Here is a 265,854-nt window from a genome sequence, read left to right on the forward strand (position 1 = left end):
TAAACATTTGTTTAAAATGTTTATTTATTTATTTTCCTTTAAAACGTTTTTTTAAGATGAAAGTGACTTTTCAAAACTCATAATTGAAAGGTAAGCAATGTTATAAAATATATTGCTACAATCTATTTATAATACAGGGTGTCTATAAAAGAACTCCGGGGTTTTAAAAATTCATATCTCACTAACTATAAAAGATAGCAAAATTTAGTCGATTTCTCTGAAAAGAGTGACTCAAAAAGTTTTACTCATACCAATTGGGAATGTTTGTATCAACTGTTGGCGGCGCTGCAGGGCGTTGACCTTGAAATGGATTTGGATTTTGGATTTTTTCTTTTGGATTCCGTTGGATTTTTTCTTCTGGGGGCATATCAAGAATCTTGTGTATGCAGAGAAAATTCGTGATGTTCAACATCTCAGGAAACGAATAGTCAATTGTGTGGCAACCGTCCCCCCAGACATGCTCGCCAGGACATGGGAAGAGGTAGAATACCGTTTAGACGTCTACCGTGCCACTAACTGGGCTCATATAGAACTTTACTAAGTCTTAAAAAAAACTTGCAAATGTAAGCTTTTCAGTCATGTATAAAACATGTATGTATGTTTTTTATTTCATTAAAATATTTTGCCTCAAAACCCCGGAGTTCTTTTATAGACACTCTTTTATAGACATAATTGGATACCTACAGTAGTACGGGTATCTTGAACCTGATTGATTGTTGAAACGTGGTATTTGTTTACGTTAGCAACTGTTCTTTCCATTTTATTTCGAGGAAGCCAAGCCCGTCAAGTATCAATTCTCTTAAGTGATATATTCTATATTCTTACACAAGCAGGCCTCGCAGCGCTCCTATATTTCCTATTAATCTGGAAAAATTGCTATATTTCCTATTTTTTCCTATATTTTCTGTATTTTTTTCCTTAATTTTCCCTTATAATCCTTTCTCAACGTCCGAGGTCCCGATTTGCGCTAGTCTGATGTCAATCATCAAACCACACCTAAAAATTCTTTAACCAATCATCCGTTTGCAATGTCTTAACCCAGCTGCACCAAGTACAAGTAAAAGGGAATCGTCAGCAAGTGAAGGAAATATATGTGAGGTTTCTGAAATAAGATATAGAATAGAAAGGGTGTGAAAAGAAGGAACCCAGAACGAAGCAATATATTTTAGTGTAGTCATGCGGATTCTATAAAGTGATTTTCGTTTTCAAGGTAAGTTCTTCTGTTTATATTATTATTCTTTTTTTCTTTTAAAAGTTTTTTTATTTTATTATTTTAATGTGATTAAGTGATTTTTTTCTCTTTCTCGAGTTTAATTTGGAAACATATCACGCGACGAACAATCATTACATGAATTACGAATCCGAAATCGTTGGCATTTAAGAGATTTGGTTTTCAAGAACATGATTTACGAATGTCACACTTAATGATTTTGGACTATGAATCGCGATTCCTATGTAGGTAACTTACTTACAAATCATGATTTGCAAAATAATTTGCGAGCTATACTCGTATTATATATAATTCGGTCTGCAAATCGCTATTCATTTTTATGCAATTTAAAAATTCAATTACTTGATTAATATCCAAACAGGTAAAAAAAAAAAATGCATTCATTTTAAAGCATTTATGATAGTTATTCTGTAGTCTAATTTTAAAGTCCACACAGGTGCAATAAAATGTTTGGGAGTTAAAATTAAACAATTTGGTGAAAATAAATAAATTTGAAAATTAATATTATTTCATTTTCATAAATCTTTTTTTTTTTTTAAATAAATGTGAAACTGAAGCTTGCATTAAAAATTCTGTTCTGAAATGTAGATAATTTTTCTTCTAAAAAATATTGTTTAACATAATTTTAAAAAAGTAGGGTATCTGGCTTAAAAATATCTGATATGCTTATACAAGTACAGTACAGAACCACTTATTCGGTATCCAGACCATCGGGATAAATTTTGCTTAATTTTCCCCCAGTTTTGAATTATGTCGATGTGCGGAAATTCTGATTTTTGAAGTTCAGTGAAATAAAAACTTGTGTGTGTGGGAGGGGGGTTCCCCCTGTTTGTTGAAAGAGAAAACTTCAATAAATTTCTTCTGTAACCTTGAAGTTCTTCAGGGGTGGAAAGAAACAGTGATTTTCTGATAAGCTGCCGTCAATCAAACAAAAAGGAGCGGCTTTCTGGTTTCGTTTTCTCTCTGATTTACGAGGAGGAGGGGTATTGCACATGCATATTAGTGAACATAAGTTTTTTATTTTCTTAATTTGGCAGTTTTACTATCATAATTTATATACAGTAGAGAACCATTTATCCGGTATCCAGAAAACCGGGAAAAATTTTGTCCGATTTTCCCGCCATTTTAAACTAGAACGAAAAAAGCGGTAATTGGACTCATCTTGGAAGTTGAGTAGAGGAAAATGTAAGGAAGGGGAAAATTTTTTTCCCCGTTTACCCAGAGAAACCTCATTTCCTCCGTGACCTTGAACGCAGGGAAGGGAGGAATGTTTTATTTTTTCCTTTAGGCCGTCAATCAAACTCAAGGGTGTGGTATGCTGATTTCGGTTTCTGTTTGATTTACGAGGGGGGTGGGGAAAATGCATTGCATGCATATCAGTGAACAGAAAAAGAAAAGAAAAAAATATATTTATTTGACGTCGACTAATAAAAATAAAATCTTTTTCTTTTGAATAAATTCTCATTCTTTGGAAGTGCGGTATCAATTGCAACTTTTTCTTGGTCAACAAAAAAAAAAAAAATAAATAAAAGGAGAATTGTTTATTAATTTAAACATAGGATTATTTTATGAAGCAGATTGCAGTTTTGTTTTTCTGATTCCACTACGTTTCATTTTTCTTTTCTTTTCACGATAAATTTCGCACTCAATAAATTAATTCTTTTTATTCATAAATTTTATCATTAGGTTTTTTTTTTTTAAAAATTCCGTTGATCTTGCCTTGTTCCGGGTTTTAATATTTATGCTAGTGTAAAGTGACCACATTTTCACTAAGACAAAGCGGGACAAATGGGATGAAATGAGAATTACAATTTAGTTATATATATTTTATTGTATACATTCATATACTTGTACAAAAATGTATTTATTATTAATTATCGGTGACTATAAAAATATTTGTAAAAAATAATAATTTGAACATTATGATTTTTAATCAAATTAAATTTTTTATTTAAAAAAAATTATGACTTTCTTTCACGGTCATATTTTTGATCCGAATGAATACTTTGCAATAGATTCGGGTCATTTATTAAAATGTCGTGAAATATTTCACATGAATTGGTCAAATTATATTTTACACTTAATATGGATTTTAAAGTTTTAATGTTCAACTGCGTTTTTTCAGTTGTCCATATTTTATTGATACTAGAAAAAACACGTTCTGTTGCTGCATTTGTTCCAGGAAGGGAGAGCGCGAATTCTACAATTTTCAAAATATTTTGATAAAGAATATTATTCTGTTTAAAATGAAGGAATAACTCCGTCCATTTTTTGTCTGTTTCCACATTTGCAGACAACCAACATTTAATTTTTTCATCTGTAACATATCTTTTAACCAATGACACCTCATCAAAAAGATCATTTTCGCAAATATTATTTTTCGGAAAATGGTTACTAATATATTCAAAAGATTTTTCCACATATTCCCATAAAATCTCCTTTTTTAATGTCACCCAATGAAAATTTTTAACATCTTCGAATTGAACTGTCTATTCTTCAAGATATTCCAAGCAGTAATTATAGAAATTTTTGACATGGTTCAAAAAATCAGGTCTTTTAATGGCACCTTGTTCTTCCAACCTAGTGATGTCTTTTCGAAAAATTAAAGGAATGTAATCGTTATCAATTCTTTTTCGTAATTTTATTTTTAAAATATTGATTTCATTTGACACTTCCGTAATTGAAATTTTGTCCCCTTCAATAATTTTCACAGCATTGTGAAATAATGTAGCTTGGTTGTGAATGAACTGAAGCCAAATTTGTGATGTGTCATTTTCAAAAAAGAGCTGCAATATTCTTAGACATTTATCTTGTGATAAAAAGTATAATTTTAATGGTTCGTATATTTTTAAAATATTTTCTACAGCTGGTAAAAGAGCTAGTTATTGTGTTTTGCTGTAACCAAGAATTCTTTTATATTCGATTTCTGCGCTTTCACAAAAATCCTTCAAACTTTTAACACGCACAGTATGTATATAAAAATACGAATAAATTTTTGCAATAATATTTTCAACATCAACTGGAAGTAAGTCAGATGCTGTTTGAATAGCATTATGTAGAATGTGAGCTGCACAACCTACTCCAATAATTTTTTGGTTCAAATGTTCGTTAAGTTTCGTAAAAACGTTATTGATGCCTCTTCTAGCTTTTCCACCAAAATTTGCGTTAGTGTTATCCGCACAATAGGCAATAATTTTATCGTTCAAATTATTCTTTTTCAAAATAGTACTTATTGAGTCAAAAATTATTTGTGAAGTTTCACCCGGCAATGAAACAAAATCTAATATTCTAATTTTAATTCCTGTTTCTGGATCAAAAAATCTAACAATTGTGGGAAATAATTTTAAATCTTTGTGGTTGGAAGCATCAGAATATATGGATATAAATGAGCATTTTTCTAATTCTTTCTGCAATTGGGAAAACGAATATGGTGAAAAAATATTACAAATAATTGCTTCGGTTTTGGTCCTTGCACATGCAAATTTTTTGTCGAATAATGTTTTGATCATTTGCGACGTACAATCCATTGATCTGAAACTTTGATTGTGGTTTATGGTGTGGAAAGCAAATAGCCCTTCCGCTAATGCTAGCTGTTTTTCCGTGTTGCCAAAGTTAGCACTGCGAAAAAACTGTTCCATTTTAGACGAAGAAGCGGCATTATTCAAAAATCTTTTGTGCCTCTTTGTCGCTAGATGTTTAGTAATATCGTTTTTTCCACCATGTGAGACCGAAAATTCAGCATTGCATTTATCACACAGTACCATATAGTCTATTTTAGTTTTTTTAATAAATGGAAATTCCCTGCTTAGCTCTTCATTAAATTTGCATTCTCTTTTTTTACTCATCTTTTATTCTGTGGGTAAATACTAGAAATAAATAAAAAAATTTACTACAAAGGCTAAAAAAGAGTATTAAATTTTACCTTATTGGCCATTACGTTGTAGCGACTATTGCTCTACCACTATCTTCGTCAATCGAATCGAGTCAAACCGAAAGTCAAATTGAAAAGAACAAACCGCACTGTCTATCGGCAGTCCGCCTGTCTGCACTTATATGAATTAAGCCGAGACGTAACGACAATGATCGAACACCACCGAATAAATCTAACGCGGTACATTGCCTAATTTAGTTTACTCTGCATGCACTTTATGTGTTTTTTTATCTATTTTTTAATTCTTTATATTCACCATAATACTTAATAAATAATAGGTAATATATTTTTACAGTACATTTAAAATAAGAAATACAGATATTTTCTAAAAAGCGGGACATTTCAAAAAATCGGCGGGACGCGGGACAGTCCACCAAAAAGCGGGACTGTCCCGCCGAAATCGGGACGTGTGGTCACTTTATGCTAGTGCCTTTTTCAACTATCGTTTCGGTTCGATAATTTTCAAGTGTTTTTATTCAGATTAATAAGTTTTCCTTTTATTTTATCGTTTCTCCCCGTATAATTAGGTATGAAATTTACTGCGTTATTTGATCATTGGTTTTGTTTATATTAGTTAATTTAGGAATTGTAATTATTTTTAAAAAATAAATATGAGAATTTTGTATTTTTTAAACTTGTTTTTCTTGTCTAAACTTGCAAATTTTTTATTCTTTTAAATGTTATATTTCTGCCATTTTTTCTTTTTAAAGTTAGGAGTACCTTTTTTTTTTCTCTTACTTTATGCATTATTCCTTGTAATTCGGGTCGATAAAACATCGATTAACGACACTTTTTGGTCGATCCAGAAAACCGGGAAATTCAGACATCCGGGATAGCGATGGTCCCGAGCATCCCGGATAATTGGTTCTCTACTCTTTTATTTTTAAAAACTCTCGCAGTTGATACGATTCTTTTCTGTTTTCTTTTATTTTTAAATACGATTTATTTATTATTTTTTTTAAATTTTTTTTTAATCTTAATTTGTAAATGTTTTTATTGATTTAAATGTTGTTTTCTTTCGATTTGTTTAACTAAGGAGAACTTTCCTTATTTATTTTTCATATTTTAAACTATGTTAGTATTTTTCATTGTAATTTGGGTTCGCTGAAACATCGATTTATAATGTTTTTTAGCATATCCCGAAAGCATGCAAATTCAGACATCTGGGATAGCGATGGTCCCGAACATGCCGGGTTCTCTACTGTATTTCATTCCTAATTAAGCAACCCTTTGTTCTGTTAAATGTTTTTGAGTTAAAAGAAAATTTGAAGCTCACTCTTGAAAACATTAAACTTAAGAATTAAAATGGGTATAAATAAATTTTCATTAACTTTTTTTTTTCCTTATTCCTACTAAATTTTTCAAATCTGTCAAATGCTAAAGTTTATTTTAAAATATTGATTTGAAATGCAAGTAGTTTTATTTCTAAAAAAATATGGTACGTAAGTTTAAAAAACTTGTGCAGGTGGCTTTAAAAAATAAATTTAATTATATTTCCTAAGGTTATTATAACTGGTTTATAATTAGTCACCCCTTAAGTCAGTAAAGAAATTTCCTTTTTATATAGAAATCAGTTTAAATAGATTTTGCTTTTTAAAACTTTTTAATATGTTTGAATAGGCAATAATTTTCTGTACTTCTCTTTCAGAAAAATGCCTGCTGGAAAAACTAAATTTCAGCTCTCATGGCTTGAAGTTCTCGACAAAAATGGGGATTTATTAAGTAATTGGTGTCAAGAAGGTAAAGATGGGGATACTGCATACTGTAGTCTCTGTAACAGTTGTGTTCAATTTTCAAATAGTGGAATTTCCCAACTACTGCAACATTCTAATGGGAAAAAGCATCAGCAGGCCGCCAAAGAAGCTAAAGGGCAGAGTAAATTGTTTGGAAAAAAAGATAGCTCTAGTACCACAACTGGAACCAATTCAAAAGTTGTGATGATGCAGTTGAGCCAAAACCAAAAAGTTGCTAAGGCTGAAGCTTTGTGGGCAATGAAAGTCGCGGTGTCCAATTATTCATTTGCTTCAAGTCAGGATATTGTGCCGTTATTTCAGGCTATGTTTGAAGGTAACTCTATCATTAATCAAATGCAGTTTAGTGACCGGAAAGTTTCCTACATATTGTCTCATGGCCTTGGGCCATACTTTCAAAATGAAGTAATCATCCAGTTAAAAAAGTCTCCTAGTTTGTTTACTTTGGCTTTCGACGAAACCACAACAAGCCAAATTAAGAAGCAACTGGACATATATATCAGATTTTGGAGCGAAGAGTGCGATAAAGTTGTTAGTTCTTATCTAAATTATTATATACTAGAATCAAGGTAAATCATATTTTATTAGGGAGAAGGTGAGGTTTACATCTTGTTACGTTTAAAGCTGAACAACAACTGACTAGCGCGGGATAACAAAAGGTGGAGTTGAGTTGAGTCGCTGCAAGGCGCATTTACACTGAAGATAAAATACATGACAACTCTCTGGCGCTTAAATAAAAGGTTAATTATGAATTATTAAAATTTAAGAGTCAATAACGAATAATTAGAGATTTAATCTGGTGACTGGTCTTTTTTCCCGAGTTGATCTCCTTAACTGCATTGGATTTCTCTGGGTTACAGGACTAGAAACTGGAAAAGAGGAGGGTATGGTGGGTGTAGAGCTGGATACAGGAAGAGAGGAAGGAATGGTGGGTGTAGAGCTGGATACTGGACGAGAGGAGGGTATGGTGGATGTAGAGCTGGATACTGAAAGAGAGGAGGGTATGGTGGGTGTAGAGCTGGATACTGGACGAGAGGAGGGTGTGGTGGATGTAGAACTGGATACTGGAAGAGAAAAGTGTACTGTCCTGGGCCTAGAAAATTTTAAAGAAGGAGTTATTGATTTTTCAACTTGACAAGCTCTTAATTGGTTAAAGTGACGCTTGATCACATAACCGTCGTCTAATTCAATGAGATAGTGAAGTCGTCCAAGTTTTTCAACAACAGTTCCATACTTCCATTTAGCAGATGATGTATAGTTGCGAGACTGTACTCTTTCTCCTAACTTGAAATTTTTGTTAAATTCTGGCTGCAAGGCATTATTTTTTTGTCCTTTAGTTGGTTTGATTAAGTCGAATTCACATCTTAAGTTTCTACCAAATAACATTTTTGACGGGGTTTTTCCATTGTTAAGTGGTGTTATTCTGTATCGGAAAAGTAGTTTGCATAATTTACTATGGAGGGAACCTGGATGATACTTCATGCATTTTAATTTCGTTTTTAATATCTGGACATAGCGCTCTGCTTGGCCATTTGTAGCTGGATAGCCTGGAGCAATAAGACGCTGTTTAATACCATTTGACTTACAAAAATTTTGGAATTCAGCTGACTTAAAAATTGCGGCATTATCAGAAACTAAAATTTCAGGCAATCCATGACGACTAAAAATTTCTTCTAAATAATAAATTGTGTTTGATGATGTAGGAGATGTCTTCATAGCAAAAATTTCAGGCCATTTTGAAAGTGAATCCACAACAATTAAAAATTGATGCTCCATGAAGGGTCCGGCATAGTCGATGTGCACGCGTTGCCAATTTTTCTCAGGTGTTTCCCATATGTGAAGAGGTGCTTTCGCTGGATTTTTTCTTACATCACAGCATTCACGGCAACTCTTAACCATGTTTTCAATATCGGTGTCAATGTTTTTCCAATAGCAGTAGTTTCAAGATAGAGCTTTCATTTTCACAATTCCTATGTGTGTAGAATGTAGTTGCTTGAGCATTTCAGGTTGAAGAGATTTGGGAATGATAACTCGATTTCCTCTAAATAGGATTCCATCTTGAACGGTTATGCTGGGATCAAACTTGTTTCCAATAACAATATCGTATTTTATTTTTTTAAGATCAGGATCAAGCTCTGTTTCTGTTTGAATTTGTTTTGCTGTAATTGTTTCAGTTGAAATGTAATTTATGATAAATTGCTGGAGTGCTTGTGATTCATCAATACAGTTGACGTAATTAACTGGTAGTGGAAGAGGATTTCTTGAAAGGTAATCAGCATTTGTATGCTTTTCAGATTTTCTATGTATACTTGTGTAATCGAAACTCGAAAGAAATTGAGCATATCGAAGAATTCTTGAAGCAGTCATAACTGGGAGGCTTTTCTCTGGATGGAAGATAGCGCAAATGGCTCTGTTATCGAGAATCAAGGTAAATTTTCTGCCAAAAATATAATCGTAAAATTTTTTGCAAGCCCAAACCACTGCTGTAGCTTCACGATCCAATTGACTGTAATTTTTCTCGGCAACCGTGAGACTTCTGGAAGCAAAAGCGATAGGACGCTCTATACCGTTTGGCATAGTGTGTGAAAGAACTCCTGAAAGTCCAAAAGGGCTGGCATCAGTAGCTAATGTTACTGGAAGAGCTGGATTGAAAGGCACTAGAATCTGGTCACTGGTTATAATTGATTTTGCTTTTATGAACGCAGATTCACATTCTGCAGTCCATCGGAAACGTGCGTTTTTACATAAGAGTTTGTTTAGCGGATGAAGTAGGCTGGAAGCATCTGGAATGAACTTAGAATAATACATGACAAGTCCAATGAATTTACGAACATCATCAACGGAGTTTGGTCGAGGTGTTTCGGATATAGCTTGAATTTTATCAGGTGATTTGTGTAGTCCAGCAGAACTGATAACATGTCCCAAATACTGAACTTTTTCCTCGAAAAATCTACATTTGTTAAGATTAAGATGCAAATTATGTTCCCGTAACTTTTCTAATACTTTAAATAAACGTTGCTGGCAATCTTGTTTATCTTTTCCTTGGATGATAATATCATCAAAGTAGGCAATAGTTCCATCCAAATCTTGGACAAACTGATCAATAAATTTATGGAATTCATTTGGTGCAGTTTTTATTCCGAAAAATAATCTTTTTGCTAAGTATGTACCTCTATGAGTAGAAAGAGTCTGATATTTTGCACTTTCTTCATCGACTTTCAAATGTAAATATGCTTTGTGGATATCGAGCGTACAGAAATATTTCCCATCGCGTAATTTATTGAAAATGTCCTCAATTCTAGGAATTGGGTGTCTGGCATTTTGAAGCTGACTGTTGATTGTAACTTTAAAATCTGCGCAAATACGAATTGTGCCATCATGCTTTGGGACAACTACTAGGGGTGTACCCCATTCTGATACGTCTATTTTTTCTATTACACCTTCCGCTTCTAATTTATCTAATTCTTGTTCTACTTTTGATTTTAAAGCATACGGTACAGTACGTTGTTTAATAAAAATGGGTTTAGCATCTGGAATTAGCTTTAGTGTACAAGTATAATCAGGAATGCAACCAATTTTAGGTTCAAACACATCAGAATAAGAATCAATAATTTTCTGTATAGAAAAATCAGTAGAGGAAATGCTGGGTTTAATACTTGTATTTTGTGCAGAAATAATGTGAAGATCATTTAAATTAATATTCAAGTTTCTAATCCAATCACGCCCTAATATAGAATTTTTCTTTATCGAAACAACATACAAATCTTCAAAGCTAGATTTATTTTGATATGATACTTTAATCTGAGCAACACCAAGAGGCTTAAAAATTTGTCCCGTATAACTTCTAAAAGATACATTCGTTTTTTTTATCGGAACATTCAGACATAATTTTTTGAATTCGTCATTATTTATTATGCTAACCTTACTTCCGGAATCGCATTCGAAGCGATGTTCAATGCTATTCAATTTAACTGGAACATACATTTTGTCATCATGATTGAAATCGTTCAAAAATACATCATAAATTTGATTTACGTTAGTACTTAGTTCATTAGAATCATCTGTTATTTGATTTATATTTCGATTTCTAGATCTATTTCTGAACTGTTTTGATATACACACGTTAGCTAAATGACCTCGTTTCATGCAAGATTTACATCGTAATTTATTTTTAAGAAAACAATCTTGAGTTTTATGATTTGTTTTTCCACAATGTAAACATAATCCCTCTAATCCAAGTTCTTTAAAGTTAATACTGCTTTTATTTTTCATAGGCGATTTTGATCTACTTCTGTTTTGATGTTTACTTTCGTTTTCGGAATTTCGAAATTTACTGTTGAATTTTTTCTTTATATAGCCACTTGATATTTTATTAATGAAATTAGGATAATTACTCTTATAAACTTCTTTATTTTCGATTTTAGCAGCTTCAATTGCTAAGGCAATTTCAATAGTTTCATCAAATGTAGCATCACCTAGTTGCAATAATTTTTCACGAATATCGGCATCAGCTAAACCTCTGATAAATTGTGATCGTAATAATAAGTTTAACATAGATTTAGAACAGTTATTAGAATTACATTCAGATTTGAATTCAGCATTTTTTGTTAAATCTTTCAATGAAGAAACGAAAGTAGAAATCGACTCACCTTGATGTTGATGTCTAGAAAAAAATTTATGTTGTTCGGTAAGAACATTCGGTTTCGGTGATAGATGCTTCTTTAAAAGCAATAGCAGTTCTTGAAATGTTTTTGTCGACGGAATATCCGGTGCAGTAAGACTCGAAAGCAGCTGGTATTGTCGTGAGCCAAGACAGTTAATTAATTCGAGTACCTTTAATTCTTCTGTTTCTGGATCATCTGCTGACAGTCCTTTTAATTTGAAATAATTTTCAAGTCGTTGAGAATAACAATCAAAGGATTCGACAGCGGCATCAAAAGGATCGAATGATAAGTTTTGAGAAGCGATGACATCTTTTGCGCTTCGTTTCGATTCTGGTGTTGATTTTACTGATTGAACAAATTCTTGAAGAGTTGTAATTAATTGATTGAGTTCCGTCATTATTATTCTTTTATCCTCGTCGCCAAATTATTATATACTAGAATCAAGGTAAATCATATTTTATTAGGGAGAAGGTGAGGTTTACATCTTGTTACGTTTAAAGCTGAACAACAACTGACTAGCGCGGGATAACAAAAGGTGGAGTTGAGTTGAGTCGCTGCAAGGCGCATTTACACTGAAGATAAAATACATGACATAAATTCAGTCTTTTTGGGACATGCAGATGCTAATAAAATCTGTTGTAATTTAGTAGAGACTTTAAATAATCATAAATTGCCGCTAAGTAAACTTTTAATGCTTAGTATGGATGGACCAAATGTAAATAAATCAGTTGCTAAAAAATTAAACGAGAGACTGGCCCTGGAAAATTCACCAGAACTTGGTCGATTTTGGGACATGTTCCCTTCACAAAGTTCATAACTCATTTTCCAAAGCCGTATCTTCTCTTTCACTTGATTTAGATCAGTTTGCAAATGACCTTTTTGGTTTTTTTTAAATTAAGTGCAGCAAGAAGAGAAGATTTGAAAGAACTACAAAGCCTCCTCAATTTAGAACAAAAATTTCTTTTGAGACACGTTAATTCTCGATGGCTTACACTTGGTCCTGTACTAAACAGGATTATTTTAGTGTATCCTGCATTGAAGGAGTATTTTATAAATTTTTTGCCAAAGCAAAAAAACTTTTCAACAATTCAAAGTAATTCAAGGTATCTGAGAATTGTTAAGGAGTTAAAAGATCCTGCATCTTTAGCGACTATTGAATTTGTTTCTGATATGATTCCAATTTTGGATTCGTATTTAGCAATTTTTCAAACAGAAGGACCTCTGGTGCATCTTTTGTACAACAAAACCAATGAATTGTTACGAAATATTATGATCAAATTTGTAAAAGAAAGCTTAGTTGCTGTGAAAGAAGGCGTGCCTTTATGCAACATTATTGATGACACGGCAAACTTAAAACCGATTCACGACATTAACATAGGAGTAGCTGCCAAAAGGACTGTTTTAAAGCTTAAGGAACCAGACCGTAAACATCTCAGATTTGAATTTAAAAAATTCCTTGTAATATTGACAAATTCTATACGACAAAATCTCCCCATTTGTAATAATTTCTTAAAGGATATGGAAGTGTTGCACCCGATCATGAGGAAAGACTCCTCTGATAATGCTGTAACTAGACTGTGCAAAAAAATGAAACCTCTTCATCTTACAGATAAAGAAGTTGACACAATCGTCAGAGAATGGCAAATGTATCGTTTGGATGGAGATATCAACAAACTCTGTGATCAGTTCACTTCTCTCATTCATTCTGAAAATTCTGCTGTTAAGTATGAAAGAGTGGACAGTTATTGGGCCAAAGTGCTCAAACTAACTGACAAATACACCGGTGTACTAAAGTACAAAAACTTATCTTTGTTGGTAAAATCCTGCCTCTCTCTTTCACATGGCAATGCAGATGTTGAGAGAGGATTCTCAGTCAACAATGCTATTTTATCACCAGAAAGATCCTGTTTGTCTGAAAAATCAATTATTGGCCTAAGATTAGTTAAAGATGCAGTTCGGAGACATGATAATAACATTTTAAATATACCTATAACTTTCTCATTATTGAACTCTGTAACTAAAGCACATTCAGCATATAAAGAAGATAAAGAAAAAGAAGCTTCCCAAGCTAAGATAGACACAGAAAAACGATCTCTATCAGAATCGGAGCAATTGCGGAAAAAACAAAAGACAGATGCAAAAGAAAAGTTGCGTGATTTAGAAAATCATGTGAAATCCTTAAAAGATGAATTAAGTCTTTCCCAGAATTTACTGCAGGAGAGTAATGCCCGCCTACAAAAAGCATTAAAAACTAAAGACTTCAATGAAATGAGAATTGCATCTGCAATCATAGAATCCGCAACTAATCAGGTTAAAATATTAACTGAAAAGCTTGCTGAAGCTAATAAAAAATAATAATTCTACGTATATGTATTGATTCTAACTGAGTTCTTCACTCTTAGTATATTCTAGTGTATTATATTCGTATTTGTTCACTTTGTTCTAAATTTTAATTCCAGTTGCACTTATTGTTTTCGATTGTATATATTGTTTCGATTATGTTCATGTGTTGCAAAGATGAGGAGTTAGATTTTCATATAATATTAATTAGTGTTACCAACATTATTACTAATTAACTTTTTTTCTTAACTCTAATGATGTGTATTAATGAACTTAATAGTTTTTATTCAGATTTTCTATTTGAAACTTTTTGCTCAAAAAATTTTAAAAATATAATTACTTTATTGATCATTCTTTTATAAATGTATAACATTATATTCTGTTATAAGTCTACGCTTTACTCAAATATATTAAGAAATATATTCCAACCTAGTCCTGGACAAGAAAGCTAAAATTTGTCTACAATCAGTGTTCCTTTTTTTCTCCAGTTAGATTATCTAATAAAACATTTAGTTTTAAAGCTAGGATGGAGTTTTGTAGAAATGTTTTTTCATAACATTAGTTTTGAATAACACATTAATAAAAGTTGTACATGTTCTATGCAAATTTTGAATCTATATTTTTTAAACAAAATATTAGGGTTTCTTATATTATTTTCAAAACATTCCTATAAAATTCCTATAATTTCTTAAATGAATTCCTATATTTCCTATTATATTTTTGCTCTGAGTCACTTCTAGGCCTGCACAAGCCGACTAGGTGGCCCAGTGGTTAGCGTGCCTGACTGCGGAGCCGATGGTTGCGGGTTCGAATCCCGCTCAAGGCATGGATGTTTCTTTCTCACTGTGTTCTATGTCCTTTCTCCTTTGTGTGAATGTGACCGCCGTATAAACGGGATTGTGGCTGTGTGCCGTGGGCGACGCTGCTCCACCGCCGTGGCTTCGCCACAGGTGCCCACTGGGTAACGAGAAGAGAGTAGCAATTCTGGCTGGCCAAAGGGACACTACATCCCAAGTGCCCGCCATTAAAAAAAAAAAAGAAATATCCTTACACAAAGAATCTTTCACAAGGATTTTAATTCTTTCACTATGCATTTCTTACTTAACACAAAGACAGGCATGAAGAAGTCATGTAGAATATAAAAAAATTATGCATCGCAGTTGCCAGGTACACAAAACAAATCGAAAATATCACATGGTTACAATAAAATTCATAAGCAAATAATAAGTTAAGTGAAAGACGTAGACGATAAAAATTATATTTCAATAAATTCGATGTGCGATACGGCGCTATATTTAGTTAACTTCACTTTAATTAACATTCTAACTTATGTCGAGAAACTTAACAAGCCATTTTATTAATAAACAATCAGTTGACGTCATGGGTCACATGTGTGGGTATCCGTGATCTTCTTCTTGAAGTGCAAGTACCTAATTGTATTGATTTTTATTATTTAATTTAGTAATAATGAGGGATCGAAACTGTTTAGATTATAAGGTATACAAAAGTTGATATTATGTGAAATAAAATCCAATGTTTCAACGAAATCAAATAAAATCGTCCGAGAAATAAAAATTACAAAAAAAACGGCTTTATTTTTTTTTCATGAACTATTCAACTGATTTAATTATGATTAAATTTTGTATATTGCTATTTTAAATTAAATAACGTGACTTGAAAGTTATGAATTATAATTTTCAAAATTAATAGATTAAATAATAAAAATTACAATTATTAATATTTTTGTGCACAAAATTACTTTTAGATAAATGATTGTCACGCAATTGGTTTAATTAATTTGTGCCAAAAATGATTTAAGTTTAGGAAACAGACACAAAAACATACTTCCAGTGAATAAACATAGCTTTTTCTATGATAGATTTTGAATCATTACCTTGAATTATGGTGATAGCCGCTAACTTTAAATATGGCTCCACTATAGTTAAATCTGAAAAGTGACCAAAAGTTCAACCTTTTTATGTTGATTTTGATTTTTGCTACTTCAGCCTATCTCTGCAAATATATGAGGGAATTTTGCTCACAATTATGAAACAGGTTTATTCAAAAATAATTCAATGTAAAAATGACAATTTTTAGTACTATTTAATTTAATGATAATTTTAAATGCCACTTTGTGAAATAAAATGAAATCGTTATTTTTGAGTAGAGTAAAGAAGTTTTAAAAATGTTGCGTTTTTGAAATTTCAGTTCTCTAATTCAGTTCAAATTTTAAATCTGTCATTTGAAGTAGTATTTGTAAAAAGGTGTATGACTTGCAATGTTTAATTTTTTTACCATTCTTAAATTTAAAAATAATAATTATTAAAAACTATATTTTTAGCGTGAAATTATCATTCAAAAAACAACTTTCATAATTGTGTGCATTTTTTCTTCCTTTAATAGATTTAAAGTTAAGACGAAATATACAAAAAAAGAAATTAATTTTAAGAGCTCTTTATGTTCAACTACACGTCACATTAAATTATTGGGATTACATTTTCTTGATTGCGGTTACCACCATATTTTTTCAGAGTCAAGAAAAGCTAATCGTTCAAAAAAATATGGTTTAACATGGGGAAATACGTTTTTGTGCTTAAATTATTTTATGTACTGATTACTTATATTTTATAACCATCATTGAACAGCAGACCCAATTTTTAGTTTACGACTACCAATGTTCAACTCTGTAGCCTTGTAATTTTGAGCTCAACTAGAAGACAAAAGAACTGAATCAAGTCTCGCGAGAAATTTGTCTTCGTGGAGGACTTTTTTGATGAAACTGACCCGCATTTGCAAAGGAATTCTGGCTCACGATCTGTCTACCATCAACGATATTTGCACCCGCATAGTGATCGATGCGAGCCGGGTGCGGTATTCAAATTGACTAGCCATCGCTGGGATTCGAACCTGGAGCACGTCATAGGGAAAGAAGCACTCTATCCCCTGAGCCACCAGGGCTCGCACATATAAGTTAACATATTAGCACATATATGTAGTTAAATTGAATTCTCGAACCATTTTAGTACGTGAGGAAAAAGACAACGAAGTTATCAAAGTCTTTAAACCCATAATCGAAGTCAATAATCGTAAATGTCAAATTAAAATAATCAAAATCAGTTTATTTGTTGGAAAAAGTTAAATGGTGCCGTTGGTAATTGCTTGGGTCATTTCGAGTTTTACTTTTATCAGTCAAGTCACCTAGGTTTAATTATCTTAATGGCATGTATGCTATGATGGTTCTCAATACTGATTCGTCTGATGGAGGTAATAAGTGCTTGTTATCCTTTCTAACTTAAATATTAATTTAAAACTTTAAATATATAAATTCTGTTGTTGTTGTAGTTCCTTTACGTCGCACTAGAGCTGCACAATGGGTTATTGGCGACGGTCTGGGAAACATCCCTGAGGATGATCCGAAGACATACCATTACAATTTAAGGATAATACTAGACATATGTAAAGGACGACAATAACAAACTTATACACTTTAAAACGTTTTTTTTCTTCCCTTTTATTTTTTATTTGTTAGCATTTTAATAAGTTATTATTAATGCTAGTAAAATTAGTTCAAAGAAAATTAATACAAAGGAAATTAAAGAGCTTACGTTTTGAAACGACGGTTTGATTTGAAAAGGGCTCAAATTTTTATTATTCCAAGGGAGCTCAATAAACTAGAGCCCCTGAATTTGAGGAGCCGTACAATAGGCTAGTTACACCACTGCGTGACGAATGCATGTTATCTCTAGATCATATTCAGGGATGTTTCCCTGACCATCGATAATAGCCCATTGTGCAGCTCTAGTGCGACGTAAATAAAAGTACTGTATTGTACCTTACAATTCTTTTGGGCGATATTAACCATTGTTGATCACTCTTCCCATCGATAGAACCGAAAGGTGATCGGAGTTGCGTGATTGTTGTTGTTGTTGTAGTTGTAGTTCATTTATGTCGCACTAGAGCTGCACAATGGGCTATCGGCGACGGTCTGCGAAACATCCCTGAGGATGTTCCGAGGACATGCCATCACAATTTTGATCCTCAACAGAGGGGATGGCACCCCTGCTTCGGTAGCCCAACGACCTGCACGCGAAGTCGAGCACTTTACGGTAGCACAGTTTAACGAGGACCAATACCGCACGCCCTCGGTCCCTACGCAGACTGATCCAAGTGGTCACCCACCTGCACACTGACCGCAGCCAGTGATGCTTGACTTCGGTGATCTGCTGGGAACCGTGTCTTAACGATCTCAGTCCACTGCGGGACTCGGAGTTGCGTGAATTGCATTGAGTGTGAATAGCAACTAAGTCAAGGAATTATTTTTATTTTAAAGATCAATATCTCTCAACAATCGTGGCCTTTAACTCAGCTGACTGATACTTTTGTTATTGTAAATGGCAACATTTTTTCGTTTTACTTTTATTTTTTACGAAGGCAGACGACGAATGCTAATTGATTGCATATTTACATTAAAAAAATAATTTGTAGTACTTATTTTACTCTTTTTTTCATTGATTAGTGATCAATGAGATCATTCACGTTTGACAAACGCTGCGGTTCAGAGAGATGAATTCTAATACGTCTGTTTCCGCGCCATCTACTCCGACGGAGCAAATTAAACAAATCCACTCCAATGTTTCTGCCAAGAAAAAAGCCAAATGTAGTAATCGAGTTCACTTTCCCGCAGATGAAATACTTGTTACCTGTTATTTAGAACCCCCCGATCCATGGTCGAAAGGTATACTAAGATTATATTGCGTACTAAAACTGTGTTATAAAGATGTTCAGTAAACCTGAGTTTCTATAATATAAAAAGACTATGCATTAATGATAATGCATGAAAGATAATGCATTTTTTTTATGTCTATGCTTCCCTTTAATTACTTAATTTATAAAATTTTATTATAATCTTGATACTATATTTATACCAATATTATTGTTTAATTCATAATGTGTTGTCTGCTTTGATGTGTATTTCATGAAATTTTAGATTTTGTACCTACAGTTAAACCTCTATTTAACGAAGTCGCTAAATCTCGATAAAAAAAGTTCGTTATAGGGAGAATTCGTTAAATAGAAAATCACCTTTTGAAATATTTAAGCAACACAAACACGTATTGAATTTATAAACACTAGACATAATTAAAATAGCAATTGATACACCTTTATCTTGTAAACGGGTATCTACTATTTATTTTATAAATTTTTACCATAAAAGAAATATGCATAGAAAACAAGAATCAAGCAAAACATGATCCAGTGTTACACTATCACGCTACATACAGTTTTAACTAAAAAAAGCTAAATTTATGTATAAAATTATAGCTGCATTTATTATAAAAGTGATTTTAAGTATACATTACCGCATGCGCTCTTAACTTTAATTGCTACTGATAAATTCCTTTAATTTTGTAAGTTTTTCGTTCAAAATGCAAATAAAAAGGGAAAAGGATTTTACTGCTTTCTTTAAAAGTTTGACTTCGAAAATCAATTCAAGGTAATTTCTCTCTTAAAATACACTAACAAGTTTGAAATGTTCTGAAATATTTGGGGAAATAGGGAAAATGGATCTTGAAAAGTTCATTAAATAGAAAATTCACTTCCCTTTTTGAAAGTTATTTTACGAAGAAATTTCCAATATGTTCTTGGTTCCTTGAAAAAAATTACAAAATGGAACTTTATTAAATAAAAGTCTGGCTGTATTAATTTTTTTTTCGGGATAAAAAATTATTTGTTTTTCATGGAATCTTATTTATTATTAGTTTATATCAGAACATGTGGAACAACATAAAGTTTTTATGGAAAGTTAAGTCATATTTAATTTCTAGTTATCAAAAATTTATTCTTTTAAGTTTGTGATTTTAGATTCATAAAATTTTGATTAGGTTTTTTACTAAAAGTGGAGAGCTTAGGTACTGGTTTTAATGTTTTTTCACTTAGTCACAGAAGCAGAACCATATGTTCACAAAATTACAGATAGATAATTCATAATTGCATGAAAATTGAACCTTTAAAAGTCTCGAGTATCTCTTAGATCTTTAATATGAAATCCATTCTTAACTAAAAGATTAGCCATATTTGTCCACCTCATTGTTACTGCTGGAACAATTTTACGAAAAACGAAAATTAATGAATAAATCATTTCTGAGATTAAATTTAGAGAAAAAAATTTCTGAACTATTTATGCATGTTATTTTAAAAATATGGGTAAAAGAATCATAGCATTTCTTACATTAGGTTTGTATTGATTTATATATGAATAATTTTTTTATTTTTTAGTGTATGCTAATACATTGAATACACTGATTTCTGCATACATTGCTGCTAGTGATAAACAGGGAATAAAACCTTTGCCTTGTGTTTTGGATCAACTGCAGGTATTTATTTATTAAAGATTATTAATTAATAAATTGTGACTTATTTAGTTATATTTTCATCATCAAATTTCATCTTATTTACCAATTTTTTTTCCTTCTAATTTTTGTAAAATTTTATCTATTTTACTGAGGTTAAACTTGTTTTTCAAGATAATACATGAAATTTTTTTTTTGCTGTAAGTAACTAAATTTATCAAAAGTGAATAGTGATCAGATCAGAAGTAAATTTTACGAATTTAAAAAATATTTTCATAAATTAAATGTGATTTTAAACCTTTTAAATTATATTGGATTCAAAAGAGAATATGAGACCATTCATATTTTGTAAATTACATATCCTTGTAAAGAAATAAGAATTCAGCATTTTGCATTTGAGGATGTATTAGCTAACAAATTTTTTTTTAGCAAACATTCACATATTTTTCTGAAAAATGCTTTTTAAAAAAATAAAGAAAATTAGAAAAGAAAGCCAGAAGTAGAATTAGGAAAGAAAAATTGCTTTTGTTAATGATTTTTGTATATATTCCTATTCCATACAATATTTTGAAAATGATACCTCATAGTTAAAAATGTTGATTGTTATTAGCGTTTAGTAATATTTAATCCTTGTAAAAAATCAAAAATCAGATTTTTATTTTTGAAAAATAAAGTAATTAAATTTTTTTTTTTTTAGTTGAGTTTTCAATAACTCCATGTTTTAGCTTAAGGTGCTTTGTATTTAAAACTTAGCCTATTCTTGAAACTTTGTTTTATTTTTAGGAATTTGAAAGCAATTCTAACCAACTGGAAGAAAATCCTCGCTCATTTGATCTTAGTATATTAGGTAAGTTCAAAATATATTTGTTACATTTTTAAATTTTGTGAAATGTTTGTAAATATTTTTGCTAAATTCAAAATCCTAAGTTACTTGGTCAAAAAAATCAGAATGATACATTTTGTTCTAACTTTTAAGTTTTTCTGAAATCGTATTTTGTTAAATTAATACTTGATTATTACAAAATGCAGTAAATTGGAAATTATCAATATTTGAATTGGATTTCCATGAATATGTTTTCTTTTTTTACTGTAAATTTGTTATGTTAAAAAAAAAAGAAACAGAAAATCCAAAATTAATGTTCCTATGTTCTAAGAAAAATTAATGTCCCTATGTTTAAGATATTTTTCAAATGAAGTAAAAAAAAAAATTGATTATTTTTTTCTATTTGTCTCTTTAATTAAAGGAATCAAATTAGTTTTTAATTTCCACAGAAAAACTATCTTATGTGTTATACATTATTAAAAAATAAAAATTATATTTGAAATAGCCAAATTTTTTTAATTAGCTATAGTTAATTTTGCTCTTACATTTGGATGGCTTAATGTCTTACATACTTTTTTCAACCATTAGTTTTTTTAGTTTTCATTTTTATACATAAAGCTACATATGGCTATTAATGGCTTTAATAGAGGATCTGCAAAGGAAGAAAGTACTTATTCATAGAATTGAATTTATTTGTAGTATTATGAATATGACTATGTAAGCATTTGAACTTCTACATCTTTCACTCTTTGCTATTGGATTATAAGAGAATAATTTTACATTTGTTTATAACAGGTGAAAAACTTAGCTTGAAACACTGTGAAGCTTTAGAAGAAATTCTTAGAAGACTCCAATTTAACTTAGTTGACTTAGAAGGCTGTTACTTAGATGATGAGGTATGTATTCTTATAATTTATGCTTACAGTACAGGCAATTACAAAAACTGCTGCTATTTCTTTTTTGTGAAATTTAATTCCTTCTCCAATTTAAATTTTTATAAATTCTGAATGATTTGTGAACTACTGAAGTTGAAAGTGATTGTGAAACATGTTTGAAGTTTTTATTTTTCCTAATTTAAACTGATTTTTATTAATGAACAATTTTTTTAACTTTCACATTTACTCCAATTTGTCTTAAATATTTGTACTGGTAACTATAATAGCTATTTGATAATATACTGCATGTCATAAATTTTTATACTCTTTCATTATTTTGGAAAACAAAATCAACGAACTTCAAAAGCTTTTTTATTGTGCTACATTTTAAAACTTAAATCGTCTTCTATATATTAATAGTCTTAGTCTTAAATATATAAATGTACAAGTAACCTATAAATATTTCACCTGGATACTAAAAATAATCCTTAGATAAAATCAATCTGTTTCCGCAATTTTTAACTGCTCTCAAATTATATTTTTGACCAGAATTTAGTATACATTGCTTAAAATTTTGAATAACGTAATGCTCATTCTGTTAATTTTGATTTAAAAAAATTCTCTTTTTTTTTGTCATTTCCTTTGTTAGTAATAATTTATGTTTTTTTAAGAAATTTCCGTTTTATATTCTCTTTCTTCTTATGAGTAATTTCCTTTGCTAATCAACTAAGCACAAATTTTTCTCAATACTGAGTTTATCTCCAAAGTTTAAATATATATCTTAAAATGTTATTATTCTAGGGTGCTGCTGCCTTTTTTGATATGATTGAATACTATGATTCAGCTGAACAGTTGAATATATCTTTTACGAAGCAAATAGATTGCCGTGGGTGGCAAGCATGTTCTCGGATGTTAAAAAAGGTACTTCCCGAACTTTTCTTAATAGAGGTGTATTCAGAACTATTTTTCAATCTCGAACTTTAGTCTATAACCATTAGCTAATATAGAATTTCTTATATCAACTTTAATATTATTGTTTTAACCTTCCCCCCCCCCCTCCTATTTGTCTGTTCTGGTTTTCTCTAGAAATTTCCAATTTTGGCAACTGTTCTCCAATTATTTGCTTTCGCTATCCCTTTTCACACAAACAGTTCACCTTTGTTGGAGTCTATTTTGACTTTTCTTTTATGTTTATTCAGAGATCTCTCTAAAAAATAAAAAAGGGTTTGGTGCTCTTTTAAAGACAAGGGAACTTTCAGTTTTAAAGGACACTTATCTTTCAAATTATATCAATTATATTTAGATAGGTTAGTGCCCTTCAAAACAGAATTCAAAATTTTCAAATAATTATAGGAAATAATATTTTATACATATTAACTTAGCCTAAAAATAATTCGCAGTAATTATGGTTTCCTCGTTCAGTATTCTCTTTTCTTAAAATAAAAAAGAGCATTTTTGTTTTTTAAAAAAAAAGGGGAAGCAACATTTTTCAAAAACGGAAAGGAGTGTGCATTTAACTTTGTAAAAGGTTATATAACCAGCCTATTTGAAATTTTATATCTCGAAGAATATTGCCTTGTCAGGTTCTTTAAATATTTTGTACAGTTCTATTATTTTATTCTATTTGTACGTTTGTACAGTACCAGTTATTCCTATTCCTCTTGAATCCATTGTCTTGAATTTCACCTTATGAAGACTTTCCTTTCAAATATTGAAGGTGCTTTTCACACATTTTTAATATCCATGTCTCTAATACATTTCTTAGTGAAGTTCATGAGTTTTGTTCATCAATAAGTTGAAGAAAACTGATCTTGAGATATTTCTTCAGACCTCACAGGAATTTATTCATTCTTCTCTTCTGTATTTTTTGTATTACATTATTGCTATTAATATGTTTTAAAATTTCCTCTTCTAATGAAAGTAATGTTTGTGCAAATTTTCTGAAGAAGTTTTCTAGTTAAAAGGGTTACTTGAAATTGAAATGGATTAGAAAGCTTTTTACAGGGCTCCCACAAGTCTGTGAGAACAGGGAAAACCTGGAATTGTCAAGGAATTTTATTTTAACTATAAAAAGCAGGGAATAGTCAGGTGAAGTTCAATTTTTACAAAAAACCTTGATAATTCCTATATAATATCTGGAAAATATCCAGTCTTAGAATTGTCAGTAACAGTAATCAGTTATTGAGATTCAAGCTAAATAATTCTAACATTTATTACAATTATTTTATAAAATCATACTTCTTAATGAAACTTTTCCATGGAAACCTGGAAAAGTCAGGAAATTTTTTTTCTGAAATTGAATTTGAGCCCACTTTTTAATACTTTACTTCTTTTTAAATTTTTGATAGTTTAATGTTAATTATCAGTTATTCACAGTAAAATAAAGATGTTTATGTTTTCTTCTTTTTTTTTTTTAGACTCCTTCATTGATTCATCTGAATGCGAGAAGTACTGGTCTGAATGAGCAGGTTCTCTTAATTATTGGTAGGGCTTTGCGCTTAGGATCAAATTTAGTCACTTTGCATCTTGAAAACTGTGGTATTTTTGGAAGATGTCTTGTTATATTAGGTAATTGCTATTAATTTTGGAAAACTTATTATTATACATATTAAAGTTAGTGAAAAGGGAGAAAACAAAAGTAGTTTTAAGAAATTTCCAGCATAAAAAATATCTTTTCTTTTTTTAAGAAACTCTTATGTGTTTCATAAATTTAAGAAAACTTAATATAGAAAGATAAGTATTTGTAGGTGAAATATGAGGAGTTTTGATTACTTTTTTCCAGTAATTTTTTCTAGAAATATCGAAAAGATTATTTTATGAAGAATAACTTACTGTTTAATATTTTGTGGAATATAAGGAAAGTATTTTTCCAATTTTTATTAAAATTGAACCAGCAGTAAAATTGTAAAGTTCTTAATTGATAAAAAAAATTTTTTTCCTTCTATTTCAATATTTGAAATATTTATTTGATTTTGACATTTGAATATATGCTAATTATTTAAAATGTTATTTTATTTTTAAAAAAATTCTCATATCAAAAAGTTTTTAAACCGAAGGAGAAAAAAGTTTTCCTCGTATTATTGACTAAGTAATAGGCTTCATAAAAAATTTAATTTTTTTTCCTCTTTTTCAGTTGCAGCCCTGAAGATGAATACTACATTGCGGGAACTATTTCTTGCAGAGAATAAAATATCCTCTGCAGATGGTTTTCAGTTAGGAAATTTACTAAGAACCAATACTCATCTTGAATTGATTGACTTAAGTAATAACAAGTTGGGGGTAAATATAGTTTTTTGCTCTTCATTTTTTAATTTAAAATTATATTCTTAAAAATTAATTTAAGGAAGTTTAATATGCTTTTTTAAAAATTGAACAATACAATACCTATCTGTTTATTTAATCATGGATTGTTACCTGGATCCCAGGTTTTCCGAATTTAGATAAAATAAGTCCTTGGAAAATTAAATTCTTAATTGCTTTTTCATAATTTTAAATCTTGATCTTTTTAATGTTAAACATTGTATTGTAAATATAGATCTTAAATTTCTATATTTTTCAAATTTCTTAAATAGGTACTTTCTATATTATGGCCAAATAGTATAAATTTCCTCATAACAGACCACTTATATGAATAAATAATAGAAATTTGTTCAAAAGAATACCTATTATTTATAGTTATATATTATGAAATTTAAACAATTCAATTGTATTATGTAAAGGTATTACATAATGTAGTGGAATATTTATTTTTCTATTGAAAAATCTTACACTTTTTAAGACAAGATTTCTGATGGTGATAATATTTATCTTTGTGAAATTTGTTTTTATAAATAATCAATGAATATGTAATTAAAAACTTTCATTGTATTTATGTAGTTTGATATATTTTTTATTCCTAATTTCTACTCTGATTTTTAGGATGAAGGGTTAACTCATGTGATGGATAGTCTTGGACAGCAATCTAATACATCTGGCAGAGGGCTCAGTACTTTAATATTATGGAATAATGAAATCACTATTAAAAGCATGGCATGCATTTCAAGGGCACTGGTATGGCTTTTTTTAAAAAAATTAAAATATTTCTTTTAATGTTAATTGCTTTTAAGTTCTATTTTCTTATTTCTTTTGTATTGTTTGCAGACTGCAGCACGGGCTCTTCGAAGGTTAAATCTAGGCAGTAATGAAATAACTAGTGCCGGTATTTTAGATTTGAAGCAGAGTTTTATTTGTAACAGGACAATTGAAATCTTGGAGCTGGAGAATGCAGCCATAACATCTGATGGTAAGACATATTTTAAAAATTATTTTCTTTTGAGTGTATAAATTGTTTTGTTTGACAGCTGTGTGGTTAAAAAGATAATAACAGTATATTTTAAGCAAATGTTAAGTTTGGTTTCTCTTTATCAAAGTATCGTTCTCAGTTTATGTAAGTAAATTATACCTAAATCGATATTTATTATATTTACACCTAACAGTTTAGTAATTAAATAATCCGGTCCCTTTTTGCTATGAAATCTTATACAATGACATATTATATCTCTAAAGTTTAATTGGGACTTGATTCAATAGGGATAGTTAAATTTTTAAATAAATTGCTAAATTAATGAAAAATATTTATTTTCTTTGGGGTGGGGATTGCTCTTACTATGTCAATTTAATAATTATAAAAGCAAGTTTTGATTTGTTAATAACTTCTCACCACTCACACAATTATTTCTCTGATTTTGTGCCTTGCCTTTAAATTTGAATTTATTTTAGTTTTTCAAAACTAAACAAACTTTTTAAGCCTCAATTTAAACAATTAGGGGAGAGTTGGGTAGCCCCGCTCACTTAAGGAGTATTGCTTATATTTCTGTATAATATTGAGTAATAATCAATATTTTTGTATGTTTCTATTGTTTTATCATCTAATTAAATAATGCAAAAAGAATAAACCAAAAAAAGAATAGTTTAACTTAAAAAAATAGAAATTTTAAAAAACATGTTTTTCAGCTCGTTTCCAAATGTGTCGGGTAGCCCTGCCCAGTTACAAAAATTATGTTTTTTGACTGTTTTTTTTTAAGTGTAAATGAAAATGACCAATGTATTGACAATAGGTAAACCTCGTTTATCATTTTTATCACAAAATTATTTTATTTATTACATATTTATATACTTTTAGTCATTTCTATCATTTAATAACAATCATTTAATAAAACCAATACTTGTTGTTAAAAATGCATATAACATTCAAATTTGAAGCAATAAAATAATAATCTTTGCAACCGTACATTTATCGGCGAAATAAAATTGATCGTTAATACCCGACATTCATGTAAGCGGGGCTACCCGAAATCCAATTTTTTTTGTAAATTTCTAATTACTCGAACAATTTCTCACACATAGACTTCTTTCTTTGTGCAAATTAAACTTAAGACTTCATACTTTAATGCTGTATGTATAGAAAAAATTATTTTTTTAGTATTAAAATGAAGTTTAATCGAAACATTCAACCAATTTTTCTTAATTTCATGACTACTGTATTCAACATATTTTCAAAACTATTGTTTACCATGTTAACAGCTGCATAAATACTTGAAACTTTGAAAATAATTTTTTTTAAATATAACAATTAATGTCCGATGGCCCATTGACTTGAAAAAATATTCTATACATATGAAATTCACGTGGGCGGGGGTACCCGACTCTCCCCTATGCTTTTAAATGTTTGTGCTTTTAGTTTAAAGTTTAAAAGATTATTATATTTAATATTTAGTTTTAAACGTAAGATAATAATATTCCTTTTCTGTCATTTTATATATGTATACCTTCAGCTATTCACTGAATGAAAATCTTCCATTTTTTCCAAAAGATCTCCAACTATATAATTTAGATTCTTTGATTAATTTTTTTCCCCGGTGTTATTATTTGTTGGTTAATTTTTATCATAAATAAGTGAATGTTACTCTGTACTACTTCAATTTTTATTCCTTTGATTAGGAATTTCTTAAGTTTTCTTTTTAGTTTTCTGAAAGTTTAATAAAAGTTTTTGAATGCTAGTTTCTGATAAATCATTGGTAATTTCTTCTAGTTGGTCAGATATTCTCCATTTATCTTAATTTCTTCTTCCAGAACAGCAGTGAACAATTTAAATAATATTGTGGTATCTTAGGCATATTACTCTTTCCAGTTTGGTTTTTCCTTTTTTAAATTTTTTTTTTTTTTACCTATTCTGATTGTTAATGCTAGCTTTGTTTGTTTGAAATGATATTAGTGTAAGCTTTTTCGATTCCATTTTCTACGAAGTAAGCAGCATGACAAACATGTTAATGTTCTAAAAAATCTTTTCAAAGTCAATAATCTGAATGCAAAGTAAATACTAATGTGAAAAGCACTTACATTGCTTAATTAGTTCTCTGAAATAGTTTGAATGGGTTCTATGATGCTAAAATTACTTCTTAAACCTGCTTGTTCTTCAAGATCTGTCGAGTCTAAAACTTATTCCAATTTGCTGGCTAATATTTTTATGAAGATCTTATGGAGGACTGATATGATGTTTATCAGTCTATAATTCTAATATTCCCTTTATTTCTTTTCTTATATATATATATATATATATATATATATATATATATATATATATATATATATATATATATATATATATATATATATATATATATATATATATATATATATATTTGTGTGTGTCTGATTCTTTTAAATATAAAAAGGGAATGTGTAAATTAAATATATGAATTTAGATTATGTTTGTTTCTAAATTGATTGTGTATCATGCTTCATTTATGATTGTTAGTAAATATTAGTATTAATCTAGTATTTCAGTATTTACTATTATTCTACTTACACATATGCAGTTTAACTATTCACATGAAATTGACCATTTGAATTTATTTAAATAATTCAGAACTAGTAAGTATTTTAGCAAATACAGTTTAAGAGACATACCTAAATATTTCATTTAAGAATGTAATTAAAAAAATGATCTTTGTCGAAGTAAGTTTTTTAATTGTTGTTATATATATTTTCTCATGTGTTATCTTATGAAGCTGATTTGTGATTCATAACATTATGCTTTTTTTTCAGGAAAAAATATCTTCAAAGCTTACTTTAGTTGTTTAACTTATGCATAATTTTTGAAATGTATTTTCTTTTTGATGATCAGAGATGTAACGACTATTTGGCACTTTTGCCGAATATTCGGTTGACCAAATATTTGGCTGAATTTTCGACCAACAAAATATTTAAACAAAAATAATATTTTTTGTCACATTTTTTTTTTTTTTTTTTGAATTTGAATATATTTAGTAAAGAATAGTCTAAAATCATAGATTTTAATATACATTATTAGAAAATTGTTTTTACGCATATTTGTTACATTCTAAAACTTGTACATGGCTTGCAAGGATACAACCTAACGGACTATGATCTGTCCGGAAGCTAGTCCGAGAGCTCAAAACAGCTAGTTTAAACTTTCTGAGAAAGGACCTTGGATAAAAATCTTATAGAAAGAGCAAAATTCACAGACATTCATAATCTGTTTAGATGAAAAAGATGCAAAGGGTGGAAGAAATTCTTGCATGGCAAGCTGGGCATGAGTTGGTCTTTAAAGACGAGAAACTATTGTTTTACAGCAAAGTCTCAGCCTCCAAAATGATAGAATTTGGTCCATTTTTATTGATCTCTAAGACATCTTTAACATCTCTAAAAGTCAGCAATGTGTCCTGTATTATCAAAATGCTTCATCGTTGATGATTTGGGGAGGCAATTTCAAAAAGAGGCTAATTCCCATTAGCTTTCATCGAAAAGGAAGTAAAAATCAATGCCCAATATTACAAAAATAAAATTTTGGAAAAAGTTTCAATCCCAAGGGTCCAGAGTATGTATGAGATTAAATATGTTTGCTTCCAACAAGAAGGTGCTCCTGTTCTTACCATACATGTGGTTCAGAAGTGGTGCTGCAAAAATTTAGCTGACTTTTTGTTGAAGAATGAATGGCCTCTAAACTCCCCTGATCTGAAATCGTTTGATTGAGAGCCCCGTGGCAGAATCGTGGCGACACACCGACATTGGTGCAGAATGTTACCAAGCTCTTACAGAAGGATTTTTCCTTTAGGAAATAAAAACTTGTTGCTTTTTTTTCCTGCAGAAATTTTCAAAAGATTATATCTTTTCTTCAGAATTTTATTCAAAAGATGCCTTTCTCGCGCATCGGAGTGTGAAAAAAAATGTTAGTGATTTTTTCTATTCTAATTTGAGATGAGAATAATGAAAAGTAAAGAATAATGAAGTAAAAAATGTTGGTTTTCTTTTCCATAAAAATTTTTTTTCTATTTTTTTATGCAGTTATTACTACTAGTTTCCACATAGTTTTTAAAATTCAATATTATTTATTGCAACTGAATCTCGAAATAAAAACACACATTTTGTAACCTCTTTTTGAAAAATCCGATTCGTGTGATTTTGCCGATCTTTTTTTTTTTTTTTTTTTGGTAGTTATTGCTGCAGATTTCAAAATTTTTATTTTAAAGTTATGTTGAATTACAAAATGCGAAAAAGGAAATAATTAGTGTGTTATCTTTCTACAAAATGTTAGAATATTGCTTATAATATTAGAATGAAAAAATATCACATATTCCATTAAAAAAATATTTATTTGATCCAATTTTTTTATTTATTTATTTAATTGAATTTTTTTTAAATTAATGCATCTTTTAATTTAAATTAGTAACATATATATTTGTTATTTTTAATTATCATGCAGAAAGATATTAGTATTAGAGAGGTATGTCTCAGAAGGCCCGAAAAAATTCTGCCACAGGGATTGAGAGTATTATTAGGTCATATATATTCTCCCAACTTAATAATTATAAAATCACCACTTTGAGCTAATTCAAAAATTTAATTCATAAAACATGGCAGGAATTTCCGATGGAAGCTATTTGTGTCGCATGTGGTGGATTTAAAAAAGAGACTTCAGCTCGATAAAAAAGTAAAGGGTGGTATTATTCCAAATCATTTATTGTAAAGATACTTAATGATTGCTACTTTAATTTCAGGCAAAATGGTTTTTGCATATTTTGTTTTGCATTACTGTAATAAAAATTTGAAACTGTATGAGAACTTATTGGTCGACATGTATTTATATATATAGCTGTTGGTCAGTTTTTTATTTATCTTAAATATTTCTAATGAATAATTATTATAGGTTTCTTCCCTTTACCTCATACCAATAATATAGCAAAGTTTTGATTAATTTTTAATAATGACTAAACTTATTTATGTGTAAAAAATATTATTTATTAATTATATTTTTAAAAAAAATGTTGCTATTTGGCCGATTTCTTTTTTCCGACTGAATATTCAGCCAAGTCACTATTCGTTACATCTCTAATAAGGATATGCTGCAAATACGGTTAGTTTCTCTCAATTACCTTTTGGCATAATCTTCATGTTGAATTAAATTTTCAGTTATTGCATTACTTATGTTTATTATAGTTTTATGTTTTTTTCTCTTATTATTTCTTGTTTAGCTTTTTTTAACCATATTTTTTATCACTAAAATTAACATTTTTAAATATATTTTCTGGAATTTTGATTTTTTTTAATGGGAAAAACTGTCAACAACATTGATTTCATCTTGAAAAAATGCTTTTTTAAGTTGATTTATTTGCAGTTGTATGCCAAAAGAAACTAAAAGTGATGCTCAAGTTGTTCGTGAAAATACAACAATTTTGTTGTATTATGGTAATTAGATCTTGGTATTTTTTGTGTTTTTTAAGTCAGTTGGTGCTAAACTGTGCTGTAAACTAAAAACATCCTGAATAATTTTTTAGGGGCCTGTGCGTTAGCTGAATATATATCTCAAAACCAATTCATTCAAAAATTGGATATTAGAGGCAATGATATAAGATTGGATGGACTTGAAGCTTTAACTAAAGTAGTGTCAAAAAATTCCAATATTATCAGCTTGAAAATTGATCCAACGTCCAAAGACTTGGTAAGTTTTTATTTTCCTGTTTGAATGCAGTTAATGTTGGGATTAATAAAAACATGCAGTTTCAACATTATTATTTTAAGTTTTTTATTTTATTGATTATTTTATTAATGTTTTATTAAATAAAGGCTGGAAAAAATTTTCAAAATGTTTCAATAATTTAATCAATTGCAATATCAGAATAATTTAAAGTATTGCATTACTTACAAGCTTTGCTACTTACAAGCATATACTTACAAGCTGTACTACTGGCTACCTTTTCCACTTATGTTTCAATTTTGGCAATTATTTTTACATTTCCCTCATGATGGAAGCGTGTGTTAAATATTCCTTAAATTAGAATGGTGTTATGGCAGATTTAATGAACCTTGTAAGATAACTTTGCACCATCTATTTTGTAATTCCCCATATTAAATTATTCCAGCCTGTAAATGAAAAACCATAGAGATTTGTGAAGGAATCTGATTTGTAGGTATATATCACATGAGGAAGTGATTATTTAAATATTTTATCCTCGCAAAGGACAGTTTCTGATTGTTAAGATAGTAATTGAATGTCTCCACTTTTTTATAAAAATTTAATGATTTATCAAATCACTATCTATCCACAAGGATTTTATTGTCAATAAGTCAAAGAAATAATTGAAAATGGAATTAATATAGTTAATTAAAAATATTTCCAATTGAACATATTGTTTCTTTATGTTGATTGCAGTTTTTTTAAAACTATTTTTCTTCTTTAAAATGTTAAAGTATTACATGTTGATTTATTATGTTACGTTCCAAAAAACTTTAACCTCAAAGTTGGTTAATTACTACAAATAACATTTGAAAATGTGTATTATTTTAGAGTGAACCCCTGGTAGAGAGACAAGAGAAGATTCAGGAAATAATTAAATGTTGCCAAAGAAATAAAGAAGCCAAAGATTCACTTCCCCCTCAGGATGCTCAGTTAACTACTTTATTTAATGGAATATTTTCACATGTTCTTCCTTCTCCTCAACCAGGTGATTCTCCAAGTCAAAATTTCAAGCCTGATATGGAGAGAAATGATAATACTCGAAATTCTTTCCGAGGTCGTTTCCGAGTCTCAGTTGTTGAACTCAATCAAGAAAATATTTCGAAATCTTCTCCTGGAGTTGATAGATCATTTTCTTTGGATTCAACTCATTATACAATTAAAAATGAGGGCAAAGTTGAAACCGGTGATCCTATTGTAAATAAAAGTGTGAAAACTGTCAATTTGGTGTCAGATCGTATTAAATGGCTGGAGGACCTTAAATTGTCTGGTATTGAATATAATGATCTGTACAGCTCGTTTTCTCCTAAAATAGAGAAAATTGATGGGGATTCCGAAGTGTTCATGTCGGCTGCAGAGATGAGAGATAGGTTTCAACCAAGAGATAGCCTCTGTCTAGAATTGCATGATGGTTTAGGAACCAGCACTGAACCAGAACAAAAAGTAAGGCGTTCAAGCTCACCTACGATCTCTTCTACACCTTCTGTATCTCGCAAAACTCGAAGCATCAAATGTTGCAAGGAACTAGAGGGGCTGGACCTTCGATCAACAGTTCCTTTGTCACCAACTAGACTTCACGAAAGTTTTGGTAAGTTTATGAAATTCGTTGTAGATATTACAGTCTTATATATTGATGTTTGTTTGCCATCTGATAAATATTTAAAAAATATTTCAAATAAATTATTATTTTTTATTTTGTGTGAGAGTATGTAGGTTTTAAATTATTTAGGAAAAATATATGTACAACAGAATCTTTTAATATTATTTTACAGGTTATTTTACTGATGTCTTTTTTTTTTTTGATATTACTGTAGTAATTTTTTTTTTGAGAATATAATAAGGAATACCCTATTATTGGGCTTATGGCAGAAGATAAATTTTAATGGTGGAAATATTTTTATTGCAGTTTTTATGATGAGGAAGCAAGATTATATTAAATGCATATTATATATTGCACTTGTGAGGAATTGATAGTTCAGCGATATATCAAAGCAATAATTGCTCTTATTTAAGTAATACTGGCCATAAAATTAAATAAAAGACATAGTAGGCAGAGGAAGCCTATAATATGGATGAAGTGATGCATCTTCGAATATGATGAAATTTTCTAGTAAATTAATAACAGTCGGATTGAGGGTCCCTCGAGCATCCAAAACCCCCTTGTCCTAATAACTAAAATTGTGAAAAAGTGAGTGAATTGTTCCTAACGGACACTTAAAAGTACAGGAAGAAATCTGTAGTTAGCGATTTATCGAATGTTAAAATAACCAAAAACAAAGCCAACCTCGCATTATTAATTTCACATTTTAATTCATTTGGCTATAACTTAATCACCGAAAAAGACAGGGAGAATTAATATAACCCTGTAACTAAAACATTTTTGTGGTAAGAGAAATAAAGTAGCTTAAAGAATAAAGAGTTAAAAATAGATTTTAATGTTGATTTAGTCGTGACAGTGAATTAATGACTGTTTTGTGACAGTTGTATTGAATTAAAAAGTTAGCTGTTATATTGATTGTTAAGAAGAGAATAAAATATTTATATTTGTTTTGTATAAAATGTTGTTAAAAATTAAATAATTTGTTTAATTTAATTAAAGTTATATTAAGAATGATTTGAAAAATTGAAATTATGAAATTATAAAAATTTAAAAGCTAGGAAATATGTAATGCCTATGATTGTATCACAGAACTGAATTATTAGACAGAAACTTCTTGCAAAATAGTTACAAATCAGACAGTGTTTGTTTTTATATGCTTGTATATAATGTTTATATATGTATAAAACTTCAGGATCTTAGTTGCAAGTGGAATTGCGTAACTCCATGTTTTTTTTCTTCCATGAGCAGTTAGTAAATTCTATGAAAGTTATTGTTCGTTTTTCGTGTTCTCTCTATGAATTTAATTTTTTATATGAATTGCCATATATTTTCTATATATCACCTATGTATTATATATATATATATGTATATATATATATATATATATATATATATATATATATATATATATATATATATATATATATATATATATATATATATATTCCATGAATTTTCATATATATCATGTCATATGACAATTCATAGAGGAAACATAAAAAACAAAGAATAACTTGCACAGATGTCACTAACTGTACATGAACAAAAAAAAAAATGAAGTTGGGCAATTACATATGCAATCAAGAGTGTGAAGTTTTATATAGTACTGTAAATATTTAGTTCTCAACATCAACTATTTCAGATTTTCCATCAGTTTTGGTTTTACTAAACTAAACTCAGCGGCGCGACAGCCCTTGCGGGCCAAGGCCTACTGTGCCCATCTCAGTTTTCTTGACCTTGGGCTCTGAGGTGCAGGAGCAGATGTTCCGGTCAGGTGGTCAGCCAGACGCAGAACTCCCTGTGTTTAGTTCCCAAGCTCGGTACTCATTTATCGACCCACTGAAGGGATGAAAGGCTGAGTCAGCCTTGCCCGGCCCAAGGATCGAACCAGGGACCTGTGGCACGACAGCGCTACCGCTCAGCCATCGGGCGTCTTTGGTTTTACTACTGAACATTAAAATTTATGGAAAGACTGATTTCCTGGCTTTTTTGAAATAGCCTCATGATTTCTTACCTTTAATGAGGAAATAATCTTTAATTGTATTAACTTTTTAGTAATTTGGTGATAAATCTATATATTTTTTTGCATAGGAGTAACCTTAATTATTTAGACGTAATTTAAATTTACAGCAATATTTTTGATATTTATAATTTTTTGTTGATGTTTATTATAAGTGAGGGGTTAGATCCAGGTAAGTCTAAATTATAAATTTTTATTTTTAATGCATTTTTGACTGTGGACAGTATAGCTATTTCGCTTAGTGCAATAGCCAAACAAAAATTTAATATCATTCCTCTGTTGTGGATTGAATAGTGTGAGAAAAGCTACCTTTTGTCTTTTTTAATTTTAGTTGACTCTTACCAACAATTTCTGAATCTTAACTTACCTTGTTCTTGCACCAAGCCATTCAATTTCTAATTGATAATCTTAAATAATTTAATTAAGTGTACTAATTAAATTACATTTTGCACTTTAACATTATCATGAAAGAATATATATGCTATTACAGACCTGCCAGCTCTCAGGCTTTTCTGTCTAATTCTCAGAACCCAAAAATATCAAATTTTGATTTTATCCTACTAAATGTAAGAATTTGCAAACCCATGCACTCTTTGCTTACAATTTTTAAATTTCTTTATCTCTAACTCAATGATTTTGTAATTCAAATGTATTTGGTTTATAGCTGATTCCTTTTTAGTATCTTTTTATAAAAATATTTGAAATGTCTTATAAACCAAAAATAAGTATAATACTGTATAATTTATGCATATAATTTATGCATTTATGCTCATTTAAGAGTGATATTTTAATTCATGCTGAAACAGCTAACTTGAGTAATATTTCAATTGTTTCTTTTTCAAGCTCCAAGTTTTTTGTTTATAGCCAAGTTTTGTGAAACTTTAACAAAAAGGTGGCAAAATCACATTTCTTGATATTCTAAAAACTCAGTTTTCTGCTATATAGTTCAAAGACAGTTTTCATTCTTAAACAGCATAGAAAATTTTGATTCTTTAGACATCATTGATACAAAACGGTTTAAAGTTAGTTACAGGAAATGTAATCCCTACAGTGTGTTGGCCAAATTAAAGTTGGTTGCATGAACCATTCCTACTGAATTAAATTACTTAAAGTTTTGCTTTTTTGTACACACAAAATCTATCTCTCTTGTTTTATTTATTCCCCCCCCCTTAAATTTTTAACTTTGGCAGATCTGCACAGTTATCAAAAAGTAGCTCAGCTAACTTCATGGAAGTTTTGTCACAGCAAATTGATTTTCCTGCAATATAACTGTGTCTTTTAAATTAGGAGGAATATTTCATATTGCTTAATATTATATTAAATTTTATGCTAAGGACTTTTGTTTCTCTTTAGATTTTCAAGAACCTCAAGTTAAAGATGTTCCATTGAATGATCAAATGAACATCAAGTCATCTCATGCTGTATACATGGTTCATTAGTTATGGGATTAACTCCTCAACTCATATAATATTATGGAAATGTTAACCATTAAAATATTTATGTGAATGTTTGAATTTATGAAATAATGTATATTAGCATTGTTCCTTATGTGATTTGTTATTCTTGCCCTGTTTCATTTGTGTAATGTCTCACACAAAATTGGTTTGATTGTTGAATAATACTTTTAAATCTTTTTTTTTTTTTTTTTTACTTTGTGTTAAGTAAATAATTCTATTAAAAGGTTTGTTTCTATAAGTTATACATTTAAGATTAGTGCTGCATTGTGCCTTCCTGTTACTTATTTATTAGCATTTTTTCTTCTTTGAATCGTGTCTCCTAATTTTTGTTCATTCTGCAAATTTTATTTTAACAATTGTTTTAAATTGTTGATTTCATCACCCTAGAAAGAAAACAAAAGGTTCAATTATTTCTCTTGTGTATTTTGATTGGGTTGAAATTGAAGTATTAGATTATTATTTTAAAAAACGTTTGAGGGAGGAAAATGTAAGAAAAATTAATTTAGCATGCTCAAAAAAAATTTTCTGCAAAAACAGTTATTTTAAACTTAAATAATTTCATGGCTTATTTTTTGAAATATTAATTCATTTTGACATTAATTTTTTTCTTTGTTACAAAATATTTTTATTGCAAACTTATGTACTAAAAAGTTAGTGTGACAAATATAATATTTTTTAACATATCAAGATTTAAACCCACCCAAATGGAAGTTAATTTTATTTAAAATCACAAAAATTGAATTTATTACTAAAAATTAAAAGTAAGCTCTCTAAGATTTTTAATTATTGTTTTATTGCAAAGCAAATTTTAAAGTTGATACTTTTTGCCAAATTATTTTACTTAATGACTTAAGTAAACTTTTTCAATTGTCAATAAATTGATCTAGTATATAATTATAATTGGTGGATTAGAATGATATTGATTTCATGGTTTGTCAGTTTTGATTATTTATCAAGTTTATGTTTTATATCTTTTATTCTCATTCTTTCATTATAGCTTTATTATGGGTAAGCATATTGCACCGGTTGAAATTAAGACAAAAATAAAACTTATTATAGGTTATTATGAACAATTTTTTACTACATTATTTTTTTTTATTGTGACTGCGAAAGACAATCACTTTTTTTTTGGTTTCATTGTATATTCTTCAATTTATTTTGTTTTATGATTGAGACTCAATTTTATTAGGTTATTATAATTTTTATGGGATTTGAAATTTATGAATGCAAAATGCATAATAAACAAAAATTTTAAATATTTTAAGTAATTTTTTATAAAAAAATTCTCCATTTTACATGTTTAAAGTGAAAGGTATTGTTCGTAATAAATCAATACTTGTATTTTAAAACAAATCAAAAAAGTTTTTTTTATATACATCTTCTACTTCCATTGCAACCCAGTTGATGAGTCAAACTTAGCATGGATTTCTTAAACTTATATTTTAGTACATATTTAATAGTGCTAGAAATTTTACTATATTTAATAATTTTTCAAAAGTGCTCACTAACACCATTAAATTAGTACTTTGCTCTATCTATCCATGGGTTGAAAAAGTAATAGTGATCACTCATTCAATAATTGCCTGTAAAGTTAGTGTTAATAACACACATTTTTCCTATAACTTCTATGATCACTTAAATTTCTAACCTTTGCTTTACTACTTTCTAATTTGTTTTCTCTTTCCTTTAAAATTAGTCTTTCTCTGTTGAAAGTATATTTTAAAGTTTGGTAGCTCATAGAAGTCTCTAGTTATATTCTGGCGTTCCTTTTATATAGTTCAAGCCAAAGTCTGAGGACATATGAAAAGATTTTTTTTGTTGCCAGTTATATTTTTACATTGATTAGTAACTCCTTGTATTATCTGTACATAGAACAGAAATGTAAATTTTATTAAAGTTATATATATTGGCTACTGTGTAAATAATCTACTAGTGCTAAATATGAGTCAGTATCTCTGTCTAAAATTTAAATGCTGTCTTTCATTATTGATCTTTCTTTGCGTAAGGTTAAAAGTTATTTGACAGGTAAGACTTAAATGTATTATTAATTGGCTTTTAATGTTCAGATGCTCTTACATAGCTCATTTATTTATAAACTTTATTCAGTTATGCCTAGGGACACATAATGTTTTGATTATCTGGTTGCAAACATTGGGAAATATTTTGTTGAATGATGTAATGTGCAGGGGTTTACAAATCCAGGTCGTCATATCAACTGAAAAATCGTAGAAGGTGCAAAATATTTTAAACTTAAAAAAGAAAAAAAATCTCCTGAAAAGTTGAAAATTTTTTAACAATTTGTTTTCTAAACAAAACATCTGAACCAAAACATTATTAAAACATCTCTTGCCTATATCTCGACCTATTTGTATTTGTCATTAAGCTCCATATTAAGCTTTGTATTCAAAAACTAAAAGATTTTGATTTTATGCTGACATATTATATCTTAATATAATGCTGTGATTTTAGCTTGCATATTTATCTACACGTTAAAAATGTGTACCAAACTTCAGACTATTTTTTTTTAGATATTAAATTCAAAACAATAGTTCTATGTAATTTCGAAAAAAATAAAAGGTGTTATGCCACTTTCCATTGCATTACATGCTGGCTTCAGGAAATTTTAAATATTCTAGACCCCTGGTAATGTTATAATAATAAAAATGCAGGATTTATATATATATATATATATATATATATATATATATATATATATATATATATATATATATATATATATATTATTTAATAGTAACATGATTAACATTCATACCTTGTCTGCCTTAAAGCTGACATTTTTATTTGTACATATCAAATTTCACATTGGATAGTATACATTGTATATATTTTTTTTTTTTTTTGATGTATAATGTTCTAGACTTTGACTTTACATTATTAGCTATATTGAAGGCATTAAGAAAATTAAGGTCTGGAGGTTGTGATAAAACTAAGTCAAATAAAGCATATAGTGTTGTGGTTGTTGGTGCTCTTTGTTGAGAGTATTGCTTGTCAGAAAGAGTATTTTGAAATGATTAATCGGTGAGATATTTGTAAGAAACTATTTTTTATGCTAATCTTAAATATGTAGAAGATTTGTTCCTAAAATAATATATTGTATATTTTTTTTTCTGTTGTTCTAAGGTATAAAATTATTTGACTTTATTGAAATTGTTACAATTTGATTGTGCATCATATGAAGTATTTAACTTATCTTACCTAAATTAGCAATAGAAGTAAAATTAAATTTAAGCTATCATATAACTGTTTAAATATGTATGAAATGGGTAGTATTTTTTTTAAATGTAATGCTGTTTATTTTTTTCTCAAATTGTAACTGTTCTTCATTTAAAAACTATTGTGCAATTTTTTAAATTCTTATGAAAAATAATAATTTCCTGTTACGATCAGTACCATAATAAGAAAAGGAAGACTATTTAATTATTAAAATCATTTTAAGTAAGAAAATATGGTTAGTTTTAAATGTTTACATTCACATAAAACAATAAATTTTTAGCTCTAGTTAGACTAGAATTTATTGGTATTAAATGTTTTTTAGTTTTTAAAATTCATTTCATTACCCATATATTTTTTTATCTGTTTTGTTTTTATCTTTGTAAGCAAAATTGCAACAAGCATACTCCATAAATGGAGAAAATAAAAAAGTAAAGTTTTTTTTTAATTATTTTCTAACTGTTTTACTCATTTTCTGCTATTTGCTATTTAAATTCATTGGATATTAAAGATGACAAGTAACTAAGATCAAAGAAAAGAGCATTACTTTAATATTGTTAATCTTAAAGTTAGCTTAAAAATAAATAAATGATAGTGTTCACCTGTCGAATCTGAGAAAAACAGTATTAAAAAAAGCTGTTTTCAGTATTATTAAGTTTTAAGCAATACAAGAATATTTTTTTTTTTTTTGATTCAAATAATTTGGAGTAAAAATTTTTTGTAATTTGACCATTCTGCTTTCTTGTGTCATGGTAGTCAAGGAAAAGGGCTTTATTTAATTCAATGTTAAAATAACTTATATTTCAGCATTGAAAGTTTTGCAGATTTTTCCAAGTGTTAAACAGTCAGAAGATGCACTTTTTTTTGAAAAGAGAAAAAATATTTAAAACTTAATTTTAAGTAATAGCTATAATTATAAGCATTGAGCTTTATTATTTTTTTTTTGTAAAATTACTATGTAGTTGAAAAGAATTCACATATTTTTTATCGTAATTTTTTTTATATTTTAATTTATACATAAATAATTCCGTAGTCGGTCATTATATAGCAAAATCACTTGCTTTTTCTATTACTGAATTTCCAGAAAAGTTTTGGTATTTTTTTTTTTTTTTTTGCAATAAAAGCATTTTTTTTCCAAATATTTTTACGTAAATAACAATACGGTAGTCCCTGGTTATATTTTAAAATCAAATACTTTTCTATTTCTCAAAATTTCAGAAAAGTGCTGGAATTTTTTTTTAGTAAAAGCATTTTCAGAATAGTTTACTAGGGATAGATTAATTTATATTTTAATTATTAATAATTTTTTGTTTGTCTATAGATTGCATAAGAATAAAATAAATTTATAAATCAGTGTCAATGTTTAATTTTCTTAATAAATTTGTCTTGAATGTTATTATTTTTGTTATATTCAAACCGATTTTCATTAGGTTGTATGTTTAGGTATATTGCACATTTTCTTATCCCCAACTAGGACAGGATATTGTATTAATTAAAATATTAAAACTTTAAAAAAAATGGCTTGATTAAATAAGTGATTTAGAAAGGAAAAAAAATCAATTTTTTGATGTGATATACATATAATGTTTAATGCTTTTTAATCTTTTTCTAATTTTTTAAAATTTTATTAGGTGAATACAATTTTTTAGGTGATTTCAAAATAAATTCTTTGCAAAATAATTTCGTTCAGTGGATTGAATTTGAAAGTCAAAAATCTCTCCCAAGATTATGGAAACTTTTGTATGCATATTAATATTATGAAAGATAATATTATAATAGATTAATGTTATAAAGACTTGTAAAAGATGTAGATTAAAATAATGACCCACTCATTTTTAGATAATATGGTGTGAAAACTGGCTAGCTTTGGTAAAGAACTGGTTGCTATAAAAAGAATAAAAAAAAGGAATGAAATGGAAGTTCCATGTACCGATTTCAACAATAAATTTTCACTTTCTATGCTAAATAGGATTGATTGTTTTATATACGTATCTAATTTTTAGAACATTATCCAGATAATTACATGTACGAATGACTATTCATTTTTTAGGAAGCAATATATCTTCTATTTATATAAAAATGTAAGCTTTTTTATTTAACATTTATTGATTTGTATATTTTCCTCATTTTATATTTACTTTTTATAATAGAGATTATTCAATTCCTTTCAAAATATTTGTAATGCAATTAATTATAATTAATTTTTTAGTACTTGTGATGATGTGCCAAATATATCTCACTTAATTTTTTTTAATACAATATATATTTAGCACTTGTCAGCCTTATTTTGGAACTTAACAAATAAAATTCAGCTTATAGTCTTTTTTATTTTTATTTTCAGTTTATATTCCAACTCAATGTGAAAACAGTATATTTATTCAAAGCTAGAATGGTATACACAAGTAATATCCTATTCTTCATTTTTCATTTATTATTTTAGCATTTAGTGAGTTCCTTATTTTGTTTTACTATTTCTTTATTTGAATGAATACCAGCTGTCCTACTTATTTATGAATTGCTGCAAATCATTAGTCACATTAACGGAATAAACTTTTTTCTCACACGAAAAATTTGAAAAGTGATATTGTGCCAGTGTTTCATATCTTTTTTTTAAGGATTTTCTGTGAAGATAATTTTTAAAATGCCAAAGAAGATTTGATAATTATAAAAATTTTAAAATTGTTTTTCAATGATGAAGCTGCTCAAAATTGCACTTTTGTATAAGTAGCTATTTATTTTGCTTCATTATTATTTATGTATGTATGTTATATAAAGTTATTAATCTAGATTAATTAAAATTTAATCTTTAATTAGTTTTTCATTTCAAATTTTATAAATTATGTTAATTCTTTCATAACTGTACATGAATTAATTATTTTTTAAGGAAAAAAATTGTATGTGTCTTATAACAAATTATTATTTATTATACTTATACGGATAAGTTTTATAATTTATGTGTGCTTACTTTAACTGCAATTTAACAAGTGTACAAATGGTATTTAGTTTAACTTTTGCATTGAATATCTAGTCTTATACTATTTGAATATTGTTTAGAATATTTACAGTTGTATTACTACCATTGTGTGTTCGATGATTTTTGTAAGTTTCAATAACTTTGATTGTAGTAACCATATTTTAGGAAAAAAGGATAGATCTTTTAAAAAAATTAGCATAGTTTTTGGCATATAGGAAAAAATTATTTGAAAAAAAATGTGAATTTCTGTGACAATACTTATGATAAATCAATACATAAATATCTCTTAAATAAAATTGTAGAATTTCTAATATAATTTTGTAATATTAATTATATCAACAAAATTTTCCTCCATAACAGAAATTTTTTTTTGGAAATAAAGTGGCCTACTATTTTGTGTCATTCTGATAAATAGTAGTTACTATATCTTTCTTATGTTGTGAACTTAATCACTCTTGGAATTCATTTGTGTATATTTATTTCTTTCTTTCTTTGATTTTAGTATATCTTATTCTGTAATACTTTCTTATCACTGATATAATTTTGTATTGTAATATTTTCTTTTGCCGTAAACTTTTCTGGTGAGTATTCTGCATAAGTTTCGATTATTTTGTTTTTGGAAAACTATTTTTTTTTTTACATATTTCTATAAATGTATAGTATTCTAACTTTATCTGGTTATACAAAATTTTGTTTTATCAAAGTCACAGATGAATATTACTTTTATATACTTTTTTTTTGTAGGTTTACACTCTTTTTCCCTTTCCAAATTGCTACCACTATTTTTCTGCTTGGGCAAAAATGATATTTTTCTTGTAAGCTATTCCAGTAGTTAACAATAGTCGTTTGCATTCATAGTGAATATTCTCATTTCGAATTGCATATTGTTCAATATGTATATTTTTTACAAAATTCAAATATTGTCAATTTTTTTAATTTATTATAGTTCTGGTTTAGTCTGCATTATTTTATGCTTTAACAGGGGGTTAGTCTGCATTATTTTATGCTTTAACAGGGGGTTAGTCTGCATTATTTTATGCTTTAACAAGAGGATAAACATTAAAACTTTTTTCTCTGTTTCAGAGTAGTTTTTCAAACTCGAAATTTTAGTATGTGGCTCGGCGGGTATTTAAGATTATTGGAAAGTCTTAATTTGCTCTTTGACACAAGTTACTTCTTTTTAAGAAAAAATATTTCTAGGATTCACAATACGATCAAGATTTTCAAACCGGTTGTTCAATTTTTGAACATTATGAACAACTCTTCAATTAACCGAAATTTTTTTTTCTCAATTAATCTAAAATTAGTGGGATTTTCTGGCTTGCCTTAGTGACGAAATCCTTGTAATTTTTCGCTTCTTGCTATCTATAAAAAGGGATACTCAACCTATAAGCTCCTGTTCTTAACATATTTTTCCAATCTCCAAGCCTACAGAGAAGTGTAACTGTAAATTAAATCGCACTAATACATTTTCACAACTTTTTTAATTAAATAAATTTTGTTTTAAATTATATGTTTTAATTTTTAAGAATATTTTCTGATTTGAATCATGTGTTGCTTCAGAAAGCCACTATTTTTTTTAATAAATGAGTGTTTTTGTTTATGAAAATGTTGTGCTCAATTTTTTTTTTATTGTACTTATCCTTTTTCCCTTGCCAATTATTGGGACCTCTTAAAGTTTGTTTGACTTATTTTTTAGTCATTGCTGTAGTTACTGCATTTGACATGAAAAATGGAATTTTAAGTTAAAATAATTGATATTTTCTCAAAATTAAAACCAATCCTTCAATTCACTTTTTGTTCCTATAAATATGGAGTTGGCAAGTGAGACTTGTTTGATGTTCAAAAATGTTATGTAACTTGCTTAATTGTTGCACATTTTAGTTTTCATATTTGTCAAACCCTGTGCATATTTGTATTTAGTAAAATAAGTATTAAAGTATATTATAGATGTATTATTGTTGTTTTTTTAATGATTTTTTTACATTTTTCTTTCAATCATTTGATTTAATTACTAAGTTACCCTTTATTGGCCACCATTAGTACCTAGAACTATAAGACTGGCATTTATTTTAGTGAGGAATCATTGCTAGGTCTAAGTTTTTTTCTCCAATTTCTTATAGAAAAATTTTAACTGATAAGGGGCAGAAAATTTTGTACAAATAAAAAAAAAACTTTCCATAAAAGAAAATTAACGACATTTTTCGAATATTTTTTAGAATTACAAATAACAATATCTCGAATTGTTGCAAAGAATTTTTAATAAAAATGTTTTACATACTTTTTGCATTTTTTGTATTATTAATATCAAAATAAAAGAAAAATATTATATTTAGAATTTTAATAATTTTATAGTTACTAAATATAGCATGAAACACTGATGTCTTTTTCTGACTTAAAGGTAAAATCTTCCAAACACGGCTCACTATCAAATAATAAGTTCTTAAATTTGCAGTTATTTAGATATAAGACGATTATTTAGATATATATTCATCATTGAAATTTCTTTAATTTACAAAATCAATTGATAAATCTGTGAATATGAATGGAAAAAAAAAATTCCAAACTACTTTCTTTTTGGATTTTATATTTTAGTACAAATATAATTCCGATAATGTAACATTTTTTTAAAATAACTATTGAACTGTTTTTTATAATTAAAAAATATCACAATATATTTTTGCTTGTAATTAGAGCGTCAGAAAACAAAATATATACCTCTACTTAAAAGAGCTAATAGAAATAATTTCTTTATTAAAATACGTTGTCACAAAACTGGTGTATTTTATAAATGTTTAAATTTAAAAAGCTTCTTCTGGTGATGAATATGCTTCCGCCCTATAGTACAGGCATGGCTTTAAAATATATAAATAACAGTATATCAAATTAAAACAAGGCTGTATTTTTTAGGGCAGAAGTTGTTGGTGATTTTTGGAAAACGAGGATTGAAAAAGAGTATGTTAATGAAAAAAAAAAAAAACATGTATTAGTTATGTATGAGTTATTAAAAAAAATAGAAAATTGGATTTTTTTTCTATACTTCCTAATCGAAATCCCCCAATCGCTATTTAAAATCACCCATATGTGGAAATTAAAATAAAATGAACGTGATATATCGAATAAAACTTAACAAATGGCACAGCGGACATGTGAAAATTGTTTTAGAATGAGTGAGTTCCTGACTTAGACTATTTGGAGCTCACTCCAATATGCTCTTCCAGAAAAAAAAAATTAAAGTTTAAATGCCCTTCACTTGAAGCAAAGTTATAATTCAAAACTATACATGTCTTCTTGCCATGAAGAATTATCTAGGCTTTAAGACGGACAAATTACTGAAATATTAAGTAGATTTTTAAAAATGTGTAATCTATTTTAAAAATCGCCTATTTGGTGATTTATTTCCACCTAGATTAAAATTATCAAGATCAATGACTTATTCTCAGCTTTGCAAATTTTTATGAACCCAGATATTGGAGTAAGTTCTTAAACATTAAAATAAACACTATTTTAATTATCACAGTGGCTTTTCTCTACATTGATGCTTTGCGTCATTTTCTGAATAATTATAGAGGGCGCTGGCTAAAGATAGACTAAATTTGATCTGATAGTCACAAGTAACTGATATAAACTCACAGTAGCATATTACTCGCAAAACAAATGATTTTATGTTTGTTTTTAGAAAAATTTCAATTTCTTACATAATATTTTCCAACACTCTTCTGACTATATTTTTCATAGTAATTTTTCATCAAAATAATATACATTGAGAAATTGAATATTTGATTAATATTAAGCAGAACAATCAAACCAGAGTCAGTAAGAATGCTCTCTAAGTTTCTAAATTTCGTGAATTGTATTTTATTGTTTTTTTAATTATTTTTTTTATTGTAGTTTGTTTTTCTAATAGAATTATTTAAAATATTGATTGTATTATTACATGTCAATGTAATACGATGTTTACGTGGTTGACTGCCGAACCCAGAGACCTTAGTAGAAAAAAAAATTCAGATCTTTACAAAAAAAAAGTATTAAATTATTTAATTATAAAATGAGAACTTAAAATAAAATAAAAGATTATTTTCAAACAAACTTTTTTTTTCTATCATTTTGAATGTTTAAGAAATATGACAAAAAAAGCAAACGTTTTTTTAAATTTTTTGTAAACCATATTTCAAACGATATTTCTGAAATTAAAACACAACTACTTTTTTCTACATGGAAATAACTTTGATTTTGTGATTCATTGCATATTCTACAATGAAATGTTAGTTCTGTGGGTAATTTGTTTTCTTTTTTCCAAGTAAAAAAATAAGAAAAAGTCAGAAATAAATGGAAAAATATGTGAATCGTCGTTTTCAGCATCATATTTTAATTAGCAAACAATTCATTGCGAACAGAAGAGGGATGACCAAAGAAATGATTCGATGGTAACTAATTTTCAATTGAATTGCTTTATTTTGTAATTTTAGAAATATTTTAAATAAGTTATACATTTGAGAATGTTTTAAGCTACTCAAATGATTTAAAAAAAAAGTCTAAAGCTGCTATATCTAAAAGCATTATAAAGAAAATAATTTCACGTTGCGAAATTTGAAAAACACTACTTAGAATATCATAAACTAAGTAATCACACAAATACGAGTATATATATATTATGATACACATGGAATAAGTATTATTTAAAATAACGTCGAAATTATGTATATGCTACAATATTATTTTTTTAAAAATAATTTTTGTTATGTTTTTTATTTTCTTATGGTTCGTTAAATATTTCTCTTAACTATTTGTATGCACAAATAGCTTTTCATTTATTTATTTATTTTATGTGTTATTCGAATTATTAATCTTTTGTTCAACTGCAATTATTATTGATATTGTTTAATTTGAAATACCATAAACTTTTTTTTTAGTTCCTAATGGGAATGTGTTCTTATTTAAAGTATAATCTTTATGAAAACCGATCAAAAATAAAGTTAAAAAGAAAAAGTTTGGATTTAATTGTTTATTTTAGAATTTTCAAAAGCTATTCTGTGTGATTGAAAAAACAACTTTAAGTGCTTCACGATTGATATTTGAGAAAAGTGGCTAGAAAACTATTTTCTTTCCATTGCTATTGCTATAAATGCTAAAATAGAATTTAAAAAAGCTGATAAAAATAAAATTTATTTATTTATTATTATTTTTTTGCACTTTGTAACTTATTGTAATAAGTTGCCAATTATGCGTTTTTTTTAAGAGAAGAATAAGTAACTTAAAGAGAAACACTGAATGATTATTAATTATGATTAATGTTAGATTAATGATATTAATATTAATTCATTATCCCCATGTTGCAAAACAGGTTCATTTCTGAATGATTCTACAGAATAAGCCCAAAAAAATCTATGTGGCGTAATTTTTTTTTCTTTTTTTGGGAATTGCTCTATTAATTTCGTCTAAACTTTGAATATTGTTATTTAAAATTGAATAGTTTAGAATGATGCACAAAATTTTATAATTTACAATTCAAAATTGTTGCGATCAATTCAAAATGCAATTGAAAAGTTTGAAAAAATGGAATAAGAAGCAACGAGGAATTATTTAAAATCACAGTTTTCATGGTATTACAATTTAGATAAACAAATTTATTTGTTGCATTTGTGTAAAAATGTTTTAATTCGTGCAATTTGTTTCAGAGATATACCGAAAAACGTAGCTGCTTATAAACGAAGGGATTTATTCAGATACTAAGAGTATGGTATAATTTTAAAGATGGAAACGAGTAGAAGAAATTTATATCCTAAGAGCAAAAGTTTTGCGCTGAATATTAGTAAACTTTTTTTCGTTCAAGTTTCCATTCTTCCATTACTTAAAACATTCAGATGAGTAAAAATTTAATTTCGACTACATTATATAGAAAATTTTAAAATTGAGATACAAAGTGTAAGGTTTCATCTGAATTAAAATTAAAGTTCGGCGATGTAAATTTGATAAAATAATTTTTTAAGTTTGCATTTTAAAATTAAATTTAGATAACTTTTACAGCAAAATAAAAAAATCATTTTTGACTGCAATTTTTAGAAAAATTTACGAATATGATGCAAAATATATGATATTAGTTCAAAGATGAATTGGATTAGAAGATATTTATCGCATAAAAATAATAGTGGGATAAATTGCTCTATTTTTGTCTATGATTCCTAGATGGCAGCACAAGCTGAAAATTACACCAACCTTGGATTTCATTTTAAAAATGACACAAAAAGTTTAATTTTGTTACAATTTGAATTTTTTTTAAAAATTCACTTAGCCTTCAAATGAGTCACAAAATCCAACTAGAGTTTTCGGAGTAAAGTACATCATTTTAATCCAAAGCAATCGTTTGAAAAAAAAATATATATAAAAATAAGTGAAAATTAGTAAGAAAAACGGATTAAAAATTGAAAAAAAAATACCTTTTTTCTTTTAACTTGATCAATAGATCGAATTCTTGTAGCGTCTAAATTGCCCCTGTGAAATGGGTTTTGTTTTGGTATTTTAGCACTTCCATCGCGGCATGGTGCGCCTTTGTTCCACTCTCTGAGTTGAAGTTTCCCCCGAAACACTAAAATTGAAACAAAACGAACGTATCTTTAAGACTTGTTTATTTTATTTCAAAATATAAAAATCAATTGCAATTAATTATAAAATTCGCTAATACAACAATAGCGCACAGTCGATCTTCCTGGAAGGCGAGTTATCTCGTCCTTCGCGATGAAAGAGTTAAATAATTGCAAATATGTTAGTAGCCCCGAAAGGGATACCTTGCTAGGTGGTGGATATTTTAGCAAATGTACGTTCATCTTACATTATGTTCCCTAAAGTCGTCTGACACTTTCAGTATCTTACATTTTTCTTCAAATTTCTCTCAAAATAATAATAAAATTCGTTTTATGAACCCTATTTATATGCTCATAGAGCCGTTGACGTATCTTAAAAATATTGATTACATGTTCTTCAATAAGTAGCAACTAATTATTAATGGTAATTTAGAAAAAACTTAGTGTTTTAAAATATGAACTAAACACGTTCGAAATTTGAAAAATTACTTCGTTTGCGCGAAAAAGTCTTTATTATGGTAATTTGGTAATCATTCGTATTATACAACTTACGTAAACCGTTATATTTGAATATTGTAGGAATTTAAAGAATGTCTCGTACCATCAATACGATTTTTTGCATCACATTACATCACACTTTCAATATTTCATTAAAATTTTCTAAGAATTAAGAATTAATAAAGACCATTTTTTACATTTTTTTCTTTATTTTCTCTTTTGCTTAAGACTGGAAATTATATGATTGCTACAAGTACCCTAAATATTCAAATGCAATTAAGTTTTATTATAATAAGAGGGAAAAATTTGTAGCACTTCCATAATTTTTAGTTTTTCTTCATTTTTCTTCGAAATAAATTTCAAAAAAATCTCATATTGATTAGAGACTACTCGAGTTCATAATCATTAGAAAAGAAAATATTCGATCGTTTACTTGAGGTTTTTTTCATAATTGCTTAAAAGTGTATTCCTAAGTAGAATTATTTAATTATTTTAAAATGATTCTTCTACTTTTACGCATTATAAGTAGAAATTTATATCCAAAAATTTTAATTTTAGCAACATTTATTATTAAATATTGAATGCACCTCAAATTACTGGTTTTGAAATGTATTTGTTCAGAAACTGATTCGCTGATTTACTTACTCGCTTTCTTTTTTTTTCTTTTCTCTTTCTATTTAATTACTCATTCATTCATTTACTTATTCACAGCTATTACAACTATCATACTTTTAGGCTGACGTTGGGTGATATATTCATACCAGTATCAGTGATGCTGTCAAGGGGGTGGTAGTTTGGGAATTAAAACTCCTCTCTAAAGGAATAATCTAAAATAAAATCCTTTGCCGACTCAATAGCTATTCCATTGTACTTAGAAACACAATAAAGTAATAACGCAAAATTTAACACGATGCAAATGAAAGCAACATTTTAGCAGTATTCCAATAAATAAAAGAGTAAATGAAGGAATTTCAACTGCTTACAGTATCTATTACCTCGATTTTGATATATCATATATCAAGTTACTACCAAACTACTTGGTCCCTTCAGTTATTCAATATGTTGTGAAATATACGTTGCTTATTCTTGTTGTGAAATCTGCGACAAGTGTTAGATTTTCCAAACGAAATGTGTGTGGGGAGGTTGTTGAAAAGTTCTCAAAAGTTTTCGTCAAAATTAAAGAATTTTGCAATGAGTTTAGCACTAAAATTGCCAAACCACATACTACCATTTGGGAAACATTTATGAGATACCCTATTCTTGCAGATAGGAACAATATTAAAGCAGTCAATTTTATAATTTTATAGCTGAATTTTTAAATGCCAAATTTGCATAGTAATCAAAGTTACTACAGTCTTTTTAACTCTTAGTAAAAACTCAAGATAGTAATTAGATCAATGAGACTGAAAATATAAAGATATTATGTTATATGAGAACACGTAATAATGAAACCTCATTTTCAATCCTAAGAATTATGAAGTCATTTTTTAGAAATTCCATATTTGAAGACTGATTAAGCTGCTTAGCTTTCATGCATAACTCACGGGGAGATAAATTTACCTAAAGGTGTTCTATATTACTTGACTAAATTAAGATGAAAATCTTCATCTTCATTTTCATCTTCACTTGTAGCATTTTATTAAATGAAATATTTCATATTACTATTCATTCCCAATAATTATAATTTATGGATGCAGTTCAAGAATTGTATTTAAAAGTAGCTAATTATTTAAAAATTTTCCTATTTATGAAAATTTCTCAGTTTTTAAACATCACCCAGAAAGTTTTTTTTTTTTTTTTTTACCACTGACCCATGTCCTTTAAATGAAGGCCCATATGTAAACCAAGTAAATATTACTTAGTTCAATGTAAGCCTTTAAAATTACAATGAGTACTAACTAAAGCAAAGGCATGTAGCAAAATATTACAAATGAGTGAGAAAAAAGTATTAAAAATATTTATGCAAATGAATGATTGATTTCTTAAAATTTATATTTTCGAAACTATTACGTATATTATAATAAATGATACTCGAAATAGTAGTAAAACATACCATTCATTGTTTTTAGGTCCTGCATGGATGGTTCGTAAGCAGTGCTTTTGAAGTTTTACGCATCCTCATAAAAGGAAATCCTGTGACGTAAGATCTAAGATACTGTTTATGAACCATTGATGCTGAAGACGCTGTAAAAAATTAAAGAACACATCTGTGCAGCATTAGGAAATATTTATGCTACGAAAGTACAAGAAGTGAGGATTAAAAATGATTACGGATTGCATGTTTACTGTGCAACAAATGGAACATTGCTAACTAGAAGGGAAAAAAACTTGGTATATTTTTTCTTAATTTTGCATATCATTTATTCCAATGCTACGTAATGTGTAATAGTTTAGAATATAAATTATTTAAAATTCTGTCATTCATTTGTCATGCATATTTTCAGTATAATTTTTAATCAAATTAAAAATCTTATTTGTAGGGGAGAGTGGTGTCAATTGTAACATTTTTTACTTAACTATTTTTAACTAACAAAAAATCCAATATATTATTAGTATTAATTGACAGACGAGTAAAGTAGACTATCCTCTACTAGAAAAAAAATTAAATACCTGATTTTAAATATTATTATATTAGTTATTAACAATTTTTGACAGTCGTGCACTTGTTACAATTGTCCCCACTTACGGGGTCAATTGTAACAGTTCATAAATTCAACTAAAACATAGTTAATTATACATATTATCATAGTTGTGATATATTTTTTTATTGATCAAAATAGTAGTGATATTTTAGGAATAAAAATAATAATGAGCAGAGACCTAAAGGGTTAAACTTTTAACTTTAAGGGGTTAAAAATTTTAATTTTTGCTGTGAAAGGTGACAAATAGAATAATGCACATGCAACATAATATAAATGCTATAGGAAACTATTGGTGGTTCTTAAAGAGTTAAGTAATGGTTTGTAAACATAAGATTATTTATTTTCAGCTGTTACAATCGTCCCTTTACTTATTGTTACAATTGTCCCCAAGACGCCATTTCAGCTTCATTTGTTAAAAACAATGCTAGTTAATTAGCAAAACTAATCTTTTTTTTATTGAAATGTAATTAAGGTGTCCACTTACATATTCGGTTACTAATTTTTATTTGTTTAAACAAAATTACTTTGTTACAATAAAATATTCTAATACCAAAAAAAGTACTTGCATGACGTGAAAATATCTTTTGAGATGCAACTCTTTCAAAAGTACATAAAAATGGTTGCCATCAGGGGTGTACATGTAGATTTGTCAAATACACCTTGTGCACCACCTAGGAACCAAATCTAGAACCCGACACTCGAAATTTTTGCTCTGTTACAACCGTACCCTGTTACAATTGACCCCACTCTCCCCTACTGAATATCAAGTTTTCAGACGTTAAAATGTTAAGGGTTGTCCTGTTATATACTCAACCTCCACTTTTTTCCCCTTTAAGTACCCCTATTTCAGTATGTGTAATAAAAAAATCCTTCGAGCGTTTTGACAATACTAGTGCTATTTATAATTTTTGTAACACCATGCTAAAGTATAAGGACTTCTACACATACGTCATTGAATTTTAGAAAATATAACTTTAAAAACTTAAAATGCTATTATGGTATTTTTTTGCAGACCCTGTAAGTTTTACGCACAATTTTTTTAAATATTTGGAGTTTGCGTCAGATGTCCTGAAAGCGCCTACTCATTGGTCACAGGTAGGCCATGTTTTCAATAACTATATAGTCTAAACTTTCGATCATTTACTTTACATAAAAAAATAATTGCAGTCACATTTTCCAGCAGATGACGGCATATGACACGATTCAATAATTCGATTCCGTTAGGAAAAAGTTATGTTTGTTCAGCAAAAGTATGACTGTATGACATGCACATGATATGTCACATTTTTAATTTAATCACTAGTTAGTATTAATTAATAAGCATATTTAAAGAGGAATTAGGAAAAATAGTATGTGAAAATCCGGTTTTTAAATTCCAAGTTATTTAGAATGTCTCGTAATCGTTTTTGTGTTCACTCGCCTGTGTTTATTTTCCCCCAACACACGGAAAAGTGTGCCCTGTCCAGGAAGCAACTTTTCTCTTTGCCGAGCTCAACAGGGAAAACATTAATAGGCAAATAAGGAATCCTTCGCAAGAGCAATGATTAAACAAATCAAATTTTCGGTTTAATTTTTGCTCTAATTTTTTTATTTTATTGTTCTTAAAAATTAAAATTGAAATTTCGTCCTCATATTACTTTGTAAAACTATTTAAAAAAATTAGTCTTCTCTCAATAAAAGAATTATAGTTGATTTCGATTTAATACTCTCTCTCTCTCGAAAAAGAAACAAACATTTTCGCAGTATTTTTGTTTATTTATTTTTATACTGAACGTCTTTTATTGTTATTTTTTTATTTTAATAAACATAATTTTTTTAATATAACTCTCGTTAATATAAATTTTTAAAGACATGAAAGTCATTTTCGTCACATTCAATATAAATAATAATGTCCAAAAAACTGTTATTGCATTCAATTTGCTACAGAAAATTTAAGAATAACTATAAAATATAGCTTGTACTTTATTTATTTTTATTTTAATAGAGCAAGAACTTTATTTTCACACCTTTTCAAATGAAAGAGACACAGATAAACCATCAAGAATGTAAAAAAAGGAATTTATCCATGATGAAAATATTTTTGTTTTGGCAGACATATTACTAATATAACACTCATTGACACATTTGAACTTTTTGATTGTTAAATGAATTTCAATAGATGTTTTTTCTGGAATATTTTGCACTGATTTCAATTATGTATCAGATTTTCGTAGCAAACAAGTTTTTTTAAAGGAATAATTAAAAAATTTTTTTATTATAAAAACATAATTTTATTTAAGTTACCTACAAGTATTAATCTAAATCAGAATGCAATTTTTAAAGATTCTCTACTTGTTTTGTTTGAGAAATAATTATTTTTATTGCGTTGAGTAATAAGCTGAAATAATATTTATGTTCCATTTTCTTTAATAATAATTTTCTAAGGTTGAAATATCTTGGCGCAATCACTCCTTTTGTTTATCTCTCACAGTGCCGAGATTTTCAAAGAAAAATTCAAATGAGAATCTTGAGTATGCTAAATTCCAGAGCTTCAAAATTTTGGAAGAGTTTAGAAATCAGTTCTTCATATTCTCAGTTTTTCTATTGCCAAGAAATTTGGGTGGCTTTTCACAATAAAATAAAATAATAATAATAAATAAATAAATAACAATTTCTTATATTTTAATAAATACAAAAGAAAAATACAGAAAAGAAGAAAATATAAGCCTAATGAATAATTTTTGTGGTTTTATTAAGCTTCATAGAAAAGTACATGAGAAAACATTACATTTATCTTTTTAACGAAATCACTGTCGACCAGTGTGGGTCACTTACATAGCTTCAAATTCCAAATTCTGAAATATTTCTCCTTTCTCTCGTAAAAACTTTTAAACTTACCTGAGAAAAAAATGCGCAGGGAATATTTTTCAAAAGTGTTGAGAAGTCAGGTAAAAATATAGATGCCATTTCTATTTTTTCCATGTAAGGAGCTTGAAATTCATAATGAGTGGAAACCATCGTATGTGTGCATGCTACACTTCTTCAAAATATATTTAGAATAACGTTTGTGTCTAGAATAATAATAGATATATATGTATACTATTTCTCTGAAAAGAATTAACAAGAATTTGAAACAGACAAATATTTAAAACATTACTTTACTTTCTTAAGAAGAGAAGATGAAAAAAGAAAAACTGCAGTTTAGCAATTTCTTACAAGCTAGAAAGAAATCATTGAAAACAATGAATGATTTTCAACTTGTGATAATTTTTGCGAGTTCAGACAATGCTTTGCTTTCTATCAATATTTTGCACCATTTTTATAATCAACACAAAGAGTGCTCTTTGGAAAAGGAGAAAACTTCACTTAACAGTCATAAATAACTGTTACGAACTGACGTCATGACATTTATAGAAATTGTGTATTATTCGGTAAAAAATGTTATTTAATAAGGCGAAAAAAAACCTTCGAAGGACAGCATGAAACTTAGTTCCAAGAAGTATATTCTACACTAATTGTTAGCATAACTTCTATTCTCTTACAAGCAGAGTTCGGTATCTGTTTTAAATCTTGAAAACTGTGTGTGTGAGTTTTATTAAACGACATGTGCCTTTTCTTAAAATAAGGCACTCAGTTCTATAAATTTTATGTATAGGAGATATTTTATATAATGGAGAATTTATTCATTTCGATTTTATTTTCAAAAAAAAGTTTCATAACACTAAACTAAACCCGGTGAAAAATTAAGAACAAAATCCTCCTTTTATGTCAATTTTCTAAAATAAATTTTCATATAAAAAATTACCAAATTGCAAGTAAATGTATAATTATTTTTAAAAGCAACGTTCCCTCTAAGTTGCACGTAAGATTGTAAACACAAGATACAAAATTTATCAATAACATAAAAAGCGTCAATTGATTTAAGATTTTTAAAAGTTCTAAGAAATTGAAAAGATATATTGTTTCACTAATGTTTTTGGTTTGGATGCATTTTATGTAAGTTTTCCCCTATAAAAATTCAGTTAATAGTTGAGGCTATAAAAATTATATCTTTTTACCATTAAAATTGAGAATAAATTAATAAAAATATTTTTGCCACTCATAAAATAATTTTCATATAAAAGCTGTTCCGATAGTTTTAAACATTCATATTAAACCCAAGGTAAAAGTGACTTCTTTTTCTCTTATAAATTTCAGTTTCACAAAAATAATTCAAAATCATTGTAGCGTGGAAAAAAATGAACCATCCTAAATAATTTTTGAATTAATAATTGGATCTTCACTTTTTAGGACTCAATCTTTATGGTTCAAAGAGATGACTTCAAATATGCTAATTAATTAATATAGGCGATATTTTAAGTTACAGAATCCGACACAAAAACCTACTTTCTCTGAATAAACATACCTTTTTTTGTTTTGGCGGATTCGGATTTCTGTCACCCAACTGTTCCAATCGTTTGGTCAGGAGAGGGGTTCAAAGTTTGGACCACTTATATGTTAATTTTACTTTTCACTTTACTTTTAATTTTACTTTACAAATATGCTAATTTTACTTTTTGAATATTTCTTTAAGCATATTGAAAATTTTTCACTCACAGTTTTATAATTTTATTATCTAAAAGATGGTTACATGCAAAAGATAACTTTCAGTAAATATTTATTATTTTATTTAACAATAGTCGAAGAAAAATTTGAATTGTAAGGTATACAATTTTTCAAATCATTTTAAATAATGTAATTTTGACTATGCGAGTCAATGAATTTCATACTTAACTGTTTTATTGTCAAAACAGAACTAACTTCAACTGCTATAAATTTAAGTTTAAAGAATGCACAGATTTCAAACAGTAAACAATGCACTTTAAAGCAAAATATAGACTTTTAAAAATAATTTAGCTTAATGTCGCTGTTCAAGAACCATAATTGTTAACCAAGTAAATGAGCATTTACGTTGAAAGTTGAAGTCAGTCTTTACATTTATTTGAGACATTTAATTAGTAATTGAAATGAACAAGCTAACCAGTTTTATTTAACTTTTTCAAGCCTAGGTGAAAGACTTTAGCTATTAAAAACACAAGAGTTGAGACTTAACTGTTATAATTCTTAAATGTATGTACTCAAATATTTAATATTTTCGGTATCTGGTGATCTGTGTAAATCAGAATATGGTGTTGCTTTACTTGTTGGCGAACTTGGTATCATGGTACCAGTAAGTAAACGATTAGTATTGATTTATATAAATATATATATATCCAAAAAACAAATAGACAAACTTTTTCGAAATTTGATAAAAAACAATGGATGACAAACTAAAGTAATTAAATTCTACATTAAATCATTGAGTTAATTGTATATTATTGTAAATAAATTTACTAAAAAACTTCTTTGTTAATTTATATAATTTTTGCCATTTGCAAATCTATGGCTAAAATTATGTGCAAAGCAGGCAATTCATGTTTCTTTCTCTTTTCTATTTTATTTTATTTTTTCTTAAATAAAAGTTAAGTTTCTGAAATTATTAGATGTTAACTTTAAATTATCCAATATAATATTACTTTGCGCACATCCATTTTCGTGCCCATCCTTGGTAACTAACAAATCAAACGCACTTCGGTACTGCAGTAAGAACGCACTATAAAACAAAACTCTTCTATTTACGCTTTTACCTCAATTTGCGCTTTTGTTTTCATATTTTGTAATCTGGCGATCTTATTACGAAAATATTTTAAATCATCCTTGAAAAATTTCCCGTTCATGTAAGTTCATTTGAATTCGCTACTTGCTTTATAGATTTCGTTTTATGTTTATTCTGTTTTTTCTTTAGATTTTATTTTCTGTTTTTACTTGATATTTTTACTTAATGTGTTCTATTTTATTTGTTGTAAATTTCTTGCAAAATTTTTTTGAGTCTTTTTTCATTGTTTTGTAATTTTTCCATATTTTTTTTACATTTTGAACTTCAGTAACTTTTCAATAACGTTTTAATAACTTTTGTTAGCCTTCATATTTGCTTCTAGCACGCTTTGCTTTTGCACTGAAACTATGAGTTTAACAAGCTTTAAGGATATTTCATTTTTTTAATGATTTCATGGACTTCTATTTTTTTATTTTTTTTATTCAAATATTTCATGAAAATGCTGGTTCCATGACAGCGCGCGTTTTAATGAAATGGAATGGAACAATGGAATTTTGTCATCGTCAATAAAATTTTATATTTTTGATATGCTCGAACCACGTAAGGCCGGAAAGAGACAGCGGTTTACAGACCAGCCCTTGAAAATTTTTAAACTGCTGAAAAAAACACGATCCAAATCGCTACCCCAGTTCTCGATTTATTAGCGCGAACATACATCGAGACAGATGTTCGCTTTTATGTATATAGAGAAGAGATGTAGTTCTCATTGGCTTTTCTTCTTTTTTTCCTTGTAATGGAACTTCAAAAAGTTCTTACGTTTAAGTTTTTGTTTTATTGTTATGAAACTTCTTTTCAGATATTTTTTAAGGTGTTTCGTTTAATTTTAAGTGAATTTAACTAATCCATTGTCTTAATTTAGGGTAGGTCTTGGTTAGATGGCCTTATAAGAGAGATGGCCAGTCTGAATATCTTCGTTATTTGTTAATAGATTGCAGCAGATGCAGTAACAGAAGAAACAGTTTAACTTGTTTAATTATTTGAGCGAATTATATTTCCTGAGGAAAAAAATGATAGAAAAAATTTTAATGCATATTTTATTCATTGGTCAAATATCTTTCATGAATTAAGCACTTTGTTGTTCTTCGATACGTAGGTTATAAATTTTTTCAGCTAGCAGGACCTTTAAGATATATATGTTGTTCAATCTTTGTTCCTGAGTAAAAAGCAAATGTATAAATAGCGAAACGAATTTACGAATTCGATGGCCATCTCATCTTCTGCTTCGGGAGAGATGGCCAAATAAAGTCGAAGAGGGGCGGCCACTTTTCATTAATATGTAAAGACATATCACTAGCAAGTCGTAGTGTCTTAAAAAATCTTTTTAATAAAAATAGAAAATAAGATGCATTTTACTGAATTTGTATTCACCACCATGCTTAACTCTTTATGAACTCACCCATTTTGTTGGGGGCTATCTTTGGTCATTTGCTTCACAGCTGGCAAGAGTATCCCCCACGTCACTAATAAATCAAAGGCGTGCTGATCTTGACAGTGGAACTTCCTGGCATTCAAACTAACAATCGGCTTGTGAAGATCGCTTATTTTTCCCCCCATTGAACAATTTTCTCGTTAACTATTTTAAAGCGGGAATAAAGAGATTTTTATATCTTTTTCCCAAATCTCCTTTTTAATTATTATTTATTTATTTTTCTTCATTTTTTTTTAAGTTTCTGTTTATTTTTTCTTAAAACTGATTATTTTGAATGGATATGTCATACAAAAAAAAAAAGTTTTATTTTTAAAATATGTTGAAAGATCAGCTTTCTAAAAGTAACAAAAACATTTTAAATTTTTTTATTTTTTTTATGAGTTAATATTAACTGAACTCGCGTTCTTTTCAGTTTTAAGAATCAAATAAAGCTTCGATTATATTGAAGTTCGTTAATAGAAATGTTTTTGTAAAATATTTATTTGAACTATTTTCCTGATTTGAATACGTGGAAGAATAACAGAAATAACTTTCCAAATGCGTAGATATTTAGGTGTAACTGTAGCAAGAGACGCTGAAACTGGAAATTACTGTTTATTAATTACTGTGAAAAGCCGATGACTACCCATAATATGAAAGTATGATTATCCATCACTGGAATTCGAACCTGGTTCCCCTCAGCGAAAGGCGGATGTTCTATAGCCTGAGCCGCAACGGCTTTACATCACATTTTTAGAACTAATGATATTATGACTACAATTTTGAGTAAGGAATATCATAACGAAAAACCAAGTTTTTTGCAGTAATTGGATTTTTTACCGCTTGTTAGTAAAGATTTAGAAATCAACTGAAAAAAGGAAATTGTAATACTTCTTTTTAATATTAATTATAGAATTTAAAAAAAAGAGCATTTAGCATTTTTTACAGAGTTCGTACTATTTTAAACGAAATATTTTTATTCATTGATCTATCAAATTAATCCTGCCGCCGAAACAAATAAAATTGTTTAACAAATAAAATTTACTTAATTTATTTTCTTACGTAATGTAATATAAGCTTTTTAAATAATAAATAATGAGTTCCTTCATATATATAAATTTTTTTTTCTTTCTTATTTTTTTTAAAAAAAAAAAATAATAAGGAAACCTAAATTTCTTGTAGGTGGTATCTTTGGTATTATTTAATAGTATATCTAAATAATGTTTTTTGTAATGCATATAAATGAAATATATGAATCAATCTGAATTATTTTGATTGATGTCTGGTTTTATCCATAACTATGCTACCTACGCCTTTAAAGCCATATTTTGCTCAACATAAAATATCTGAAATATCTTGAAACATGAAAATACAAGGTCTGGCTATTAATTTCCAGGACTCATGGAATAACTCAGAAGAAAAAAAAGTTAAACACATAGCCATTTAATATTATTCGAAGTAATCCCCATCAGCCGTAATGCACGTCTGTGCAAATTTCGGAAAGAAGTTTTAAAGTCCTCTTTTGGAATGCTCTTTATTAGTGACGTTACAGTTTTCGTGAAGGCTCCGACATCCTGAAATCTTGTTCCCTTCAGTGAATTTTTCTGCTTAAGAAACAGGAAAAAGTATGTGCTAGGTCTGGCGAGTATGGTGGATGCTGCGACTCAACGGCACCTTGCTGAGCTAAGAATCGCCTCACAGGCAAACGCAATGTGTGGACGCGAACTTTTTCAATTGCTTCCGGCTTGCGTACGAACTGCGGCCGAACTGTGTGCGGATCATCTTCCACGCTTTCGCGTTCGAAAGCGATTATTAAACCATTCAAAAGTTCTTGAGCGAGATAATGCTTCCTTGCCGTAAACTTGCTTTAACAATTTGTAGGTTTCTACAGCTGTCTTGCCCAATTTGAAGCAAAATTTAATGTTAATTCTTTGCTCCATTTCACTTCGACAACAGGAATTTAAGAGCTCCGTTTTAATGCGCCTTTCCACGAGAACCATTCACTTCTGAATGGCGCCGATTGCACTGCACATGCGCAAGAAAACACAATATGCAATCATTAGCGCCATCTTCCGGCTTTTCTTTCTCCCACAGTTACATCAGTCCTGGAAATTAATAGCCGGACCTTGTAGTTTACTTATACTGCTCTTTACATTGTTAAATTCATTTATGGTGACAAAAAAATTATTTTCGTAAACAAATAAATATCGGATAATTCAGCAATAATACTGTTTTTAGAATAATAACAAATCAGACAAAAAAATTAACGATTAAATAAGGTATGGTACTTTTTAGCTGGTGGTTTTTTTTTATTTTCTGAGATTAGAGATTATCTTTTAAAATTGCTATTAAATTAAATTACTTATTTATTTGAATAAACCATTACTGGGTGAAATTTATCATTGCAAATGAGTGTATTGTCAATTCTATTTAACTACCTGCACTCAATTACACACTTTACCTACTAATCACATGAGAGTACTACGGGATGGTTGCAAATAATAGCGGCGTATAGTGCTTGGAAATAGATTCCTAGTATTTTTCAAACAAGATAAGTTGCTATTGTCAATGCCTATCTATTTACTTCACTTTTCGGCTTAGTCACAAAAGAACACAAATATGCCATCCTTTCGCCGTTCAGTGACCAAGGAAAATCGCTTTCTGCACTTCTCCTGACTGATGGTTTTTCTTTTCGAAATCTTCTATTTGTTGCATTCAAACTCGTTTTTAACAACTAATGATTTAAAAGGCTCATTATCACCTAATTCTTTTCTCTAATAAATCAGTTAATTTTGAAATTTTTCCATAAATATATATTAGATATATATTGAAACAATTTTGTTCAATTTTTAAGTCAACTAAAGTATCTAACAATTTGACTTAAGTAATCAAAAGAGTGACTAACAATTAAAATTGCACCATTCAGAAAACTCCAGATAATAGATACTTACTATTATGTATCGTGATTTGAAGATAATTTTTTTACCTAGATGCTTTTTGCTGCTATCTGATCCAGGACGCAAAATTTATTATATACATAATTTATTCATTTATTACATAATTTACTATAAGATTATTCAATTAAATTAAATTCTTATCATCAATGTAAAAAAAAAAACAATAAACTTATTTTTAAGCTGATTTGGAAATTGTAATAGTAGTAAAAAAGTAAATAATGATTAACAGGCTCTGGTTTACAATTAGAATATATAACTTGTTTTGTTTCTCAAAGAAAATGTATTCGAATTTAGTAAGCTATTTTCATAACAATTAATTATTTACAAACATTACAGGTGAAATCTGAAAAACCATTTCATTCAGGAAGATCTACGATATTGTTTGACCATACCTAGTGAATTACTGATATACAATAACTGCATTATCAAAAATGCTTACATAAAAGTGAGATAACATTTAAAAAATTCCCTTACATGAAAGTAATTTCCTGTAAACAATAATTTTATATAATTTATTATCCTTAATAAATAATTCATTTTATTTTGAAAGCATTTTAAGTATAAAATCACTGAAATTTAAGACCCGAAAGTAATAGGAAATCAATACCAAAAAGAACGAAATTACTACAACACAACGATGCAAATATAATAGAATAAAACGAAATTGAAAAAAAAAAAGAAAAAATTATTATTTTTTTTAAATATTTGTATAGTATTTAAAATTATATAAAAAGGCATTTTAATGTATGCATTATATTACGTTAATCATAAATTTAGATAGAATTGAATTCAGTTTTCCTTAATTGAGCATAAAATGGAAATTTTTATAGAAATTTTAAGATTTAAAATTTTTTTCGCTGCAGTAAAACAAAGTCTGAAACAACTTTCCTCGTTCAAGTTTAAAAGATACATTATTAATATAATGTATTTTAAATTATTTTATCTATTCTCTAAAATTCACTAATAAAAAGCACACTGTAATAAAATTGATTACTGAGAAACGCCAAACAGCATAATAGAGAACAAAACGGAAATAAATAAAATATTTAAAAAGAAAAACCTATTAAAAGTTTATTAAATGATAGAAATATTAATCTTTTTTTTTTTTATTCAAGAATCAAAATTTCTATGAACTAATGATAACATTATCATTAAAATATCAGTGATTAACAGAAAGCATTATACATCATTGGCTTTATCCAAATTTTTTTCAGTAATTTCGGTATTTATGATGGTGCACTTTTAATTATATAACAAATTTGCGTTTGGTAGTCAACAGTTAACACATTGCAATTTTATTAAAAAGATATTTGTTTTAGTGGACGCGGGGATTTCAAAAAGCCCGCCATTCCCGAATTTTTAATTCAACAAATCTGTTACAAATTAAGAGGATTTTGTGTTTCTCTAAAACCACAGGGGAAAATGTTTCTAAATAAAGCGTGAAGTTCGCACACCTCTTTCCTTTTGACTGTCAATGAGTTCCTATGCATCACTGTCAAGCAGCTCACCCCCTCCCAATCACTACTACCCATTCACCCTTCAGAGTTCCCCACTTACCCCAGACGGTCGTTAAGTAGTCCGCACTTCTTCAGGCCACTTGGTCTTTAAAGAGATAAGATTTCCATACACAAAAAAATAAATAAATCTGTGGTTACAAATTATTAAGTTTAAGGTGAAAGCTAATATAAAGAAATTCGTGATATTGCTCCCTTTCTTGCAGTTAGTAAGTCAAAAACAGTATAAAAAACGTATCAGAACAGGTATCTATGGTTTTAATTTCGCCAGAAAATATTGAAAACGGAGGAAAGGATTTTTCCAGAAACGGAGAAAATTGATAAGTAAATCTAAAGTTATCAAAAAGTCTAAACTTATAAGCTCACGGGGGAAAAAAAACAAAACAAAGCATGTTTAGCAAAGCAGATTAAATAATAATATGGACTCAGAATTTAGTGTGTTGACTGAGAGAAGAGTATTATGCGTAATGAAGAGCACAAGATGTGTAAGTGCATGTGGTGGTTCCAAGAAACATGTACAATCTTTGAAAACTTTTACCAAAAAAGTGGTTACATTTTTCGAAAGTAATGGAATAACTCTCTACATTAGATTTTGCGTATTAGATTCATTTTACTTATTTTTCATGATAAAATTCATTCTTGCAACCTATCGTGAGCGATAAATTATATTATTTATTACGTTTAACTGCATGAAATTTGTTATTTTCCATGTTTTAATTTTACTTTTTTTACTGTATTGGATGGTAGGTTTTTCTCAACTTCAAGGGAAAATGGCCTCTTGTAAGTTTAATTTAAAACTATCTTTTTCCTATTTTCTTTTCAATGTTACATTATTGTTTGCTAAAAATATGTTAAGTACATGTACGGGAATTTTAAATCTACATAAACATTTCTTGCATCTCTATTCTCACTACTTTTATTTTTATTGGGAAAAAACTATGTCTCTCTATCCTAGACCTACTCAAATATTAAAATTTTTGGGCAATTAACATTAAAGAGTGTTTTCGATATTTTGGTAAAAATGTAAGAAAAAGATTGAGCCTCGTTCTCAAGGAACTTTTCAAATATCGGAAATTGAAAAACTTATATGTAACCAGAAAAATAATAATTATTTATTCCTAAAGCTTTTGTTGACTTATAATGCTTTTAACATTGTAAAATTTCAAAATTATCGAATAAAAATTGCATTTTCTAGTTGTGACTTCCACTGTCCCTAAGGTATCAAATCTCTTTATAATAAAAAATCGTAATGGCTGCCAACCCTGTTTTGGGTGTTCAACTTAACGTTACACTTTGTTTTGCTACGCAAAAACTTTAAGACATAGCAATTTGAAATTGCGATGGCGTGTAGAAAAATGTATTGTGAGTTCAATGGAATAAAAATTCAACATTCGATAATTAGTTTGAAAATTACTAACTGTTAAACTTGTAAAAATACCATACTGGTCGCTCTACAAGACTCAAAGTTGAAACTTGTTCTGTGCTTTTGTGGAAAGTATTGCAGTTTAAGGGGAAAAAAAATAGTGAATGAGGAGCAATTACGGGAATTGGTGAGCGGAGCGACCAGGAGAGCTTCCACTTTCTTAACACAAAGATTTTCTTTTGAGTTATTACAATGATTATAAAAATGTCCTGCATTCAAATTTATTACTGGGAAATTATAATTAATCTGTGTCTTTTTGATATTATCTTTATATTGGAAAACATATTTTTTTATTCAAATGGATGGAATACCGCAAGGATCTAATTTTTCGTTACTTCTGGCTAACTTATTTTTGTATTAATAAGAACAAACTTATATACTAAATACGAAATATGCTTTTAAATTTAATTATGATTTAATTATCTTTAGTTTTCACAATTATATAATTCTGTTAAATAATATTTACCCCTTCGAATTAATATTGCTTCGCAATCATGACGATTATATGAATTTTTTTCGATTTATGTTTTTAAAAAGTAATATATATCTGCATTGTTGACGTATACGATAAAAGGAATCATTTTAAGTTTAATGTAATTAAATTAATTGCATGGTATTCTAATGTTTCTAAAAACATTTATTTGAATATTATTTTTACTGAAATAAATAGAATTAAAAAAATTGAAGTAATATTTATTTATCCAGAAAACAAATAGACATACTTTTCGAAAATTTGACTTAATACAGCAATTATTCAATAAGTGTAATTAAAATTTATACAAAATATTATTAGTGTATTAAAATTAATAAAATAATATAGTTATAATTTTTTTTTTCCTATGTTGATTTATATTTTTGACAAGTGCAAATCCAAATCGAACCTTAAAAATTAAAATTAGATCCATACTTTATAGCAAATTGTTTAAAATTTTATAAATAATCAACCACCTTCTCTATAATTCAATTAAATAATTAATATTATCCAGTAAATGTTAAAAATTTCTATAAAAATTGTCCCACTACCCTTTAATTTTATATTTTGTGATCTGGCAACTTAGCTGAAAAATTATGTTTAAATCATTTTGACAAGTTACTCGAAAGTAGAGGAAAAGGAGGGGGAGGGGTTAGCGTGGACGTTTTTTAGAAATTCGTCAAAATACTGTATTGAATATAATTTTTAATTCATTAAGTATTTGTTTTAATAATGATTTGAACGTTTTCCAGTATTCTTTCTTACATCTGGAATTACAAAAATGTTTAGTTTTTCCTTAAAATTTAATTAAAAAAAGGCTGTTTTTGTCCCCACTAGCAGGACTAATGTGGACAAACTATGGGGCTAGTAAAGAAAAACTTGATAACTTGATAATAAAACTGGATCTAGAGCCAAATTGAAACTAATTGTAATCCAAGTCTTATTGGAGAGTAAATTTTAACATATATTAATTAAAATACAAATATATAATAGAACATTTCATTTTACTAATAAGACATTTTGAATGCAAATCAATTCCTTCGAAAAACCATTATGCAATTTGCTTTATTTGATAAATATTTTGAAATTAGTTTTTTATTGCATCAAAAAAATTATTTGTCAACTTTAAACGTGTATTGAGATGAGAGGCTGTTGTGATAGTTCCACCAGTTACCGGAATTTGCTAATTATTTCTTCTCTTAAAATTTGAGAAAAGTTATTATTATTATAAATTTTTTTTTTGATAAAAAGAAAGATTCATGATCAAAAGAACTATGTTCACTTCTCTTTTTTAAAACTTTAATTAAATAGTACATATTAAATTGAAATATTATTAAAAATAAATCATAACAATAATACATTTCAAATTACATTACTGCTTTTCTCAGAAGCTTTGATCATAGAACTTGAACAATAGTTACAACTACGATGCTGAAGCTTTCCAGAATCTTCCATCGCTAAATTTGCAATAAATCCGAATAAAAAAAAATAATGAAGATAGATATAAACAATGATAATAGGCACTTGCTAGAATGTTTAGTGTAGAGTGACGTCAAAAGTAATGATCGTCAGCTACAAGCCTTTTCTGTTGGTTGTGATGTCATGCAATTTAAAAGGCGTTTTAACCATAATTTGCTTGGTTTAAATGTGATTTAATTGGGATGTTTCAATGTAGCTTTTCAAGTTCTTTCATTTTAAATGATTTTGAAAATTATGCATATTTTCTGTTATAATTATTAATAATAATCTCGCAGCAATCTATTTAGCAATTACAAACCGCTAGAAATGTAAAACCTATTGCTTTTAAACGGTTATTAACCATTATTCTTTAAACAACGAAGAGCTTAAGTATGTCGCTTTACTTAAAATGTACTGTCTGAGGTTGCAATTGTTAATGTCCTGCGGAACTGAAATTTTCAATCGAAATTTGCTATTACGGAAAAGTCAAACGTGAGCTCCATCTCTTATTCTGTTATTCTCTCTTACAACCAATAAAATACTTGCAATCATGACTGCATGAAAGCATAATAAAAGATTAAAATTTTAATCGTAATTATCAGCAAAAAAGTTTCATTTATATACATTAAACTGCAGTTATAAGTTAAATAGTGCTGTTACTAGTTTTAATGAATGTGATAATTAAACTTTCCTCGTTTTATCGCTCCTAGTAATATCAAAGTAGGGTGAAATGAATGAAATGAAATTGGATAAAATGAAATGTTAGGTTACGCGAACTAGTTGTTTTCTTAAGTACAATTTTAATTCAATTACAAGATTTACAAGTAGTTATAATTAAAGACAACAATTTTAATCATAATTATAAGATACCATAATTCTTCATTTACAAATAATAATGATTTACTATTACAATTATGCTTGCATCAGATCTTAATTACAACTGCATTTTGTTGGTAAGTAATAGTGATTATGAGTAATTGCTTGTTTTAAATTACTTATTCACTTTTGCTACAATCATAATATCGTGGACATAATACCATAAATAGAATTTACAATATAAATTTTCATTCGAGAGAAATATTATTATTCGTAAACTAATGACTTCGCGTCTGCGTCTAATAAACTCTAACGGCGGGATTTAATGAGCAACAAGTAAGAATTTCTTGCCAATAACATCAATTAAATTTCCATCTTATTTTAGATATGTTTACATTAAATGAATCGATTTTAAAATTATTGTCTGATAATTTCTTAATAAAACATTTTATTTCATATTTTGCCTGTGATACAAAATTTTAACGGTGAATTCTTCTCGAAACAACTTCTTGAAATAAACCTATTTTGATTTGAAGACAAAATTTGTGTCGTGTAAAAGTAAACAGCAATAACTCATTTTTTATTTCTCATTATATTTTGAGGTTTTGTATTGAATAATCTTATTTTTGATCAAATCATAAAAAATACGTTTGCATATTTTTTCACAAAAATTGACATTTAGATTGTTGGTTATTGTTTTCAGGCATATAAAAATGCAAATAACTGTAAAATTTCTTATAAATGTGGTGATTCTAAACTATTTTTTTATTATGAAAATGATAAAGAAACTTACAATAAAGAATAACGCACCGTATTTGATTGTAATTTTCATTTCAAAATGATAAAGTCAGGAGGGGGGAATGACAGAAAGAGAATAACAAAGCCTAACCTTTTAAAATTGAAGAAAGAAGCATGGAAATGTTGAATAAAAAAATGAGTTAAAGAATAGATTTTTAATAAAAAGAATTGTTCCTCCAACTCCCATTCTCAGAGGGCGTGGTTTAATCATACAGAAACCGCCTACTGAAAAACGTCACTAACGCGTAATCCAATAATGTCGCTTTTCTCAACAAGCATGAATTGTAAGCAAACGATGCCGCTCAGTGCCTTCCTTGGCTTCCAAGACGCGAAGGTGTGTGCTGTGAGACAGAAATTTCTCTTGTTTGTTGTTGTTATTGCCTATTATTTTGGCACGTATAGATTTCTGAGTGCGTGGACAGGTCCGCTTTGTTTACTTAAGTGGACCGGTGTTGTCTCCATGATCCGTGGATAGTTAACTCGCAGATGCTGGCAAATACTTCAAATATTCTACAGATGTGCAGGTAATTTACATTTACTTATTCTATTAAGGTAGATGTTAAACGATTTTGGGGTGTGTTGAACGTATTGCGTCACTAGAAAGGGGAGAGTCTCAATATTTGACAATATGCTTGTTAATCAGGGATTCCCAGCCTTATTCTATTTATTTATTTACAATAAAAATTCTATCTCGCATCGCTTTTGGGACTCGAGGATCTATTTTGAAATTAGTATTATTTACTAAATATTTACTATTGCTTAGTGAAACATGAGGTAATGCAAATGCAAAATAAAGTTAAGGACCAATTTCTCTTTTAAATTACATACCCATAAAATTTAAATTTACAAAAAGAACTTTAATTTTTATTTGAAAAGAAGTAATAGAAATTTTTATTTTGACGAGTTAGGAGATCAAAACTTTGTTGAAGAGCAAACGAACAGGCAAAAAACTTGTCTCTCAACAGGCAAACTCCCCAACCCAAATTCGGGTCGAGAGTGGTAGATTGGTAATTTCTGTCTGAAAGGTTAGTTATATGAGTGAATAGTATTACAAAAAATGTGAATTGCGAAAGAATATTTTAAATTAATTATGAAATGCCAACTTAGACTGTTCAACAATTTTTTGTTCTACTGCAAGTTGATGTTGTGCTTATGAGTTGTGTCAGTGTTTTTCAACAGTGTTTAAGGACACTAAAAATAACTGTAATTAGTTGTGGCACCGAATGAAAGAAATGAAAAAGATATATGATGAAAAAAAATATTAATTTACAAAATTTATTCAATGAAATGATTGAACACTTTCGGCCCATAAGACAAAATCTCAAGAGACACTGATCTAAGTTGTAAAGTTTACCTCTGTGTATTCTTGATGATATAAAATTTCATTTGCTGCAAAAATAGGAAGATAGTGCTAAAAGTTGACACGTTTTGAGGTCTCAAAAACAAATGCTCATTCTCAAAACTCGCCAATTATGAAGCAAGTGAAGTTTTTTATTATCAAGTATATCTTTCTACTTCTTTTTTTTAGGGGGAGGGGGAATATTCATTTTCCTATGCCTATTTTTACAAAGATTTTATAAAATCAATTAAACTAAGCGTTATGCATTTTTTTTTTGTTACTCTATTCAGTTTTGTAAAGCAGGGGTTCTCTTTAAACACTATATATAAAAAATTAAAATATTTTGCATCATGCAATAAATAGTGATCATAGTTTTTTTCTGAGATTATCCATTCTGCTGTTATAGATCGCTCTAAATGCATTGTTGAGAAAAGCACTTTCATAAATTAAGTTAAACAAATCTCTGGTGTAGGTATGAGAATATTTACTGTCAACAGAAATAGCTTCTTACCTTATTTATTTCGGTTGAAATTTAAAATTTAGGAACATATAATTCTTAAATCAAATTTTCGGTCATCCAATCAAAGAATGGTTGGCACAGATGTAAATTTTTCAATGTGCTTTTTCTGAAGGTACTGTAAATAATGAAGCATGCTTCTTTCAATTTCACACAGTGTAAAGGGAGAAAAGCCGCAAATTATGTTGCTTAAACAGACTGTCTGCTTATGTGACATTATGCTTTTTTTTAATATTGTTTTGATTTTAGGATTCAGTTAGTTCATAAATAAGTAATTGATCATCATATTAAATTAAAATTTGCATCTTGAATTCAAGAAAACAATTAGAGTTAATTCTTTAAATAGACTTGTGACTTCATTAGAAATTAAAATTCTAAAGTAGTCATGAATAGAATTTACAGAAAATAACACTTTAGACAATTTAGAAAATGCAAATTCTTTGGTTCGTTTGGTAGATTTTTAGATATTTATTTTATTTTACATATTTTTCACTTTGAAAATAGTTCCCACCAGTAATTTTTGGACTACAAATGCTAACAATGAGATACCAATGAGATACCAATGATTATGAAGTCCTATATATTTATTAGTTTATTATTATACAAGAAAAAATATAAACTCTATGATATAAACTATTCAACTCCGTAGACACCGATACAAATTATTCAGAGTGGGCTTTTAATGTCATTTTTGTGGCAAAAAAAGAAAAAAAAATCTTTTTTTTAGAATTATTAAGCAATGTCAAAAGGTTGTAAAATTAGTATAGCATTTTCAGCATGAATTATTTGCAGAATTAGGTTTTTGGAACAAGGAAAGATCCTTTTAATGTTTTTTGTACGTTAAAGGAGCAAAGAATAACAATGCAAACTGTATTGATCAGATAATGTATAGATATATTACTCTGAAAATTAATAATTCTTTTTTGAAACTTCTTTTCCAAATATGTATAAATATTTTCTCCCACTATGTATGAGCAAATAACTTTTCACGATAGGATTTTAATAATTCTATTATACGCGGTCTAACACAACGATGCTTAAATATTTCAGAAGAAAATTTTAAATTTACTAATTTTTTTCTTTTTCTGATAAGAATGTTTATTAACATATTTTTTGATTTAAAAACAAGCAGTTCACAGTTCTTTTATTCAAGAAATATTTGTTCATAACAATCTATTTATCTAAAACATGTTCTAAGTTATAACCAAGGAATTTTCAAAGTTCAAGGATTGGATAACTTTTGATTACCTAAGTTTGTGCAATAGTACTTTTGAAAATTTCATCACATAAGTGATTCAAATTTAATACGGATCTTTTTTTTCACAACCAAGAAGATAATAGATAAAAAAAATTATATATATGAAACTTATAATTATAAATAGAAATTTTTTTATTATAATTACACTTTTGCATTATTAACTTCTATGCATAAATATAAAAATTGTTTCTTCTGCATCACTATACAATACAATAAAACTTTTACCTGCTTGACTCGACTTATATTTGACTGTATTAAGTGGGTGTTTTATTCCTTTAGCTACAAATTTTGTTTAAAAATGTAACAATTATATGATTTGAGAACCAAATATGGATTTAAATATAATTAAAACATTTTGCTGGATGCCAATGCCAGTCTAAGATAAATGCTAATAATTTAGTAATTGAGCTACTAGTTTTCATCCTTTCGAAAAAGAGACATAATCCAAAAAGAAACTTTGGTGTTTAAGTGGTTAAGCAACAGCAATTTATTGTACTTATGCACCAGTAAAAAATTAAATCATGTAGACATAGACAGTTTGTAAACTCCCTGATGGTTAATAGAAGCTTATTGTCATTAAATTTTCACTAACGGAATCATGTATACATGATAACACTGAGATTTCTTCGGTTATCTGATTAACGACTGTCGATTATTGGAATCAAAAGACTTTTTTCACTGATGGAAATTTATTAAAAGCGAAATAAAGTTGTTGAATCGAATGGTCAGACGCATGTAAGAAAAGTGCTTGTTTTATTTTGTTTTCTACCTAAACTGTTTGGAATAAAAACACTTTTTAATTTATTTAAAGTTATCTTTAGTAATATTAAATTTGTATAAAAATAGTTTGACTCACTCTAGTAAAATTCTTAGTTAAAAATGAAATATATTTGTTGTAGATGAATTCCATTGCGTATCTAAACTAATGATGCTCTTACAAACTAAGAAAATGTCATCCAATTTTTTAAGCTATAGAGAAAATGATGATTATTAGTGAATTCCTTGGAATCATTGGAATTGACTCATTAAAATGATTAGTGAACTCATTAAAGTATCGATGCTATTACATTAAACGACGGACTATAACAATACTGTTGAAAATTTTTCTGGCGCTTTTTTGGTCTTCGATTTTTTGGTCCTAGAGTATAGAACTATGTATGTATTTAAAAATTTTTGAAAAAATCTAATGGCTTATTCTGTTTTGTTTATTAACTTTCCTTAATATAATACCTGCAAAATTATCAAATTTGTAATTTTAATTTCTGCTCATTTTGATTATTTGAAAATCGTTAGTTCTTCGAATTAATAAATACCTATCTTTCTAATGGATTATATTTCCTCATTCTTAAGCTCCGTTAGAAGATAGCTTCCGTACACCACGGTGTGTGTTGAGGGTGTCCCGCCCTTTGTCGTGCATGCGTGATTTCACGGTCCGCCGCGCGTGACAACATCGGCATCTTTTTCTTCTCCACCCGCACTCATCCGATTTCTCCTTAGCATGCTCCTCATCTCTGCGGGCATCCTAAGATCCTCACCGCATCCAGAATTATTTTCATTTCATTAGAGAAAGTGCAGTAGCAATAAAGTTCTTTTTTTTATTCTGAAAAAAGATTAAACATGTACAATGTTTTCAATATCCACAATTATATTTTTAACTATACTTTCCAAAAATTTATTGTACAAATTTATTTCACCTTAATTAAGTGTTAAATTAATTTGTTTCACCACAGCTTAAACTATAATATCGAGTAAACAAATCCGTAAAATGTAATATTTTTTTAAAGCGCAATGTGAAAGTTGTAACAAATAAATTTGAAAGACATTATTATTCAGCAACGATCCCAAGTTTCTATAAGAGGGAAGCATTTTATAAAAGTAGCATTGTTTTGCCATTATTTGTTTCATTTTCTGTCTCTTTTTAAATTTAAATCTCAAAATTATACATATATATGTGGTGAAATGCAAAATAAAAAAGAGAAGAAAAAAAGAAAACGTAATTAATAATTTTCAAAACTCTTAAAAAGCGAAAGAAAATGAGACAGATAATGGCAAAGCAATGCTACTTTTACGAAATGCTTCCCTGTTATAGAAACTTGAGAGCGTTGCTGAACCATAATATCTTTCAAATTCATTTGTTGTAATCTTTACATTGCGCTTGAAAAAAATTGTCGCACACATTTTACAGATTTGTATACTTGTTATTATGGTTTAAGTTGAGGGGAAACTTCAACAAGGGGAACATATATATATATATATATATATATATATATATATATATATATATATATATATATATATATATATATATATATATATATATCAAATTTTTACTTTAAAATTTTTTTAATAACTATATTTGCAAAAAAAAAGGTATCCTTTGGAAGGCAATGATTTAAATTTTAAATTTAATAAGCTGCTGTACCCATGAAAACTATTTCAAGTTTCCTTATAAGAAGAGAGAATGATGCAAAAGAATTTGTTTATTTAAATAAGTGATGTATGTAATTAAATGCAATATAAATATGATCGGAAGATGGCGTTCATGCATATTTGTTTTATCTCCTGCTGTTACGTAATGCAAACTTAAATTCGTCATTTCTTTAAATCTTACGTAATCAAGTTTAAATCTGTGTTATTTTGTGTCCAAACATTACCTGCGAATGAAACTGCGAATTAAACTGCGAATTAAAAATATGATTATTTTTATACATCCTTTACTAATGTCTAATAAGGCAGCGTGGCCTAAAGGAAATACTCTTGAGTTTTATTACAATACAGAGAAATAGTTAAATTTAGCATTTGCTATCTTGACAAGTACTAAAATTTTAGAAAAAATCTCGAATATCCAAAATTGGCAAAAGTCAGTAGTCTGAAATCAAATACTTTCAAATGCAGTTAACTGGTACACCTTAAAATAAAGGATCCACACAAAAAATAATGCATAAAAGTATGCATTTGTTTTCTTTATTTTGTAATCTCTGTATTCATGTCTTTACTTTTAATTGCATAGAATGTATTGAAATGTGAAATTTGAAATTCGCACTTAGGTTACTTAACAAAGTTAAAACAGTAGATAAATTTCATTCTCTTAAGAGATTTAAATAAATATATATTAATAAGAAGCATTTTATTTTCTAAATAATATTTGTGCTAAAAAATTGGAAGGGGAAAATATAATTCAAAATCGCCTCTTCAGAAAAATAATCATGTACTTTTTGGGAAGGAACTGAAGAGGAGTCAAAATACTTCATGTATATAGTCAGTGCAACATTAATTGAATAAAATAGAATGTAATAATGAAATTTTTAAATCCAAATTATTAAATTAAATTTTAGTTATTAGTTACAGTTTAATCAATTTATGGATTTTTGCAACAATGTTTTGATGATGATATTTGTTATGTCTCATTGGAAATAACTTAAAAATTATTGTACTTGAAAATAGTTGCTAAGTATGCAACAAATGTCAAACATATTATTGATCGTTTCTTATTATATTACAAAACTTTTAAATATTTGATAGTAATCGAAACAAAAACTCTGTGGATTTCTTGAATTCATTCCAACCTCACTTCTTGTTTTAATCTCGATATTAGATCTCGATTTATGAAAGTAATTTGCCTCTCATTTATTTATTTATTTATTATTATTTTTAAATAAAAAAATCTCTTTAACGTAATAGCAAACTTTTCAATCTCAAGGGAAAAAAATATACAAAGTTAGTATCCTGAAGTTGTGTAAAATACAAATTTTAAACAGATTAATACTCTTTAATTTTCTCTCTCTCGTTAATATAAGTTTATATCATATCCATGAATTAAACTGTTATATAACGGTTACCCACTACAATCTTTTAATGCATAAATAAAGAAGACTCTATCCTAAAATGTTTCAGTTATTATGAAAAATGCATTATCAAAATAGAATTTTGGGAGCTAGGATTGTTTTATGAAAGTTGTTATAAATTGTGAGAGATTGTAAAAATATTTTAACATGTTACTTAAAAAAAATTAAATTTAAGTATTTACCCATGATCCATGATCGAGGACAAATATTTAATATAATACTTTTTTATTTCCATACATATTTAAAATGGTGCACTAAAACATGTATTATTAAAGTTTCAAATTTTTAATATAAATTAATATATAACAGAATATATTTTGATTAATTTTACACGAATTTGTTCCGTAATTCAAGTTTTTTTTTAATGTAATTAAAAGTTCCGAGCGATTATTTTTATTGAAAAATGAATGAAATTACCTACAAAAACTACATTTAATGTGTTGATTAACTGGATTATTATCGAATTTCCTGCTTCGAGGATATGAAATAAAAGGTTCTAGATGTATTAAAAACATTTTTTTTCAACATCTTATTTAAAATACACAATGTACAGAGTGAATTTTTGGAAAACATAGAATACTGAAAGCACTTTTTATTGAATGTGTCTTCCATTTTTAATTTTAGTAAGTATCTTAACGAGGACTCGAAATCTGTGAAAATACGAACTGTTTTGAGTACAAATGTTTATTAGTTTACAGGTTACAGTCTTGGAAAACAATTTTTTATATTTCTCTGCAACTTTAATATAATTTTCAAAGACTTCTTTAAAAGGAAAGTCAAATGCTACTTTGAATATTCATTTTCTGTACTTGGATTCATTATTATTTTACTTAAACTTATAAATATTTTGAACTAAACTCTTAAATTAAAAAAATTTAAAATGGGCGTTTGAATACAACCTTATGAATTTTACTAACACTTAAATAAAATTTAAATTCATACTGCACTTAAACCTACGAAAATACATTGATGAAATTCTTTTTATTTATGAGAATTGGAAAATTTGCATATTTTATGATCGTCGAATACAATGACGACATTTGTTTGTTTGTTCATTGGAAGTTGTACTCCTAATTCTTTTTGAGAATTTAAAAATCACACACATTTTGGGTTTTTTAGAATCATTATTATTTGCCTTAAACTTAGAAATATCATCTTCTTGACTTAATCTTTTTTTCAAGAAAAAAGCTGCTCTTAGGATGCAAACTTATAAATATCTCTGCAAATAGAATAATTCATGTACCACTTTCAGAACTTAGTATGATACTTTATGAAGCTATTTCCTTTATTTGCTTATTGTATGTTTTACTCATAAAACTTGCTGAGAAATTGAAAATTCACAAGCATTTTGCGTATTTTAGAATCATCGTACCTCAACAGATCGATGTAGTCTTTTTTTACCTTAACCTTTTTAGGTTAAGCATTTAAATAGACAGCTTTAAGAAAATAAAAGTTTAGCTCATATTAGGTTTAGGCATTTCTGAGAAGATGGATTTAGATTACGTGCATGTGATATGAACATTATTTTAGCGCAACTTGAATCGAAATCATACACAGTTTTAAAATTTAGCATAAACGAGAAAAACATTATTGATTTTTGTCAGAAATTAAAAATTTACATACAGTTTATGAATGTAGAATACAATGATATTTTTTTCTTCTTATTTTTTTCTTAATGAATTAAAAATTTACATAAATTTACGGTTTTTGGAGTATATTGATGATATTTTTTTAATTGAAAATTTCACTCTTATCCCTTTTGATAAATTAAGGATTCGTATACATTTTATGTGTTTAAAATATATAGATAAAATTATTTTTAATGATTTTTTAAAAGTCTGCTCTTAACCCCCCTTTTGATCTTTTAAAAATTCGCATACTTTTTATGTATGTAAAATAAATTGATGAAGTTCATTTATTAGAAATTTGCCTCCTATTCCCTTTCGAGAAATTGGAAAATCACATGCATTTTGTGTGGTTAAGAAACAACTGTACTATAGCAATATTATACAATTTTATATAATTTTATCATATATGTTCCCCTTTAACCCATATAAGTGAAACTTCCTGAACCACAGGTGAAACACCTGTTGCTAGCAGAATAGCCGTTTTGTTCATCAGTGAGGAGATTCTGTAATAGGTGGCAATTTGGGGGCGGGTGTGTGCTGGATTTATATATTTTTTTCTTTTGGTGTGTCAGGTGAAAGTTTAGGTACCCTACTTACCACCTGTCGATAATTCTGCATCGAAACACTGAAGACTGATGATACCCTTCGAATTTTATGATTCAGGCACTGATTCATTTGCAATAAGTTTGGAAATCAAGGTCGAACACTAATTAATAACTTAAAGTGGATCATTGAATTGTTATTCTTTACTGCATTGTTAAAGGAAAATTTCTTTTGAAAAAAAGTTTCCTTTTTTTTTCTTTTCTCCTTTTTGTTGAACAATATATTCTCAGTTAATTGTACCACACCACATAATAGAATTCAATTTCATTCTCAAATGTTACATTTATTAAATAGTTTTTTTTAATTGAGTTTGTAAAAAAGATTTTAATATACAAAATGGGGAAATAAGAAGAAAAAAATCTGAAATTTATTTGCGAAAGCTATTTTTAAAAAAATCGTATAAATATGATGCTACACATTTACCGAAGAAGCAAAATTTTCTTTTGAAAAGTGCTTCATTAGCATTCAGTGTAAGTGAAATTTCTGATGTTTCTAAGATTTACATCTGTTTCTAAAATTTTTTAAAGCAGAGTGTCCACCCACCGGAAAAACTAAAAAAGTCAGGGAAATTTTTCTGTTTTTTGTTTTGAAAAAGCCAAGAAAGGCCTTCGAATTTTAGCTACCCATTTTTCTTCACTTTCCCCTATTTATAAATTTTTTTTCTTCACAAATTAAGGCTCAATTATATTATATATAAATGATATGATTTAATTTCATTCTCAAATGTTTTGATGCTTTAAATTTACATTAAAGTTTTCTTTTTTTTTTGGAATTTATTCTGAAAGTTTAATGACCAAAATAGAAAAACAAGCAGAAAAAAATACACTGAAATTTTAAGATGAAAAGATGTTATTGTCGATTTCTATTCGTTAACAATCCTTTAAAAGTTATTTAAGGATGGTGATAGACATTTATTAGCGTGAAATTTTTTTTTGCGTATTAATGAAATTATTGGTGTTTCTTGATTAACTTCAAATGTTTAATTTTTTTTCTCATTAATATTTTTTTTTTAGTCTGCTATACTAAAAGAGACTTAAAATGATCTGCCTACCAGAATATAAACCAGCTCAATTGTAGAACAAATACACGTGCTCAATTATATTACATATACATTTCATGATTTTTAATTTTCTTTCTCATGGCTTTTTATGTGTGAAATGTACTTTGTTTTTTTATAGAATTTGCAGTGAAAACTTTGCCACACTATACGTAAAAAATGAGCTTAAAATAATTCAAATTTTTGGTAAAACAAGTGCGATTATCGAATTTCATTCATGAAAACTACTTTGTTTCGTAAATGTGATTTCAAATAAAATTAGTGGCAAAAGTCACAAAACTTTCATTTGTGAATTCATAAAGTTATTGGTGTTTCTTGATTAACTTCTGTTTTTAATTCTCTTGAAGCTGATCAAATTTTTACTAACATACTACTCAAGAAAATCAAGACATTTTTAGCACTTTTGAATTACTATCAAAGTGGATTTTTAGAAATTTTTGTTTAACTATTAAAAAAATTGAAGGAAAAAATAGGGTTTGCTTTGCTGATAGATTTTTAATTAAAATTTTCATTGTTTTTAAGTTTATTATGTACTCTGCTGTAAATGATAAACAATGATAAATTTCAAGCTTCATATTTAAACCCTTTTAAGAAGTTCCCATGTATATTTTACTAATTTTTATCATTAAACAGATCTGATTTTAGTTATATTGAACCTCATCAATTACCGGCATCCTAAAAATATATTATGAATTTTGTATTGATCATCAAGCTCCATAGACCCTTTATTTTATCTTTATTTTGAAAGGAGCACGAGGAGATTTCTCTTACATCATATAACTTTCTTCTAGAATTTTAAAGACAGTATTTTTTGTTTACTTATTCGGTTGCTTACACTATATACACTTTCAAAGAAATTTGCTTAACGTTAAACCATAATATTTCAGTATGTTTTAGTATTATCCTGTGTATGCAACTTCAATGTTTTAAATTGAACTACTATATATCCGTTGAATAATGCCTGTTGAGTATTACCGATACAATATATCCGTTGAGTAATGCTTGTTTTTAAGTTTAAAATGGCTTAAATTGTAAGAAAATATGGTTCAAATCCGTATTAGGGTAACAGCAAGTTGGCTTAATGTTGTGGTTCAATGCGTTACAAAATTTCTAACACTGTAAATATGGAAGTATATAGATGTGTAGAGTTTGGTAGTTCAATATCAGATACTAATTTAGTGACCTTAATAACAAAAATAAATATATAGTACAATTTTATCTACAAATTGTATATCATACTTCAAATTATTATATTAGCTTTTTTGTCAAAGATTTTGTTTCGATTTCATAAAAGTCATAATTTAAAATTACTTACAATATTACTACATGGAAGAACTCTGAAAATTCTTTTTGACTATTTTAAATAGTTGTAGTGTGTGAGATAAAACATAAAACTTTATCCTAAATACGTGAGCCCCTTTCTGTGCAGGCATTAGGAACGAGGATGTGTTTTGTTAAGGGTTGTTAGACTTAATATACTTTTCCTTCACGTATTTCTGGTAAAATAAAAATGTTAAAATTAGTTTCCCAATTTCACACGTTTACTTACTTTAGACTCTCTCTCTCTCTATCTATATATATATATATATATATATATATATATATATATATATATATATATATATATATATATATATATATATATATATATATATATATATATATATATATATATATATATATATATATATATATATATATATATATATATATATATATATATATATATATATATATATATATATATATATATATATATATATATATATATATATATATATATATATATATATATATATATTGTCCAAAAGTGTTATGTTTACATATTTACACAGTTCATTTTATTAAAAATAGTAAAAATAGTACATTAAACATATTTAAGTAAAAGCAGATAATTTTTTGTAGCAACTAATTTACAGATCTCGTTTTTATAACTGTATTGTATTTTTTGACGTTAATCTCGTCATTTTTAGTAAGAAATGATTTCTAGTAATAATAATCTCTAGGAGTATATAGATTATTTAATGTATCTATAATGATTGTATATATTTCCTATTGGAAAGATACTGTTCGCATAAGATATTCTGTATACTACAATATACTGCAAAAACTGTGGTGCAATATCTGTCCTAATTTTGTGTTGAAAAAGTCAAAAAATTGTGTGTTATTTCAAGTTAATGATCGAATCGAGCATTAACACACAATTTAAAGAGTAATCTAAACTCTAATAAATGATAAAGCTCATACCAAGTTCACTACACTCATAAATTCTTTTCACTAATCTTAGGGAAAGTTTTTCAACTGTCAGAGTATCGATATTTTTTGTTTAAGGAATATGAAAGTATGATTTCACTCTCACGGTGATAAAAATTCCTCAGAAACCACTAAATTGTGATAAATAGGTATTTGTTCTCTTAATTGAATAGTAAAGATAACTATATTCTCATAAAAAGGTCAATTGTATAACATATTTTACAATATTTTATTTCCATCCTCTTCGATTTTGTTAAGTTTTGTTTGAATTCGTATTAATATTCTTTTAGTGCTATGCAAATGCTTTATTAACAATAATGTGTCATAAAATAACTGACTCTTACATGCATTATGTTTTATTGTAATTATAAATTTTAGTGTTATTGAATAATCAAAATGCTGGCGGTTACTTTACACCAAGTAGTGTAAAAAAAAACACTCTTGGTGTAGTGAAACACCTAGGTCCTAAGAATTGTCGCTTCACTACACCGCCGTGGAGTAAATTAGTTTGTGTTGGTAGCATTTTTGGTGTTGAGATACACTAAAATTTTTCACACTGCTTTTGTTTATAGGATTGGAATTCAGTTTTCAGACTGTACATTCGAAATATGCAAAATTTTGAAATTTTTCACAACTCGTGTTTTTGAAAAGGAATTAAGCATTAAATAATTTTTGTTTAATATACTTGGAATAAATTTCGCATTTTTACTGAAATTATTTACCTTTTCTAAGAGCTTTCACAATTTCTAAAGTTAAGATAAATAAGTAAAATATGTTCCACTTCACAATTTTCCGGAATACAGTATGCCAAAATTTCCTGTAAGTGTGAGTTTAAATTATATCTATAGCTTTAGGCATAAATGCATAATAGTTAATAAATCATATGATCTAGTTCCTAATTCTGAAATGCTAAAACCTACAATTAAAAGAAAATTATTTAGCGTATATATAAAAAAAAGAATAAAATTGTAGCATCATAAATCTTTTGAAGCAACAAATCTCGTTATCCCAACAGCAATTAATTGCAAATCACATAAAACAACAAATTTACATTGTCAAATTCACTTAATTGATTTAACTTTGAATTAAATCAGTTTTTTGACATTTTATTATTTTCCAATCAATCAAATAACATGTTTGACTATTGATGTAGGTATAACATATTCACGCTATCCTTTTAATATCTCAGTATATAGCTGGTTTATGTTCCACTAATCAATTAATGAACAGGAGTAGCAAATCGTTTGTCATTTAATGCCTATCTGTCGAGTCTTCTTGTCACGGTGTCTGAATGATCGTGACTCACGATCATTACTCCTGTTAAACTTATTCTAATATTTATTAGACAAATGTTTGATTTCTTTACACTGATGCTTTGGGAGATAATTACGTTTATTTGTTTAATAGTTTTTACTATTAAATAAAATTAATGCATTTTAAAGTATTTAAAAAAAATAAACTTAAGTATTCATTTTAAAATCATTATTTCTTTCATGATGATAATGATAATTCTGATTCCTTTACATTGATGTTTTTGAAGATGATAACGTTATTGGATTAATGGTTTTTATTATTAAACAACATTAATAACTTTTAATCTTGATAAATAATTTAAAACAATCAATCATTTAGAAGTGATATTTGAAATCAATTGAAAGTAACTGACAGGTCTAAAAGTATTATTTCTGCTGTAAAACTTATTCTTTTAAAAGACAAATATTTGATAAGTTTAAATTGATGATTTGGAGAAACTATTTGCTTTATATCTACTAATAATTAAAAGTATTTAATTAAATAATACTTTCAAATAATTAAAGTTAACTGAATAAATAAAAGTGAGGTTTTCAAAGAGTGGAAAGTAATTAATAAGCTTATAATCACTCAAATATTTATAAAATAATTGTTTAATATGGAGTTTCAACCCAAGACTGTTAAAATAAAATTGAAACAAAATGCTATATCTAAATATGTACAAGAGTTAGATGTTAATAATAATAATAAATTTATGAACCTATAAATTTATATCAGTCATTTAATTTACTACACCCACAGAATTTCGTTAATTTAAAAGCTGAGTAGAGTAACAATTTTAATCAACAATTTTATAAAATTTAATTTTATAAGATTTTTTAGGTCTTCTACAAGTATAAAACACTAATTAATTGTGTCTAGACTTTACATTACGCAATTTATAGTAGAAAAAAATATGTATTTAAACCATATATCTATCATCATATATATATTTTAATAATATAGCTCTTCATCATATATCTTTCAAAATGCATTGATTTACATTTTAATCATTTAATTATGTACACTTTTATTCATATATTTATAAACATTTTTATTCCTATATACTTACGTATATTTTTAAACATATATATTTAAAAACTTTAAAGCTAATTGCATCTCAAATTTAATAAGATATCCCTCATCAGTTTTGCAACTGAACTCTTGAGCTACTAAAATTCAGTTTTTCCTCCCCTTTATATTGAAAAATATTTAATTCCTTTGACTTTGTTCAATGTTGAAAGTAATGCGTCTTTTAAAACATCGATGTTACTTACATTTAAAGTGTAGATTAATGAAATGTCTTTTTATTTTAAGAATATTTCTTATGTGTAATAACTTAAATATACTTTAAGACCGTTAGATCAACAAAAACGTTACTTTGCTATAATAATGTACACTGTTGTGTTTAATTGACACTTAAATTATTAACTATTTAGTATTTAAAATGAATTTTATAGTAATGCAATAACAATTGCGTGGATGAGACGCATTTAAAGTATTAAACACCAGATTGCCTAAGGAAGTCATTTTGACTGCTTTTTAATTTCAATTAGAAAAACAATGATGACATAATTTCTTAGAATTTTGTGACTTTTGTACAGCATATAATTTTTTTATTGTTAATATTTTCTAATAACTTGCTATATAACTGAAAAATAATATCAAAAATATTAAAAATTAATTAAAATTTATTTTTTTATACATTAGTTATTCTTTCACAATGCAGTCATTTTGACTGTCTTTGGGCAATATAGGTATTTCAGTCTTTCTAGTGTTAAATAAAACTTTCTTGTAAGAGGGAAACGATCTATTTTATTATGATAATTTATGTTAAATTGTAATAAAAAGTTTATTTTTCTGTGTTCAAACATGTTGAAATAAGTTTATTACAACTTTTTAATTGACTTAAAGAAAACTATTTTTATTTAAATTAGTGAGAAGCTTAATCTCCGAAAGCATCTTAAAAGATGTCTTATTGATTAGCTCGTTCCGTAAACCTTTTTTTCTAATTCTAAGTTTGGTTAGCTTTAATCATTAATAGACAGTTAGAATTTATTAATCATTTACTAATTGATTAAAATAATCTTTGAAAAACAGGCGTTTTTAATTAACGGGTATTTGACTTTTGAAAAAGAAAATTTGATTCATTTCAGTATTATTTGAAAAAAATATGCTTTGAGCCTTTTTAAACTGTAGACAAAAGTCTTATACATTTTAGAAGCTCTCATCAAGGAAAGTGGAAAACATTAAGGACAAGGAAAAGAACTTTAAAAAAAAAAAAAAAATCTTTTTTTTCAGCAAGATATACCATTAACCTCAGATTTTATTATTTTTCTTTTCAAATTCTTGTTTTTCTTTCTGTGGTTTTTAAACTAAATTATTTCTCCTTTTGTTCCATCCTTAATATCTAAGACTTTTCGTTATTGACTGAACTCCTTCAAAAATACCTATTCGAATTTCACTTCTTCAATTGATTTTATTATTTTTTTCACTTTACTTTTACATTTGTTATTTGAATAATGTTGTTGTAGTATATAATATAGACTACTTATCCACACTGTTGGTACCAGACAAACTAAAGTGATTGCCAAGTTTTTATAGTATTAAGAAAGAAGGATAGTTACAACTGAATGTTGTAAAGAGGCCTCTACCCTCGCAATATTGGATTTTAGGTTAAATTTGTAATTTGTGTTTTATTAATATTTTTGCTGTACTTAACAAACTTTTAATGCTATAATATTATTAGACAGCACAATTCCTTAAAAAGAAAGGGTAGAAAACAAATGAGTCGATTTATCCGATTAAAAGAAATAGCGCTTGTTAATTTTTAGAACTTCTATGAATTTTTCCTCCAAACTTTAAAAAAAAAAAAAAAAAAAAAAAAAAAAGTGTTTTTATGGTTTTGAGTAAGTAATTTGAAATTATGAGTTTTTTATTTTTTAGATTTTTAAAATCTAATTTTGTTGTAGTTTAAACTGATGAAAATTGATTTGAATGACATTAAAAAATTAATTTAATGTTAATTGCATAAAAACAAAGATACTTATCAAAAATCTAAGAACTGTTAACTGCATTCTATTTAACTACTTTTCAAAAACTGTTGATAGCAGAAATGCATTGGTGAATTTGATCGCAAAAAATTAATAGAAAATCTAAAATACCGCACGCTTTATATTTCATATTGTGACTGTGGGCCGGTTTTTTATTTTGCATGCATCGAAAGATACTGCCAAATAAAGTAAATTTCCATCGTTAATTTTTTGTGAAAATTTAATAAAAAGGATAAAAATCATATTTGGAATCATCACTCCCCGTCTCTACCTCTTCGGCAGTCGCGTTCGATCGGGAGAAGGGCCTCTTAATTATCATGTAATGTTTTTATTCTATATGTTTCATTTTACTTATGTGAATGAAATGTTTTCAAAACAAGTCCACTAGGATAAAATTAATAACCGGCTGAAGCATTGAGAATTTTCAGATTTTTGTTAAGCCCCGTCTGATACACAACTAACGAATGTGTGCCTAATATAGAACAAAGTAGTTATAGCATAGTTATGTTTAAAGTTACAAAAACGAATAATTTAGAAATTATTAAATTTTAAATTTTCATATTTTTTTCTTTAAAAAAAAAATTATGTCTGCCGCGGGGTGAATCAAGCAAACTGAGTCACCAATCAGTAACCCAAACTCCAATCGCGGAGCGCTCAAAGAAAAACGTCTGAATTCCTCAACGTTACCTGATTTTTCTTCCTGCTTTCTTCAATGATTTTTCACTCAATTTTACCTAGAAAAAAAGAGGTACAGGAAAGGTAGAAGAGGTACTTTGCCCCCCTCCCTCTCCATCTCCTCTACATCCTTTTTGCTGAAAAGATCGGAGGTGTGTGTGGGGGGTATTTATGATTTTATAGTGGCGGGCAGTGACAGGCGGCATTCTCTCGTATTCATGAGCCGGCAGTCCCAGACAAAGCGTCAATATTTTCTAGCGGCCGCGTAACTTTGGCGTAATTGTCGAGAGGCAGATGCGCTATTGTTTTATATTAGGCCCTTACGGCAGTCCAATGCATTTTTTGTCTCTTCTCGGACAATCGTTTGTTTCGCCGATTCTCGGTAATGGAACAGGCAGGACACAATCATCGCTTTTCCAAAATGTTGTCATTTCCTGTGCGCACACCACCCTTCCCTCGCCTCCTTTTCTTTCAGCATCTCTTGAGTAAAAAATTTGATGCCAAGGATGACCACTGCTCAGTTTTAATCAACTTCTTTTTTCCCCACTTATTTTTTTTTTTTTAGATTTTTTTAAAAACCATCTACTGTCCATAGAATTGTAAGGCGTTCCTTTATTTCATTCCTTGAATTGTCACAAATGTTTTATTGCAAAATTAATGTTCCCGACAATCGATTACGCTGTTGATTGTTACAATAGTGGCCTATTTATTGTAATAAGTTGATATTTTTAAAATTTATAATTTTAAATTCTACTTTCATAAAAATGTCATTACAAGATGTTCGTTTGCAGTGTTCGGCAGCAAATTCAAATGTCGTTACGCATTGAAGGTGACGAAATCAAAAGGCTTGGTCAAAAGGATAGGGAAGAAACAAAGTTACTAGGAGGAAAGAGCGCCTAGGTCAGAAGAAAATTTTTTTTAGAGGAAGGAGGGAACAATTTAGAAAGTTTTATAGAAATTAATAAATCTGTGCATGTATTATAATTTAATATTTTTAACACCAAATTATAAGTGCTTAACGAATGAACAGTTGGAGTATTTGATGCCTATTATTATTTTAAATTCAATTTATTATTTTGTTAAATTTATTAAAAGCAACAAAAGAAAAAAAATGTCAAATAAAATTATGTTACGTGAGAAAAGTTAAGAGGAAGTGTATATTAATAACGCTGTAAAACCATCCAAATTATTGGGCAATGATTTTTTTACTACTACAAAAGGCAGTTATTTTTTTTCTTCTCCATTCTGTCGGGTCATGATGCTTCCGAACTATTTATCTCGTAAATGGTGGTTGGTATTCGCGGTAAACCCATAAGTTACCCAGCTTAATAGTGGTTGATTTTAACAGGGTGTGGTTACAAAAGTACAATTCAGTGGAATACGCACAAATGAAAACTGGATTTATTTACGAAATTTGTATATATTCCGTATAGGAATATTTCAAAAAAATTGTAATTCCACTGTTTTTGTTTTTAAGATGCTGTAATTTTTGTTATATTTAGACATATTCATTCATAAAACTGATAAATATTAAATTTTTTTTTTAAAAGAAAAATTGTTATTTTCAAAATTATTTGGGAGAATCGGCAGTAATAATATTATTTAAATATAGTACAAAAATATTTTTTAAGAAAAAACAATTCGTTAAAATTTTTTCAAGTATTAAAACAATGCAATGTAAGTTGATACTTGCAATTAGAATCTATTCTTAATTTTCTTTATTCAATACTTTTAGTACTTCCGAGTTCATAGAAAATGCACTTGTTCTTCCCAAAATGCTTGTTACTGTTTTTATTATGCTGTACATTTTGTAATAATAAAGGAATATGTTACTTCGCTTAGCCCAGTGAAGTAAAATCATTTATATTGTTTTGAATAAAGATAGGTCGTAACAGCTACTTTTAATTAGTGATGTTACTGTTTATACCAAACAAAATATCTAACACACATATTTGTTTCAAAGCGTTGGCATGCTTGTTCTGATTGTTCCTCTCGCTCTTGTAGAGCTTTATGGAACAGTTGTGACATACACATTTATTGCTTGAATCGTAAAAGCAAAACAGGCTCAACATTAACAATTTCCACTGACTGAAATGTAACCGAGTTACAGAACCTTTATCAAAGTTTTCATTGGGTGGGTGAAGTCCAGTATCAGTAGATTTATTCCGTACCACTGTACCAAGTGTATTTATCGCCTTACTTGTAACAACGAAATAGAGTTTCCCTTAACACTTTTAATTATTTGGAAAGTAACAGATGCTCTCTCAACGTTTTGATTGAATGAACAACGTAACGTGTGATTGTTAAATCAGTCGTAACAGAAGTCTTATAAATTCCATGTTCTTCTCTAGGCCCGATGAGAAGCTTGAAAACAACATTCAGGCTAATGTTAATCCTTAGATGGTAGGCAAAAGTACAAGTGTTTATAATAAGGTTGAAAAGCTCCTCGTTTGTTTAGCCTGGATGAAAAGATGCATGATCAACAAGGAGCTTCAAAACCCTTCTCATATCACCAGCGGAGGAAGAATTTTACAATATAGCTCATTTACTAATCTGAGCAACGTCTGCATCTTAACTGAAATTCTGTCGAACAGTAACCATGTTTATTCACAACTAATGATGAGTACATTTTTTAACATAATTAAAACATTTTAGTAAAACCTCCATTTTAATTAAAAAGAATAACTCATGCTGTGAATAGAACTGAAAGTGAGATAAAATCGTTAGCCTAATAGATTTATTTTGTTGATTTTAAAAATTTCAGGATTACATTGTTATGATATAAGAAGATTTAACTCGTTTTAATTTAGTAAACGACCCCCTTGCACACCTGTTGCATCTTCTCATTGTTCAGTAGCCAGTGCTTCATTTTCTGCAAGGTGTGGCTCGAGACCACGTGGGATGGCGCGTGCTCAACCGGAACTATTTTCTTCTGCTGTTTTCTTTTCCTAAACCGTTGTCCTCACTAATTTGATGTCCTCCATTGGGGATCCGCCCTTCTCTTTCGCCCACTATCGTATTAACATTCTAGACCTGCCGGACCTCGCCCCTTTGATAGTTATAGTGGAGAATTGCATAAAGGTAATTTCTCGTGATTTAATGCTTCACAGTGTACATAATGGTACTTGAGTTACATTTAAATATTTCCATAGCAAAAATCTTATCTAACTTAAATAAATATAATTATGTAATCCTCTTTAGACTGTATAGTGACACATATAGTATTAATAATTTCCCTTTCTTCCTCTCTCTCTCTCTCTCTCTTTTTTAAATCTCATATTAAAAAAAAGCTCAAAAACTTTTCGAGATATAAACTTGAAAATTTTTACTTTAATCTAAAATATAGATTGTGAGAGCTTTTTTACATTTCTATGTCTGATTTCGTAACTAAAAATATCGTCTGCATTAATTAATTAGCATATTTGAGGTCGCCCCCTCGAACCATTGAGATTGAGTCCTAGAACTTGAAGATCCGATTATCAAATTAAAAATTATTAAGGGTGATCCGTTTATTTATTTATTTTACCCACTGCACAATCTTTGGTAATGATGCAAATTGGTAATGATGCTTCAAAATTGGAGATGATTTTTATCGACCTCAGAACCAAACAAATTTGGAAATTAATGGAACGATAATATGCAGATTTTGTCTACAGAAATATTTACATTTATAATGAAAAAAATTTAAATTAATATTTCAGAAATATTATATAATGTTGATTTTAATACCCCAGAAGCAATGTACATTCTCAGAAAAATGAGTCAAAAGTTGAACCATAATAATATCACCTTTAACCATAATAAGGTGAAGATCTGAAGCCACCTTGATATGGTGGTGAATTGAAACCAAGTTATTCACTTAAGTTGAATCATACTATTGTGTACGTAATATGCATCTTTAGTGAGAAGTAATAAATAAGAAGTATGATAGTAAGAACGATAACGAGACATATTAGTTAGAAGTACGATAATATGCATCAACTTAGCGTCCTTTAAAAGTTGCTTAGATTTGAAAGACATTGCGGCTCAATATGCTGAAAATTTTTTATCAAAGTAAATTGTTCACAAGAGAAGAATGATGCTTAATTCATTGTTGAATAGAGGAATTTAATTTGCTCTTAAAGCGCAACGAATAATCTAAACATCCATCAGTTGCAAACGTCTACAGAAATAATTTAAATAATTTCTAAATCATCAAATCGTTGCAGAGAACCAGGAAGAAGCTTAATGAATGGGCGGGCAATGAAGATACTAGAAGTTAATATAATAAGAAGGTGGAAAAATAAAATTATATGGTCTTGAAGATGAAACCGAAATATCCATCTAAGGGTTGTTTCTACTAAGGGAACGAAAAAGAGAATGATAGGACGAGCGGGCAATGTGGTCTCATGTTCTCTATTGTTTTCTTCATCTCATGAGGTCATGCCTTGATTTGCTGCTGTGGATGGGAACTCTTTTTCCGTGGCGCCACACGCAACTGCTTTCGTAAGAAACAAGCTGATTAGGAAGTGTATACTAAAATTGTTTATAGTACAGATGCATTTTTGAATAAAAATTAAAATTGCAACCAACAATAAAAATGCAATTGCCTTTAATTGCTATAAAAACACAGATTAATTTAACAGTATTTGCTACAAGCTATAAAATAAAAATTAATGAGGAAAAAATTAAAAATTTTAAAGAATAAAATGAAATCAAATTGTTTTCTTTCTATTTTTACCAACCATCAAAATAGGGTATGAAAGTTTTTGTTGCACACATTTTAAAACTTTTTTGAACTTTATCAGTGTATATTTCCTATTTTTTCTTGAATTAATCTATACAACATTTTGCATGTCTATTTTAAGGAATTTTTAATGTGTCGTTTCATTTTTTATAAAACGTATTGTTTTATTTCCTTATAAAGAACTTTGTATGCCATTTTAAGGGGAAAGTTTGCATTTTATTCTAAATGTGTGCAACAAAAGAGAAAAAAAGTTATATAAAATTGGAGAAAGAAAGGAATATTTTTTCCTTAAATATCTGTTTCAATATAATTGAATGCTTAGAGAAAAAGTAGTGCTTAAAAGTGTTAAATTTCCCAATTTTTAATATTTTTGTTAATGGTTCTAAGTAAAAGTGGTAAAATTTGAAAAAATTGGTTATAATAATATAACCAAATGCTATCCTCTGATGAAAGCGAATTCCGAAAATTCATTCATTGCTTAGAATTAATCGTATTCACCGATTAAATATCAATTTTTCTTAATTAAGTTTTGGATAACTAAACATTCGTCCAAGAGAATTACCGATTTTTGTGAACTTTGGGTATTGAGATGTTACCATAATACAAAGATTGTGTTCATTAATTGTTATTAATTATCAAGATTATTGCGAAAAGTTAGGAGTATTTCTATTAAGATGAGCTAATTCATTTGACTTAAATAAAGGGCGAGTGTTTGGTTCGTAGAATGATTAATTATAGTTTACCACTGATTTAAATTTAGTTTACCAAGATTCATTTCATATAAATCTAACTATGTACACTATTGTAGATTTGATATCAAAATTAGGGTAGGAACTAATGGGATCAAAGATTGCCATAAATACATATATAAAAAGAAAAAAAAAGAAAATTATTTTTTTCTTTTTTCTTCTTTCTTTATATATATATATATATATATATATATATATATATATATATATATATATATATATATATATATATATATATATATATATATATATATATATATATATATATATATATATATATATATATATATATATATATATATATATATATATATATATATATATATATATAAAGGACGAAAATGTCAACTCAGGAGGATATTGGGGGGGGGGGGAGATTGAATCTAACCTATATCATTTAATCTGATATTATTTTGAGTCTCTGATTAAAATGAAAAGAATATTAATAGTTTCAATTAAACTTATGGAGCGAAATGTTTTGCTGATGTTAACGCTTGCAAATACGACATCGGCAAGGAAGGTTCCATTTGCAATTACAAATGAAAGCAACAGAAGCACCAGTTTGGCGATTATCGTTGAAGAATAAGAACTAAAGATCACTTCTTATGATGAATGATAAGTAATAGCTGAAACAATGGACTCGACAAAGATTTTGTGGGTGGTGAATCGATCTTTGAGTGATCTGGGCCACCGGATGTCGCGATGGAAAGAATGAAAAATCTCCCACTCTTCTTCCATTTTCGTTTATTTGTTTATTTGTAAGCATTAAGAGTTAGATCATTTCGCTAAACTGACCAGCAAAGCGGCTAATGTCTTAGAGCTGACCTCTGTTCGATTACAAAAGTTTTGGGTCATCGTCACGCTTCGTATCGAACACTATTTATACGTTCTTGGTTTCGAGATATGCGTCAACTTTTTGTCGTCTTTTTGTTTCGTGGCAATCGGAAGTAACGTTTTGTCGAAATTTTGTACGAAGAAAATATTAATTAAGAAAAATTTATTTTAAAATAAATTATTATTTGTTTGTTTTTCTGTTTTTTTTTTCTTTCAAAATTATGCTCCATTTCTTTTGTGCAAGATGTTTCGGAAATAATATGAAAATTAAGAGTAAAAAATGAAATTTAAATTATTTCTTCATAAAGATTTAATCGAATTTCATTTGAGTCAATTTTATTTAATCTCAATTAAATGATGCAAATCTAATTTTAATGAGTGATTACGATGTGAGATTTTATAGAATTTTTTAAAATTCCGTCATAGGTTTAAGATGAATTTTTCACTTATCAGTGATAAAAGCAATGAAAGTTTCTAAATTCCTTGCCTTAAAGTGCTTAGTAAAATTAATAAATTGAATTTTGCATAAAATTTTAAAGGGATTTCCTTTATTATCCTTTTATTCAACATTACTTGTTTAGTAAGAGGCATATAATTTAAATATTTTTTCTTCTTCGTTTTTTAAACTTATTTAGAATATTTTAGCTTTTTCTTAAAATTATTTTTTTAGAATTCACTGTTTATAACAAACGATTTAATTGATAATGTAAAATCTATTATTGAGATGACAATATTTGAAATTTTTTTTTTTTAAATTTCATTGAAAGATTGCGTTTAACTGAAAACCACAAATAAATAAATAAATGGAATTAAAGAATATACATTGGTGCGATAGTCACAATATTGTTGTAGTTACAACATCAAGTATTACATAATTCTTATTTACTTATTAATCTTTAAAGATTTGTTTAATAGTTTCCAAAAATCTTATTTCATGACAGACAGAGTTGGTGTATAAGAATTATTTAACCTATTTTAACACCTTATAAAACATAAAATAAATAAAATATTATAACAATGTTGCTTTTACATGCTACGGCAACAGATAAAGTTTATTTTTACCCGAAGAAGCTTATTAACACCTGATAATAAAGAGACGAAGCATGCAAGCAAACAAATATGAAAAGAATGAATAAAAACTTTAAATGCATCTGAATGTTCACACATGAAACACGTGACAATACCTGAAGCACCACATGGAGAAAGCTGTTTAATAATGATGTTCCATATGTTGCTTCTACATAGCAACATGGCTTGGCTGTCTTATTCATTTTAGTTATATTCATGTTGAATTTTCTTAAATAATTTTCATTTATTCAGTATATATTTTGGCCTAATTCTAATTAAAAAGATATAACGAATGCAAAAAAAAAAAAAAAAAAAAAAAAAAAAAAAAAAAAAAAAGAACAAAACCCTCGCATTCAGAAGAAGGAATTCTTCTGTCTATTGAAAATATCATTCACCATCTATTTTCTATACTATATACAGTTAGAAAAATAAATCTTGCCTAAATAAAAGCAGGCATTAAAAAAAAACAGCCAAAAACTGCAAACATAAAGAGCTTGAAAAGCCAAACCTGGCAAAGAAGGGTAGGGTCAAAATATAGTATAAAAGAAAAGAGAAAGAATAAAATCTTATTTCCTAATTGCAGGTGTGGGTTTGATCAAATGAAGGAGTCATGGAAAAATGAGGTCCCCCTTTTCCCGTAATAATGAAATGCCCATTGTTCGTCCGTAATGTGATGGTCGCAGCCGTAAAAAGACATCAGCCTCGTCGGTAATAACTAGAGCGACTTTCCATAGAGCCTATTCCTTAATGATACCGTTGTTGGTTGTTCAGCCCGACGAAGATTGGCACCTCGCTATTTGGCCGGGTCGTTTTCTTTTGCTCTTTTTTGGGGCTGCTGTCTCTTAACTTAACATTTGCTTTATTGGCTTTTTTTTTTTGGTAACTTCTGTTGGGCGAGTTTCTTGGCCTGTGTTTGGAATCTGTATTCATTTTCAGCTTGAGAATCTTTCATAAAACACCCATGTGTTTAGAGTTCAAGCAAAAAGAAACTTATTCACTAGAGTGAAATAATTGTTTTCTTTCTTGCGAAAATATTTGCTTAACATTTTCTTTCTAGAGTTCTTTTTATTATTATTATTATTTTTGAGAAACAGGGTTTGAATTTCAATACAATATGAAAAGAGTGAAGCTATTAAATAAAAGTTGGAGTTTTGATTTTCATTCATAGTTCTCTTTAAGGTGTATAAAAAAGTAGACTTATTGCTGTGCAACTTTTTAAATTTTGATGGTTTCTTTGAAAAAAATAATAATTTGATTTAAATCAAGTTAATAAAAAATCAAATCACTCTGATTATAAGGCACGTTTTTGTTATTAAAAGTTGCAACAAAACTGTGATAAACTAATATTTAAAACTTAACCGTGATCAGAAATAATGAGTATTTTATAAACATTATTTGATGCACTCATCCTATCAACTAAACTCCTCAATTTTAATTCCATTTATTTTCTGCTTAATTATTTATCAAACTGCATTAAAAAACTAACACCCATCTGGCATTACATTTTTCATACATATTTCTTAAGCTCGTATAACTACTTTTTCTAAAAGGTTTTCAAGGATTCCTCTTTTGCAACATCAATCGAACAACAATTATTATATTGTTAATGTATTCTTTCACTCGTACGTTGAGTAATATACTACTGGTACAGTTAAAATTCAATTATTGGGATTAATCTGAGCCAGTCTTCCAGACTTCATTTCGATTATCAAAGAAGTAGGATAATTTGATTATTGTACAAAAAGAAGGTAATATTGTAAAGGCAATTGTCTTTGTGATAAATCCCATTGTCTTCGTGATAAATCAATAGCTCATAGGATGCTCTTGGTCTAAAATGGTGATAAGATGTGGCTGAGAGGACATGTGACGTTATAAACGAGTAAAATGTGAAAAACGTCCAGTTTTCATTGTAAAAAGATAATATAAGAAGTTTTGTTTAAAAAAAAAGTTGGCAATATTTCAGTAGAATCTTAATTAATTTACATATTTGTATGGTGAAATAGTTGTTATCTTTCAAATTTAATTATTATTCATTTAATTATTCACAGATAATTTTTCGATAGGCATGTAAAATCTCGACTTTTAATCAACATTCATGAAAACATTTTTTAATAAAATTAATTAAAATGCAATATATAAAAGAAATGAGATAAAATTAATATGCTTTTCAATTTAAAACAACAATGCAAATGATACATTTTCCTCCATCTACAAGTATTGTTTCTCTGCGATCGCAAAATAAGTCACCAAGCAGACTTTTCACGCTTATTAAAACGTTGAAATGCGGAAATGAAGCGACAAAATTCAGTTAGGCGGGTTCCAAAGACTACAATGAAAGACTAATTTGTGGCAAAGAAAGTTAAAGTGAGAAAAAAAGAAGAAAAAAAAAAGCGAAAGAATTGAAGGAGAGAGTGCATCGGCCGTCTCATGTATATTTATGAAGAGGGTGTGAGAACTGTATGGGATCCGGCTGGTGTGCCACTTTCACCGCTGCCGTAAGACGACATCGCCCCTTGGCCACTCTTGGCAGAGAATTCTTACTCGTTTGTCGGCATTTATCAAGTAAAAATTAATCAACGGTAATTGATTAGGTTTTTTGGTGCTTGAATTAAGTTCAAGGAAAGACTTTCTGGAGAATGATCTTTTAAGAAGTTAAATTTAAAACTTCTTGCTTAATATTAAAAATGCCAATGATGAATTTTCTTGCTTAATATTTAAAAAGAAACTTAATGTTTGTATTTTCTGCAGAAAATATAATTGTTTCCCAATGCTAAGTATGTAAAAACTATTTTTATGAGATCCGTGATAAAAATTAGCTTGTTATGTGTGCATAAATTGAAATCTATTGATGAAGAATAATTTGTTCCCCTAAAAGTGTACTAGCATGTTTTATTTTAATTTAGAAAAGAAGTTTAAAATTAAAAACACGAAAATGATTTCGAAAATACATCATTTATAGAATCATTTGTTCTATTTCGGAAAAAAATCTAAATGCTGTTGGCTTCTATTGTTAAATTATAGATGCGAAAACTGGGCAGTCATATTTTCACAGGGCACGAGTTAAAGTTAGCTTGCGAAGTTTGCTAAATTTAAAAATCACTCTGGTTTCTATATCTCGTTGAAAAAATTGTTTGCTTATTTATTTATTTAGCTTAGAGTTTTCTATCTTTTGAACTAAAATTGCGAACTTAAAATCTATTTTCCTTCATTTTAAAATTATTTTTTAACTTTTCTAAAGGAAGTTTAAGTTCATTTTAGTAATTTTTACAACGGCTGCTTGCTAAGGGAGCATTTTCTTTAGATCTAAAAACTATTGTCTTTCTTATTAGGCTTAGGAATTGGAAATATTTGATAGAAACTTTCGGTTTTGCAGACGAAACTGGAACAGACCAGTTTGTTAAATTACTAGCAGCCGACACATCACTAGGATTTTTTTTCATTGCTGTACTGTTCTTGGTTTGCAGGGAAGCTAAATTCCAACGAATTTTTCAAATTAATTTGACTTCTTTCCGATTGATTCACATGCAGAATGAGGTTTTGCTAGCGGAAACCCGTTTAATTAAAAATTAATGTATCAGTGAATCATTCATTGGAACAGTTAATCCTTTAAGAAAGATATCTATTGTTGAAGCCCATTATAATGCAGAGATAAAAAACTTGGTATTTTGTGATTTGATGAAAACCTAGTTCAAAGTAAAGTCCTAGACTTTTTAAGAGTTTCTGCGAAATACAGTTTAAAGAACTTGAAAAACGACTTGTCCAGTTGTCAAATCGATATGTTGCTCCTAGGCAACTACGTTGAGTCTTAAAGTAATCGTTTTTTCAAGCCTCAAACAATATTTAGATTACGATAAAACGTGCAGAACATAGAAAAAGATAATTAAGAATAATATAATGCATTTGATAGCCTGTATTCAACTTTACTAATGCAATATACTTACGTTGGATGATCAAAAATCACATTTAAAACTCGTAAAACCGAAGAACTTTAATAATTTTGCGTCAGTGAAAAGTGACTTAATTCTTTCGCATAAATAGGTCTTCACATAGAATACGCATTCTTATTCATTTGTTAAAACAGCCTCCACTCAATGCTTTTTAAAAATCAAACAAATTATGTTACAGACAATTCTAAGTATCGAAAGATATTTTGTTGCAGAATCAGTTTTATTGTAGATTATTTTTATTTCTTTATTTGTTTTCAAGTAAGAACTAAAATCTAACTCATACATAACTGTAACAAATGTAAAACGTTTCTAGAATGATTAAGGACAACATTGAGAGTAAAATTTAAAACTAATTTTTTAAGAAAAAGGCACATTGCTCTTTTTATGAAGAGAAAAAAAAATGTCTAATCCAAATCCGTGGGAAATTTCTCTAAGAATAAACTGACAATGACTCAGAAATCAAGAGGGAAGAAATCTAACACACATTCCCTACAGTTTTATAAGATAAAACTCCGATCTCACTCGATGAGATGCCGGATGTAAAGAAAAGAACGCTATCGAAAAGTTTTTAAAGATCCGGTTTATAAAAACAAGAAAAAACATTTTCTCACTTGCGGTCAAGTTAAGAAAATTGTAATAAATTATTTGGCCCATCGTTCCGACGAACATTCGTCTGGTTTTTGCAGAGATGGTGTACTTGAGATGCCCCTCTCGGGAAGAGATTCTCCGCAGTGATAACATCTCCCAAGGCCCATGTAAAGATTCTTGGATGGTTGTTCGAGCAGCGTTACGGGGCATCACCTCTCGACCTTTGCCGATTGTTTTCTCTTAAGTCATCGCATTAATGTTCATCATGCGAATCATCATGGTCTTCAGTGTTTTCCGCATTAGATGCAACAGTACAAATACGACCGATACGGTGGATTAGAGAAAAGAGTTTAAATCTCGATCTCTTTTGTCTCTTGTCTTGAAATTAAATAAACATTGAAGTCTGCTTTGTTTTATACCTTGTTTCTGCTTTGGTTGAAGCCGAGAGATATATACAGGTGGAAAAAAAATTTCTTTGACATGATAATTTCTTAAGTGCAGAGAAGGAAAAATATATATATTTGGCAAGGTAGTTTCTTGAGTGCAGCGATAAAAAAATAGAAAAGAATGTTGTGGTGCCATCTAAAACGCATGGAGAGAGAAAATATATATTTGATATAATAGTTTCTTAAATGTATAAAAAAAATTTTTGACTGAGCACTTTCTTAAATACAAGGAGAAATAAAAGTTTTGGGCATGGTAGTATCTTAAAAGTAGAAAAAAACAACAATATTTTTGGCATGGTACTTTTTAAAAGACGGAGAGAAAAATGGTATTACACTGAGAAGAAAAAGTGTATTTAAAACAACCAGAATATGGTCAAATTTACCATATTTTTGGATCCATAGAAACATCAAAAGGTTCGGTAGTTTTTACCGAGGCACTTTGGTAATTGTTAAGTCTAAATTAATCATAAAATAAAGTGTTATGGGATAAAATTTAGTAAATGCGGCAAAGTATGGCATAAAAAACATTTATTTGGTTAAATGTAATTTGTAATTTTGTATGTTTTTTACTAAATGAGTGATAATAGGAACTTTAATTTTTAAAACCAGAATTTCCTTTAAACCGTTACCATTGGAACGGAAAAATTACTAAATGGTTTACGAATACCATGCATTTTAATTTTATTACCAAAATTATGCTGTTTTTTTCTCTGTGTGGTAACTTAAGTGTGGGAAATGATAAATCATACCTTTGGCGTGGTAGTTCCTTTAGTATATATTTTTTTAAATTTTACTGCGTAAAATTGAGATTTTATGCATTGTTGTTAAAAAATAGAGAGAGAGGCAGAAAGACCTTAAAACAATCATTGGGCAAAGTGTGGGAAAGCATTTCATTCGTTTTTAAACGACCAATTGAATTTTTTACTTAAATTGAATGGGTTTTTTCCTTGTAGTCTTCATGTATTTTTTCCACAATTACCTAGAGTCATACAATGTAAATACTTCGACTTCAAATTTGTTCATAATGGACAGCAATTTCTTTTCTGTTTTCAAAATCAGATCCTCTTTCATGAACCCTATAACTTTGGTCGAGCCTTTTTTTCCTCAATGTTGACAGCTTTCTGAGTCGGTGTGCTCAGCGGGTGTTCAATGGAATGACAAGTGCCCTGCAACGATTGACGGCGGTTACCTGTGGCACTGAGCCCCTGCCGCGAGGCAAGAGGGGCTAGAGAAAAGCCCACCTAGAAGTCCTCCACCCCCGTATATCGGGCCAAGAGGTTAGGTATCGAAACAACTTTCTTTTGTGTAGACGTATGATAACTTCTCTAGAAAGAAAAACTCCTGGTAAAACGTCAAACATTTATCCCTTTAAAACGCCATGAGTAATAATTTGATAAGTTTATCAAGTTATCTAACTTTTTTATACGAAGTGTATCATGGACAAAAACGTGCCTTAAGTTGAGCCAAAGCGCCATGAGCAATAACTTAGCAAGATTATTAAGACATGCAGCTTTTCTATTGTAAGTAAATTATGATCAGTAACACACCCTAAATGGAGTTTTTAAGATAGCTAAAGAAGTCGAGGTAACGACTGTTAATAGTGGGCTTAACGATTGTAACTGTTCATAATCCTTTTAAGAACGTTTCTATAGAAATTATTTGAGGTAAAGAATTTGGTTTGGTTATAGCTTTAAGACTTTCTAATAAATTTCTTAATTTAATTTTTTTTTTCATTTTCCTTTTGAGAATAATGCAGATTTTTATGCTTTATCAATAAGACAATTTTATAAAACGTTTCTGTATATAAAAATATCAATATTAAAAAAAAAAAAAAAAAAAAAAAAAAAAAAAAAAAAAAAAACTAAAGTACTAAACACTTGCCATTGAAATGTAAATTAACAATATCAAGAAGAAATAAAGTGATGACAATAATTGGTAATGATGGTGTACCTATAAAGCAGTGACAGAAACAAAGAGAAATGAAGTAATGAAGTATAGTACATAAAAATAGTAAAAAAATGAAGTATAAGGAAGTGATAACAGCAAGGAGAAATTGAGTATAAGGTTGTTAAATACATGACAATAACAATTATAAATGAGGAATAATGTAGAGACTATAGCAAGGAGAAATGGAGCATACAATAGTGACTGTCACAAAAGGAAATATGCAAATGGAATTTTAAACACTGCAAAAAACAAATTTTTTTTCTTGGTAATAATCACGAGAATATGCATCTGTATAACAAGATATGTGTCATTTTTAATATTATGTATAATTTCATAAATAGGAAAAAACTGAAATTTTATGATATTCAGTTTATGATATTCAGTTCAATTAACTTCAATCAGGCTATGATAATTATTTCAATTAACTTTTTTACACACATTTTTAATAAAAGCTTATGACGACTAGATTTGTTATTAAATATCTTAACAGTATTTCGAGTGATTTTTCCTCTGTACCCCAATATCAAAAAATAAAAAAGCATTTTTTAACTATTCTGTTGCAAAATAAATATTCGTTACTTTTAAATAGCTGCATAACGACGCGCAATAAAAAATGTATATATATATATCAACAATTTATTAATTTAATTTGTCAATTTATAAATTAAAAGGAGAAAAAAACAGATAATGTTAGTAGCGTTAAATATTCAAGTTAGAAATGTTTAACCTACATTTTTAATTCTGTTTATTTTTTCTCGATTTACATTTTCAATATGATTTTCCATGGTCGAAAATTTCATTGTTGAAAGCAGCTTTTGGTTTTATAAAATAAATGCTTTTATTTAAAAAAAAAAAAAAAAGCTATTCGTTTTTATTAATAAGTGCAGCAATGAATAGCTCAAATATTTTTTCTCTTTTTGTCAAGTATTTTCTATGACATTTTTTATTTTTATTTTAGTAGCATAAATTATGATTTAAAGTTTTTAAATTCAATGGAATAATATTTTATTTCTCCTTTTGTAAATAAAGTAAATTATATTAGCAAGCGAGAAAGGAAAACCCCGTAGTTACGAAAAACCTGTACTGTCAATAGATGTGGCTGAATCATTTATAAAGAAACCCGCGGAGCTCGTATTTTGCATCCAAGAACCACGTGAAGCCGGATTTAAGCGATCGTCCTTTTCTTTTGTTTCCCTGGTAAACACGTCGGACCGATGAAGCCAGGAGAAATGATACCTGCCCCAATACGAATTGTTGCGTCAGTTGCGTAGCGATTTTACTCTTCTCCAGCAAAAGCTCTTTGGGGGTCATGCAAAAATTAAAAACTTCATTCTGTAGTAGGGTAAGAATTGTTGTTTTCCAGTGCTCTCAAGCTGTAAGTGTTGTATTTCAAAAATTAGGCGCAAAAAGCAACATATACTTTTTAAATGTTGATGAATAAGAATTATGTGTATGAATTATTTGTTTCTTAAAATGCACTGAAGAATTCTGCTATAAATTTTTAGCAAAATTTGTTTAAAAATTGTGTATATGTACAAGCTATATCTCATGTGATAGATACTGCAACATTCATTTTGAATTTTAATTATAATTTTATGCAAACATTTTTTAACATTACATTTTTACAACTACTGCTGTGTAAAATTTTGTTTTTGTTTACAAAGGAAATAAACGAATGATACTTAAATAATGGATGTAATAGAGATTATTTAAACAAACAACGAATATTCGAATAATTCATGCGATTGAGTATACAATAACGGATATAGTAAACAAATTACATACAAATAATGGATATAGTAAAGCTCCCAAAAACAAATGGTTGATATCCGAGTGATGAATAAACAAGCGAATGATATTCCAAAAACGGATAAACAAAGCACTTTTAAACGACCGAATGGTATTTAGAAAATAAGTACAATAAAGTTCCCACAGAAAAATAATTGATATTGAAATCAAAGTAGACTGAAATTCCTTCAAACAAACAAAAGATATTCAAATAATGTTTGAAAAATCAACACCTTATTCTCAATTTAATTTAAAGCAAATTGCGTCTTTATTGCGTCATAATGGGTTCAATTCAATAATAAGTTGTAAATGACATAAGCTAGTGCATGCGAATTAATATCAATTAAAAAATTCTATTTTGATGCCAAATTTCATTTAATCAGTTTATCTGGACTTATTTTCCTAGAAAATTGATGCTTTGCTAGTTTTCTAATACAAATATTCACGCAAAAGGAGAAATCGATGGAAAAAAAGACTAAGCAGGTAAATTTTGAAAGTGAATTAATTCTTCAAGAATGTAACATATTAATAAAAAGTTTTAAAAAGTTTGATAGCATAAATATTTTACGAGTGGATGACTTTTGTAGAATTTTAAGTACGAAGAAATCAGCAAATTTTATTAAGAGAAATAAAATTTTATAAAAAGTTATTAAATCAATTATATCTGTGTTAATTTGTTTCCCTTCTAAATCGACTTTTAAAAAAAAGGGGTCTTCTACCATTTAGGTTTAAGGTGGAAAATTCCTATTTCCTGGTTTCTTTAAGTGTAAGAAAAAATAAATATCTTCATATCTCTCCTTTCCTATTTGTGATTATTCCCTGAAATTCTAAATTTGGCTTGTCAGTGGGAATCAGAACACAAAAAATGATGCTTTGCGAAGGAGAAGAAAAGAAAGGAGAGACGATGGCTTTCTCTTCCCCCGAGTGTGACAAGTACCCCCAGTGGAGATCTTGATGTCAAAGTTGAGCATCCTCCCACGTGCCAATCAATGATCTTGACATCTTTTGATTAACTGAAAAAAAGAAAGCTTAAACTTTCTGCACTGCTTTCCATTATCTTAAAACGAACTTTTTTATTCATAATGTTCTTGACATCAACTTATTAGACAAAATATAAAGATTTTAAATACGATTTTTTAAAATTTTTTAATTATATCCCGAGTCAAATAATTCGTCGTATAGTGCTAATTTTCTAATTAAAAGTAAGTACTTCGGCATTTCAAAATTTTTGTTAGACTATAATTTGACAAAGTATCTCACGTTGAAAAAGTATTATTCTGTTCAGTTTAGTTTTTTTCCGTTTTACGTACAGTTTGTTGCAGAGTTAAATTAAGAAAGGTTAAATTGATATAATTTTTGCTATATTATTCTTTGGCTATACTGCTTGGATGAAATGTTTAGTTATTCTTTATTTATGGTGATTTGGAGGTTTTTACCACTTTTGTTTTAAATGTTATTTTGAAGAAAAATAATTTTTAAAATATACTTCGCATTTTAAAAATTACAAGCTTTTAAAAAAACTTAAAAAAAAGAAAAAAACTGTTTGGCCATATCCAATTTTAATCATCTGCAAAATTTTATTTATCTGTTTGACCAAAATTTGGGCCAGCAATATTTTTTTTTTTTTTTAATGAGTGCAACTAAGATTTCTGAGTACTTTTGGCTTATTCTAACGATATAAATTTATATACTTTCAAAACATACTATTCTTTAATACTGCTATCTGACGATAAATCAAAAAGTAATCTGAAGATAAGATTATGATTTCTGTTTAGTGCAAAATGTGAAGTGAAATTCTATCTATTTGAATTTTATATACTATCAAAATTTGAAGCACTGATATTTTTTCTTAATTTATTAATTTTACTTTTAGCTGATGGTAGAAAATAATGGAAACACTTTTGTAACAGGGCGTGTTTTTTATTTTTCTCAAAAAAATTATATTAAAAACGGAAAATAGTGTTTTTGAACACCCTATGCCAAAAAATGTAGCAATAAATTTGTTATTAGTAAAAATGATTTTGTTTATTCTATACAATAATTGCACAACATTTTGTAAACTTAGCTTAAATATTTATGGAGATGTGGACATTTTTATAAAAGGCTAATTTTTTTTTTGTCTTCCTTTTTTTGCTATAATTTATGTAATAATATCCAATGAAATTAAACATATTTTTTGAGCAATTCAAAATTAATTACAATATTGTTGCTTTAAAATTTGAGAAAATTTCGCTTAAAAGTGCACAAGATATGAGTAATTAAAGTAGTTCTTTTATACTGCGCTTGCGCAAGAAAATTTAAATTTGTTTTTCCTAATTTTGAAGTGAATCGTATTTGACAACCAATCGAAAAAGTCTTATTTGAATATTTTAAGAAAAATTTGCTATTTTCTTTAGTAGTTCTCGTACTTTTTAAGGAAAGCTCAAAATGATAAGGGGGTTTCCACAAATTTGTTTTTGTTCTATCAAATAAGATTTATTAAAAATGACACCGGTATTATTGGGGATCATTCCCCACATAAATATCTTTTATTTCGCACGTTTTCTTTCCTTATACAATCATATTTTGGTGTATGAACGTTTATTGTAAGGTATTTTCTTTTATAGTTTAAATTTGTCGGATGATACATAATAATATTTGTAAAAAAAACTACTTATCAGTTTGAGTTTCTTTTAAAAAGTAAAAAAACTACTTAGAAAATTGCTTGAAACTTTTAAAATTTTTCAGACATTCCAATCAGATTTTTCTCATCAGTTGCCAAATACAAATTGTAAGAAAAAGTAAAATTTTTTCCGCACATGCTCAGTATAAAAGAATAAAAGAACTATTTTAATTAATATATATTGCATAGTTTTCAACGAATTTTTTTCAAATTTTGAAGCAATAATATTATAATTAATTTTAAATTGCACCAAAAATTTTATTTAGTTTCATTGAATATTTTTTAGTTCAGTTAGATAGAAAAGGTATAGCAAAAAATGTGAGTAAATTTTCACTAAACAATTTTTAAAATGGGATTTTTTTTCTGCGAATGTATCAACTATGTAATTAAAAATAATTATACTATTCTGCAGCGTGTTATTTTAACATATAATTTTTGTTAAGTGTTATAATGAATTACCGTAAACAGAAGGAATAAAATTCAACATGAGTCATGGTATTATAAAATTTCGGATAATGAGATTAATGCAATTTCTTTACATTTGTTTCCATTTATTTTCAACCTCTTCTATTTAACCAAATTATTTTCTAAGTAGCATCTAGGTTTTTATTGAAATAACTAATCTGTTTTCTTATTATAAAGATATTTGGGAGCCAATTGATAGTATGTCTGTAATTATGTTTAATTGTGACAGTTGCGATTCTTATAATATATGATAATTGTGATTCTTTTGTATTTATATGATTTATAAATTTCGTCTAACAATAAAAAAAATCTACACTCTACAACATTTAAGGAAAACAAATTATATCTTAATTTATTTTAGAATAAAAAGTGGATTTTTTAATAATATAATCCACTTTTTAATATATTCTACTAATTTTGTGATGTGCAAACTACTTTTATTTTATTTCATTAAAGCCCATTTAATAGTAATAAAAAAAATAACATTAGTACAAACAAATTTGCAATTTAAATTTATAAATCTTCGTCTGGATAACATTATATGCTATACTATTGAATAGACGTTAATGAATCCTATTTACACCTGGCCCTTTAGAATCATATTATCATAAAGGTCAGTGGTAGATGGGTGAGCAATATTTATATTTGATAACCATTTCTATTTTATCACCATCGTGAGAGTAGTTTTCCTCATACTTGACTCCCTAATCTGCACGCAGCAGAAAATTTAATAAGAACTACATAAAGTTTTTTTTCTCTCTTAGATTTTCCTTTTTTAATGTTTTATTTTCTTCATAACAATTACTGTAATTTCTGACCTAAGAAAACGGAGATTAAAACAATGATCTCTGAAGGGGGCCAGAGGAAACATCTGCTTTTCTGTCCTCATTAAAAGTTCGAAACATCCGCTCAAGTAGATCAGCTGTCCAAACATCTATTTTTGGTTAAGAAATGAAAGCTTCTTTTTACTTTCTTTATTACTTTCCCCCTTTTTCATCCCCTTTCTATATCGAAAGGTACCACCTGGATATCCAATAAGTCACCAATAACCTATAAGTATCTTACTCGATGACGACAAATCACCTGCCATCTTTGAGAATCCCGTGATTTTGATTGGTTTCTTACGAATGAAGGGAAGGTTATTTTATACGTTCGGTTGATTCAAAATATTCTGTCTTTGTTTTCTCATTACTTCTTACTCACTTTTATTGACTCTCTTTTATTTGAGGTAAATAAAATATCTTTTACTAAAACTATATTGGTTTCTCTTCAAAATAGATTTCTAGAAATTAGGTTTAATTTTACGAGCGTCATAAAATTTGATTTAAATACGCATTATACAGGGTGTTTCATAATTACCGCTATTAATGCGTGTTTTTAGAACCCTTGTCGAAAACAATGTTATAATAGTAAAAAACACTTGAGGTCAAAAATTAATATTCAAGCCAGGGGCAAGCATGTAACAATTAAACATGTAACAACTTATAAAATCTGACGAATCATAATTGATTAAGGTAGGAGACGAAAAACCTCAAAAACAATGTTTGATTGCATGAAACTTGGCAATGTTTCTGATGCAACTTTCTCTCTATTTCCTCTAGAGACAAAACACGTTTTAATGTTTTTAGCCCCAGCTTCCTCGGTAGTGATAACATTAGATTTCGGTACTGTTTATTTTTTCCTCTTTTAAATATTTATTTGAGACCTTTAAAGCATATGCATTTTCACTTCATTTTTGACAAGAATTCTGAAAATATAGCATAGTCATTACAGAATATCCTGTATGATAAGATTGAATTGGCTTATTTTTCTCGACTGAGTTATATTCTCTCTGATTGCATTAAACTAGATGGCTAGACTTGTTCTATTTAAACTAATGTACTATTTAATGAAAAGACACGATTTAATTTTTGCTGGTTGACTCTTCTTTCAATGTTAATGCGTGGGCAAATTTGGCACTGATACTTTCTGTAATAAGTACAATCAATTTAGTTTTCCCAACTTTTATAATTGTAAAGCATTTACCTCATCAAAATTTTTTTAAAGATAACATAGACTGCAAATTATGTCGTGGCTTGAACATGCACTGTAAAAAGCATGGCATTATAACTCTCTACTGTTGTTGATCAATCCAAAAAAAAAAAATTGGAGAAAAGACACTTTATTTCAATTTAACTCAAAATTGAGCTTTCGTATACAATTTAAAAGGTCTAATTTAATTCGAAATTTTCATAATGGGGAAAGCTTACATCTGACACTCGCTCATTCACATTGAACGAGAATTATTTTCACTTCCGAAAATACTAATGTTGGCGAGCTTTAAATATCGTATATAGATTTTTTATAGTTGAATACAAGTTAGCGTGAGCCTTCCAATGAGGAGAACCGGGTTCGAATAATAGTGATGACGGATCGATATGAATTCTGCTTCGGGCTAGCACCGACCACAGTGCTGACGTAAAATATCCTGTGGTAGACGGATCATGTGTTAGAGTCCCCTTGCCGTCAGTCTAACCATGGGAAATTTTCGTGGTTTTGTTCTCCATGCAACGCAAAAAGTCTGGGCAAATTTCTCCCAATACTTAATCCTGGATTGGGTTCAAAATTACAAAGTTACGGAATCGAACATTAGCAGTCGTAAACTTAAAAAATTGGGTCAGCTGTTCAATGACGGTTATAAAATCAAATCAAAACACAAGATAATGTTAAAATATGCATGTATGTTTTTAGTTGGGTAATAAGGAGAATGATATTTTAATTTTTAAACTTCTGTGAACTATACTGAGATTTTGTCTTGTATAATTTCAATCCCTTTCTGTTCTGTTAAGCCTATTTCGACTTCATCTTAATACTCTCTCCGTGCTATGCGCATATTTGATTTACAAATTAATTTTATTTTAAGAATTAGTGTATAGATGGATTTTCTAAATTAATGATTATAAAAAAACTCTCACTGTAAAGAAAAGGGTTACAGTTGCCAACATTTTTGGTGTTGATGTAAACAAACATTTTTTACAAGGCATGCACTCCCATTTTTTATTCATTTTTTCACTGCTATAGTTTTATTTATTAATTGATTCGTTTTATGTTTGTTTGTTTGATTACTGACAACGCATATTTTCATGAGCATTAGATTCAATTTATGGCTTCATTGCAAAAGCATTTCGTTTAAGAACAAGCACATTTTTAGTAACATTCGCAAAAATTCTTTAAGACAATTGTTATTTTGTCAATTTCATGTAATTTTTTACCCAATAACTTCAGTTCTATGCTAAAAATGTACTTAGTTATCCTCAAAATTAAAAATGATGGCAACTACGCACCAAAATTTTTTACAGTGTATTTTATATTGTATCGTAAAAGCTAACGTTATCAATGTATATCTTACTGTAATTATGAATTTTAGTGCTAGTAAATACATTAAAAAAAATGGTGTTGCTGCCACGTTATACCAAGTAGGATAAAAGAACGTTCTTGATGAAATGAAACACTTAGTTGAGCACCACTTTGGTGCAAAATAGTTGCCTCTTTTTTCGGTGTTAAGATACACGAACATTTTTTAGTGTATTCTGAAATCTTGAATAATAAGCTAGCTAATTTTTTCCCTCCGATATAGAGTTTTAAACAGTCGTGCTACATAACTACAACTCTTAACTGATACTGAATAACTGTATCGTTCTTAATTTGAGTTTCAAATTCCAGTTACCTCATAACAGTTTTTGTTATCACATTTAATGAGCAGCAAGTTGTAAAGCATTTACCTCCTCGTAATTTTCTCTTAAAAGCTAGCGTAGATGGTAGAATATGCTACTGCACGAACATGTTTTCCGAAAATATGTTATGTTTGAGTAAATACGAGAGAGCACGAAGTTTTGACCACGACTTTATTCAGCAGATTAGAAAATTGTATTCACTTTATGTCGCTAATCCCGTATCTTCTTTGGCTTTTATTGATTCAGCACACAAAATTATGCCTTTTAATTTAGGATCCTAATTCTGCACAATGGCAATCATATACCACACCTGTTCCACTATTGGATTCAGAAGAAAATTTAATTTGTTTTTGTATTTACTCTCTTACATTCGATGATGATTGTGCAATTGAAAATTGCTGTTTCGGATGTTTAGTTCAATCTTTACAAAATTTTGCGGTTGCGTGCATTAGAAATGAAAGTAAAACAACGTATATTTGGAAAGTATAATGTATGCTAGTGAGTAATTAATTTTTTCATATTTTATGAAGCATATTAATTCTTAGAGGTTTCTTACATTATGAGTTTTCTTTCTTCGTATTCAGGTATAAAAAAAAAGTAATTTATATCCTTATATTTTGAAAGTAAGATGTATGCTTTTTATGATATATTTATTGTAGTCTAAGAGGAAAAAAATATACTCGAAATAAAACAAAATTTTTTTAAAGTTAACAAAGAAAAAAAAAAGCTTTATATAGAATTAGAAATTAAAAGATCATACAGAACTAGAATACAGTACACTCTCGATTATCCGTGCGGGGATTATTCGGTTTGCGGATTATCCGTGCTCATTCCGGAGTCGTACAAAAAATTTAAAAAGAAAAAGTTTCAAAATTTAAAAAATTTGATTCATGAAGTTATAACACTACCAAATCTTTGGAAAGCAATATTCGTTATTGGATTGCAGTATATGGAATATCAGCAGCACAATCAAAGGTAAAATCGTCTATGTTATCACGATCATGGAAAAAGATCATACCGCTTGATGAATAACCTTCTTCAGATATTCAAGAAGAATATAATACCAGTATTCTCGAACAAGCAAAAGAAATCTAAAATTTCGAAATTCCTGATGAAGAAAAATTAAAAGATAGGTTTCAAAGTGATGCATGTGAGCCTGTCTTCCAGTATTTGACAGATGAAGCCATCGTTATGTTGTTAAATCAAATAGTGATGATAGTAACAGATACAGAAGATGTAATAAATGAGGGAAATACAATTTCTGCTGCTCTACAATCTGTTGAAACTTTATTAGATTATATAGGAGTATTTGATTACGGTAACTTAACTACGGTTCGTAAAATATGTGTCAATATGCGGCGTATTACAAATTTTTTTAAAAGGAAAATTCTTAGTTTGATGTTATACGGGATGCAAATGAAAGTAATTTTTATATTTTTTGTACTGATATGGATTTTTTCTTTAATAAAAAGAAGTTTTCGCATTATCCGTGTTTTTCGATTGTCCGTGTGACCTGTCCCGGTGATTAACCCGGATAATCGGGAGTGCACTGTATATATATGTTGTAATATATGTGTTATAATAAATTTTCTTGCCTTTAAAACCTTTAATTATCTCTTTTTAAATAAGAATTTGAAAGTAAATTACAATGAAAGCTTGGAATTTATGATCACGGGTGATAAAAAAAAAACTATTTTAAGTATATCGTGTTTATTTTTGAATAAATATTTTTACAAGAAAACTTAAATACTTCATTGTAAAAAAGGGTTTCCTAAAAATTGAGCAAATAAGTGTAAAAATTGCTCCGAAACCAATAATAATCAAATTTGAAAACCCCATGTATTCAAAATTTAAATAGCATGTACTCATTTTTGAGCAAAATGTTTGTGGATAGAGAAATGCTCGTTGGCTGCCAATTGCATTCGAACCAAATACCTCCTGGTTTGTATTAGGATGCTCTAACCGACACAGTTGTACACTCGACTCCAGGGCGAGTTAAAAAGTTTTATATAGTGCCTGACACATCTTGCCATACATTCTATTCGTTTAAAAGTTTTTAATATATAGCGAAATAAGTAAAAAGTTTAATTAAAATTACAGATATTCTGACAAAGCTATTGGGACCATACTTTTCAAATCGCAACCCTTTGTACCATTGAAATTAGAAATTAGTATTTCATGATGCGTCGTAGTGGCGTCTACTATAAAAAGCTTCCTAACTGTTCCTGGACAGGAGTGGTGATGAGAGCATCCTACTACAATCCCGAAGTTCCTTGGTTCAAATCCTGATAGCAGCCAACGAGTATCCTTCTTACACATTTCTCTTGCCACGTTGTTAAAAAATGAGAATATGCTGTTTCAATTTTCAATACATGGGATCGACAATAATTTGTTTCGGAGCTATTTTGACACAGTACTGTTCAAATTTGAGAAATCTTTTTTTATAAAGAAAGAAAAGCAATTTTTTTGCGCTAAAACTATTAGTTTATTTAAATGATTTTGTCTGGAAAAAAGAGTTATTTCAAGAATTATTTTTTTAAAGTTTCGTTTATTCTATTGCAATTATTATTATTGGAACAATTATAATGAAATACATATTCTGATTTCAGAAGGGTTTTTAATGTGGAGTAGCTGCATTTTTTTTTTTAGTATTTCTTTCAATAAATCACCGTTTTCGTTTTTAATTAATTAGCTTTTTAATCAATCAACACGCTTGGAAAAATTTTCAGCTCTTCTGGAGCGGAATAAATGATGTTACTATACTTATCAATCGAATGAACGAGAAAATACGTTTCAAAACTTTTTGCTAACATGGATTGTTTCATGTCAAATAGAAGTCTTATGATTTTCGAATTATTCACACTAATTTGAAACGTTATTTTGTCTAATATTAAAGCAAAAGAAAACTACGTAATATTTACACTTTGTTAGTATTTCAATAAGCTTTACATGTCAGGAAAAAAAAATATTACTTTGATAGTTTTTTTGAATTGAGCAAACAATTTTTTAAATGGGGTATTTTCTGAATATTTTTGTAGCTTTCAAAATATTTAGTGGATAAATCAAAACATATTATAAAAAAAATGTTCTATTTTAGTTTTACGGTACGTATTTTAGTATTACGGCTCTATTTCAGTATTATGGTATGATAGCCTTAAAAGTAGTAGCGAAAATTTTTTTGCCTAAGTAATCTAAAAATTACTATGCAGCTTTATGCAGTTTTTTTCCACATAAAAATATGTTATATTAAAATATTCAGTCTTAACATCAACATCAGTTGTAAGGCCATCCTATAATTTGTATAATTATATTTCTTAATCAGGTGCCTCTAGCGCTTTCATATACTCTTATATTCTATTGTAATCATGTATGCAAATGACTTAAACAAGTCATTCAAAATCGATTTAGTAGAATAATATTTATAGCTATAATTTCTGCTCTACGTGATCTTCTTCCTGGGAGTTCATTTGTATAGGGTTATTTTTCTTAAATGAGAATTTGTTTTTGGATGTATTTATTTGAAAAGAGAATTTTTATTGAAGAATTGCTTAACATGAGGTATATTTTTATGTGCCAATTAAATTCAAACTTTTTTCGTAGCAAAAGCAGTATTGAAACACTTGTAGTGAGTTTCACATTTGAATTATGCTGGAATTAAACACATTTCTGTTTTTTCCCCTTCTTTTTTTAAAAATTTATTCATAACGTTTCATTTGAAATGAGTTCTACAATTATAACGGGATACTCTGTCTGATTTCAAGAAAATTTTTATTGTTTCGTACACATCTTCGTATCTCTTTAGAAAATATTATTTTTTGACTTTCATCATAACACAGAGGTAAAAGATATAATTTTCTATGAAGTAATTTTAAAGAGTTATTTGTTGAGATACTTGAATTAGACTGTTACGAGACATTTTAGTGATTTTTTTTTTGTTGGTGTGTGTGTGTGTGTCGTCGCATGTTGCATTTTGTCAGTACGTCACACGTAATCCAATTTCAAGACTAATTATTTCCCCTCTAATGAATGATACAATCATAATGAGGTTCCGAGAAGATTTTTAACACGCTGCTTAGCATTTTTTCCTCATTTCTTTCAATAAATAACCATTTTAATATTTCATCAATACGGGAAAGCAAAAAGTAAGATTTACACTTATTTGAAATAGTTGTAGAGGGTTATATGTTTGAATTATTCTAAAAAATTCAAGATATTTTTGTGATTCCTTTTTATAAATACTAGAACAGTATGCTTGCATACAAATTTTCATCAGGAATGAATGGTACAATTATATATAATCTGTTTTCGGAAAGATTTTTAACACTTAGTATCTGCTTAGCATTTTTTTCCCTCATTTCTTCCAATAAATAACCATTTTCGTATTACTTTTCCCTCATTTATCTCATTAAATCACCATTTCGTATTTAATCAATAAGTGAAGGTAAAAAAATAAGGCATATACTTATTTGAAATATTTGAGGAAAGCTACATATTTGAATTATACCCGAATTCAAGACATTTCTGTGAATGAATATTAGAAATGTATACTGCGAGCAATTTTTCACCAGTAACGAATGATACAATTTTAATGAGACACATAATTTGATTTGGAGACAATTTTTATTGCAGGGTATTTACTTAGCACATCTTCCTTCCTCCCTTTAAATTACCATTTTTATATTTCATCATTACGCTTTTTATTTCTATTAACCGGGTACAATTTATGTACTGCAAACACGAAACCCAGCTGGCCCCGGGTGGAGGGAAGCTCTTCACAATCTATTGCATACTTAATGAAGAGATACCTGGTAGTATTTTCAAATAGATAGTTGTTCAGCTGCAAGCTGAGAACTCATGGAAGAGAGATAAGAGAGCATCAGTTATGCAAATGAAAACGATCTAGCCGTTAACTCACAACGGTAGGGTTCCAAGAAGAGGAAAGTTCTGTTCTTTTTACAATTGGAATTAGAACACTAAGTGAAAATTTGAGATGAAATTGATTTATTTTTTCTTGTGCGACATGACTATGCGTTGTGCAGAGGACAGGAAAACTTTTGATACATTATAACTCTTGACTGGGGACTCAACTAAAACATGTTTTAGCCATGAAGAACAATTAAACATCATTTGTAAGAATCTAACCGTATTTTAACGGGAATCAATTCGATTTTAATTGGATTTTAATATTTGAAAATTTGAGATGGAATGCATTCATTATCTTTTATGACAACATGAGCATATATAGGCTCTATAAAGACTAATGAAAAATGTTTAATAAATTTATTTTAAAAATCACTTTAGTCTATGGAAAGTTACTTGATAATAACATATTTTAGTCAGAAAAAAAACATTTAAACATTATTCATAGTCATATAATAGCATTTTAATAGTTCGATTTCAATTGGATTTGGAGTTTAAGTGAAAATTTAAGAGAAAATGCATTCATAACTTACTGTGACAACATAAGCATATATATGTCTTTTAAAGATACCTGTAAATGTTTGATACATTTATTATAATAATCAGTCTTGGCGTCTTGTCTGTAGTAAGTGATCCAATAACAATGTGTTTCAATTATAAGGATAATTTAGATGCCATTTCGGAAAGATAACAGTATTTTAATTAATGGAATTGCTTTAGTTAAAAGTTATGGAAAGAATTTTTTTGTCGAATTTTTATGTAGAAAAAATAAAAACGAATGTAAAAATAAAAGTACGATACTAACCCCTATTCATGTGTCAAATTGCCATGTTTCTTTGAAGGAAAAAAAATGACATACTAAGTAGTAATATTTTTATTACTTTAAATATTTCACCCCTTTTATCAACTAAACATGATTATTATTACAAATTATTTCGCTACATAATTTATTCATGTCTTAATAGGAGCATTTTGGTTATGAAGAATTACTATTGTTTTTTTCTTTCAACTTTGTGATTAAATCATTTGAAAAAGGACTTAAGTCTTAATTTTATAATTATAAAGTTGCACATTGGAAGTAGCATTCAATATGTAAAGCATTATTTAAAAAGTGTATATATGTATTTTTTTTTTTTTCAAGTTAGGAAAAGGAAAAAGTAACGGACAAAGAAAAAAATGTAAGGAGGAAAAAAAGAAAAAAAAAAAACGCAAAGAATATTACAGCAAAAAATAATTATTATTGACTCTCCATTTTTAAGTTTAAACGTCATTTTGACAGTTAACTAAAGGTTTAGGGTAAAAATTTGTGCTCTTCATATTATAAAACTGCAAGAATCAGAAAATTGAAAGAATATCAATTAGTAAATCATTCTTCATGAAATGTGTATGCGAAAAATGAAGCTGAGAATTGAAGTTAAAAATAATAAAAAAAAAAATTCTCTTTTTAATTTAAAAAGAAAAAAATTCAAATACTCGATTAAAAAAAATAAGGCTAAAATTTATTCTTTAAATGTTAGCTCGCTCAAGAGTAGGATTTAATAAGTAAACCATTGAACTTAATTATTTTTTCTAAAAAATAAATGATAAAAACAACAATGTTTTGAGAAAAGATAAAGATAAACATTATCATTATCATTATTCTTACTACATTAATATTTATTTCACCAAACCTTTATCATTGAGTTTGCAATTGTCTCTAATTCTTGTGTTACAAAATTTATATGCAAAAGTTGTATTAATTATTAATTTTGAATTATCTGGTATATTCCAATTTTCAGTCGCATATTTAAATAATTATTGCGCATTATGTAAGGAAAATAATATTGATGTGATTGCTTTAAGGGCGTGTATGATAGCGTGGGTGTTGCTATATATCAGAAGCAATGGTCAAGTTTTTGTCCACAGAAAAAGAATTAAAAAATAAATAAATAAAAAATCCAGAAGAAAAGCTTTTTTTCGTCGATTTTCAATGAAGGGTGGAACAAGCCGGGGTGTTACTGATAGTCGGCGATTTTAATTTGTTGACTAAGGAAGAAATTCTAAACTGGTATTTCAGGTACGCTTTTCAAAAGGCTGTGTTGGAATAAAGATAAAAATAGTTTCAAAGAAGATGAAGGATAATAGTAATTAAAATTAACAATCCAGAGCGTCTTTTCACGGTTTGAAGAAGTTCTAACAAAGCATCATTTTTATCTTCTTCTCTCTTTTACATGTTTCAAAGTTCGTTTTATTCCTTGTGAGAAAAGATATAATGTATGCATATATATATATTTACGCAAACAAATCATTACTTTTTCGATTCATTCGCGTTTTAGCTATTTATAAATAACTTTTGAATCGCTTGCTTTTGTTAAGCATTGAAAACCTGATAAAATAAGTGCAGTTTTCATTTTTTTTCTTCAAATTATGTGATTTTTGATTTGAAAATAACTTATGCACAATTGGAATATTTTATAAAAGTAAAGTAAAGAAAGTCTTGCCGCCAGCCTTTTACAAACATTTCAATTCATTCATTCAATTTCAATTCAGACATTTGGAATTTTTTCAGATGAATTAAAAATGCCTTTAAAATATAATAAAAATGTGTTTATCAAACTAAAATGCCGTTCAAATATTATATAAGCACAAAAAAGGAGTGAAGTTTGTGTTTTACTAACTTTCGCTGACATCGCGAAGGGGTGTAAGCAGTGCTTACGTATGACACTAAAATCTAAAATCCCCTTTTTTTAACTTAAAAGAAAAAAAAATTTACAACAAATAAATTAAAAACAGAAAAAAAAGTCATACGGAAAATTAAAATCATGCGCATTAAAAGTTTCGTTCTAATTCGAATTGACTTATTTATTGTAAGTGTGTTTATCACAATTTGATATTATTGCTGGATAACAGCACTGGTTAAAAAAAAAGTAAATTAAGATAAAATTAATTTAGAAAGTACTTTCCAAAAAATGACGAATTCATTTAGCATAATAATATTTCGCTGGCCATTTTTTTGGGCTCTTCTTAAATATATGAACCTATGTAAACTGAAAAAATGTTATTTTAACTAAGAGGGAAAAATCTTAAACTGTATCTTTTTCCTTTTTTGGCAGTTTCGATGCGAACAAATCGACGAAAGGAGCGTCGAAGTTGCGCCGAGACCTCATCAATGCCGAGATCGCCAATCTGCGAGATTTGCTACCGCTGCCTTCCTCCACCAGACAGCGGTTATCTCAACTACAACTCATGGCACTCATCTGTGTTTACGTTCGAAAAGCCAATTACTTCCAGCATGGTGAGTGCTTTTCTTTTTAAACACTGAAAAATCTACTCTTTATTAATCTAATTCAAATTATTTAAATTCTGATGTATTCTTCCACAAATAGAATTTTAAATAAATTAATCGCATTCGTTTTTCAATCAGTTCCTTACTCCTCTTTGCACAAATTATTGCACCAGCAAAAATTTTCGGTCAAAATTTTTGCACTTTATGGTGATGAGATGACATTTCTGGTTAAAAAAAAAAAGAGAGAGAGAAAGAAATATATTTCTGGTTGATAAGATCAAAATATTCGGTATTTAAACCATTCACTTGGTAATTTTTCTGTTCATATGAAAACGATTTACCAGAAATACTGGTTTTCAAAATTATAGAACTTATTACCACACATTTAGTAAAAAAAAAAAATACAAAACTGAAAAGTAAATTTAATTGAATAAATGGTTTTTATGCTACGCTCTAAGGTATCATGATAAAATTAGCACATTTTTCCTCATTTACCAAATTTTAATACACGTCATGAAATACTATTTTATTGTTAATTTTGCTAAAATCATTACCAAAGTTCTGCAATAAAAATTATCGAGCTTTTTGGTGTTCCCATAGAGACGGAAACATCGTAAAATTTACGATATTCTGGTAGTTTTGATGATATTTTTTTTCTCAGTGTTTGTACATTTGTTAGCAAATTCTACAATTTGATTTTCAAATTCCAATTCTTACATTAAGTTAGAAATTAAAATATTTTGAATTTCATGTTTTTATTTTGACTTTTATTTCAATTTCATTATTATTAACAAGTACGGATAATTCATTCATTTACCTAAAACAAATAGGCAATAAAAATTGTACTTGTTTAGCAATATTGTAAACGTATAGTAATCTACATTAAAAATCGGCAAAATAAGTTTTTACTTAGAAACGAAACAGAATTTAAAAAAATTAAGGGCAATAGAAAGGTGTGGCTATAATTGAGTCTAAAAAAATCAATATAATAACTCAACTACAAACAACATGATCCGACTTACGTGGATTTTTTAAAAAACATTTTGAAATCATTGAATTAATGTAATATAACATTTATTTAACGAAAGAATGTCCTTGGAATTAAGTATAATAGTAGTAATGTACTGCATTATAACATTACAAACCATTTCTCATGACCTCTTCAGAGCACTCTTCTTTAGTAAAATTTATCACTGATTTGTTATTGTTTTTGAAAAAAGTTTGTAAATTTAGAGTAGCAAGTTCGCAGCATCAGTTTCTTAACTAAAGTAAATTTTCTATAAATACTACAAAATCTTTGAGATCTTAGTTTAAAAATATCTATCCTTTATCAATTGTGTTATCTAGTTTTTGAACAAAAGTATTTATTGATTCCCGAATCAGGCACACCCTATGTGCCTTCTATTTGTCCACAAGTCTGTTTATCCTGGATCATATTATATTCACTTATGATATATATCTGATTATCAGTAGCAAGGGTGTCTGATTCTTGGGATGATCAGTGCACGATTTTTAGAGGTACTATATTGGGCGTTGCACGCTTTTCCGTTTTATTTCCTGAACAGCTGCCTCATAACAGATCACGATTACGTGAAAACATTTGTCCCAGATCAAGAGTGAAAATTACACTCTCTCACATAATGTGTTGCCATGTATGGAAAGTTTAATTTTATAATATAGTACGCATCCTCAGATTATCATTAATCTTTTCCTTACATAAACTTTTTTTCAATCATTTTTTTTTTATATTTAGCTTGCAAATTAAAAACACAGATTGCGTGCTAAGACTTATCTAACGATTGCAGATGAACATCGAATTCTTACAACCAATGCGCAGCCTCCTAGGGTATAATTCATAACAACTGAATTTTGGATTCGACTATCGGTTTTCTTTTGTTTTCCTGAACTTGACTTTAAAATATTAAATCTAGCTTCATAAAAACTATTTTACTGAAATTAGCTCTCATTATTTGTACTGCACGTGAGGGCCTTGGGAAATATAATGATAAGGCACACTTTTTCAGAAGAGAACATTTTTTTCATCAAACTCTTCCCAAGTATTGTTTTACAGTTACAAAATTTTTAAACACCCGGGATTTCCAATATATAACAGCACATTACATACAATAACATCGGTTAGCCTACATGGAAAATGTAGCTTTTCTACAAAAAATGCTCTCCTTATAAATTTATAAATGCGTCTTATCATCATATTGCATTAAGCTTTTCATGCAATAGAATATAGAGGAAATCTTCCTCATTTTATAATACAGCAATTATAAATTAATCGATAATCTGTTTATCACTTAAGAATGTTTGATGTCAAAATTGTAAATAGTGCAGAACACACTGTAAAAAATTCCAGATCAAATTACGACACTTAGGGTGCCGGTACTTTTTACTGTTAAACGGTTTTTATTGTAAAATTGTACGGAACAAAAAATTTGATTAACCGAAATTTTTCCTGTATTTACTGTACAATCTCTGAATCAATTAAATAAAATAAATATTACGGTTTAAAATTATACGGTAAAAATGAATTTTATGGTAAAAGGGATTTTACGAAAGCTGCACTCAGGGTCCGAGAACTTTTTACCATAATTTTATACAGTATTTCTGCAATGCAAAAGGATGTGTACAGTAACATATCAGCCATCAACCACAGTTCGTACTCGAACCTTGGATCACCTGAGCAAGAGAGAGGACTAAATTCTATTTTTCAGCCATTGCAATCTTGTTTTAACAACTTATTGTTTTTTATTATTTAATGTTATTTTTTTATAAAAATAACAGTACTAACATAACAAAAAATTAGTATTTGATAGGTTAAGACTTCAAAGAGAAAAGACGAAAAAAAAAACTATTTAATATTTTTATAAGTTAAGGCAATGCGTATCTGTTAAAATCTCATTTATTTAAAAAAAAAAGCGTGATAGTAAAAATTAGTTTATAGAAAAATTCCTCAACCATCCCAATTTTGTAAGATAACTATCCCAATTTGAAATGTATTTTTAATTTCCGATTACTTCAATTTCAATATTAATTTATGTAGGGTAAATTTTTTAAAATTTTCAATTCTTACTCATTATGTATACATACTCGGAAATAAAAGTTTCGCAATGGTTTAATTTCTTTTGACATTGTAAGCGTAATGATATTTAAACTAAAGATCATTTAATAGCAATCAATCACCAAATTCATTTATTCCTATATATAATTTAGAAATCGAATAATAATAAAAAAACATGTATACGTAATTCCTCTAATTTAAGCTATCAAAGACGAGCAACTCTTCCACACAAAAAAATACATCCGCAATCCTTTCATTTACATTCCAATGCTCAGACATTTGTAGAGGCGATACGCCATTTGTAAGGGCGTAATAGATCGTGGTTTTTATCAGATAAGTCTGTCACCGGACAACAGTGGGGAGAGACTGTACACTCGTCAGTAGCTGCCCCATGCATAGAACCGCAAACCACTGGGCTGCTCCCCTCACGATCCAACACATAAAAAAATTAACCCACCCCAGCACAAAAAAACCCTTATAAATGCCCCCGACGCAGCTGCCCCGATGGTCACGAAAACCACTTTGTAGCACCATCGCATAATGATACATTCTCTTCGGCTACAATCGAAAAACTCTTCCTTCAGCAGATAATAGCATAACAAAAATAAAACATGCCTCTGATCACCTGTGTATATGTGATCGACTGTTGCGCGTTTTTGGGGCGCATCGTCTATCAATTAAGTGAGATAAAGTTAGCCAACCGTGGGAAGATAGAAAAAATTGCTTTCGAAAAGATCCATTTTGTTTGTTTGGAAACTTGTGTTGCGGGGGGGATAGCAAAACTCAATCCCCATTTGGCAGCTAATTGTGCGCCTTACCTTCAGATACAGTTCCTGACGGGTAATGATCGCCAATTTTAAATTGCCGAAAATCGATGGAATATTTGTTGCGGCAAGCAATTTCTGGAAATCCATTTTTCATAAACTTGTTTATCTTCGGTCATCCCATAGCGTTTTCGGGCAAGAGACGGTGGCTTTGGAAGGTTGTAATTAGTTGGAAGCTTTAACCGTAATCCTTTTAGTGCTTAAGGTTAAAAGTTACTTGGCATTTTTCGGGGGCCCAATTATGTAAAAACTGTAAAAGAACCAACCCCCTATCGTACAAAGTTAGGGAAACCGAAGAGGTAATTTCGGTGAGGTTAATCAGCCACTAAATCAAATGTTACATATTATTAGATTGAAATAGGGTGATAGTTTCAAGCCAAAAGATAATCTACATCACATAGGAGCTGTGAAATTTCTGCATTTAGTAACTTAGTCAACTATACTGCAAGTTTTTCAGACAAATAATATTACATGGTTCTTATAAATTGGCATAGATTATTTATCAATATTATTTATGGAAATTTATAATTGTTATAAAATTATATAAAGGTAATAATTTATAGATAAAAGGCCATTACTTACTGCAAAAGGTTAAAAGTTTGTTCAGCTTTTTTCGGGGACTCAATTATGTAGTGTCCATATAAGCAACAGGTAGCTCTACCAAATAATTTTAAGTAAAGGAAATTAAAGAGACAATTTTCGTTTGGGTAATCAGTTCCTAAATCGAATAAATGTTGTATGTTGTTAGATAGTCGTAGAATGATACTTCCAAACCAAAAGAGAATCTACAATTTAGAACTGCAGTAAAGTTTCCTTCTTTTACTAAAACGTAGTCAACTATTAATTTACTACTACATCAGCTTTTTCATTAAACTAGCGTTATGTAGTTGTTATAAATTGGCATGCATTATTTGTCAATATTATCCATGAAACTGACAATAAATTGCAATTACATTGCTATTGGTGTACTTCTCTTTGTAAAATGATTATTAAAAAAGTTTATATTTTACTATTTAGAGCTATCTTTGTAATGAAGCTTCAGTAGCATAACTTTATGAATGCATTGGTTTAAAATTGAAATATTTTCAATTTCATGTTTTTTATTTTGTTTTTTATTTCAATTTCATTATTATTAAAAAGTACAGATAAATCATTGATTTACCCAAAACAAATATGCAATAAAAATTGTACTTGTTTAACAATATTGTAAACTTATAGTAATCTATATTAAAATACTGTAACAACAAAAACCTTCATCTCTTATTTAAAAGCAGTTTTTGACATTAAAAGTAAGCCCTTTAGATTGGAATAAAAGCTATTTTTATATTTATTTATCGGTAGTTTTTATGTTCTTGTTTTGAAATAATGTTTCTTAGCAATTTTTAAACCCCACTAAAAACATCGTGTTAATTATAGTGCAGCAAAAAAATGACACGTATTACATAATGACTTATCACTAAATATTAAATGACGGCTAATCATAAATCATATCGATAGTTATCGAATTAGCTTCTCAGAACTAAATATACTAATATTTATAAGAAGGAAAATTCATACACATAGGTGTAAAAGTAAATTATTATATGAATCATAAATTATTATATGAATCATTACTTTTAGCCATGCAGTATTATAAGAACTATTACTTTTAGGCATGGGCTGTTGGGCGCAGTTGGTTTGTCGTCGGCCTTCTGAGCCCAAGTTTGCGGGTTCGATCCCCGGCCCGGACACCGGATTTTCGGGATGCAGAAAATCCTCAGCGGCCATGTCGTATGATTATGCGTCATGTAAAAGACCCATCGAGTGCCTTATTGGCTCTTGGCATTTCCGGCAAAATTAAATTCCTAGTGCACTTTAGCTTCCAAATAGAGTTTCGGTGTTGCCATCTAGTGTGGCAGAAACTAGACGTCCAAATTAGCATGACCAACGGTATCTCACCCATTGTGGTGGTCCTGAAAGAGTGAATACCACCTTTGGAGAACGCACTAGGTCTGCTCATCGGCAAGACCGATTGTGCAGCTCATTGGAAATAAAAAAAATAAAAAAGTTTTTAGGCATTATGTATAATAAATTGTGTTTCAAATTTATAAGTAAAGATTAATGCACTAATACACTCTGTTTTAACTACTGAAAAAATAAATGAAGTGACACTTTTACCGTCTTCCTTACTTTTCTAGACTTATACAATAATTGGATTATTATTGGATTAAAATACTTCATTCGCTTCAAAATATTTTTTCATGTTTAATTTGTCTCTTTCGGCTACGAAAAGGTTTTTCTAGTTTTGTTTACAGTTCATCGACAAAACATATCGACTGTTATTTCTAATCTGTGCATTTTAGAACCGAATGAAGTTTTTTTAATCAAGCATTATCTTACCTCTACAGTTTTTCGTAATTATTTATTCAATTATATCTCTAGTTTGAGACGATTTTGCTGATTAAATAATTTTCATTTAAGTGTATGAGTTAGAAGAAAAATAGATGGTGGTTGTTCATTAATCCTAATTAAACAAGTTAATTATTTCATTAAATTAAATTTCATTACGATTCATTAAACTTTAATTATTTCTATTTTGCATCTTATCATCTGTCTAATAAAATTTGCGAGAAGAAAAAAAAACAAACATATAACCTTTGAAATACTTTCTTTTTGTTTTCATGACTTGATTGAAAAAGAAGTAAACACGAAAGAAGAAGGGAGAAGAGTAAAATGATAATTGGTTGTGATCCTAGGGTGTGTGCATGTGACGTGGTTGCTACTTCGGAAGCCCTGATGATGCACATTACAGGTGTGGAAACCTATGCTTTCCGAGTTTTCCAACCTATTTTTAGGATTATTAGGTGGGAGTCCACAGGTTCATCAGCTGATTCTGATTTCCTTTTGTGTGGCGACCACTTTTTCTTTTGTGGCTTTTCACTATGTAGCTACTTCTGATGGTATGATTTTTGACCCTTGTTGTCCCTTTAGCTTGTAGGAGTTTATTTTAGGTGCACTCGACTGTGTAATGGTTACGTGCGAGTTTTAAAATTACTTCTCTTACCATTATGATCTTGCACTGTTATTAGGCACTCCAATAAAAATTATACGTTAGAGATATTATGGATAGAAATGAATCTTACTCACGTATGGGTCTGCAGAAGTATGGTTCTGAAGAAAAATATATTGGTGCACTTCAGTTATAGTGTAGTATAGTAATGGGAAGTCTCTATTGTTGTTTTTAATTTCTCTTCATACTCCACAAAGTTATATACTTACGGCTTGATAAAAGAAAATTGAAAATAATTGTAGAGGTTTTTCTTTTACAATATACCTTAAGTTGGCTAGAGTTTATATAAAGAATTTATTGTACGAAATATAACGTACTATACAGAACCGTTCATTTAGTTCAATACACCCATTATTCTTTCGTGAGCTACTAAACATAATTTAGCATACACAGTCGAATTTCGTCTTAAATCTATATTTATTAAATATTCCCTTCTCCATATAATCAGAGTAACCCTTTTTCGAAGCGATCACCGCATCATATACTCGAGCTATTTTATTGGTTTGTTTCTTTAAATTTTCGGATGCAATGTTAATCCGATTGCATTTAATTAACTCTCAACTGAAATATTTATATCTCTGTGGCACTTGTTCGAATGATTATTTTGACAAGTGTATTTTGCATAATACATATGATGCAACATTAAAAATTCAATTTGTACGTAGTGCTAAAAAGATAGTTTTACCACCCCCCCCCCAAACTAAATGCATTGCATAGAAATAAATGAAAGCAGTAAGCAATTAACAGTCACGTGGTTATTACCTTGAAAGCATTTTCCAAACATTTGATAAAAATTAAAAAAAAAAAAAGTCAGTTGAAATTTTAAGTGGTGTATGTATAAACTATTAAGAAATTATAACATTATAATATTCCTTTACATGACATGTTTAGACAATAACAAGCATTTAGATTAATCGTATTCGTTATGGAAAATTAATTTTACTTAAAAAATCGTAATCTAAAAGCATTTTAGGAGCACGAGAATTCTATTTCATTTAATTTAAAATAAAAAAATCAATATTTTTAGGCAGTCTCATATTTCAGTTAAGTCAATAGTTTGTGCTCTAAAAAAGTTTTCAAGATAGATTCGTTATTTTAAGATTTTATTATTTCGTCATACAACATTCTAAACTATAATTTAGACACGTTTTTTTTTTTTTTTAAAGAAATTTTGACTTTTTTATTATTTTGGAATTTAAAAAAAAAAATTCATTTGACAAACTTTCATCTTTTGATTATAAAAGTAATATTAATGTAAAGTTTTATTCGTTTGTATAAACGTATTTCTTATGTTAAAATAATAGTGATTTTAATAAGTAGAAAAAAATTTTTTGTGCTTATTTTATTAAATCACATTAAGACAAAATCATCAGATTATCTTATTAAATTTACAAACTACTCAAACAAAAAGTATGAGTATGAAAAAAAAATTTTTTTTTTAATTTCTTCAAATTTTACAGACAAATATTTTTAACATTTAAAAGCATTATTTGCTTAAAAGTAATTAAATTTTTCTTATTTTCTTACTAATATAATATAACATATATATTTCTAATATAATGAAGCAAATTTTTTAACAATATTCCAAAATAGAAAACATGCAAAAGTATTAGCAATTCAATTGAAATTAACTATAAAATAACAATATAAAAGGATAATTAGTGAATAATATATAAAATTAATTAATTGCTGCAAAAATGTATTTTCAATAATATTTGAAATATATTTACATGAACGCAGTAATCATGCATAAAGAACGATCAAACTTAAAGTTTAATGTATTTTAAATAATTTATTTCAACGTTATTATTCAAAACACTTGCATTATGAAATCACGAATTAATAAAGGTATGTTATCTTATTAACAAGCCTTTAAGCCAACTGGAAAAAAATTATTGGCAAATAAAGCTTTAATGTCATAAATGCTTTAAGCATAAAATTAATAAAGGCATTTCAAAGGAAGCGAAAGAACTAATATGGCTTTAAAAAAAGGACTCGATGCGGATGTGGAAACAAAGTAGTGAAAAAAATGCGAAAATAATTGCATTATAATAGCAAAAAGAGCTATTTAGATAAAGTATTAGACTAATAAATCTCACCGAGGATTAAAAATCGAAACAAAATATTAGTGGGATCCATAAGTGTCCACAGCTAATTTCGTTTTATTCTTTCTTCCCCCCTAACCCCCTTCATTGCGCCTTCGCGGCGCCCCACAACCCCTCCAGCAATATACCCGGGCATGGCCGGGTGTAAATAGCCCCATTTAAGTATCCTTGTACCACGTGGTTGCTAAGCGATGATCCTTTGACCCTGTGTGTTTTTTATTTCTTCTTTCACCTGTGGTTGTTTCTCTAGAAAGAGAAAAACGTTTTGGTTTCGGCGGTTCTCAGGGAACTATTTTTCCTTTCTTTTTTGTTTCTAGTCACTGCGCCAGGATAATGAGTAAAGAGGTCAGGGATCACCACAAGCAGTAAACTCTACGGTTTTGATGACGGAGTTTTATAAACATGCAAGTGCGGAGGGCGGGGGAACAATGAAAACTTTTAAATTTCAATTCCGAAAGAGTATGTATAAAAGGGAAATTATACAAAACTTAAAAACTAATTTTTTGATTAAATATGTATTTGAAGAATTTTAATTTAAACCAATTCTCTTGGATATCAATCTGAATATATGCTTAATGATGCTTCAAAACTCTCTCACGTGCTAAAAATATTGATTATGAATTACAATATTATCTAGATTTTAGGTACAGTTTTTAAGTATAAAGGAAAAATTAAAATTTTCCAGTAATGATTAGTAACAGACAAAAATGACGTTAAAAATTATGAATCTAGTTAAAATGCCATTGATGATTCGATACTCCACTAAGCATCACCTTCAGTTTTCTAAAAATCGGGACTCCAATTTTCTATATTTTACTGTGGACCCATATCTGTATTCTATTGTATTTAATTGCCAACATATGTCTGTATTTATTATGCACTGAAGATGATGCATTTATGTAGCATCAAAACTGATATGCTAATTTAACTATTTTATAATACTTGCGAGTTTTAACGTTGTTTTTTCTTATAGTATCAAAAAAGGATCATTTTTATAAAATAAAAATTTAGGATTCAAAAAGGGAAAATATAATCTCACAGAGCAAAGCGGAATTTAACAGTAAAATAAATATTTTTAAGCTTTTTGAAAGCACAAAGAAAACATATACTGTACTATTTTTTTACTTATGAATTTTAAATTATTTAATATTTTTTATTGTAATTCTCTATTTAATTAAAGCAATGTTAAACCAGTAATTATTTTTATCGCTCAATGGTGTATTGTATATTATTCTAGACCCCTCCAAGATAAACGGTGTTAAAATCAAACTTGATAACTGCAATGCCATAAATGTATACCATAAGTAATAAATACATAGGATGCATGAGAAAGGCTTGATAGCATTCAATAAAATTGTATTTATATATATTTTAAATTTTATCTAGAATGTTTGATGGAAGGCTTTATTTTCCTTTTCAAAACTTATTACTATTGGCCTCGAATATTTCTGAGACTTTTTAGGAAGTTTTTGTATAACTGTAGGTAAATTTTACAATATTTTGTGAGAATATTGCTGCTAGGAATTAAATGTTTGCAGAAGTGAAACTATTGCCTTATCTTGAGAATTTAAATTTTATCTATTAAAAATAACTCAAATAAAAAGGCTATGGCAGTCCACTGGTTAGAGAATCAGACTTTGTTACAGAGGAACCGGGCTTCGATACTTTAAGCCGCTACCCACAGAGTACCTGCAATATACGAGCTAGTATAATAGATGGAATCGAAAGTCCTGTGGCATGTTGCTGAGCAATATTAAGAGTACAGGGATCTGAATAAAATTTCCTTCCCTTTCAAATATATGTCTAAATTACGGAAGGAGCTTTACCAATGAGTGTATTTGCTATCTATCCGGGAGCTCAGGGTAAAGTCACACATTCACCCTAGTGGTGCTACCTTGTCAAACGAAAGGCCCTCCCTCCTGACTTAATTCGCAAGGCCAATGGCTGGCGAGCTTGCCCTTTCCAGGTGTCATTAGAAACAAAAAATAAATAAATGAATAATAATTGAAATAAAATAAAATAATACAAATTGAAAAAAAAAGTGTAACAAAAACAAAGAATGAAAGAAGCGAAGCGTTTCTCGTGTTTCTGCTCTGCGCGAGCTTTTATATTATAGCACATTGTATTGTTAACAAAAGATTTAAAATATACTTTCGGGATGTATTAAGATCCTCATTCTTCTACATTTTTGCTAGTTTAATCAATATTATTCGAATGAAATGTTTGCAATGATAATTATAGCTAATTGCACTACTTGTGAAGAGCTAAGCTCAAATAAAGATAAAACTTTAATACATGCTATAACTTAGTTCACGTTAATGTAGAAATGTATTCGCAGAAAGGTGCTACACAAAACAATATTTACCTTATATTTTCTGGATTTACACCTGCGAATGGGATCCAATGGGCTTATAGGATTAGATCTTTTTTGTCTTCAGGCACATGAGAAACCTTGCTAATTAAATGCATGCAGTGTCTGATTTAGTAAAAAGAGTCATTATTAAAACTAAAGGAAATATATATATTGTTATTAAAAATGAGTGCTTTTGATTATTTCCCAATTAAGTGTTACTATTTTTACACCTATTTAATGGCATGAGATTAAGATTATCTTTAGCTTAAAATTAATACATATTCATGCAGCAAAAAATGATGCAATTACGTTTCAGATGAATTAAAAATTTCTCAGAAAATATATATTCTCAGTAAGCTTTCTAATATGCCAAATTGAAATAGATTGCTTGACAAGGAAATATTTCTGGAATGTTTCTGCTATTTTTAAAATATTTATAAGATAATCATTGGAATGTTTTTGCGATTTAAAAAAAATACATTTTTGCACTTGAATGTTACAAAAGTTACTTATCATAAACGCAATTTCAACGCTTAGTATTAAATGTTTATTCAGATACTACGGAAACACAGTATTATGATTATATCTAACTTAAAAGTAGAACATATTCCTCATCATTGAAACACAGTATTATTTTGAAATCTAACATAAAAGTAGAATATATTCGCGAGCATTGTTGCATAGTATTATAATTACATCTACCATGAATGTAGAATATCATATTCACGAGAATTGAGACACAGTATTATGATTGCATCTTAACTTAAAGGTAGAATGTATTCACGTGAATTGGGATACAGTACTATAATAACATCTAACTTATATGTATGTACCCGAGCATTGAGACACAATACTATGATTACATTTAGTTTAAAGGCACATCATATTTACTAGCATTGAAACATAGTGCAATGATTGTCCATTATATGATGGAGGACTGGAGATTTTTTTTTCAAGAACTGTATTAAGACTATAGCGTATGTTCTTTAAAATAATTAAATTTAATAGAATTTACTTTTAAAAACATGTTCACAGAACCGTAAGCTGGTCCCAATTGGAGATAGTTTTTTCTTCTTCTTATGTCTATCAATAGTTAATAAAATAAAAGAGATGAAGAAAAATGATATAGTGGAGGGGGGAGAGAGGGTCTTTATTTCTATATCTGTGAAGTGGCGGAGAGAACAAGTTTCTGCTTAAGAAAGAGCGAGGGTTAATGAAGGGGACAACGATTAAGCAAGCATACACGCAAAGAGCGGCCGTGAATGGCAGAAGGGTAACTCCCCTCCCGGAACCGGACGGTTCAATCGGGTCCTTTTTTTCTATTCTCGTTGCGTGCCTCGGTCTCATCTTCATCGGGAAGCACTCTCTCTATGATTCATTGGCGATAATCCTCAAAGGCAATCCCCATCTTTTGTTTTCTTCCTTCTACGAAATCTTCTGAGAACAACACTTTGAGGAATTATATTTGAAATATGGATCCTCAAAATTAATGACAACTTAAATCTAAAACGTTTCGAAAATGGTTGTTTTTTGTATGACTTCTTATAGGGTATGTATTTCGTAGTTTATCTGATTTGAAATGATGGAATTTTCTGAGTTGATGAGCTCCTCTAAAAATCTGGCTCAGGGTTTAACTAAAAGAGTGGTACTTTGAACCTTGCATCATGGAAATTGTTCTGCAGCTTTATTTTTATATTTACGAAATGCAGTTAATTGGATTGCTAATTATGTAAATTTGGAATGCATCATACCATACTCTTTATTCGGCAAATTCTAAATGCGATATATTCGATTCCTTTACGAGTACATTCTGAATGCAGTAATGTTGGACTTTTCATAGTATAAATTCTGGAAACAACATGCTGAACTTCTTATTTTGGTATATTCAGAATGGGTCTTCGACAGTATATTTGACTTCTAATTATGTGAATTTTTAAATACAATGTGTTGGATCATTACTGGATAAATTCTGAATGCAGTATATTAGATTCATAGTTGGATTGATTGTGAATGCATTATATTGGACTTCTTATTTTGTATACTTAAAATTCAGAGACATGCGAATCATTACGTTTAAAGTTAGTTTTCTTATAAACATGAAATTTTCTAAATTGTTAATAGATTTTTAAAACCTTGCGCTGAAACATAGTGTTTCTTCTTTGAATTTCAAACTCATGAATACGTGCTGTAACCTTACTTAAGTAAGTAAGGTTACATCGGGAGGTAAAATTATATGGTTTAATTATGCACTTTACTGAGATTTCAGAAAACTTAGACCATTGTTAAGTTTTAACTTGTACCAATAATATGTTTAACGGTGACAACATCATGGCATTCTATAAATAAAATGAAATCTTACATTTAGATAAATAGTGCTGTAAAATAACATTTAAGTTCATGTACAACCTGATTTAGGGAGCTCAGATAATACATTCTTGTATAGGTTTTCTTTCACAAAATAAGGAATAAAAATGCATGTTTTTTAAATATTAATTTGCAGTTAATAATAATCGTTGAATAAGTTGTTTCAACTAAAAATTATATGTTACAGTAAAAAATTAGAATACAAGTTTTTTCTGTTAAAGAAAACAATTTTGAAAAGGAAGATTTTTAGAATCATTTTCTAATGATATTTTCAAACTTTTTTTCGCGCATGGAATGAGATATAATGAAACACATTTAGGATTGCTATGCAGAGTTTTCTTTATTTTAATCGTATTAGGAGACAACAGTCACATGAAACTAGACTTGATATGCCTTAATTCGTTTAAAAATAATGCATTAAAATTAAATAAAAAAAAAGAAAAGAACGCTTTTATTTAGAAAATTATTCTAAAATATTAAGATTTACGAAATTATATTTTATTTAGAATTTATAATCTTTTATCTTTGAGTAGAATAAGATATGAAAAACACTTTTTAGGTTGCAAGGAAGAGTTTTTCATATTTTAATAAATATTAGGGAACAATAACCTCGTGAAGCAAGTGACAAATAAAATAAAAAATAACATTGATTCCTAAAGAATGAAAATTTAAACTATAATCTCTCAAAAACACCTTAATGTGGTAAGCTACGCCTGAATGGGATATTTATACATAAACTTAATTTTACATTCAGGTTGCCTTTTTAAGGAGTTCAATGAAAAGTAATTAATTATCGAATTTTTCAACTAAACGAGAACTGCTTCTTAAAAGGTGGAGGGGCGACATTCGAAGATTTGAACTGTTCGAAGTAAGTCCATTTACTACCGACCTTGAGTACATTAGACCCTTTTCAGGTAGAAAGTCAGTGTTCTTTCATGTTTGCCGCGGACCTATAGATACGAAGCGTTCACTTTTCTTCACTCCTTATCCCAACTACTGTTTGGCTAATGATTATTCGGCCAAAGCGCTGTGTGTCAGCCGCTATTACGCCAGTCGTCTTCGAAGAATAACACCGAAAAAGCCAATAAACGCCAGATTAAGTCGAGATGTAGCCCACCCGCTAAGTGGTAGCAACCTGACTTATTTATAAATAGATATGCATGCGTCTCGGAACATGCAAAAGGAATATGAAGAAGGGGGGGGGGATTGTGAAATGAAAATTACGCGGATGTAGTTAAGACAGTTTTTACTGTAACTCCAATGAATTTTATGTTTCGAGTTTTTATTATGTTTTTTTACCTTTCCTCGTTATCTGTGGCGCCAAATTTCTACTTAAGATTGTTTTGTGGTTGGGGAAAAGAAATGAGGGAACATGTTATACAACAATAATGAGCTCGAAGAAAAAAAGTAGTAATTAGAATGTTTAGTAAAATAAAGCATTGATGAATTCCATTATAATGAGCAATAAACTGTTAAATCATCATCCAGTTAAAGAAACGCCTTTTAGATTGATAAATTATATGATATTTATTTTAGGGTCGTGATGGTATTTTTTTTTAATAAATCCTACATCAAATGTCAAAAGAGGCTCGTGTGTTTGTACTTATTTTTTCTACTATTCTAAACACATTAATTGATATGTAAACGAGAATACAATGGTAAACGAAACAAAAGGTTCATTTATTTAGATAAACTAAAAAAAATTATAACTTATTATAATATCGATCAAAATAAACAGATAAAATATCGTCGTTTCGGGTAATAGTCTACTAATGAAATAAAATTATTATTATTTAGAGCAAATTATATATATTGTTGTGCTAGTAAATGTTTTAATTTTGCTTATCGTGGCATTTTCATTCTGTTGCAACGCATGCTATTCGTTTGCAAATGTATTTATCATTATTTAAAATGTTTCAAATTTTCTATTCTATTTCGGAGACTTATGGAATATAAGTCTATTCGAAGCATTTTTTTTTGTTTTGATTTTAAGAATTTTTTTTCTTCTATAAATTATTCTACCAAATGCAAATTGCTTCAAATCAGCATTAGTAGAAACTTGAATGTTTTAAATTTTCATGCACATAACCAATGCTAAATCATCTCAATCTTTTTGAGAAAAGGATGTGGAAAGGAAAGAACAAGAATTAAATACAAATGTCACATAACATGTTTTTGCCTATAGGTGAAATTCCTCTTAGCATATAGATAAACCTTATTGTAAAATAAAAATAACTGTGAAGTATTTTTTTTAAAAACCTTAAGTAGTGTAGTAAAAATGAATGATTTGAAGGATTTTACAGTTAAAATGTCCTGCTATAGTTTGAGGAAGGTGCAAAAAGTTACCACCAAAGGAAGCCGTTCAATTAGAAATTATCCAGATATAGGGGAGAAGAGGATACTGTTCTTCCTTTCGCAATTAAATTAATTAAATGAAGTGAGAAGTATGGTAAAAATTACCAGAATATGATACCATGTTTTTGGTTCTATGAGAGCGCCTGAAAGGTTCATAATTTTTTCCTAAACGTTTTGGTAATGATTTTGGTGAAATTAGTAATAAAATATGGTTTTATAATATGAGATATATATTTTTTTAAATGTACTAAAAATTGGCAACTTTTTCATGATATCTTAGAGTATGGCATAAGAACTATTTATTCCGTTAAATTTACTTTTCAGTTTCGTATATTTAAATAAACGTGTGGTAACAAGAAAATTATTATTTTGAAAACCAGAATTTGCGGAAAATCGTTACCTTATGAACAGAAAAGACCAAACGAGTTGTTTAAATACCATATATTTTCATTTCTAATAACAGAAGAATGCCCCCCCCCCCAGAAATGTTATTACCTTACAGTACAGTAATTTTATCAGAATTTTTTTTTCCATGTTCAATTTAAAATACTGAAAAGTAAAAATTAAATATTAGAAGTGTATTACAAAATAAAAATGTTTCTTATCCTGCAAAAGTCTCAATCAGTCAGATTTAAGAAAAATCCTGCCGAAGAATATGGTAAAAGTTGCTATCAGTTAATATAGCTTTTAAAAAAATGCTTATTAAATATATTTTTCATACTTTTTTCATTATTTTGTATTAATTTAGGTCAAAAATAGTGAAAAATACTATATTAAGCATTTTAATAATTTATAATTATGAAATGCAGCAGGAAATATCGGTGTGTATTTTTTATTTGTTTTTCGTTCAAGAAATCTTCCAAACACTGCTCACTTCCAATAATAACTTTTCAGATTCGCACTTATTTGAAGCAATTTAGATTTAAGAGAAACACTTATTAGTCATTTAAATTATTTCACTTTATAAAATCAGTTACTAATAAATTTTGGAATATGAATAAAAAAAATAGTTTTCGAACTAATATTTTGGATTTTATATTTCAGTACAAATATAAATCCGCTAATCTGACAGATTTTTTAGTAACTATTAGACTGTATTTTTTAATTAAAAATACCAAAACATATTTTTGCTTATAATTAGAGCGTCAGAAAAAAGTTTATATAAAATTGACATCGGTGTTTCATATACGTCAAAGGGTTAAAAGGGATGGAAAAGAAGAGTAATAGATAAACTAAAAAAAAAAAGTTGACGATTATTTTTTGTCATAGTATTAAAACGTGATAAAAATCACCTAAAATTAAACGATCTTAGTCACTGTATGTAAGAGGTAGGTTTAAAAAAGTTTTTATCACTTATGCAAGATATCACGATTTCCGTGAGTTTTCACTTTTAGCCACTGACTTGGGGATGACTTTTCATGATCAACCATGAGTCGCCATACCTGATCTTCTTCGTGTTGAAGGCACGCGAGTTCAACACGCGACTAAATTGACAACTGAACTCTGACTATTCTCAGTGGGTTAAAAAAAAAGAAAGTTAAAGGATCATCTTGCTGATTTGATTCACGATTTGTGCGAGATGTCTGCATTAAGCGGTCGTGTTGAGAATGACATTTAATGATTGTGTCTCTGGTCTCCAGACACAAATCAAACGAAGATGGATGAGATTTTAATAATACCGCGTGCTGGAAGAGTTAAGTTTTGCAGAGCAACTTTACAACGAACCACATCATTGTAACTTGCATTTATAAGCAATTGTTTCAGGATTATTAACAGTTTTTCCTAACTGTGTTCTTAGAAGAAAGTGAATGGCGGAATTTAAAAAAGTAGATCCCTATTATTGTGCATATGCAAGGTCTGTAATTTAACACTGTTTTAAAATATACATCATTAATTTTACACTATTTGTACCATGATTTTAAATCTGAAGCGCAATTTTATGTATCATACAAGAAATGTGCTTAAATTGATATCCGCATTTATGCAGTGATATTTAGCCTAAAATGCCTTTTAGTATTACATATTTTATTTGAAACGAACTTGAATCAGTTTTCAGACTTGGCACGATTTGTACCGATTGCTGTAAGGCAATTTTCGTCTGAGAATTAGTTTTAATATATTAGGTTAGATTATCTAATGTCTTTTTTTTTTTAATTCGTAAGATTTGCAAACATTGTTGTCGCATAATTTTTAACCTAAAATTGCAATTAGAGTATCATATTTAAGAAAAAAGAGTTTAAAGATCTAAGTTGGAAAATTATTCCGAAAATTTGCTGTTTAAAAATAGTTTATAAACTTTTTTCAAATTTCAGTTTTCAAATTACTTGTTTATAAACATTTTCCAAAAAAAAAAAAAAAAAAAAGAATTCTTGCCTGTATTTTTAATGAAATACTTTCAGATCTAAGTAATTTAGTAGATATAACCTGTTTAATTATTCATAAATGTTATTTCATTATTTTGCATGAGTTGAGGAAATTTAATCCATAAAAATATGCAATAATGTATTTTAAAATGACATTATTACGTGTGAAATTATAAAGTTTAAAATGATGATATTTTTAAAAGCGTCATAATTGAATATGTAAAAATTAAAATTCAAAAGTAGCATTAAGTTGCGAAAGAATTAAATGAAAATTAAGGAACAATTTCATTAGATTCAGTTAAAAAAAATTTATATAAAACTTTTTTCAGTGGATTTTATTTCGTATAGAATTTAATCTTCCAATGTTAAAGCAATTATTGCAGGAATCAATCAACAATAATTTTTTTTTTACTTTCTAATCTGCAAATTTTTAAAAGGAATTCAAACTATAAATTATAAATATTCAAATTTTGTTTTATCAGTTTAAAAGTTGTATTTAAAGTAATGAGTAATATGAATACAAATTTAAACAAGCATTTTAGTTTGAAGTTCTTATAAAGTAAAACTGATTAATGCTAAAAGTAGTGTAAAAAATTAATTCATAAAAATTTCAACCTGGCAAGATAATAATAAAGCAAAATCTTCTACGGTGGATTCTGTTTTATATTGAAACAACACTCCCCATTTGAAAATTAAAATAATACATATATCAATCAATATAAGATACATTTTCTTTTATTGTGTTTTAACCTTTTAATTTTTTTCTCAAAATACAATGAAGCTGCGAAACAAATATTGTAAAACTGGTTTCACGGCTTTTGTGGAAAACCGTCTATTTTAAATGCCCAATTTTCTTATTAAGTGGACTTAAATGGCTTCATCTTGATATAATGCTAATTCAAAAGATAGTAATCCTATTCTCTTATTGGTAATCAGGCTAAGTTTCTCTTTCGAGAACAGAAAAAGAACAAAAAAACTTTCCATTAATGATACAAGGGAGAGTCCTGTTGTTGCACGTGGCATGACGGTTAATGGGTTAATACGGAACGAGACTAAGAATTCCAATGGGCTGGCCGCTCCTCCCACGCAACGCTCGCTATACTTGGTCAAGGTCCTGCTCTTATGAGCTTAGATCCGGAATAAATTCAGAAAGTGAGGGTGGGAAAGAAATAAAAAAAAAGTTTTAACAATTATATCGAAACAGTCCGGTTTTGTGAACATTTATTATTTTAAACCCTAAATTCTTCTTATCAAGAATTCCATTTTTATTTTCAGTTTTTTTTTTATATATATCATGCTGTTATTAATTTTTTTTTCAATACAATTTAATCCCAATCATTAGTGGATATTAATTTTCGAGTTGTTATAAGTTATTATCAACACGGCTGCATATCTCAGTTAAAAGAAATTATTATCTTTCTTTTCTGCTCCCAACCCCTTTTGTTTACATCATTTCTTTCAACTCTAAGTCTCATTTTTTTCTTTTTCTTTGACGCTTTTTTTAAAAAACCATTAAATAAGTTACCGTTAAAATAAAATGTGTAACTAAAACGGTGAAATAGTTTACTATTAAGTTTAAGAAAGTCACTATTAAAGTAAAATAAGTTATTATTAAGTTACAATAAGTTACTATTAAGTTAAAAATTACCTGAACAGTTTTTTTATGATAGATTTTTATTGCATTATCTTTCCATTCCATTAATTTTCACTTCACTCCACTTTTTCATAAATCAAACAAATTCCCTTTTCCCGCATTTCTTTCAATAGACAAAAAATAATGTTGTAAATGTCAGTAGACATAAAATTATAAAACTGAATAAAAATTTCCTTCTTCTCCTGTTTATGTCATTAATGAAGTTTTAAAAAGTGAAATCGCAAAGAAAGTTATATTTACTAGGAAATAAGATGTGAAACCATTATGAAAAAGGTAGATAATAATGTCGTGTAAATTAATGTAGAACAATGCCGTGTATGTCGAAAATGTTTCTCTCTAACTTAAAAGAATTTAGGAGAATCTATCTTATTGAAAACGCTTAGAAATAATGCTTAATGCAAAAGTGTTATGTTATGTACTATATAAAATAGTGGCATTATTATCAGATGTTAGTTTATTTAATTGCATCCGTGTCAGCTTCCTTAGAAAATTTGGACGATACTATAGCGTGTGAACGACTAGCAGCAATAATATTTTTACAAATGTATAAACCAGATCTGTGATTTTACTTATGGAATTGTTTAGTACTCAGTGCTCTGTCAAATAGCACTTCCACGTCGTTACTTTCATAACTGAAAAATTGCATTTTCTATATTAGTTCATAAATCGACCCCTAATAACAGAAGACACATTTATTTTGCGGGTTCAGAACTTTACAAAAATAAGCTTGCAACGTCATTTGCGATAATGAACCTCCCATTATACTAATTAACTCCTAAATATTTATTTTTAATTAATAATTATTTGAAATATATCTTAATTGTATAATTTGCTTAATTTCAATTCTTTTATAACTAATAACTGATTATTTCAATTGGCAAAAGTTAGTATAATACATAATTTCATGTCTTAATAATGTTTTTTTTCTAGTATTTTTCCCTCGTCTTTATTATTTAAATTAACATTGCATAAAATAGTTTCAAGTTATTATTTTCCTTTGGGTTTGCTTAAGACTATTCATGGAAACTCTTCATGAAGCCTATTCATTTATTCAGGCCTCTGTTATTTCATGGGAGTAAATTATAAATTTTAATAAATCATATATGGATACTTCAATTTTTAAATATTTTTTTATCTACATTCTTTTTTAAAAGTGTTTTCTGTTAATGCTAGAAATTTAAATATGCGTCTTGTTTAAGATCAATTGCAGCGCACAATTAATTTATAATTTGAAATAAAAAAAATTATTGCATATTTATTGATTGAAATAAATTATTTTACTTTAAATTACTTAACGCTGTTTTTAATGCTTTTAATGATCTAGTTTTACATATTGTTGTTGTTACAAGCAAGCTTGCTATAGGGATCCAAGCGATTTTAAGGCAGGGGGAGCGTTTCTTGTTTTTTCAGCGGTGCTATCTACGACCAAGAATACGACTTCAGCCACACATACGTCACAGTCCGTTTATGGGGCGAACCCATTCATACACAGATCGTAATTTTGACCTGAACAAGAGAAAGATCAATCTCTAATTCAGTACCCCCCAGAGGTATTGATTTATTATGAGAACTTGGAGGATTTTGTGACCCTGACATATTTAACTTGCATCAGTCACCATTTACGACACGGGGATTCTTCGACCCGGTGGGATTCGAACTCACGATCTCACGAACATAACCCCAACGTCCTATCAAGCAGGCTATTCCGGCCCTAGTTTTATTTATTAAAACAGTCGAACATTTAAAATTAGAATACAATAATATTAAATTCTACATTTCATACAAAATTATCTTTCGTAACATTCCTTTGATCTCGTACTATGTTTTCGTCTAATTAAGCAATGATATCGAAATAAAAATCAAGAAAGTAGCAATGTTTAATAACTTAAGTATACCAATAAAAGTTGGATCGTGCTCGTGGCGAATGAGAGAGATATTGTCGCACAGAGTTATTATCATTGTATAAAATGACCTTTACATTCAAGAGGTGAGACTTAACTCTCGAGATTATCTTTACCTTTGGAATGATGACGCACATAACTCTTTCAATCATGTGGGTGGATACAGTCATTAGGCTGTAACTAATCCGGTTTCTAATTACATCTTTATAAGAATCATTTTATATCCCTTGAAATTGGTTCTTCGATAGAACAGGTTGTCCGAGACCATTAGAATTTTTTCTCCTCAACTGAGAAAAGCGTCCATTTACACGCCCATCTTTCCCTATTCCTCTTCCGTTGTTTTCCCGTAACACATTTCAGTGTTGTGGAATAGAGAAGAAGGCGTTTCATTAATAATGGAATATTAAAATTAAAAAAAATTCTTAATAACCTTCTACTCGTAAATTAAGACGGAGACATACAATTTGGTACCATTTCCATGGTTTGGCTCTTAATACTTGTAAAATATCTACTTTAATCAGTCTAAATTGTTTGATTTTTCTTAAATTTGGAGTGAAAATCTTTGTATACCACAATTTTTTGTTACCATCTATAGAGGTAGCTCATTTCATTTTGGGTCACATGCAATTTAGTTTTTTAAAATCTCACTCATATTCGTAATTAATTGAAATGTATAGTAATCGAAACACGTTTCATTATGTGTTATTTTTATGTATAAGTACTTTAGTCTAATGTATAAGTATTTTCATGCAAAGTGAGAGTTCGATTGAAATGTTTGAGGAAATATTTATACATTTTAAGATTGTTCGGCAGAGCGTTTGCATGAAGATTTGCATGAAGACTTCATACCAACATATGTACCATATGCATGTATATGTTCTTGTATATTGTGACGTTCTGAAAACTTGCATTGTTTCTATATGGAAACAGCACTAAGAAACATTTTATTATAAAAATTTCACTTTCGGAAAATGTGCAGTTTATTGCTAAAGATGTTCCTAAGTTAATCAGTTCTACCCAGAAACATGTTGAAAGGGTGGCGCAGTTGGTTTGTCGTCGGCCTTCTGAGTCCAAGTCTGCGGGTTTGATCCCCGGCCCAGACACCGGATTTTCGGGAAAATCCTCAGCGGCCATGTCGTATGATTATGCGGCATGTAAAAGATCCCTGGATCTTGGCATTTCCGGCAAAATTAAATTCCTAGTGCACTTTAGCATCCAAATAGAGTCTCGGCGCTGCCATCTAGTGTGGCAGAAACTAGACGTTCAAATTTACATGACCAACGGTATCTCGCCCATTGTGGTGGTCCTGAAAGAGTGGATACCACCTCTGGAGAACGCACTAGGTCTGCTCATCGGCAAGACCGATTGTGCAGCTCATTGGAAATTTAAAAAAAAATGTCTAAAGGACTGCTTGTAAGAGTTAAACTGTGATTTTTGACTTCTTTGAGCTTATATGAAGAAATACGTAGTCTCCTGTAACTTAAAAGATCTTCAGATATTACCATTAAGTAGCTGCCAAGGAGTTTTTGTAAAAGTTAAAGTGTATGGAAAACAATATTTTAACCTAAATAAAACAATCTGTGAAGATAACTTTGAATAACCCTTTGTATATTTGTACCACTAAAATAGTGCTTAAATTTCAAATATAAAAATATTTATTTTTGATTGTAATAAAATAGCTTGAATCTATATATTTACAACACCAGTTAGTTGGTGACGTCGTAAACCTGGCTATTTCCTTGTGAATTGTAGCTATTCGCATATCTACATTTGTTCTAACAATTATGCACTTAATATTAAATATGCATTAATATTATTTATGTTATATGATAAATTAAATATAATACTTATATATTATTATTATATAGATAATAAGTATATATAAATATATAATAAATTAAAATATGCATTAATATTACGGTATTTTAATTATTTTTCCATACTTTCAAGAATTTTCTCATCCATTAAAATTTTCAGAAATTCTACGGCAATTTTTTCCTGTCCGAGAAAAAGTAAATAAATAAGAAAAAGAAAATAAAATACTTTAAATTTTAAAATATTAATCTTCAGCGAATTTTTTCGAAATTCTAACCTTTAAAACTGCTATAATTAAAATTAATTTCATCGTTTCTTTACTGTTTATCATTTAAAATTCGCAGTTTTTGTAAAAAACTTTGCAAAAGTTTGTTACACCAAAAACATTTTATTACATCAGATCCGATATTAGATATTAGCATTTAGTTTAAGCCTAAAAAATAACTAATTAACTAAAAACTAATTATTAAGCAACACTTCCACAATGTTGTTAACTTCGTTTACGGAACTGTTTTCTTTTTGAGATGATGATATCGTCTAGAAATAGCTTATAAGTTCGAAGGTTAAATAAAATTGATAAATGATTGTTTCTGCGGTGAACCACTAGAAACGGATATGGGCTTTACATCAATTCAATTCAAAGTGGCTCTCACAAATTATTTTTAATAATAAGAAATTCCTTAATGAAAAAGAAAGTACAATTAAATAAAACAAAATTTACAAGTTTTTAACAAATTAGCAGAATATAGATAATAGGAAATACTATACATAGTGTATATATATATATATATATATATATATATATATATATATATATATATATATATATATATATATATATATATATATATATATATATATATATATATATATATATATATATATATATATATATATATATATATATATATATATATATATATATATATATATATATTTCGAAGAAATGTATATATGCATATCAGAGAGGTGTTAGTTGATATATTTTTATATATTTTTTTAATAATCTTTTAAAATTATAGAAAAATTTTACATTTACGTTTAAAGTATGTTTTAAGGATCTCCTAAATTACGAACTATTGCTATGCAATAACAAGCTAACTGAAAAGCGTCTTAATCTGTTTTAATCTTAAAGAAAAAAAAAAGGAAGGAAAAAAAACGAGCATAATACGTAGCGAATATAATACTTAAGCAAGCGATATTCGTTTATATTTTAAGTTTTTAACTTCAGTTTTAAAATAAATTCTTAAATATTAATGCAGCTTATAAATAGCAAATTACCTTTATAAATTAGATGTTAAATCGTTGACCACTAATATTTTTGTACATTACTTATAATATGAAAACTTTTTTTTCGCATTTTTCATGCAGCATTATTAATATAAATTTTTTAAACCTTTAACACCACAAAGCACAGTTTTAAAATAACAAAAAATAATGGCACACCTTAACGTTAGCTGCCATCCTTCAACGCCGAACTCTATTTCTCTGTTTTTAAAATGCAAAACAAGGTTTCAAGCTATAAACTGTTCTTTTTACTAAATTTCAACGATGAAAAATTATGTAGCTGATGAAATAAATCGTATGGAATATTTGTTTTTCTATCATGTTCATTTTTACTGGCGACTGATAAATGAGACTGCGAGAAGGAGAATTTCTTTTTTTTTCTTGTCATACAAGTTTGCTTCTAAATAGATTGGCCATTTATTTTGTTTAAATTTTTCGTCTTCATCATTTATCTATTAAAAGGCTTCTATGTAAAGAGTTTTATTGAACTGTACTGCTTTTAAAAGAAAGTTATTGTTCGAAGGTTTTAGCAGAAAGTTTTTTTGTTTACAATGGTTAAGTGTTATATTTACATTCCAATTAATAAGTTTATGAAATGCTTTATCATGATAATGTATTATGAAATATTTTATGATGATATTTCAGTTATTTTTTGCTTACATTTCAGAGAAATTTATTACAATAAAAAGCATTTTATGTGCGTACAAAGCAAAATATTTCTTCAAACTATTTTACTAATACAATTTTTGTACTTTTAACTACTGTCCTACTTTCTGCAAAGGAAAAAAAGTGTCCATTTTTTTATTTAATTAGACTGCTCGAAGAAATTACAGTTTGTGAAAAATTCATATACATTCTTTAAAAAAGGCTTTTTCTTAAAGTTTCAGGACATTTAGTGAGATAGTTGATGGTAACATAAAGTATTTGTAAATTAAAATGTCCTTTTGCAGTTAAAGTATTCATCCTACATTCTAACTTAATACTACTTTAATTCAATGGTTGCTATTATTGAACATAATTTATGGAAAACAAAATATCTTGTTTTTACTACTAAATTCTTCAGACAACTTATTAATTCAATTGATGATTTGCTTCATGTGTACTGAATTTAATAAACTAAAGTTTGATATCTTTACATATTTATTTATTATTATTTTTTTTTGTCAAGCCAATCAAAATTTAAATCTACTCAATGAAAAGGATATGATGATACTTTAAAAAAAATATTTATTATTCTGTTATTTCTCGGTGTATTCATAAATTTCCTTAAATGTTTATACTACAATGTAAAAATATAATATTCATGAGTCTATATTCTATAAATAATTTACTATAATGCATGGTATTTCATCTTCTATGAACAAATTTTTAAAGTTTAAATATATAATAGAGTTGGAAGAAAAAGTATTTAGATAGGACTTTTAGATATACAGTTTAAAAAGATATTTAAGCAATACTTATATTTTGACCAAAATTAGAAAATCGGATATAATTTGTAAGAATTTAAAATATACTACTATTGATTTTGTATTGAAACACAGTAATATTCTAAATCACTGATTTCTGAAATGAACAGGAACATAATACTAAGAAATAGGTATAAAACTACAACAATAATTATTTCGTAACGAATTATGTATTAAAAAAATAAAATACTTTTTGATTTAAAAACTTATTTGAAAAAAAAAATAAAAATATATATCGTTGCTTTATAAAAAGTATCGAAATATAAATGTTTAATGCTTCTAATTCACAATGTTTCTACTTCTATGGGAGCATAAAAAGCTAGATAATTCTTACTAAAGTGCTTTAATGATTTTAATAAAATTAAAAATAAAATAGATTGATGATATGTGATAAAATTTGGTAGACGTGGTAAAATCTAGGAATTTTTTTAGAATACCTTAGAGCGTGGCATAAAAATCATTTATTTGGTAAAATTTACTTTTCTGTTTTGTATTTTTTACTAAATGTGTAGTAATAAGAACTATAATTTTGAAAACTAGAATTTCCATTACCCATTACCCAACGAATGGAAAAACTACTAAACGAATGGTTTAAATACCATATATATTAGTTTTTATAACCAGAATTATGGTTTTCTTTATCAGAAGTGTCATTGCTATGCAGTACTATAATTTAAACAGAATTTCTTTCTCTGTGAGAACTGATTGCATTCAGTTTAATATTATTTAACTGTTAAATCATGTTATTTATATTATATTATTCGAGCAGTTACAGCTTTAATTATAATTATAAAAGTTGACTGTTAATAATATTATTTTATCTCTTTTCCTTAATTTATTGCAGTAAAGAGGAAAACATTTTCTAATGTGCTATAATGTTATACCATGCATATGCTAAAATAACATTTGTTTGTATAAACTTATAAATAACTATTTTTAAATGTTTTTTTTTTAAAAGAAACGATAATTACAAAATAATTTAAAATGTAAAACAATACGAAAATATGTAGGCATGAGTAAGTAAACTCTTATTTTGTTAAACGAAATTTCCTTTATAAAACAAAAAGAAAAACAAATTAAATGAAAAAGGAACATTTTATAAATTGAGAAAAGTTACGTCAACAAACCCGTGGTTATCTTTTCTAATCTTTTAAATAATGACAACACTTAAGAGCACTATTAGTATTAAACTGTCGTCATTTAACATATGAGACTGTCTTAACTTAAACATTAATAAAAAGAGATGGTTTCCCCGCTGAGCACATGAAAAATGAGCTGCTATTCTCGACGAATCATATAATAGAGGTTTTAGTCCTTCACATGTTATATTTCATTTCAAAAGGATCAAACTTGGCTTTTTTTCTTCCCTGCCTTTTTCTTTTATATGATTTTATTTATTTATCATTTACTGGGTTAGTTTTACGTAAGAAAAGTATAGTATGCTGGCAAGTAAATTGAGTTCATGGAAAGTTTCCTCTTTTTTCTTACGCTTAATTTTTAAAAATCACACGCTAAGGATATTAATTGCAGATATTAATTTTTAAAAATTCTCTATTTGAACTTTGGAACCTGTTGAACCACAATATGGTGCAAATTTGCTGTAACCTTAATAGGGTGCTAAGTTGAACCATAGTACCATACATTTCTCAAACTTTATTACACGATATACTTAAACTCTATTACAGTTGAACTTGAACGGAAACATGGTTTCAGTTCAATCTCTTAATAAAGTTGCAACAAATTTGCACCGTATAGTATTATGGTTTAACAAGGAACCATTTTTTTTTGGGGGGGGGAGGGGGAGGTGTATCAATGATTTTAGCAAAAACGGTTTAAAAAATATTTAATTACATTAATAATAATAATTACCGTTAATTATTAATATTGTTTAGGAATAAGAGTAAACTTGTTCTTTTTCTTAATATCATCCATATAATTTGAAGAAAAAAGAAGTATGTTTAAAGTATGTATAAAAAAACTCACCCCAACAGCAAAATAATAACCAAAGGGCGTATCCCAACTTCGCTGTTTCTCCGCAGCACACGGAATTTTCCTTCCCTAAGAGATGTAAGAAGGAGAAACTTCCATACAAAAAACTAGGCATTGAATTATGATTGATTCATTTAAAATTCCCATATGCATGCTGTTTTATTTCTTAATTTTCCTTTATAGAACCTCGACTACTCATGTTAAATAAAGTCATTTTTGAAAGACAATTGAAGTGTATATAAGCAAAAAAAAATTATAAAATAAATTCTTTACATTTTAGTATATGTAGAAAGAACATGTTACTTTGTGTTACGTTATAAAACAATTACATTTCCTTAAATGTATGTAATTTTATATAGGATAATTGGTTGCTAGACTTAAATCAAATGGCGTAAAAAAGTCAGTACATTAAGACTTCTCAAATAATGATGAAATCTGAAATGATCGATAAAATTTTGTTTTAGATACAATTTTTATTTGAATATAGAATAAAGTACGTAATGAAGGGGTTTATATAATTGATTGTCAAGGATGATCTTTAAAGCTTTTTCACGAAGGGAAAAAAAATCACAGTTTTAGTGTTTTAAACTGGAAGCAATATTCAGATTTTATACTATGCATACTCGCTTGAGAGAATTGATCAAAATTTAAATTAGACAAACATGTTAAATACTTCAATTATTCAATTTATGAAATAAGGGTAACTGGGAGAAGATTTTTCATATTTTTTTTAGCTTAAACAAAGCAGTTTTGATATACTTATATATATATATATATATATATATATATATATATATATATATATATATATATATATATATATATATATATATATATATATATATATATATATATATATATATATATATATATATATATATATATATATATATATATATATATATATATATATATATATATATATATATATATATATATATATATATATATATATATATATATATATATATATATATATATATATATATATATATATATATATATATATATATATATATATATATATATATATATATATATATCAATGGGAAAATAAATTAGCAGATATTTCTAAGGGAATCCAACGGTTCTTTTTATGTTATTCAGAAGAAAAGTAGCTCTAAGCTGTTACTCCTACCTGCGTGTGAAAAGAATGACCAAATTCTGAAAGTCTGGATTGATAAAGTGTTGGCAGACGTCGCATACAAAGCCATTAAAATCGGCTAAGGGAGAGCTTTGACTCGTTTATCCATGGGTGGTCCGTAGATAACACTGGCGGTAAAAAAGTACTTCTTTTTTTCTTTGCTGCCATATCTGTCCGTTCTTTATAAGCTTTCTATTTTCTACCCATGCAGCTCGAAGAAACGACAAACTCACATAAAGATACAGTCTTGATGATTAAAAAAAATAAATTAGATACCGTCTTTATTTTTTCTTTTTAATTATTTTTGTGTGCGTTGAGCATACAATGACATCAGGAGTATTATTTTAAAATTAAAGTAAAAATAATAAATTAAAACGAAACGTTTCAAAATCAAATCAGCAAACTTGATAATAATTAAATTTAATACATGATATTTATCAATTAATTTGATTATTATAATAATTAAAAAATTGTTTTAAGATTGCATCATAATCTTGATACTTTACATTAAAATATATTTTTAATTCACTCCAAATTTTATACTGTGTCATAATATCTGTAACAGAGATTGAAAATATGAAAATTTATAAAACATCACGATCAATAACGATATTTAAAAAATGTATCCTCCTGTTATATCATAAATAGCTTGTTATACGATATATATTGAAAACGATATTATGGTCATTAGCATGGGGACCTAATTATATCCAATATGATAATGTACAATATAATAAACGATAATATTGTCGAATATGATACTATTGTATCGTGATCATTTGACAACGGTAAATATAGAGATTTGGTATAGCGAACATTATTAATGATAGTTATCGAATGCGATATTATCGTGAGTGCCGAAAAATTTCATTTAGGTAACTAACATATAGACTAATGTAAAAACATAATCATCCTCATCATCTCAATGTGCGCAGGGAAAATGATTGTGGTAAATTTTACCGTACTTGTATGATAATGACATTTCTAGCAAGAAATAAAAAACTTAAAGTCGAAAGTTTAGTAAAAATACAAAACTGAAAAGCAAATTTAATAAAACCAAATAAATGGTTTTTATGTCATGCTCTAAGATATCGTAATAAAATTAACAAATTTTACCACATTTACCAAATTTTATTACAAATTATAAAATTATATATATTTTTTATTATATTTTCTACCCAGGGATTCGATGAAAATTACCGAGTTTTTCGGTGTTCTCCTGTTCCAGAACCGCAGTAAATTTTACCATATTCTAGTAATTTTGACCATACTTTTTTTCTCAGTGTTAAAACAATGGAAAGTAGTTAAGCTGGAAAATATCAGATTATATCATGAAGTATCTATTTATCTGGATATTTCTATTAAAGTTCCAATATCATCCATGTACCGTGTACTTTTGCACCGTGATACCCTTTAAATTTGCTTTATTTTTTATAAGACGTTGCGATAGCATTATATCAGTATGTTGTGCCATAATATATTCCAAAAGAGAATCACTTTTAATAATATATATATACCATGATATGCCATGTTTCCGGTGAATCTTATCATGTTACCAATTATAATAAGATAGATACGATTAATATTGTTCATTGTGGCATTAAAATATGAAGTTGTAAAGGATTTGCACGATTCATACACACATAATTTTTTACAGCGTATTGTATGAGCGTAATGAGAAGTTAAATAATTACAGTTTTTATATTTTATATGTACCTCAACTACACTAACTAGCTATACAATTTAATTTTATTTATTTAACATTTTGTCATTTTTAATCACAATATTTAAACACTTTTAAAATGATGATTTGGCAATCCTAATTTCTCTTTATTGTATTTGGTGTATTTGATGGTTCAATGCCTTTTCGAAACATGATTAATAATATACAGATAAGTTACTTATTTGTACAAGCAAGCACTCGGATAAACGTGATTCCAGCATACCTAAAAGAATGCATTTTATTATACACACAATACATCATATTCAATAGAATATAAGCACAACATATATACTTTTGCACGTAATACAACGCGCAGAAGTTATAAATACAATAACTTTCACTAGTTGAAGTTTCGTTCAAATTTGCCGCAATATTAATGAAGTTGTAAATCGAACTATAGATAAAATTGATCAATGTACTAGCACTACATAGCATAGTTCAAGCTGAACCATAAACAAGTGGTAATGAACTGTGGTAATGAAGTTACAGAATTTTTCAACTTGACAAGTGGTAATGAATTTGATATTGTACTCGTAGTTTAAATTGCATCAATAATTGTGAAGATTATACTTATGACTTCAGGAAACTGCAAAATTATTAGAAATCAAGTAGTTTTTTTAAAAAAATATTTACATCATTTGCTTGGAAAAGAAAGAAGCTAAAATTATTTAATATTTTTTTATTTTAAAAGAGATTTAAATTTTAAAGATACACTTGTACGAATTAAAACTTAGAATTTGAAAAAAAAATTTTTTTTCTCCAAAATTACTGATAAAAAAAAAGTATTATGACTATTTATTAATTAAATGGGTCACCTTTTTGATTTTGTGGTTATTATGAATTTTTGAAATATGCGCATGCGATTTATATTTTAATTTGCAAAATATAAGTAAAAATAACGTGTGCAATAATAATTTAATTTTCAAAATTTAAACTTAATATTTCGTATTTGAAGAGCTTAGTTCAAAAGTAAGTTAAATAACATTTTAGAGAATTAAAAAAATAAAGTGTTTTTAAAGCTTCTTTTCACAATTGAGATTATTTTATTTATTTATAAGCCCATCCTATGTTTTATATTTACTGTTGATATATAGTATGTTTGTGAACATGAAAGTTTTTAAAATGTTACTTTATTTGTTGTATTAAGCTTTTATTTTATCATCAATGTTTTTTACATTGAAATATTTAAACATTTTAATTTTATATGCTAATTCAATATTTTATTTTCAGTTTTTAGAAAACATGAACTACCTCAAGATAACATGATTCCTCATTTTGGCTTTTCTAAGGTAAGAAATTATTTCCTTCAGTGGAATTTAAAATAAATTGAATTCATTACTAGAATTAAAATTTTTTTGCTGAAATGTAAATAATCTGAATTTTTCTTTAAAATAAGGCTTCAGACTAATATTTGACATGCAATATTGACATTAATTTCTTTTTATTCAATATCAGTTGTAAGTTCGTCTCAGATCTGAGTTTTAACTTAAATTACTTTTATATCACCAGTTTGTTTGCAGAAGTTCCCGACTTTCAATTTTTTAGTATTTTGACATTTGAAAATTAAAAAGTAATAAACTGTTGAAAATGTTGTTCTCAGTTACAACTAAAGTTTGGCAAAATATGTATTGATTAGTTCTAAGGGAATACATAAAATAGTATTTGAATTTAGCACAACTTATAACTCATTAATGTAGAATACTCTGAAAAAAGTTGGTCAAACGTTGCGAGTTTGGTAATTAATCTCTATTTGTTAATTGAATCTTAAAATGAGGTGTTAAATTGAACACTTCACTTGAATCAATTTGAACCGTAGTAAAATATGTTCAATTTTAAAATGCAAGATAACATGGATCAACTTAGCAGGATATAAAGATTCATTAAAATCTGAACGATAATATAATTCAACACGCTCTAAAATTTCTAACAAAGAATAATTTGTTTTTCAAAAAAGGTTTCTTAAAACGTGACTTACTTTATTAAAAAAAAATAATAATAAAAGAAACATAATTTGAAAGTTACTTTTAAACGCAGTTAAAAGTAACATTCGCAGTCGTCATCATTCTTGGCCATAATTTGAACATCGATGACATGATTCGGAAATTTTGACTTCAATTCACTTTTAAAATACAAACTTGTGGGATATTCATGCATTTTATTGCATTGATATTTTTTATGTTTGCGAAGTTGAAAGTAATAATCTTTAAGTGTTAGTGCTTGAAATGTTATTGCGCAATGTATTAATTAAAAAAATTGACTTTTAAAACACAAACTTGTGGGATGTTCATACATTTCATAGTATTTATATTTTTTGAGCTTGCGGAATTGAAACTAATAGTCTTTAAGTATTAATGCTTTAAATGTTATTGCGCAATCCATTAATTAAAAATAAAGCAGAATAAAGGAAAATTATCTAGCCTACTTTGTCATGAAATAACGCATAGAAAAATATAGTTAATTTAAGTATCACGATATTTAATATAGTACTTTATTTTATTTATGCACATTTTTTCACGTCACGTTACTCCCTTTATCATGAGTTTATACTCAAACAGAACTTCATGCGTAGAAATATCCCGAATTACTTGCTGCGAATTATGAAAGTAACATAACTTCCGTCTTATTTAGTTCATGTTTCATTGAATGATTAAAGCTGTTAAGATAATCTAGTTTTACTTCATATAATTCTGTGTTACAATACTGGCCAAACTATTGAAATAATTTGATTTTTCCCCTCTAATTTCAAATTTGTAATGACAATTGCTGAGAAATAATACTTTTAGGCGAAAGCCATGTATTTTTTTTTTTTTTTGAGAGTTTTTCTAGCGTTTGGAGAATATCTGTATTTTTATTAGAGAAACAGAATGCTTGTACCAGAATTTTATAACAGTGTTTGAAAAAAAAAGTGAAATATATATAAAAAAATAAGTAAATGTTAGTTAAAATAGTTGTCAAAATAGCAAATATGTGATTACAACATTTAGTAATGGAATACAACACTTTGAAGTAAACGAAAGCATAAGCTGGTATTAGGATTATATTTAAGTGTTTCAGTTTAGACAAAAATTTGTCTGAGAAAAAAATATTTTGTACGAAAAAAAAAAAGTTATGTCATTAAAATGTTTCATCATTTTTAAGTAAGGAATCTGGAAATTTAGTTAGGGGTCTACGATCAAGAAAAAACTATAAATTTGTCTTGAGAAAAAAATGATTGTAGAAATACAAATTAATCTTCTATTAACTCAGTTCTTGGTAACATAGGTTGTATAGATCGAAGAAGAAAACCTTAAATATTTATTTTTACTCATTCATTAAAAAATGTCTTCAAAAAATTTAAATTAAAGAATGGAGAAACTTCGTTAGCTTTCAGCATCCAAGTTAAAACTATAATTATTTTTTTTTTTACGACTCAATGAGAAAAACAAAAATTTGAGTGTAAAAATACAAATGCAATGTTCCAATGAAGTTAACATTCAATATTCGCGAGGCGTTCATTAATAACTTGACGTTTTCATTGAATTCACTAATATATCGATCACGTCTCTGAAGTTATTGACAATGTTCATAAATGGGAGATCGAAAAAAGAACAACCTCCGAGGATAATTCAGTGTGAGAAAGTGAGAGGCGTCCTTGAAGAAGGCGGCATGGTGTCACTGATGTGGCCATCTAAAGGCGTGGTGGCTAGGGTGCCCCGGGGCGACCGCCGCACCCAGTCATCGGCCACCAAATGATCGCGTAATTGGAAAGATTTTCTGCTGCCGGTGTTACGTCGCCAAATGCAGACAAGGGGGCTCATCACTGCTAGCCGTCGCCTGGTAGCAATCGGAAGGGGCGGTTCTCGGCTCCTGTTCATCTTTGTTTAGAGAGGAACGGATTCTGACAAGCCCATCATGAGTTCCGTTCTAGCAATCACCCCCCTTATTAAGAGTAATGTTAGTTTCTTTGCAATGGTAATTTTGTGTGAGGGGAATTTCTTAACGTGAACTGAACTGCTGGAGTAATAAAATTTTGCAGTGACGAAAAAAAAATGACTATAAATAAATCAATTAAAAAGAAATTTATATATGTATATAAAAAAATTTAAGAAAATTATGTAATACAATGTTCTGTTCAAAGAAATTAAATTACAGTTTTTAGTAATATTATAGTAAGTTACTGCAATGCAAAATATGAATATTCGAAATTCACGAACTTTTCTTCGTTGTTTACAAAATTCTTTAACGCGAAATGCTTTCAGCTATTATTTCGCAAAATTGCAGAAATTACTCTCTTTACTTGTTTGATGTTACGAATTTCGCGAAAAGCATTAGGCATGATGCAACATAAATATTATGAATTCATTATGAGATATTAGCATAGGATAAGAAGAGTGTAAAAACTCTATCATTAACTGGAATAGAACCCGCGTAACTGATTGCCAAGCAAGCACACTAACCCCTGAATCAATCCAGTTTTTTAAAAAAAAGTTTTGAACTCCTAGAATGCATTGAACTGCCTCACGAGTGAAAAAGCAATTTCGTCAAAATTAAGACTTTAATATCTGAGAGTGTATCATCTCCTTTTGAATTTTCAAGAGTTATCTCATGATCGGTCACAGCAATTGAACTCATTACTTTAGTTGGGGATTAAACATGCAAATGTAGAAAATAGTGTCACTATAATTTCTTTCTTATAAAATAAATAAAGGAACGAAGCTTTTATTTTCTTATGCTTACAACAAACATGCGCAGAATGGTTTAGTTAAATTTAATAAAAATCTATGGACGAATTTGATAGACTTTTATAAATCTATCGACGAGGAGAGAGTAGTTCAATGATACGGGACTGTAATAATTAAATAAAATAATTTCTTCAACAAAAAAGTATATTATCTTGCTTGGTATAATACTATTTTGAGTAATTTAAACATAAATTTAATGGTGTTAGTGTTTCTTTTTCTATTAAAATAAAATTCGAAACTTCTTGCAAGCGTAAATGTGTCAAAAGAAGCCATAGAAGTCGAACATTTTAAATAAATGATAATATTGCGAATAGCTAAGAAAAAGCCATTAAAGTTTCAAAAAATATTATTTTAATAGTGTTACAAATCGATTCAACGCAATTTTTGAAGCATGAAATTATGCCGAAAGTATGATAACAATATGATGACAATTTCAAAAACATAAGAACAATATTAACTTGCACAATAATATAATTCAATGCAGTACCTTACTCAGAAGTAGCTAATATATTCATATTCCTAAACAGCATACATTAATCTTTACTTTGATGTAATACTAATAAAAACATACATTACATAAGAAGAGTTAGTAGCACAACGTGATTTAACCCGACACTACACTCAGAAACAGTTTATAATAATTCTAAAGAGCGTGCACCTTGAGGAGGTACTCCAAACAGCATCCACTTAGGACAAAGAAAATTTCAAATCTAAAAGAAAAGACTACCAATATGGGATTGAAATGTTTCTCTAAAATCAATAACCGATCAAAAGAAATCTGATTTGACAGGATCAGTGGGAAAAGCGATCTCCTCTGTTTATATATTACTTTTTTAATTCGCCGGAGTCTGAATGTCGAGCGGTAGGTCCGGGTTCACTCGTCGGTTCATCTGATAAAAAACGATAATTACTTTGATGGATTACGGAAACGATTTGTCCGAAATTAGCTCTTTTACGGCTTACTGTGAGTCTCAAGTCTCAACACCCCAAATGCACAGCCAACGTCCTTGAAAAAATAGTGGTTTCCCAACCATTGATCCACTCCAATAACATTGATTCGATTCTGTATCGATATAAATATAAATGTCCCAAACACGCACTGGAACATAATGAATTATAATTTAAAATAGATAAGAATTATATTATATGGTACTTGATGCAAGCATCCCCCCCCCCTCACATCAATGTTAAAGTATAGGAAAGTCTCGTATCCTTATTTTGCATAATATGTCTGATACAGACGCTGTAACAATATGAATTTTAATTATAAATAGATAAAAACTCTAATTTATGGTACTTGATTAAGAAAGGGTGTTTCTCTTCAAACATAAAGTATAAGAAATCTTGACATTCGCATTTTCTACATTATGTCTTACACCAACACCAGAACAACATAAATTTTATTTCGATTATTTAACGATGCAGGTAGTTATTTTGCTTCAATAATGAAGTTTAAGGCATGCACATTTTGTTTTATGAGTGTAAGAATTATATTATATAATTCATTTTACGAGTTGAGTACACGTAAGGAAGTTGAAAAAAATATGGTCGAAAATATTATGGTAAAAATTTTGTATTGCACTGTATGGTAATGATATTTCTGGTAAAAGAAACCATAATTCTGGTAATAAAATTAAAATATACCGTATTCAAACTATTCACTGGGTAATCTTTCTGTTCTTATGGTAACGGTTTATCGAAAATTCTGGTTTTCAAAATTATAGTTCTTTTTACCACACATTTAGTAAAAAATACAAAACTTAAAAGTAAATTTAGCCGAATAAATGGTTTTTATTCCATGCTCTAAGGTATCATGATAAAATTACTAAATTTTATCACTTATTATAAAACCATTTTTAATTTTACCAAACGCAAAAATTACCGAGCTTTTTGCTGTACCCATAGAGCCAGAAACAAGGTAAATTTTAATATATTTTGATACCATATTTTGACCATACTTTTTTTTTTCCCTCAGTGGAAAAAAAAAAAACAAAAAAACAACGAAATAGCTATTTTTTAAAATTTAATTTTCTGAATATGAAACTTTAAGACATCACAATTTTTTTTTTCAGTTTTGCATTACTTCACTTTTATTTTTACTTTTTTACGTGTTTTTCTTCAATTGCACAGTTAGATTGTTTCTTGAATTTTTTTATTGATATAATATCTACAGTTCACAAATTATTTCATGAAAAAAAAATTGAATGTTTTTGAATAATTAAAAACTTGAGTTTTTCTCTAAAACAAATTATTTAGTTTCAAGAATTAGTTCACTTTATATTGGAAAAAGTAGACACGAAATTATTGCTTTTTATCATTTAGGTTCAAAAAGATTTACTACTTATATACCTATGTTTATATTAGTTAAATCTTTTTAGATTGGAAAAAGAAATTAAATGATATTTTACTATTCTTAAGATTGAATTTTATTTCTCCTTCCAACACCTCACATTTTCTCACCTTTATATATATATATATATATATATATATATATACATATAGAATTCGCCATTGAAAATTTCTATTAATATAAGATCTACAACTCAGATTTTATAGACGAAAGCTGCTTACAAGTTTAGAAATGAAGAATTTTCTTTTTTTTACAAATTATTAAATTTAAAGAATTAACAACACATCAAACATAATTTAAAAGAAGAAAAAAAAGTAATTTACAATAGAATAAATGCTCTCTTGTCCTAGTCTACATAATGTATTTATACTACTTTTGTTTTAATCTCCTTTTCGAACTGCAAATAAACGCGACAACTTCAAAAAATTAATACTAAATAATAAAGAAATTAATACAGGACCTAGATTATAGAAAGGTATGGTTTTTTAAAGACAGTAGCAGTCATTTCCTACAGAAATACAAAATAAACTCCGGAAACTTAAGTCTAACTAACCTTACGGTGAAATACAAAAGCAATAGGAGTCAAAATGTGTACTCATACAGCCGCGACTATTGTAACAACTGTCAACAATCTGCATCAAACTCATATTTAGTGCGTTTACCCTCAATTACCTCCGAAAATTGTGAGCGCACCCTTCTCTCCCTCCGCGACGGTCACGCTCGACGATTCGTGTAAAAGGTAAAAGCATCGCGGGAGAGTGACCGCTACCATGATTTGGTCACCCTCTGCTGACTCTGACATAATCCTTTAAAACCGTTAAAGAGCAATACCGTAAGGCCAATGTCGAGGTCTTGCCATCATAATACGGTTGTTCTCTGACCCCCGGCTTTGACTTCTTGGACAATCAAAACTTTAGTTTAGATCGATCAGGTGTCATGCATTTCTTTCTATGAAATTTATCTTCATTTTCGGCTCAGTAGAAAACAATTGGGATGTCATATCTGTTAAGATCTGGAGAAAGAAGATTTGTAAAAGGATTTAGGGAACATGTATGGTCTATAAAGTGGAAGCTGAATATTATTTAGAGTTGATTGAAATCTGGAGGAAGAAGATTTGTAAAATAATTCAAAGAAAACGCTTCCTATTTATATTAGGTATTGTTGCCTTAGAATTGATAAAAATATGGGGAAAGAAGATTTGAAAAAGAATTCAGGACAACAGTATATAATGTTGATGGAATTAATGTGTTTAAATTATTAAGTGAAATTTCTAGACTGATAAAAAAAAACATGGTTATGGCAGAATATAATAAAATATTCTGGCTCTATTGAAACACCAGAAAGCTTTGTTCTACCGAGGCGCTTAGTTTATGAATTCTGGTAAAATCAACAATAAAATATGGTTTTATTACCACGATGTTTGATAACAAATGTGGTAAAATTTGGTAATTTTTTATCATGTTATCTTTGAGCGTGGCATATATTATTTATTCGGTTGAATTTGATTTTCAGTTTTGTATTTTTTTTATTTTATTGTGTAGTAATAAGAAATATAAATTTGAAAACCAGAATTTCAGCTAAACCGTTACCATACGAACGGAAAAATTACCAAACGAATGGCTTAAATTCCTTTTATTTTGGTTTTATTACCAGAATTAAGATATTTTTTTACCAGAAATGTTATTACCATACCAAGTACGGTAATTTTACCAGAATTTTTTTCTCTGTGTAGGTATTATGCAGTATTGTAGTAATTATGGAGTAGGTATTATATTGCGCAAAGACGTTGTTTATTTCTTATTATTTATGGAAGAAAGGATAAATGATAAACTTTAAACAATCGAAATCGCATTTTTATGAAAATGATTCATTATAATTTATTTTTAAAAAAAAAATCGCTAAAAGCTGAAACAATGTGCAATATCTTTTACTTATTATAATAATTTACATCTATTTCTCTCTTAGTTTACGAGAAGCAAAAAAAAAAAAAAATAATAATAATTTTAATTTATAACAAGGTTAATAATTAAATGTATAGGTTAAAAATGTTTTCTATTTCCTAGTAAATGTAATTTATAATAAAAATACTAATACATGTATCTTTTTATTTGTAATTTATATACTCCAGTCTTTGTAATCAATAAAGTTATAAATGTAAAATATTTTCTAATCTAAAAATATATTTAAATAACTTATGCAAGCTAATAGTATAAATGCTGCATTTCAAACTGTATTTACAATTTCATGCTACTTTAAAATAATTCTTTTAGCTTATAGCATCATTATATTTTGCAATGTGAAGTGCATTTATTATATATTATAATTGATAAGATAATTTGAAAGCGAGTACAGTGGAACCTGTCTAAATTGACCACCCTCGGGACCAAGTCCAATTGTTATATAGAGGTGGTCACTTTATGAAGACTCTTTAAAAAGGACTCCTTAAAAAACTAGAAAATGGTCACCTTACTCAGGTGCTCACTTTAGCCAGGTGGTCACTTTTACAAGTTCCACTGTATATTTTAAATCTATAATATTTAAACAAACTGAACAGTATCAATTATAAATTAGCTGTCATTCTTAATTATATTGCAATAATGCCTTTGTAAAAGTAGAAACCGATTTAGCACAAGTGAAGCAATTATATACTTAAAAATACTTTTAAACATTGAAGCATGAATATAACTTAACAAAGAATTAAACATTGAATAAACATAGAAGCATGATATAGAAAAAACATCTTTAATGTAGTATTTCATTTTTAAAATAAATACGCATTAATTCCTAATAATGCTATTATTATTTTTATTGAACGCATAGTTTAAAAATGCGTGCCTCTGTGTCGCAGTTTCGTTGCTTTCCCGCAACGGGAATCATTTCCTTCCAAAGCGGAATCAATGTGAAAAGGCAAAACTTTCGTACGACTGACTGAGATGAATAAGTAGTTTTCTTCAAACTATTTATATAATAAAAAAATAATTTACAAAAAAAAAAAATCTTAGTACGGAAAAATTCCCATTTTCTTTTTAATATGGCCCATTTGCGCAAATAAAATATTGTGTTAAAGGTCCTGATTTGAATTTATTCAATCGATAATATTTAACTGTCCTGTTTCGTGACAGTTATAAAAATGCAACATAAGCTCATAAAACAACATAATTCTGTGACAATTAATTTTTAAGTATTCATGTTTTCTAAATTTCATCAATTAAATCACGTAATAAGCATTTGATTCGTAATGTTTAATTTCTTTTTAATTTATTTTTAAATCCAACTCAAGAGAAGCCTTAATTTCATTGAAATGTAATTTAAAAAATAAATTTCTTTCAGTAAATATTTTATTGTCTTAGTAATATATTATTAGATAAGTAAGATTGTAAGGATAACTTTTTTTTCTCTTAAAATGTACCACAATTTTAGACTTAAATTTTTTTTTTTTTGGCATTTTACGTTTGGGTAATAATTTGTAAATTAGCTAATCAAGTCACAAGTTCTTTAACTTTTTAAGCAAAACAATTCTACTTGATTACGTTACATTTAATGCAATGTACATTTAATAAAGTACTTTGGATTTTACATGGGTTGATTTAATATATATTTGTTCTAAATTATGCAACCTTTTACACACTGTTTAACGCAGAAAAATTTGAGGAAATCGAAAAAGCAAAAATTTTGGAAATCAAGGCTCTAATAGTCATCAAAGCTATATCTAATTTTTTTTGTGTAAAATATAGAACTAAAATGAATTTTAAATTTAAATTTTGCATGCAAGTTTGAAATTTGTTTGATGTTACATCTTTTTTTGTACTGTTTCAACAATTTAAATTTTCTAATTGAAGCTACATTTTAATGAACGTTATATTTAAAAATATAAACTTTCAATTTTTGTTCTTCTTTTTAAAAATCAATACCTTTAATATTAAGTAACTTGCAAAACACGCCTTTAACAAAGCATTTTTTATGTCAGAATACGGGCTTCATTTTCCAATAATAATAACGAATTTTATTGTTTATATTTTTTAATTTCTGAGCACCATGATTTTCATGAGGAATAAACGGCCCATATAACTTACCGTTATTAATATCTTTTCAGTTAAAATCTTCTTAAAATATTAATTGTATAAAACTCAAACATTTATTTTTTTAAAAGTGGAATTGTTCTAAGAAAAAACTGCACGGTATTCATTTAAAATAAAGGCCATGGTTTCTCACCAGGAGTTCCAAGATAATAAAAAGATTGAGGCACTAACAATGGAGACTTCATATCCACAAAGATCGCATTAGGAAAAAGCCGCTGACCTTATTGCACTTCCGCTTTACTCATCAAAAGTGATAAATTCGTACCACTAAATCATTAAATTTCAATTCAAACAACTGCTCTATTGCTTATTGTCTGATGGACAAGCATTTCAATTTCTCTACATTTCATGAATTTACATTTAAAAAAAAGAGATTTTCTTTTTCCTTGATTAAGTAATTTTTTTTTGCATGCTCAAAAATTGCATAATAGAATGATTTTTAATAACTACAAAATAGTTCTACTATTTAATTTGAAAATGAATTATTAAAAGTGAAAAAAAAATAATAAGATAGTAATAATCTGGTGACTTTTTGCTTTAATTTACTATTTATTTATTAATTTATTTTTGAAAAAATTAGTAACTAATTCTCCTAATTTGAATCTCAGTTTAATGTGTATTTTTAATTAAATATTTAGGTACCTTACACTTTTTTTAACCATAATCATACGATAGATTTTGACAAAAATAGTTGGTTTCCTTATAAGATTTTATTGTGTAATTTTAAAAAGTTGAGAAAATGCATTACTGCGGAAAGGTTCAGCTTAAATTTATTTTAAAATTTTCACTTTTATTATTTTTAAAAATATTAATGGGAGTAGATAAATTTTCTTGCGGGTGTGCAGGGCCGGTGGAAAGGGTGCCAAACGAGACCCAGATTTAATGTTCTCTAAATTATTAATTCAATCCTTTCACAAAATATTGCTTGTTGGAAAAATATTTTTATGACTTTTTATTTTTTAATCATGCATTCTCAAATTAACTTTTTTATGGTTAAAAATTCTCTATGTAAAAGTTTAATTTAAGCTTCACGCCAATATTCTCAATGAGGTAATGCAAGGCAAAAACAGAGGGAGGAGTGACCTTTGAAAATGACCATGTGGACTTTGATCTCTATTCATTTAGTCCTAGATTCATTCTTTTCAATGAAGTCTATTAAGTCATGGGAGTTTTATGAGCATAGGCAGGATTTTTTTTAAAATGAAACATCACTTTGGAATTTAAGAAAGAAATCAGAGCATTTTTTTTGTCTTACTTTAATTGACTTTTTAATCAAAGATAAAATAAATTTTAAATGAATGATTATTTTTAATGCTATGTCTCAATGTGTCGTTATTTTACTGGAATTGGCCCTTTCTGTTTTCTCAGAAATTTGAAATTTCGACTTCAAAGGGACTAAATAACCGATTTTGTTGAAATTTTGTATTTTGCCATAGAAAATTATCTCTTTTAAAAGATATAAATGATATTAAAGTGCATATGCCTCACAATTCAAAGCTATTTTTACTATTATTAAATAAAATATTAAAAATCACAAATAAGTATTCTTTCGCTTGGAATTATCTTTAGTTTAATGAATTTTATAATAGTGTGCAATTTTTTTTGAAAGTTCTCAAATTACAGTGAAATACGCAACAAAAAAATTAACATTGAGGGGTCCAAACTTTGGTCAGTTCTCCTGATCAAACTGTTGCGAGCCTATTTACAAGACTGTGGCTAAATCCTATATTTCTGGGGTCAAAAATACGCATACGTTCGACAAAGGATATATTTATTCAGAGACAGTACGCTTTTGCGTCTGATTTGGTAACTTGAAATTTCGTCACCAATAACTAATATTAGCATATTTGAGATCACTCCCTCGAACCATTAATATTGAGTCCTTCCTTTTTTAGCACTTGTTGATAGAAACCTTAATATTTCATTCAGAAAGAACTCCTATTTCGTCTCAGTGAATATAATTTTAATGAAAGTTTTTCATCCTAATTTCAGCGGATTTTTTTTGAAAGGGTTTATATTTAAAATAGTTATTAAAAATTTTCTGGGAAACTGAAATAAGACTTTTTTTTTTTGACAGCGGGATCGATAACTTCTTGATTCATCTGATTTATTTAAACGTTTATTATTGTTGTAGTTTAAGTTGCATAGAGGTTTTTTACTTTTATATATAGTTTTATAAATTTCATGAATCTCTATTATTTTGGACAGAAAATATCTAGTTTTCCCCTGAAATTTCTTGATAGAAATAGTTATTATTAAAGAATAATTAATTGTAGTAACATTATTAAATAATTGTAGTAAATACTATAATGACAGTCCGTCCTTTTATAATTGTATTTTATGCGTGGCCATTTTCAGTTCTTCTTTAAATTGTTATTTTAATAATTGTATATATTTCATAAACATTTTATTAATAAAGGATTTGTGTGAGGTTTCTTAACAACAAGTATAAATAGCAGTAAATAGAGAGTCATTCAAATGCATTTTAGTGAATGGTCGAATCAGAGAATGAGTGTTTAAAAATATAACAAAAATTTTTAGACGACACTATTTTTTCATACCGACCAGTCGGTCGAGCGGTTAGCGTGTCTGACTGCGAAGCCAATAGCTGCAGGTTCGAATACCGCTCAGGGCATGGATGTTTCTCTCAGTGTGTATAAACGGGTATCTCCCTATAAACGGGTATCTGTGGCAGTGTGGCGTGGGTAATGTTGCTCGCCTCCGTGACTTAGGTTCATATGTGCCCTCTGGGTAACGTTGAATGAGTAATACTTCTTTATCTTCCTAGGCGAGGGACGTAAAAGTTCAGTGCCTGCCATCAGAAAAAAAAAAGAATATTTCTTCATTTCTTAAAACAATTCTTAATGAAATGTCGTATATTGAATAGAAAAAGTACATTTAAAACATTATTTAAACATGTACAATTATAAGGAAGAAATAATAAGATATATCTCCAATTGATCTCATGATATTTATTCATAGGAGCAACTTAAAAATATTTTTCCATACGTATGGATAAATTTAAGAATTTCCTTAACAATTCCACTGTCAGGAGCAAGGAATGAATGTTCCTTTTGTAAATTAAAAGCTATAAAAACCTATTTAAGGTCTACAATGACAAAACAGAGACTAAATTCTTTGACAAGAATTTCTAAGGAAAATGAAACTTCAAAAGCAATTGAAAGAAAACAACTGATAAAAACGATTCTATAAAACAATTAGGTTAATCTATCTAAATCTATCTTAGGTTAATCTATCTAAATCTATCTTAGGTTAATCTATCTAAAATGTTTAATGTGAATGTCTAATATGTGTAAGTCATAAAAGATTATACTCATTAAAAATATTACTTATAATTGATTTTTATTCTAGAATACTTGAAGTGATATTTTATTTAATTAAACTAACGACTTTCTTTTTCAACCTTAAAATCGCTAATTGTTATTTATCTCGATATATTTCTTAAGTAAACATTTAAGGTTGTTATAGATTTATAATTTTCAGGCAGAAATATACAGCTTTATGACTTCACCAGAGAGACAATCGAAGGGAAAAAATGAGTTATAACTAATTTTTTTAAAATTCAGATTCCTTTTCCAAAATTGTTCCGAATTTAGGGCGCCGTTTTTTGTTTCGCCCTGGGCGTGGAAACGGCTTCCACTGGCACTGCGTGGGTGTATAAATTTTGCCGCTTTTATGATCTATGCGATTGCAGAGACATCTAGTGAACTGTATTAGAACTACAACAAGAGAAAAGTTAAAGTTTTCGATAAAAAATTTTTCTTTTATAATTTAACTTGTTGTTTTAAATTAAACCAAAATGGCATTAAGTAAAAGAAACGAAAAAATTATTTGCAAATAAAACTAAGAAAATACGGTTGTGCATTAACTAATAAAATATGAGCTAATCATCTTTCACTCATTAAACGCAGCTTAATGATTGAATTTAAGAACAGCTTAAAAAACTGCAGAGTTAAATTAAAACGAATATTGAATTCAGCTAACAAAATTAAATAACTGCGCTAACTATAAAAGTAATATCTATAAAAATAATATCGATGAAAATACAATATACCCTATCTATAAAAATACAATTCGATAAGATTGATTGAGTGATGATTCAATTATAAAACATTTTTAAATGCGCTTTTAACTTCATAATTGAAACAAAATGAAACAAATTTTAAAAAAAATCGATTTTAATCAATTATGGTTCATGAATCAATTATGAATTATTTTCAAATTCCATTATTGTTAAATACTTCTTGGACGGTTTAAACAACATAAATAAATAAAATAATAAATAATACTATACAGTGTTCAAAATAATGCTCAATTGTGTTTTTTAGTCATTAAATTATAGTTTTAAAATGCACAAGATGAATAAAAAAATTGAATCTGGATCCAAAAAATGTTATCTTTATCTTTTAGATATACATTTTAGGTATACTTTTGGATATTATATTTCTAACTTGAAAATAAATTAAAGAAATATCACAATATTATTATTTTACTAAAGTAAGAAATTTTTATTGAATCATTGATTTTCACTGACTACGAATCAGCAAAGCTCTTTTCTAACATCTGTGTTGAAATGTTGGAATATATTTTTAAGGTTTTATAATGATATATTTACTTTTAATATGGGAGAAGTTAAAAGATTGATCTGTATTTAAATTGTAACAGATTATGGCATTTTTGCATCGAATTTGGATTAACTTTCAGACATTTTAATTTTTCTGCAGCTGCTTTATAGTTGATATCATTGCCAAAATGACTGTTCTAAATATACTTAACGATAAACAATATTTATTTGACAAACTTTAAAGGCTGTAATAGAATTTATTGTGAAATCAAGTACCGAATAGCGCTTTCTATGAAAATGTTTTCCAGTACAGGGAAAATTTAGTTCGGTTATGTTAAAATAATAATTTTGTGAGCAACATGTTACTTTTATTTTTGAAATTGCTTTATTTAACAGAATGGTTAGTGACTAAACAGACTACAAAGTGTTCCTATTGAAACACGATGTAACAAAAATACGCGCATTAGGGGTCACAAATTAATATTTAAATACGGATTTGGACGCAAACCTGCTTGATTGTCGGAGGAAGCAGATATGAGCTGTACCATAATTTATTTTTAAAAAATTTCCTTTTTTCACATTAGTCAATAAAACTGGTTCTTTTTTATTAATCACAGAATTGCATGAAAACTGCTTGAGCATAATTAAGTTGTAGTTAGTTGCATAACAATTTTCGAAGTAAGGTGTAAAAATTTGCTCTAAGAGGCAAAACCTAATAATAAATTAAAAGCAATAATAAATGAAAAGTAATAATAAATCAAAAAAAAAAATAATTAAGTAAAATGAAGAATTAAATCATTTTTAATGAGTTCAGTTTGGTAGCAATTCAACGGCAAGCATGGATTAAAACATTTTTTTTTTTAGATTTTCAATAGTTTACAATTTATAATTTTTTTGTGTCAAAAGATACTAATATGTATGAATGTATGTAAATTAAAATATTTTAATTCAGATTATTATATATTATCATTACTTCATTTAAAATTACATGCTACTCCTGTTTTATAATTAGAACGTTTAGAACTACAATCAGAAGAAAATTGCGTTCATGGGTGTAAAATTTCTTAAATATTTCTCGTATGTAAACTAATCACTCGCAAGTCAGGCTTAAAACAACAACGGTATATATTAACAAAATAATTTTTCTTAAGAGAAATTACGGAATTATTTTTTCCCACAAGAAGAGAGCAGTTAGAGAAAATGGATTTTTACGGTTAGTCCACAGTAAATTAACTTTTGCTTTGCATACAGTCATTTCCTTTTGTAAACAATACTGAAAGCGTTGTTCAGTAACGAGGTTCGGTTCAACAAAACAGCACTAAAAACACGAAGACAATTTCCTCATAAGCATGACTCACCTCGGTATTTCAGCAATACAGCCAATTGTTGAGTGCATTGGAAAAAATTACCGGTGGACAAGACAGCAGAGGGAAAATTTTATTAGGAAATTAAATGGCGTCATTTCCCGCAATGATTTTGCAAAAGATGAAGAATTTCTCCGTATACAAAACTCGCTGCAGCAATTGACCGATTCTGATTTTTTTAAAACAATAGCGACAAAGGAATTTGAGCTGATAGGGGAAAGAACCGACAAATGGAAATGCTATATTTATCTATTTTTGTTTCTTGTTGACTTATTTATTGTCCATTTTATTAAGCTCTTATGGATCCATTGCGGGAAAAAGCGGCACTCTTGGCGAAAATATCGTTTTAATATATATAGATTTGCTTAAACTTATTTGGGACGCTTACAGAAATTACACAAAAATTATTTTAAAACTTAAAATGGTTAATTTACTGTCCGAAAATTTATCATAGAAAATATTAGTGAGACAAGGTTCTTCTAAGCGTTATTTTTTGTAATTTTTAGAATGCATATGGAAACTGTAAAAACTTTTTACAAAACACTTTTTACTATTTAAAACTCCCTTATTCAATGATTTGACAGGGAAAAAAATAATTCTATTCGTGTCTTAACATGAACATTACCTGTTTTAAACCCACAATGTTGACTTTTTCAGAATGTCACTTAATTCCTTCTTTCACTAAGCTATTCAATTATAATTGTTTTAAAATAGTTTTATTTTACATTACGTAAGTAGCTTAATGAAATTTATGTTCATTGGTTCAGTAGTTTTTAAAAAGATTTATGGTTACTGCTCAATGAAATTTTTTAAAAATATTTCTTGTTTAACTTTTCATTTATGCTTACTGAGTAATACTATTTAGGCACAAGCAATAATTAGTTACACTTGCACTTTAAGTTAGTTACACTTGCACAAGCTGAAATGCGCCCAAAAATGTAGACCTCCTGCAACTTTTTTTTAATTAGTTATTTTATTTTTATTTATTTTTTGAGGTATAAAAATAAAATAAAATAAGAAAAATTGAAAAATATTTAGTCTTCTTGTACTCGTCTAACCGAAGAGTACCGAAGTTGTATTGTGAGAAAGTTTTAAATTTATATTTTATTTAAGAAATTCTTCTGATTCATAATTTCTATGAGAAATGTCTTGATTTTGCACAACATACGATTTATTGAACTAGAATAAATTTCTACTCTAAAAGTACCTTGATATGCGTTATTTCGTAATTTTTTTTAAAAGTTGTATAAAAGAATGCAGTTTTGGAAAAAAAAAGAAAAAAAAAGAAAACGATTTTTTTCCATTACTCATTTTTTTTTTTTTTTTTTTTTTTTTTTTAAATAAGTGGAGTTTTAACAGGAAAATGTGTTTTGTGAAAAGCTTCCCACACTGTAAAAAATTCCTTTGTAAATGTTAGTAATTGTAATGCCAGATGTAATACATTTGTAAACGTTAGATATTTGAAGATATACAGTACTTTTTAACTTCAAATCTATTTTTACAGGAAAATGTTACGGAACAAAAAACTATGATTTACCGTAATTTTTATAGTAATAATTACCGTAAAATCACTGACCCACTTTAACTAAATAAATGCTACTGTAAAATTACGGTATAATATTTTATGGTAAAAATCGATTTTACGGATGATGTACCCGAAGTGTCGGTACTTAATACCTTCATTTGATTCGGAATTTCTTACAGTGCACTTTTGTTATAATTTCCAAATTCTCAAAAATATCACTTGAACCTTTTACCGAAAAGAAGGTTTTTTTAGAAGCAAAATTTTGATATCTAAGAAGTGAAGAGAGTTAAATGAAATTTCAAACGCTCTTGTGTCAGAGCTTCTTCTTTTTCGGCTTATAATTACAAATATTGCGTAAGGACACACACATAAAAAAAGCAAAATTTATTTTCAATAGTAAACATAATGTTTTCCCACAACACAACAATTTTCTACTTTTCATAATACGGAACCTACCCTCACTTTAATCACCATGGAGCCCGGGGTGACAAGGGTGCTAGTCGGCGGGTTGCTCTCATCACCCGGGCAAGATAGTGGGTAAAACATTTACTATCAGGGGGATGTGATGCCTGGGTCCGTGAGAATTACCCCCAGGGTTAAAGAGATTAACCGTTATCTACTGTTTTAAGTTAATTCGGCTATTTTTTTTTATACCATGACCACAGGCTATTAGTCGACCCTGTAAATTGATAGATATTCCCTACCGTTATTTGATTGGGCTTCGATTTCTGGGAGCCCTATAAGATAAGCTTAATGTTTTCGTTCCTAAGTGATAAACAGTTTTAATAATTACTTTTTATTTATTTATTTATATTTTTTTCTTAGGCTTTGAGTGGTTTTTTGATGATGATGACACAAAATGGAAAGCTTTTATACATCTCAGATAATGCAGCAGAATATCTCGGTCATTCTATGGTAAGTAAAGAATTAGTAATTATTAGTTAGTTACTAATTATTAATTAGTTATTAATTTGAAAAATCAATTGTAGTTGAATGGCAAATAATAACAGTCATGATGATTGACAAATGTAAGACTTCATATAGATTGAAGCCTGATATTTCATTTGCGATTGACAAAGTAATTTAAAAATTCAGAAAATCAATTAATCAAAAAAATTAAAACAGATGATACTTTACTAGTTTTAGTATTATTTAAAAATTTGTATAAATTGAATTGAGTAATGTAATGTTGCAGCTTATAATAAGTTTTAATAAAATAAATAAATTTAGTGAAATTTTTTTTCAACTAAATAAGAAACACCTTTGTTAATTTTCTTATTTAATTACCAAAATTAAATATCGCAATTAACAAACTTGTTGACAATGATAAACATTTATTTATGCTATATGGGAAATAATGATAAATCTGTGAGAAAATTTTTTAACTTTATTAAAAATCACATAAAATAGGAGTAACATTTTTCTTTTATACTTTTTATGAAGTAAAATCTCGAAAAGAAATAAATTAGCAAAAATAATTTTTCAAATACTTTGTTAAAACTTAAAGTAAAATACCAAAACTACATAAAAAGAGAAAGAGGAATTTCAAACAATCCTTCTTAAAAATCAATTAAAAAAACTATAGATATTTGAGTGTCACTTTTTTTTTACAAAAGAAAAATGCAAAATAAATACATTAAGCATAGCTACTTTTCCTTCCCCCCCTTTTTTTTTTACATATTATAACATTTCCATAAAGTGAAATTAAAAAATTTGAAATTTTTATCAGAGGAAATTTTTGCTCTAAAAATCCCCTTTTTTTCATTAAAGGAAAAACATGCATTTTCTTCTAGAAATTATTTGTTAAACAAATATTCATAAAATCTCACTTTTTCTATTATTTTATTTTGTTTTAGTTTTTAGCATACATAATAACGATTGCTAGATTTTTATCAGTAGAATTACTTTCACAAAATGGAAAAGTACTATTATTAGATTTGGAAATTAAACCTTATAAACATCTTAATATTTTTAATAAAACTTCAATAAAAAAATTTGCATGAAAATTATTTATTTTAGGCATATTTTATTTTATTCTTTTCTTTATTTTTAGCAAGATATAGACATTTTTTAATTATCTGGTTAATTAATCCTAAATATGCTTTATTTTGATAATTCCTAAGGATAGTTTTATCTTGATAATTCCTTTGAAGTGTTTTATTTAGAAAATTCCTGTAAATTGTTTTCCTGTAAATTGTTTTATTGAAACAATTAATTTAAATTGCATTATTTTAATAATTTAACCGTGAAGTATTAATTTGAAATATATTTTTTCTAGCACAGGATAATCGTTTAAAATTTTTTTAACAAAATTTTAAAAACACACATTATATGGAAGTTACCTATCGTTTTACTTTTTTTAAGTAGTAATTTTTATCAATTGTAAATAACTCGTAATGTTTGATTCTTTTTTAATTTTTTTTTCCTTTCTTTAAATTGTTTTGATTTATTAATTTGCTTAAATTGTATTATTTCGTAGATTTGTTTAAATTTTTATATTTTAATGATTAGTCTAAATTATTTATTTTAATGATTTGTTTAAACTGTTTTGTTTTAATAATTTAACCACGAAATATAAATTTGAAAAATATCCCTGCTAACACAGGATAATCATTTAGCATGTTTTAATTTAATGAAATTTTCATAACACGCATTATATGGAAACAACTCATTTTTTTCCTCTTTTCTTCGATTTCATTTTTATAAACTATAAAAAATTCATAGTGTTTGCTTAAATTATTCTGCTATGATATGATTCTTTGAAATGATTTGGTTTAATAATTCTTTTAAATAGTTTTGCTTCAATATCTTTTTTTCTTCAGGAGGATTTGCTAATCCACGGAGACAGCGTGTATGATATAATCGAAAAGCAAGATCACCAAGCTATTCAAACAGAATTGATGCGTAGTTCTAATCCTTTAAACATGATGAACGATACTCGTATGTTCCTATGCAGGATGAATGTGTCCCGCAATGCTCGCAGACAAATGCGCTTCGGAGATCAAAAGGTTAGTCTTAAGATAAGGCATCATTAAAGAGATTTCCTCCTTTTCTATGTGTCTAACTGAAACTGTGCAAACTGGAACACTTTCAGATTATTGATTTTTATAAATAACACATATGCTTCTCACACATACAAGGGTTTTGATATATATATATATATATATATATATATATATATATATATATATATATATATATATATATATATATATATATATATATATATATATATATATATATATATATATATATATATATATATATATATATATATATATATATATATATATATATATATATATTAGCATCTTTATTACCCAACCACTGTTACCGTTTCTTAATGTTAGAGTATAAAGCTTTGTGTTAATATTTTCTGTAAAACATTATCAAAATTAGCTGTTAAACTTTAAGTTTATTAAAATATTATAATATAAAAAGTAATACCCCAAGTACATGCATTGTAAAAAAATTCGGTTCCAGTTACGGTATAAAGTACCGGCACTTTGGGGCATCATCACTAAGATCCATTTTTACTATAAATTATTACACCTTAATTTTAACAGTAATATTTTATTATAAGAGTGATTCAGTGATTTAACGGTAGTTATTAGTATAAAAATTACGGTATATCAGATATTTTGTTCCATAACATGTTGGGGTAAAAATAGATTTTACGATAGAAAGTACCAGCAGCTTGAGTGACGGTACTTTGTACCGTAATTTGATTCGGAATTTTTTGAAGTGTTCTTTTACTCAAAAATTTAAGTTTAAAATAGTAAATAATAATTCATTGATTTTGAAAGTGTTTGATTTGTCGTGAATTAATTTTGAATATTTTTTTAATCAAATATAACATGAGCCATGGTTTATTCACTGTTTTTGTTTGAAAACAAAAAAGGTTTTGCCTATAAAAAGTAATTAAGATTCTAAGCATTTAAGAAATCTTTGCAGTTAAATCCTAGATTGTTGAAACGTTCGATACAAGTTGAACTACAATAATTATACTTATCTTATTAATTGCAAGCGCATTCGTAGATGTTATTATGGAGCAACCGTGTATTTAGATTTTTAATATTGTCGTGCTAATAATGTAATCAAAATTATTAATAGTACATGTAGCACCGTGCAATAAATTCGTGATATATTACGATTAAAGGTACCCAGATTGTGATGCAATTGGAAACTTATTGTTCTACAATGCATTGATTGCTTAGTATCTTATTAAAATAGCAGAAAATTCAGAAAACATTATGATCCCAAGTACCTATATTGTGATGCAACCGTGAAATGTTTTCCTAACAGTGTAGGATTCAATACCGTATGAAAATTTCGGTGAATTTGAAAAATATTCTAATTCAAAATACCCCAAGAAGCATTGAAATGTTTATAAATTTATTTCTTACGGAGCGAGGCATTGTGTGAGAAAATGTTCTTATAGGAAAATATTCGAAGCTTAATTCGGATTTTTACTTTTTTCTATTTATCAATTTCAATCAGAGAAAAAAAGAATAAAATTAAGGAGAAAGCAATCATAAGACATTAAGCATTCCATCAAAAGGCCATCTCCGCAATCCATATCGCACCATCGACACCCAACGCAACGCGGAAGATGTAGTGAGAGGTCAAAAGATGTGGCGTGGGAGTGCCCTGCAGACATGACCCCCTGCAACAGATCCTTGTATTTATTGATTTACGAGCCCATCTTCTAACCTTATGACCTTTTGCAAGGTTCAGGGGGTGGGGCACTTTGCCAAATTTTGATATCAAAACATTCCCCCTTTCTGTGGTTTTCCCCTTACCTGATTTTAGACCCTCCGGTAAGTAATCACTAAACTCACGGATCATTAGAATTTTGTATGAAAACAGCTCAAAGAAATAAGTTTAGAACCACTACTTCTTTTCTCCTCTGATAATTCGAAAATATAGTCGCATGGGAAACATTTAATAAAGATTATTAAGTTGTTATTTCATTCTTCATGTGTATGTTCTGACTATTTTTATTTATTTATTTTTGGAGGAACACTTTGCCAAAAAGATTTCAAAAATATTAAAAATAAATAAAGTAAAAATTTCTTGAACACGTTAATTTTTTTCATTAATATGCTAAATTATATTTTGTTGTGCTAAAGGAGAATTTAAAATATAAAAATTAAAAGACTCTTAATTGAGTGTAATTTAAAGCGCTAAAGAGTGCATTTTTAAGCATAAATATTAAAATAATGGCTATTTTAAAAATTAATACTTGGATGATGATTATAATTGTTTCATTAATGTGAATAAACTCTAGCACATCATTTCAAAAGAATCAAAAACTATATAGATCCATACTACCGTGCTGAATTATAAGACCAAAACACTATAAGAAATAATAACAATTAAAAACTTCAAATTTTTCGTTTAGTAGTTAGGTGTGTTTCGTAATTTTGAGTATGCTAATTTTCATCATGAGTTAATTAGATTGGTTTCCTTAAAATTGTGAAATAAATAAATAAATAAAATAAAAATTAAAATGTATTTAAAATGTATAAGTTACAGTAGCTTTGCACATTCGCTTGAATTTTATTTATATATTTTCCGTCTTGATACGTCAAAGGTACGATAGAACTAAATGGATGTTGGTTGAAAATTCTCTTTGAAATTTAATTTTTAATTGAAATGGTTTTTGTACTTATATCCAAAATCATGCATTGTTACATTTTACGTTAGGGCTTACAAATTTTCTGCAACCTTAATAGTGCTAGTTGAACCCCGAGTTTGTGAAATTGCTAGTTGGTACGGAAATGTTGTGTAATCCAATGCAACAAGGAGAATTAATTGACAAGATAATATGGTTCAACGTGGCATCCTTTTATGGTTGCAGTAAATTCACATGATATCACATATTAAGGTGCACTGATATTTTTAGCATTGTAAAAAAATGAAACTAAGAATCAAGCAGCGCATAAAAAGCAACAACAAGTGCAAACATTGTGCGGTGAATACCGACAATCACATAAGTGCTTTGCTGAATGTCCGATATATTTCTTAGATATCTAATATTTCTTACTTAATGGATTGATAAAAAAATCATTGCGTTTTTTTTCTTCTAAATTTTACAAAGTCATATATTTATATAAATGTTGAATGTTGATCAATGATGCATAGTCCCTTTTGTTCGATTACCTTTTGCCATCGCTCGGTGAGGTTCATGATTCTTCGTTCGTAAAAGGACCCGCATTATATGTAAAAAACTGAACGAGGTTTACAGCCTCATCTGAATTTAACGTAATTCCCAGCCGGAGGTTTTAAAGAGAACGAAACAACTGAAAATTTGACGCTGCAAGGTCAGGAGAGTATGAATGGAGGGGCAACACATCCTATCCCATCTCCAATAACTTTTGACGGTTCGCTAAATATATGTAAAGTCTCACGTTGTCATGATGAAGCACTACTTTTTCGCGATTGATGAGTTCTGGACGTTTCTGAATGACAAATTCGTTCAAACTGTCCGATAGCCTACAGTACACATCTGAATTAATTGCTATGTTCCTTGATTGGAGCTCAAAAAACACAACATCCTTCAAATCCCACCATACTGGCAGCATAACCTTCCTCTGATAAAGTTCTGGTTTTGAAAACGTTGATGGCGAATCTTCGCATCGTATCCAGAATCATTTTCGCATCACATTGTTGTAAACAACCCACTTCTCATCAGTTATCATTCGTTCCAAAAACGAGACGTTTACTTCACGTTTTATGAACATATCGCCAATGTTTATTCGTGCCGTCAAATGAACTTCTTTATGTTCATGGGGAACCTTAATTTCGAACTTTCTTACACATTCCACTTTCTTTAGATGAGCGTGATCACTAATTTGACTGACTTTCATTGTCCTTGCAGTCTCTTGCATCGTGTAACGTGGATTTAACTGGATCAATGTCTTTATTTTGTCATCATCAATTCGGGTAGGACTTCTTGATCGAGGGGCATCCTTTAAATCAACCAGCTCAGAATTTCTTGAACCAGTTTTGGCATTGACGTTCTTGTAGAGCATCGTTACTGTAATAAATTTTACGCAACTTTTCACAACAACCCTTTACAAAAGTAAGATTTTAAAATAGGGCGAAAATGAACACTTTGATCTTCCATTTTTAACGTATTGTCAAATCTCCAAAACTCAATGAAATGACCCCAAATTGTTCTTTATAGTGAAGCTTAAACTGTCAGATGTCAAAGAAGTAAAAACTACTATTGCGAGTGCTCTAAGTATTACTGAAACTACCCAACTGTAAAAAAATAGAAAATAATTTTTAAAAAAAAGAGACTTTTTACTCAGCCTAATACACCAGAAAATTTCAACAATCAGCAGATGGTAAATGTTGAAAAAATTCTTTTCTTAATTATCACAATTTCCAACTCATTTAGTAAATGTCGTCATGCAGCATGTACTCATGGTAAGATTGTAAGTAAAAAATAACGACGATTACAATTTTTAGATTTCAGTTACAATCCATGACTATGTGATTGCCAACATTTACGATAACATATAAACAGATATTTCCCCCCCCCCCAAGAATTTGTAAATTGTCTCTAATTTATGTAAAGCTATTCTTTCGGTATCATAAAATTGAAGCTGTAAAAAATCCCAATTCAAATTAAACCAGCATTCAGATGTGGAAAATCGCGCAGAGAGAAAGAAAAAAAAAAAACGAACCGATTTCTTTTAGAGAAAGGCGATCGAACAATAGGATATTTATGAAAACAAAAAGATGTTCATAGCAAAGAAGGGTAATCGAAAGCAGGTAGTAATATCCTGAATGTAATGAAATAATAATACCTAACATTTTGCACAACGGAATTAAAAACCCATTCGGGGTCTTCTAATCCGCCGTTCTGCTCCAATATAACTGCTCTCGGTAAATCGTTGATCTCATTAGCGGGCACTCTCAAAAGAAACAAAAGGTTATATGGAAAGGAAAACCAAACAGAAATCAGACCTTGCGTGCTTACGAGTCACCCGTCATCGGGGAAGTGCCCTTTTCTTTAGAAACTTTTACATCGGGGGAACATCATTACTGGGACCTTTGTGATGTGTGCCGACAATTTAATACTGCTCTCCCATTCGATTCTTCTTACAAAGGGAGATACGTTTTATTTATTTCAACTTTTTTGAGTTTTATTTATCTTTCTCAGTTGTTTGCCGGAGTGAGACAGCAAATGGTTAATTTGACAATTAGTTTGAATGAACAATTTAATATTGAATGAAAGATCAATCAAACGTTTTCAATGAGGGACTCGTCATCTACAATGAGATATTCGTCTAGTTTATTTCATCTTTATTTGTTTTATTGACTTGTTAATAGTGATTGCTGTTTCGAATTAATAACAATTCAACAATTAGTTTAAGTTGTCAGTAAATACGGCGTATAAAATAAATACTCCTGTAACTGTCAATTATTAAGTGGTTGTCAATGGTTAATTTATCAATTAGTTTGAAGGAACAATTTAATATTGAAGGAAAAACTAACTAAAAGCTAGTCCTTTTCAACAAAAGACTAATCAACACTGAGTGAAAAAAAACATGGCCAAAACTACTAGATATGTAATATAGCTATATAGGATGGTAAAAATTTACAGTGTTTCTAGCTCCATCGGATTACCAAAGAGCTCAGTAAAAATTACCGTAGTACCTCGGTTGAGTTTGCTAAAGTTAACAATAAAATATGGTTATGTGGCATATGGTAATTTCATCGTGATACTATAGAGCATGGCATAAAAACTGTTTATATGGTTAAATTTACTTTTCCGTATTGTATCTCTTACTAAATGTGAGGTAAGAAAAACTATACTGAGGGGGAAAAAAAAAAAAAAAAAAAAAAAAAAAAAAAAAAAAAAAAAAACAGTATTTGAGTGGTTTAAATACCGTATATTTTGGTTTTATTAACCGGAATTATTAAATTTTTTTTTCACCAGAAATGTCATTACAGTATGGTAATTTTATCAGAATTTTTTTTCCGTGTACAATGTAATATTCATTTTATTTACTTCCAAACTGTAAGTTTAATAATGTGCTTACATTCATTAAAAAAAGTACTAGTTACTTCATCTTTTAGTCGTCTTATACATTTGCTGAATAAAATAAGATGGAAACAGTTTAATTTAATTTAAGAATGAATTTGAAAAAAAAATCAAAATTGCGATCTTATATCTTGAAAGGTTTATCCTCAAAAGGAGAGTAATTTCATTAAATCGCAAAGTTGTTTTATTCACCTGTTGATAAAAAATGACATGACAATAACTGATTTATTTTTTCATGTTAATAAAGTAGCAAAAAGACGCAACTTATAATACAGTGAAAAACTTAATATCCATTATTTACTATTCGATTTTATTTTATTTTTAACTTGAATGAATTTTTATTGTAAATTTTAGCTTTTTTAATTAAAGTTACTTTATTTCGATGTTACTTTATTTACTTTTTTTTAAAGATAGTGATGTTTACTTCATTAGTAACTCATTTCTGTCTCCTTATTCGAAATCTTACCAATTTATCGTTTATTGAAATCATTAAATATCAAATACAAGATTTGTAATCAAATCTTCATTCATTTTTCAGGTAGTGCTTATTGAGGGTCATTTTGTGAGTTTTTTACCTCTATGCAGCCGGAATGAACCCGTTTTCCTTGCAACATGTACCCCTGTAGCCATGCCAGAAACCCGTGAATGCGTTGTTCAAGGAAGTACAACTGTTTTTACAACAATACATTCTATGGATATGAAGTTCCTACACATAGACAGAATGTAAGTATAGCTTTAAGCATTGATAAAATTCTACCAACAACTAACATACTTTTTCTACTATGTAACAAACTTTGTAAACTTATACTAAAGGTAATAAGGAATGCTTATGAATAAATAAATTTATAACATTCTGAAAAATGTACAAAGCGATTGCTGAGTTCACAGAACAGGATAGTCTTCACTCTTTTAAAATTATCGTAGACATCGAGATAAGAGTTTTAACCATATGTTTGTTTACTTCACGAGTTCTTGATTAGCTTTTCATTTGCAAGTGAAATCGAAGCAATTTGCTTTAAGTGAGATTATTACATTCCTATCTATACGAATAATAAGCATCCTTTTCCAAACACTTTAACTATTGCCCTCAGGAGTAGTTATACCGCAATACAGTTCGGAATGATAGGACATAATGGTTGATGTAAAATTCTTCCAGAGGTGGAATCTCTGTCACGATTTATATTCCTTTATGTCTGTTTATTTTTTCAAAAGTCGTCTGCTTTCTGAACCTGGTTTATTGAGGTACAGAAGTAAGCTTTCGGTAGCTGTAGCTTCGTGACCAGAAGCATTGATGACGAATTGAAGCAGATTACGCAAAGTCTAACTGAAACAGAAGTGACCACCTGCTCCACCTGCATTGATGACCATAGGTCAAGGAGGCTACAGGCGTTCCCACGGTTTATTTGAATTGACATTGATCAATGCACCTGCTTCCGAAAAATTAACTATTTCTTCGAGAAAAATTACTGATTTATCTCTTGACCAATGATTTTAACATTGTTTATTGGTAACTCGGCAACCTTGACAAGAAGATGATACTTGCAAACGTCTTAATTGAAGCAGCGTTGAAAAGGGAGGTTTTAATTTATAGTTTTCGATGACTGGTTGATTCATGTTTTGCTGACGTCTGTTGCTTAGTGATTGGTGATCTTTTTATTAGCATAATGTTGTCCAACAATCAAATATCATTAAGTTTTAGAGGGGAAAAACACTAATGTTAGTGTTAAAAAAAAAAAAAAACTTTTTTGCTACTGGGAATTTTTGAAATCCGAATTCAAAAACGTTAACTCATTTTCCTGTTCGTTGGTTAATCAAATCTGCAAAATTAAGCAATTAAAGTTAATTTTTAATTTATCACTTAAGTTCAAATTTAAACATTGTCAGAATTTTCTGATTGTTAGTTATAAATATTTTTTCAAAAGGAATTAGAGAATAAATTTCAAATTGTTAGTAAGAGATATATTTTTTTTCTAATTTTCAATAAATTTCAAAGCTGTTTTTTCCTAGAAAAATGTAATGCATATCATAATGAAATGTGCATTTATTTATAAAGGCTTAAAATTAAAAAGAAACATTTTTAATAAACTAATAAAAACTTTTAGCCACCATATAGATATTTCAGAAATATTTCAAATAAAATCATTTAAAATTTTCGTTTATGTTTTATTTCTATCGATACCTTTTTTTTCTGCATGAAAACAAACAATGAACAACATTGCAGAAACCTAGTTTAAATAAATCATTTTAGTTAAAAATTAATGCTTTTTAAAATTGAGTGTTTTTTTAAATGCTATATTTAAGTTTAACTAAGCAAGCTAGATATATAAATATGAATGGATGCAAAATATAACTTGCTTAATGTTTCGAAAAAAATATAATCTAAGAGATGGTGTCATTTCTATTATTTTTATTTATTGTTATTTTTTATTTATTATCATTATTTTTATTTATTGTTATTTTTTATTTATTATCATTATTTTTATTTATTATTATTTCATATTTTTTATTATTTCATATTTCTTATTCATTTATTATTATTAAATCGTTATTTGCAACCGTCCACTTTTTTTTCTTTAACAGAGGAGAATTTCATCTGGGTTATACAAAAGCCAGTCTTCAAGGAATCTCATGGTATGAACTTGTTCATTGGGATCACTTAAGAGAAGCACAGTCAAAACATAGACTAAGTAAGTTATATATACATTTTTTTTAAATAAAATTATGTGTTTCACTATTCTCAAAAGCTTTTTTAAGGAGTTTGCTTTAATTAAATTTGACTGTAGTATGGTATGTTTAAGAATTTGTAAAACACCAGATTACTTTCTTTCTTAAGAAAGTCTGGAAAAAAATTCTGTAGTATGGTAAATTAATTTCTATCTTCCAATTTCGTTCCATTGTTGAAAGTTGAAAAAATTATTGGATAAAAAAATTTCTAAACTTTAAATGTTGTTTAAATAGAATTTGAATTTAAATTTTTTTTTTTAATTAGCATATAAGTTTTATGCATTTACTTATAGTTAAACATGGTCTGTGATCTTGTCTACACAATTTAGTAAATTACCTGAAAAATACTTTAAATAAAGTATATATTTATAATTAAATAAAATATCTATACATGAAAAAATATAAAAATAATAATTTAACTTCTGTTTCATTTTCAACTCTGCATTTCATGCATAGAGTTTCCTTAATGAATTTCAAAGAAAGTTTTGCGAATGCCTTCCCATATTTGGCAAGAGTATTTCAACTTAATCAAAAAAGTTTCTCCCCTTGGACGTGCTCTCGTCTGGTATTAGTACGTAATGTATTCTTTATACTTAGACTCTCGGAATATGCTGGCCTTCTTACTCATTCTGTCAGTTCTGAAGGGGTTAAATTTGGTTATTAGAAGGAACTGAGAATATGGGAACTTCTTATAAATATTAATGATGAAATAAAGACTAAATAATAAAAGTTATACGAAATGCAGAAGGTAGGGATAGTTGTGATGTCTAATTAAAATATTCTTACTTTTAAATTGATTTGGAGACAAAAATCATCAAATTATAGTCTGAATTTAAAGTTATGTTTTTTATTTTGATATTTAACAATATAGTAATATTAATTAAATCTGAATATTTCCCTTGCATCTGACGAAAAAGGAGAGTTCGATTTAATAATAATTTATATATATATATATATATTTATATATATATATATATATTTTGTTGTAATAATATTTAAAAATAGTATAAGTTTGATCAAAATGTATAAAAAAAGGACTCTTCTTCCTTTTCAGTCACGCAATCTGAGCAGGAGCGATCATGCATCATTCTTCTTCGACTTCAAAACAGTTCAGGTCGTTGGTTGTGGGTGCATGTCGTTTTACAAATCAAAGACAGCACCGATACTACGCAACAGTCCGTCATAGTCTGCACTAACCAAATTCTCAGGTAAGAATAGTATGAGTAGGTACTTCCATATTTTTTCTGAACAATCAAAGACATTATTTACAGCCATTGTCATAAAAGAAAATTATTCATCCTTTACGACTTCCCGACAGCATTTCCGACTGTTAAAGAATATGTGAATTGTGAGCGAAACATACACGACAACTTAATGCATGCTATAAATTACATTTTAGTACTTGTGCTTTTAATTGTGTTGAGCATTAATTACTACATGATTGTGGCTGAAAAACTTTATCCATTTCTTTGAAATAAATGAATGGGTTTTAGCCACGTAATATTTTATTTTAATCATTTTTGATTATGAGAAACATTATCATTTTTATACCCCTTTAAAAATATTGTTAAACGCAGCAATGGAATCAAAAATGAATCAAGTTAGTGTATTTAAAACTCGGCATTACCAAACATATATAAACATTCGAAATAAGTTGGATAATAATAAATTGGATAAAATAAATTGGATGAGTATGCGGAATATAATAAACAATCCTGAAAATAAGGAAGCTGCTTGTTTAATAATTTTGAAAAACTGTCGAGATAACTGAAACAAATTCATTTTTTTAAATTTTTTTTTAATAATGAATTATGTGAAATAGGGTGAATCTTCTAATTTTTATTTAAAGAATATTTTATTCTAAGCAAAAGTAGTTCTTTAAATAACTGATATTTCTAAACATAGTTATTAATTATAGACGAAGTCCTGGCACTTAAAAAAGTAAGACTGATTACTTGTTGTTTTCGTAAGATTATTTATTTTAAATATAAAATAAAAAGCAATTCAAGTTCAACCTTTAACTATTATTGTAAAGTTTCACAGCTTTTAAAAGTTTCAATCCTAGGACCAATGTCATTAAGATATGAATGAACTTTGTTTTCAGTACTTTCTTGCCCACATAATTCATCAATTATGAAACTATATGTTAAAATCTTAAATTTTAATCTAAAGCTCTGATAAACAACCCCATTGTAGTTGTGCGAAGTACTATAATTTATTTTTATGGTCTTTTTTTTCATCCTTATTTATTATACTCCTTATTTAAAAAAAAATTTCTTCATGTATGTCTATTCACATGATATATACAGCATATATCCCATAATCAATGTTTTCCATTTTCTTTAAAGATAAAAAAAACTGAATTTTTATAAAATTTTATTTACAGTGATAAGGAAGCTGCAGTGATGCAGGCAAATAGCTGGCTGTACCAGTATTATTCACTACATTCCAAAATGCATTATGGTTTGGCTTATGAAGCTCATCCCTCGCGCTTGCCTACCTACTATTCAGCCATGATGCCATATCATCCTTCTCCTACAGAAGCTGCTGTTCCTCCCTCACCTTATCACCTTCATCCCCCACCATTAAATGGTTCCTCGACAACTCAACCTCAACCTACAGCACCACCCACAGTATTACAGTATGGCGGAGTGCCCTACACAAGCCTACCAGCAGAATCAGAGCAAGCAAGGTGGCCCGCTTCAGTGAAACGACCAGCATCACCAACGTCCAGTAGTCCTAGCAAATCTCCACCTCGAGTGACCTCTTCATCTACCATGCCTACTTCAAGTATACCAAATAGAACGTCCGGAAGTTATCAAGCAGCGACGGCTGAAGTTGTAGTTCCTCCCTCTGCGTATTATGGAAGTACGCAAGTTTTTGCTGCAGTGTCTTACTCGCATCTTGTCTCCCTACGTGAAAAACAAGTAGATGAGGAAAACGTTGAGCAGTCTCTTACGCCTACTGATACGGAGGAAGTGTCTGCCATGATCTCACTCTCAAACAGACCCTCTTCATATATACCAATTGCCTCAGTATTAACAGAGAGCAATCGAGTCTTATCCGATACTTGTAGCACAGAAGATTATATTAAAAGACAGGATGACCCCAACTGTAGAAACCATCTTTTTTGTTCTTCCCCGAGGTCAACAACAAACCGATTTGACTTTCCTTACGTCCGATATGGAAACGCCTACCCTCTAGTAGACCTAGATCCTCGTAAAAGGTTCTCTAAATGGGAAAAAGATATAAGGCAAGGCAGCTTCTGGGGAAGTCCGGAACATCATCCTCATCATCTAGGTCCTATACAAGGTGATTGTTTTCCTTATAGTGATGGTAGTTGGACTAAAACATCGTTCCTTGAAACAAATCCTATGTACCAGGATTTGAATCAAGAACAAAACTTTAGAGCTCGATTGCTGGGATATGATATTCCTAGAAGGGATGAGATTCTAAGGATTTCGTCTGAAAATCAGCACAGTATTAGCATGGACCATCAACAAGATGTGTATGGCAGCGGCAATCATGCCAGGCCTTGTCTAGTCAGACCACCAAGTAACAGTCCCTCTCCTCACAGTAGGACTAGTTCAGATTGTTGATAGTAAGTACTTAAACTATTTTACTTTCTATAAAAACGAAAAATAACATAAACGTTTCAATAGCTCTTAACAATTTTAAATATTTAGCGAAAGTGTTTCATTAAAAAAATTTAAAAGTTTTTTTTTTCTTAAATTCTAAACCACAAATATCGCATTTTCTATTATTTTTATAGTATTGAACAATACAATTTTTAATGTATGGAAGGAGATTTAATTAAACTAATAAGATTTTAATAGTAATTTAGTTATCAAAACTCTTAGCAAAAAACATATACAGTAACCATGCAGATTGTTAACATTGTACGAATTTATGTTCATTTTTTGGTAATAAATATGAAATGTAACAATATCTGTATTTGTATTGTGCTCTTATGATTCAAATTGAGTTTTTTTTTAAAAGAATTTGTATACTTTGTGCAGAAATATTTTAAATGTCGTGTATAATTTTTTAGTAAATTCTACGTCGGAAAATACTTTACGACTTAATATTTAAAAGTTGTTCTCCTATACACTTTTAGCTGGACATATTAAGTTTTAAATACTCCATAATTTATTTACCCACAATATTCTTAAGAACGTATTAAGAAGGGCATATGATTAAAGGTTTCACGCATTTTGACTCAGTTATTGGAAAATAGAACATAATCAATCAAACACATTTCGCAATAAAACATGTCCAATAGGTAATTTTTATGAGAGAATTCTTTCACTTATTAAGCAACTAATAAATATTTTAGAATACTTTTTGTCTCCTTTTATTCAGTGAAATGTATTGTATTAAACATAGCTACCAAATTTTAAGGTTAAAAATATTTTAAAAATTTTTCAAAATTATCATAATAAATGTAATAATTAAAAAAACTTTCTAAATTACATACAACCTTTAAATTTAAATTAGGTTAAATCGAACATAGTTCAACGAACAAAATTAAACAAAAAATATTCCAAATTACTATTTAGTTACTTAATAAATGATTAGGAAAATTGCGTTTATGTAATTTGTCTCATAGAAGAATTAGAATTTCTTTTCTGCTTGAAGAGGGGAATCAATTCTTAAAAAGACTTTTTTTTTTACTTTCTATTACTTTGTTACTTTTTAAACTCGATACCACATTATGAAAATAATCAGTATAATAATACCATGATATGAACATTTAGAAATATTACTTTTTATTGTAACGACTACTATTCCTTCATTTCTCTTAAATTCTTGTTTCACAAGTATAAAATTTCGACTCTTAGCAACATCGACTCTTAAAATTACTTAAAATGAATTTTTTAATAAACCTGAGCTGTTCCCAATTTATACATAATTTTGACGTTTGCTTAATTCACTGAAGAAAAAAAAAAAAAGAAGAGTTCACTATAACAGTCGTTTTTTTATACTGTGAAAAATAATTGTTTTATTATTTTCTATCATCTTTAGAAAGTTTGTGGTATTAGTTTTAAATCATCCTATATATTTAAAGCTTTTTAGTATTTTATCTCTACGGAAAACTCTCCATAAATAATAAAGTATCTTATTTAATAGTAATCCTGAATTTCGCTTATTAGCAAATTGGAAAAATTTATTACCATTCAACAATAATTTAGGTCTCTATATTGGCTTATTAATTTTTTTATTTTACTGAAACAATGGTATTTTTATTGGGATGGTTCAAAAAATGTCTTAATGTATCTTGTATTCTTCACATTAACCTTGATTGCGTAATAATTTTGTCTTATTTTTTAACCTTTTTTACAGGTTGATGTCCAGCTTATTTATGGTTATTCCAAGAGGAAAATGAAGGTATGGCACATTGCCAGAATTGTAGATAAACCCAGTTCCTGGATATCAACCCAGTTACTACCTCATCTCCCCATGCCAAACGAAATTACAGTTTTTACAGTGATTGTTTCTTTGAAGAATAATGAATATCGATGTTGAGAAAGCTTAGAATAGCCTTTGGAATGGGTTTAAGTGCACCAAATAATTATTTCATAAAAAAAACACATAAATAGCTTGAAAAATTGTTTAATAAAACATTTTGTTTAAAGTTTTTTTTTTAAAGAAAGGTGTATTTTTTAAAATGAAAAAAAAATTGCTCAAAGCATGGTTTCTTTTCTTATATAATTTTGAATGAAAGATGTGAGAACTGTTTTTAATTGTTTGCTAAATTTACAAAATTTGACATTGAAAAGAAAAACATTAAAAATTTTACTTTTATTGACAGTAATTAACTAAATTATTTACATTAAAAAAATATTTCTTAAAGTTTCACGAAATATAACTTTGATAATTATTTGTTCACAATTTGTGCCGGTAAAAATACAATTCATAATTGCTTATTCCTAGCTGCGCGGTAATAATTGTATTTTCACATTCAATTGACTGTTCAAAACAACAACATTACTCCAACTGAACTTCTTTTTTTTTTTTCCTTAAAAAAAAAAAAATTAGTAAGAAAAGAAATACTTGAGAAATATGATTATCAGATTTCAAATAAAAGACCAGCTTAACAACTTGAATTCATCATTGATATGAAGTTATAAATTTAATGATTTTGAATGCGGATAAATATGAAGCAAAACATTATTTTTAATCCTAAGATAAATTAAAGCAACAACGTGTATCACGAACCCATTCCAATGAACACCGGGGGACGATGCATGATTTTGTACTGGTTACATACACCGGTTGGTGCTGGGGAACTATTGTAAAGAAATCTTAGTTTGTAACTAAGATTTTATGTTGTATGAAAGAATAGATTATTATTTGTAAATTTATGCGTTCTTGTCCAAAGTGTGTTTTGTTTTGTAGAGTTTAAAGGATGTCAATAAAATGTGTACAAAGAATAAATTAAAATTTTCAATTTATGAATTTGTTTTTTTATTTTTTATTTTGCATCTCACCCCACACATATTTAAAATTTCAACTAAATGGCGAAAAAATATAAATTTATAAAAAATAAATTGCATTAAAACTAAGAAAATAATTTTCGTAAGAAGTATTCTCGTAGTTGTTATCTAATAAACATCATCTAACGTTTATTAAGGAGTTTTATTTAATAACGTGCAAAACATATTAGTATGCTGAGTTTTCATACTATCATTCGAAACAGAATTCTTGAGCTATTTTACCCCAACTGTTGTTTTGAGTCTTTTTAATGATAAATTGTGATAAACTAAGAAGAAAATTAGAAAATAATAACAATTAAAAAGTAAACAAAAAATACTTAATGAAAAATTAGTGATGAAAGCAAAGTATTTGCCAACCATAAAGATAATTATGCACCAGTTATTATGGATTACAAGTGTTTACGCATGATATAAAATCTTGTTTCTAAAAAATTACTTCCGAAATTGGCTGCTGTGTATAAGGTTTATAAGGTTACAATGAGTGAAAATAATGCGTGCAAAATTTATATCTATGCCCTTTTTTGGAATTTCTTCACATTTTTTTAATGAATGCTCTTAGAATATAAATTGTGTAAATGCTTTGCTAAATGCATAAGCTCAATTTGAAATATGATGCGAGTGCCATAACAAATTTTAGAAAACTTTCTATGGAACATGATTATCATACGAATTCCATTAACAAATATGAGCACCAGTATCAAATATTCACATAAAAATTGAAATATAAATTTGTCATTAAGACTTACAATGTTACTTTAGCCGACATATCAAATTTTCTTTTACAGTAATAAAGGTTGTTGTCTTTTAGTTAAAAAAATAAATAAATCGCGTTGTAGTTTTATATGTATCCGGAGTGTGATTTATTAAGTTGTGAAACAATACGGATAAGTCTAGAAAAAAGGGGTATAAAAACCACACCAACCTCATTCACACAGTTTGAATACCTTACATTTTACAGTGACGCTTAACCGTATAATATCTCTGCAAGCAGCGTATAATATAGCTCAAGTTACGAGCGGAAAGTCTAAAAGAGTCTGCAGTCATAAAAAACACCTGTGAAGAAATAGATGAGAGGTAAAAAGAAAATACAGCAAATAAAAAGTGGTAGCAAGTAAAAATAAGAACAGTTGTGGAGAGGAAATTTACTATCAGAGTTTATGCTTTAATCGACGATTATAACGACGGGATTACTTTCCTGTGCGATAGTCTGAAGAGAAAGTTATGACTGTCAAGCTCAAAGCTCACCTACAAAATATGTCAGATGTTGTGTCGTTAAAAAAAAAAGATATCTCAGACACTTTCTATGGGATTACTTTGTGGGTGGTAAGGATGGAACAGGTTATAGAACTGGTGTTGAGTAATCGAAGTCAAACAATTTATAGGCGTGTTATCAGCTGGTTTAAAACACTGTGCTGAATGCAAGCATTATTTAAGCAGAGCTTACAGCTAAAAAACATGTCTATATCTATTGAATAATATTATTAATAATTTTTTTGGACAAATTTAATTTTCCTTGCACTACTGGACAAGACAACAGCAACAACAACATTAATCATTTTAAACTGGAATTCGTCATAAACGCAACATATTCCAATAAAATTTCGTTCAAATACAATAATAAAAATGAAATTTTTTTATCAGTAACAGGTTTTCTTATTAAGATTTTTGTTTTTTTAATATTTTTGTTCAATTTTAATTGTACAAAAGTTGAAATAAAAATAATTCTTGTTGAAGGTGGAATGCATTATATTTTATGACAATCTAGAACTTGGTATTTTCTGAGGCAAAAACTGACAAAAAAAATATGAATATTCTTTGCAAATAGGTTAAATAAAAAATATACAACTTAAAAATTATTTTTTAGAAACATTTATGATTTTTTTTTGCTTCGAGGAATGTTTTTAAAAAATTGCAGGATATTTAGCTTTAAAGCCACGTTTTATGCATCGATAAATTACTTTTTTTTGCGATGACACTCTCATAACAATAAAAAAATTTAAAAATAAAAAAAATCCCAGTTAATCCAAATATTTTTCTCACAGGAGAACATACTATAATTTTTTTTTAATATTTATATAACTATTAGGTTTTAAACCATTTGTGTTTTATTATAATTTTTACCCTTTATTAATTTTTGCAAAATTTAAATTTTTCTTCATTTATCAAATATAAATTTTAATTTCAAACAATAATGGGCAGATTTGTGCATTGCACCAAAGATGGTTTACAGTAGGAAAAACTGATCATATAGATATAGCCGCTAATTTTGCATTTTAGTTGTCGGGCAATCGAGTGTCAGACAAACGATTGAATTCGGAAATTAGATTCAATAACTCATAGGCTTCTCTAGATAAAGTGAGTAATGCGGAGAAGTACAAAGTCATAATATACAGTCGTCAGTCAGGTAAAGTAGTCCCTTTATTCAAAATGTGTCTTGAAATGTATGCTAAATTCCTCATGAAGACTTAATTCATCCGCACATTTCCCCCTGACACTAAAAATGCAGCTAAACAAGACATCGAGAGTATTTTCAATCCGTTTACTTAAAAGTAATTAAATTTCCAGACATTCAGCAAATTTTTTCCAATCAGAATTTTTCTTTGACCTGACTGCACAGAGAAAATATACTTTGCTCTTCTTTTTGTTCTTAAGTGCTACAACCGATTCCTGATCGAAGCAGTCTCAGTTAGTTTACACCAATTCGACCTATTTGACCTTACTTTTCTCTGTCTTTTGATATCAATGTTCTTAAAATACTTTTTATAAATTGTCGAACAAGCTTGTACGTGGCCTACCTCTTTTTCCCTTTTCCTTTGACTTTCCTCTCCATATGTATACGTGAGTGGTCAAGCCACTTAGTTGTGAACACTTTAATTACTTTTACTAAGATACTTTGGTATAAAGTTTACTTTTGAATTTGGCAACAAAATAAGTACCAATGTTCTCATAAATCCATTTAACAATTCGCAACAGAAAATTTATTTAAATGCATATTTGCTAATCTAAGATCATTGCAGTGTTGTAAATTAATCAACACAATCTAGCGCTGCCATAACATCATAATATTTTTCATAATCATTTTTGCATATTTAAGATATTCAAAAACTTAACAAAAAATTATTAGCAATAAATGCATTTTGCAGAGAAATAAATTAGAAAAAAAAAACTTATTTTCTTGGTGCATCTAAATTTCTTATCAAGAATCAGCAGATTTTTTTAATTATAGGGTTTATTTAAATATTTTTAAAAATCAACGGTAGATCCTATGCATTTATGTGTGATAGAGAAACATCCACGATTTCCCTTTTCATAGATGAAAAAGAAAAAATTTCACCTTCAATACTTTTTTTCATGATCTGCACTAATGATGGTTTCAAATCAGCTATACAACTTTAAATATTTTCAAATGTGTACTTTTCTTCTTCTTTCGTTTGCAGCTGTGCAGTTATTATCAATTTTTATCTGATTTCCCTAAATCTATGCTAAATTATTGTCTCTTGTACACGGTTATAGTATTTTTCTCTCTCGTAGCATCTTAGCTTATCACATTCTTCCAAATAGCATCCTCATCTCGGAGTACACCCAAACCTCATCTCCTCCCGTGGATGGTGAGAATGTACGGGTTAATTGTTTCCGGGTGCCAAGGCCGCATCACCAAGTCTCATTCCCATGGAGATGCTAATTCAAGGTCACTCAACAGCACCTGCCCCTCAACCGGATCCGAGCATGCGTTTCACTATCATCGAATCCTCCGTGAAACAGGTGCATGTGGATCGCGAGCGCCAATCAAAATATAATCATTTAGCAAAGCAACTTATAAAATCAAATTTCCCTATTCATTCGCATTCATTTTCTGTTTTGTCCACACAAATTGTTGCTAAAGTTTAATGCATGAATAAATTTCGACCATTGTAAAGCAAAACTTACTTTAAAGCTGAAACTTAGATCCAAGCAAATCACTAACACAAAAGAATATTTATCTAAAAGCTGTTTTTGCAAGGCATCAAATTAAACGTTGATGCATGTTACTGAGTGTTTTTTTTCCCATTCTACTAAATTATTATTAATTATTTTACCGTCTTTGAACAGTCAAGCGATATAGAATTTGTGGTTACATGAATGTTCAAATTTGTACCAGGAAATTTTGAGAGCAACACAGAAGATAAGAGTACTCCTGGATCATCGTTATCAAATGGTTTTGCGGCTTCAAGCATGCACCATTTAGGATCAAATTTTTTTAATAATATATTAAATGTGCTACACATAATTTAAAATATGCAAAATGATGTAAAGCCAGTTATATATTTTTTTACTGTGCTTTCAAAAAGGTTTTTAAAAAGTACAAGCCTTTCTTTTAGTTTTGTAACTATAGTATTATACCTTAAAGGATATTTAATATAGGGAATTCTCTTAGAATTAATTTGTTCTGATTTGAACGTTGATAATTCGAAATATTGAAAAATTCAAATAGACGTTAATTCTTTTAAAATTTCCGATTCTCACCAATAAAATTTGATCTTTAATCCGAAATCTTCACAATTTCTTCTCCACAGTTTCGGTTAATTTGAAGACTGTTAAAAATTAATTAAAAGAAAAACTTAATGTTTTCTTCAAACTCTTTAAAGCTTATTAAATATTGGAAGCTTAAATGCGGTATTTTCTTTAAGATCATCTGGCGATTTATTCCATGACTCTCTTCTCCATCTGGCCAATTTGCTGGATTTATCCGCCACGACAATCGATATTGATAATCAAGTTCTGGTATGCCTACCATTTTAACGGACTGAATAGGCACTCAAGACCTCTTTCAGTCTCTCTACAGATTCAATGAACAGCAAAACAAGTTTTATCTCAATTGAAATGAAACTGAATCTTTCTCTGTCACATAAACATTGAGGAGAAAAGAATTACGAGATAAATTGGGTTTTAATCCATAAAAGTAAATCTATCAAAGTATAAAAATGTGTCATTGGGGAAATTTAAAAGTGAACGCGTTTATTTTCTACGCTAATGAGTTTTCGCTTTTTATTGGCAGTTTTTAATTTGTTATTATACAGTTACAGAAAGTGTTCCTCATATGTTAAGATATTTCATTACAAGATCTTTACTTAGATTAACTGCCTTTAAAACAATTTTCAACAAAATGCATGCATGTGCTGTTGTTTTAGTACAAGGATTATTTGGATCCACCCCTGGCTTATATCTTTCACGAGCCCATAATTTTAATATATCATATATCAAAATATATAATATTTCATATATCACCCCTATTTTGAACTTTGAGAAGTTTGAAGTTGATTTAATTTTGAATTATTTCTAAATGCGTCACAAACTAAATAAATGCATTCAGAAAAACGATGAAAACGCCCGTCAAATCTATCATCTCGTAATCAACGTCTCATAGTTTAAAAAATGTGACTGGCGAATATATAACTTCATTATCAATTACATTCCCACTGCAACTTCCTATTAAATCTAGAACGAAGACGAACTGTTTCAAAAAATTACAAAAATTCAACATTTTTCATGCTGAGCAAAACCAAGCTTGCTGAAATGGCATAGTAAACAACAACGAAGATTGCTTCAGGTCATGTTTTGATGTTTAATTTAGTGCTAAACTTGTGTGTTATGATGGAAAAAAAATTACCAGGTAAGTTAGGATATTATTGGCATAATTTAAAACAAGAAACTTTTCGTATCTATCAAAGCAAACTCAAGGGCTACTTCAATTGATATAAGAATAAATTTCAATAAGAGAGCTAATGCTGCTATCGTCATTACTAAGACTAAAATGAATGCAATGCTACTAATACGTTCTTTTCAGCAATTTTATTCCATTAAATTACGGACTGGAATATCAAACTTTAATATTGTAATGAGATAATGCATTTATATGAAGATCTCAGTACCCAACTGAATAGTTATCAAAAAACGCTATAAAATGTTTAAAGCTTTCTGACGGAAACTTGGTTTCAAACCTTGTGAAAAGCATATAGTTGAATTCCAAGCGTAACAGAGGGGAAATCACAAAAGTATTTTATTCACAAATTCCAAGCACACACACATTTGGTGCACATTTGGCTTTGTGGATTTTCTGTCCATTTTCTCTGACAATCATGCACTCAGCTCTGCCAGAAGTCTGGTAAGAAAGTTTATCAGATGAGTAGAAATTTATTACAAGTTTTTTTGTTTAATCAGAAACTTTGTTACTTGGCTATTTCTTTTGTTTTGGTAGTAAGGTTACAGAGTATGCATAGAACAGTACAACGTTTTTATTATTTTTATTTTTGGAGATTCAGGTAATGCACGGTTTGCTTTTTTAATAGCTTTCCCCAATGCTTAAGGGATATTATAAAGATAATATCCTTCCTGAATTTCTACTGCTTGTATCAGTGCCTTTATATTTTTCCTTTGTCTTTTTTTTCTTCTTCAAATTATCTATTTCTCCGTTAAGGTTCTTTTTTTTTTTCAAAATACTTCTGTTATCATTAATTTTCGTTTTATATTCTTTATCTTCCTTCTTACAAACATCTTCTTTTTTTTTAACATTCTTGTTATATATTCTCTCATTCTTTCTGTTGCTATTTTCCCCATATTGATTACTCACTAAAAAAACTTTTAAATATAAACTAAACACACTATTAAGTAAAAATGGCACAGCTTTGTATAAAAAGTGTGCTCTAACAGTGGAGGAAGTGGTTTAAACTAGTTGAATCAAGATGCATTAGCACTTGTTTAAATTTTTAGAGTTCCTTTTTAATGGAGAACCTGTCAATTTTGTGTGCCTGAGGGAACATTTAGTTTTGTCCTCGCATTTACATCCCCCTCTGTTATATGAGAAACTTTAAAAATGTAATTTTTTTTCTTCAAAAATGTAACATAATATGATTGTATTAATGGACTTTATAGTAAAAACCAAATATTAAGTTAAAAAGTTTTTTGTGTAATGAATACGATAAACTTGAAAGAAAAATTGTAACAGGGGACAGTATATATTTGAGATAATTTTTGACTTAAAAATAAGAAAAACAATTTTTTTGACGGTAATCACTGCATAATTAGACTCAGGAACAATTTATTTTACAATATAAATCAAACTATTTGTAATAACTTTCTTATATTTTAATATTTTAATATTTTGAATAACTTTTTCTTTGTTGAAATAGACAGTTTTTTTAGTAGAATAAGTCAAAATCATAAATGTTTCTATTGATGATAAATTTTACTACAATCATACATAACTCCAAAGAAATAACTTTTGAATTCATAAATAACAAAAAATATTCTTTAAATGATACCAAATGCAAGGATATTGCTTAAACTTTAAAAATTCACTACTGGTTTCAGTTAGCATGGAATTCAACTGTAAGTTTTCTTCCTTTTAGTTGTAAATGCGAATAACGAGCAAAAAAAATCAGTTTCTGAGCTGAAATTTTTAATGAAAGATTGGTTGAAGAAATTGCCCATTTTCACGTGCAAAAAAATTAAAATAATTTCAAACCCATTTTTTGGAAATTATTTGACTAAATCAAAAGAACCAATTAGTAAAAATGTTGTGGAACTACATTTTAAGCTTTTTTTTTTATAAACATAACTATTTGAAATGTGTATGCTTTTTTAATGATAATTTTTCATAAAGAATACATTTTAAGTTTAAAAATTATATTGGTTAAGAGTCACCAAAAAAGGAAAATATAATTAACGCCTAAATACTTGCTTCTCTTCTGATAGATTTATACCAAATTTTACAAACCAGATAAAAATATTAATGTACCATTTTAAAGTTGAACTGAAGCAAAAAGTATTAACCACAAAAAATTGTAAGTTAAGCAGTGTAAATGCTTTTGTATATTTTTAATGCCCATTGTTTCAATACATAAAAACAGCTTTTATTCATAGTAAACACTTACTATTGCTTGCATTGTTTTTGAAAAAGGTACATGCTAAAAAAATGAACATAACTTGAACTATTTATACCGAAAAGCCCCAATATTTCAGGGTACAAATTTTTAAGTATCCATTGTATCATTTACATCTTAAGCCAATTTTTCATGACAGTAAACTCTTATAATTGAATATCACTTTGATATACGGTTTGGATATTACATATATGACAAATTTTTTAATAAAGCTAACACTTATAGACTGACATGTTTAGAAAAATTTACAATTTATAAGAAAAGTGTAAAATTCCAGTATGAAAATAAGTAACGAATGAAAATTGTTTATGTCAAGAAAGCATTCTTGCCATGATGCAAACTATTTTAATTACTATAAGACCCAACGTATCAATCATCCTCAGGGAATTTTTTAAATTAAAATAAATTTTTATTCTTGCTGGACAGTTTTAGAAGCATTTTAAGACTAAGAAGTAAAATCCAAAGCACTTTTAGAAAAAAGGACACGAACCTTAAGGTATATTAAATAATTTGTTTTTAAGATTTCATTGTATCGTTACATAGTGCACAACTTTTTATATTTATCAGAAGAATCACTTATTTTTTTCTGCCATTTGTAGAAAAGTTTAATAATCAGAAGCAAAAGGTAAATTACTGAAAAACAATATTATAATGTTTGCTCACATTAAGAAACATTAATTATTTTGAAATTGTAAATATTAATAATGGTCACAAGTTTTTTTCTCTCGAGGTATTTGCATTAGTCCACATTTAAACATTATAAATTAATAATATGAAATGAGCATTATATTAATTGTATATTATTTTCACTTACATGGCCTACGATTTCTAAAACTATGAAAATGTCCATTGATATTAATAAAATTTAGTTTAAAAACTAAAGGAATGCATCAATTTTTTTCCCACTATTACATTGGTTTTACTCTTTTGTGTGCTTCTCCTTATTTATGGAACTATTTAAGGGGTTAAAAATATTTTTGCATTCAATTTTAAAACTAGTTTAGTCAAAGGTAATAATAGTTATTTAGTCTAATAATTTTCGAGCACTTTTTAAGTTGTAAGTTATGCAAATTTTGTTTCTTATTTAAATGAAATTGGAATTATCTGCATTTATCATTAGGTTCTACTGAAATGTCGCAAAAACGATGCACAGTTATGTTAATTGTTCAATTAGTGCAGACATTATTTCCATACGTAATTAGGTCGTACTTAAAAGTAGTATGAAACACGATGCATATTCAAATGCATTTCTGTTTGCCATTTAATTGATTTAGGAATTATCCGCATACGCTATTAAAACGTGCTTAAAAGCAGTATGAACTGCTTCTTGAAATACATTTCTGTGTTTTTTAATTCCAAATGATATAGCTAAACTTTACCATTCCCAATTATTCCATACATTTCTGTTTCTTGTTTAATTGGAGTTGTAATTATTAGTTGGTGCATCAGTGAATAAAGAGTGCAGTTGGAAATAACTTCATTCGGTATTGGGTTCTACTGAAATAAGCGAAATATATTTAAAAATATTTTTATTCGTTGTTTAATTGGAGAAGTAATTTTTAGCATACGTTATTAGAAGGTAAATCAATGCTGTATAAACAACGATGCATATTCAAAATATGTACTTGGTTGCTATTTAACTAATGTAGGAATTATCCACATCCGTTAGTGCTTAAATACAATATTAACAATTCTATGCATTTCTGAAGAAATGCAGAAATGCAATATGCATTTCTGTATTGATTTGCTGCTGTTGTTATTGCTTCTAATTCCAAATTACATGGCTACGCTGTTCAGGCGCAATGGTTCCAGTTTTCAACATTATTATTATAAATTTCGCTTACTCGATTATCTACGCAAGATTTTCATCGATTACTCGAACCCCTGATTCGATAGAGGACAATTTCGCATTCTGTCCAAAAATGCATAGTTGAAGGCTTTTGAAGGTATACCATTGTCTTCCCTTTGGTGGCTAGTATAGCGGCAATCAATGAACCAAGTAATTCTAATCGTAGTAAAGTGATTTTTTTTTCTTTTTAGATGTGCGACACTTTGAAACAAGAGTCGCACACTATCTACTCAGAGGATTTTGTCTTTTATTACTCTAAAATATATAGCAACTCCAAAAGCTTTTGGGTTAGCATCGATGAAGTAGAGAAGTTCGACGATATTGGTTGATTGTTATGTAGATGAATTCTATTAATTTGTAATTCAGAAAGACGAGGTACCTCGGAACACCACTGGGACTACATCTTTAGAACATCAGAAGGTAATTCCTAGACCCAAAATATTATCTTTAACCGCATGGCCTGAAGAAAGCATTTTATACGAATGGTAAATGGAGTAATCATGCAGAGTGGGTCAAGCATCTTTCCAGCTACTCGTAGTAAAAAACATTTCGTATTCTCCTTTTTAGATAAACTGTCTACTAGGCTTTGTAATACTGCGATAAAACAATCACCACATTTCATGACATTCCTGAAACCTTTGTAATGTAGACTCCTGAATCAGAAGAGGATTCATGCGATGAAATCGTTCATGTCTCCATATTTGCATCAAGCGGTTGTTAGTAGTCCACTTCCTTAGTACCATGCTAGCTTGACTCATAGATATCGCCGGCTTAGAAATTTTAAATGGAATTATCCGCATACGTTATTAAGGCGTACATAAATACAGTATAAATAATTTAAACTCAAATGCATTTCTGTATTGTTTTGTTGCTTCTAATCCCAAATAGCATAACTACACTATACTGTCTCCATCTTACAGTTCCCATTATTTCCATGCATTTCTATTTCTTGTTCAATTTCAGAAGGAATTATCTGCATTCCCTTATAGTCCCAACTGAAATGCAGTATAAACGATGTATATTCAAGGAAAAAAATTTTGGTGAAGGAATTTTCAGCATGGTTAGATCATATGTAAAATGCAGTATAAATTCTACATTTTCAAATATACTTTTGTTTGAAGTTTAATTATCCGATGCGTAACATATACTCCATAGGCATTATTTATGCTTTATTAGTTTGCAGTTAAAGGACGTATAAAAGATGCTCCGTCAAATGCATTTTATTTTTGTTTAATTGGTATAAGAGTTATCCACTTAATTTTATTATGCTGGGGGGGGGGGAGGGAATCTAAGGAATAATTTATTTTCATTTCTGAAATGCTCCTAAACCGAAAGGAATGTGTGGTGTTTGAAGTTAATCGTTGAATAAAAGGAAGAAAAGTGAAAGTAATCACAAAGCGAGCCAATTGAAAACTCTGCACCCTCCCAAAACTAATTTCGCTTTAACAAATGCAACATAGAGAAATGGAATGCAGGTGCATATAGAGATCCGGCTGCTTACCTGTAATTATTTCCCCTTCATCTCTCCTACTATCATCGATTACCGAGCTTCAGAAGCAACGGTTGCTATTGGTTGTTCATGCGACTTTACCGAGATCCTCGTTGGTCATTTCGTAAGATTCTCTTTACCCTTTATGCAGAAGGTCCACTTCTCCAGGCGAATAACAAATAGGAAAGGAAACATTTATCATCAATATCGGGTCTATGACCACCATAAATTAAGTAAAAAGATTATTCAAATCGCACCCTTTCATCAAACGTAATGCAGTTAACTAAGATTTGTTTTTAATGAATTTGATAAATGTTATGTTGAGATTTAAAAATTCGCAAATTAAATCGCCCCAACCTATCCTAAAAACTTCATTTGAGTTCCTTTTCTTTATATTAAGAAAGTTAATATTTATTTTTGGGGTTGTTTCTAACATATTTTTTTTTCCCTATTTTAAATTCACCTACATTGCAGGAGTGTACAGGGGTTTTCTGAGTTACCTTGTTAATCAGGCTATTTGGATTTGAATTTTTTATTCTTCATTTTTCATTCTTAAATTTAATTTAGATTGTAAAAATTTCGTAAAAATTTAATTTAGATTGTAGAGTACTGACATGCCAAGTGGCGATACTTTTTGCAATATTTTTTTAGAAAAATTACCCAAAGCGTTGCGATTTTTCCTAACCCTTTTTTGATTTACACGGCTTATAAGTAAAAATTTCCTGACAAATCACAGTATTGCTAAAGGTTGCAAGACGTTACGGTTAGCACAATACAAACGCAATGCATAATCTCTCTCTCTTTTTTAACGTTGAAAAATCTTACACGTTAAAATACGTATAAACATATATTTTGCTCAGCACGATTATAACTAAACAGTCTCGGAATTTCTACATCATAGGTTTCCAATATTTTTTGGCTTACCGATCATTTTGCGAGACAAATTTATATCAACGCCCCCTTTCCACAAGGACAATTTTTGCAAGATTTATTAAATAATTTAAAAGTCAAAAACTTTCTCACATTCTTCATTTTCAATATGATGGCACACTTTTAATTATATCTTTAATTTATTGAAAATTCCTGCCGAACAATGATTTTGTGCTTTAGTATTTTACTGAGCAACTCTTTATTAAAGTAGCTTACGTAATGTAAATAAATAAAATAAACAAATTGTTTTCAAATTCTTAAACTATCCAAACTATACAACATTATTTTGCATGAGAAATTAAAAAAAAATCAAAATAATTTGCTAAAAATTTGATAAAATAGTTTTAATATTTAAAATCGACAAAACTGCTACTTAAAAGTTCATAGAATAAAGACTTTTCTGTGTAGAACAGCAAGCTAAGTGCGTTATATTAGAATCTAAATAGATTTTTCGATACTAATTTTTATTTTATTTTATAACCAGTCGTAGAACAGCCAACCCAATTTCGGGTTTACGACTACTAATGTTCAATTCCGTAGCCTTGTAATTTTGAGCCCAATCCAAAAGACAAAAGAACTGCTGGATCAAGTATTAGGAAAAATTTGTCTTCTTGGAAGTCTTTTTGGTTCGAACTAACTCTCATTTGCGTTACACGGTGAGAAAAACCACGAAAACCTCACACAATTTTCTGACGGCAAGGGGACTCTAACCCATGATCTGTCTACCACTAAGGATATTTTACGTCATCTGTATGGTCGATGCGAGCCAGGTGCGGAATCCGTATCGACCTGCCTTTGCTGGCATTCGAACCCAGCTCACCTGATTGAAATGCGAACGCTCTATCTCCTGAGCCAACACGGCTCTTCGATACTAATTTTATTTTGCATCATATTTTATAACCGTCGTTGAACAGCGATTCAATTTTTCGGATTTGCGACTACTAATGTTCAACTCCGGAGCCTTGTAGTTTTGAACCCAATCCAGAAGACAAGTGAACTCCTGGACCATTTATTGGGAGAATTTTGCCTTTGTGGAGGACTTTTTTATGGAACTAACCGGCATTTGCGTTACGTGGAGAGGAAAACCACGAAGATCTCCCACGGTTAGTCTGACGGCAAAGGGACTCTAACCCATGATCCGTCTACCACTGAGGATATTTTAAGTCAGCATTGTGGTCAGTGCAAGCCGGATGCGGAATTCGTATCGACTAGTCACCGCTGGGATTTGAACCCGGTTCACCTCATTGGATGGCGAACGCTCTATCCCCTGAGCCATCCGGCTTTGCTGATTGCTTATAAGCAAAATGGCGTGCTAAAGTTGAACTTAATTTCTCCGCATAAATTACAATATTAATTAACTTGAAGTTAATAAAATAAAGCTACTTATCGCAAATCAAATTCATTGAAATATAATTCTTTCTCGTCTGCATCGTTTATATAGCTTAGATTTTTTATTTATTTATGCATTTTATTGAAACCATGATATATTTGTGTTTTGTGTACCTGGCAACTTCAATGCATTACTAGTTCGTTTACGTTCTACATGGCTCCATGTCTGCCCTTGTGTTAAATAAGAAATATATAGTGAAAGAATTTAAATCTTGTGCCAGAATATAGAATGCGTCACTCAAGAGAAGTGATACTTGGCGGGCTTAGCTTTCTCGAAATAAAATGGTAAGAACAATTGCTAACGTAAGCAAATACCACATTTCAACAACCCATCAGGATGGAGATACCCACTTTACGTCACTTCTTAGTAAATCCCTTTTTTGCTTATACATTGACTGAAATTTTTCTTCAGTTTCTCTAAGGGATTCTCGATGGATAATTTCTTAAGTAAATAAATGCAAAAAAATTCAATTGCTTATAACTAAGAGGAAATGTTTTTGGTAAATCGTATGAATCTGTGAAATTTTTAAAGCATAGTTCATAAAAAAAATAGTTAACTTTCGATTTTTCCTGATTAATATCCTGTGGTTTAATAATTTTCTATTTTCAATGATATTTTTATAAGTATTTAATTAAAATTTGCTTTAATTCGATTATCCGTTATATTCGCTTGTCCAAAAGCTGAGAAATTTTCTAATATACCAGTAAGTTGGGGGTTAACTCTAGCAATACATTTTAATGTGGAATATTTCTGCTACTTTGGAGCGTTAATACTTGCTACACATAAATGAGCCATATATTGAAAGCTATATATGTTTATACAGTTTAACTAGCTAGAAATTGTCATTAAAAATAAACCTAAGTTTCCGAAACAAATAACGATAACATTTATTTTCCATTATCATTGAATCTCGAAGATTACAGTAATAATTCGAACAATATTCATTTTCAAATAATACTACATATGCGTACAAATAATACTGAATTAAATATATTGTCCGTGTTCTTAAATAAATCAAACTGTTTTTTTTTTCTGCATCAAGTTAAATTTAAAAAAGTTAAATGTTAAAGTAACTTATCATATTTACAAGCACTGCATTTTACACAATTAATAGTAAAAGAAAATAGATAAGAAATAAAAACTCACTTGACAATTAGCAAAGTTTTCTTGGACAATTGATAAATCTGGTATTTTTGAAACGTTCTTATTGTACTATTCAAATTAACAAATGTTCTTTTTGAATTTTTCAGCTTCATACATTAGATATTTTCTTCGAAACCAGGGAATTCCATCCTCTGTAACAGAATTCAAGTAATTTTTAATTCGCACCACTGCCATAAAAATTATTTAATATTACGTAAAAAAAACACAAGCTAATCGTGTTGAATGTTTTAGAACTAACTGAAAAAGGTGATAAATGATTTTAATCTGTAGTAATCGTTTCAAATGGTTACCTGACACACGGTGACAAAAAAACAAATTGCTGTGGAAATAATTTTTACAGTGTAGAACAGTAACAAAAGCCAGTTTTGTGGAAAAATATTGGTGGCCTTCTTTGTTACTTCGTACAGAAAACAACGATGAGATTGAAAATACAGTAAAAAGAAAAAGAAAAAAAAAATGGAAATTAAAATGCGATCAATTAAGTAAACCAGCGACTCCCTAAAGGGGTCTAGTGAAACCCTAGGGTACCGCGAAAGGGCTCTGAGAGTTTGGAACTTTTTTTAACTAATAATGTTTTTCGAAACCTGAAATTAAAATTATAATCAGTTAATAATCCATAATTTATTTAATATTTCTGTTATTTTCATGAAATTATTTGATTGAAATGCTTGTGAAGAAATTTTTTTAAAGGAATGCCTTTTCTAATAATAATATAATAAATGAATTATGAAAAGGATATTCATTTATGAAAAATTCCATAAGTAATAAAAATATTGAATAAAAATACCAAGATTATTAACAGAAGCATATTTCCTGATAACTCTTCTCAGCGTTTATTTTCTTCCTTTTTCGTTTTAATATTAAAGTAAACCCTATTTCAGCACATTCATTTTCAGTTTACAAATGCATTGACATCAAATTAAGTACTCGACTAAATGCCGCTCCAAACCAGTGAATTCAACTGTCTGACATAAAAACCAATTTTAATACTAATATTTTAATATGCTATTTAAACTAAACCAATCAATTCAATTCAACCAAACAATCTGAACCAAAACAATATGAGGAAAAAATTTCCTTTCTCACTCATTCATCTAAATATTTTCAAGATAGCTAATAAAATTTAGACCGTTGCCTAATTTCAAAATAATTAATAGTTCGTTAATTAGTAGATGATTATATTAACAATTGCTGATGAAATTAACTTATTAAGTCTCGGTGTTCCGCCAAAGAAGCTCTATCATTTAGAGTTCCACAGTCGAAAAAGTAAATGGATCGTTTGAAAATGTTTTCATTGATTATAACCTAAATTTACGAGTTTGGTCATTAAAGTTTTGAAATGTATAAATGTATGAAGAAATTATCTTAATTATAAGTAAAAGCTAACAAACTTACTTATAAAATATGAGATTCAAAATTTCACTTAAGCAAGAAATTTTTGACTGTCATTTTTTTCTTATTCAGTACTTTTTATTTTTAAGACTTAAGACTCCATATTTTTTCCATTAGCCCGTGCTAATACCATATACATAAGTGCTAATACCATATACTATGTTTTCATTAACTCGGTCTGTGTGGGCTAAATCTAATCTGCTTTGAGACTAACCAGTCTACTTAAATCTCCATAGGGGCCTAAAATTTAATAATAATGCAAGTTTCAATCATTTCTTGACTGTCATCATCACTTTAACACTAAGTAGAATTTTTCGTCAGTCAAAATTTCAGCCATTTTTTAAATAATGAAACTAAACTCAGCGGCGCGACAGCCCATAGAGGGCCAAGGCCTACTGTGCCCATCTCAGTTTTCTTGACCTTGGGCTCTGGGGTGCAGGAGCAGATGTTCCGGTCCGGTGGTCAGCCGAACGCGGAACCCCCAGTATTTAGTTCCCAAGCATACTTGGTACTCATTTATCGACCCACTAAAGGGATGAAAGGCTGAGTGAACCTTGCCCTGCCCGAGGATCGAACCAGGGACCTGTGGCACGACAGTGCGAAGCGCTACCGCTCAGCCACCGGGCGTCTTTTTAAATAATTACTCAAATTTAATCTGAATCTCTTTGTCTGAAAAAATACGAGTTTCTATCGTTTTCTGGAGCCTACAAGTTGAATTTATCACCACAAGGAATTTATCATCAGTTGAAATTCTGAATATTTTTCGACTGTCTAGAGTGCTCAAACCTCATCCAGAGTTTTGTTTTTGATATCAGCACACGTTCCAATCGTTTCTTGAGATCCATAGTTAAAGTTCATCACAAAGAGAATTTACTAGTAATCAAAATTTCGAGCATTGTTGACTAGATAGAAAGTTCTAATTTCAATTCTCTGTGCCTGATACCAGTAAAAATTACTATTGTTTTGTGAAAGCGGTAATAAAATTTAAAACCATTTATCTGGGAATTTAGCAATCTGGGAATTTTAAACGAGCAATATTTATCGAATATTAAATTTGTACTTGTGCTATTAAATTCTATTGTTACTATTAATCAAGACAAGTTCATCTTTTTCTAATTTATTGAACGTAAAGTAATAAACATTGAATCCTTATTATGATTTTCAGAGGTTTTTCAATTAGATGCAAACTTGTTTAAGTTAACATGTCATAAAAAGAATTTTATTTTATGGTTTAAAAATATAATGCGGAGAGCATTTCTACTCCAATATTGCATGATCTGATCTGACTGACTTCGATAATTTAATAACTAATCAGGTTAAAAAAGAAACAGACCGGTAAGAACTTAATATATGTAAAATATTACTTCATTGATTAATTTACTTAGTGTAGAAATTCATATCGTTAATCCTATCAAACTGCGAGATGAAGATATCAATAATTGACACTTTTGTTGATAGCATGTTAAAAGCATTTTTAACAGAACATAAAAGAAATTTGAACTGAAACTTTAAAAAAAATTTTCAATCCAGTTACCTCTTTCTTAGATATAATGCTGAATTCAATTTTGCATAGTTTGGAATTACTTTCTTTCAAAATGCTGTAAGTGGTCCGTTGTAATGTTTGAATTACAGTATATTTTTCAAATCATTTATTGTTAGGAATTATGTTTAAACTTCGTCATTTCCACAAATCGAAGTGTCAAAGATTTCCTGAGATTTGATCATCATAAGTAGGGGGAAAATGCGTGCTGCAACCCACTTTTAGCTTTGATAACCTCTCCTTCAATAGTGTTATGGGATTAACGCTTTACCCTACTTAGGATCGATGACCTCTCGTTTATAAGAGGAGCCCTTTACCCCACTTCCTCAGTGAGTAAAGGATGAGAGTTCAACCCCACTGATAAGATCTTAGCAGGGATGACGTAGCATAACTCTTTATGTAGCATGGTTTGGACTAAACAAATACTTCTTAAAAATTTTGAGTATTTATTTCTACACAACAATGGGCATATTTGAAACATGGGCAAAATTTTTAATCTCTAAACAAGTTTCAAATGAATTTCTCATTGCAAATAATTATAAAAAATTCATAGTGTCCTCCATTATATTAACCATATATAAGCTCTTAACGTCACATGGTTTAGACTAAACAAATGCTTCTTAAAAAACTTTTGGTATTTACTTCTTCACATCCATGGGTATTTCTGAAAAATTTAAGCAAGTTTAAAATGAATTTCTCATTGGTAAATGTTACAAAAAATTCGCAAAGTGTCCTCCTTTATTTTTATATGTATGCTCTAAACGAAGCAGTGATTGGACGAAAAATTACTTCTCAAAAATTTTGACTTCCTATTTTTTACTTAAATGGATACTTTTTGACGTTCATTTTTGATTCTTAATCAATCAAGTTTCAAATAAGTTCCTGATTGCAAAACATTGGACCAGGATGGCCTGGTTGGCAGGGCCCTGGACTCACATTCGTGAGAACAGGAGTTCGAATCCAGCAAGCCGAAGATTCTCCGTGTTGTTAATGGTGACTGGTGCATGTTAAACCTTTCGGGTCTCAAAGTCCTCCATGTTCCCATAACAAATTATGCCTATGGGGGAACTGAATTGGATATTGATCGCTCTCTGGTTCAGGCCAAAATAACGATTCGTGGTTGAATGAATGGATGTATGAATGGGTCCATCCTATAAATGGGTGTGACGTATGGTTGTAAAGGGAGGTGAATTCTTGGTCATAGATGGGGCCATTGGAAAACAGGAATAATTGCAACCCGTCTGCCTTAATGACAGAGGAAAACAACAACAACGTTGCAAGGAATTATAAAAAATTTGCAAATTCTCCCCTTTTTCGTTAATTATACACATGCTCCAAACACATCTTAAAACTTTTGATTACTTATTTAATGACACAAATGAGTATTTTTGGAAAATTTGTAGCTCACTTTGTAGCCAGGAAAGAGCTTCAAATGATCTCCTCATTGGAAAAAATTATATATATATAAAAAAAATTCGCAATATATCCTTCTTAGGTTAACTATATTAATGCTCTTAACGTAGCATGGTTTGGACTAAATATATGATTCTTAAAAATTTTGGGTATTTAGTTTTTCACAGCTATAGGTATGTTTGAAAAATTTGATGCTTACGTTGTAATCTGAAATAAGTTTCAAATTAAATCCAAATATTTATAAGAAATTCGCAAAATGTCCTCTTTTTTTTTTTGTATATGTAAGCTCATAACATAGCATTGTTTGGACTAAAAATTGTTTCTTAAAAAAATGTGAGTTCATATTTTCTGACACATATGGGTAGTTTTTAAAGAATTGACGCTCACCTTGTAATCTGAAAAAAGTTTCAAATGAACTTATCATTGCAAAAAATTATAAGAAATTCGCAAAGTGTTCTCGATTATGTCATCGATAAATTTGCTCATACCGTGAGTAAACTAATCTATTCTCAAAATTTTTAAATACTCATTACTTTAAGAAATGAGTATTTCTTGAAACATACTGGTATTTTTGAAGAAAGTAACGCTTACTTTGCAATCTGAAACAAGTTTCAAATGAATTACTCATTGCAAAAAATTTTTAAAAATTCACAAAGTGCCCTCCATTGTGTTAACTACACATATGCTCTTAACGAAGCATGGTTTGGACTAAACAAATACTTCTGAAAATTTTGAATATTTATTTCTTCTATTTTATGGGGTTTTTGGAAAAAATTGATGCTTGCTTTGTAATCTGAAACAAGTTTCAAATGAATTCCTCTTTTCCAAAAATTGTAAAAAAATCGCAAAGTGTTCTCCAGTATATATGCTCTTAACGTAGTATTGTTTGAAGTGAAAAAATCCATCTTAAAAATTTTGGGTATTTATTTTTTGACACATATAGATATTTTTTCAAAGATTAACGCTCACTGAGTAATCTGAAAAAAGTTCCAAATGAAATTATCATTGCAGAAAATTATAACAAATTCGCTAAGTGCCCTCGATTATGTAATCGATAAATATGCTCATACTGCGAGTAAACAAATATTTTTTCAAAATTTTTAAGTACTCATATCTTGAAACATACTGGTATTTTTGAAAACTGTGACGCTTACTTTAAAATCTGAAACAAGTTTTAAATGCAAAAATTATGAAAAATTCACAAATTGTTCTCCGTGATGTTAACCATATATATCCTCTTAAAGTGGCATGGTTTAGATGATGTCATGTTTAAGAAAGCGTCTAAAGTTAATACTCATAGATGTGAAGAAATAAATACCCAAAATTTTAAAGAAGTTTTTCTTTAGTCCAAACTATTCTATAGTCCAAACTATTCTGCATATAAATAGTTAAAAAAAATGGAGGACATTTAGTTAATTTTTTACATTTTTTACGATGAGGAATTCTTTTAAAAGTTTTTCAGATTAAAAAGTGAGCGTCAACTTTTTAAAAAATACCCATTGGTGTGTAGAAATATGTACCCCACATTTTTAAGAAGCAATTTTCGGTTCAAACTATACTACGTTAAGACCATTTATGGAATTAACATAATGCAGGACATTTTGCGAATTTTTTGTATTTTTTTAAAATGAGAGATTCCTCTGAAACTTGTTTCAGATAACAAAGTTGGCATCAAATTTTTCAGAAATGCCCATATATGTGAAGAAATTAATATAATTTTTTTTTTATAGTCTAAACCATACCACATTAAGAGCATATGTATGATAAACATAATGGAGGACACTTTGTGAATTTTTGTAATTTTTTGCCATGAGTTATTCATTTGAAACTAGTTTCAGATTTCAAAGTGAGAGTCTCTCTTTTTAAAAATACCAATATGTTTCAGGAAATAAGTAAGTACTACTTCAAAATTTTTTAGAAGGATTTGCTTACTCAGGATATGAATCAAATACATAATGGAGGACAATTTGCGAATATTTTTAGAATTTTTTGCCACGAGGAACTCATTTGAAACTTGATTAAGATTCTAAAATGAGGGTTAATTCTTTCAAAAATGAGACTATAATTCATTATTATTATCATCGGTGAATCTGCAAGTCTGTCTTCATTCTTTTTAGAACGCGGGAATGATACGAAGCTTATGGATCAATTGAGACCGATTTTTGTTGCAATATCATAAAGAATCTGAGAATTGGGAGTGGTATAAATTTGAAAATAGTTAGACATTTGAATTAATTCATTGCTATGCTTTTGGGTGTAACGATCTGTAAATCTGTTTTTGCTATTTTTAGAACTCGAGCATGACACAAAGCTTATGGAGAAGAACGAACAAATGCGATTGAGTCTTGTTGAGATTCGAATCGAACCTCAACAAGACTCAATCGCATCAGGATCTACAAATCTGTCTTTGATTTTTACAGAATACGAGCGTGAAACTAAACTTTCAGAGATGCAATTTTTGTTGCAATCGGATAAAATAAATCTGCGAATTAAGGAAGATATGAATTTGCAAACAGTTGGAAATTTTACTTAATTCATTGCTATTCTCTTGGGTGTCAGGCTCTGCAAAAATGTCTTTACTCTTTTTAGAAATTCGAGCATAATACAAAACTTATAGAGAAATAAATGAGATAGGGAAATAAATGAGATCACTTGTCCCTGGTGCTTAACTCCAAGAATCGCCGAAATTTTTTAGAATTATTTATTGTTAAGGAATAAATAAATTATTCTTTTCAATTTTTTTTTATTAATTTTAATTCCTCATTTAGAGAGAGTTAAGTTTAAGTTTGTTCCCAGAGTTAAAGCCATCATTGTTTAAGCTGTTTTAAATAATGATTTTTTTTTCTTTAGATGTTACTTTATAAACATCTCCTGTGTGTAAAGGGCGAATAATTACACACTTTCCCAAACCGTATCATGATTAATCGACTAGAGAATTTCTATTTGAAAAACAATAGCAATACTTATAAATCCATAACCCTTGTCTGACCTGAGCCGAAAAGGGTGGATCAAAAATATCTATACACCAAGCCATATAACTTTTCCCAGAAGAAATCATTTCACATGTCTGAAGTAGATGTACCCTACAAAATGTACCCCCTTTTGCCCCTTATCATAGTTGTTCCATCTATCATTCAAGATATACCAGCTTTCTCAATTACCGAACACTTAAATCACGTGTTGGAATGTTTGTTTGTAAATCATGTCCCCGCCCTTACGCAATACTCGAGTTGGTTCTAATCTATCTGGATAAAAGAACACTATCAGGCTCTCGGTTAATCAGACACGCCCAATCATCCGCCTACGAGAGTTTTCATAGGTTGTTGGAATTTTGGTAAGTTCCGCCTTCTGGCCGGTTTCGTCTTCCAATGATGTGAACGTTCCAAGGTTCAAAGAGCCCGGGATCGACATCCGGGTTCTGATCCCCGGGCAAAGCTAAAATGACGTCAATTATCTGGGCCCAGCTAACTCGAATTCTTGTAAGGAATGAAAACGACTCTTGCCTATTCTTCTTTGTTGTAGGTTTTAAATCTTCTTTTAATGAATTATTTAATTTTTTAACTGAAAGCTTAGCTTTAATAAAAATTTATTAAAACTAATACATCTAATTTAAGTACACTATAAATATCAGAATTTATTATTGCAAGAGAATGCGCTGCTATTCGAAACAGAATTAATTTTGAATCACAATTTTTGGGAAAGTATTGTTTTATTTATTTAGATATTTTTTTCAAATCTGTGTTTGAACGATTATTCGTGATTGCACGCTGAAAGCTCAAAACAAACTATTAAAATAATAAGATTATAACAATTAGAGCTTACACAATATATATTTTAGTATTATCCCATATCAGAAAGACTTTTCTAGATTTTGCAAATTTGTTAATGCTTTTATTTTTTTGAGATGTCATTGCGGTCCCTTTGAGTTTTCTTAATTTGATCGATCTCTAATAGTTTACACCTATCACATATATCCGCATTCAATATAATAACATGAACATCCAAATAATTGTTACGTTATAATCTTAATTTTAAAAAGAATTTCCCATATTATGAATCTTTCTTCTAACCGACGATATCTTCTTTGTCTCTAACATAACTTTTAAAACTCTTCTATGTAAAGAACCAAAAAATGAAATAGCTCTAAACAAATTTTGAGTGAGCTTGCTTGCCTGCATAATAAGAGTCAATTATATCTTTAAATCATATTAGTGTATCAGCTCTTAACGCTCTCTTTTTAATTTTTAAGATATAGCATTGTGAAAAATCAACTCACCTTGTACTCGGAGTTCGACAAGCTTATATGAACTGAAATCAATAAATGATGAAAATAGATGAAAAATCTTTCACACGAAGAATTTTTATTCATTCACCCATATCTCGAAGAATTTTTTTTCATTCACGCATATCTCGAAGAATATTTTACCAGATAACTCACTTCTTATGTACTAAGAATATGCTTGCAAAATCACAATTGACTTAATGAAGGAAAGACATTCTAAATCGTTTTCACTTTATAAGACAAGTGGTTGCTATAGCTACTGTTAACATTTTGAAAGACGCAAGCGATTTAAAATAAGTTTGCCGATAACATATTTTAAATAGCTAACTTCTTTCTATGCGTTACCATCCTATTACTAGAAATTAGATAAAACAATTTAGAACAGCTTAGTATATCATATATATATATATATATATATATATATATATATATATATATATATATATATATATATATATATATATATATATATATATATATAACGAAACCTAAATAACGTTTAATATCAAGCCTTCTTTTTTTTATTTATTGAATTCATAATTTTTTCAAATAGACACCAATTATAATGATTGGAAAAAAGTTTGAGAACAGTTATGGTATTTGTCGAAAATGCAACTAAAATTTTTTCTAATCATACTTATAGCTTTGTTTTCAACTGAATAATTTCCTAAAAACTATTTGCAAAAGATTTTGCAAGGCTTTTACGAATGGAAATGAGCAATTTCTAAAACGACTTTGTTTACTGATTCTAGTTCAGAATTTGTCTTGTATCGCTTTTATTCACATTACCATCTTTAACTAGCCCTGGTTTTTAAATCCTCAGTCTCTTTATATTGTTCTCTGATAACCATTCAATTGTGAACAGAAGATTGCATTTTTGTATTGTGGTCAGAGATTGATTTATGGATTAAAGCATTATCTTGCAACAAAATCTGATTTCGGCCCATCAATGCAACTTTTAATGGGATAAAGTTGATTACAAGTATATCTCAGCAATCCGCTGAATATGTTTTAGCTTTTGTGAAGATGATATCAGGCTTAAATCTCCTGCAGTAACCCATCCAGACAGGGACCGATCAAAACAAAGTCAAGGTCCACCAAATTTTCCGGGCCCCTTACAAAATATTTTGATATTAAATTACTGAAGAGTAGTCCTAATAATGAAAAATAATCTATTGAACTGCATGATTTAAGAGAAGCATTCTAAGAAATTTTAAAAGCAGACAATTGAAAAATATTTTTCTAATATAAAGTTTACGTGTATCTATAAATTAAAGCAAAATATAAAACAACAAAACAATGTTATATCAAAATAAAAATAATATGGTGACCACAAACAATTGAAATCAGTGATTTTTGCTAAAAGTCACTGATTAGCTGAATTATTTTTTATTGTAAGCTGAAATTATTTTTTAATTAGTACTTAAACCAACACAAAGCTAGCTCACCTTTCATTAGTTTTTAATAATTTTTTAGGCCCCTCAGAAATTGTGGGCCCTAGGCCCATGCCTATTGGGCCTAGGCGATAATCAGGCCCTGCGTCCAGATTATAACCGAACCACCGAATTTTGAGTGCTTCGATAAGTTACAAAATTTCTTTTCTTTGTACCACTGATGTCTAGACCCATCTAGATTATTTTTTTTTCATTGGTAATCTTAATAACAGACATAAATTTTGCTTAACATCATTACGAAATTCAAACTTAAAACGTTCTTGAATATGCTTAATGTCAGCTATGGTTTTACTTTTAAATTAGAAAACTTTTAAATGTTTGTGTGTTTTTTTTTTTTTTTTTTTGTAATATTTTTTTATGGTAAAAATGTAACAAGTTGGAAGTCGTAAAGAGGACGTAAAAGCAAATTTATTAATCGTTACTTTAATAACTTGAAGTTAACAATGAGAAGCTAGCATTGATGGACTCTTGCTTCTTTAATTTCTTCATGTAACTTGCTGGATTTTACGAAAAATGTGTCCAATGATCTTACAAAATGATCTTAAAATTTTGAATAAGCGAATATCAAGATTCCAAGTTTGGTAACTTTAAATATTTGTAGGATTAAAAAGAGGATTAGGATAATCTAGTAAAGGTTACGATATGGAAAAACATGATTTTGGAAAACATTTTCAAAATTGAGTTCATTATAAATTTAAGATCCCTGTACTCTTAGCTTTCTAAAAATACTTTACTTTTGTTGGTACTCCAATTATTTACAAAGTTTAGCAATTTTTATGCAGAGGATAGACTAGTGATTTTAAGTCTTTAAATGCGTTTATCTGAAAATCTGTTCTTTTTCTTCCACATTTTATACCACATTAAACACAATTTCTCATATTGTCTTTAAAATAATTGTCTACAATTTTTCATGAGTGTTTATGATTATAGCGCACATGTTTTGAACTACGGACTAAGAGAAAAAAAAGTGGAATTTCATTTTTTTATGCCTATTTTTTTTGCGAAGACACGGGCAAAAATTTTTTAAAATTTGATTTTTTTAAAAACTACATTAATCTCTAACTCAGTCGTATATGCACTTGTTTTGAAGATAATAATTTCAAACATAGTTAATAGCCTTCTAAACAAAATCCTCAAAGGACCTTTTGTTTTGTGTGAAAAAAAAATTTTTTTTTTACAGTGTTTAGTGTATATGCAAAAAAATGCCTTGTTTTTACCTAAAAATAGTCATTAAAAATAATTAATAATATTTTTTCCCGCTAGTTTTATTATTTTTTACGCATAATAAAACATATAAACTAGATTTTTTATAATTTTATATTAATATTTTTTAAAAAAATTGTCGAAACTAGTCGGATACCTTAAACAGTACAGCCCTGCTCGGTGATTTTTTTATTTTATTTATTTATTGTTATTACTATTTAAATTATTTATTGATTTAATTATTTATTGATTAATTATTTATTGATATAATTGATTAATTATTTATTGATATAATTGATTATTTATTTATTTATTGTTATTACTATTTCTGAAAAGTGAATTGTTCTAAAGTCCTTATAACTATTACACTCTTTCTACAAGAAAATTCCATTGCAATCAAAATTGAGTAAATTGTGTCGATAGAACAGTTTTATTTATTTATTTGTACTGATGGTGATATGAAAATGCCGTTAAATTTGTTGCAGGTTGCAATGGATTTTGCTGATTTTAACAAGTTTAAATATGAACAAAAATATTGAATAAAATTATATAAATTTAATATAACTAGCTACTTAACTCTTCGTAGGTTGCAATGGAGTTTGTTGATTTTAACAAGTTTAAACACGAACGAAAATGATCAATAAAATGATATAAAATTTAAAAGATGTTATGGTCCCTTCAAACATTATTTAAGCCTATTTTTGGTAATCTTCCTTCATCGGCTTCTGTTGTTAACTAAAATATTGAAGTACGGTTACGTAAGATTTTTAAAAATATTAATAAATACTTTTTATTTTTATCAAAAAAGATTTTTTTGTTTAAATTCTTATTAATAAAGCTTCATTTCAATTCATGTGTAAGCTCCCATGCTATTATTATTTTGTATGATTTCTTTTTTGCTAATTTGTATAAGTGGTGTCTTTCTGTAAGAATCAAATTGATATTGTGATTAATTACAACTTCATGAATTTGTTGCATTCTGATAAACTTTGCTCAACAAAAATAATTTTTTTGTTTATGGATGTTATATTAAAAGATTTCAGATTTGTACTCGTATGAAAAGCAAAAGTAAGGATTTCTATTTATTTAATTTATTTTTTAATTTTTTGTTCATATTTCTTCACTTATACGGTTATCATTTCGTTTATTATTTTTATTTGGCTTGTTTTTTTATAGTTTGTGAGTTTTTGCAATGGAAAAATATGAGAAAAGTAACACCTTATTGAAGAGAGTGAGAGGGGGGGGGGATAAAAACATTCTTATATTAAGGAAATAAAAATATTCTTAATATTAAAATAAATAAATAAAAGTAATTTTTTCTCCATGATGTTTGTTAATTGATTGGATTGAAGCGTTTTTTTCTCAAAAACATTCATAATTGAAAAAAAAAAATTCTATGAATAAAAAGCATATACTGGCAAAAATATATTAAAAAAAAAAAAGAATATAAAAACTCACACGACAATTAAAATGATAATATTTGATTGGTTGTTCTATTATTTTAAAACTTGGACCAATACTCACCGTAATGAGCTTCTGATAAAAATTTCAGGAATCATTATAAAAGGCTAAGAAATGCATTGACTAATAAGAAAACGAAGCTTTTCTTAGTTCATTTACGTAATTTCTAACCACTCAGTATTCCTTCCATTGATTGTTCGGCTTCTTAGAACTCTTATTTGATGATTTACTAATCTTTTAGCTACATTTCGTTAACACTGACAAAATCCAAATACTCAAATTTTTGTCGAATTTGCTTCTTTACTAATACATTATTTCAGTGCATTCTGAAAATTCTCCATTTTTTAATACAAATTTTTTCAGCGTTTGCAATATATGGCGGAAGGGTACAAGAGTTATTGCTCTCGTTTGTTAAGCAAATATTTCCAGTTCAATTCATGGCGATAACTGAGAACTCAGTCATATTTCCTTAACTCATGTTGTGTTTTCTCATAAATCTTTTGAATCAATATTTTGTTTTTGACAAAATGCGTATAATCAAATACCTCTAGATAGCAATTCCCTGCATTTGACGCATTTTTTGCTCAGAGTATTTCCCAGGAAATGGTTTCGACAAAAACAAAAAAAAATTCATGAACTGATCGAGAAACATTTAATCTAAAATATCTACAAAAGAAAATAAAACCTTATAAATTATTATTGTGTAATTTAATGTAACACTTTCGGTCACTATTTCCCGCATTAGAAAAACTTTAATACTTTATGTTGCATTTTCTCATAAATCTTTTTGAACAATATTTTGCTTTTGACAAAATTCGTATAATCAAATACCTCTAGATAGCGATTCCCTGCATTTGACAAATTGTTCGCTCAGAGTATTTCCTAGGCAACGGTTTTGTCAAAAACCAATAAAACTTCCCGGATTGACAGACAAAAATTTAATCTAAAACATCCATAAAAGAAAATAAAAACCTATAAATAATTATTGCGTATTTCAATGTAACATTTTCAGTCATTATTTCTTAAAGTAGTAAAACGATTTTCATAAAGTAGTCGTTTTTCTTTACTCGCATCACAAGTAGCTATGGTAAGGACACTCAAATCTATAATCTACATGAAAACGAGACTAATTATTTCTGGCTTGAAGCACTCTCTTTCAAGTAGCTAGTTTGAAGAAGCGCTGGGTTGTTTCAATCAATAGCGACACCCTAATCACAAAATAAATGACTCTCATTTCTTGAGAAAACAATAAAAAAAAGAGAGGAGGAAATTGACTTTATTTGCCCCCTGGGGCAATGAAGCCGATAGAGAGGTGAGATCGACGCGCCGCGTCCAACCAAACTCGTGTCCGGGTGAAGTAATAAGTGAAAGCCTTGTCCCCTCTCCCTTTCTAATTTCTATGAAAACCGGGGGAACGAAATCCCTGGTAGCTTACAGGAGCAAAGCATCTCGACAATAGAGATGGGTGGGATGTGGAGAGCCAGATCTTGAGCATCCTTGGATGCTCTCGGATAGGGTCAGTGGGCCACAAGATGGGAAAAGTAAGAAGGGTGGAGTATTTTGAATAGGGGGGGGGGAGAGATTGCCGATGAACTCACTCGTGATCCCGGAATGCCCCAGGCTAGGCCGCTGCCACGAGGCATGTTGATTGGAGATGGCCGAAGTGTGTTGTAGTTCCATCAAGATCGCTCACTCGTGACTAAACGTTCCGGCTCAGGGGTCAAGCCGCCGAGAGATTTTCCCACAGCATTTGCATCGGGGGAAGGGACTACAAATGTTCGCGAACAATAGCTACCAATTCTGATATCCCCCCAAAAGGGGGAAGACATTTTTCATTTTTTTCCGACTACTACCATTTTGGATGATCACCTCTTGTCGCAACCTCAGCTTGTTTCTTTTATTATTTCTTACCAATTTCTGTTTTGTTTTTAATGGGCGTATGGAATGCACCTATAGAATCAAAGCCACCCTTCATCCCCCCCCCCTCATCTCTTTCGCTTGTAGATAAAGCTATCGCTCTCGGAGTTCCGGATTGAAGATAAAATGTGCCCCGGCGCGCTGGGCAGGCGTTGTGGTAGATCGAATAGAAAAATTAATGCTCGTCCACCCTCTTTTGGGGGCGGGCGGACATAATTTCAAACCAGCTGCCTTTCAATGTGCTCTATCCACCTTTCTCAGTTGCGTAATGAGATCGTTTCATTTCTTTGGTATGTCATATGTTTGATTGGTTTTTATTACCCATTAATTAGATATTCAGTCAGATTCGCTCTCGCAGAATAGAGGAATGCATATTTGATAAAATTTATAGGATATGTTAAAAACCTATTTTACTTGAAATATCTTTACTCTTAAATTAAATTTAAATGAACACCACAATTTTTACTGTGCATATTTTGCGCTCCCTTTTTTTAAAAAGTAGAGAATTATTAAAATTCTATGCAGCACGTAGCATCCTGCTCATTTATGTACGTAAGTTCTGCGCACCACCTCACTTCAAAACAGTCTCGGTTTTAAATAGAGCTTGCGCAGAGTAGGCTTACGTGAAAACTTTTAGAAAGATTTTGCGCTTTCACTTTGCATCCTGCACTTACACGTACGCTTGTACATGTAAGTGCAGAACGCAAAGCAAATGCAAAATGCTACATTCAAATGCAAAATCAATAGGGAAATTCTGGAAAGCGTTGCGGTTTACTGTAACTCTAACGCTAACGTGATTTGAGCTTCGAAGGGCATGCGTGAAAATTTCTGCCCAAATCGCAGAACTGTAAGGTGCAGAAAACTAGGCATACAGTTAACTCAAGACAAGTGCTATGCAAAATTTTTCTAATAATGAAATCGCAACTCGTTATTGGCAAACCGCAAAGAAAGCCAATCTGTGTGCATATTTTTAAAAAAAAATAAACTAACAAAAATTGATTAATTGATAAATAACTTTAAAACTTTTTTTTCTGTAATTTGAACTGAAAATTATGAAAAAATAAATATTTATTGGTGCATTTAAAAAAGAATTTATTCACTTAAAAAATAGTTTTAAAATTTAAAGTCATTTTAAAATTTATCAATATCCTCCCATAAAAAGATACTTCCCGCTGAGAATTATCCTAGCAAAGTAAATATCTATAATAGTATTTACAATTAAGCGATAAACTCAGATAATTTTACCAGTGTGTATTTATTATTTTAACAGTGAATTAATTTTTTAAAAAATTGGAATACGAATAAAAAGGTAGTGTTTTTAAGGGTTAGTGACTTATTTATTACAAAAAGGGCAAAGAGGGCTCATTTATTGGGATCAATGGGCAAATACGGCAGGCAGCCCTTCAAAAATCTCTTAGGGAGAACACTGCGTGATACAAATGTAATAATTCACAGTGTGCAGTATCATAAGTATCCTTAACAATCGCATATAACAGATTAATGTGTAATATTTGTAAACAGTGAGAGATTCATCAATTGGTGAAAGATCAGGAGAATTTGTTGGCCAGGGCAACGAACCAATCCGTTCTGTGTCAAGGATGGTAAGGACAGTGCAGGCATTGTCCTGCTGAAACGTAGCGTTATGGAGGCCTCGGAGATAAGGCAAAGCAACTAGCCCTAACACCTCAGAAATGTAACAGCTGCTGTTCAAAGTGCCGGCAATGCGAGCAAGAGGTGATCGAGACGTATATCTAACGGCACCCCTACTCCAGGTGATGGGCCAGTATGACAATGTCGAATGCAAGCTGCCAATGGGCGCTCTCCATGATGTCACCAAACACGGGTGCGGCCGTCCTGATGCTGTGTACAGAACCTGGATTCGTCTCAAAAGACGACGTCATGCTATTCCTGAGTCCAGGTTTGCAGTTGATCACTCCATTGGAGGCGCTCCTGCCTGTGATGCAGCATCAAGGGTAGCCAAAGTCATGGTCGCCGTGTTGTCAGTTCATGCTGCTGCAAACGTTGTCGAACTGCTTATGTAGACACTTGTTTTCTTGCAAATGACCCCATTTGTTGACTCAGGGTTCGTGACGGAGCTGTATGATCCCTTAAGGCCCTGTGGATAACATGTCCGTCTTCTCCGCTGTTAGTGATATGGGCCCCCTGAGATCCTGCGCGTCGTTCCCTATGTCCATCATGAACCCATCGATTAACAGTCATGGGATCTCGGCCAACGCGAGCAGCAATATTTCGGTACGATAAACCGCAATCTGGGAAAGTCACAATTCGACCTCGATCAAACTCAGACACGTGCTGGTAGGCATTTCTCCTTCTTACACGAGGCATAACAAAACCTTTTTTTCCCAAGAACAACGCTCAAATTCAATTTCTATATGAGAAACTTATTTACCTAGGGGTGCCACAGGGTTCGAGTCTCGGCCCCATCCTGTGGCTCCTTATCACCAACACAAGATTAAGTATGCAGATGTCAGATTGCGAAACAATAATTTCGTATGCTGATGACTTTTTGGTTCATTTCACAGGAACAGATCTAAATCACTTGGGAATTCTCGCAACAGCCCAGTTGGAAAAGTTCGAACAATGGGCTGTAGAACATAACCTGAAATTCAGCTCTTCAAAGACAGTAGCTATAATTTTTCCCAAAAAGAAGCAATTCTCACGTAAACCCACAGTTAAATTAAATGGAGAGAGAATTTCTGTTCAAACTACAATAAACTACCTTGGCTTCAAGATTAATGGTCAGTTGTCCTGGTTGCCCCATTTGGAGTCACAACATACAAAAATTCTCAAGTATTACGCCAAATTAAATAGATTCATTGGAGTTGACTGGGGAATCACGCCAAACATCAGAAAATTTATTTATTTGAATAGTATATTACGCCCCATCTTATATGAATGTGAAATATGGTATAAAGATCAAGTGAGTATTAACAATAAATTTAGAAAAATAGAAAGAATTTCCTTAATCTCAATCACAAGATGCTACAGAACTACCTCAACTACAGCACTCCAAATCCTTGCAGGAATTTTGCCACTTGATTTAACCGCAAAACTTGAAACAAGAGTTTCCAATATTTACTTTCATGAAGAAGAAGATTACGAGTATCAAACTATTCCAAAACTTAATATAATACATCCAGCGGAGATAATAATTATTAATTTCAATTACAAGAAACCAATAGGAAGGGGAATCGAGATATATACTGACGGATCCAAACTTAGGTTTCAAAACGAGTTTCGAATAGGATGCGCTTTTATCGTCTATTCCGACAGACATGAAGTGGAAAATCATATCTTTAGACTCTCTGATTTTGCAGCAGTGTTACAAGCCGAATTATGGGCTATCTACCAGTCAATAACTTGGATTTTAGCACAAAACTTAACAGAAACAGTGACACTTTTTTCCGATTCACTATCAAGTCTACAGGCCCTTGAGAACACTGACAATTCTAATTACATAACTGATGCAATCAAAAAGATATACAAACCAAACATCTATCTTAACTGGATAAAAGTGCACGTGGGAAATGAGGGTAACGTGGTGGCTGACCAACTCGCGAAATCCGCACGTGAAAAACCATATATCGACATTCATGAAATTCAAACGAAAGGGACTAATAGAAGGGAAATAACAAAACTACTGATCAACGAATTGCAGCGAAGATGGGACAATGAGGAAAGGGGTAGACATACCCATCAATTAATTCTAAGAGTTAACTCTAACAAAATAATAGCAAATTTTTTTCGTAATCAATTCCTCACAAATCCCGGGGTTCACGGAGAGCACCAGGCTAGATTTTTTGGCAGGGAAGCACTGTGTGACTCCTGCAATACTTTTGAAAATCTGGAACATATTTTAATAAATTGCAATAGTAGTTCACATGCTGTGTTGCTCACTTCTTGTCCACTATATATATATATATATATATATATATATATATATATATATATATATATATATATATATATATATATATATATAGGGGAGAGTCGGGTAGCCCCGCCCACTGTCAATTTCATATGTATAGAATATTTTTTCAAATCAATGGGCTATCAAACATTAATTGTTATATTAAGAAAAGATTATTTTCAAAGTTTCAAGTATTTATGCAGCTGGTAACATGGTAAACAATAGTTTTGAAAATATGTTGAATACAGTAGTCATGAAATTAAGAAAAATTGGTTAAATGTTTCGATTAAACTTCATTTTAATACTAAAAAAATAATTTTTTCTATACATGCGGCATTAAAGTATGTAGTCTTAAGTTTAATTTGCACAAAGAAAGAAGTTTGTATGCAAAAAATTGTTCGAGTAATTACAAATTTACAAAAAGATTGGATTTCGGGTAGCCCCGCTCACATGAATGTCGGGTATCACCGCCCAATTTTATTTCGTCGATAAATGTACGGGTGCAAAGATTATTATTTTATTGCTCCTAATTTGAATGTTATATGCATTTTTAACAACAAATATATGTTTTAATATTATATGAAACATAAATTTATATATTTAAAAATGAAAAATTGAATATTTTTAAAATGTAATTGATATATCCAAATTAAATTTAATATCAAGAAATCATAAATATTATGATAAGCTATTTGCTTACTTATTTTCACTTATTTGTGAACGAATCAATCTACAGAAGCATTTGAATGCAATCAAAATACAAAGTGAATTTGTAATTTTATAAGAAGTATTTTATATTAAGTTTATAAGAAGAGATCAACCAAATAAGTTTATATTGAAAAACAACTATTGTTATTAATTATTGTTACTTAAATTAAAATATTTTCGTTAAATATTTAATATAAATATATATTAATATTATAATATATTAATATACATTAATAATGATAAAAAGTATGACATTTGTTGTTATTAAATGATAGAATTCACTAAAAGTACATAAATATGTAATAAATAAAGTAATTTTGTGATAGAAATGATAAATGACATTTATCTATTGTCAATACATTGGTCATTCTCATTTACACTTGAAAAAAAAGCCCAAAACAAAATGTTTGTAACTGGGCGGGGCTACCCGACACATTTTGAAAAGAGCTTAAAAACATGTTTTTTTAAATTTCTATTTTTTTAAGTTTAACTATTCTTTTCTTGGTTTATTCTTTCTGCATTATTTAATTAGATGATAGAACAATAGAGACATACAAAAATGTTGATTATTAGGGGAGAGTGGGGTCAATTGTAACATTTTTTACTTAACTATTTTTAACTAACAAAAAATCCAATATATTATTAGTATTAATTGACAGACGAATAAAGTAGACTATCCTCTACTAGAAAATAAATATATACCTTATTTTAAATGTTATTATATTAGTTATTAACAATTTTTGACAGTCTTGCAGTTGTTACAATTGTCCCCACTTACGGGGTCAATTGTAACAGTTCAGAAATTCAACTAAAACATAGTGAATTATACATATTATCATAGTTGTGATATATTTTTTATTGATCAAAATAGTAGTGATATTTTAGGAGGAAAAATAGTAAAATTAATTATGAGCAGAGACCTAAAGGGTTAAACTTTTAACTTTAAGGGGTTAAAAATTTTAATTTATGCTGTGAAAGGGAACAAATAAAATAATGCACATGAAACATAATATGAATGATATAGGAAACTATTGGTGGTTCTTAAAGAGTTAAGTAATGGTTTGTAAACATAAGATTATTTATTTTCAGCTGTTACAATCGCCCCTTTACTTATTGTTACAAACGTCCCCATGACGCCATTTCAGCTTCATTTGTTAAAAACAATGCTAGTTAATTAACAAAACTAATTTTTTTTTATTGAAATCTTAATTAAGGTGTTCACTTACATATTCGGTTAATAATTTTTATTTGTTTAAATAAAATTACTTTGTTACAATATAATATTCTAATACCAAAAAAAGTACTTACGTAGCGTGAAAATATCTTTTGTGATGTAACTCTTTCAAAAATAAATAAAAATGGTTGCCAGCAGGTGTGTACATGTAGATTTATTAAATACACCTTGTGCGCCACCTAGGAATCAAATCTAGAACCCGACACTCGAAATTTTTGCTCTGTTACAATCGTACCCTGTTACAATTGACCCCACTCTCCCCTACTCAGTATTATACAGAAATATAAGCAATACTCCTTAAGTGAGCGGGGCTACCCGACTCTCCCCTATATATATTTATATATATATATTTATATATATATATATATATATATATATTTCTTTTAACATGCACATAAAATTTATGACTATCAAAAAGTACACTACACTTTTACCTTAAAGATTATAAAAAGTATTATATATATATTATAAAAACATATTAATGAATAAATATTGATGATTATAGGTTAAAGAACAAGTTATAGGCACAAAAGTAAGTCAGATTTAATATACAAGTTCTAAGTAAAGTCATGCACATTTTGCACAAAGAACAAGATTAATTTTCTTTCGAGAAACAGTGAATTGATAAAGAATTGATAAATTATAAAGGAAATATACTCATTTACTTAGCTTAAAAGAAGCTCTGTTTCGACACGTTGCCTCATTTGTCATATTGAAACAGGAAACTGTAAATATTCCCCAAAAAATTCCACTGTGTCAGTATTGAAATTTAACGACATGACCTATCTCAGCTAGTTACCATCAAAATAAATTATAATTTTGATTATATATCATCAAAATTAAAAATAAATCGAGGTTACTTTTGTTCGATACCATAAACAGAAGTAAGACTCATTTAATTGACTATGACATAGTAGACGTAATTAAATAACTAGACTTATTTGGCATAGTTGATTTTGCATCTCGCGCCAATTATCCCGAGACAGCAAGAACTATCTCCACCTGTTAGGTACAAGTTTATCGTCTTGCATTTTCGTCTATTTCTTACTTGTATTGTTGTTAATTTTCTGCCTTTAAGAAAAAAAGTTAGGTATTTATAAGAAGTTATTTAATTACACAATATTTTTCCCTCTCAAATAAAAATACAAGAAGAATATATTAATTAAATAAAAAATATTGATGATTAGATTGTAAAACAAGTAACACTTACAAAAGTAAATTAGATGCTTATAATTAAATGGCAAAGTCATGCGTTTTTTGCACCAAGAACAAGATCAATATCCATTCGAGAAACAGCGAATTGATTAATTATAAAGGAAACAAACTCATTTGCGTGGGAAATAAAAGAATCTTTTGTTTCAACACGTGGCCTCACTTGTCAAAAATGGAGCACCAAAACAAAGGGGAAAAATCCCACCAAAAAACCCACTGTGTCAGTATTGGAATTCAATGACTTCATCTCTTTCAGCTAGTTACCACCAAAATTAATTATTTAATAACTATAATCGAGATTCCTGTTAATCGATACCATAACCAGAAGCGAGACATAATTAAATAACAAGGTTGGCGAAGTAGGTTTTGCACCTCGCGCCAATAACCGCGAGACAACATGGACTATCATTTGCTAAGTCACGATCAAGCGATCGACCAAAACAATAGATTTGACACTTCCTCTTATTCACAAATGCAAATATCTCTTTCAATGTACCGCCACAAGGCTGATTTGATTTGTTTTTTTTTCTTTCGCTTTCATATTTTAAAATGAATTTATTTTATGTAGTTCACAGAAGTTGTTCGCGAGAACTTGTTTATGGAGATCAAATGTGGAACGAGTCACCTTCTAATTTTCGAGTGGCAAGAAAACGTAAAAAGAAATAATTCTTTGCCTTTGTCGGTTTGAGACCTGAAATATATTTTGGGAAATAACTATCTCTATTTTTACTTAAATTGAAGGCTTTAAAATGATAATAATAATCTAACAATTTCAATCATCATTATTATTATTTAATTTCATGTTATTAAATACTAAATATATGATTCCATCAAATGAGATTAAATTTATTTTAGCTACTATTTCTTATTATTATGAAATTAAATTTATTTTTACTACTATTTCGTATTATTATGAGATTAAATTTGTTTTAACTACTATTTCGTATTATTATGAGATTAAATTAATTTTAACTACTAATTCGTATTATCATGAAATTTAATTTGTTTTCACTACTATTTCGTATTATTATGAGATTAAATTTATTTTTGTTATTATTTTGCAGTATTATAAAATTTCAACTTATATGTAATGCAAACTAATTGTTTTTATAATAATTGTTATCTCAACATAAAATTTCTAGCGTAAAAGCGAATGTCGCTTGAAGCGTAGTATAATCTGATTCTGTAAGTAATAACTGAACAATAACTGTTGCCTAGGCTAGATTCGTAAATGAATAAAATAAATAAAAATACCATTCAAGGATTGAATTCTTTTTATTTGCAACTCACTAAGTATTTCGCAGGATCTCTCTGATTTCACATCTTAAGATAAACTTACAAAGTCTCAATGCATAATGAATTTAATAAAAAAATCATACTAAAAATATAGTTTTCAAATAATTTACCAGCAGCGATCGCCATAGCAGCGCATGCTTTCTCGCTTCTGAAGAAGCATTTGTCTATTGAGCGTCACAAAGCTTTTGGAGCTCGCTCCGAATTTATTTAATTTTTGGAGAAAAAAATTGTTTAACGGTTAATAGTTGTTATTATTTAATAGTTGTAATTTCAATATTTTAAATAGCTCTTTCAGAAAATTAAACTACAATAAAAAGTAAAAATTTTAAAGAAAGGTGAAAAACAAGTCGCGATTTTTATAAATTAGCGAACATTCCCACTGAATGTGGTTTAATTGTCCTACTTGGAATGCACCAATTCAATTCTCAATTTCTAAATGCATATTTTGTATCAATATTTATTTTGAGGAACAAGTGCCAAAAAATATTGTCGGCGCAGAAAAATATTTTGTTGCTACACTTGACACTTAATTCTTGACATAACACTTCAATTCTACACAAAATTGTTTATTTGCCGCGATGGCTCAGGGGATAGAGCGTTCGCCATCCAATGAGGCAAACCAGGTTCGATTCACAGTCGATACGAATTCCGCACCCGGCTTTCACCGACCACAGTGCTGACGTGAAATATCCTCAGTGGCAGACGGATCATGGTTTAGAGTCCCCTTGCCATCAGGCTAACTGTGGGAGGTTCTCCCCTCATGGTCTTCCGTCTTCCTCTCCATGTAACGCAAATGCGGGTTAGTTCCATCAAAAAAAGTCTTCCACGAAGGCAAAATGTCACCCAATACTTGATCCCTTGTCTTCTGGATTGGGTTCAAAATTACAAGGGTACGGAGTTGAACATTAGTAGTCGTAAAACCAAAAATTGGGTCGTCTGTTCAACGACGGTTATAAAAAAAAGAAGAAGAAGGCCGAGGTAGGCTGGTTGGTAGGGCACTGGGCCCATGTCCAAGAGTTCGTGGGTTCGATCCCCGCCGGCCGAAGGTTCTCCCTCCTAGCTCCATGGGTTCTCCGTGTAGTAAATGTTGACTGATGCACGTTAAATCTGTCGAGTCACAAAGCCCTCCATGTTCCCATAACAAATCATACTTCTGGGGGTACTGATCCAGGAGTTTCATTGTCTTCTGAATTGGTTCAAAATTACAAGGCTACGGAGTTGAACATTAGCAGTCGTAAACCCAAAATTGGGTCGGTTGTTCAACGACGGATATAAAAAAAAATGAAGAAAAGAATGTGTTTTCAAACGGCATCGACAGAACAGTTTGGTTCAGAATATCAGGACAGTTTCTTTAATTCGTATAAAATCAATGGAAATTTTGTTACCGTTTAGCACCCTAAACTTATAACGTTTTCTCACAACATTCTTCATTTCAGACTGCACAGTCCAAGTTTTATAATTTTGTTTGATAAAGGAAAAAAAATATATTCTGTAACTTTAGGCTTTATTTGTCAAAAAATGAAAGCTCAAGAACTTCACCTTTAACTAAAAATGAAAGCAAACATTTCATAAGTTTAAGGTAGCATACAAGTTTCTCCTGAAATCAATAAAAACAAGTTTTTCTAAAATGTATCATTAATGTTTATTTATTTACAGTTAATTTAAAAATGAATGAGCTATGCGCTGAAAATTTCAAAACCAAGTAAATAAAATTAATGTTTCATTTTTATTAACTTTTATATGTATATATCGTAGGGTCATCAATGCATACAATGATTTTTATTAAATTTATATATAATTTGTAGATTAATGAACCAATAAAAAAAAGTTAAATAGTTTGAACTTTTTTGTTTAGAAAAAATTTCTAAGCTGAACAAAGTAAACAGTAAAAGAAATTTATTTAAGAACGAAAAAAAAAAAAACTCCTGTAAGGGAGCAAATTAAATATTTCGCAAGAAAATTGCAAGAATTTTTCAGACGAATAAACCAATACCAAATAAAAATCGCTTTTTTTGTTTTTGTTGTTGGTAGATACGAAACTGAACAAATAACTGGAATAACTGAGGGTGTAAAGTCTAAATATATTAAAAAAATAATTGGGTAGCAAAAGTATGAATAAAAGTAAAAATATAAAAAAATAACGGGCTAGCAGCAAAAGCATGAATAAAATAAAATAAACACATAAAGAGATAAACAATAAAATAAAAGCAGACGATAAAATTAGAACAACAGAGAGTTGTTGATATTTTGGAATAGTTTTTGGTTTTTGGATTTTGCAAGTTTATTCTAACCAGTTACGGGATTTTCCATATTTTACTGAAAGATTATTATTAACCCGTTACGGGTAATTGAATGTCGTTATTGTATTTGTTGTGGTGTGAAATAAATGTTTTTTTAATAATTTTTTAATAGAAAGAAGTATATTCCAATATATTCGCTGTGTGATACAGCGTTGTATTTAATTAACTTCACGTCAATTAATATTCTAACTTAGGCTTTACTTTAGCATGTCATTTTGCTTATAAGCGATCACCTGCCGCTGATTAGGTCACATGTGTGGGTATCCATGATCTTCTTCGTTTTGAAGTGCAAGTACCCAGTTGTCGTAGAGGTTGGTAGCTTTTTCTACTTTTCATAATTTTTGGAGGAATAAATGCACTGTGCACTTTTGTAATTTAATCACATCATTTGCTTTTTGCAACAGAATTTTATCGTTTTGAAAAATTAAAAGTTTTAATTAACTCGCTTAGCAGATTATTGCCGAAATCTGGTCTCAAGTGTGTTTTTATAGCTATATTTTAATTAGCAACAAGTGTTTTTTTTTTAAAGTTTTCAACTTCATAAATTAAATTTTTACTTCAAAACCAGGGATTCCATCAGCATCAACAGCACCGTTTTCAATGTATAAAAGTTAATTAATATTATTCAAACAACACGATCTGCCCAAGTTGAATTTTTAAAACCAACGATAAATGGCGCAAACTTTCAGTCAACTTTCAGATTTCAGTTCATTTCCATTGGGTTTTAGCGTGCGTGACAGAAAAACTACCCATTTCACTGTAGAAGTGCTATCATTTATAGTTACAACCTTAGCTGTAAAAAATGCATCAAAACTTGATGTAAAAATCATAACATATTTTATACAGTGTGATGGAGTGATAATATATGGTGAATAGTGATAATAATAGTGCATCAATTTCACTTTAAAAAAAAATTAAAATGCAATTGGATACTTGCAAGCGACCTGATCGTGGGTAAATCATGGCATTCGTCGATTCCGAAAACTACTCAGATTCGACACACACGCGAGACATCGCTTCCAGGTATCCAATCAAGTCTAATTTAAATCACATGGTTGGATTTAATCACGCATTCTTCTTCTCTAGTTGCATGTACTGAACTTAAAATTTAAGAAAATGTTACTTTTTTTTACAAGCAAATCAATATGCTCTTATAAAAAGAAGATACATTTGATTATACATTTGATACACATATACATACACAATAATACATTTGATTTGTTTATTAAACTCTTTGTGACTGTGTCTCAAAACTTTAAATTTGAATTTTGACATAAAGGAAAGTTGCCTAAATTTTATTTCTCGTAAATCGTACCATCTTGATATCTAAAGAAGTATTGAGGGCAGAATGTTACAGCTACCAGGATGTTACAGTTACAGCTTAATTTTTTACAGCTATCAGGACACACAGCACATCTACTCCAATCTCTGGACAAAAAATTTTTCAAGCCATTTTAAATTGTACTTTATTCAAGTAGTTGAAAAGTGGTTGCGAAGCTATCTTGACTTGATAATCAATCAATACCAAGATTCGAATCATGTGAGAACGGCTTACAATAAGTCAGCAACAATCGAAAATTTTGCTCAAGGATTTAAGTTCAGGCGTGTGGCCGATTGATCTACCTGTTTTTCACGAAACTGACTTTTCTCCAACTGAAATTTGAATCATGAAGACGATTCAATTGTACCGAAGTGATGGACCTTCTCGTGATGCTTGCAATCATAATTCTGCTATGGATTTAACAGACCAATCCAGTTCAACGCCTTCATGTACAATGAAGGTTTCAATAGAATCAATTTCTATGAATTCCAAATTCCAATTCTTAAGAGGTAAAAGGTTACTTCTAAGTTACAAAGAACTGCATTGTTAGCAAGCAGCCCTTAAAAAAATAAACTGGAACTATCAATGGAACATAAACTAGCCAAAGAAAAGTTTAAAAAGATGGAGATTAATATAAAATTAGAGAAGTTATATCAAAAAACCTCAAATTCAGTTCGAAAAATCGAAAACAATAAACTGAAATTGAAGGAAACAGCTTCTTGAAGCAAGGAATCGAAACAAGTTGGACGCATATTATACGAAAGATATACTTCTTTACTGGATGACGTGATCATTGAAGTTAATCCTGACGAATGGTTTGCTAAGATATGGCGCAATGTTTGGAGAAAAATGTACCGGACAAAAGTTTTTTTTTCTTTTTAAAAAAAATACATTGTACCTAAAACATAACTAAACCATATATCTGTGAAATATTGAACTTAATGATTTTTTTATAAGTAATGAGGCTTTTTATAATTAGTTATGTTTACTTTTAATTACAAAAATATTAAATTAATAACAAAATTAAAAAGTAAAATAATTTTATTCAATTATAAAACAGTGATGGCTCAGTGGTTAAGTTGAGGAACTGTCATCGTGAAGAACTAAGGTCCGATCCCCGGTGGCGGCTAGAAGCCCACCCAGTTTCAGATCAATGGGTACCGGCCTGTCTGGGAAGTAAAGACGGCCTGTGCGCAGTGCTGACCGCATTGCCATAATCATGCCGTTGGTCTCGAAATTGTAGAGTCTTAACCTCTATGACCCCCCCCCCCTAGACCACAACAACGATTGAGGGAATGCTTTACTTTTATAAAAAAAAACTGATTAAAATTTAATCATGATAGTAGTTTAATTTTAAAAAGTCATACTTGAGTACATACATCTTTCTAGTAACAAACTGTTACGTTTCATTGCAACTGTTTTGACTTATACCATTTGCAACAGTTCAGAAAATGTAATACTGTATACATTATAATACTAAACACTTATTTTGGATTACTTATTGTTTATTTATTTGTTTAGTAATTTTTGCTCAAATTTTCTAGGCCGGTAGCGGTTTAGGGAGCTGGTGGTACGAATTTGGCAACTGGTTTCGTAAATCGTACCACTTGCAAAGCATAATTAATTTTCAATATTTATTGCACAGATATTATTATCAAAAAATTTTTTTATAAATAGCTGAATTTTATATTAAAGCTGATATTTTATTATTAAAATATTTCAAACATAATTGTCATCGATTGGTGACTGATAAAAATTAAACTGTAAAAGTGGTACGATTAAGGCAACTATCCTGGACAATGTTTACACAAATTCCTATTGATTTGAATAAAGTTTATCATTTTAACTTACAAAAAATTCTATCATGGAGGCTTCAAGCGAATAAATTACGCTTTGTTTCACTTACAAACAGTTTTTTTCTTCTTCTGTCTAAGCTAATAAGTAAACGAAATAATGTTACGTCTGTCTGAAATATGATTTCGTGATCAACTCCACCTTTCTTTATGTAGTAATTATATCTTAAAAACTTACTTTCATCACGTGATTTCAAACCTTCCCGACTACATGCTTTTCCAAATCAGTCAACTATTAAAAAAAGAAATTTAATTTTTAAATTTTTAGTGATGTTCATTTTTTACTTATTTTAGCATAAAAATATATCAGCATGACATTAATTTATTTCATTTATTTTTTTTAGCTTTACATAAATTTATTTCATAATTTATGAATTATTACGAAGCAATTCACACTTTGTAAAGGTAATGCATGCAAAATACACACGTCTAACTCTTTAGCATTAGCTGCATATTTGCTTTTATTGAAAGGTAAACTTCGACAAGGAAAAAAAAATTAAAAAAGAAAAAAAACGATGATTATGAATTTTTTAAACTTAATGCAAAGCTTTCATTTTAAAAGTTTTAGTGTTATCTTCTTGTAAAGAATATGCCGGATTTTATTATATGGATAAATAGCTTACAATAAAAAAAAATTCCTGAACTATTTTTTTTCAATTGTCAATTTAGGTTTTTTTTCGATTCAGAATATACTATTGAAATCAATAAGTAATTCTCATTTTTTTGCATATTCTAACGGGCCCAATTAATGCAGAGATGAAGCAACTTTTCAAATATAACAAAAATAGAAAGAAAAAAAAAAGATCACAAATTTTTTTAATTTCATTGCGTTTTCTTTTTTTTCATAATGATTTTTCTGTTATTTTTATAACAAGCATCGATGTCGAGGGTTGAGAATAGACAAAACTTAACCCAACTGTCATTAAAAAAAGCTGAATAATTTTTCTCAATCAATTTCATAGTAAACAAAATAAAAAATATTTGAAAACGTTTTAAATTTTACAAATTTTTACATTATTTTAAACTAGGCAATTCTGAATGATAAAATAAGACAAATTACTTAAAATCAGTCAAATAAATCGTGAGAAATAAAAATTTAAAACAGGACTTTTTTTGAAAAATAACCCAAACTTTTCAACTAAATTTGCTCAAGTTTTGTATCTTCAAATAAAAAAAAACATTATATTAAAATTTATCATTTACATGGGATTATTATACGGATGAACGAATTTCATAGTTAGAACAAAAGTTTTTCGATCCACTTAAAAAGTTTCTGTGTGGAGTGAATAACAGATTTTTCAACGGAAATTGTGTAATATTTGAAAAGTATACTATCTAAAAACCAGCTGAATACCCGTTTTTTGTACGGGATGAAAAAAAAAGAATCAATAAATCGATGCTGAACATCCCTTCAAAACCGCCACAAAATTGAAAGAAAAATACCTACACAAATAATCAAAGCTAAAATATAACCCATGTGTAGTGTTATTTATAATTATCTGTTGACCTTCTCGGTAATCTACAGAGAGCCAGATATTGTGAAATTCATTAAAATAAATCGAATGAACTGGGCAGCTCACATTTTCAGAAGGAATGATGACTCAAATTTAAAGAAAATCCTATTACACAAACCCCTAACGAACAGGAAAAGAGGTAGACCCAGGCTCAGATGGCTGGATTTAGTTTAGACTGATTTCCTTACTCTAAAAGAGAAAAACTGGCGAACAAGTGTCAAAAGTAGAGAGAAGTGGATTCGAATTCAAAGGAAGGCACTGGCCCACCCTGGGCTGTCTAGCCAGATATGATGATGATGACCTTCTCGGTGGCTTTTCGTTATTAAATTAAGCATAAAACGTATTTAGTAGCTCATTCAATCAAAATAAAGATAAGCTGTATTCAGTATCATCTGGTAACTTACATTTAAAATTTACCACACTCAAACAGCATTCTCCTATACTTATAACTTCAATTAACCTGTAAAAACAACTATAATGCCAGTAGTGCCTACTACCAAAATTAAGCAACGTTGATGTCAATGTAAGGCGACTTTTTAAGGTTCTCCATTACAAATAAGTACATTTTCTCCATTAATTTTGTATTTTTTCTTTTTATTACATAGTTTATTATTCGAAGCAACTACCAAAATTAATTATTATTGGCGTCAATAATATGAGCATTTTTTTCTTTCACGTTTACTCTCAACGAATTAGTACCATTTCTTCATTAACTTTAATTTTTAGTACAAACTTATTTTCTTTTTTCAATTCATAGGAATAATCGTTTTCAATAATTTAGTTTTATAGTAACACATTTTAAAAGCATAACCATAAACAAAATAAACACGCTGTTTCAGGCAACCCTGAAAAATAATAATTTGGTCACATAGTCCACTTTTGCTGCAACGATCACGTTGATCATTCAGATAATCTGGCATAACGAATAAAAAAATTAAGTATTATAGAACGTGCAATTAACAACTTTTTAGATCAAAGCTATAAGCTAGCAAACTACATAGATGTTATCTTAATATTTGACTAAACTGAATCGTTTATAGTTTATTTTAAAACAATGGCTTCTGCTAAACCAATCAGAAAACTCAGAACTATTTAATTGACTCAGTGTAAAAAATATAATTTTAAAAAAAATTGAAATTCGGTTTCGTAATTTGTTTACAATTGTACTCATTTAGTTTCATGTTGAATGTCGTATTCTTGGAGCTCACGAATTACCCGCAATCTGGTATGCAGACTCACATTCAAACTCTTTATTTTGTTATATGTATGGATTAAAATAACTAAATTAAAAAACTACTAAGAAGAATGACTTGTTTCAAACTTAGAGCTTTTGTCTTCTAATATTAAATTGCAGAAATTATTTTAATATATATATTTTAGAAGAAATACCACTCAAAATGAGTTCAGATTTTGAATAATTCACAAAAAATCACAAAAATCAGTTCCTAAAAAAATATATTAAATTGTTTTTAAGCCCACCAGTTTTTTTTATCAAACCTAAAGTGAATATTGTGGGGTACATTGAGTGGGCATGGGATTGGAGAGTTTTAAAGTAGCGAAAAAGAAAATTATTGTAAAACTAATAATGGCTCCCGGTTTTTTATTTTAGGTGTTACAAGAATTACATCAATTTAAATCGAAAAGTGGTCAGAATATCAAGAGTCGGAAAATTCTATTTTGCAATAAATGCAGCTTGTAACGGACCAGTAGATTTTTGATTTTGTTCTGCCAAATCAATGCATAGCTCCAACTGCTTTTTGCACATTTTATTTAGTCGAAAAGAGTTTGAAATTTTGATTGATAGTAAATCACATTTGGTGATAGAAATGGAGAGGAATTTTGTTTGTATTGGCCGGGAAACAATTGAAGTTTGTATTATCCTGTAGCACAGGCACCTTTCCTTTAATGAAACTCTTAAAGTATGGACACTTTAGCTAATCGGGAAAGGATCCGAAATTTCGTCGTAAGATTTGCACCCCACAAACAGACACGAAAATGCGAGTTATGGAAATGAGGTAAAAAGTGTATTAATGTGTGTTATTGTTTCTTCTTTTCAACAACAAAAAGCCCTAAATCAGTGATTCTCAACCACTGTGCCGCGACACTTTTGTTTACCGCCAAATATTAGAAATGATACAATAAATATATATATACAGTGGTGGCCAAAAGTGTGGACACTTTTTGAAAGTTTCATGTTTTTCAACTTTGTGTGCTTGTAGAATATATTAATTTTCACTTAAATACAAACGTTTATATATCAAATTGAAGGTAATTTAATGTAGAATTTAATAATAAATACAGTATTACAATATATGTATTACAAAAAAAGTTATGCAATTAATAGTAAGATCTATCTTAGATTTGCATTTTTTTAATGTGATACTTACACAATCAATACTTAGTAGGATAACCCTTAATTTTTAAGACAGCTTCACAGCGTCTTTTCATCGAGTGAATGAGTGTTTGGAGTTCATCTTTCGTAATCACATGGTGCCAAGAATCAATTATAGCTTCACTTAGTTGTCTTTTATTGGATGGACGTTTTTTTCATACAAGAATTTTCAAACGTCGCCACAAATTTTCAATTGGATTGAGATCAGGGCTGTTTCCTGGCCATGGTAATATATCTATGCCTTTATTTTGAAACCATGCTTTGTATATTTTTGCTGTGTGCCATGGAGCTGAATCCTGCTGAAAAATAAATGGTGCATTGTTGGAGAAGAGATCCCTGATGGAAGGTATCAATTTTGGTTTCAGGGCAGTTTCGATGTATTTTTTGGCATTCACTTGAATTCGGCCCACACCATCTGCAGATATACATGCCCAAATCATGACATTTGTTGGATTTTTAGTAGTTGCTTCAATGCAATCAGGATGAAGCGCTTCACCTACTCTACGTCTCACGTATTTTCTACCACCACTTCCAAAGAGCGATATTTTACTCTCATCACTCCAGATTACTTGCTTCCATTGATTTTCTGACCATTTAATGTGTTCTTTTGCCGACTTAACTCGTTTTTCGCGTTGCTTTTGATTTAAATATGGTTTTTTCCTTGGAATTCTAGCTTGTAGTCCAAATCCTGATAAATTTCTTCTTATTGTTCTTGAACTTACTGCAATACCAGCTGCATTCATTTCACATCTAATGGCATCTGATGATATTTTTCTATCTTGAAGGCATAGCCATTTAATTTTTCTATCGGTAGTAGCACTTGTGCATTTTTTTCGGCCTGATTTGGCATCCTGAATGCCAAAAAATACATCGAAACTGTCCTGAAACCAAAATTGATACCTTCCATCAGGGATCTCTTCCCCAACAACGAACCATTTATTTTTCAGCAGGTTTCAGCTCCATGCCACACAGCAAAAGTATGCAAAGCATGCTTTCAAAATAAAGGCATAGATATATTACCATGGCCAGGAAACAGCCCTGATCTCAATCCAATTGAAAATTTGTGGCGACGTTTGAAAATTCTTGTACGAAAAAAACGTCCATCCAATAAAAGACAACTAAGTGAAGCTATAATTGATTCTTGGCACCATGTGATTACGAAAGATGAACTCCAAACACTTATTCACTCGATGAAAAGACGCTGTGAAGCTGTCTTAAAAATTAAGGGTTATCCTACTAAGTATTGATTGTGTAAGTATCACATTAAAAAAATGCAAATCTAAGACAGACCTTACTATTAATTGTATAACTTTTTTTGTAATAAAGATATTGTAATACTGTACTTATTATTAAGTTCTGCATTAAATTACCTTCAATTTGATATATAAACGTTTGTATTTAAGTGAAAATTAATATATTCTACAAGCACACAAAGTTGAAAAACATGAAACTTTCAAAAAGTGTCCACACTTTTGGCCACCACTGTATATATATATATATATATATATATATATATATATATATATATATATATATATACTTTATATAATTTTTTCACTCTTTAACCGCGTGAACATCTTTGTCGGAAATTGTATTGTCTCTGACAATCTCAAAATAAGGTGGAAGTGTAAAATTTTACATGACACGCAATTTTAAAAAATGTTGTACGAGCTAATCATTAAAGAAAGCTATGTAATTAATAAACAAATTAACAAAGGATAACTAAAAAAACAAATATATAAAAACAAATTAACAAAGGATAACTGACAAAAATTAAACAAATAATTAATAACTAGCAAAAAATAATAAATAACTGTTACTAACTAATAAGAAATTGGTCGAAAGAAACGATTAATCCCTTAATAAATGTGTTTTTGTAGTATATATTATTTTATTTCCCATTCAAAATTATTGCCACAAACTATTTAACACAGTGTAAAATAGGTAATTAAACAACTTTTAATCTAATTTTTTTCATTGTGTGCCGTCAAATTTCGAAATCGTTAAAAGTGTGCTGCTACAAAAAAATGGTTGAGAATCACTGCCCTAAATGTTAGACTGAAAAGCCACCATTTATCTAATTGTGTTATCAAAAACAATTTTCTTTTTCTTAATTGTATGTGGTTTTAAATTAAATAAAAGTCCTATCAAGACAGTTTTTGAGTTATAAGTTATTCAACCATAAAATATTAGCTGTATAAAAATTGAAAGTTACGCATATTTCTCAAAGAATATACGAATAGAGTGTAACTCTATTTTAAAATTAAGTAGCAGTTTAGTCATAAGTTGCATTTTCTTCATTATTATAAATTTTGTAATGATATAATATTCTTCACAAAACTATGCATAGAAATAATGATAATAGTCACATAATAATGAAACGTGAAATACCGATTTCTTAGTTCTCTGACAAATATGGGACACCGGTTTCCCTATCCTGGTGTTAATTACAATCAAAAATAAATTTTGGTATTTTTAACTTTGAAACACTGTTTATAGTCACTAAAAAAATCTGTTAGATTATCGGAATTATATTTGAACTAAAAAAAAAAAACGGTGCACCTTGAATAACTTTTGGTCTAATGATTAGATCTTTCTAGGACTCAATCTTAATAGTTCAAGGGGGTGACCTCAAATATGCAATTTAATTAGTGCCGACGATATTTTAAGTTATGAAATCAGACACAAAAGCGTACTTTTCCTGAATAAACATACCTTTGTTTCGACGGATTCGAATTTCTGACTCTCAAAATATAGGGGGTAGCCGCAATTTGGGAAATGTGGTCCCCATGGCTTGGTCAGGAGAGCTATCCAAAATTTTAACCCCTTAATGTTAGTTTGACTTTTTGAGTATTTCGTCATAGTTCAAGAACTTTTTAAGAGAATTGAGAAATTTTTGCGCATAATTATAAAATTCGTTTATCCAAAGATAATTCTATGCCAAAATAAATTTTAGTACATTTTCATTATTTTATTTAATTATACTCAAATTTTTTTTAACTGAAAAGTATATAATTTTTTTTACATAATTTTAAAGTATATAATTCTACATGGCAAAATACAAAATTTGAGAGATATCTGTCGAATAGTTCCTGAGAAATTGAGCTTTAAATGCATGACTATTTTAAAATTTGATTTCTCAGGAACTATTCAACCTATCTTGTTCAAATTTTGCATTTTGACATGCAAAATTATGTATTTTAAAATGATGTAAAAAGTTGTATACCTTACATTTAAAACTTTTTCCGATTATTATTAAATAAAATAATACAAAGTAGAAAAACTACTAAAACTTTTTTTTTCATGAATTTATCGTTGAACAAACGAATTTGAAGTCAAAAAATTAAAAAGTTCTCAAGACATTAAGGGGTACAAACTTTAGATCGCTCTCCTGACCAAAGAATGGGGACCACATTTCCTAGATTGTGGCTACCCCCTATATCAAATCTATGCATCAATATATACGATCAAATTTATATATCAGTATATCCGATCCATTGTTCGCCAAGATTCGATCATTATATTAAAAGTTATTTAGGGTGGTCGGTCTATTTCCTTGAGCACTGTACATTTTAAAAATCTTTATCAAAAATGAAGTCGAAAAAGTATTCACATTACGGGTCTCAAATTAATATTGAATTGTGGAAAAAAACGAAAAACGCTACAAAAAATCTTTCGAATCACTCGTGCTCGAGAGAGTTGCAAGAAAAAAAATCACACCCAGTTTGATTGTCTGATGATACGCTGAAGTGTTTAATTTTGAACGCCTTTAAGCTCTTTCCCTTTTTACGTCAATCAAACAATTTTTTATAATCAAAATGTTCAGTCAAGATTCATTCGCTTTCGTTTTTTTTAATTTTTTTTTATCACTTAGGGGAAGCCCGGACAAGATGGACCGCTTAAGGAAACTTGGTTTAAGAAATAGTAAACTAGAGCAATTTTATATCTTTTAAATTGCGAACATATGGCGGGAACATTGCTCTTACATATCTCGTACAGAAAATAAATGAATAATAAAGTTCAATGATAATAACTTAACATAAACAAAAATAGAACATTGTGCCATCTTGTCCGGGCGAGATGGGACACATAATTATATTTAAAAATTCACGGAAATTAATGTCAGAATAAAAGAATAATCGACAAAAAACGTTCCTAAACATCATAGTTACTGCATAAGAAGCGGTCAAAACCGAAATAAGCACTACACGCTTCATGAGCCCATTCTAAGCAATCTGAACATCGAATCTAGTCTTCAGTAACAGTAAGTTATATTTGCTAGTTTATATATATATTTTTTGTTAATATTACCTTATTTTTTATGCTTTTTGCCAAATCCGGAGAGTTTAATTTTTATTTTACGTTTTTATTCCACTTTGGCTGTCCCATCTTGCCTGGTATTTTTTTTAAAAAAAATTATCTGCAAATTTGTTTAAACAAATAAATTTTAATTTTCACTACTCATTATGTTTGTACTACAATAATAACACTACAGTGCCACAAATTTGAAAAATTTATTACAATGTATTAAACAAATAATAACAGCATGCAAACCTGGAAAAATATTTTAACACGTTGTAAGAAAAACAAAACAATGCCTGCATTTCGGTAACACCTTGTGAACAGACGAAAAAACTTGCGTATTGAGAACAACAATATTTTCTTTCTGAAAACGCACCGTAGATGTCGTTACCGTGATACGCATAGAAAAAAAAAAACGATGACCCGTCTTGCCTGCGCTTCCCCTACATATGAATTTGCGATTTCTAATGTTTGTGTAAAATTTATTTATTTTTTGATAGAGATTCTGAAAATGCATATTAAGGGCATTCACGAAACGAGATATACGAATCATAAACGAATATACGAAACATCCCGTATATTTCATACATGTCACACCACTTCGCAGCTAGTTGCAATGTTGCATTTCCTTCACAATATATCCCATACAACTGCTTACAAATTTCAGTGCAATTATACATTTTCACTCTCGGGAGGCTTGGAAGTAAACTGCTGAATGCGAACAGCAAGTTCACAACTGATTAGCAAAGAAAAACTTAATGTTTTAAAAAGAGTGATTGTGTACCACTTGTGTCATGCGCAGCAAATGTATGCTAATAATTTTTCCAAAAAGCTTCAACAAAACGTCTTTTTATCGGCAGTTTATCTGACTCTGTTATCTACTCGTTATTTTTATAAATTATTATTTCATTGAAAATACTATTCAAAACTACCAGCGTATTTTAATTTACTCCTCTCATAACATATTTCGCAAAATGATTTTAAGCAGAATACAGTTTCAACAAGTTGACAAAGCATAACTTTTTCATTAATATGTTGTCTTTAACCCTTTGACGCTGATGGGACCACAGTGTCTCTTTCAGTTATATTTTTCCTAATTCTCTAATTACAAGCAAAAATATATTTTGGTATTTTTTAATTATAAAAAAGTTCTAATATTTACTAAAAATGCAAATTTGAATAATTATTGTTTGGAAGAAAGCCGTGTTTAGAAGATTATACTTTTAGCGCTGAAAAAGACACATGTGTTTCACACTGTATTTCATAACCATAAATTAATAAATTGCTAAAGATAATATTTTTCATTCATCTTCATCAAAATTAATACAAAATAAAGTAAAAACTGTGAAAAATATTTTAATAAAATTTCTGCGTTAAAAGGTTAATATACAGCTTAGTCATTAATACTTGTGTTCCTGGTAGCAGAATTTCCAGCACAATCTTTATAAATTTAAATTTATCTGCGATCCTAGTGCAGTTACTCAAAGACCATTATCTTAATAATAAGGCTCAATCTAACATTTATAAAACAAAATTTGTATACGTAAGGTTAATAACCATTAAACACAAAACGTTGATGTAGTTGAAAATTTAAATTGATTTAATTAGAAATTTTTTTAACAAAGCTTTAAAGAAAATCAAAAATTGCAGACGATTTTCTTATTTGTTTCAGATTATAAATTTTTTTGCATAGCTGAGAAATCGTTTTAAAATTCTAAGAAGATCTGCCTACCAGGCCGGCTTTTAATACATAACTTACGTTTTCAGATCCAAAACTTTGTAATTCTGCAGATTTGTTCATTTATTATTATTTTTTTTTTTAAGAAAAGATTAACAAAGGAGTTGAAAACCAAGTAAAAAAAAATAAATAAAGCTGCAGACGACTTTTTCATTTGTTTCAGATTACAAAATTTTTTGCATAGATGTTTCAAAATGCTAAGAGAGTCTGCTACCAGGCTGACTTTTAATACATAACTTACGTTTTCAGATTCAAAACTTTGTAATTCTGCAGATTTGTTCATTTATTATTATTTTTTTTTTTTAAGAAAAGATTAACAAAGGAGTTGAAAACCAAGTAAAAAAAAAATAAATAAAGCTGCAGACGACTTTTTCATTTGTTTCAGATTACAAAATTTTTTGCATAGATGTTTCAAAATGCTAAGAGAGTCTGCTACCAGGCTGACTTTTAATACATAACTTACGTTTTCAGATTCAAAACTTTGTAATTCTGTAGATTTTTTCATTCATTATTTTTTTTAAAGAAAAGATTAACAAAGGAGTTAAAAAGTAAAAAAAAAAAAATAAAATTGCAAACGACTTTTTCATTTGTTTCAGATTATAAAATTTCTTGCATAGACGTTTTAAAATACTAAGAAGATCTGCCTACCAGGCCGGCTTTTAATACATAACTTACGTTTTCAGATTCAAAACTTTGTAATTCTGCAGATTTGTTCATTTATTATTATTTTTTTTTTTTAAGAAAAGATTAACAAAGGAGTTGAAAACCAAGTAAAAAAAAATAAATAAAGCTGCAGACGACTTTTTCATTTGTTTCAGATTACAAAATTTTTTGCATAGATGTTTCAAAATGCTAAGAGAGTCTGCTACCAGGCTGACTTTTAATACATAACTTACGTTTTCAGATTCAAAACTTTGTAATTCTGCAGATTTGTTCATTTATTATTATTTTTTTTTTTTTAAGAAAAGATTAACAAAGGAGTTGAAAACCAAGTAAAAAAAAATAAATAAAGCTGCAGACGACTTTTTCATTTGTTTCAGATTACAAAATTTTTTGCATAGATGTTTCAAAATGCTAAGAGAGTCTGCTACCAGGCTGACTTTTAATACATAACTTACGTTTTCAGATTCAAAACTTTGTAATTCTGTAGATTTTTTCATTTATTATTTTTTTTAAAGAAAAGATTAACAAAGGAGTTAAAAAGTAAAAAAAAAAAAAACTAAAATTGCAAACGACTTTTTCATTTGTTTCAGATTATAAAATTTCTTGCATAGACGTTTTAAAATACTAAGAAGATCTGCCTACCAGGCCGGCTTTTAATACATAACTTACGTTTTCAGATTCAAAACTTTGTAATTCTGCAGATTTGTTCATTTATTACATTTTTTAAAGAAAAGATTAACAAAGGAGTTGAAAACCAAGTTAAAAAAAATTTAAATTGCAAACGACTTTTTCTTTTGTTTCAGATTATAAAATTTTTTGCATAGACGTTTTAAAATGCTAAGAGAGTCTGCTACCAGGCTGACTTTTAACATATAGCTTACGTCAACAAATCCAGAACTTCGTAATTCTAAAATTTAAAAAAAAAAAAAAAAAAAAAAAACGATTAAATTAACCGAGTTGAAAATAGATCATACAACCATGCAATCTATAACTCAATGTGATAAAAACCATTTATCACGACAGTAAATCTCATGGAATGAAAAGAAAGAAAAAAACCCAACTCATTCTATCTTCACTTTTTAATTACGCCAGTCGCTCACCCATATCACCTGCTGGATAACTGATTTTCAAGTTTTCGCTTTCTTTGCATTCACTGAAGATACATCATTCAGACCACCCTTTAATTACTTTCCTGATTAGTTGTAATTGTGAAATAGGCTGATCACGATATCGGTCTCGATTACCGGCATGTTTCTTTCGCTGAATTAATAATTTTAGAAATGACTCTTTCTGAATACATATCTCGTCACTGTCGTTCGCATTCAGTAAAGTAATTTCTCTTATAAAAAGAAATTTATAAACAAGGTTGCCAGCGGAATGCAGGCTGAATTTAAATGACTGTGGAAAATTTCTTACCTTTTCGATATGGGTCTTTTAATGGCTAACTTTTCAGATAGTTTGATTAGAAAGTGACAGAAGGTGCTTGCGAGTTTTTTTATTAGACAATTATTACATCGAATTAAATAAATATTGCCAACATTTTACTCGAGGTAGAGGAAATAAATTTCTGAAACTGCTAAAAGTCATCAGCTCTTCAAAAAAGCGTAAAAGTGTATCTCGAATTACAGTAAACTCATTTTTTCTCCACTTTTTATCTGGAAACGTCCGCTGATTAAAAATTGACAGAAGTAGTTTGCAAGTTTTTTATTAGATTAGGAGACTCAGCCCTCTGTTTGCTTAACTCAGTGACCCTTAACGCTCATCGACATTCGATCCTTGCGAATTTATCATTGAAGATAAAGGGGGAAGAACGGTTTATATCCATTTTTTACAAAATCTGTTTACGAGCCGTGATGACTCTGGGGACAGAGGGTTCCCCCTTACCATCAGGCTGACCATGGGGAGTTTTCGTGGTTTTTCTGTTCAATTAACGCAAATGCTGGTTAGTTCCATGAAAAAGTCCTCCACGAAGGCAAATTTCCATCAATATTTGATTCAGGTGTTCCCTTGTCTTCTGGGTTGGGTTTAAAATTACAAGGCTACAGAGTTGAATATCATCAATTGTAAACCCAAAAATTGATTCGGCTGTTCAACGACGGTTATATATATATTTTGAGTCGTGGGGGCTCGGGGGATAGAGCGTTCACCTTCCAATGAGGTGAACTGGCTGGTCGTTACGAATTCCACACTCGGCTCACACCGACAATGCTGACATAAAATATCCTCAGTGATAGACGAATAATGCGTTAGGGTTCTTTTGACGTCAGACAGATCGTGGAAGGTTATTGTGGTTTTCCTCTTCATGTAACGCAAATCCGAGTTAATTTCGTCAAAAAAGTCATCTATGTAGGCAAATTTCTCCCATTACATTATCCAGAAGTTCCCTTGTGTTCTGGATTGGGTTCAAAATTACAAGGCTACGGATTTGAACATTGGTAGTTGTAAACCCGGTTCAACAGCGGTTATATATATTTATAAATCATTGTCGCAAAATATCCTCAGCTGTATCATAGGTTGAAGTCCCCTTGCTTTCAGGCTGTGGTTTTCCTCTCCATGTAGCGCAAATGCGGGCTAGTTCCATCAAAAGATATTAAATGGCGAGATATGACAAGATCAGCCAAGATATTAAATGACAAGCTAAAACGGTTTAACGAAATCGATCGAATAGTTCTTGAGAAATGAAATTAAAATATATCGCTTTTATTCGGGATGATATATACTATTTTCTTTCCTTTTGGTTCACTATTCACTAACTTTTTACATTTCTGATAAATTTTTAAAGATCATTTGCTACTATCCTATACTTACATCTTGTACTCGAGATACGACTGTTCAACTCCACTTAAGTTATTTGCTATTTTAATCCAAAATATGCACATGACTTGGTTTGTTAATTAATAGGGTTACTTCAACCTTTGTATTCCTCTCGTTCACAAAAATATTAGACTTTCTAACTCATATGCACTTGTAATTTCGTGTTAACACAACTCCTTTTATTGGCTTGTATTCCTTCATGTTTATTATTTTATTGCCAATCTTCTTATCACTGCTATTTTCAATTTATAATTTAAAATTAATTTCAATTATTCATATAAAATACAAGGTTCTGCAATTGTAAAATTTGTGACCACTGCTGTTCACACATTTTTTTAAAAATTATTTCCTTGTGTAATTGATGTTGATTCTCCTTCAGTTGAGTACTTGCAACTCGAAAAGAAGTAAATTTAATTATGCATAACCCTGTGATTTAAATCAGATTTAACTGGATACAGTCAACCCAGCTTAAGGGAACACCATCGGTTCTAGTCAAATTTATGCTATTAAGCGGGTTATTCGATTAAAAGGGGAGTGCAATATTCATTCTTAAATTTTGAATTTTTGCGAAATTTTACTTTTTACTGGTATTTAATGCATAGTATAGCGTTTTGATTAAATAAACTCAGTTTCATGATCAATAAATAATTATAATTAAAACTTTCTGCCTTAGTATCATAAAAAAATGTCATTTAAAGTTACATAAAAATAAATCAACGTTAGTGAAAAGTATCATGTAGGAACTAAAATATTATTTGATTCCATCCGAAAAAATTCTATAATTGAAGACTGTTTTTTATACCCGTTTAATTCGTCAATTTATCAAAATTAGATATTCCCTTTTAGTTTCAACTAAAATTTTCATGACTTGCGCGTATTCTTTCAAACAACTCAAAATTATTCACTGGATTACGCAATTATTCTACTTAAGAGAGAGACACTCTTTACATTAGTGTATTAGGTTTTTAAAACTCTTACTCATCAAAGCTAATAGTGCATCAAGAGGGGATCACAAGTCTTGACCTAAAAACAAATCACTTTATCCCTTTTTTACATACTAAATGATGAAGTTATTTACTGTTCATTATTTTAATTGAATAATAGTTTTTATTTATTTATTTTTTTGTTGTATAATTATGTTCTATTGAAGAATAAAGAATCAAAAAATAGCTGAAATGATAAAATATGTTTAATATACATACTGTAACTGCCATATTTCTCTGAAATAAAGGAAGTTTGTGCGCAATGCTTACTGCAATCTCAGAAATGTAATATATTTTTCTTTGAACAAGCGATTTAAAAATAATGTGAATAACTATTAATACTGCTTTTGAATTTGAAACAGTTACTTAATATATATTATTTTAAATCGATTCGTTGAGTGACAATAGTTTTTTATTCTTGTATAATCATTTCCTATTGAAGAAAAAAGTAACATAAAAAAACTGAAATGATGGAAAAAATTAACTGTACATAGCAAAACTGCCAGATTTCTCTAAAATAAAGGAGGTTAGTGCGCAATGATGATCGCTCTCTTTGAATCGCAATATGTTCATTAATGAAATGATTTAGCAATAATGTTAATTTAATTATTAATATTGCTTTAGAATTTTAACTAGTTATTTACTGCTTAAAAAAAAGTAGCAAAATTTACCTGAAATGATAAAATAAATTTAATGTGCGTAACGTAACTGCCGTATTTCTCTAAATATAGGTAATAAGTGCGCAATGCTGATCGCACTCTCAAAATCGTAACATATTTTTCGTTAATGAAGCTGTTTAACAATAATGCGAATTCAACTATTCATATATTGCTTAAGAATTTTAAACAATTATTTATTATATATATATATATATATATATATATATATATATATATATATATATATATATATATATATATATATATATATATATATATATATATATATATATATATATATATATATATATATATATATATATATAAAGAGAGAGAGAGAGAAATAAAACAAAAATATCTAAATGACAAAATAAGTTGACAGAAAGTAATTATTAATTTGTAGGGAAATAAATGTGGCATTTGGTCTATCACGCACAAGCTCAATTAAATTTTCGGCAAATTCAGAAGTCTCGAAATCCATAGTTAGTTTTAAAAATAGAGAGAATAAAATGTCGCTGAAGTTTAAACACAAATGGTTAGAAGCCTTTCAAACGGTATGGTATATATAGTTAGTTTCTAGAGTGTGTAGAAAGCTTCCCTGTCTACCAATCAGTGTTATTTTCTACAATGGGAATCCTAAATAGGGGGGGGGGATGTTCACACCTGTAACACTTTAACATTAGCACGTTATGCCTGAAGAGAAATGCAAACAAAACTACATGAAGTTCTTTGAAATACCGAAAGTGATCGAATGGGCTACACCTGGACAGGAAACAGGTAATCAGGATCCTTACTAGTTAATTATACTATGCTAGCCAGATAGGGATATTTCTTGGTAACCATTTTAAAGCATGATTAGTCAATACTAGACATTCTATGTTCACAAAGGCACAGATTGTGGGAAAATTGCAATTTAGAGATAAAATTATACTAATGGCACTTAATCTTGTATAAATGATACTTACTCTTAACATCAAACAGAATTCGAAGTTATTGACTAATCATTATTTTAATTTATAAGTTGATTAAACATAGTAATTATACGGAATCATTTCCTATTTAAAATAAGTAACAAAAATTAACTGAAATGATAAAATTCACGCAACAATTACTGTAAAAATAGATAGCGAACAATTTTCAATCAATAAGAAAACTGATCATTTAAGAACTATTAAATTTATTTTTAAATAATAAGTAACGCTCAAATTAAAACCAAAACAGTCTTATTGCATATATATATATATATATATATATATATATATATATATATATATATATATATATATATATATATATATATATATATATATATATATATATATATATATATATATATATATATATATATATATATATATAATTGAAAATTAAAATGCTATTGATGCTCTTAAGCGTTGGGTTTTCGCAAAAATTTATGTATTTACTTTCTTAATTTTTTAAAAATAATGTTTTTGTTTTAAATTGCGAGTTACTTATTATTTAAAAATAAATGTAATAGTTCTAAAATGATCAGTTTTCTTATTGATTGAAAATTGTTCGCTATCTATCTATCTATCTATCTACATATATATATATATCTATATATATATATATATATATATATATATATATATATATATATATATATATATATATATATATATATATATATATATATATATATATATATATATATATATATATATATATATATATATAAAATCTGAATTAACAGAGCGTAATTATTAAATTGTCTGGGGGAAATAAAGGCGGCCTGTGCGCAGTGGTCAATTAATTTTGTGGCTTACAACCAGGGTTCGTTGATTTAAATCATGATTAAAATCAACTGATTTATATATATATATATATATATATATATATATAAATATATATATATATATATATATATATATATATATATATATATATATATATATATATATATATATATATATATATATATATATATATATATATATATATATATATATATATATATATATATATATATATATATATATATATATATATATATAATATTGATTTTAAAAGTTAAAAAGCAGTGCTTTAAATTATTGATACTTTTATTATTTTCCTTTCTTAGTTTTAAAATTTATTTTAAATAAATTACTGCATTAATTAATTTTAGTTCTTTACTTTCTTTCTTGGTGTGTGTTAAACACATTTGAAATTACATGTTTAAAAATCTTTTGATTCTTAACATTGAAAGTACAGATTAAAGAAAATATTTAATGATGTCTTAATATAGACTTGCATAGCTGTAGAAAGTAAATAAACATGATTTTTTTTCAAAAAGAAAATGTTAATTAAAATTCTACCTTTTGATTAAAAAAGCATGGAATTCAAATCTACATTATAGTTTATTGATGGAAATTTCCATATTTCTAAAGCTTGAGGTTATATTAAAAAGAAATTACCTTAATGTGCCAAAAATAGAAAGAAGGAAAAAAAGCTGAGTTCAGATATTTTTTTCCTGATATAGTGCCATTCTTCAATTTCAAAGTCTATTTGAAGCAGTAGGGTTATTAACTGGGTTTTTTTTTCTCATAATATGTTTACGGTATCTTTGAAATTATCAGATTTTCTTTTGTGAAAAAGATTCCAATGTGTACATAGATTTTTTAAAAATGTTTTTTAGCGTACCTTATGTATTTTGATATAGGATTAAATATGAATATTTTAACATGAAAATATATAGATTGAACACTTATTTTTTGATGAATGACAACATTTATAAACACAATCTGTTATATTTATTTTGCCGTTTTATAAATCATGAGAAAAAAAAGAGATCACAATTTTAAATTAAAATTATGGTGTGCTAATTGAAACTTTGTGTTACTAGTTAAAGTAGTATTCTTTAAATTATCTATTTTATCTTGTCTTTTAATTTCAATCACGCCTTTGTATCAAAATGGTCGCTATGCATTATAATGAAAAATCATTTTAGTAAGTTAGAGCTTCTAAAATATTGTTATAATATGGTTTTAATATTAATTTACTTTTGATTAAACATTTATAAAGTTTTTGTAATCATAAATAAAAGCTCTTATAGTGTATTTCAATAAAAATGAAAAAAATCTGATTTAGATCAAAAAAATCCGATTTAAATCAAAATAATCCGATTTTTTTGATTTTTTTAAAAAAAAAGTCAGAAAAATCACGAACCCTGCTTGCAACGGACTGTCCCGAGTATATTTTACATTCCTTTTATTTTTATACAAAACGTAATAATAGTAAAAAAGTTATCATATTTCAAAGATTACTATTCTTATAAAGAAAATAGAACAGGATAAAAAGAAAAAAAATACCTTTAAATAAGAGATAAACTCATGGGTAAACATATCTTTTATTATTTTTAAGCTATTACGAGTATTAGTATCCGTTTATTAGTTCGTCTATAAATGCCTATTAATGCTTAAATAAGATAGCGAACAAATTTTAATCCATAAGGAAACTGATCATTTCGGGACTATTAAATTTATTTTTTAATAATAAATAATGCGGAGTTTAAAATCAAAACACTCCTATTACAAAATTAAAAAAATAAAAAAAAGACATTTTTACGAAATCACAGCGCTTTATAGAACCAATAGCATTTTAATTTTCTATGTTCCCTAAAAATCACTCCCTTTAATGACCCCGTCCGAGGAGTCTGTCGAGGCACACGTAGGCACAAGCCATTTTACATGCAGAAAGGTAGACCCCCTGGCCGGCTGTGGTCAATGGCACGTGGCATCTGGTTGATATCCATGTCTAATGAGGGAGGGCTTTCCTTCAACTTTGCGAGGTTGCTCTCTCCGTAACTGGCAGCAAGATCTGATTAATTTTTCAACTTCATCCCAAACACCTACTTATAAATAAGAAGTCCCTATTGAAATGACCACCTATTGTATCCTTATCCTAACAGAAAAAGGGAAATTCCATTTTAGCTGGGGAAACATTTCTCAAAAATATATATATATATATATTTTTTTTTCATTTCAGTACCACTTCTTTATGCAATTAAGCTGGGGGAAAAAACAACAAATAACCGTTTAAACAGGGAAGTTTAACATTAGTTTAATATAAAATGATTTGATTCCATTAAATTTTATTCGCATAAGCGGGTTATTCGATTATCCGAGGGGCGATTAAGTGGGGGCTATTGTACTTGTATAGCAACGAAACCACTTTATGTTAAAAATGATTGGCTTCTGAATAGACAAATGCCACGATTTTCCTACGATGACGTCACTTGCAGACATTCAGTTACGATGGAATTACTCAACTGTTGCTATTTTTGAAAACAAACTTAAAGAACAATTTCAATTGACCACGTTTCCGTTCGGGTTGAATATATTGTGTAAGATGGCTTAAATTGCATGGTAATATAGTTTAATTTAGTACCGTATTAAGATTGCAACAAATTTGTACAATATCATGATTCAATCAACGAAAAAGGGGAAGATCAAGGAAGAGATGGATAGAAAAAGTCGGAAGAAACCTTTTGTGGCAAATTCTGTTTTACCTTCATTAGTAATTTAAAATTTAAAGTATAGAAAAAAAGTGATTTCAGGCAAACCGAGATAAAGGTAAGGAGTTTCAAATGCTGGAAAAATATTTTCAAAATTTCAAAGTTCAAACAAATTATGTCAGGATTACGCAGTAAGGAAGTGATCCTGCCATAATTTGTTTACATGAAATAAAAATTAAAATTTCAGTATTGAAACTTCATTGTGTACTCTATGTTTTTATGAAATCCCTTTTTTTAAAATTACTCATAAAGATAAAATATGATTTGTTATGAAGCATTTCTCCCGCGGTATAGTGTCCACAAAAGAGCTTAGCTAAGGGAAAACAAGGAGTTTATTTATGTAGCACTAAAGCTTCTGGGAAACGTTCCTGAGGATGATCCGAAGACATTCCATCACAATTATGATATTCTGCAGAGGGGATTGCTTCTACGCTTTAGTACATGCGCGCGAAATCGAGCACTGTACGATAGTCGAGCACTGTACGATCACGAGGACTGATCCAAACGTCACCAACCTGCTCATTGACACTGATCTCAGGCTAGTTATACTTGATTTCGGTGATCTATTGGGAACCGTGTCTTACGATCACTGTGGGGCCGGAAAACAAGAATTCGGAGAACTAAGCAAACATTCGGATCAGGGAACTTAGATAGTCTGCTTTGGAGTCGAATCGTTGGGGAAGCCACTGTCCATGGGAAAGTGCTGTAGTGTCAAGTCAAGTAGTAAGTTATGCGATTCAATACACTTTAAAATATTTAACAGTGTATAGAATATCTATTCTCCACGATAACACTCGGATTTTATATTTTATTTTCAAATGCTTTAAATTTTCCAACAACTCAGATTTTTCATTTAAAAAAATAAATCATTGGTGCACTTTTTATTTTGGACGTAGTTCAAAATTTGCACCAGTCTAAAAAAAAAAAAAAAAAAAAAAAAAAAAAAAGCTTGAAATATGCGCCTGAAAAGGGACCTAGCTCAAACGTGCAGTTAAGAAAGTGATCAAAATGTGCTTTTGCAATGTCGAACAATGAACCCAAATTCTAAACTCCTGCATTAATCTTGAAAAGAGCACGTACTAAAACAATACGAAAATTTCCTTAAATTTTATTAACATCACTTATTTAATTATTATTTAATAGTTAAATACAACAGTTATAACAATAGTATAGAAAAGTAAGTCAACGACTTTGTACATTTTCTTAAATCTTCATTTCAAGGGAATTTTGTGTTATCTCCGTCCATCTTTTGAAATGCGCTTTCAAGTTATTCCGTTTTCTCAAATGCGTAATTTGAGTTTTGTCTACTCTTTAAAGATGTTCAAGATTTCAAGTTACGACTATTTTCCTTCATGCTCGCCCTTTAAGCTGTGTTTTTCTTTTTCTTTCTTTTTTTTGAAAAGGTGATCCATTGTTTTTTAAAAGCGAATTTTAAACTGTATCCATTTTTCCCCTTCAAACGTGCATTAAATTTTCAGCTATGTCCACTTTTTAAAGAAAAAGAATTGTAATTTGAGCTATATCCAAAATGTAAGTTCCCCATGAAATGTGCAGCCCTTTTTTCTATGCATTATTTACTTATTTTATTGTTTTATGGTATATATGTAGCATTTATCTATATCAAAAATATAGTATATTTTACTTTTCAAGATCATATTTAACATACTATGTTGTGTAACTCATTCTTTTGATAATTAATTTTTAACCATAATATTTTCCGTTTACATTAAAATTCTTTTCCTGTCATCAGTTTTTTTAGAAAACGAAATATCTCGTATAAAGAAGATTAAAAAAAAAAAAAAAAAAAAAAAATGAAAAATAAACTAGAAATCTACTGGAGACTAATATTATTCGGTACATGATTTCATCCGCAATGGGCGTTCTGCATTTATCGTTTTACAAGGGCAAATACAAAAAGCAGATTATAGACCGCTCGCTCTCCCAATGCGATCTTCGAAAGAAAGTCTACTATTATCATCTGAGCAGTAGACTACGAAAATCAGTCATTTGTTATTATTCTCTCCTCCTCCCACTCCCTACATACTTTCTCCTATTTTATTGCCTCCATCTTTTTTTTCTTTTCTTTTTTTTTTGTTTCCAAATGTTTGTTTTTGATGAGTTCGGTAATCATCAGAAAAATTCCACTATTGAATTACAGCTGCTGCCATCTATCGATATTTTAATGTATTAAGCTAGCTTTTCTTATTGTATTGTAATTACAAAAATATAATTAAAGAAATTACTATTCGAATAATTTTGGTGTCTTAAACTTTATTCGAGTAGAAATAAAATGGAAATTGTAATATTTTTAAGTTAAGCTGTGCAATTCATAAATATTTTAAATTTTTAAAGCTATTACTGCAATCCATTTTGTGCAATTACTTAAAGTTGCGGCATAATACAAAGTTTTTTTATAATTTTAAGAAGTACACTGATAAAAAATAGGTTTTAGATTATTTTTACGTTTGGTCAGCAAAATAAAATGAAAAGTTCACAAGAAATCCAAAATTGATAATAAATAAGAAAATTTATATTTTATTAAATATTAAAAAGTTATAAATTTATTTGATGAATAAATAACTGTTAAACAAATATAAAATTTTAAACAATAATTATTATCCTATTCATTTCATAGGAATATAGAAATATTTAACATTAAATCTTATTTAAAAGGTTGCCAAAAGTATAAAATAAATTTTAGGTCTACTTATATGCATATAATTTATTTGGTTAAAAAAATAATAATAATAATAAATTAAACAAGAAATAAATAAATAAATAATTAGATATTGACAATTTTTAAAAAAATATAAAATAAATAAAAATAATTAAACAATTAGAAATTGAGTATTATTAAATAAGTATAAATTGATAAATAACATACAATTAATTAATTTTTAATTATACAGACAGCTGATTAATTTACAATAAACTTACATTTTAATAGATTATTTCATAACTCACGATCAATCTAGTTCATTCTCTTATATCTGATGAAGGAAATTTCATAAACAGGGTTCTCCGTAATGACTTTCCTTAATATGTATTTTCAAAATTCTTGTTAAAAATGAATTCAAAAAAAGTATACACATTAAAAGACATAAATTAATATATAATTGGATAAAAACTAAAACGTTATCGATATCTATCGATAATAGTAGTGTAAAGATTAAAATTTTTGTATAGATTGCTGGGAATTAGCTTGAAAGCTTTGCCTTTATAAAAACATCAGGATACAGTTTTGATTCACCTATAAATATAAGCAGTTATTGTTCGTAAAACATAAATTTAATCCAAACATCTATTAATGATAATGGTTAACCAGGTAAATTTTTTTATATAGAGATTTGCAATTTTTATAATGTTTGATAGTTTCTAGTATACAATTCAACTTGCTAAGCATCATTTACTGCAACCATATAAAATGCATGTGTTAAAGTAATGATTTGAAATTTAAATGATTATAAATTAATTTCTAATATTTGAGGAAAAATCTTTCAATACAACAAAATTAAACGATAGGTGAATGAATGTGAATTAAAAGAACCAATGTTTTGCAAAATCTAACTGATTTAAATAGCAAAACATGCACTTTTTTTTTCGGGTTCATAAAATTCCGGTAATGGAAATCTTGCTGTGAAAAAAAAAATAATCATGTTATTTGATACAGGAAAAACACACGTAAACAATGACTTTATACTACGGGAGAAATCCTTTATGACAATTGTTTTTCAAAGAACATAAGTTAATTTAAAATGTAAACAAAACAAAAAAAAGGTGTGATTATAATAAACTATGTTTTTTCGTAACATAATGCAAATAAATTATGACAGGGCTGCTTCCACTCTCCATAACAGCAGTTAATTCTAGCATAATATGTTTTTAATTTAATATTTTGGAGAAAAAAAAAATTTTTGAAATTTTTGTTTCACTAAAGTCATTTTTCTTTCTATACTTTAGATTGCTTATATACTTGAAAGAGAATTTTCCATGAGGGATTTTTGAAGGATCGATGTATATCGTGCTCTTCATCCCTTGGCGCAGATAAGACATCGATGTCCCTGTATATGTATTTTCTGGCACTCTAATCACAAGTAAAAACCTATTTTGGTATTTTTCAATTATAAAAAACAGTCTAACTAAAAAAATCTGAAGGTTAATGGAATTATATTTATTTTAAAATAATAAAATCCAATAAAAAAAGGTTTGAAAAAAATTTCAGTCATATTCAAAATATAACAATAATTGATTTTGCAAATTAAAATAATTTCAATGATAAATTACTGTTTCTCTTAGACCTAAATAACTGCAAATAAGTGGAAATCTGAAAAATTATTGTTTGGAAGTGAGCCATGTTTGAGAAATCTTATCTTTGACCCTAAAAGGGACACCGGTTCCCGATTATGTATTTCATTACTAAAATTTTTTTAAATATTAAATATAATATTTTTTCTCTATTTTGAGATAAATTAATGCAAAATAATAAAAAAATTGTGAAAATTATATTTATTCAAAATTATGTGTCAACTTTCAAGAAGAACTCCCATACCCACTCTTGTGACCTGTGACGTCAGCCCTCGCTAATCTTTATCAGCAAAATGGCGTATTAAAATTGAGCTAAGTTTCTTTACATAAGTTAGAATGTTAATTAACTGTAAATTAATTAAATACGGAGCCTTATCGCACATCGAATTTGCCGAAATATAATTCTTTCTCGTCTACTTCTCTTACTTAACTTAGATTTGTTATTTGTTTATGTGTTTTATTGTAATTGTGATAGATTTTTGTTTTATGTATCTGGCAACTTTGCATAACTAGTTTGTTTATGTTCCACATGGCTTCGCGACTGTCTTTGTGTTAAGTCTTTGAGCAAATATATAGAGAAAGAATTGAAATCTTTGAGAGAGAATCTTTGTGAAAGAAACTTAGAATGTGTCCCTTAAGAGAATTGATACTTGACGGGCTTGGTTTACTCGAAATAGAATGGAAAGATCAGTTAGTAACGTAAGCAAATGCACGTTTCAACAACCAATCAGGATCGAGATACCCACACTACGTCACTTGTAGGTATCGCATTATGTGTATTTGATGATATTTTAAATAGCATTTATCATAATAGTAAACATATTTCCTGCGTATTAACATGAGTAGTTGAAGATCAATGGCATGAAAAAAAAATCACATTATTCCAAAAATCATAGTGTTTATAACCATGAAAATAAGGCTGTTTTAAGTATTTATAAAACAGGGAGATACCTGTATAAAGGAATTGTTTATTTGTATATCTCAGAATCGTTACACTTTTTTTTTCTATCAAAAGTATCCTCAAAATTTTAAATCGGGCAAAAATATTTTTTTCTGTCATTGCAATTTTAAATAAAAATACTTTTAATATAAATCTTCCTCTACATCATTTTTTCCCCTTTCACATAATAATGTGCTTCAGAATTCATATTTTAATTTATTTTCTTTTATTTAAATATTTACAGCTAGCCGCCTTCATCTGTGATTGACTTTAACGAATCAACAGCTTTGCAATGCCATTGTCTTCACTTACACACCACTTCGCCTTTCTTTACTGATTTAGACTGAATTGTTCTTGAATGCTATCCACTCAGTTAAAAACAAATATATACATATTTAATCAAGGAATATTAAAATTTCATTTATATATAAGGGTGCATTTTTTCTTTAAAGGAAAAAAATGGAAAAAAGTAAACTACTTTTTAAGATAATTCGTGACAACTATGGTTTTTAAGTAAAGCAAAAAGAATTTTTTTTTTTCAATTTCTTGTGGGAAGATAACGTACCATTTTACTGCTGGATTGAAAATGGTAACCGTTGCTCGAATCCTGACGTTCTATCCGCTAAGACAATAATAACGTCAGTGACTTCTTACAAAACGTACAGATCCCACCTTAAGATGACCCCACGTGAACCTCCATTATGTGAGCAAGACTATAATACCTGCCCATTAGAGACGAACCTGGAATGCGGACATTGGCACAAAACGGTGGGTACTGAAACAGGAGCAGGTAATTTAGGCTGGCTCTGAGAAACATCTTGTCCACTCCACCCACCAAGTGAAGTCCGAGGTACCCTTTTAGATGATTTTCACCAATGTTTTTCTTTCGTTTTTATTAAAAAGTTCCATCCCCTCTTCCATTATTACGTCACGATTCTGCGGTGGCAATTCTTTTGTTGGCCTTAAGAAAAAAGAGAAGCCAACACTTTGAAATGAAGCAGACCATCTATTCATCATGGCGAGCAATATTGCACAAACAATGGAACCTTTAAGATCCCTTGTTGTTCCCGCGTGTTTTCAGTAGCATTTAGTTTGATGGGCAATGATAGGGGCGACCGAGCTGTAAATAATTTCGAAAAGAGCTTGTTCGTGCGATAAACGAGTTCTACAACAGGAGTGGGAAGCTGTACAGTTGTTGGTAATATCTGTGACGCAATTTAGCGATAAAAGTATGGTTATAGATATCTTTTGCAATGTTAGTTTGAAAAAAAAAAAAAAACTAAAAAGGAAGATGAAAAAAAGTTAATCATTTTCGCCCACGACTTTCTAATTTTTACAATTTTAGACAACATAAAAGTTTTCTTTTTTAAAAATGAACTAAAGATAAGAAGTGCATTAGTTGCGCAATGAGATTGGGAATCATAATCTTTTCAATCATATAGAATTTAAACTGTTTGTATTTAACATGGTCTAAACTTTTAAAAAAAAATCTAATTTTCTACTCGGAATAATCAAGTAGGCTTATCTGCTGAGGACACCACCTTAGAGCTGTGAGAATTGTGTTAGGACCCTGAAAACAGTGGTGTACATATACTAAGGTGCTACCCCCCCTCACAATCTTTATAAATGAGTCCTTTTTTAGATTTATCACAAAAATGTAAAATTATAATAAAAAAACAAAAATACTACGGTGAAGAGATGTTTAGGTATTTATAATCAGCAATTTTACTTCAATTTAAGATAATGAAAATCGTAATTGTGATGAAAATATACTGAATTGAAACATTGCATGTACGAACCTCATTAAAATCTCATTAATATAAGAAAATAGATCGCCAGTTTACAATAATAATATAAAAATTTCAATTAAGGGCTATTATTATCAGGGTTGGGGTTTTGGACGTCCTAAACTGGTTTTGGATAGGACATGTGGGTTTTACTGTCTTAAACTGGGTAAAACTGTCCTAAACTGGGTGAAACTGTCCTAAACTGGGTAAAACTGTCATAAACTGTCTTAAAGTGTCCAAAACCTTGAACTTTGGTAAAAGGTAAAAATTCTATAGGTGTAACCATTGTACACATAATAATTACATGTATCAATAAATATTTGATATTTTTTATACAATTTACTATAACTTATTAAAGAAAATAATATAATATAATAGGAAAAGGTTTATAATTTTTGAAGCTCCACAATTCATTGAACAACAAAAGTGAATACCTAATCCTTTAAATATAAATATGCTTTTAATACTGATAAATAATATTTTTACATAAGGATAAATATGGCAATATTAAGAATTAATAATTTTTCTAAAAAAAAATACTAAATTTGTTCAAAAATTAACCTTTTATTTTTCACAATATTTTTTTAAAAAAATGTTATAATTTCTGCATCACAGGATGATAAAAAAGACATCTATTTTTTTAAAAAATTGTTTTTAAATTAGTTTAAATTGAAAATACAAAATAACTGAAAAATGTATTAACAGTTTTGAAGGGCACAACACGAGTTTCAGTTACTGACACTGGCGATGTATCACCACTATGCTAAAAGAATTGAGCATGAATGAAATAATAGTATTCTTGAATAGTACTATAGGTAAATAAACCTGTTTATGACTAACCAAGCACTTAGTCCCTAATAGCTTAACCTGTATGGCAAGGTCCAACTTCAGTTATGTTCTATTGAATGAGAGGACCAATTGAACTTGATTACTGATTAATCTTCCTTTGTTTAAATTGAAGAGTCAAACAATATTAATAAAACATTATACTTTTAAAAACAAATATTCTCTAGTATATTTAATTATCAATATGTTAGTAGTTCTATGTTTATTTTACCTCTTAAATATTGTTCAAATAAAATTGTGACATAATTTGAGTAAAAGGGTTTTGGACAGTTTTGGACAGGACGGTTTAAACCAGGGTTTAAACAGTGGATTAATCCATTCTGTCCTAAACCTTGCCAACCCTGATTATTATTTATAAAGTGAATTAAAAAATGTCTTATAAATAAAAGATAGTAGAAGAAAAGGATGGCACCTGCGCTAAATATATAGAGGAGAAGGAAAAAAATTTAAATTCCTTTATAAATATTTCTTAGCATATGTATAGATTTTCAGAAATTTTGACACCTATCCATAGAATTGATATCAATATCAAAGCCCTCTCTTGAGCCAAGAAATTATAAAAAAATTATTAAAGTGTTCGGGAAATGAACCCCTAAACCGCAATTATTAATATTAATTAGAAAACAAAGGAGAACAAAGCCTATTAAAGAAATTGACAATAGTAAGCATTAAATGCAGACCGCACTGAATTTTTTAAATTGCTAAAATTTCTATCATATTTGCATCATCATCGATTTTATCGACATCGGAGCTAAAAAAAATTCAAATTCTTTTATAAATATTTTCCAGCATATGCATTTTTAGAAATTTTGACATCCATATATTGAATTGATATTAATATCAAAGTCCTCTCTTGTTTCAAAAAATTATAAGAAATCAATAAAGTGTCCGGGAAATGAACCCCTAAAACGCAACAATTAATACTAATTAAAAAACAAAGGAGAACAAAGATCAAAGAAATTGACAATAGTAAGCAATTAATGCATACTATACTGAATTTTTTAAATCGCTTCATGCCATTATTGCATTATCATCGATTTTACTAACTAAATAGAATAGAAAGAAAAAATTTAAAATTTTTTTTATGAATATTTCTTTGCATATGTATATATTTTTAGAAATTTTGACACCTATCCATCGAATTGATATTAATATCAAAGTCCTCTCTTGAGCAAAAAATTTATAAAAAATCATTAAAATGTCCGGGAAATGATCGCTTTAAACGCAGCAATTAATACTAATTAGTAAACAAAGGAGAGCAAAACTCTTTAAGGAAATTGACAATAGTAAACTTTAAATGCAGACTACACTGAATTTTTTAAATCGCTTCATATCATATTTGCATTATCATTTATTTTATCGAAATCTGAGCAAAAAAAATGTTTTAATTCTTTTATAAATATTTCCTTGCATATGTATACATTTTTAGAAATTTTGTCACCCATCCATTGAATTGATTTTAATATCAAATACATCTCTTGAGCCAAAAAATTATTAAAAATTATTACAGTGTCCAGGAAATGATCTCCTAAAATACAATTCTTAATACTAATTAGAAAACAAAGGAGAGCAATGCCTATTAAAGAAATAGAAAATAGTATTTTCCGAATTTTTTAAATCGCATCATATTATATTTGCACCATCATCTATTTTATCGACATCTGCGCTAACTATGTAGATGAGAAGGAAAAAATTTAAAATTGTTTTATACATATTTCTTAACATACGTATACATTTTTAGAAATTTTGACACCTATCTATTGAATTGATATTAATATCAAAGACCACTCTTGATTCAAAAATTATAAAAAATCATTAAAGTGTCCGGGAAGTGAATCCCTAAAACGCAACAATTAATATGTATAAAATATATGCAAAAATGCATATATATTCTAGGCACTAATGTCGAAAGTTCTGTAAGACTTTTTTTTTTTTTACGGCTATTTGTAAAAGATGTGGGCAGGATCAGCTTTATGATGCATTGTAACATGGTTTTTTACTACTAACGATGTTTTGCAATCATCTAAAACACACTTATACATTTTTGTGTTACATTTCACTTTTATTCGAAACAAATGCTCTTGAAATAAAATGAATTTACCACCTCATGGTAAATTAATTTTCGACTTGGTGAACAAAATGCGCCATTTTTATTTATTTATTTATTATTATTATTATTTTTTTGCAATTGTGCCATCCTGCCATAAAAAGTGACATAGATAGGAGTTATCTCCCCCTCGCTCTCTTACGCACAATACCGGAAATTCATACCCAATTTACAGGTACCCATACCCAATTCACAGGTACTCTATTTGTAAAATAACAATTTTTTGTTTCCGTAATTTTGAATACTTTCCATTCATACCCTGATTCACTTTCACTTATTTTACACTATAATATTTAAGATACCCTTTGATCCGTAATTTCTATTAAATAAAGTTTTTATACCTTTCTCTTTATTTTGTTTTAATTTAGGTTAAAATAAATGAAAAAAATATTATATTTAGCATTTTAATAATTTATAGTTATGAAATACAACATGAATCACCGTTGTCTTATTCTGCGTTTTTTCTAAATGCAGCTCACTTCCAAGCAATTTTCAAATTCGTACTTATTTAGAACTAAACTAAGAGAAACAATTATCCTTGAAATTTCTTTACCTTACAAAATCATTTATTGATATATTTTTAAATAAGAATGAAAAAAAAAAAAATTCTTTAAAACTACGTTTTTTTTTTTTTTTAAATTTTAAATTTTTGTACAAATGAATTCCTGATAATCTAGCAGATTTTTATAATAACTCTTGGACTGTTTTATATTTAAAAAATGCCTAAATAAATTTTTGCTTGTAATTAGAGCATCAGATAAAAAATATTTATAAAAGGGAAGGGGTACCAGTGCCCCAGGTTAAATTTATAAAAAAATGAGAAATATATTCCGAAAAAGTTAAAGCTCTTTTTTGGCTACTCTCGAATACTCTTTTCGAAAAATATTTCATTTTTAATTCTTATTATTTGATATTTTATTTCATTTTATATAACCGTGGTTGAACAGCCGACACAATTTTTGGGTTTACAACTACAATGTTAAACTCAATAGCCCTGTAATTTTGACCCTAATACAGAAGACAAGGAAACTCCTGGATCTAGTATTGAGAGAAATTTGCCTTCGTGGTGGACTTTTTTAATGGAACTAACCCACATTTGCATTACATGGAGAGGAAGACCGCGAGAATCTCCCATGGTTAGCCTGACGGCAAGGGGACTCTAACCCATGACTCGTCTACCGCTGAGGATATTTCACGTCAGCACTGTGGTCGGTGTAAGCCGGATGCGGAATTCGTATTGACCAGCCATCACCGGGATCGAGCCTCGGCTCACTTCCTTGGAAGGCGAACGCTCTATCCCCTGAGCCATCGCGGTTCTATTAATTGATATTAAAGCATTAATATTAAAGCTCTATGATATTAAAGCATTTTTTAAACCAGCCTTTTAATGTTTATGTCTTAGTTAAATATTAAATAGCAAAAAATTTTAAACCTAAAGGATTAGTAGCATCTTTGATTGAACCTCATAAATAACTATTATTGCGAAAAAAAATTTTTTTAACAATTATTTTAATTTTCTAAAAAAGAAAAAAAAAGCGAATGCAGTAATTTGATTGGCATTTTCAATCAGATAATGCAATATTATGTGATTTAAAAACATACAATTAACATGTAAAAAAATATTGTATGTCTCAAGTTTTCAACAAGCTGGTTTTATTTACATTGAAATATTGCTATTCACCTTTTGTTTATTTAGGAGAAAATTTAAAATTACTTAGGATAACTGAAAAAAAAAAGACCTTTTAAATAGAATATCTAATTCACTCATAACAATTACAGAATAAATTTCTGTGTATTTAAATGTTAAGAGAATAATTAAATTTTAAACATTACATTCCTTTCAAGGATTTATGACAAATAACAGAATTTTTTATACACATAACTTGCTGATATTGTTTGTTTTTAATAATTCTACTTACTTGAGCAATTGATAATCCTGATATCAACATATGAAATAAGGCGGGAAAGGGATGAAAGATATTTAGAACAATGCTTTTATAGAGCGAAATCTTTCAAGGTATAGGTGAATAATACGTAGGGTTAGAGCTGCATTTTTAAAAAGCAAATTAAATGTTACTTCTGTAACAGGCTACTAGTATTTCTAAAAGGTTAAAATCAACTGTTCTAAATTTTGGAAGCAAATTTCAGATGTTGCCAAATTAATAAAAAAAAATTAAGGAATAAAAGGCTCGCGCCAGAAGAGGCAGCTGTCATGATTTTAAAATCGTTTGCTTTTTGCTGTATATAATATCAAATAAGCGTTTATTGTTTTAATAACTGTCTTTTATCGTATTAACACTCCTTTTATTTGCGTTTTTATGAGTTGAAAAAAAAAGATTTTTTTTCTTCTGGTTAATATAAAAATATTACTCAAAATGTATGCAAAATGAGTAAAGCATTTTATTCAAAATTAAAAGATTACGAAAATGCTCCATTTTTGGAATTGTTAATTTAAAAAAAAGTGTTGTTTTCCTTCCTTATCAATATTAGTTTTGAATAAAACAAATCTTAACATTATAAGTGGCTATAAAAATTGTGTACCAATTGAAATTTTTTACATGAATCTTAAAGAAAATATAAACATACACATCTATTTTAAAAATGAGTGGGAATGAAATTAATGGATATCCAAATTCCTTTTTCAAATTTATTAAAATAAATTTATTTAAAGACTGCTGAATAGTTTGAACATATATAAATTTTTTTTTAACTCAGTGAGCGTGTGACGGGAACAATTTTGTGCGGAAGCAATTTTCTTTAAGTCATATTCAGAGAGGAACTATTTAAACTGGTAACAACCGTGAATGTAATTGTTGCGACGATTTGCATATTGATAATTTTAAGTGATTATAGTCGCAAAAAGCTTAATACAAGACTTTTAAGTGACTGGCTTGTTTATAGTGGAATCATAACTTAAGTGAGACAAGTCACATAAAAGTATGTACGTGACTTCAGTAAGACAAGTTGTGAAATGGTTCCCCTGTGACTTAAAAGGGAACAAAGTTGCAACTACGTTTCTCAGTGACTTTAGCCCCAGTAATGCATGCATAGTTGTGACTACCAAGTGTCAGAATCCATAATAAATAATCACTGATACTTTTAGGTGATATCACAAAATAAAGTAACGTCAAAGTCACATTAAGACCTCTTTGGGACAATATAAAACGGTCACACATGTAACTGTGATTGTTTCTGACTTTATTGAGACGTAACTGTGACAGTCTATCTACGTTTCTAAGCAGAAATCATCTCCTTCCATTTATTTTCCAATAACAGTAAAAAAAATAAAAAAAAGAGGAACTATTTAGATGTTTTAAGAAAAAGACAAAAAACTTAATACAGGTTTAATTTCATCTTCTTCAATCAGAACTACAGCCGGTTGCTGGCAGGGCCCGACTTAGCGTAATTGGGCCCGGAGCGAAAACTTCTTTGGGGGCCTACCTCTGTTTCACTACTTCAGTAATGAAGAATCGAACTTGCTGTCATATTTATAGATATGATCAAGTCATGTTACCTGTTGGATATCTTAAACGTATTTGAATCTCTAAATTTGTTGCATAACTCAAAAGTTGTACTATCATTCCAATCATAGTTTTCCATAACCGCATAGAAATTCTTTACAAGATCTTTCGTTCGCAAATAGGTAATCGATTGACTCCCGATTTATTCATTGTCCAACAGTCGCTTTCATATAGCCTTATTGGTCTTACTAAGGTCTATTATGGAATCGGGCGTCGCGAACTTATATTGAAAAGGGGAAATCTCCCTTTTTGCCGCATAAAGCTCTTAATTTATATGAATCATAAGCATGTTATTTACTTCCTTTAATAATAATAATAAAAACTATTTTGCTGTTAATATTTTCACAACTTATTTCTTCCACCTATATATTACTGATTTATCTATTTTAAACTTAATTGTTCTAGTTAACGAGATGCGATGGTGCAGTGGTTAAGGCTCTGAATTGTCATTATGGAGAAGTAAGGGTTTCATCCGCAGTAGCGGCTGAAAGTGAACCCAGCGTCAGATTGATGGGTACCAGCTTGAAATAAAAGGATGTAAAGGCGGCCTGTGCGAATTGCCGATCCGTTATCACGAAATAGTGGAGCCTTCACGATTAAAAAATTTAATAAATAAAAGCCAAAACGGAAATTAAAATTGAAAAATTTTGAAAGTTAAACTGACTTTTATTTTTTTACCGGTAATAAATACGCTTAAATTTTCAAATTAAGGAAGGGAGGAGAGGGAGTTGAAAGCAAGAAATAAATTACAGAACTCTGGGTGTATTAGTTTACATAAATTTTAACATAGAGTCCCATAATTACAATATTCCCGTTTTTTCTTTTTAATGAAAGGAGAATATTTGGCTTTTGTTCTGCACAAAAGACAGAAAAAATGCACGTTTTTCATCAATCTTTTAAGTTATACATAAATAATCAAAATTAATAACTTTGTAACTAATTTAAAAAAGTTTAAATTTCTTTTTTATCTTCAGTTACAAGGGTGCGGGGTTACAAAAGATTATAGCTTTACTGCGATTAGTTTTTCTAAAGATCCGAAAACTAGTTACTCCGATTACTTCAAAACTAGCTCAAAATCTAAATGAAGTGAGACATATTTACAGACACAAATCTGAAAAAAAAAAAGATTCCCGAGCAAGTAGTTTTCATCTTCATCTTCGAAGCAAATTAGCTCAATAAGTAATTATTGCATCAATAATATTTAAATATCTGACTATTTCACCAGAAATGTGCAAAACTCATTGTTTTATATAATAGATTTTAACAATGAGAAAGGCGTTCGGAGATAATTTTCTGATAAAACGGTAACGGCGGCAATAACTTTTTTTTAATATAGAAAGATGTTCAAAAGTTAGTTATTTCTTAAGTAAAACATTTAAATTTGTATTCAATCTATGTCTATAGCCGTAGCTGAATAGCCAACCAATTTTTTTCGCTTTTACGACTACTAATGTTCAACTCCGCAACCTCGTAAATTTAAACCCAATCTAGAAGACAAGGGAACTCCTGGATCAAGTAGTGGCCCACTTTTGCGTTACATGGAGAGGAAAACCACGAATACCTCCCATGATTAACTTGACGTCAAGGGGACTCTAACCCCTGAGGATATTTTCCGTCAGCACTGTGGTTGGTGAGAGCTGGGTGCGGAATTCGAATCAACCAGTCATCGCCGGGATTCGAACCCGGTTCACCTCACTGGGAGGCGAAAGCTCTATCCCCTGCGCCACCAAGGCTCGCTGTCCTTCCATATTTTATAACTTTTTTTTTATAACCGACGTTGAACAGCTGTTGCTTTTCAACTACGAACACCGTTCGCCTATATTACTAACCAAAATATATTAACCTATTCTCTGTTACACTTTTTGATAAAAGAGCTTTCTTAATTTATGAAGAAACTGTTCGTTTGTATTCGGAAATTGGAGCTGCTCCATGACGATTGATTGACAAATGGACTTTTCACCAGCAAGAAGGGAAGGAGATAAGAATTGAGAAATGGATACCCGAAACGAGACTTTTGCATACTTTTATAAAGGTTAAATGAAGGTGTTACTGTCAATATTTCCATTAATGTTTTCCGGAAGAAAAAAAAGAGATGAGAAAAAATGAATAGACAAGCAAAATTTGCGGAATAGTGAAAAGCTTTGTTAGGTTACAGCGACCTCCTATTCAGGTGCCCTGTTTGAAATATAATTGTAATTTTGTTTTTCTACTGAAGTATTTTGATTTGAACTCTTCTCTCAATCCAAAATAGCATATATGAACCATACAAATTTAATTGTTTTTAATTTAATGGTTTGTTTACAATGGTTTCCAAAAATTTAAAGTGATCGTTAATATTTTTTAAAAAAAAATAATAATAAAAAACAACTCTTGCCTTATGTTGTTAACCAGTCCGCATCAGAAACGAAAGAGGAAGTGACGTTTAAGATATACCTTCGGCAATCGAACAGATTTTGACATTTTATTGACCCACCTTTCTGAATGATTTCTCGGCGCTCTTGCACACATTTTTTTTTTACATACTTAAAAAATGCGCAAGCTTTTATAAAATAAATATCCATTTATTTTTTAAACTACAAATTTAGAATTCAATATAATCAGTTGTGGATATATGGCCAAAATTAACAATATATTAGAGAATAATTTATTCAAGCAAGAACTATTTTGAGACTGTTTGTATAATTTAAAAGTCTGCATTAATTAATTAGTATATTTCATACCACTAAAAATTCTCATTCCTATTGAATTAGAAGATTGGCCAAATTTGCTGAAACTTTAGTATTTTATCAAAAACCTTTGGGATAAATAAGAATGCTGATTATGTAGCCAGCCAAATCATCCATCATCGCTGATAGCACCACTTCAGCTGCGATGGGTACTTATGGTCATATGATCATATATCAAAACTAGTGGAAAGATGTGTGCAGGCTATCATTGAAACAAAAGGGAGATCAACATCAGAGTACAGGATTATCAGTCTGTAGCACTGGATATTAGGATAA

General features: G+C 28.7%; 3 protein-coding genes and 1 pseudogene across 6 annotated transcripts; all 4 read left to right on the forward strand.

The window, feature by feature from the left end:
* The first annotated feature begins 817 nt into the window (after nt 1–817).
* LOC147813894 (uncharacterized) lies at nt 818–14,462 on the forward strand (annotated as a pseudogene). The gene is made up of 4 exons (XR_015432744.1): nt 818–1,210; nt 6,811–7,482; nt 7,703–7,992; nt 12,180–14,462. The product of XR_015432744.1 is annotated as an uncharacterized LOC147813894 (transcript).
* Nucleotides 14,463–18,301: 3,839 nt separating this feature from the next.
* On the forward strand, nt 18,302–37,793 carry LOC107455785 (uncharacterized). The gene is made up of 12 exons (XM_016073492.4): nt 18,302–18,652; nt 20,194–20,291; nt 21,051–21,114; nt 21,886–21,986; nt 22,767–22,886; nt 24,383–24,533; nt 25,099–25,244; nt 25,884–26,015; nt 26,106–26,247; nt 31,802–31,965; nt 32,812–33,568; nt 36,954–37,793. Exons 1-12 carry the CDS (start codon nt 18,481–18,483, stop codon nt 37,037–37,039), a joined length of 2,133 nt encoding a protein of 710 aa, XP_015928978.1. The 5' UTR covers nt 18,302–18,480; the 3' UTR covers nt 37,040–37,793.
* Nucleotides 37,794–47,575: 9,782 nt separating this feature from the next.
* On the forward strand, nt 47,576–186,469 carry dysf (neuronal PAS domain protein dysfusion). Of its 3 annotated transcripts, XM_071181282.2 has the most exons (11): nt 47,576–47,689; nt 65,284–65,316; nt 117,967–118,148; nt 150,832–150,890; nt 169,051–169,140; nt 171,048–171,233; nt 177,825–178,009; nt 179,867–179,973; nt 181,065–181,218; nt 182,397–183,611; nt 185,354–186,469. In XM_071181282.2, exons 1-10 carry the CDS (start codon nt 47,592–47,594, stop codon nt 183,607–183,609), a joined length of 2,307 nt encoding a protein of 768 aa, XP_071037383.1. In that variant the 5' UTR covers nt 47,576–47,591; the 3' UTR covers nt 183,610–183,611; nt 185,354–186,469. The 3 variants fall into 3 exon arrangements, with proteins under 3 accessions (XP_071037383.1, XP_042894730.1, XP_042894729.1); XM_043038796.3 differs by lacking the exons at nt 47,576–47,689; nt 65,284–65,316 and adding an exon at nt 69,807–70,027; XM_043038795.3 differs by lacking the exons at nt 47,576–47,689; nt 65,284–65,316 and adding an exon at nt 110,327–110,452.
* Nucleotides 186,470–218,389: 31,920 nt separating this feature from the next.
* Nucleotides 218,390–222,293, forward strand: LOC147813895 (uncharacterized). Its single transcript, XM_087160144.1, has 2 exons — nt 218,390–219,614; nt 222,289–222,293. The coding sequence occupies exons 1-2, from the start codon at nt 218,390–218,392 to the stop codon at nt 222,291–222,293; spliced, it is 1,230 nt and encodes a 409-aa protein (XP_087016270.1).
* Nucleotides 222,294–265,854: the final 43,561 nt, after the last annotated feature.

Source organism: Parasteatoda tepidariorum, chromosome 3 (assembly GCF_982258835.1).
Source record: "Parasteatoda tepidariorum strain Cologne lab strain chromosome 3, Ptep-v5.0, whole genome shotgun sequence".
Lineage (NCBI taxonomy): Eukaryota > Metazoa > Arthropoda > Arachnida > Araneae > Theridiidae > Parasteatoda > Parasteatoda tepidariorum.

Bases quoted from the DNA above. Each gene is read 5' to 3' on its own strand.
- LOC107455785 (XM_016073492.4), top strand. From the start codon at position 18,481: ATGAATTCTAATACGTCTGTTTCCGCGCCATCTACTCCGACGGAGCAA. The intron at 22,887-24,382 runs GTACTTCCCGAA...TTTTTTTTTTAG, and splicing joins GTTCTCGGATGTTAAAAAAG to ACTCCTTCATTGATTCATCT. The intron at 33,569-36,953 runs GTAAGTTTATGA...GTTTCTCTTTAG, and splicing joins TAGACTTCACGAAAGTTTTG to ATTTTCAAGAACCTCAAGTT.
- dysf (XM_071181282.2), top strand. From the start codon at position 47,592: ATGGAAAAATATGTGAATCGTCGTTTTCAGCATCATATTTTAATTAGC. The intron at 65,317-117,966 runs GTAAGTTTAATT...CTTTTTTGGCAG, and splicing joins TCAAGGGAAAATGGCCTCTT to TTTCGATGCGAACAAATCGA. The intron at 150,891-169,050 runs GTAAGAAATTAT...TTTTTTTCTTAG, and splicing joins CTCATTTTGGCTTTTCTAAG to GCTTTGAGTGGTTTTTTGAT.
- LOC147813895 (XM_087160144.1), top strand. From the start codon at position 218,390: ATGCAGATGTCAGATTGCGAAACAATAATTTCGTATGCTGATGACTTT.